Genomic DNA, 288,358 nt, shown 5'->3' on the forward strand with positions numbered 1-288,358 from the left:
ATCAAGCCATGAGGATGGGCTCCCATTAAAGCTAAAGAATTCTTGACAGTTTAATTCACTCTCTAATATTACTAGTGAGAAAAATGAAAGTAGCCTTTACCCTCTCACAACAGAGAAGACCTTGCATGTGTCTAGCTTCTTTGGGGCATATTGAAAAGTTTTTATATTAGTCAAGCTTCCTGGGCTTATTACTTAGAAAAAAATTAATTTAAATTGTTTTTCAGTTAACAAAATCTATTTTATCTCTCTCCCAATTCCTAATCACTACCACCACTGGAGGGTGAGTTGGGGATGGCGTAAATGTAACAAACATGCCCACTGACACTTAAATATGTGTTTCCTTTAGGATTAGAGAAGTCATTCACTCTTCTGAAGCTCCAATGCCACCAATGTCTTTTGGAGATATCTTGATGCTGCCTCTGCTAGGCTGATAGTTATACTTTCTCTGTCAGACTCTACAATCCAGTGTGGTCTCATGGAGCTTATTTTATTGCTCTTTTAGCTCTTTATCCATCCTTGTATCATCAGAGCTCAGTATAATGTCTGGCACATAGTAAGTGCTTTATAAGTGCATTTTGATTAATGAAAGCTTTGTGATTGAGTTTAAGTTTCTCTTTTGCTACCAGTTTCTGGATTTTATCACTTCAGGATAATTACTATTTATCTCAGCTTTCATTTGTTAAGATACATTGATTAGAAAAACTCTAATATGGGAAGGATGATAACTCTTTAATTATAGATGAATGCTAGATAAAGTTTATCAGTTTCCCTCAACTCAAATTAAATCTATCTAAATGCCAAGAGGCAGCAAGGTAGCACAGTGGATAGACTTCTGAACCTGAAGTCAGGAAGACATAGATCATATATGGTCTCAGATAAATACTAACTGTGTGATTCTGGGCAAGTCTGCCTCAGTTTCTTCACTTATAAAATGGAGATGATAATGGTACTAATAGTACCTACCCCCTTGGATTTATAAGGGAATTAAGTGAAATAAGACTTGTAAAGTGCTTAGTACAATGCCTGGCACAGAGTAGACTCCTAATAAATGCTTATTCCTCCTCTTTTCAGCTCTCTACAGCTTTTTCCCTCACTCTGACTTAAGTTTAGAAATCCCCAAATCATTCTTCCTTAGCACATAAATGATTTTGAGTCTTTTGGTCAAGGGACAGAACTGAAGTGAGCAATTGTGTGGTTCTGATTCTGGAGGAGAATTAAGCCCCTAGCCTGATCCAAGATCTGCTGCTACGCAACCAGGAAGAGAGTTCAGAGCAGGGAAAGGCTACAGTTCTGTTGCTCTAAACCAGCAGAGGTTCTAGCTTGCTAACTGGAGGATAGGGCCAGCAGCAGTTTCCTAGAGATTAAACTAAATGGCAAGTCTACAGTCATCTGGGCAATAGCCCAGACTCAAATAGGATTCAGTACCTTAGAAGAGAGTGGCCTTCATCCTAAACCATACTAGTTTGTATGTACTAAAAATTTATAAGTCCATGAACTGAGTCATCTCTTTGATCCTTGATTAAAATAGCACTCAGCATTGGAGAAAGCAACAGCATGCTCCAGAGAATTCAAAATCGGAAACAAATAAGGCCCAGAGTTTCCTTCTAAAAGTATAGAAAGCATGACCCTAACATAAAGTCTTTTTTTTAATTTAATTTTATTTTTTAAATTTTTTTTAATAATTATAACTTTTTACTGACAGAACCCATGCCAGGGTAATTTTTTACAACATTATCCCTTGCACTCACTTCTGTTCCGATTTTTCCTCTCCCTCTCTCCACCCATTCCCCAGATGGCAAGCAGTCCTATACATGTTAAATATGCCACAGTATATCCTAGATACAATCTTAACTTGGGAAAAAAGTTTGGAAAAGAGTAAACAGCAAAAGACTTCCACCATAAAAAGGTATCATGATAACCAAGATGCCCAACACACAAACCAGAAGAAGAAGAAAATACTTCTAAAACATTTATATCTCAAAAAAAAAAAAAAAGAACAAAATATGGACACAAGTTCAACTAGAATTCCTAAAAGAAATGGAGTAAGAATTTAATGAATTAACACTGAAGTAATAATGAGTTTATATGTGAAATGTGAGCAATATAAAATGGAATTTTAAAAAATGAGTTTTCAAGAAAAGTTGTGAAAAGAGAATAAGCATAAAAGATTTAAAATATTGTCTAATCAACAGATTACTTAAAAATTAGAATGAACCAAACAGAAGTTAATGACTATGAAACAAGAAATATTAAAAACAAAGACAAAAAAAATTTTTAAAGAATATATATATATATTTTAAATGACTCACCTGAAAATGAGATTGGGGAGAGAGAATTAAAAAAAAAAAACTGATAAGTATGTATAAAATTATTTTTATACACACACATATATGGTCTAATGGTCCATTTAGAAATCCACCATTTCTTTTCTTTTTTTTTTTTAAATTTAATAATAACTTTGTATTGACAGAATCCATGCCAGGGTAATTTTTTACAACATTATCCCTTGCACTCGCTTATGTTTCAATTTTTTTCCCCTCCCTTCCTCTACCCCTCCCCCCCAAGATGGCAAGCAGTCCTATAAATGTTAAATATGTTGCAGTATATCCTAGATACAATACATATTTGCAAAACCGAACAGTTCTCCTGTTGCACAGGGAGAATTGGATTCAAAAGGTAAAAATAACTCGGGAAGAAAATCAAAAATGCAAATAGTTCACATTCGTTTCCCAGTGTTCCTTCTTTGGGTGTAGCTGTTTCTGTCCATCATTTATCCATTGAAACTCAGTTAGGTCTCTTTGTCATAGAAATCACTTCCATCAGAATATATCTTCATACAGTATCGTTGTTGAGGTATATAATGATCTCCTGGTTCTGCTCATCTCACTTAGCATCAGTCCATGTAGGTCTCTCCAGTCCTCTCTGTATTCATCCTGCTGGTCATTCCTTACAGAGCAATAATATTCCATAACATTCATATACCACAATTTACCCAGCCATTCTCCAATTGATGGGCATCCATTCATTTTCCAGTTTCTAGCCACTACAAACAGGGCTGCTACAAACATTTTGGCACATACAGGTCCCTTTCCCTTTTTTAGTATCTCTTTGGGGTATAAACCCAGTAAAAACACTGCTGGATCAAAGGGTATGCACAGTTTGATAACTTTTGGGGCATAATTCCAGATCGCTCTCTAGAATGGTTGGATTCGTTCACAACTCCACCAACAATGCATCATTGTCCCCATTTTCCCGCATCCCCTCCAACATTCATCATTATTTTTTCCTGTCATCTTAGCCAATCTGACAGGTGTGTAGTGATATCTCAGAGTTGTCTTAATTTGCATTTCTCTGATTAATAGTGATTTGGAACACTCTTTCATGTGAGTGGTAATATTTTCAATTTCATCATCTGAAAATTGTCTGTTCATATCCTTTGACCATTTATCAATTGGAGAATGGCTTGGAAATCCACCATTTCTAGGATGATAGGGAGGAAAGAAAAAAGAGGAAACAAAAGAAATTTATATGATAACTTTATTACATATTTTAAAGGAATAGCAAGTTGTACATGTTATTAACGTGCTCATTTTATTCCATAACTTAAAAATTAGATGAATATTAAAAAAAAAAAAAGGAATCATTGGAATACTTGGAAGCTAAGACAAAAAAAAAAAAAAAAGACCCTGGTTTTATTTTATAATTCTTGGAATCATGAAAGAAAACTGCCTAAATCTATTAGAGCAAGAAGGCAAAGAGAATATAGAAAAAATTTACTGGTCATCTTCTCAAGAAACTCCAGTTAATATGATAATCAAAATAACAGAGCATCCAGGTAAAACACATACATACACACACACACACACACACACACACACACATCAATTTAAGAAGTCAGGAAAAAAGAGTTCAAGCACTTAGAATTCCACAAGATTTAGAAGCTACCATTTTTTTAAATGAAATCTTATAATATTCAGAAAGGTAAGAGGTATATGTTTACAATCAAGAATAACTTTTAGATCTATTGATAGGAAAAGACCTCAGAGCCAAAGAAAGGTTTGAAAGGATCAGAAAAATAAGAAGAAAAGCAGATAATTGGAGGGGGAGGGAAAGAACAGAAGCTTTACAATAAGTTTCTCTGATAAAGGTTTCATTTCTAAGAAGTCCTATTTCTCAAGTAATGAATAGTTAAAGGATGTGCATAATTAAATTTTCTAAGCTATTGATATCTTTATGAAAAAATGCTGCAAATAAGTAATAGAAAAATACAAATTAAAATGACCCTGAGATTCTACCTCACACTAATCAAATTGGCAAAAATTATCCCAAAAAGGAAGATAAAAAAAATGCTGGAGGAGCTGTGGAGAAAAACTAACCAAAACAGAAATAATATTGGTGTGGCTATGAATTAGGTGAGTCAGTCTGGAAAATGATGTAGAATTATGTCCCAAAATTTATTAAACTATGATAATACTAAGAGGTCTATGGCCCAAAAAAGGATAAAAAGAAAGAACCCATTTATACAAAAAATATAGATCATTCTGGAGTAGTAAAAAAGACAATACTCATCGATTGGGGGAATGACTGAACAAATTATTGCATATAAATATAATAGCATGCTATTATATATAAGAAATTATGAAAGGAACCATTTCAGGTAAAGCTGTAAAGACTTATGATAACACAGAGTGAAGTGAGCAGAACCAGTAGATTAATTTATACAATAACAATGTTATAAACATTATATAACCAACCGATACCAATTGAGTTCATTTGAGATCTATATATCTTCTGCATAGAGATAATATTTGAAATGATGTTAGTTGATAAGATCAGTGAGAAAATATATGAGGAGAGACAAGGGTCCCATAATAACCTTTGGGGTACATCCACACAAGAATTTGACTGTGAAAAGGAAGCTAGGTATAGGACTGTAACTTAGAAATGATGGATTCCATTGAGGTCTTCTTAAGAATGGTTGAGATTTAGGTGTACTTGTAGACATCAGAGAAAGAGTCACTGGACAAAGACAAACTGAAAATTAAAGGGAAAATTAAGATGATGAGAGAGATAAGTTTTTGGAAAGGATGAAATCAAGGAAACAAGTGAAGAAGCTTGCTTTGAGAAGAAGAGCTACCTCTTGATCCAAATCAAATCCAAAGGAGAAAATGGGAGATGATATTGATGAGAACTTAGATGTAGAATGGGAACAAAAGGGAGCTTTTCACTAAGGCAGCAAACTATCTTTGTCTTAGTCCATAGGACCTAGAGAGTTGCCTCAGATAATATAGAATTCGGGCAGTTATATGGTACTGCAAATAAAGCACTGTGCTTAGAATCAGGAAGACATCTTCTGAGTTCAAATTTGATCACAGATACTTACTAGCTATGGGACCCTGGGCAAGGCAAGTCACTTAACTCTGCCTCAGGTTTCTCATCTTTAAAATGAGATAGACAAGGAAATGGCAAACTTCTTACCAAAGAAAAACCCAAATGGGATCATGAGTCAGACATGATCAAAAACAACAGAACAAATATAGAAGTTAAGTGATAAGCTTAAAATCAAATGCCATGTAAGTATCAGAGACAAGATTTGAACTCATTTTACATTCACATCAAATCCGGCACTGTATGATCATGTCTTGCTGCCTCTACCATATAAATGTGAGTTTTTATTAGGAAAAGGGAAAGGAATAAACATTTATTAAGAGCCTATTATGTGTCAAGCACTGTATTAAGCTCTTTACAAATATTTTCTCATTTGATCTTCTCAGCTACTCTAGGAGATCAGCTCTGTTATTATCCCCATTTTACAGGTGAGAAACTGAGACAGAAGTGATTTGCCCGAGATCACACAGTTGGTACATGTCTGAAACTTTATTTGAATTTCCTGACTTCCTTTCATTAAGTCTTTCTGCCTTCAAAACCAGCCTTCTAGCTACTGTGCCACCTAGCTGCCTCTATAAAATATGCTATAAACTAATTTTTTCTCCTGTGTTATCTGTGTAATAAACATGTTATAACTTCACTGATTATCTCCATATTATATAGTGTTGTTTTCTGTACAACTATTCAATAGCTATAAGCTAATTTGAAGCTAGAATCATAAATTATTATTTATATATATTTTAAAAGCTGGAAAGGACATTAAATATTGTAAACCAAGAGGAAAATAGAATCATTTATCTCCATATTATACAGTGTTGTTTTCTGTACAAATGTTCAATAGTTATAAGCTAATTTCAAGCTAGAATCAGAAAATATATATTTTAAAAGCTGGAAAGGACATTAAATATTGTAAATTAAGAGGAAAATAGAATCATATAAAGCATTTCAAATCCATACACAAATCACTTGGATTTATCCCACTACTGCTCCTATCTATTTGTGCAGATAATTGAGACCTGATTCTATTAGGATTTTGCTTTGTTTTCTGAAAAGTCCACCTTTGATTTGAAGTGAGAAAAAATCCACCAGGTGGCAGTAAAAGCCAATTACTTTCCCTCAGATCAAGTTTCACTTTGCTCTGGAAAGACTTCTTGCTCTGTTGTCATTGGCAGATGTCTGGCTGTTTGGATTATTTTAGAGGAAATTAATCAATGTTTCTATTACTCACGCTGCCTCTCTGTGATCCCACCTACAACAGAGATTCGGGGAGGCCATGCTGTTCCATCTGCAGGTTCTTCCTCTGACAATCTCACATGCCCACAACCATACCTCCAAAAATCTGCAAGAGGAAGCTTGTAAAACAGTGAAAAACTGGGTTTTCAATTGCTTGCTTTTTCGTCTTAGTGAGTTATGTTTAGAAACCAAAGAGAGAAAGGCAGACAGGATTTGAAATTTTTGGCAAGAGATGAAAAAAAAAAAAACATTTCAAGAGGAAATGATTCAATAACTATAGAAGAAAGGAAAACATTTTCAATCCAAAGGATGGAATGGTGAATCAAGTCCATGCCAGACTCCAATTAGAGGAATCCCTACCTAATTCCAGACAGTTCCAGTGCAAGTAACTTCATTTTCCTGCTTTTTTTTAAATGCAGATTTATTTTTTTTCTTTTTGATGGAAAAAAAATTAGAAAAATCTTCCTATTTAATTAGGAACCTTCAGTCTTCTCAGTTTCAATGCTTATTCTGGTATAGAAAAAAAAGTGTTTAGTTCTCTTTGACAACATTGAAATTGTTTTCATGCAGTCACTGGGAGGTATCAATTAACCCATTTTGAGCAAGCAGGGACCAAGGATTAGTCTTAAGGGGATGCTGAATAGGCAGACATTAAAATGAATTTCTTCTACTTTTCTACTATATGAAGAATAGATCTTGCTCAGATATCTGGCTGGAGAGAGATGCTGATTCTAGAATGTCAGAGTGAGGGAAAGGAGATTTCAGGAGTACCCAAATCACTGAGACTGTCCTGATTCCAACTTCTAATCCCCCCAACATCAAATTTAGGTGAGTTCCCCAACACTCAAGGAGTACACATGAGCATTCCAAAGTACTCCCATCCATACTCTCAGTCCCCTGGTAGTATACCAGAGTTCTGTGCTTATTAGAAGGTAAAAATGGGACAGCACTCTGGTGACCTCTCCTTCTGATTAGACAGCTCCTCCCAGTCTTTTCATTCCTGGGGGAACAACTATATCTTCATTTCTTACAGGGTATCCTCCAGACTTCTCTATCATGTCCCCAAGCTTGTGACATTTTTCCCCTTTTCCCTTAACAATGAGTTATCACAGTTCTTTTTGTCCCATTCCGATGAGTTATCCAAATCCTTTATAAGAAGAAAATAAGCAAATTTAAACTGAATGAAGAAGAGTGGCCAATGGCACAGTAGATAGATCTCAAAGCCTACAGTCAGGAAGATTCATCTTCCTGAGATCAAATCTTGCCTCAAATACTTATTAGCTATGGGATCCTATGCAAGTCATTTAACTTTATTTGTCTCAATTTCCTCATATGTAAAATGAACTGGAGACAGAAATGGAAAACCACTCCAATATTTTTGCCAAAAAAAAAAAAACAACCCTTAAATGGGGTCCAAAAGAATCACACATGACTAACAAAAAGGGGCTTTGTTAGTGAAACCACGTTTTGAGGAAGGTTGTAAGATTTCTGAAGACCTTTAAAAAATTTCTTATCTGTAGGAGATAGTTAGATGGAATCAGAAATCCTTACAATATTTCTTCTTTGAATCTCTTCTGGTCAGAAAATCATATAATTGTAATGCTAGTAGAGATCCTACTAATTATCTGGTCCAATTTGCTTCTTTTTTTTTTTTCTTAAAAAAAACCCTCAAAACATTTCCAAGTTTGTTTGCATTAATATTTTCTTTTCCTCTCTCTGGGAATTCAAGGTGTGTCTTTGCCAGCTAATTTTTTTTTTTTTCTGGTAGCTTTAAGATCAGTTTTACTTCCCTAAAGAATTTAAGAATTTTAGCTTTTAAAAGCTGACTGGGAGCTCTTAAGAACAAAGTACATTTTTCTTCCAACATTTGTTGAAGATGACTCACATCTGGATTATGGAATGACTAACAGGTTTCAGAAACTTGGAGTATATGAAGACTATTGGCTGCTTACAGAATGAAAACTATGCTTAAAGGGCAATTTCTAGTTTAGTAAAAGTGTAAATTTTGTGAGTGCCTACTTACTCAGAAGTAAAAACAGTAAGAAAATCATACATAAAAATTGCTTAAAGTTGCTTTAAAACATCACAACGGTTTTTGCCTATGTCACATTAGTAATGTGATGCCAGATAGCAGTATCCCTCCTAATTCCTGTGCTTTGGACATATACATTTCCCTGTCTCACAGGCTTTCCTGCAAAAAAATGACTGTCTATTCCAAATACAGGATGGCCACTAACAAAGAATAGTCCTCCACCTAAAAATAGAAATGAGAAGTCTGTAAAATTTATCTGTGCACATAAGATCGATATGATCTATTATTAAAACTTCCCTGTGGAAATATCCATCAGTTGGAAAGAGATGTCAGAGAAATCTGTGTTCTGAAACAGAGTGTATATCTTTAGGAACTCTGGAAATATAGGAGTCCTTGTAAAATAAGCACTTTTAACCAAGAAGCAAGATCTGACAGGCCTTTCACTGAACAGGGGAAGAAAGGGAGTTGGTATGTGAAAGACATTGCCATGTGATGACTCATTCTTTGTTGGGCCTGTGAAGAGATGTTGTGGTAGCAACAGCAGCCTCCAAAACTGCATTAGGCTTAATGAAGGGAAGAAGTCAGCACCAGGCTGGATTGTCATTCCACAGCAATGCTGTTCAGATTAACTGCTCTTGGCAAGGATCCTATGTGCAGCAACTCAAGCTTTTCATGAATTATATCCAATAGCACCTTTTTTTTTTTTTTGCCATAGCTACCCATCCTCTTGCTTTTTTTGTATGGCATTAGTGATTATACCTACAATCCTAAACAGAGATGAATAACTTTTATACAAATTACATTTTGTTGTTATTATGCAATTATTTCAGTCATGGCCTACTATTCATGAGCCCATTGAGGGTTTTCTTGGGAAAGTTTGTCACTTCCTTCTCCAATTCATTTTACAGAAGAGGGAACTGAGGCAAACAGGGTTAAGTTATTTCCAGGTCACACAGCTAATAAGTGAATGAGGCTAGATTTAAACTCAGGCAGATGAGTCGTCCTGGTTTTTAGCTGACTGTGCCAGCTTGCTGCCCCACCAAAAAAAAAGTCAAATAAAGAAACCTTTGTGGGCCTTAGAAACATCATCACCAAGTAATGTTGTAAGACTAGATCAAAGCTTCTTAAACTGTAGGTCATGACCTCATTTAGGATCTCATCACTGAATGTAGAGGTTGTGAAATTATGATTATCAGTGTTTGATTTGTATACCTACTTTATGTATCTATATACCCAGGGTCACATAAAAATTTATTAGGCAAAAAGGATCATGAGAGAAAAAAAGTTTAAAAAGCCCTAAACTAGATTATCTTAATAGCTGCTTTTAGTTCTAACTTTCTGGAAATACTGAGAGAAGACCTTCTTAAACCATGGTCCATGAATTTAGTTATGGGGTATTTTTTTGTTTTTTGCTGAGGCATTTGGGGTTAAGTAACTTGCCCAGGATCACACAGCTGGGAAGTATTAAGTGTCTAAGGCCAGATAACTATGTTTAAATATAATTGCTTTCTCTTATAATCCTAAGTATTTTATTTTAAGTATTTAAGAATTATACTGAGAAGAGATTCATTAATTTCACTAGACAGCCAAAGGGGTCCATTACATATACACACAGAAAAAGTTAAGAATTTCACTTTCAAACAAAATCACATTTGATAAAATGAGTCAAATGTTTCTTGATTAGATTTGAGCAAGAAACTCTTGAAAATATTCTTTAGGAATATGCAAATTCTATTTTCCTCTGGCTTTAGGTGAATCTCTGCCTGGATTTATCTCGAAAAGGATAATTAGACCTCCTCTGATCCTTTCATATCCCCTCCACACCTGGCACCCCAGATACTGAAATGACCAAAACACATAAAGAATTTGTTCCAGGAGCAGGACATTAAATGGACAATTAGGCACAAGGAGGCCTGTGATGGTTTCAATGAATAGTATGAATGCTACATTTTGGGTGAAAGTAGAGTAATTGATGAATTTCAAAGTAAAATAAATGAAAGTGGAGCAATTCCAAATAAATGCTGATATAAACTTTTTTTTTTTTAAAGTATGACTAGAAGTCCAATTATTTGAAGGATTTTCTTTTGCTTCTCATAAATCTGCTTCATTGACTTTAATATAAGGGAAAATGCACTGACTTCAGAATTAAGGACCTGGGTTCAATCAAGCTTTTAAATGCCTACTATAAGACACTGTGCCAGATGCTGTAAATACACGGATAAAAATCAAATAATCCCTGCCCTCATTTAACACAGTTAAGTTTAGGAGGAGGAAAATACTAGGAGCCAAGAGAACCAGGCAGAAGTGTTCAAATCCCACTTTTCACACCACTTGTATGCATTACTTTATACTCTTTTTTGTCTCAGTTTGAAGGATTTGGGCTAGCTTGTCTCTGAAGTACTCTCTGGCTCCAGATCATACAGTAAGATTATACTCCATTTTTCAATTATACCTAAAACAGACCTTAATTTTTTTAATTCTCTCCTAGACCAAAAATGCCTCAGAAATTCAGCAGCCCTAAAAGGCCTCAGTGTAGTATTTCTGCATTCTAATATGACCTTTTAATTTTAACAATCTAACTTTGGCTCTTTACACAAACCTTTTAAGAATACATTGAAGAAATGATAGCAATCAGCGCAAAGGAAGGGCTTGGCCCCACAAGATGAAAGTTTGTGTTTTTCCAGGCACACCTTTCTTTAGGAAAGGGACATCTAACCTTTAGTAAGACAATGGGGAATTTGAAGCCACAGACTAAGAAAGCCTGGGAGTTGGCATTTGACAAGCTTTAGAAGCCTAGAGAAAATATCAGCAGTGTGGGTGAAAAAAAGGCACAGCATTCCATTAGTAAACCAGATAGGTTTGGTATTGACTTGTAAATGACTGGATTCTTTTACCCACATTGGGGTTCCCCACCACCTTCTCTGCCACAAAAGATATTTTCTCATAAGCAAGTAATCAAGTGATAATACTACCCAATGAATCCTATGACATTATTCAGAAAGAGAAATTGCTCCATTCAAGGCTGACCTTTTGTCCACTCTCATACTTTTTAAAATCTCTCCACTAGTTTTGATTGCTGAACACACTCTTTTCCTGAATTCTCTTTCCTCTGCTTTCATGTTACTGCCCTATCTTGGTTTTCCTTCTGACCTCTCCTTCTCAAATTCTTTGCTGAATCATCAGCCATTTCCTGGTCTATCTTCTTTATATATATCCTCTCTCTTAGTGATCTCATCAGTTTCCCTCAGTATATTTGTAATCTCTATGCAGATGACTTTCAAAACCATTCATATAAACCTCCTCTCATTCCTCAGCTGTAGTCTCGCACCATCCACTGCTTATTAAACACCTCTATCTGAATTCCCCAGGTGCATCCCAGTTTCAACATGCCCAAAACAAAACTCTGTATCTTTTCCTCTGCATGCACATGTATGCAGGCACATACATACACACAAACACACATGTCATCCCTATTTGTTTCAGTTATGAACATAACCACTATTCTAGTCACTCACTTTCATTCAATTTCAGAATCATCCTGATTTTTCATTCTTTCTTACTCCTAAAGCCCTATCAACCTTTGAATTTATTTCTCCATAATATTTCTCACTCCTGCCTTATATCTCTCCACTTACTCTACCTAATCAGAGCCCTCAACACTACTATATAGGTTCCTTAACTGCTATCTCCACGTCTAATCTATTCCACTCTCCAATCTATACTAATCTCAATTATGTCCACTATATAGCAAGACAATGTTTGTATTCTCCCCAAGGGCCTGTTAAATTGAATATTTGATGGACTTATTAAACTCAACATGTTCAAAGAACTCATTAACTTCCCCTACCCCCACTTTTCTTCCGAATTTCCCTTCTACTATCAAGAATTTCACCCATCTTATAGTCACCAAGTAGATTTTTGCATCAAACCCAATTTTTTCATTCTTTCTCATTCCACATAGCCAATCTTTAACCAAATCTGGTCATTTCTATCTCCAAATATGTCCTTGCAACTAGAGCTACCCCTCTAGTTAAGGCCTTCCTCACTTCTCACCTGTACTATTATAAGAGTCTCCTGATTGGGCTCTCTCTCCTCTCCAATCCTCTTCCACCATCTACCAAAGACATTTTCCTAAGGATCAGGTATGACTATGTCATTTCCCTTATTCAAACAAGTTATCTCATTTTACTTAAAGTAAGTGATAAGATACACAATTAATTAACCACTGATATGCACTAGACTAACTGCAAAAAGTTCTTGGAATTAGAATGAAGTTACACAAAGGTTGTGTTTGGATAGGCTTAAAAAACTTGGTCATGACCCAGAGATGATCTATAAATAAATTAGAACCAGAGTTATTTGAGAAGTTGAAGTAAGTGTGATAGCCCAGTAAAATCATGGAGGAAGAACTCTGCCTGGGGAGAATTGGAAGCTTTGGCACTAGTTTACATCACTCTTCTTCACCTTCAGTCAGAAGAGAACATTTCAAGCTTCATAGCATGTGGTTTGGGCTTCTTATTTTATCCTCCAATTAAGTTGATGGCAGTGGTTTATTGGGAGCCAAGGACAGACTGTGCATAGATTCATGGCTGAACAACAAGTCCAGCAAAGAAACCACACTTTATCTGACAGAAATTTCTTGAATACTTTATAAATGGGAGAAAAGGACTTCTAGCAACCAGGAATTTTGAGTTATCCTTTGCCACAAGTACTCTCTAATCTTGAGCCCACTTTATCCTAGGCTCTCTATATACTTTTGGAAAGTATGTCACAAACATTGAGGGAAAGTAAGGAATGTTTTCTACCACTTAGTAAATACCCTTTTCTAAAAGCTACTTAAGGTTGATTGACAAATTATTCTCAATTGAAAATCTTGATGGGAAAACTCACTGGTGGCAGCTCAAGCTAATGGCTTTAGAGAATTATTCTCAATCATTTAGGGATATCGCTAGTGCCCTGAAGAAGAAATGTATCTTTTTTCTAAGACCCCAAACTCCTATGTGAAAATAGAAAGTAGCATAAGGAAAGTCAGAGCTTATACAGCCTACATAAAGATCATCCTCCCAATAACTCCTTCCTATCTTTCCAAAATTCTTACACATTATTCCCCTTTATATATTCTAACATATATATATATATACATATACATGTATACTCTATACTAGTCAACCTGTAGTTCATCACATACAGCACTCCATTTCATCTTTGTTGCTAGAATATTTCATACCTGAACAACTTTCTCTATATACCTCTACCTCTTAGACATGCTGACTTCCTTTAGGAGTTATCCTAAATGTTACCTTCTTTAAAAAATCTCTGTAGCTGCAAGCCTTTTCTATGATTATCTTATATTTGATCCATATATAGAAATAAAGATATATACATATATTATATGTGTGTGTATATGTACTCATATGTACATATATATATGTAGATGATATCTTAAGATTAGGTATAAAATAGATAGATGGATTAATAGACATATTTTGTATAAACCTAATTATTCATGTTATCTCCATGAATAGCTAGGTGATTCAGTGGCTAGAATGCCAAGGCTGAATTCAGAAAGATGTAAGTTCAAATCTGGCCTCAAACACTTCTGATGTGATCCTAGACAAGTCACTTAGTCCTGTTATCCTTAATTTCCTGATCTATAAAATGAGATGGAAAGGGAAATAGCAAACTACGACAGTATCTTTGCCAAGGAAACTTCAAATGAGGTCATGAAGAATCAGAAATGACTGAAATGACAGAACAATATAATAGAATTAGAATGCAAGTTCCTTGAAAGCAGGTTTTTTCTCTACCCGAAATGGATAGAGAACTAGTGGGGACTCAAGCATTAGCTTGGTTTTAGAGAATTATTCTCAACTATTTAAGGTATATCTAGTGCCCAGCACAGTGTTTCATACATATGAAATACTTAACAAATGCTCGATCTTTACAAAATAATCTTCCTGGAGCATATCTCTGAGTATATCATTTCCTTGTTCAAGAAGCTCTAAGGGCTCTTTTTTTATCTCCGGAATAAAATATAAACAGTCAAGACCAGCATTTAAAATATTACATTCTAGCTCTGGCTTACCTTTCCTTCATATTTTCTAAAATCCAAACTCTATGGATTGCCAGCTATTGCTCAATACAATTAGCATTTTTTTCTTCTATGCTTTTGCATACTTGGAATGTACTTCCTCCTTACCACTTACCTTTAAAATTACTAATTTCCTTCAAAGTTCAATTCAAATCTTCTTATATTCCCAGTTGTTGGTGCTCTCTCTTTACTTAAATTATCTTGTAATGACTTTTTCTTCTCTCCTAGTACAGCAATTCTTAATCTGTGATCCAGGAATTTGAATGGGAAAATAATACACCACTATTGTAACTAACCTTTAGTTTATTTTGCAATATTATATAGTTTGTTTTTAAAGCATTTAAAACTATTGTTCTTAAAAGGCATATAAAAGTTTCACCAGACTGCCAAAGAAGTACATGACACTTGATAAAAAAAAAAAAAAAAAAAAAAAAAAAGCTTTAGGAATTCCCACTCTAGCAAGTAATAAGCAAACTCCTTGAGGAAATGAACTAATAATTCACTTATGCTTTTGTATCTTCAGCACTTAGATTGTACCTTATACAAAAGTAGGCACTTAATGAATGCTTGATGACTTGAATTGAGCAGTTTATTTTTTTATGTTCCTAATTTATTGCAAGAAACTTTTTTTGTGATTGTGAATCAGGGAGAAAATTTTGATATAGCTTTTGATTAGGTCATTTCTGTGGAAATCCATGTATCAAGGGAGGTACTGATGTAATCTTAGCTGCTTGCTGTATGCAACCTTTGTCCATATTAATCCCATGGTGAATTCTGGATAATCTCATCTGCTTTCCCAGTTATTGAAGCCAATTCCCAAAATAATTGCATTTGATTGTATAATATTTAAGGCCAAAAGTCATCCCAGAGCTTAATTCTGAAAAACCACATACCTCTTTTGTAAAATGTAGCCCAAAGGCTTCATTCTCTATGAAACAAATAACAATTTCTGCATTTTCTATTTAACTCTCTGGAAAATGGATGGAGGGAAAAAGGAGAAAGATGCCTAATTTGAATTTAGCAGTTTTCATGGACAGTAATTGTATAGCTCAGAGCAAGAATTGTCAAGTTGGATAAATTCTGTCTCTGCAAATTTCCTTTTTTTTTTTTTTTTTGTTCCCTCCATTCACATAATAATCTCTCTAATTCAGGCTTAGACTTTTTCAAGAGCCTTTCCCCTCTTCAAATCATCCTCCAAATAGTTGCCAGAGTAATTTCCTACTCTAGCTAAATCATCTACCCATTTCAGTGGATCCCTATTGTTTCTAAAAAATATATTTCTGAATTTGGTATGTAAAGCTTTTCAGAATATCAACTAGGCCATTCTTCCACACTGATTACATATTACTTCCCCACAAATTCTCTGTATTCTAACCTAATTGGCCTATTTGTTTTACCCTATCTACAACATTCTATCTTCCATTTCTTTTTCATTTCATTATTTCTCCACATATCCCTAGCAATCACTTCACCCAGGATTATCTCTTTATCTCTGTAATTCATATTTCAAAAGCATCCTCTGTAAATTCAAAAAGAAATAGAAGGCAAGATAGGGTGAAGAGAAAGAATAAGTGAGGGACTATTAGAGGCATGGGTAGATTAAGGAATAGGAGGACAGGATAGTAGGTAGAAGCAAAACAGAAGAGTGAAGAGAGAAAGAGTAAATATGATGAGGTTTAGGTTTTGGGATTCCCTTTAGTAGGAAACCAAATGATAAGGTCTAGATTTAGGAAACCAAAATGAGATTAGGGTTTCTGATGGTCAGGGAGTTAAATGATAAGGTCTAGTGACAGGTTTGGGGTTCAGGGAACCAAATGGATAGGTTTGGCTCCCCTGTAATCCCTTGGGATTGGGTGCAAGGATAGGGAGTTTTGGAGAACTCCTTTCTGGTGGCACAGAGTTTCTCTGTAAAAAAAATTTACAGACCTGAAAACCTAGATTGATAAAAAGAGATTTATCATAGGAATTGGGAAGTAAGGTTAGAAATTCTGACAGAGAAGCATAAAGTCTGTTAGGGAAATAGGTAGGGTAAAGAGAGAGTGGCACTGGAAAAGAATATTATCCAGTGGGCAGAGGCTCCTTGGCATGGCATGGCATAACCTAGCATGGCATAGCATGGCATGTTTGGAACTTCTGCAAAGAGAAGATTTTAGATTGGCTCTTTTATAATCGGAGCTTTGGCTACAAACTGAAGAGAGGTAGTGGGTAGAATTCTACAAGCTGGGTTTCAGCTTGGGCTGGAATTTGAATAGAATTCATTGAGTTTCAGGACTGAATCTACCCCACCTAGATAATAAGAATGAAACTATTTGTCCCTCAGGTGGGGTCCTTCACTGAGGCAGAGTTGAAGGAGATTTTCTCCTTCAAGGATTTTTAGTGTTTTGGGGTCCCTTCTTCAAATAGTGTGAAAAGAATGGTGAGGAAAAATAGGAAGAAGAAAAATACACAAATAATCGTAGCCTAGAATGTGAATGGAATGAATTTACTCATAAAGTGGAAATAGATGGTACATTAAAATTTTGAAGTCAATAATATTTGTTTTCAGAAAATATTATGAAATGAGAATACACATAAAATAAAATAAAGGGCAGGAAGAGAATATATTATGTAACAAAAAGCAGGGAAAGTAATCATGATGTCAGGCAAAGTTAAAGTTAAAATAGATTTAAATAAAAGTGAAAAATAGAGAAACTATATTATGTGTCAATAATATTATTCAATATTGTTTTAAACCACTTAAAATACCTAGACACTATATAATATCTGAGTGTATACGTGTAAAAAACAGACACAGGAACTATATGAACATAAATATTCAACATTTTTATACAAATAAATTCAGATCTAAATAATTGAAGTAACATTTACTGTTCATGGACAAATAAAGTCAATATAAATTTTAAATGACAATTTTATATAACCTATTTATTCAATGTCATCTCAATTAAGTTACTAAAAATTTAATTTACTCAGAAAAATAATAACAAAGTTCATTTGGAAAAGCAAAACCCAGGAATTTCAACAAAACCAGGAAAAGACAAGTAAAGGAAATAGATTCCATAGTATCAGACCTTAAACTATTATAAGGGAAAGCATTGCTGAAGTATAAAAAGAATAATTTTGATAATTTTAAATTAAAATTTTCTTGTATGAGTAAAACCCATATAGACAAGAATAGAAGGAATGCAGAAAATTGGGGAAGAAATCTTTCTTAGACAATCTCTCTGGTAGGATATTATTTGGTTGCACTACTGTGGTAGTGTAGGAAATGATGATTGATTTAGAAAAATATGCAAAGACTTGGACATATGAAAGATGTTATCCAACCTTAAAGAAATAGATGATAGATAGAAATAAGCATAGAATAGTCTTAAATATATTTGTATGTTTACAGACATAAATACACATACATATCCATACTTAATTGTAGCTTTCTTTAGAGTAAAGGGGGAGAGGAAGGAGGAAAAATAAAGTTAATAAGTACCCAATAGAAAACAAAAGAAAACCAGCAAGAAAGCAAAGAAAAACCGGGCAGCTTTGTAAACAATATTTAGTATTTATAGAAAGGTTTTCTTGAAATGGAAATTTTTTTATATTGAACCTTCTCTTATAGTCTGCTGTATATATACCAAGTTTTTTTCTTTTCTCATTTGTTTAAAATTTTTAAAAAATATATTTTAAAAATATATATCCTTTGTCCTCTTGGATTCCTGCCTTGGACTGAATTGCTTTTCTAGGAACCTCCATTTGGGGAGGATCATCAGGCCAGCCATCTCTTTATTTTTCATTAGGCTACACTCCAAACAAAACTCCATCATTCTGTGCTGAATATCTTCTTCCTCTCTCTTTTCAGTCTTATTTATATGTTCTCTTCCCCATTAGATGGTAAACTCTTTGAGGACAGAAGTTGTGTTTCTTTTTGCTTGTATTGATATTCTTAGTGCTTAGCATGGTTCCCAGCACATAAGTTTAATAAATCCTTGTTGAGTACCTGGTAGATTTTGTAAAGGCTGACTCTACATACTAGAATTCCCTCCCTTCTGATGGAAGCCTTGGATCTCCTTCTTATTTTGAGGAAAAGCTCAGCTCAAGATTGTTTCCTATAGGAGGCTTTTTTCCTGATCTCCTACTTGTTAATTGTTTAGTTGTATGTGACTCTTTGTATCCCCATTTGGAGTTTTCTTGGCAAAGAGACTGAAGTGGGTTGCCATTTCTATCTTATTTTACAGATGAGGAAACTGGGGCAAATAGGGTTGAATGATTTGTCCAAGATCACAGTCAGTAAGCATCTTAAAATGAAGTCTTTTTGAATCCAAGCTCATCCACTGCACCACACCCAGCTACTAGACCTGCCACCTAATTGTTCTACTTGTTAGTACCCTCTCCCAATTACTTTTTTGCATATATTTTGTATTTACTTATCTGAAAGTGTTGCTTCTCCCCCATACAAGGTAAGTAGACATTTAATTACCTTTTATATAATTTGTATTTAAATAATATATCTGTTATATCACCCAAGTAGGATAGTAAAAAGTAAGCTGCGACCCTTAGAAAATAATTGCTTAATTAAACTGAATGATACTCAAGACATTTTTGTCCTGTTCATGATTGAATTTAACAGATCTTGCCTATGCTCCAGAGTGTACCACTAACTACTTTGAGACATTCCTTTAGCACCTTCATTCCTCAAGTTTTACCTCTGTAAAATAGTAATATTACTTGAAATAAGTCCTACTTGCCTCAGTTTCCTCCTCTGTAAAGTGTAGAGAAGAAAATGGCAAACCACTTCAGTATCTTTGCCAAGAAAACTATTATCAGGATCATGAGGAGTCTTAATAACTGAACAACTTCTTGGATTATGATCAATAATAATAATGATGATGATATATAATGTTTACTAGCCAACTATTTGGTGATAAAGTTTTAAAAACTAAGCTAAATTAGTCCTCAGATGATAGATATGTCTTCAGATATGTCCTCAGATATATATAATAGTCAACTATTTGATGATAAACATTTCCAAATTAAGCTAAACCATTCTTCAGATTATATATATATATCATTAGGCTACTATTCAAATTCTAATCAAAAATTTCAAAAGGCCCTCCGCTGGCCTAATGTCTGCCAACTTAGGGTCATCTCACCACAATGAAGTGTCTAGAGAGAACTTTAATGTAAAATGTAAATGTAAAGCAGGAACCATACCAAGGGGAAGAGCAGTTCTGAATCTACTAATTACTGTCTTATGTAACCTAAGGAAAACTACTTCCCTTTACATTGTCTCAGCTTCCTCAATTATAGAATGAAGAGTTGAATTAGGGATCCATGAAGCTCCCTTCTGACTACCAGTCCTATAATACTAAGATCCCAGGTGCTTTGGAAAGAAAAAAGCTACTGTTAAAGCTAATGTTTGACTCTTACCTTTAGGATTATGAACCCAGATGTTTGTCAACTACTCAATAATCATTACTATCATGTGTTTCTGATCTTTTAAATCTAGGAGCATTTCTCAATAGAGACAACATGGAAAAGTGGATAGAAAACTAGTCCCATAGACAGGAAATCCTGAATACAATTCCCATCATTGACACACCTTGGCTCTATAAGTTACAGACAAGTCACTCACTAAGGCTATCTCTTGCATGAGAAGAGAGAGAGAGTTTTCCATATAAATGAAATCACAGGTCTAGTCTTTTATTTATTATTCATGACACTTGGCTTTGCCCCCACCTACCAGTCATTCCTATTCCTTCCAGATTCAGTTTTGTTTTTATCATTCATATACTTCCTCCATCCTCAACCAAGTTAAACTGGTTAAGCAACTGTATAATTAGAGTCAATGAAAATATTTTTTTTTCCCAAAATGCATGTTTCCGAGAAGATAATGTTCTAACACTTCACATCTCCATTCTCCAAAAGCTAAGACTCTTAAAATGGAGTCCATTTAAAAAACCTTTTAAAGGTAACCTTTTAAGATTTTGGTTACATATTCGAGTAGGGAAGAGCTGATTCAGAAATTCAGTATCTTATAACAAACTTTATTAAAGCAAGAAGAATTCAACATGACATTAGCTAACAATAGCTTTTCTACTCTGAGATCAGAGATTGATGTCGAAACTTTCAGTGATTCTCATGTAAAGGCTCCAGACCCCTTCCTTGGTCCTCAGTATTCTCTTTTGTAAAATTAGAGTTAGCCTATAAAATGAAAGATCAATAAGTCTCATCTTTTTCAGAGTCTGACTTAAATGAGTCTTAGGTTTGATTTTTTTTTCAGGCTCTCAGGAATGTTGATACAGATCTGTCTCACAAACCTTACTAAATACTAGAGATTAGAAGGCAAAAATATCATCTCCCCTCAAAGGGTTAACATTATAATGAGAAACAACTATTTACATACAAGATACAACACACTAAAAATGGGAGGTTATTGTTTACTGTTTGTCCTTCATTTTTGAAGAAGACTAGTGACATCAGGAGGGATGATGTCTTGACTTGCGTGTGAATTGGATTAAGTGAGGCAGGATTGCACAAAAGCCTCCCTCTCTTTTCCAGAGACATTGAAGTCTAGTAGTGTGACAAAAATCAAGATGATTGACAAAGTAGATGACCTTGGGATCTTCAATGTATGACCAAGCTTTAATTATTCCACAGAGCCTTCATTGATCACTGTCATGTCCATTGGAATGAATTGTTTTCATTCTTTTGGAGAGAAGGCTCTAACAGAAGGTGGGATGAAGGAAGGGGAGAATGGACAGGGAGCACAATTTTTAAGGAAGCTGGGGAACACAAAAAGCAGAGGTGAGTAGGGACAGCATTCCAGGAATGGGAAATAGTTGGTGAAAACATCTGTATCTAGAAATGGAATGTCATGTTCAAGAAATTACAAGAAGGTAGACCAGTGACAAGAAAACAAAGTATGTAGAGGGAAATAAATTTTAAGACGATGGAAAGGAGTCAGGTTATGAAAGATTTGAATTGCCAAACAGAGAATTTTATATTTAGTTGAAAATAATAGGGATCCACTGGAGTTTATTGAATAGAAGAGTGATGATATCAAACATGCTCTTTAGGAAAATCACTTTGTAGCTAAATAGGCAACAGACAGAAGTGGGGAGATTAGTTATATGGGAAGAGTGCGAGTGAAGAGTGAAAGATGATACCTATATTGTGAGATTAGATGAATGGAAGGATGGTGGCACCCTTCAAAGAAATAGGAAAGTTTGGAATAAGAAAGTTTTAGGGAAAAGATAATGAAGCTTCTGCCTTTTAAAGGCCTAGCATGCTCTGACATAAACCAAATAGGGAGCCAGAAATAAAAAACAGAGCCCCTCTCTGTGGTTAATGTATTTTGTGTTTTTCCTGTGGCCTTTCCTTGGCCATCAGAAATTCAAACTAGTGATACTAATTCTGGCTTTGTGCACTGAAGTGCAGAGTAATTAGGGACCCTCCAGGTTCCATAGATCCTGGATGTGATAAGAAAAGAGAAAAATAAAAATCTCACACTATTGTCAATGCACTTTTGATACCACTAGAGGGTGATAGGGCCTTCTTTAACATTCTCCAACCTTTAGGTAAAGCCTTAAAAATTGGAAGTTTAGATATTTTCCAGAGCAGGGGCTAAACCTATTCCCCATTTGCCATATTTGCATTTTCAAAGAATACCTAAAATTATCCAGAGCATAATATAATGCCTTTCATATTAGAGACAATCTCAAGACACATGAGATTAAGCCATGAGTTCCTAGCTTTAGATCTGAACAGAATTTTAGAGGTCATTTAGTCCATCCATCTCCTTTTACAGATGAGGAAGGTAAGAAGAGGAATTTTAAGCGACTTGCATCAAAGACATACAAGTAGTTGGGATAGAACAGAATCTTGAACCAAACTCCTCTGATTACACTCTCATGTCTCTTCTTCATCAATATTTGGACTAATGAATCAAGGAGTACAGTAGACAGAGCATGAGGATTGGGATCCGTAATACCTGAGTTCAAATCTGACCTTAGACACTTACTAATTTTGGCAGTGGGCAATCAGCTATCCTGTGACTGTCTCGATTTCCCCAACTGTAAAATAGAATAATAATACAATCTATTTCCCAGAGTTGTTATAAGTATCAAACCAGATATTTGGCAAGAGCTTAGCATAGTGCCTGGTAAATAGTAGATACTTAATAAATACTTGTTTTTCTCCTTGAAGGAAGTATTGTATCTTGAAAATGTTCCAGAATGAATTTCCAAGGTCAGATGTATGTACAAGTAAATTCTATCAAACATTTAATTTCATTACAATACTACATAAACTATTTGGAAAAATAGGTGAAGAAGGGGTCCTGCCAAATTCCTTTTATGACATAAATGTGGTGCTGATACCTAAGCCAGGAAGAACCAAAAAACAGAGAAAGAAAATTATAGGTCAATTTCCCTCATGGATATTGATTAAGTATTAGCAAAGAGATTACAGCAATCTGTCATCAGGATGATACCTTATGAACAAATGGTATTTATACTAGAAATGCAGGGCTGGTTCAAAACCAGGAAAACTATCAGCATAATTGACCATATCTATAACAAAACTGAACAGAAATCATATGATCATCTCAAAAGCTTTTGACAAAATGCAGCACTCATTCCTATTAAAAAATACTACAGAGCATAGGTATAAATAGAGTTTTCCTTAAAATGATAAGCATCATCTAAAATCCTCAACAAGCATTATGTATATTGGGGATAGGCTAGAAGCATTCCCAGTAAAATCAAGGATGAAACAAGGATGCCTATTATCACCACTATTATTCAATATTGCATTAGAAATGTTAGCTTTAGCAATAAGAAAAAAAAAAGAAATTGAAGGAATTAGAATAGGTAATGAAGAAACAAAACTATTACTCTTTGCAGATGATATAATGATATACTTGGAAAATCCCAGGGAATAAACTTAAAAACTACTTGAAACAATTAACAACTTTTGCAAAGTTGCAGGGTATAAAATAAACCCACATAAATCATCAGCATTTCTATATATTACCAATAAAATCCAACAGCAAGCGATAAAAAGAGAAATCCATTTTAAATAACTGTAGACAATATAAACTATTTGGGAGTCTGTCAAGACAAATCCAGAAACTATATGAACACAATATTTTCACACAAATAAAATTAGATCAAAACAACCGGAAAAATATCAGTATCTCATGGGTAGGCCAAAGTAATATAATAAAATTGACAATTCTATCTAAATTAGTTTACTTATTAAGTGTCATACCTATCAAACTGCCAAAAAATTGTTTTGTAGAGCTAGAAAAAAAAATAACAAAATTCATCTAGAAGAACAAAAAATCAAGAGCATCAAGGGGATAATGAAAAAAATGCAAAGGAAAGCAGCGTAACCATAACATACCTAAAATTATATATATATAAAAAACTATCATAAAGTGGCAGTCATCAAAAACATTGGTGTTAGCTATGAAATAAATATACTGTTGGATCAATGTAGTGGATCAAATACACAAAATACAGTTAAGTCAATGACTATAGTAATTTACTGTTTGTTAAGCCCAAAGACTACAGTTTCTGGGATAAGAGCTCAATATTTGACAAAAATTCCTTGAAAAACTAGAGAAGAGTCTGGTAGAAACTAGTCATAGATCAACATCTCACACTCTTTTCCAAGATAAGGTCAAAATGGATTCATGATATTATTGTTCAGTAAGAAATGATCAGCAGGATGATTTCAGAAAGGCCTGGGGAAACTTACATGAACTGATGCTGAGTGAAATGAGCAGGATCAGATGATCATTATATACTTCAACAACAATACTATATGATGATCAATTCTGATGGACGTGGCCATCTCCAGCAATGAGATGAACCAAATCAGTTCCAATGGAGCAGTAATGAATTGAACCAGCTACACCCAGCAAAAGAACTCTGGGAGATGACTAAGAACCATTACATTGAATTCCCAATCCCTATATTTTTGTCCACCTGGATTTTTTATTTCCTTCACAGGCTAATAGTACACTATTTCAAAGTCCGATTCTTTTTGTACAGCAAAATAACTGTTAGGACATTTATACTTATATTGTATTTAATTTATACTTAACACATTTAACATGTATTGGTCAACCTGCCATGGGGGGAAAGGGAGGAGGGAATTGGGGGAAGGAGAGGAAATTTGGAACGAAAGGTTTGGCAACTGTCAATGCTGTAAAATTACCCATAAATATAACTTGTAAATAAAAAGCTACTTGGGAAGGGATACTGAGTACATTTTAAGGATTAGTATTCTTCACTGTGACTTCACAATGCTTTTATTTTGTTGTAACTATATTTCTTGCCCTGTGAACTCAGCTACACATATTCTATATCTGGCATATAATTCCTCTTTACTTTTTTCTTTTTTTTTTTTTTCTTTTCTTTTGCTTTGTTTTGTTGAGGTTGGGGAAGGAATTAGTGAGGACTAGGGGAAATGTCTATCATATTATTGGTCATATGACTGAAATAAAATTAATAAAATTTTAAAGTTTTTTTCAGCCTCTACAATCTCACTTAGTGATTCCCTCCTTTTTACATCCTGTTTTTTACCTTTTAGCTGTTGCAATACTCCCCCTAAATTGATTCTCTGTCCTAATCTCTCTTTGCTCTTTCCAATACATCTTTCACATAGCTTTCAAAATGACTTCTGATGTTACTCCTCTGATAAAAAGTCGTCTGTGTTTTCCTGTTACTTCACACATAAAACAGAAACTTTGTATTCAAGGCTGTTTGATATCAAGCTCCAAACTGCTTTTCTCACCATATTTTAACATATTTCTATCAAATTGAACTGCCAGCTATTCCCCAAACCAGTATAGTCTTTCTTGTTTTATTTATTAGTACTTGCTAATTCTTCTTTGAAATGGACTCTTTCTACATATGTCTCTGCGGAAGTCCTCTCCCTTCAAAAGCCCAGCTTAGGTGTGACTTCCTCTATGAATTCTTTCCAGAGGAGTTACCTCTTTCCTAATCTTTTAGTTCTCTATTTTTACCTCTCCTATATGTATTTCTGATTCTAACTTGCTTTATATTTAGCTATGGATGTCTTGCCCTGTCCTTCATCTAAATCCCTAAATAAATTATAAGCTTTTTGTGGGCAGGTTTTCAATCATTTTTTATCTTTGTATCCCCTACATCTATCAAAGTATCCTGAACATGACATAAATTCATTGAAAAGGTAAGGCACCTTGCTTTAATGACAATAGTACCAGACTTGGAGTTATGAATTCTGTTTCTGACTTCAATATTTACTAGCTATGTGACATTGGGTTTTTTTAAATGTTCGGTGACTCAGTTTCCTCATCTGACTGAAGAATAGAAGTTAGAATAATTTAATTGACTGTTCTCATGATGCCTTCTCCTTTTTTTAACCTAGAGGATCTTTTCTATTGCTGGATCATCATCTATTTCTGATCCAATGAACATGGATATCCCAAGGATCCATTCAGAGCATCTTACTTTTTCTATAATCTCTCCCATGGTTTAAATTGATGCATGCCATGATCACTATGAAAGATATTTCATATATCCAACCTAATCTCTCTTCTTAATTCCATATCACCAATTGCTTGCTGGACATCTTTATCTAAATAGTTAATCTGAATCCTAAATTCATTCTGTTCAAAAGAGAAATGGTTTTCATTTTTTTTATTCTGCCTTTTCCAAACTTTCCTAATTTTTGTTGGAGCCATCTTTGTTATACACACATACACTTACACACACACACACACACACACACACACACACACACAAATTATAGCTATAAAATTGTTTACACTGACAAGAAATAATGATATATTAATATCATAATAGATAAAAGAAATTCAAATAGAAACAATTCTGAGGTTTCAGCTCTTACCCAATAAATTATCAAAGATAACACAATTGTGATATATTAGTTGTAAGAAAAGATGTAGAGTAATGTAAATTGGTATGACCATTCTGAAAAGCAATTTGGGATTACACAAAGAACATGATTGGAAAATCCATAAACTTTGGCCTGAGATTCTATTGCTATGCATAAACCCCTAAGAAATTAATGATAAAAATAAAAGCCTTAACATACCAAAAATACATACGATCACTTTTGTGATAAGCAAGGTGTTATGAGCCAGAACTCTGAACTTGAAACAAAGAATGCTTACAAGGTACTAAGTGGAGACAATGGTTAACTGGTTTAGCATGGTTCAGTATGATTGATTTAATCCTACAACAAATAATGGTTTCCTAGTGATATAATGATTGGTGTATATTCAGTATGGGGTATATAAGCAGGGACTGAGAGCCACAGAGGAGAGAGCTAGAGAAAGAATCAGAGAAGACAAAGGACTGGCAGCAGGAGCTCAAGCTCTCGGAACCAAGGAGAGAGATAGGACTCTAAGAAAGCTAACTGGGCCCCAGGAAAGGAGACAAGACTTTGAAAGAGATAATAAAAGATTTGGATTTTAACACTTAGCTATTCTTGTGGTGATTGTGGAACTGAAACGAAGGCTGCTCCCAGGGACCCCCAGGAAACAGAAATAGAGAACATTTGGGCATCTGAACATGGGACCAAGAACCTACATCTATGAAATTAGGGTGAGTACAAGAAGGAAACTTTGTAAAGGGTTAAAGTAGTATTCCAGTTAAATGAGACAAATGTTTAGAAAGGAGACTTCTCCACCACAAAGGAAATTTGTTGAAAGCTTGGTTAAACTCATTAAAAGCCAAGGTTTGATTGTAACTTGGGAACAGATCATTGAACTTTTAGAAACATTACAATACACATCTCCTTGGTTCTCTAAGGAAAAAGAATTAGATCTAGAGGAGTGGAAATTAGTAGGAGAGCAACTATGTAAATACCACAATGATAATGGACCTGACTCAATTTCTAAAGAAACACTTTATATATATAACTTAATACAATTGGCTTTAGGAAATTATATAAGTACTAGAATAAGGAAAAAGAAGAAAGTGCAGAAGGGGGAGGAAATTAGTAAACTAGGTGAAAAGGATGAAGAATTAGACAAAAAAGGAGTTAAGTACAATTCTGAGTGTGGTGCTTCACAGCAGAAGCCATTAGGGCATTCCCCATCTCATGACCCTTCCCCATCAATTAACCCTTCATGGATGGAGGGAGAAGGAGGAGGGGGAGAGGCAGTGACACAATCAGCACCATCTATGAAGCAGCCTATGATAAGATTACAAAAGAAACTGGTTCAGGCTAAGAAAGAAGGACAAGATATATCTGATTTAAAAATAAATGCATACCCTGTGATTGAAGAGCTTGATTCTTCAGGTCAACAAAGGAAATGATACACTCCTTTTGATCTGGAAAAAATTAAGGATTTGAAAAAGGGTTGTACTCTTTATGGGGCTACATCATCTTATGTTAAAATGTTACTAGATAATTTGGCTTATGAAATCTTAACCCCTAGTAATTGGAAATCCATAGCAAGGACATGTTTAGAACTTGAACAAAACTTGTTGTGGCTTTTGGAGTATAGTGAATTATGCAGGATACAAGCCCAACACAATAAGCAAACTGGAATTAATATACAAATCACCTTTGACCAACTAGCAGGTGAAGGTCAGCAGACAATTCAGCACAAATTAATTACCCCATAGCAGCATATGAGCAAATTGCTCCTGCTGCAATAAAAGCATGGGGCTCCCTCCCAGGAAAAGATTGAAAGGAAACCTTCACAAAAATAGAGCAAGGTCCCAATGAACCTTTTGCTGATTTTGTAGGCCATCTGCAAACAGCTGTCACAAGAACCATTAGAGAAAATGCAATTACAAGAATTATGATCAGACAACTGGCTAAGGAAAATGTAATGAAGTTTGAAGAAAAATTATAGGGGGACTACACAAAGATGCTCCTTTAGAGGAGATCATAAGATGCTGTGCCACATTTGGGCACAAATGTTTATTATACCCAGGCTATGATGATGAACATGGGAAGAAAGGTCCCTTGTGGCAAGGGACTTCTAGAGAGACTTGCCAATAATTTTAATGTGGAAAAATAGGACATCTGAGAGCTCAGTGTAGGTATAAAGATAGAGTGAGAGGACAGGGCGAGAGAATAAGACCCCAAACCCCATGTCCAAAATGCAACCAAGGTTTCCACTGGGCCTCAGAATATAGATTGATCCAGGAAAATGAGAGGCGGGGCCCAGCTTCTGGGCCCCAAGTGAGGCATGGTGGCAGCTGAGGTTACACCCAGAGCATCTTTAGAAATTCAATATTAAGATATGATCAACCAGCCAAAAAGCAATCAGATGGGAGAAAGGGATTACCTGATCAATCAACAGAAAAGCAATCAAATAGCAGAAAGGGATTACAATTAGGAAGAATACAGCTTTTTTAATCCATCAGAAGGGCAATGTCCAGTGAGAGCAGGTCCAATGTAATTGCCAGGTTATGAGGAGAGATTTAGAAGTGGTAAATAGGAGGGACCAGATAGGTTAACTGCTTAGGGAAGAAGGTTTGCTTGTATTTCTACAGATGGAGAAGGAATCAGATGGGTGCCAACAAGCTGTATTCACCTTGTCCATCAGAGAGAGACAGAAAAAAGAGAAAAACCTCAAAACAAAGGAGAAGACCTAAGAAACATCTGACACTGAAAGAACATGGCTGATAATAAGACTGTTACAGAACTTCAAAACCCACAGGAATCATTGAATTCCCTGAGATGAAAAATTGTTGATAAGACTGTTGCAGAACTTTAAAACTAGCAGGAATCATTGCATTTCCTAAGATGAAAAATTGTTGATAAGTCTGTTGCAGAACTTCAAAACCCACAGGAATTATTGGATTCCCTAAGATGAAATAATTGTTGATGAGACTATTGCAGGACTTCAAAACTTGCAGGAATCATTGGCTTCCTGGCACATGAAGTAATGGACAATAGATTCTTTTTGGACTATTTCTAGAACATATGGACATGTATAATTCTTCATGTTTATTCATGTTATTTGTTACATCACTGCTAGCCTGTGTTACTACGTGCTTATGTAATTATGTGTAATACCTGCTATGTTGACGTTATATATACCTGTTTCAAATGAGGCCCTTCAGAAACCCACTAATCTGATGTGATTTCCCATTTCCCTTTGGTGTTTTCATCTCCCTTTCTGAGATGTCAGGAAAGGCATGATCACTTCCTTTTATGGTGTTTTCACCCTTTTTTGAGGAGTCAAGGAAGGCATGATCACTTCCTTTTTTGGGATTCTCACCTCCTTGAGAAATCAGGGAAAGTATGATCTTCTATGTTCTAAAAACAAACAAACAAACAAAAAAAAAAAGTGGGAAATGTTATGGGCCAGAACGCTGAACTTGAAACAAAGAATTCTTACAAGGTACTAAGTGGAATTGATAGAGACAATGGTTATCTGGTTTAGCATGGTTCAGTATAATTGATTTAATCCTACAACAAATAATGGTTTCCTAGTGATATAATGATTGGTGTATACTCAGTGTGGAGCATATAAGCAGGGACTGAGAGCCAAAGAGAAGGGAGCTAGAGAAAGAAGCAGAGAAGACAAAGTACTGGCAGCAGGAGTTCAAGCTCTCAGAACCAAGGAGAGAGATGGGCCTCCAAGAAAGCTAATTGGGCCCCAGGAAAGGAGACAAGACTTTGAAAGAGATAGTAAAGGATTTGGACTTTAACACCTGGCTACTCGTGTGATGATTACTGAACTGAAAGAAAGGCTGCTCCCAGAGACCTCCAGGAAACAGAAACAGAGAATATTACAGTGAGAGAGGTGAGAGAGGACTAAAGAGCAGTACTGTGATTTCTTGTGATTTTATTGGTACAGGAGGTTCATAGGTGAGAACACTCTACCAATTCGGATCTGCACCTTCTCTGTAATGAAAAGATAATGAAGAGAGGATATTGAGTTCAATTTTGGATATGTTGAATTTGAGGTAAATGGGAAATCCAAATAGACATGTCCAGAAAAAGTCAATTGGAAATTTGAAATCAGAATTCAAGGAAATAAGCAGGAATAGTGATTTAGATTTGGAAGTCAGAGAGATAAGTGGCCTTAGGAAACAATTATATTTCAAAGATGAGAGTTTTAGAGATAAGAGAATGGGAAAACAAAATCTTGTGATTCAGCCAATCTTAAGGATTGTGCAGAAGAAAGAGAAACAACAAAGGAAGTTTAAAAATTTTTTCAAAAAGAGAGGAAGAGAATAAGAAAGATCAATGGCATGGAAGCCAAGGGAGGAGAGTGTCCCACCTCTGTCCTTTATGAATTGTGTGATATTGGATAAGTCATGAAAATGCTCAGAACTGGGGGGGAGGAAGTTTCCATCTGAAAATAAAGAAAATAACACTGTTAGCACTTATCCCACAAGGTAATTTCAAAGGTCAAAACATGTAATGTAAAATATCAAAAAGTTTTATTAATTATATCCCTGAAATCCCTCCTTTCTCCACCCCAATCAATTTCCACTATTCACTACTTGTAAATCCTCATATCTGGATTGAGGATTTTCCACTATTTGAGTTCTCTAGTTCTATATCAGGATAGTAAATTATCGTTGAAAAGATCACAAAAATTGAATTGATTTAACTTATTGTAAATTCATAGCATAAGAGTACTTTGCATACTTCTTTATCATCTACTTCTCATACTTCTATATCATCTCCTAGCTATCTCATTTTCTACAGTGATTGTTGCAAATGTTTTCTTTTCTCCTTGTTGCTTCTCTTCCTTTTTTAGTAGCAACTGTCCAAGTCTTCTATTTCAATGAAAAGACTGAGATTACTCAATATGAACTGCCTCAGGTATCTCTAGGTATCAAAATTATTATATCTCTTTATTAAGGCTAATATCTCTAAAAAACCTTTGGTCTTACTGCTTCTAATATCTTCTAGGAACTTGCTCTAATAGCTAGCCTCTCTCCTTAAAGCATCCTCAATTTCTTTCTTTTCACTTGTCCCTTCCCATTTGCCTATCAAAATGCTCAGGTTTCTTATAGACACACACACACACACACACACATACACACACACTCACTCACACTCTTTCTTTGACATTTTTACTTCATCCAATTTAGCTGCCATATTTCCCTCCTCCCTATCTCCTCCTCTTCTCTTTCCTCCTAGGTAAAGCACTGTTGAGTTCTAGGACTACAATAAGGTAGATGAGTTCAAATACAACCTTAAACACTAGCTATGTGATTCTAAGCAAGTCACTAAATCAGTCTGCTCCAGTTTTCTTATTTATAAAATGCGATCATAACAGTCATTCTTCCCAGAGTGGCTGTGAGGATCTAATGAGATATTTGTAAAGTGCTATATTAATGTTATCTGGCTACTCTGTAGTTATCTATACAAAATCTCCATTTTCTCACTATCTGCTCTCTCTTTAATCCCAAAGTCAGTGAAGAGAATGACACAGAAACAGATAGAGAAAAAAGATGAAATGGAAATGGAGAGATAAAGATCATGGAACACATTTTCAAATACTTAAAGGGTTGACATTTAGATATGAAATTTTATTTTTCTGCATGGACACGAACTTGGAGCAATGGGCAGAAATTGTAAAGAGACAGATTTATAAATTAAATCATTTATTCTTCATGCAAATTTAAATTCATTTTCTCCCAGTACCCCTTGTTGATTATAATTTTTTTATTATGGTCAGTTAAGAATATTTTCAATATTTCTGTCTTTCTGAGGTTTCTGGTAGATGCTTAGTTTCATGTCCTGATAGAGGGTTAGTTTCAATAAAGGTTTCACAGACAACCAAGAAATGTATATAATCTTTTCCATTTCCATTCATTAATTACTAGATATTATATATATATATATATCTTTTCTAAAAAAAAATCAAAACAAAAATAAAAACCTATTTGGGCTCAAACTTTGTGGATTTCTTTTCTGTGTGATTTAACTAGTTGCAAAAGGTAACACCTAGAAGGCTATTACTATTTTATCTTCTTTTAATTATTATAGTTTTCTCCCTAAAATTTGATTAATCTTCAATTGAAATATTTGGATTCTGTGTCATTCCATGAATATATGTTAAGCAGTTCTATCTTTTCATGACATATAATACCTTTAAATACAATTTATCTCATTTTTATCTTTTTATCTCATTTAAATATATCTATTTTTATTGATGCCTTCAAGACCAACCCATCTCTGAAAAGATTCCCCTTCTGTTTCTAACAAAGGATTACCCAGTCTGAAAACCTCTCAGGAAGGTGAGACCCCCCCACCTCTCAAGGTGAAGCATTCTACTAAACAATTGCTGTCACTTTTACATTTCACCATTAATTCCTTAGGTCTGGCTATGCAACCAGTTCTGTATTCATCTCGTATCATCATCTAATTCTATCTTTTGCATGAGAATGGCATGGGAAATTGTATCAATAACTTTGTTAAAATTGAATCATCATTTCTCTCATCTACTACGTTAATAAAGTTGTCCAAAAAAAGGAAATTATGTTAGTCTGGCAAGACTTATATCTGAAGAAACCACATTGACTCTTTGGATTAACCACTTCCTACTCTAGAGGTTCAAATAACCACATATTTAAGGATTTGTTCCAGAATTGTCCCAGGAATCTGAGTCGATATCATAGGCCTATGATTTGAAAACTTTCTTCCATTTTTTAAAAATCTTTGCAACAATTCTCTCTAATAAAGGTCTGATATGTCAGATATGTAGGGAATGGATTCAAATACATAAGAACAAGATTGATTCCCAAATAGATAAATAATCAAAGAAAATAAATAAATAATACACAGAAGAAGAAAGTCATGAAAGAAGAAAGAAATCCCATATATATAAAAGGAATGTTTCATGTCATTAATAATAATAGAAATGAAAATTAAAACAAACTTGAGGTTTCACCTCACATCAATCAAATTAGCAAAAAAGAAAAAAAGAATCCCAGTTGTTCAAGAAGGGATAGAGAAGATTTATATGTGTGTTTTGTTATGGCAAAAAAGGTACACAATAATTGGGGGAAAGTAGAACAAAATATAGTGTATGTATGTGTTTATAAGTTGTGTATATATATGGGAATATTATTATGTTATAAAGAATAAAAAAGTCACAGAAATGTGAGAGAACTTTTGTGAACTGATACAGAGTGAAGTGAGCAGAACCAAGAGAATATATTATGTTTTGACTGCAACATTGTAAAGAAAAAAATTATGAGTCATAACTCCAGGAGACTAATGTTGAGTCATGCTTTCCACTTCTTGACAGGAAGATAATAGCCTAAAGACATAGATTGAGGCATATATTTTAGAAAACAGCCAATGTTTAGATTTGTTTTGTTTGACTATTCTTATTTGTTATAAAGGAGAGTTTTTGGAGAGTGGCAAGTATTATTGGAGAGAGTTGGGGAAGAGGGGTAGTGATGATGATACTCCCAAAAAGAAGAAAAGAAAAAAAAATAAGAACAATAAATCACTTTTAAAATATACAGAAGAAAGGAAAAGGAAATTCAGAGGGAACACAAACAGGGCAGTGCTGCTGGAAATATATTAAATTTTATATATGTACATATATTTAAAAAACAAAGCATAACAGATTTTCACAGTGTCATAAAAAATCCTCTTTATTCATTCTTCTTATAAAGAAATTTGCGTGTATGTTAATGTTTGCTAAATTCATAATAACAAAGTTTTTAAAAATAAAAAAATAGAACTTTAAAAAAATGTTACAGCAAAGTAAATGAGAATCCACAATTAAAATTCAATCCAATCTTGAAACAACTTTTGGAAATTCCTCCTGGTAGTTTACATAAATCTCTCTTGTTAAAGCCTAAACCTATTTGGTCTTGTTCTAACCTAACTGGAAACTTAAGAATAGATAGTTATTCACTATTTCAAAGTACTATCCTTCATGTACTTAATTTTGATTGCAATTAAATACACACACACACATACACAAACACGAATATATATTTCCCTTATAACTACATTGTTTGAATAATTGAAGACCCTTAACCAAGTATCATTTTTAACTTTTTTTGTTCCAATGTGTCAATTAGAAAATAATCTGCTTTTAAATCATCACTCCCCAAAAAGAGATTTTTTTTTGACAGTAAATAAAGAAATTTATTTTCACTTATCCTGTTCTTACCCTTATCTTTTAGAACCCTGATTAATCAATGTTACTGAAGTCACTAAAGTTTAATCTTAGAAATGGAAATGTGTATTTGAACCATACTAAATGGAACCCTAAGCAGCTAGATGACTCAGTGGAGAGAGTACCAGGAAGTTAAGAAGACTCATCTTTCTGAATTCAACTCTAACTTCCGCCACTTCTTAGCTTAATGAGCCTGGGCAAGTCATTAATTCTGTGTGCCTCAATTCCCTCATCTGTAAAATGATCTGAAGAAGAAAAAGGCCAATCACTCCAGTATCTTTGCCAAGAAAAACACAAAATAGAAGAGTTGAACATGACAGAACAATTTCCCCAACTCAACAGACATATCTCCACCTGTTCTTCACTTATTTTTCCAACTTGGGCTATCAATTTAACCCAATATTAATTTAATTGTTTTGTAGGCTGCTCAAAAATAATTGTTTAGAATTCTGTACCATTTAACATTCTATTTAAGCTTAACATATTTCTTAGTATAGAAAAATGTCATGATTGGTCATCAATATGACTCATTTGGGGCTGTTACAACCACACCCAACCCACACTACACTGTATGTACTTTGTTCAGATTTAACCCCAGAAATATGGCCCTGAGAAATTGATTTAACATCTTTGGGCCTCAAGTTTCTCATCTGTAAAATGTAGACAACAATAGTACCTCATAATATTTTTGTAAATTTCAAATGACATCATGACAAGTGCTTTGCAAACACAATGCTAAGTAAATGTGAATTATTGTCACATATGGCCAAATTAGCATTTGCCTCTTTACAAAAGGGCATTTTGAAGGCCTGAAACTCTCTTTCAAGGGTTGCTGGGGTCTTTTCTTTATAAGACTATTTCTCTATGGTCCAACTTTATTTTCAACTACTACTAAAAAGAAGAATAGAAATGAATAGCCTGAAGTAAGTAATATGAACTGGAAGAGGTAAAGACTTGATAGCAAGATGCTGTAGCCAATGAAAGAAGATAGCTTCTACTTGATATTTTTTCAATTCAGCATTTCAGATGTGACCACATAACTCCAAGATTTCCACTCCAGACAAGCTTGGACTTATGATCCTGGTTTCATTTATTTAATTATTTATTTTGTAATTGGTCTTTTTTGATCTTTGGCAAAAAAAGATAAATTCTGAAATGGACATGTCTAGGCCTAGGGATATCTGTGGGTTTGAGAGTTCTAGAGTCCTTAAGCCCCAAACAATCAGACCTGAATATCGGTTAGGGGAAGAAACCCTGATGACTACTCCCATACTCTTGGAGAGAATAGACATTAACAAAATGACTGCTTCAAAGCCGGCTGTTTTGACAATATACAATGGGTCAATTAGTTGTTTGGATAATGCAAAGTCATAGTAAAATGCAAAATGCCTAAAAACCAGTCTTTCCAAATGTTGTTTTCATGAGGCTTAAATGTTTAATACTTAAATAAGTATCAGTCTCCCAGTAGATTGTAAGAGTAGTTATGTTACCAAATCCTGTTTTTAGGTTATTCTGCAAATGCACCTTTCGTTTATCATTATTTTGTGTAGGAACAAATTATCCTTCCATACCTTTCATATTATACATTGAGTAACTTTTTACTCCCATTTTTGGTGGGATACATTAAATGAGCTTTAGTCTAAGTTAGACATATCAAATATACATCCTGGAAGGCATATGCAATCCACAACTCTCTCCCAAGTAACCTGAATCAGATTAAAATGTACTTCTTATCTTATTTGAATATTTTGCTGTATTATTTTTTTAAAAAGAAACATGTTATTTTCCAAATTAATTTGCAGCCTAAAAGGATCCTTATATATGTTTTAGTGGATCCCAGTTCTATTTGCATGTGACACTTGTGCTCCAAGTTATAAGCCAATTTGTTCCTTAGGCTCCAGGGTCTAGGCAAATGAAGAATGATCTCTCTCTCTCTCTCCCCCTCATCCCATCTCTCTTTCTCTCTCTTTTTATCTCTCTCTATCTTTCTCTGCCTCTTGTCTTTGTCTTTATCTCTCTGTGTCTTTCTGTCTGTATCTCTTATCTCTCTCCTTTTCCCCTCCTCTTGTTTCAAAGAGTCTCCAAGGAGATTCCACTGCTGCCCTATGTGACACATTCCCGTGTCTAACAATTTCTGCTTTTTTATATGTGTATTTTCTAAATTTCTGCTGTCAGGGACTTCTTCCTCATTTCACCTCATGTTTCTATATAAAGATAGTCCACTTCATTTTTTTCCTAAGTGAAAAATAAATAAAACAATCTAAACTCTTTTCCCTGGCTTTCAAAGTCTTTTGGAATTTAGTCTTATCTGACTTATTTGGCATTATTCTTAAAAATCACAATGCAAAATCACAGATACTAGGTAGATAGTAGTAAATAAGAATCAAAAGCCCACAGAAATTTAGTTGGAAGGAGCCTCAGCACAGATATTCAATTAAGCCCATATTTTAAAAAGCAAACAAACAAAAACACTACAATGTAGTTGATAAGCAGTCCTAAAGCCTTTCCCTACATAGCTCTGATGAAGGAAGGGGAACTCCTTATTTTTTTTCCAAAAGTCCATTAACTCAAATTTATGAAGGACTTAAAGATTTACAAGTACTTTTTACATAACATCCCTGTGAAATGGATATTATTGCTACCATCTTACACTAAGGAAACTGAGTGATTCAGTTCAGTTCACAGAGCTATTAAGAATTGGACCTGGGATTTAGAAAGACAGGTTTAAATCCAAATGCCAAATCCTATATTCTTTCTACTATATTATGCTAGTTATTATTACTCTTACAGTTATAAATGACTTAGCTGAAAGTGTATCACCTATAGTTGTTTTAAATAAAATATAAAATATTAGTGGTATGGAGAAATGGGGAGGGGAAGGAAAGAAGAAAAATTCAAATGAAATGAGAAAATGGTAAAGGAGGGTAAAAGAATAAGAATAGAAGATGTCACTCTATATAAAGTTGTTATCACTTCATACCCCCAATCTTGAATAGCCTTTTGGTCTGGGTGAGCTGCAAGTTTCAAATAAAATTCTACCTTCTGTGAGAAGCAAATTTTAATAGTAACACTTACACTTAATCTTGTACTGCCCTGGACTAGTTTCTTATTAACTGCCAGGGTCAGAATATATTTTAGAAATCACTTAGCCCAACTCTCTCCTTACACAAATAAGGAAGTTGAGGCCTATATAGTAAAGTGATTTGCTCAAAGATATTATGTGGTAGATCTGAAACTTTAAACTAGGTTTCCTGAAATTCAATCCCACAAAATTTCAGAGATATAAAGAACCTCAGAGTTCATCTAGTCTACCCCATACCAGGTAAAAATCCTTTCTACAACATATCCAACAAGTCCAACGTTTTCTTCAACACCTGCAGTGGAAGAAAATGTCCTCTCTCAGGAAAATTTATTATTGAATTTCTGGACATCAAATCTAAATTCACTTCTTGGCAACTTCCCCCATTACTTTTGGAACCAATGACTTCCCCCCAATCTCCTGTTCTCAAATCACAAGTCTCCTCTACTCAAGACTAAGTATGAACTTGAAGTCCTTTACAATACTGGTTGTCCTGCTCTGACTTATTTCCAATCTAGAATTGAACTCAAAATTCTAGATGCTATCTGACATTGGCAGAGTGCAGCAGGACCAAGGCCTCCTTATTCCTCGAATGTCATTGTTTTCCTAGCATAGTCCATGATTGCATCAGCATCTGAGGCTCATATATGATTCATATAACTTTTGTAGATTCACTAAAACTTTCCAAATATTTTTCAGACAAACTTGTATTTAAATATGTCCTTTATGGACACTGATGCATTGTTGGTGGAGTTGTGAATGGATCCAATCATTCTGGAGAGAAATTTGGAACTATACTCAAAAAGTTATCAAACTGTATACCCTTTAATCCAGCAGTGTTATTACTGGGCTTATATCCCAAAGAGATCTTAAAGAAAGGAAAGGGACCTTTATGTGCCAAAATGTTTGAGGCAGCCCTTTTCGTAGTGGCTAGAAACTGGAAATTGAATGGATGCCCATCAATTGGAGAATGGCTGACTAAATTGTGATATATGAATATGATGGAATATTATTGTTCTGTAAGAAATGACCAGCAGGATGATTTCAGAGAGACCTGGAGAGACTTATATGAACTGATGCTAAGTGAAATGAGCAGGACCAGGAAATCATTATATACTTCAACAACAATACTACATGATGATCAATTCTGATGGACATAGCTCTTTTCAACAATGAGAGGATCCAAATCAGTTCCAATTGATCTGTAATGAACAGAACCAGCTATACCCAGAGAAAGAACACTGGGAAATGAGTATGGACCACAACATAACATTTCCATTCTTTCTGTTATTGTTTGCTTGCATTTTTGTTTTTTCTTCTCAAGTTATTTTTATCTTCTTTCTAAATTTGATCTTTCTTGTGCAACAAGATAACTGTATAAATATGCATACACATATTGTATTTAGCATATACTTTAACATATTTAACATGTATGGGACTACCTGCCATCTAGGGGAGGAAGTAGAGGGAAGGAGGGGAAAAGTTGAAACAGAGGTTTTTGCAAGGGTCAGTGCTGAAAATTACCCATGCATATGTTTTGTATATAAAAAGCTATAATAAAAAATATGTCCCTTGTCTTGAAATTTTGAAGCCAAATGTTAGCCCTCTGTCCCAATTGAATTTCATCTGCTTAGATTCAATCCAATGATTACCAAGATCTTTTAGGATACTGATCACCCAATGTGCTAATTCTCTTTTCCAAATTTTCATCCTCTGAAATCTGATAGTCCTCCACTCTACAAATTTATATCTATTCACAACTTTGAATAAGCAATAAAAAATTAAAAATTATAAGGCCAGATTTCTGGGAAATTACACTGGAAACTCCCTGCCAATTAAGTATAAAGTCATTAATTTATACCATTTAGATCTAGTCATTCAACCAGCTCTGGATCCATCTAGGCCACATATCTCAATCATTCACACAAGAATTTCATGAGATACTTTGTCAAATACTTGGCTATAATCTAAGTAAAACATACCTACCACATTCCCCTTTAACTACCAGGTGAGTAGGCCTGTCACTAAAGGAAATAATGTTAGTCTTACATAACTTGTTCTTAATAAAGACTTGTCAACTTTTTGTGATTATCAGTGGGAATCATCATAGCACCTATTCCAAAGCTGTGAAGATCAAATAAAATAATATTTAAAAAAATAACTTAGCACAATGCCTGGCACATAATAGACTCTACATAATGCTTTTTCTCTTCTTTTGACTTCCTTTTCTAGATGTTCACTGAGAATATCTTTAATTATATGTTCTATAATTTCACCAGGAATTGAAATCAAGCTCACTGGATACTCTTCAATTAAAAACTAAAATAAAATTGGGTCATTTGCCCTTCTTCAATCCTATGGTACTTCTCTTGTGGTCCATGATGCTTTAAATATCCATGACAATGGCTCCACAGGCATATCCACCACTATTAGAAATACCTAACTATATATAGTAGGTTATCTTTTCCAAGTGACTTGAATACATCAAGAGAAGTCTTACTATTTGCTTATTTATCTCTCTATTATTATTAGATATTATTATTAGTATCTATTATTAGAGAATATTAACTATTACTCACTTGTGTTCTGCCCTTTACAATTAAAAGATGATTTCTCTTAAGCAGAAAAACAAAACAAAAATTTAGAACTCTGCATGAAACTACGCTGACTGGGTCCATTACACATTTATGTTACTTAGTCTCAACAGTCTATACTTAAGCAAGGAAAACATTTTATTCCCTCCTAATTGATTTGCTCTCTCACTTTCCACCACAACTGTTCCAAACCTCAAGTCTCTGAACATGACTCTTCCCATGATGTTTTCAGACAAGGGTTTCATACCTCAAACTTTGAGATCCCCAAGTTGGAATCATTTCAGGAAAGATGCTCCTTTTCCTATCTTCCTCATTCATTACTCAGATATCTCTTTCTGCTGTCTTTCTACTATTTACTATCCTTCACTCTGGTTTTAGATCAAGAAATGAATACTTCAAATTACAGAGACAAATTCTTCTGCGAATATCCTTGATCTCCTTCCCTCCCAAGTTTTCCAATAAAATGTCCCCACTATCATCCCTTTTCTCTCTAATCTTCAATCTCTCCCAATTTATTGACTCTTTCCCTGATAATTATTATATATAGCTATGTTTCTCTTAACCTTAAACCACCACACACATACCACACATATATACACACTTGATCTGACTAGCTCTTCTATCATCTATGTGTTTTCTCCACTTCATCTCTAAAATACCTCAAAGAGCTGTCTATAACTGGTGCTCCACTTCCTCCTCTCTGTAATCTGGCTTCCAACCTCATTCAACAAAACCATTCTTTCCAAAATTACCATTGATTGCTTAATTGCCAGATTTGATAATCTCATCTCAATCTCCATTCTCCTTAATCTCTCTGCACCATTTGATAAAATTCACTTCTCAAATATTATCTTTTTGGTCAGCTATTGATTTCCTAAATCAATTTTCACTTCAACTTCTCCAGACTTTTCAACCCTCATCCCAGCAATTCTGTTCTTCCATTTCAAAGATGAGGTGCATCCCTACTTACTGCTGTAGATTTTAGGAGATTCTAGTGTCAAGAGTATTAAGTGGGATGCTTTAGGATGAAATATCCTGTTTTAATTTCTTACAGAGAATACTAATCCATATCTTCACAGTAGAATGAAGGACCAAGGAATTTTCAGAATCACTAAAGTAAAAGAAATCAGAACTTAGTTCGGTCCAATTTTACCATGAAAGCAGCCTTCAATTTAATGCTGAGAGGGGACGGGAAGGGAGAGGGAGAAGTAAGGGGGAAACATAGAGACTTTTCCGTCCCATAAATTACAATGTAGAAGATGAAGGAGAGACCCTGATTCTGAAAATGAACACACCACAAAAATAATTAAATTTGCAGGTCTGAACTTGAAATAGTGGCCACCTTAGGCTGATAATATCTCCAAGAGATTTTTCTTGTTGTTCCTGTTATTTTCACTTTCAACCCTCAAACCAGGAAGTAAGTGCTTTAAACCACCCAAATAAACCGAGGAATTATTTAAAACAAAAACCTCCTAAACGATAACAACAAAAAATCAAAACTAAGATTAGGTTTGAGACTATGGTTTAAGATACTTTCTTAAGTGACTGGAAGCAGTTCCCTTTCTCCCCAGCAAAAGTCAATGCAATTTGGTTAGTTGTTGATCCATCAATTCAGTCAAGCCTCCCAAACTCGAGGAAGGGAAGGAGTTATCCACGCAGTCCACTTTGCTTTTGTGATCCGTTTATCTTCAATAAGAGTCCCAATCCATCATCAATGGACAAATGACAACTCTTTCCCGAAAGCCAAACTGAGGTGAAATTCTGGGAAAAGTATTAATTCTAGGAATACCTTAAAAAGCTAGGAGAAAAAAAGGGCAACGCCCGGTCCTACTCTCTGCACAGTTACGAGATAGGTTTTGGCTAGCTAAAGAAGGAAACTCTTAAGCGGCCTCCAGCCCTCCTGCCCCACCTCTCTAGAAGTACACAGAGCACTGGATAGAAGAGTTTGGGGGGAGGGAGATAGTTGGGTGCAGACTGAAGAAGGGAGAGGATCAGCAGCATCGGACCCCTAGGAAGGACATTGGCGGGGATAGCCTCAGAAACTAGCGGGTGCAGGAAGGGGAGGGACTTGTTGGGGGTGAGGCCCCAGTTTTGGCTCTGGGGCTTGATCGGAAAAGCTGTTTCACCGTTGCATGTACTGCCCCTTTCCTCCCTTCTCTCTCTCTCCCTTCCTCCCCTCCAGTCACTGCTGCACCCTCTCAGAGATCTGCAGCTGTCACCATGTCTCAACCCGGCAAAGGCAAGAAACCCGCAGCCTCCCCCCGGCCCAAGCGGGCTGCTGCTGCCAGGGCAGAGGAAGCGGTAAGTGGCTGCTTAGACATCCCACCCAGGAGGGGTGGACAAGGTGGTAGAGAGCGGGGAGGGGGACAACCACAACTCTGGAACTGCCGAACCTCTCCCTTGGCCATGCCCCACCCGGCTGAGGCTAGAGCACCCTCTGAGGCAGAGGGTCGGAGTGCTGGAGAACGGGGACCGGGCGTGGTTGGAGTTGGCAGGAGATTCCCGGGACCCGACGGGATTGAGGAATCCCTCTGGGGCGTGGCGCGAGCCAGGCCGGGAAGCTGAAGGGGGTGGCTGGCAGAGGAAGCAGTGGGAGCAGCCGAAATAGCAGCAGAGAAAGGGCAGTGAGGATAATCGGGGTAAAGACGCAGGCCGAGAACCTGTAGATAAACAATTCCACACTGTTCTTTTCCTATCCCCCCCTAAAAAGTCCGCAGATTCAGGGCGTGGCTGTCCCGGGAACAACACATACTCCACTCTCTCAAGTGCGGCCAAATCTGGCTGACGGGGTGGGACTTGCTTGACCAAGGGGTGGGACCTATAATGGGCTCCGCCCAGTGCCTTGCCCTCCTACCGGGCATCTGCTGGATTAGACAGGAGTTTAGTGCCAGCTAAAGACTGGCGCAGGTGGAGACTAATCCGGCGCACCTTCAGGCACACGCAGCTCCTCAGCCGTCCTTTGCCTGGTTCGGGGGACTTACTAGGATTCGTTATGGCGTTTGCAAGCTGGTGGTACAAGACGGTAAATATGACACGGGGCTATTGTCTTGGAGAGACTGGAAAGACGAGTGTGTCTACTTTGCTCTTCTAAACCTGTAGTGGGGACATTGTCCATTTGCTGACCGGGAAGGGGTGGGGAGAGGGTGCGACTGCTTCTCAGGACTTAGGGTTAAGCTTCCCAAAAGACTCACCCACTTGTGGTATGCTTGTATTTGTGTCCGTATATGCGCTTGGGTGACTGCTGCCTGCTCCCCAGGCAGTATGAATGAACCAGGGTGCAGATTTGGAAGAAATCCCCCGACAAGTCTGGGAATTCTGGGTTGGAGAGGAGGTGGAGATTCACCCGAAATTAGATACAGAACACTTAAAACAAAACAGAACCAAAAACTCTGGGTACTTTGATTCAGTCGAAGGAAGGTATGCAGGAATCCAGGACCACCTCTTTTTATTTTCTTTAGCTTATTTAGCTAATCAGGTGGCTTCGAGGCAATTACACACAGGTAAAGTGGTTTGTGTGCAGAAAGAAGCGAACGTGCTCCATTTCTTCAATGCATCGCGAATATCTTTCCGGCTAATGAGCAGAGTAATCAAGTTGATGCTTGCAAAGTTGTGGAACTTGGAACTATGATTTAATACTATATTGTAGGGTTTTTTTTTTAAAGTGTTGGCACGAATGGGTCAGCTTTATTCAAGTTGTGTTGACAGCCCTAAAAGATCTATATCACCTTGTTTCATGGTAAACTACTAAAAACTGGTTATATGTATACCTTATTATTTTTCAAGGTAAATACTTCCTATTCAATATTTGTTTGCCAATATAATGTCCTCTTAAATATACTTAGTAGGGATTTGCTTTGGGTACAGTTCTTTTTCTAAGGCTCAGTTTAAAATATTGGATAAATGACCTATAGATAAATATACCATAATTTAGCCTAGAAGAACCAGAGTTAATATCATAATTTGCTTTTTTCTGAATTATGATTTCCCAGGTAAATTATACAGGTTTAAATTTCTTTCTAAAATCCTTGTTAATTTTAGGACTCCATCTAATCTCTTTGTAAAGCTATTTTAAAAAATTCATTTTGGGATTGTTTTGTATCCTTGTACTACTTGGAATCTCTTTGAATTAGCTCTGGTAGAATATTGTTCTGAAAAGTTGAAACATTTCATTTTTTCATCTTGACACTGATTAGAGATTATTTAAAACAAACCCTTTTAATTGAGTCCTTTTGCAATAGAGAACAATATTTAATAAAGTTGTGGAAAAGAACTATGAGTAAGCCAATTTTACAAATCAGAATAAATAAGATAAAAATCATAAAAGATCTATATAAGGTATGTTTGTATATAGGGAGTGCTAGCTAGAAAAAAATTAAGATAACATTAGATTTCAAATTTCTACCACCTATATTGGCAAATATCAACAAATTAGAATTTGTATCAACTTTGTATTTTGAAAAAAACTCGCTAATTTGGAGAATGGGGGCTGTTGGAAATGCAAACATTAAATTACATTTGCTTTACAGTGATTAAGCATAAAGTACTTTAAATTTAGTTTATACCTATAATCATCCTCCAAACTCAAGAATTGCATTGATTATAGTAAGTTAATTAGATGTGTTTAATGAACCTAATTAAATACATGGGCTCCAGTGACTACATTATCAGCACACAGTCATTTGGGACTGGACAGTCAGGCTGGTAGAAGTGTTGCAAGCCCTCTATGCCAGCACCGTCTGGCTTCACTAAACCTAGAGGATTAAGAAATTCAAAATTACAGGGTCTGCAGATATTTAGGATAAACAAATGGAGCATATGGTCTTTGGGATGGATGCCAAAGAGGATGAAGTGTCACTACACAGGTTTCCTATTTTAGTTGCTAAGAAATACTAGAGACAGCCCTGTTCTCAGATGAGGTTTTTTTTTTTTTTTTAATTGACTAGAAGTTGCATCCTTATTATAGTATTAACTTAATTAGGTTGCATATATCCTCAAAAATCAATTATCATATTCAAATTCTTTTTAAAGAGACAATGTAATTCTTCAGGGTAGAAGAAGTGGGTATCCATGAGCTGAGCATTGCATACATCTTTACTTTTGTCCAAAGACAAGTTGATTCTCAATAGGAATTGCTCAAAGGAAGACAACTTGTGTGCCAAATATGACTAGAGACTTTACTTCTGTTCCACATTTTGTTGTTGTTTTAAGGTATTCAAAGACTATGAAAATTCATACTTGATCTTATGGACTCCATAATGAAAACTTACCCTGAATGCTTTATATCTATTAAAATAAACAAAAAAGTGCCTTCTAGTTTAAAAATCTGATCAACTTTACTTAATGCTTTCTTGCTTCTTCAAGCATGTCTTAATCATTAACATTGAGAAAAGAGTGTGAAAAGTTTTCTGAAATTCGGTGGAAACTTTTTAACTATTAAAGCTTCATTTAGTTAATTAGTAAATAAAAATAATTAAGAGAAAATGAAACTTTCACCATCATTATTAAGAAACATTGGATATCTTTGTGCCTCATGCTGTCTTAGACGTTAAAGACACAAAAAATTAAAAACTATAGCCCCAACTCCTTCATAAAGCTAGTTGCTAGATTCTTCTGCTATATCGATCTTCCCTTAAATGTTTTTAATTTGCGTTCTTATGAAATTCCACACAATTTAGAAATTTTAACCCAAGCCTGGGTGTGAACATAGTCTCTATTCAGGTGCTATTTAGTACTTTCTGAAGAAGGAGGAGGAGGAGGAGGAGTTGGTGGCAGAAAAGGCAGAGGAGAAAGGAAAATTGTGATACAAGCTTCATTCAATATAACATTGAACTCAAAAACAGGACTTTTACTGATTTTAGCAAGAATTTCCCTTTAAGTTTAATGACCTTAAGTTCAGTAACTTCAAAACAGGGAGTCATGTAATCAGAGTTTAAATGGCCAAGATCATTCAACTACTAGGGGCCAGATCTAGGTCTTAAATTCAGGTCCTTTTATGAAATTCAATATGTTTTCTTGTACTGTATATCTTGACCAGTAAATAAGGATCATTATTATGGCATATCTGAAAGATGGTCTTGCAAGTCCATAAGAAGGATAAGGAAATAGACGGTTATCTTGTATTATATAATTTGAGGGTCATCAGGAAGTTTCTCTCCATCTAAAAATTGCTCCCTACTATATCACGTTATGCAACAAGTTAAAGAACAAGTTAGTGGCACCAAGATAACTAAAGCTACAAAAATCTATAATATTTCAAATAATTGTACAGATTAACATAAAGGTATTGATCCATAAATTAATTGATTAATATTTGCCTTATTTCATTTAAGTATTTCCAGAAAATCTTTTTATTCATGTTATTTGGTTTTATCCCTACTTTATAAATGAAGAAACCTAAATAGATTATATGTTTATTGTGATGATATAGAGTCTTCATTGTCATAAGACTCCTATTGTTGTTTTGATCTTATTGGCTTGTGCTTAAGTTTTTCCATGGAGTTTCTCCACAATTTTCTGTACCAAAGTTTATTTGAATACCTAGAAACTTGAGCTTATGGAAAATATTGGGGCTCAGCTTAGAAATCTAGGTATTATGAATTCTAATATATTAATATTTTTCTCAAAGAAAAATTTTAATATATTCATACTTTTCTTTGGGAAATTGTCTTTCACATGATTCCTTTACCTGTAAAATGAAATGATGGTGAAGTAACCCTACTTGAAATGGACTAATAATTATAAAGTGCTAATTCATAATATACAACTTATCTGACTTCTTGGAGTATGGGATGGAGGACAGAATTCATCATTAATTATATTTCAACATGGAATTTTATTACCAGCAGATTGGTCACTTTGATGAATTCTAACCATGGAAATCCATTAACTGTCTGCCTACTTAGAAAATAAATTTCTTAAGCTTTTGATGAACTGTGTGACAGTTGCTCCAAGTCCTGAAATTATCAAACAGCGAAATGATCAGGGAATAAAGGATATTATTTCATGGTGAGAATCATAGATATCCCTTCATCCCTTTCCACTAATTTGGGATTGTGTGAGCATTAGATTTCTATTTTAAGTGGAATAAAGATGATAATAGATTTTCAAGGGAGTTGACAATGGGGCAATTCAGCAAAACTATTCTCTAATTGAATTAGGTCTTATTTTTTCAGCTCATCTATTCAAAACTTTTACCCAAAAACCTTACTCAGTGTGTTGGCCTGAGAAAATAGTGCTTAGCCCAACCTTCTTTACAAACCTCTTTAGTTTATGGAAACATTAATCATTCAGTGCACCAAGGTGTGGTTTTTTGAGCCCCTGGCATTATTCTAGAGACTTTAGAGAACAATTGGTGCTTAAGGCATAGAAGAATTATAATTTTATGTCTCCTTGGGGAGCCAAGATATAAGTGAAACAATCAGTAGCAAGATAAGTGCTACTTTATGGTACAGACAAAAAGAAAAGATCAAGACAGACTAATAATAGCTTGTGTCTATATTGTGATGTCACAAAGCACATTATACAAATGTGAACTGGATCTGTGATGTCATCATGGGCAAAGCCCCTTGGTATTGACTAATTAGAAATGACACATTTGGTAAGTGGCAGGATTTGAACACAGGTCTTTCTGATCTGACTCAGAAATCTATTGGTTACATCAGACTGCTTCTACAACAAAGATACTATCAACAACCTTATAAAAGTCGTTCAAGTATTATCATTCCCATTTTATAAGAAAGAAACCTGATTTATTGTTTGTTTGTTTTTTTAAAGGGCCTGTGATTTAATTGGCATAGAACACTCCCTCTTCTGATGTAGATGGCATTTATTCTGAAACTTGTTACTTTAGAGACTTACTTGGGACACCAGAAGGTTACATGACTTTTTCTTGACTCAAGGTTTTCCTCACCAAGAAAATAGAAAAATTGACTCACTCATGGAGTTCATAAAGAGGCAAGACTCAAACTCATATCTTTGGACTCCGAGTTCAGGGTGCTTTCCAAAATGTCAAAATATTGATTAATACCAAGTTATATGGAATAGATTTGCAATTTCATGTGCAATCATTTGTTTTTCTATTTTACTATGTTGTAGAAGTTCTTGTTTTATTTAAGTTCACAATAAAATAAATAAAACTGGAAAAAATTCTAACAGGCAATTAACTAATCAAAGAAAAATTATTAAGGGTCTACTATATTCTAGACATTGGGATAGACACTGAGAAGGAGGGGGGACAACTGCTCCTGTCTCTGAAGAGCTTCCATTCTATTAAAGGGATGCAAGTTCACAGTAAAACAAAGAATATATACACAAGAAACCATGATTTGGAGGAGATGGCTCTTAACAAGGGAGCAAGGTAGGAAATAGGAAGGACTTGTAAAATTTGAGTTGAGGTTTAAAGAAATTGCAAGAGGTGATGGTAAAGAAACAGAAGAGAGGTAGAATATTGCATACAGGACCTCAGATGAGCCAGCCTGTTAATGGGAACAACATACCTTAGTAAGCAAATAGTAAAAAAGTTTTAAAGGCCAAACAGAAAAGTTGATATTTTAACCTAAAGGTGAGAAAGAATATCATTGGGGTGTTTTGTGATGAGAAGTGAATCAGTTCTGTAGTTCTATAGGAATGTCAAACTGGAAACTGTATGAAGTGTTAATTAAAGACTGAAGAGACTCTTAACTATGGAGACCAGTGAGGATGGTATTATAATAATCCAGATAATCGGTGATAAAGACTGGAATCACTTGAATTGAGGGATTAAGCCAGGTCATGGCACATAGTAGGTATTTATAATAAAGGCTTATTGACTATTGACTGACTGAATTATAGTGGTTGTGGTATAAGAAAAGAAAGACATAGCTGTGAGAGATGTTGAGACAATGGCATCAAATATGATAACTGGTTCCATACGCAGTTGAATGAAAGTGAAAAATGATACCTACTTTGTGAATTTGAGTGACCAAAAAAATACTTATATTCTTAACAGAATTAGGAAAATTATTTATATTTAGGAAAACTAGGGGTATCTTCAGTGAGAAAGATATTGAGTTCTGTTTTGACAAATTGAGATTAAGATCATTGTAGAACATTCATTTGGAGATGTGCAATGAGCAAGGAACTATAGCTGAGAGAGATGAAGAATGGCTATATTGATTTGAGAGTTGTCTACATTTAAATCTCTAGAAGGTGATAGGATTGCCAAAACAGATTATAAAGAGGGAAGAGGAAGGGGCCCAAGAATTGTAGGTACTATTGCTAAATAGTATGTAGCTGATGAACCTGTAAAGGAGACCATTAGATTTTGAGTCCAGGGAAACCTAGGTTTGTCTAGCCTCAATTTCCTTAGCAATAGAATGGAAAGGGCATTTCTTTACACTGTCCATCCCATGGGTACTCATGCTTAGGTTTTATGTTGTTATGTAAATGTTGTTATGTATGAGCTATTTTCAGAAAAAAATGTTATCAGTAAGGTTGGTCTAACAAACAACTATAGCAGACAATCAATCATTTTTGTGGTATGATTTGAGAGACACCCAAATCTCTCCCATATTACATGTCAAGAGTATTGATATGCTACCATTAGAAACTAAACATTTCAGATTAAAAAAGTAATTTGCTTAACCCTATCCTCTCATTTTGCCAATCAAAAAATTGAGACCCAGTGAAAAGAGAAAAGACCAAGGCTTTCTCTGGAGCTTCTTTCTTTTGGATCTTTAAAACCTTTTATTCTTCAGGATTCTCCCATTAAAATAAAATAACTATGGAAATGATAACATTTTAAAGCTTGGAAGATTAGGTTTGATTCAAAGCTGAAACAGTATATGTGTGGGGGAGGGGAATAACATTGTTGTTAATTATTTTTATTAATTTCTTATAATATGATTAAAGAGCAATATTCAAGACCAGGAATCTGTCTCTAGGGAAACTGAGGGTATTAAGTCAAAGGAGAGACATTTCCATAAAAAGATGGAGTTTGATCTGTCATCAAGCTGTATAATAATACACACCAAACCTGAGATTAATGGATTAGGGAGTTGTTTTGAGAAAAAAGAAAAGGAATAAGTGTTCATATACTAACTACTATATACCAGGCCCTGTGCTTAAGCACTTTACAAATATTAGGTTTTTTTTTTTTAAGTGCAGCTTTATTACACTGGATTCCCTAGAACTAAAATTAGGCTAATTATATGATATTACTCTTGTGCTATTTTAGTGCAGCAGGTTTGGAGACAATAATCACATGTGTAGCTTACATGGGGGTACCACATGCAGTCAGTGACTGCACCAAACTCCATTCAGTCTGCTACTAAATTCATTACCTTATTTATCTTCATCCTGGGTCCTCAGAAAATTGATGGATATGTTACAGCACTTTCTTGTAAATTAATAAGAATATTCAATTTCTTTCACTAAATAATTAGCTGAAATCTCCCATTTCAATTGTAAAATGAAATAAGGACTTCTTTTTCCATAAGCTTTTTAAAAAAAATTCCTAATCCCACAGGCTTAAATAAACATCAATATTTTTTAAACAATCCACTGAATAATAATGTAGCAAACGATATAAAGACATATTTAAATATTTCAACAGTGTGTCACAGTGAGAAAATCATAGGCAGAGTTAACTTTAATCATTAACTTGTGGCTTCTCAACCTTGAAAATACAGATCTACCATTCATCTTTCTCAGAATGACAAAGTTTCTGAAAAATTCTCCATAATATAAGAGTTATTCTCTCAGGAATGTCTTTTCAGTTTTTCTCAAAAAGAAGGGTTAACTCAGGGGAAAAATCCTCAAGATTCTCTTCTCTATGAAAGAGATGATGATGTTCCTAGTTTTTGTGCAAACAACTAGTGAAGCTGGGAGTTAGAGCAGTTAGGACAATGTTCATATGAATTCAGATAATGTTTATAGGGATCGTTTTTTAAAGAGTCAATTAATTTTCATCATACACAAACGTGTGTCTATTTAATGCAGTGTAGATATGAAGAAGGCAATTGGTGTCCTTACCATTTAAAAAGATGTCCTAAGAATATATACACATATTTGGAATTCCCTCCATCTTTTATACACATGAGATATTTGTCTTACAAATTGTTCAGAAAATTTACAAACTTAGGGGCAGCTAGGTGGCGAAGTGGATAAAGTACCAGCCCTTTTTTAGATTTAAGAAAATGTGTGTTCTTGTGTGGTTATAATGATCATTTTGATTAACAAACCAGGCTATTGGGAATACTTTTAATAAAAAGAAAATTTTGGATAGTAGATGTGGTGCAAATTTACTCAGACAAAAGAACAAATTAATTTAATTTCTGTTTATCTAATTCTGCCCATTTCTCTCAAAAATTCTTCATCAGATGCTATATCAATCAACAGGCATTTATTAAATGATTGCAATGTGCCAGGCACTGTGCTAGACTCTAGAGAAAGGAATACAGAAGTGAGAGATTCCCTGCCCTCAAAGAATTTATTATTAGAATAGGAAACAAAAAAGTACAAAAATATGTAAATGTAAGATATGTACAAAATAAATGGATGGTGATGGGGATGGGGAAAGGGCAAACTGGAGAAATTAGAAAACACCTCTTGAAGGAGGTGACTACCTGAGCCAACCCTTGAAAGAAACAAGGATTTCAAAAAAGGAAGACATTGCAAGTATAGGGAACAGACTGTGCAAAATTATGGAAGAAAATTACAGAATGTTGTATATGGGAGAGAGCACGGAGGCTGGTTTCACTGGAACATAGAATGTATAAAGAATAGTTAATATGTAATCATTCTAGAAAGATAGGCTGAAACCAGTTTGTAAATGGATCTTAATGCCAAACAAAAGCTTATATTTTGTCCTAGAGATAAAAGAAAACAAATGAAGCTTCTTGTGAAAGTAAATGATATAGTCAAATTTGTGTTTTAGGAATATCATTTTGACAGCTATGGAAACTTAGAGAAGGGGTATTGAATACAGGTAGATTAAATGGGGAACTATTGGTGGTCCAATATAGTGGTCCAGAGGAATAGTGCTGAGATTCTAGTCTAGGGAAGTTGTATGAGTTCTTGTTGTTTTGTCCTTCATTCCAAAGATATTTTGGGATGAGTAGTAATTAGTAGAGAGAAGGAGACATATAGGAGAGCTATTGAGGAGTTAGAATCAGTAAGAGGAAATGAATGAAAGTGAGGCGTCAAGAGTCAAGGATGACTCCCAAGTTTGAAAACCTTGGTGGATTTAGTGGTGCCTTCAGTAAGAAGAGGGGAGTTATGAGAAAGCTTGTGATTAATTGGAAAGATAACTTTTGTTTTGAACATGTTGAATTTAAGCTGCCTATTAGACATTCAAGTAGAGCTGTAAAGCAAGCAGTTAAATATACGGGGCTGGATATGTAAATTTGAGGTTTATCTGCCTAAAGATAGTAGTTGAATCCATGGGAACTGATAATATCAACAAGAGAGAGGAGAGTTAATGAGAACCCAGAAAAGAGCCTTAGGGTACACCCTCAAATAGGGAGCAGGACATGATCCCTCAAAGGAGATAGAGAAGCATCAGTCAGACATGTAAGGTAAGAAACACGAGAAGCTCAGGGAGGTGAAACAGTCCAGAAGGAGGAGGGTCTTAATAATACTAGATGCTTCAGAGGTATCAAGAAGAATGAGAACTGAGTAAAGGCTATGGGATTTAGTAGCAAAAAGATCCTAAGTGGTCTTAAAGAGAGTAATTTATTAAGTAATAGAGACATGAACCCTATTATAGGGGGTAAAGAAGTAAATGAGAAATAAGAAAGTGGGGGTAGCTAGATGGCAAAATGAATACAGCATGGGTTACCCTAAAGTCAGGAGGACTCAAAGCCAAATCTGACTTCAGACATCTAACACTTACTAGTTACCAATTGCTTCACAAGAGGCAGAGAGAGAAAGAAAGACACAGACAGACAGACAGAGTAAGAAAGAGGGAGAGAGAAAGGGAGAGGAAGAAGGAGAGGAAGAATGAGAGGAAGACTGAGACAAAGAGGGAGATTGAAATGGAGAGGGAAAAGGAGAGGAAGAAAAGGAGAAGGGAGGGAAACTGAAATAAAAAATGGAAAACAATTTTTTGCTAGCAATTTGTAGTGAAATGGAGGGAAGATGTAGGATAATATCTTGAGGGGATAGTAAGAGTTTTTTGTTTTTAAGAATGAAGAAATTTGGAACATGTTTGTGTGTAGTAAGGAAGGAGCCAGTGAGTAAGAAGATGAAAATTAGAGATTAAAAGAGCAAAGTACTAAAGAAGATAGGAGGGGATGGGATCAGACACAAGTAAAAGAGTTGAAGGGCTATCTCATTTAGAGATAAAACAAATCCTTGGAGTCTAGTGAGCTATTTATAGCCATTACTGTTTGTCAATTCTGAAAAAATAATCTTTTTTGAAAAATTTTATAAATTAGCCCATATTGATTGCCCTGAAATATGGACCACAGACACACTCATTTACACAAATAATTTTATAAAACATTACAAAAACAACTCGAAAATAAACCCAGTAGTTAGTTGGTTTGGTTCAGCAAGCCTTTATTACCTTAGGGCAACAAAGTCAAGTTTCTATGCATTCTAGCCATTAATTCATGACTCTCTTTGTGGGAAGATTTTTTTTCATGAAAGGAATTTCTTGATGACTTTTCTTGAGAGAATAACTGAGGATGTTTATGTATTGGGTCAGAATCTGTTATCTGCCATATTTTAAGTAGTGGATCTCTTGATTTGATAGAGTATTCTCATGTCATATTCCCATCTGTTCATTCCAGTTCTTGAATAAAACTATCTTTAGAGAAAATCCTCCCCAAACTGTCACTGGGTAGTGCAGAGAAAGATATTTCAGTGCTCAGAGCTTGATGGTCTTATCAGTGTGTATTCCCTTCACCGGGACAGATTATAATTCCTCTGGTCTTCAAGAGTTCGTTACTACAGCTGAACTTTTCCCCACCCTAAAACTTACTTACACTCTGAATTTGGTGAGACCAGTCCTCAGAAAACAGATATAAGCAGGGACCCATTATTGGACCCAGAAGGAAAGCTTTTCTGGATTCTTTAGACATTCCCAGAGTGTGTAATGTGTTGCCGTGGTATATGCCATCTCCAAACCCTGACAAAGTATAAGAATTAAACTTAAGCAGAGGCTAAAGGACATATAATGATACTTCTATGTTTCTGTTTCAAATAGAAGGAAGAATTCAGTACCATGTTTAGTCTTAGGAAAATATAAGCTCTTTGAAGGAAATGACTAATTATTTCTTTGTTTTTATAGCGTCAGTGTGGACATATAATAGATGCTTAACTCTGACACTTAATAAAAGTGTTTGTCATTGAGTTGAGCTGAATTTTCTTAGACCCAGTATTCTCATTTCCAACCAGCATTGGAAGATTTTAAATATGAACATAAAGCAAGGTTTTTCTCTGTAGGAGCACTTTAAATTTTCTTTTTATTAAAATGTAATAAATTTTATGAATGTGCTTCTATCAATGGCTTGCTAATCAATATATAAAAAGTAATATTTAGAGCTAGTAATATCACCATCAATGGCCAAATGCACTGAATAATTATTTCTTTGCCATGTAAAAATTTACATTTGTTCCCAGTATCCTGGTTCAGGCGATCTATAGATTTGATTAATACAGTCTTTTAATATAATGGAATTATCTTAATAGCATAACAAAACATGTACAGCCTTGCCACCTTAAGGTGTTGCCTTCACTCTGTGATCCAGCCCTGAGACAGAAAAGCTCCAGGGGTATTCAAGGTGCTACCGGAAGTGGGGACTATGAATCAGGTGGTAACAAATTCTGCTCTGAGTCAGCACTAATTGTTGCCTCAGTGTAGCCGCAGGGCAAATTCATCCCTTAGAGATTCCATCTCTTGGGTGCATCATATGTCTCAGGTAGTGGCAATTTGGGTTTTAAAATTCTGTGACACACTTGGCTGGAGACAAAATGCCTAAGTGGCCATCCAGCCAGATCTGTATTTAATTATAGCATGAGTCTTTAGATCTCAAATTTATGGCTGTAGCTCATCATCCTCATCATCACCATTATTATTATTATTGTTATTATTATAAAGAATGACTACTATGTGGGGTCTATATATGTAACATCCATAAAACCTTGGGATGAAAAAAACAGACATTTTTGTTTGTCTCCATATCTCCATAGAATTTGGCACATAGTATCCATAAATGATTAATAAATGAGAATGAATGAACATGTATTATATCATTTTTCTTAATATTTAATTACATAGTAAGTAAGGAAATTAATAAGATAATTTTATTATTATTTTTAATACTATTAATATAATGAATAATAATGAATATTAATATATTATTTAAAATAATATTTATTTTTATTGGAAATTAAATTATGTGTTTTTCTCTTTACAGCATGTTTATGAAAAAAACAGTGGAACCCCTTCCAAGGCAGGGGAGAAGAAAAAATCTGAAACAACTGAGGTGAGTGCAAAGTACTGGGGACTGGTGTATTCTTTTTTAATCACATGAGAATGGTATATTGAGATATCAATTTTTTGAGATATTAAAAAATAAGGCAGCAAAGCAGTTATATTCTGTTTAAGTAACTTAGCTTAATGTGAATATCTCCAGGGGATAACTGGTGTTCATTAAAAAAGAAATTTGAAGGAAAGATGCTTAAGAAAGACCCAAGAAGTATGTCAAAAAGTCACTTCCCTACCCCCATTCCACATGGGAGTCAGTGAAGGAGAATTAGTAATACTTGTCAGTAAGGATGATAGACTTAAAGAGAAACCAAGTGCTTTAAGAAGGAGCAAAAACATGTTTGTTGGATTGTCTCCAAAGGAATTCATTCAGTCACAGAAGAGGATGCACAGAGGAGAATGAGAAATAAGATTAATAACAGAAAAGAGGCTATTCTTTCAGAGAAATATAATTTAAAGAAATGCTAGTTTAAAATTTTTTGAACCCAAATAGTTTTTATTTGGCTAAATGAACTAGGGGTTCTTAACTTTTTTTTTTTTTTTTAATCATGGACTCCAGCAGCCTGGTGTACATATGGATATTTTATCATCATAATGTTTTTAAATAATTGAAGTGAATCCTAAATTTTAGTTAGAGGCTAGTGAAATAAAGATTTAATTTTTTCCTTTCTAAGTTTCATAAACTCCCTGATATCTATTCAAGCATGTCAGACTAAGAACTTCTGGTCTATAATGTTCTGTTCCCCTAATAGAATTAAATGAAAATGATATTTTTCACAAAGATGTTCAATTTGCCTTCATTTCTATCTCAAATCTCAACTCATATATTTATTAAATGAATAAAAAATAAATGGTTATCTTCCCATCCAAAAGATCATAAAGCCTGGTTCTCAAGAGTATGTAAAAATTCATCCTAAATAAAATGTGTTCTAACCATTTATTGGATTTGGATACCAAGAACATGGGGTGAATTCAAAATTCTGGCTTCAATTTTTCTCCAGGATAATAAATCACTCTATTTTTTTTTTTTTTTGACATGGATGAAAATTAAAAGCTATGTGGTAAAAAAAAATGTCCACAAAGAGAATTAATATGATCTATTGCAAAACCATGACCACTTGACTCAGATCTGACAAGACTGTCTAACATTTGATGATTCAGTAAACCTGGGCAGCTAAGTGGAATAGAATGCTGGGCCTGGTATCAGGGATATTCATCTTCCTAAGTTCAAACTTAGCTTCAGACATCCTAGTTATGTGACCTTACATACATCATTTAATCTTGTTTGCTTCAATTCCTCATCTGTAAAATGAGCTAGAAAAGGATATAGCAAAACACTCCAGTATCTTGGTCAAGAAAATCCCCAGTAGGATCATGAAGAATCAGACACAACTAAACAGCAAACTTGTAGCAAATTTAGTTTTGAGTATATTTGCATATGATTTGTTTTAACATGGTAGCATGATCCTTGATCTCCTTATGGTGTTTATTGATCTTAAATACCTAAATTGTATTTGTAAAAGGTTTGACATCATTTAAAAAAAAAAAAAAAAAACTTTGATAAGAAGATTTTACTATAAACAGATTCAAGAGGAATTGAAGTTTTTTGGGGGGAGGGTTTCCTAAACATATTTCCACATTTGTTATTCTGCACAAGAAAAATAAGATTAAAAGGGGAAAAAATGAGAAAGAAAAAAATAATAACAAGCAAGCAAATAGCAACAAGAGAGGTAAAAATACCATGTTGTGATCCACACCCAGTCCCCACAATCCTTTCTCTGGGTGCATGTGCCTCTCTCCATCACAAGTCTATTAAAATTGTCCTGAATCACCTCATTGTTGAAAAGAGCCACACCCATCACAGTTGATCATTGCATAATCTTATTGCTGTGTACAATGTTCTCTTCCTTCTACTCACTTCACTTAGCATCTGAAATCAGCCTCCTTATCATTTCTTATAAAACAATAGTATTCAGTCACCTTCATATACCATAACTCATTTAGCAATTTCCCAACTGATGGATATCCACTTAGTTTTCTGTTCATTAACACTACAAAAAGGACTGCAATAAACATTTTTACACGTATGTACTTTTCCTTTTTTATAATCTCTTTGAGATACAGAAGACATACTGTTGTGTCAAAGGGTTTGTAGCCCTTTGGGCACAGTTCCAAATTGCTTTCTAGAAAGGCTGGATCCATTCACAATTCTACCAACAATGAATTAGTGTCCCAGTTTTCCTACATCCCTGCCAATATTTATCCAACATTTATCTATTCCTGTCATCTTAGCCAATCTGAGAGATATGAAGAAGTGTCTCGAAGTTGTCTTAATTTGTATTTCTCTAATCAATAGTGATCAAAAAATAGTGATGAAAATTGTCTTTTCATATCTTTTAACTATTTATCAACTGGAGAATGTTTTGCGTTCTTATAAATTTGAGTCATTTCTCTATATATTTTAAAATGAGGCCTTTATTCCCTTCTAATCTTGGCTGCATTGGTTTTGTTAGTACAAAAATCTTTAAACTTAACAATCAAAAATATCCATCTTATGATCCATAATGTTCTCTAGTTTTTCTTTGATCATAACTTCCTTCCTTCTCCGTAAATCTGAAAGGTGAATTATCCCTTGTTCTCCTAATTTATTTATAGTATCACCCTTTATGTCTAAATGGTGAACCCATTTTGACTTTATCTTACTATAAGCTGTTAGATGTTGACCAATACCTAATTTCTGTCATAATATTTTCCAATATTCCTGGGAATTTTTGTCAAATAGTTCTTATCTCAGAAGCTGAGATCTTTGGGTTTATCAAGCACTAAATTACCACAGCCATTGACTATTGTGTCTTATGAATCTAACCTCTTCCACTGATCCATCACTCTATTCCTTACTCAGTATCAGATGGTTTTAATCACTACATTTTTATAATATAGTTTTAGGTCTGGTATAGCTAGGCCACCTTCGTTTGCATTTTTTCATTAATTCCCTTGAAATTCTTGACCTTTTGTTCTTCCAGATAAAGTTTATTATTTTTTTTCTAGTTCTGTAATTTCTTGGCAGTTTGATTGGTATGACGCTGAATAAATAGATTAATGAAGGTAGAATTATCATTTTTATTATATTAGTTAGGCTTAGCCATGAGCACTTGATATTCTTTCAGTTGTTTAGATCTAATTTCATTCATGTAAAAAGTATTTTTTAATTGTGTTTATATAGTTCCTGGCTTTGTCTTGGCAAGTAGGCTCCAAAATATTTTATATTACCTATAGTTATTTTAAATGAGATTTCTCTTTCTCTCTATTGTTGCTGAAACTTGTTGGTAACATATAGAAATGCCAAGGATTGATGAGGTTTATTTTATATCCTGCAAATTTGCTAAAGTTGTTAATTATTTCTAGTAGTTTTTTTAGTTGATTCTCTAGGACTCTCTAAATGTACCATCATATCATCTGAAAAGAGTGATAATTTTGTTTCCTCATTACCTAGTTTAATTCCTTCAATTCCTTCAAACAATAGGAGGACACTCTTAAATTCAGTGTAAAATTCTAAAAATTAAATATAATCTAGATTTACTCTTTGCCTCATTACTGATTTTGGCTTTTAGAAAACTATCTAGTAAAATATTGCTAGAAAATAAACTTCTAAAACCATTTTTTTCTTACAGATGATAGATAGCATCTTATTTCAGATAGTTCTCAAGAGAGGTATGAGTTCTAAAAATTTAAGCTCAATTTTTGTAATTCAAGGACCAAAGCAACATTTGCCTCCAAAAGATATCTAATTTATCCTGAACACAACACACACACACACACACACACACACACACACACACATACACATACTCTTTTCCTATATATAGTTTCCTGAATATAAAAAATTGCATCATTAGAATCCTTCACTTACTAATGCTTCTCTAATCTTCCCCGTAGTAGTTTAAAAAAAAAAAAAAAACTAGAGGACAAAGGACAAAACTAGAAGGTCCCAATACCTCTCTATGCATTTTCCTTCCTAAACAAACATTCTGTGAGGTTGTTACAGCCACAGAGCCAAGGATCTCTTTTCTCTTGTACCCAGATCAGTACCAGGGAAATAACTATGATAAACCAAGGGTTGTTACTTGTCATAAATTATAGGATCATGGATTTGAAATTGGAAGGGTCCTTAAAACCACCCTAGTCTGACCTCATTTTAAAGAAGAAGCAGATGGTATATGGATGTAATATTATTATTGTTGTATAAGAAATGATGAATAGGCTAATTTCAGAAAAGTCTGGAAAGATTTACATGAACTGATCCTGAATGAAGTGAGTAAAACCAAGAGAACAACAATGTAACAAGATTATAGGATGATCAATTGTGATGGACTTGGCTCTTTTCAACAATGGGGTGATTCAAGGCAATTCCAATAGACTTGTGATGGAGAAAGCCATCCATACCCAAAATGAGAACTATGGACTCGAATGTGGATTAAAGCATAGTATTTTCACTTTTGTTGTTGTTATTTGCCTGTTTTTTTTTTCTTTTTTGTATTTTTTTCTTTTGATTTGATTTTTCTTGTGCAGCATGATAAATATGGAAATTTATTTAGAAGAATTTCATGTTTAACCTATATGAGATTGTTTGATGTCCTGGAGAGGGAAGAGGGGAAGAGAGAGGAAAAAATTGATTTTGCAAAGATGAATGTTGAAAACTATTTTTGCATTTATTTGGAAAAATAAAATACTTTAAAAAATAAATTTAAAAATAAAGATGAGGCAGAGAGGAGAAGTTATTTTCCCAAAATCTCATATGCCATAGGATCATAGAGTAGTAAGTATCAGAGGCCTGATTTGAACTCAGATTCTCTGACTCAAAGGCTAGTTTTTTTTCCCTTTATGCCCCACTGCCTTCCTAATAAAAGAATATGAAGAGTCCAGAATTTATATTTGGGTCTTCTGTTTCATCATTAGACTGTTAATACAGATCAGTGCTGATAATCAGAACAGTGTAGATTTTCTATCACCATTAAGACCCTTTGAAGTATCCTAGAATTTTGGATTTGACAATCATTAGACAAATTAGTCTAGGAATTTTAAAACATAAAATACTGGAAATAGCAAAGATGAAAACATTCAACAGTATCATCAACATCTCTAAATATTTTTAGAGGAAGATTCCTTTTGAAACCTATAATCAAATCTAATTAAAGAATTTGGCAGATACATCTGGCTACTTAGGAAAATATACTTATTTTAAAAACACAACTCAGTGAGTTCCTTGGGGGTGTAATTCATGACCATAAGATGTACATGACCTCACAGATACTCAGATCCAGTTTTATTTTTTTTTTAAATTTAATGATGGGCTATGGTTTTGCAGATAACTGTAAATAGAAGAGACTGGAAATTGTGCCTCAAAGGATGTTTGGTTTCTGTCCTTTTCCTGTAAAAGTACTGGAAGAATTTACACTCTCTAATTATTTGACACTTTTTTTTTTATTCCCAAAATGTGCAAAGTAAATTTTAAATTATTTAGTTGCTTCTTCTTGATGATAACTAGTATGGCTTTAGTGGTTTAAGTCTTGCCTTTTCTGATTTGTAGTAGCAGGGCCTATGTAATAATTTATTATTTTAGAATCTTTGAAGATTATTGGTAATCAATAAATTTCCCTTGGAAAAGGTTGGGACTTATGAGTTTAAAAATTATTTTTAATCAACAGGCTTTATTTGCCTAAATGGGTGTGCATATCCATGTGCAAGAAAAATAAGAAATATTCCACTTTCTACATTTTCTCATGCATATAACTTTTTTTTACTTTATTCCCAACATGATTGTCTTCTCCTAATATGTCTCATTAAACATTTTATGGTCAATTGTAATTCTCTAAATAAGCCTACTTTACACAGGTGTTTTGGAGTTTATTTTATGTGATGCCTAAGGAAATATGCATTAACAATGCATAATAATGCATAAATATGCATTAGCAATAGATTTTGTGAAACTAAATTTAAAATCCTCAAACAACTAAGTCATAGAGCTGCTCTAAAAACATTTTAGAAGTAGAATTCATTGTGAAATTCTGTCAATAATGAAGGATTTTTGATGTACAAAATTCAAAGTAAATATTGGATCATTCCTATTTTTTCTCTTCCTGTCATGAATTCTTCAAAATCAATTTTTGTCATATTTCATCCCAAACTTCCTTCCTTGGTTTTTATTTTAAAGGAGGAATTGACTTTTAATCATGGAATAAGACCAGCTTTAAACACTTTGGTGACTAACTCTGGATTAATAGAAGCTTTGCCATAATGGAAGAAATTAAGACTTTAAAAAAAAAAGGTATCTACTAATTTGAAATGCTCTTTGGTCTTACAGCTAAATACTTCTAATTTAGGGAATTATATTAACTAAAAATAAATGGAGGGGGCAGCTAGATGATGCTGTGGATAGAGCACCAGCCCTGAAGTCAGAAGGACCGGAGTTAAAATCTGATTTCAGACAATTAACACTTCCTAGCTGTGTGATCCTGGGCAAGTCACTTAACCCCAAATGCCTCAGCAAAAATAAAATAAAATAAATTAAAATAAATGTAAGTCTGCAGGGTAGTATCTCTCAAATAAGTCCAGTTCTCTTCTCTGACACTTCCACCACTCTGATGCTAGCCTTCATCTCCTGAAACCGGTAATCTTTGTCTCAAGTCTGTCTCCACTCCAGTTCATCTTTCATATAACTATCAAAGTGATGTACTAAAAGCACAAATTTGACCATGTCACTCCCCTATTCAGGAAACTCTTAATGGTTCCTCTTGCCTCCAGGATAAAATAAAAATTCTCTGTTAGACTTTTGAACTATTTCACAATCCCTTCCCATCTGTCCAGTCTTCTTATACTTTACTCAACCCCACATTCTCTGCAATTCAGTGACACTGACCTTGTAGCTTTTTCTTGCACAATACACTCCATCTTCCAACTCTAGGTATTTTATTTTATCTTATTTTTAAATAAGATTTTATTTTTCCCATAATAACATGTAAAAACATTTTTTTTTAAAGTTTTGAGTTCCAAATTCTATCCCTTCCACCATTCCTTCCTCCTGCAAAAAATAAGCAATCTATGCAGGCTATACAGGTGCAGTCATTCACATAAAACATAACACAATCAGTTGTAAATCATGACATCACCTTTGCAATATTATGGTCCTCTTCGAGAATGAAGGACAAAAAACAATCAACAGTCTGTGAGAATTAGTAGCTGCTCACTGAGGACCCAAGTGGTCAATTGAAGTTGGGCAATATAACTCTCCTTCCTTTCCTCTCTCCCTCCTTCTTTCTTTTTTTCTTTTCCTTTCTCCCTCCCTCCCCCTTCTTTCCTTACCTCCCTCCATTTTTCCTTCCTTCCTTTCTCTCTTCATTCCTTCTTTCCTTTCTTCTTTCCTTCCTTTCTTCCTTTCTCTCTTCTTTTCTTCCCTCCCTTTTTCATTCCTTCCTTCCTTAATCACTGAATGGGTATGGCCTCGGTCAAACTGAGATTTGTTAAAGACCTTATCCAGAGCCATTTCTAGTCATTTTGATCTGTATCTTACCACTAGATCCAAATGGCCCTGGAGGAGAATATGAGGCAGGTGACCTTGCACAGCACTCCCTTACTTAAATCCAATTCAATTGCAAGTCAGGACATCACTTCCCTGATGTCATGGTCCTCCTCAAGAACAAATCCTTTCCACTTTCCTTCTTTTCTTCCTTCCTTTCTTCTTCTCTTCCTTCCATTGTCCCTTCCTCTTTCTTTTTCTCCTTCCCTCCTTTCCTTCCTTCCTCCTCCTCTGTTCACATAGTGAATCATACATACCCTTCCATACATTTTGATCATTGGAGCTTCACAAAATAGCTTGAGGTTTATGGCTAGACTATTTTTTTAAGGACCATGTTTTAAACCTAAAGCACTCTGGCTCTCATGGATTGGCCAACAATAAGTCCCAGCCCAAGCCTCATTTAATCATTGTTTGGACTCTGATGGTTTAGAGTGAGAGTAAATAGCACTTGCTTCTGTTTTAGTCAGAAATCCCTAGGCTCTTCCCCTACCAGATTGAGATATGGGTATACATGTGCATACACATATATCTATTTTTATATAATTTTTGACTAGGTAAAAGAGGCCATTCTCTGCCTCATTTCTTATCTACCCTTAATCACTAAATGGGCATTGCCTCAGTCAAACTGAGACCTGGGAAAGACCTTAGCTTAAAAAGTGGAACCAAAGGGTTCCACTGCATTAGGATCATTTCTGGTTGACCTGATCTGTATCTTGCCACTAGACCCAAATGGCTGCAGAGGAGAGAGTGAGGTTGGTGACTTTTCACTGCCCTATCTCATTTAATCCAGTTCACTTGAAAGTCATGGTATCACTTGCCTGGTGTCATGGTGCTCTTCAAAAACAAAGTACAAACAATAAATAATTTCCATATTAGTCATTTTGTGAAAAAAAAAAAAAAAACGGGGTCCACAAAAAAAAAAAAAAGAAAGTGAAAAATAGTATATTTCAATATGTATTCTTTCTCTGGAGGCAGATAGCATTTTTCATCATGAGTCCTTTGAAATTGTATGGGATCATTATAATGCTAAGAATAGCTAACTCATTCATATTAATCATCATACAATATTATTGCTACTTTGTACAATATTCTCCTGGTTCTATTCATTTCAGACTGCATCAGTTCATATAAGTGTTTCCAGGATTTTATAAAATCATCGTGATAGTCACTTTTTATAGCACACCAATATTTCATTACAATCATATACCACATCTTATTCAGCCATTCTATAATTTCCAGTTCTTAGCCAACAAAAAAAGAACTAGTATAAATATTTTTGTGCAAATAGGTTCTTTCCCCTTTTAAAAATTCTTTGAGATATAGATCTAGTAGTAATATTGTGGATCAAAAGATAAGCACAGGTTTTTTATTTGTTTTTTGTGAGTCACTTGGAGTTAAGTGACTTGCTGAGAGTCACACAGCTAGTAAGTGTTAAGTCTCTGAGGGCAGATTTGAACTCAGTTACTCCTGATTTCAGGACCTGTGTTCTGTCCACCACTTTGTCTAGCTGCTACAGATAGGCAGTTTTATAGCCCTTTGGGCATAGTTACAAATTGATATCCAGAATGGTTGGCTCCAAATCTAGGTATTTTCAATAGCTGTCCCTCATTCTTGAAATGCTCTCACTTCTCCTCTCCACCTTCTGGCTTCCCTGGCTTTGTTGGTTTCAACTAAAACCTCATCTTCAAGAAACTTTAATTTTGGTCTTCTAATTCCAGTTTATCTTGTTTATATCTTGTAGTTGTTTGAAGACGCTCCCCTTCTCTATAGGGTTTTTGAGAGCAGGGATTTTTTTTTAATCATAGTACCTAGAATATAATTTTTTATCATAGTACCTACAGTATAATAAACCCTAATTAAATGCTTGCTGTTGCTGCTGCAATTTTCCATTGTTTAAATCCAGTCATCCTTAAATGTTCTCTAGATGACTTTTTAAACCAGTTTTTTTTTTTTAACATTGCTTCTTATGTTGTATAAGCTTTATAAACTCATAATCTTAAAGTGTTACAAACAAGTTTGCAAAGGGTTACTTTTGTCTACTATATCTATTTCACAAATACTTTTCTCCTTTTCTTTTTTCTTTTATCTAATCTGTTTTTTTTTTTAATCAGTGTAAGATGTTCCCTTTGAAGAACTTTCTCCTTTGATGCCGATCAGCTTTTTCTCTGCAATTTATAGATTTTGAGATTTGTCTGAGACACTCAGATTAAGCAACTAACCAGGAGTCAAAGATCCAGTTATGTCAGAAGCTGGATTTGAAATTTGTTGAGTACAGGTCTAAGTTTTTATCCAATAATGCAATGCCGTCTCAACTTGGCAAGTTGACTTTTTGCTGGATAAGACAACTTTTAGGTCATTTTTGGTCATCTTCATGTGGCAATTGATATACATTGTTTAAATTTCTATATGAAACTTTTATAGAAAATGTAGGTGTCTTTTCTTCAATCCATTTCCCATTTTTAGCATCAATAATTGGTTCAAATAGGCAAGATTAGAGTGTTTTAATCACATGACACCATATCTTTGATTTATTTTGTTTTTTTCCTTTATTTTTCTGTTTCTATTATTGTTGACCTATGCTTCTTCTGATATGTGTGTGAGAGAGACTGCTCTGAGGACACCTCTCATTTCACTCTCTTTTTAGGGTTCTTCCCATGTTTGTTTTAATTAGTAATAGTTCCACTTCTATAAGCACCCTCAGGATTAAGATTACATTCCAAATAATACAAATGTATCAGCTCTTACTGTATACAAATAATAATTCCATTCATTAGTCAATATTTAGTAAGCACCTACTACTATGTACTAGACACTGTAGTCTAATGCACTAGATAAAAAAAAAAAAAAAAAAAAAAACAAAGAGTCATGACTGACTCTTCATAACCCCATTTGGGGGTTTTCTGGTAAAGATACCAAAATAGTTTTCCATCTCCATGTCCAGTTCCTTTTACAGATAAAGAAATTTAGTCAGATAGTATTAAGACTTGACCAGGTCACAGTAGTAGCGTCTGAGGCCAAATTTGAACTCAGGAAGATGCCTTCCCACCTCCAAGCCCAGCTCTGTATGCGCTTTGACATTTATTTATCCTTCCCTCTAAGAAAGTATTCAAGATTACAAGTGTGAAAACTCTATGTCCTTAATAAGTCTTCAGCCTCTCTTTGGTTACTAACTCCAAAAGTGTAATCAGCAATTTCATTTTTTTAGCTATCCTTTGCTTGACTCACTTTTTGTGTTGAAATCACCAGGTATCAGCACATAACTTGATATAGATTGTAAGGCCTGTCAAATCTTAACAGATGTTGGCTCATAAATTTCATACATATGTTTCTTGTTTTTAAGCTAGATTTTTTTATAGGCATCTCATGCTACAGAATAATTCATTATCCCTTCTTCAAAACATTTCTTTGACAAGTTTTCCAGTTTCTGTCGGACACTACCATCCTAACAGTCTTGTAGGTTTATAACATCAGTATTATTTACTCCTTATTTATACTCAACCCTGATATCCAGTTAGTTTAATTGTTATTCAATTAATCTACTATTCAATTATAGCATTTTGTTACTATTTCCACACCTCTTATCTCCATCTCCTTTTCTCCATTCACACAGTCAGCACTAGTTCAGACTCATTTGCTCTCCTCTGGAATAACCTTCCAAGTGGTCTCTCTGCCTCAAGTCTTTGCCTGTTTATATCTATCCTCCATATTACTGCTGAATAATTTTCCCCAAAACACAAATCTGACCATATCACTCCCCTATTTAAATTCTTTATAATCACTCCAACATTTTTATATATTACATCCTGCCATACATGAAATGTTCCAGTCAGACTAGTCTACTGACTATTTCTCACACGATACTCCATCTCTATCCTTTTGAATAAGCTCAAATACTTTATTCTACCTGAAATTTTTTCAGCTACTTTTTTATCTGAATTTTCAGATAAGATAAAATCATATCCACCATTCCTTTAACTTTTCTTGAAAAATCTGTCCTAAATCTTTCCTGTTCACTGCAACTTTCTTTTATTTTCTGGTTTCATTTCAACTAAGAATGTCAAGACTGAGACAATTCAATTTTACTAGTGGGTGTGTCCACTTATTGTAATTTAACAAATGACTCACATTGTAGTACCAACCATGAAGTTTTAATATTTGTAGATAACCTGAAAACTAAGAATGTCAAGACTGAGACAATTCAGTTTTACTAGTGGGTGTGTCCACTTATTGTAATTTAACAAATGACTCACATTGTAGTACCAACGATGAAGTTTTAATATTTGTAGATAACCTGAAAACTGTGTAGTTCTCATACACTTCTGCCACCATCACTGTCAAACTAGAAGAGAGTGCACAAGAATGAGGCCTATTTTGTGTTTCTTGCTCACAAAAATTAATTGTGAGGTTATACATATTCATTTATTTTTGCATATTTCCATATGAATAATTTTGAGGGAGAAAAATCACAACAAAAGGGAAAAGCCATGAGAGAAAAAAAACAGAAGAAAAAAATAGAAAATAATATGTTTTGATTTCCATTTAATCTCCATAGTTCCCTCTCTGGATGTGGAATGCATTTTTTATTCAAAATTTATTGTTATTGCCTTCGAACATTGATCACCTTGGACCACTGAGTCATGCTGAGAAGAGCTAAGGCTATCATAGTTGATAATCACACAGTCTTGCTGTTGCTGTGTACAATGTTTTCCTGATTCTACTTGCTTCACCCAGCATCATTTCATGTAAATCTTTCCAGAATTTTCTAAAATCAGTCTGCTGATCATTTCAAATAGAATAATAATATTCCATTATTTTCATATACCATAACTTTTCCAGCCATTCCCCAATTAATGGGTATCTATCCATTTTCTAATTCTTTGCCACCACAAAAAGAGCTGCTACAAATATTTTTGCACATGTGGGTCCTTTTCCCTTTTTTATGATCTCTTTGAGATACAGACCCAGTAAAGACATTGCTGGATCAAAGCACAGTTTTATTGCTCTTTGAGCATAATTCCAAATTGCTCTCTAGAATGGTTGGATCAGTTCACAATTCCACCAACAATACATTAGTGTCCCAGTTTTCCCATATCCCCTCCAACATTTATCTTTTTCTTTTCCTTTCACCTTAGCCAGACTGAGATGTGTAAATGGTACCTCAGAGTTGCATATCTGTAATCAATAATGATTTAGAACTTTTTAATATGATTATAGATGGCTTTAATTTCTTTAGTTGAAAATTGTCTATTCACATCCTTTAACTATTTATCAACTAAGGAATGCCTTCTATTCTTATAAATTTGACTCCATTCGCTATATATTTTAAAAATTAGGCCTTTATCAGAACATTTGATAAAAAAATGTTTCCCAGCTTTCTGCTTCCCTTCTAATCTTGTCTATACTGCTTTTGTTCATGCAAAACCTCTTTAATTCAGTATAATCAAAATTACCCATTTTGCATTTCATAATGTTCTTTAATTTTTATTTGAACATAAATTCCTTCCTTCTCCAAATATCTGAGAGGTAAATTATCTCTCAGATTTGTTTATTGTACCATCTTTTATGTATAAATCATGTACCCATTTTGACCTTATCTTGGTCTGGGGTCTGAGATGTTGTTCTCTATCTAGTTTCTGATATTCTGTTGTCCAGAGTTTATAGCTATTTTTGTCAAATAATGAGTTCTTATCCCAGAAGCTTCAGTCTTTGGGTAGATTCATATAGGAACAAACAATAAATTACTATAGTCATTATTGCGCCTTGTGTATCTAACCTATTGCACTGATCCACCATTTATTTCTTATCCAGGACCAGATGGTTGTATAGACTAGTGCTTTATAGTACAGTTTTGGATCTGATACTGCTAGGCTACTTTCCTGTGCATTTTTTTTTTCATGAATTCCTTTGATATTTTTGACTTTTTGTTCTTCCAGATGAATTTTATTATCATTTTTTCTAGTTCTAAAAAAATAATTTTTTGGCAATTTGATTGGTATGGCACTAAATAAGTAAACTAATTTAGTTAGAATTGTCATTTTTATTATATTTTATATTTTATTTATTTATTATTGTCATGTTCCATTATTATTATTATTGGTTATATTTTATTATTACCCCTGAGTAACTGATATTTTTCCAGTTGTTTAGATCTGACTTTATTTGTGTGAAAAATGTTTTATAATTGTGTTCACATAGAACCTGGGTTTATCTTGACAGGTAGACTCCTAAATATTTTATTTTGTCTACAGTTATTTTAAATAGAATTTCTCTTTCTAATTATGGCAATCATTTTCCTGATATTGAATCAGGCCTGCACTCCTAGTATAAATTCCACTTGGTTATAGTGTATTATCCTGCTGATGTCTTTTTTAATGTTCTGTTTTAAAATTTTACATTAATATTCATTGAGGAGATTGCTCTGTAATTTTCTTTCTCTGTTTTGGCTCTTCCTGGTTTAGGTAATTCCACTAGTATTGGAATTAATTGTTCTTTAAATGTTTGGTAGAATTCACTTGTAAATCCAACTGGCCCTAGAGATTTTTTCTTTTTCTAAACTATTTAAATAATTTATTTCCTCCTTTGTTAATATGGGATATCTATGTTTTTGTAAGTATTTATGCATTTCATTTATATTATCAAATTTGTAGTTGGGCAAAATAGCTCCTAATAATTGCATTAATTTCTTCTTCATTGGTGGTAAGTTCACCCTTTTTATTTTTGATGCTGATAGTTAATAGATAAATTAATTTGATTAGAAAAAGAAAAGAAAAAAATCTATTTTGTTGATTTTTTTCACAAATCCAATTCTTAGTTTTATTTATTAGTTCAATAGTTTTTTAACTTTCAATTATATTTTTTCCTCTTATTTCAGAATTTCTAATTTGTCATTTAATTGTTCTTTTTCTAGCTTTTTTAGTTGCATTCCCAATTCACTGACCTTCTCTTTCTCTATTTCATTTATGTAAGCATTTAGAGCTATAAAATTTTCTCTAAGATCAGCTTTGGCTACATCTCATAAGTTTTAATATGTTGTCTCATTATTGTCATTCTCTTGGATGCAGTTATTGATTCTTTTTCTATGATTTGTTGTTTGACCCACTCATCCTTTAGGATTAGATTATTTAATTTCCAATTAGTTTGTAGTCTGTCTTTCTTTGGCCCTTTATTTAGTGTACTTTTTATTGCATCATGATCTGAAAAGGATGCATTTACTATTTCTGCCTTTTTGCATTTGGTTGTAAGATTGTTATGCTCTAATACTTAGTCAATTTCTGTGTAGGTGTCATGTACCACTAAGAAAAAGGTATATTCTTTTCTAATACTTAGTCAATTTCTGTGTAGGTGTCATGTACCACTAAGAAAAAAGTATATTCTTTTCTATCCCCATTCAATTTTCTCCAAAGGTCTATTATATCTAAGTTTTTGAAGTTTCTACTAACCCCACTAATTTCTTTCTTGTTCATTCTGTGGTTAGATTTATCTAATTCTGAGAGAAGGAAGTTAAAGTCCCCACTAATATTGTTTTGCTTTCATTTTCTTTCTGTAACTGAGTTAACTTCTCTAAGTATTCGGATGCTATTCTACTTGATACATATGTGTGAAGTATTGATATTAATTCATTGTTTATGATACCTTTTAATAAGATGCCCCTTCCTTATCTCTTTTAATGAGATCTGTTTTTGTTTTTGCTTTGACTGAGATTATAATTACTCCTTTTTTTTTTGATTCAGTTGAAACACAATCCATTCTACTCCAGCCTTTTATTCTTACTCTGTGTATCTCTGTGTTTCAGATGTGTTTCTTGTAAACATATTGTAGGATTATGGTTTTTAATCCACTCTGTTATATGCATCTGTTTTATGGGAGAATTCATCCCTTTCACAGTTATGATTACTAGCTGTTTATTTCCATCATCTTATTTTCTCCCCTTTATGTACTTTTGCACCTTGTCCCTCCTTATCACTGTTATGTTTCTGACCTACATCTCCCTAAATCTGAAAAAAAATTCTTTCTTTCTTCAATCCAGTCCCTTTTTTTCTTTTCCCTTTCTTTTCTTACCTCCCTATAGGGTAAGATAAATTTCTATTTATCTTACTGAATGTGTAAATTATGCCCTCTTTGAGCCAAAATTAATGAGATTAAACTTCAAACAATGTTCATACCTCTTCTTTCTTTTCCTCTACTCTAATAGGGTCTTTTGTGCCTCTTCATGTGATCTGATTTATCCCATTTTACCTCTCCTTTCCTCTTCTCTCAGTACAGTCCTTTTTTCATCCCTTAATATCGTTTTTCAAAAATATCATCATATCAAAGTCAACTTATACCCACACGCTTTGTCTGGGTATACCCCTTCTAATGGCCCTAATAAAAAATATAGTTCTCAAGAGTTATCAGTATCATCTCCCTATGTAAAAATATAAACAGTTTAACTTTTAAGTAACATTTTTTTTCTTTCACATTTACATTTTTATGCTTCTCTTGAGTATTGTATTTGTACATAAAATTTTCTGTTTAGTTCTGGTCTTTTCAATAGAAATGGTTGGAACCCTCTACTTCATTGAAAGTCTCTCTTCTCCCCTGAAATATGATGCTCATTCTCTCTGGGTAGTTAATTCTTGGTTGTAATATAAGGTCTTTTCCTCTCCAATATGAAATATGGTATTCCAAGCCTTTCTTTATCGTAGAAACTGACAAAATCCTAGTAACTCCTAACTGTAGCTTCTCGATATTTAAATTTTTTCTGCTAGCTTGTAATAGTTTTTCCTTGACTTTATAGTTCTGGAGCTTTGCGACAATATTTTTTGGAGAGTTCCTTGTGGGATCTCTTTTAAGAAGTGATCAGTGGATTCTTTCAGTGACTGTTTTGCCTTTTGGTTCTTGTATATCAGGACAGTTTGTTTTTGTTTTTGTTTTTTTGATGATTTCTTGAAGAAGGCTATCTAGGCTCTTTTTTGGTTGTGGCTTTTAGGTAATCCAGTAATTTTTAAATTGTCTCTCCTGGATCTATCTTCCAGGTAAATTGTGTTTTTCCAGTGTGATATTTTACATTTTCTTCTATTTTTTTCTTCTTTTTAATTTGTTTGAGTGATAACAATAATGATAATGTCACACAGAGTCATTAGCTTCCATTTGCCCAGTCCTTGTTTTAATATGTGATTTTTCTTCAGTTAGCTTTTCTGTCTCCTTTTCCATTTGATTAATTCTATTTTTCAAAGTGTTGTTTTCTGTAGTAATTTTTTACAGTACAATTGATCAAATGCAAAAAAAAAAAATCCACTGAAGAAAATACTTTTTTTTTTGCATTTGACCAATTGCAGTTTTTTTAAGGAACTAATTTCTTCAGTGATTTTTCTTTGCATGTATGTTTTAAGGAATTGTTTTCTTCAGTCAATTTTTTGCCCTTCCTATTCCAAGCTGTTGACTCTTTCTTGGGTACTTCTCATTTCTTTTCCCAATTTTTTCTAACTCTCTCTTTTGACTTTAAAATTTTTATGAGCTCTTACAAGAAGGCTCTTTGTGCTTGAGACCAATTCACATCCCTCTTTGAGGTTTTGCATGGCTTTCTGTCCTTTTCTCAGTCACTTCCCTGTCATCATAGTAATTTTCTATGGTCAAGGTTCTTTTTTGTTTCTTGCTCATTCTTTCTTTTTTTTCTATTTCATGACTTTTAAGTTGAGCTCTGTGCCTGGAGTGCAGGGGGCACTGTCCCAAACTTTCTGTGTAGTTTTGAGTACAGCTTTGTCTTTGGTGCCTGCTGTGAGCAGGAGATAGCCTGATCTAGTCCTGCTTATTGTTGCCTGGTTTCCCGGGCTGGCAATTTGCCTTCTGCACTGGGAGTAGAGGTTAACCCCCTGGTCTGCTCTGCTGCTGAGCTGGGATTGAGGGTCTCAATTGCTGATCCACTATGATTAAGACCTAGGCTTTCCTCTGAGCCAAGCTGAACATCTTTTTCACCCCAGTGAGACTGATTTCTTAAAGTCTTTCCAATCTATCTTAAGCTAGAAAACTGTCTCATTCTGTTTCTCCATAGGCTCTGCAGTTCCAGACTCTATTTAGAGGCTTAGTTTTCATGTGAAACTTCAGGAGCTTCTTGGCTTCCCTCTGCCATCTTGGCTCCATGCCCCATGCTCCTCCCCAAATTTCTTGTACTTTGTTTATTTCATGGGGTATATGATCAGAGAATTCTATCCCCAAGTGGCCAGCCTACTAACAATAAGCTGCTGTCTCCTTAAATTGGGCTAGTTGGCAGGTTTTGTTAGTAGGCTAATTGTTGAAGCCTTTTCAAAATTGTCAAACTTTTCCTTATACTATTATAATCTACAGTGGTACATCATTCACTTCAGTGCCTTCTTGAGGCCTCAGAATAAAAATTTCTGAAGAATTTTACATATTAAATTTGAATTTGAAGCAGTACTCTAACCACTATATTACATAGATTGTTAAGGCAAGTTACTAGCTACATAAGGGATGCACCAGCCAAATGATTAGACCAGAGGAAAAAGCAGGCAGAAGTTGTATCAGCCTCTTTCTTGAAGATATAATTTTTTACTTTTTTGCATCTTGGCCAGCTAGTTGATAATGGTTAGGCCCTACAGACTTCCAGATGTAAGGCTTTTGGAAACACAATTAACCTAGAGCTAAGCTGTTAAGAACAACAAGAAGGGATCACCTAAGTAGAGAAGGCAGCATAAATGCTAGGCTCAACCAGTTAAGATGACCCTATCTTGCAGATGCATCTGTCTTGCAGAGCTTGGGGCTCTGGATGGACAAATGAGCATAATTAAGGATTGATGATTAGCATACATACTATACAGACAAGAAAGGATGGAGTAGTCATGAAATTCTAGTAATCCACAGAATAGCAAGAATGTGGAGAGATAGTTAGGAAGTAGGAACATTACTAAGGAAGCTTCTCTTGAGACCAAAGAGAAAACTGGAGGCAAGAGGTGGATAGGACTAAGTTCACAGATAGAGACAAGCAAGCCCATCTGACCGGAGTAAAGGAGTGAGAAGGGTCAGCCTATTTCCCACAGTTTGCTTGATTATTATAAATCAAGGTAATATTAAAAAATCTACTGAATAATGGCTTTCTATGATAAGAATTATATATCAATGTGTCAAATATTATAATATTTCTCAAAATTAATAGATCATAATTTCAAACATTTTAACTTAAATCTCTTTTTACTTGTAGTTGTCATAGGGTCATATTTCTCATATTTAAACTAAATTCAATCTGTGTACTAATTCAATAAATATTTATTAAATGCCTACAATGTACAGAATACTGTATTAGGCATTAGGGAAGATAAAAAATTTAGATAAGACTTAGTCTCCATTCTCATGAAGCTTATAGTCCAAGAAGGCAATATGACATAAACCCAGCTGATATAATATAAATGAAAAGTGAATGAGAAGTACAAAACAAAATCATTTCTGAGAAAGGAAAAGTTAATATCAACTTGGGAGACCAAGGAAGAAGATTTATGGAGGCTGTGGCATGTTAAGTCAAATTTTAAAGGGTGGAATACTGTTTCAGCTGGAAGTAGGAGTGAGAAAGGCTATCCTAGGTGCAAAGAACAACAGGAGAAAAGGTGTTGAAATGAGTATGTTCCAGAGATGGGAAGATCAATTTGATGGGAGCATAGAATACATGGTACATATAAGATAAGGCTCGAAAGGAGGCTGGGGAAAGATTGTGAAATACCTTGAATGACAAAGTCAAGGGTTTGAATTTTACTTGGTGGATAGTACCTACCAAGGGAGCAACTGAAGATTGTTGAATACAGGAATGACATGACCGGATCTGTGCACAAGGAAGATTGATTTGGCATCCAAATGGAAGATATATTGGAGAAAGGAAACAGTGGAGATAAGGGGACTTATTGGTCCCACTACAGCATTCTAGGAAAATAGTAATATGGGCTTGTACACTATGATAATGACTGAAAAAATAAATAAGAGAACACAGATAGAAGAGAGAGACTAGAATTGGCATCATCAGGACTTAGCAAATTGTAGATATAAGAAATTAGAGGTAAGAAAGAGTCTAAGATATTCAAAAATGGGTGTCCTTATTTAAAGGAGCAAATTCCAAGGTTTTGAGAGATGATTAGGCATTTCTACCTTTTCCCCATTTTTTTTGCAAACAGTTCACTAAATTGTTAGTAATGTAATACATCTTGGACATGTACTGTTTAACCAACTCACAAGCTCCAGATCTCCTAGCTTGTTCTTACTAGGTCTTCCAGGTTCAAGATGATGCTATCAGTGGTCTTCTTCTCTTCTGAGAAACTATTTCAGAAATCCACTGAAATGTTGATCTACTGGATTCTTAAAATTTTCAAACTCATGAGATTAACATCATGGTTGGGAATGTCTAGTTATCAGGATTGCTGGTCGTTGACCTGACTCAAGGAGGAAAACAGAAAGCAAAATAAATATATGTTCTCAATTCTATGCACTTTTTTCTGTTATGATGTAGGGAGGGGAAAGAAATCCTTCCCTATCTCCTAATGGAAGTCCAAGACAGAGAAAGTATTTTATATATCCCCAAAGAAATTCCTCTTATATTCCTAAATTCTCCTAAATTCCTTTTATAATCCACAGAGTCAGAAGCTCTTCCTGACTCAGTTACCTTTGCTGCAACCTGTCAGTCATAGGAAGCAATAAGAAGTTGCTGTGTCATTTTTCCAGGGCATGTGCCTTTTAGCAAGGATACATGCCCCATAGGAAGGAAGCAGAACACATAGCTAGTTCCATAGGAAGTTTTTCAATACAGTAAATCAAAGAATTCCCCAATTTCCCTAAGGAAATAGATCCAGAATTGAACAATATGAGGAGGGTAACTAGATTGCCTTCAGGAAATAATGAAGTTACTTTAAAAGCCCAAGCTTATATCTGAATCAAAAGACCAGATTTTTTTTTCATAATTAATAAAGGATCATAGTTGAGAACAACTATCTACCTTTTCCCAACCTGCAAGGTTGGGAATTGTAGAGGCCATCTAGGGTATAAGTAGTTGGTTAAAGTATGTCCTCATAAACTTATATGATCTAGAAAGAGAAAAAGATTAATATCTGGATATATGCTTATGTCAAGATAATTAAGAGAAGTTCTCAAGCTCTTGGAGTAGATTACCTGTGGCTAACTTATGGGAAACCATAGACAAGAACCAAACAGGATGCTGTCAATGATTTTCAATCTGCATCTTTGAAAAGAGTGCCATTTTTGAGATAATAGATGCATCTGAGTATTGCAGTAGTTTGTGTAGTTCCCCAAAACTTCCACAGTGACTTGCACAAAGTAGTCTTAACAATATTTGCTGACTGTGTAGATAAATGAATGAATCATTCAGAGTTGCCTACCTAACATCAGCTGTTGTTGTCAAACTAGTGATTTTACTGATCTAAGGAACTTTCACTGAGAAAATTCCCTTTACCAATGTAAATCAGCAGTTACTCTGTAACATATAGTTTTACAAAGTTATTTAGAGGCCCTGAAAATTGATTTACCTCATATCACACAGCCAGTATTCATCAGAAATGGGATCTGAATAAAAATTTTCCTGACTCCACTAAGCCACAATCCTACTCTATATCAGCTAGGTAAAGCATTGGACTTAGAATCAGAAAGATGTGTTCAAATCCTTCTTCAGACTTCCTACTAGCTAGATTCTGGACAAATCATTTACCCTCTCTCAGAATCAGTTTCCTTATTTATAAAATGGATATAATAATAGCACCTACCTCATAAGAATGTTGTAACTCATCAAATGAGTTACCATATGTGAAGTACTTTGCAAATCCACTGTATTTAAATGCTAGATTGTAGTAGTAGTAGTAGTAGTAGTAGTAGTAGTAGTAGTAGTAGTAGTAGAAGAAAAAGAAGAAGAAGAAGAAGAAGAAGAAGAAGAAGAAGAATTTTATCAGAATTTAAACTATTAGTCTGCCAGCATTCAAACTTACAACAAATGAAAATATCATAGTATCAGAGATTTAGAGTTGGGAGAAAACTTAGAAATGTTGTAACTTATCAAATGAGTTGCCATATGTAAAATACTTTGCAAATCTTAAAACATTATATAAGTGCTAACTAATAGTAGTAGTATTTTATCAGGATTTAAACTATTAGTCTGCCAGCATTCAAACTTACAGCAAATGAACTGTATCATAGTATCAAACATTTAGAGTTGGGAGAGACTTTAGAAATAATTTTGCACACATACACACATGTACCTTCATTTTACAAATGAGGAAACTACAGCAAACAGGGGAAAGTGATTTGCCCAGGATCCCACAGTTGGTGTCTAAAACCAGCTTTGAAGTCTTTGAACTGAAGATGAATCTCCCTCACTCCAGGCCTGACACTTTATCCATTGCTCCACCTACATGCTCTTATATTTAGCTAGAACTAAGTGACCAAGACTGCTTATCAGAGGTGCTGTAGAGGGAATTCCTGCATCAGGTAGGAAGTTGGGCTAGATGACATCTATGAACCTTTATAATTTTATGATTCTTTGAAAAAAGAAGACATCAGTTCAAATTGCTGTTCAGTGTATTCCTCTCTCAAAAGAAAGAAAAATCGTCTAAATTCTAAGAGAACAGGCATGATCAGTGTTAGTTAAATACTTAATGTTCATTATTTCAACCACATTGGATTTCTATCATGTCTGTGATACAAAAGAACCATATTTTTATGGGCCATGTGTACAATAAGAAGCACATCAAGGCTCCTTTTATGATGGTGTATAGAGTACATTGATAATCATTTTATTGGTAGGTGTTAGAGCATGATTTGATTATTGTATGTTGTTATAGCATTATCACTGTCACATCATTGCTTTTGTCTATTTTTGGTCATATTTGTTGTCTACTTGAAGACAAAGTGCTTACTCTGAGGAACACAACCCCAAAACAGAGCGTTTTTTCTAAGTAAAAATTCACTTCTTTTAGAATGTGAATTGCATTGAGGGGCCAAAAGTGGTGATGACATTGAGGTACCTTTTCACAGCTCTAAACGATCACTAAAAAAGACGGACAGAATTTGAACCCCTTTTATGTTTTAATATTTACATTGAAAAAGATATGAAAAGTTTGATGTTTGCAAATATGTTAGGGCTTATTCCTATCCCTTTTTTAAAATTTGTATGATTTTCAGGCAAAGCATGAAAACTTTGATTTTCAAGTAAAGTATGATATTTGTCAGTCTGATATGCTAGTGACAAAAAATATATATCTTTTTTTTCCCTTGAGAATAAGTTTGCATTGAAATGAAAAATTTGGCTTGACTTCTTTGTTGTTATATTTCCATTCACTAATGTTGCAATTTTGTTTGTATTTTAAGGGAAAAAGAGCAAGTCACAGTAGCAATGACCCCTCAAGGATAACTGCAAATAGAACAACATCTAGTACGGTAAGTACCATCTATTGTGTCATTGTGTGATGGAGAATATTAAATATGAGATCATATATCTGTGATGGGGTAGAGGTTAAAAAAAGTGCAAAAATCATTCTTCATATTCATTTGTCTACCTATTTATTATGCGATGATATGCTGATGTTAGTATGTGGAATCAGAACAGAAATTGAATTAGCTTTTTTTTTCATGAAGTGCTTACATCTTAAGATATGGGTAGATTATTAATGCTTTTCAGCTTTGAGATCAATAGGTGGTTTCAAATGGATAACTAAGTGGCGTGGATAGAGTACTAAGCATGAAGTAAATGGCTGTTTCTACTTCTCATATAGAATCAGATTTTGGGCTTAATCTTAGAGAGAAGAATCAATTAGGGTTAAGAGTCAGGAAGGCCTCAGTTCAAAGCTAGCCTCAGAGACTTACTAGTTCTATGACCCTGAAAAAATAATTTAATCTCTGTTTGCCTCAGTTTCCGTCTCTGTAAAATAGGGATAAAAATGGTGATTAAAAAGACCCATCTCAGACATGGCTCTTTTTAACAATGAGGTTATTCAGTCCAATTCCAATAGATGTGATGGAGAGAGCCATCTGCATCCAGAAAAAGAATTGTAGGGACTGAATGTGGATCACAGCATAGTATTTTCATTTTGTTGCTGGTTGCTTGCATTTTGTTTTCCTTCTCATTTTTTTTTTCCCTTTTGATTTGATTTTTCTTGTGTAGCATGATAATTGTGGAAATACGTATAGAAGATTTGTAAATGTTTAACATATATTGGATTACTTGCTGTCTAAGGGAGGGAGAAAAAATAGAACACAAAATTTTGTAAGAATGAATGTTGAAAACTATCTATGCATATATTTTGAAAATAAAAAATTATTATTAAAAAAAGCACCCATCTTCCAGGCTTTTTATAAGGATCAAACGAGATAATACTTGTAATGCACTTGTTAGCACAGTGACTGGCACGTGGTAAACAATTAATAAACATTTCTTTCCTTCCCTTCCCCTCCCAACCCCCCAAAATTTATGAGTTACTCTTTCTAGTAACTTCCTAGTACCTGCCTTGCCCTTTTTCAATTGAACATAGGATTTTATTCCCTTATAATGGTTTGAGTTTTCCTCCTGTTGGCATAAAATAAGAAGGAATACTTCACCAAGAATTCTCTTCTAATATGGGAAAATAGAAGACGCTTGCCTTTTGTTTTAAAACATTATGAAACAAAGTATAAGATTTTAATTAACCATTAATTATTATAGGAGTACTATAAAGACAGTGTCATTTGGAATGTAGAATATAAAAAATTACCCTATGAAGATCCTTAAAATAAAGAAAACTTTTGAAACACAATTGGTTTTCATTGGAATATTAATTATGAAACCAAGAAATTAATTGTATAAACAAGATACAAGAGATGATTAGTCCACAAAAAATTTTTAAATACAAATTCTAAGTCAGTCACTGTGCCAGGCACTGGGGAGATAAGTAAAAAGAATGAAACAAACCATAGAAACTTCTATACTAATGGTATAGTTTGGGAGATAAAGCACTGACAGTTGGAGTATTTGGGAAAACTTCATGCAAAAGTTAGTGTCCAAGCTGTGAGTTAAAGGAAGAGATGGATTTTATGAGGCAGAAATAAAGAAGGGAACACATTCCAGGTGTGTGGAGAGAGTGTACCATGCATAAGAAACCTACAGAAGGCTTTGGACATAAGCAGATCTAGATTTAAATTATGTCTCTGACATTTGCAGACTATGTGACACTGGATAAGTCACATAAACTTTCAGTTTAGACAGTTGTCTAAGATGATCCATTTCAGTACACATGCCCATCTGCTTTGCTGAAAAGACATTACTTATTGGAACTTCCTTATATGAGTAAAACTTAAAAAAGAAAAAAATTAAGAAAGATAAATTAAATCACATTAAAGTATATCTCCCTTTTAACCTTAAGATTTCCCAGTGTATGTAAACCTATCTGAATGCCAACCCTATTTTGGGAAAGCTCTTATACAGTCTTTCAATAGAAAAAAATAATTTTAAAATGAGTTTACTATGTTTCAATAATCTTTTCATGTTCATCAATTTAAAAAATAATTTAATTAGTCATCAATTCTCAGTTGTTTTCTAAGAAAGGATGATGAAGTCTAAAAGGTTAAATAGATTAGTCAAATTAGTAAGTGTAAATTCCAGGATTTGAACCCAGAAATCTAAGAAATGATAGTTTTACTATAACCTAACCTCATCATAATGATAATAATAATTATAGAATTTGTAGTGCTTTAAGATTTGCACAATGCTTTACATATATTATCTCAATTGATCATCACAAGAACCATATGAAAATTAGGTGCTAGGTGCTCCAAATTATCTCCATTTTACGAGGAAATTGAGTCACAGGACCTGGGTTCAAATTCCAGCTTTGCCTTTTCTCCTTTGCCTTTGAGATCTTAATTTCACTGACTCTCAGTTTCTTTCTCTGTGAAATACAGGGTTGGAATAGATAGCCTAAAAGAGCCTTCCAGATCCCTAGTCCCTACAATGCTACCATGTATGACTACAAATATTACTCTTCACTCTCTAGTCCCCTCCCTTTCTTTGCCTCCAGCATAAGATTTGCTAGATACTGAATTAGAGAGCCAGACTATCTTTTGAAGAAAAAAAAATTCCCAGGTGACTAATTGTTCATCATTATTTATGAATGAGTTTGTTAATACCTATCCCCACCATAGGTATAAAATCATGGAGGAAGGGAATAGAGTGGGTGTGGGATAAAGGCAGAGTAATCTTTAATGGAGCCTAGGGAAATTGGGCTATATGGCTCTTTTCTGCCCACTGATCCCACCCCACCCCATCCCTCCAAAAAATGATGTAGCAAAAGCATAACCTGCACCCAGTGGGATTTGTTTCCCACCTTTGAGAACCTTCTGGGCTCACTTGTGGTTTATTGTATATAATCTGAGCTGCTTTGGGTCCCTCATTGTCCAATCCCAAACCTCAGGGCATCTCTGAGTGTCCTAATTTTGATCTAAGCAATCACATTGGGTGAATTATGTGGTATGTTTTCACAGTTTAAAATTCTGAATTGAGTGTATATATAGCAACTCTTCTGACAAATCAGTCCCATCAGTCCAAGCACTGCTCTTCCCTGAAGGAAGCTGGTGTGTGAGACTCTGTGGTGAAAGGAGGTGGGGCCACTTGGGCAGGAGGGCGGAACCCACATACGTAGGTACCCTCGGGACCAGCTGTGTCCTATCCCAGCGAGAACTACTGGGCAGTGATTCTGTCAAAAACGGAACCACAACTAGGCTCCTCTTAAAACAACAAAAAAAAATAACAAATGAAAACGTTTGGAAAATAAGGATCTCTGAAGTACAGGGAGCTGAAATTCAGAGTGGCTCAGGCTTCCTGCATAAAGTGAGTACTGCTTGGGGACTGCTCCCCTTCTCCAGTCTGGCTTCTCTGTATTACAGAGTCACTTCCTTGGCAGCCTTGCCCCTTCGCCTCTGTCTTTCCCCTTTGCCTCTGCCTTTTTCCTTCACCTGCTGCCTTTGAGTATGACTTTTTATTGAGCGAAAGAATTGTGACCCTAGGGATGATTTTGAAGTTTAAATAGGGTCTCTTCCCTCCTTTCCCCTCCCCTCCCCTCCTCCCTCTAGCTAGCTTTTCAGTTGGGAATGCAGGTGGTGGTAGGGACAGAATGGGTAGGATTACTCCCCACTCAGGGCATCTGGATGACCTAAGCAGAATGCTGAAAGAAACATAGAAAGTAGATCTTTTTTTTTATATGAAATCAAATTTGTCTTCACCACTTTAAAGACTATAATTTGGATAAATGAACATAAAAGTTTTGTATAGAGGAGGGAGGTGGTGAAAAGGTCACAGGATTTGTCCTCAGAGGTACAGAGTTAGTATTCTGCTTTTCTTACTGATCATCTGGGTGACTTTGACCATCATTTCACTTCTCTGACTCAATTTCCTCATCTGTAAAATGAGATGAGCTTCTAGGCCTATTTTTAGTTCTAACATTCTTTGGTCATGATGTACCTCATATTGCATAGATAGGGTGTGGTATCCAAAGGAAATCTTTTGTTGTGACATCAATACTCAGTTCCCACGGACATCTCGATACTATAGTTTTGAACATTATGTTTTAATAAGTCCTGTTCTTCCAAATGCTCAAATGCTTGGTGTTTCCACTCCCGTTAAATAATATTACCAAAATTATTGGAGGAAGCAACTACACTTATCCCCATTTTACAGCTATAGGTACTAAGGCATAGAATATTTAAATGACTTGCCTAGCATCATACAGGTTTTCAGGGAATAAAAATAGGACTACACACCAAATCTCTGGCCAGCAAGTCATTCCTTTAGTCACCAAATTACGGGATCATAGGATTTATCTCATTTTACAAATGAGGAAAATAAGACCCAGAGAAGTTCAAAGTTTTTATTTGTATGAGGTTTAGAATCTGGATCCTTAGTCATTTTAATAGTCTGTGGACCAATCATTTGCTCAATCCAGAACTCTCTCTATTATATCATAATACATCTTTATACTGATTTACTATCAATACAGAACATAGAAATATATAGCAAAGTATAGAAATATAAGAATTTATTTGGATAATATTTTGAATTTGAATAAATGTTTATGCTGCTCAGTCAACCCCTGCATTGCAGTGAGACCAGAGATCTATTTATTTTACATCAAAAAAAAAAGGGGATTCATTTTTCTTAGAGACTCGGCAATTGAATCTGTGATAGTGAATCTTCTCATTATAAGGCTAAGGGCATGAGGGATGGAGGGAGTGTTTTACTTGTCATATTGATATGGTAAAGAAACTATTTTCATTTTAGCAAAATCATGCTCCCTTAAAGATCTTCTGTCTCCAAACTGATGGAATAAATGCTCTGACAAAATGGGAACAGGAATCAATGTGAATGTAGCAATGCTCTCCAAGTTTTTAATAAACCCTCTATTGAGCTATATAGATTGCAGCATTTAATAGGTATAAATATCTATTGTGAATAGGCTCATGTAATTGAACAGCGCATTTCCACTGAATGAATAGATAATGATTTCTGAATATATATATATTTTTGGGGGGTCTGGCCTTCTGGTTTTACTTTGTAGGGAACTCCTTGTTAGAAACTGTCTTCACTGATGAGGAATAACTTGTCATTTAGTCATGTCTGACTCTTCACAACTGGGATAGCCTATGTTGTCCATGGGTTTTTCTTGGGGGAGATACTGGAGCCGTTTGCCTTTTTCTTCTCCAGTAGATTAAAGCAAGCAGGGTTAAGTGACTTGCCCAGAGCCATACAGGTAGTCAGTCCAAGGCCTGATTTGAATTCAGTTGATTTCAATTGGGTCCTCACTGCAGCAAGACAGGGAAGGAAATAAGCAATGATATACTATCTACTATGTGCTGGAAGATATATGGGACCAGCATCTCTGTGTGAGGGCGTGCTGAGCCCCGCAGGGCTGCTTATCCACCTTTGTCCACTTTACTCCACTCTTCCCTGGGGCTCCAAGCAGCTGTATGGCAGCCACACCCTGGTGAAACTCTATCTCAGCAGACAGGTAGCCTCAAACCTGTTGGTGACTTAGGGTGACATCTAGCTCAAGCATGTGAAAACTTCTGGAAGAATGGGTCATGAGAACAGTTTGTCCCAGTGACCATATAGGGGCACTTAGAGCTAAGTTAGATATCCAGGTGGCCTAGGTCATCTACTGATTCCAGGCCATTATCAATCATCTTGATCTTAGTCCTGCCACTGGACTTCAGTGACTCTGGAAGATAGTCAGTCTGATGACTTTGTGCAGCTCTGCCTTATTTAAATCCACTTCACACACAAGTCAAGACCTCAATCCCCTGATGTCACTGGTCTTCTTCAAAATCAAAGGATGAATCATAATTCAGGTCTTCCTGACTGCAGACCCAGGACTCTATCCACTGAGTCCTTTAGCTTCCTCTAGCTAGCAGAACAACTTTTATCTGCCATATATCCTCTTAAGGAGTTATCTGTAGCACTGGGAGATTAAATAACTTACTCCTGACACCCAGGATTTCCTGAGTTTGAGTTACTCACTTTGTTGTTTGGGCTTTGATGTGCCTGTCTTATAGAACATACTAACCATGTCATTTTCCATAGTAAAAAGTCATAATTAATAATATATTTATTAAAATAATAGTGAGAAGGCTAAAAAAGAAGACTTTAGAATAAAACAGCTTTTTCACTGATTCCATGTATCAACCATTTATAAAAATTGACCTTGTGATCTTTTCTTAAAAGTCCTTTTCAGAATTGTATCTGAATATTCAATGATTAAACATTTATTTTCTGCTAGGCACTGTGTTATAATACAGGTTTTTAAAAGTTACAGCTTTCAGACACATTTCAGATTATCATTTGTTCACTTTTTTGTTCCAAATCTATAATAATTAAATAGTTACTGGATCAGAAAATGCAATATATTCTCTCCAGTGCACCTAGAATGTGACCCATGACTTAATTGATTAGAAAGCTCCCTCCACCAATGTAGATAAGCAGCTTCTGAACAGTCGCTTGGGGCACAAAAGGGTTTGGGGTAGCCTCCCATGTGTGATAGAAGTAGGTCTTCCTACCTCAGGTTTTGTACAGACTATTCCATGAAGCAGCTTGTGTGGCAGAGCATACCCATATATATGTGGTTTTCCACAAGTTTGTTTAGTTCCTTTCACCACAACCATCATGATCTCACCAAAACCCTATTAAGCCCCCTTGTAATTGGAATGAGATAACCTGGTGTTAAATTCTGATTCTGACACTGTTCCCTTTGTACTTTTGTGGTTGGTTTTGGTCAGTCATTTCAGTTCCATCTGATTGTGACCCCATTGGGGATCTTCTTGGCAAAAATACTGGACAGTTTGCCATTTTCTTCTTTAGCTCATTTAATAGATGAGGAAACGGAGGCAAATAGGGTTAAGTAACTTGCCTAGGATAATACTGTTAGAAAGTGTTTGAGGTCAGAATTGAACTCAGGAAAAGCTGTCCTCCTAACTCTAGGTCCTGCCTCTATTGGGCCATGTAGATGTCATGTGTACTTTTAATCAAAATCTTTTAATTCTCTTGAGCCCCAATTTCCTCATCAGTAAAATAAATATTGCACTTGATATCCTTTATATTGTTTATATTGTGTGTGTATATATATATATATATATATATATATATATATATATATATATATATATATATATATGTCAGAGCTTCTTAAACTTTTTCCATTCAAGACTCTTTTCATCTGGGAAATTTTACATGACTCTGGGTATATAAATATATAAAATAGATATACAAGTCAAACATTTACTAATAATAAATCATAATTTCACAACCCCAACATTCAAGTTACAGATAACAAGACCCCCAGATAGGGTTGTGAGCCACAGTTTAAGAAGCTGAGCTCTATACTAATCCTTTAGGAGTCTAATGAAATATAGAGTATAAAAATTCTGATAATCATAGTGTCCTTATACCCAAGAACTCATAAATAAAACTTTATTATGTGATTCTTTTAATCCCCTGCTAAAGTCCTACTGATGATTCATCATGGCATGGAGGTGATCCTGAGTTTTCAACAGTTACATGAGCAGAGCAAAAGCCCTGTTGGGTCCTCCCAAGCCAGAAAGGTTTCAGGTGCTGCCCAGCAATGGACTCTGTGTCTGTAGCCAAAGACCAGCTTTGCTAAGTTTAGAGAGAGGCTCATAACCAGAAGGCTGGCATATCACTGACTACTCAATCTTATGAAGTCATCTAGCACAACTCTTCAATAGTCAACTGACTTTTGGGAAGGGGAGGTAAAAGCAACATGATTTCACAACTTCAAGCCTGGGTAATTGGAAGAATAGCAGGGCCTTTTACAGAAAAAGGACATTTCTTTTTTTTTCTTTTTTTTTTAAATTTTTATTTAATAATTACTTTATATTGACACTCGTTTCTGTTCCAATTTTTTTTCCCTCCCTCCCTCCACCCCCTCCCCTAGATGGCAAGCAGTCCTGAAAAAGGACATTTAGATAATGCAAAAATAGGGTAGGAGGAATAGGAGAAAGTTGGGTTCATAATGAAATAATGGATTTTTAAAAAAGGAATAGAAGTCTTATTTTGTAATATTTTACTGACAAGCTATGTATCAGAAAATTGTTTTAAGTGCAAAAGAGCTACGAGAGCAACTCTGTACTCTTTTTTCTCCATTAAATAAGTCTTAACATTTGCTACACCCTATTTTTCAGTAAGTTTATCGTGGCAAAGTGTATTATCTTTTAAATTAGTCTTTGGAATTTTTATCAGTAGTCTGTCTTATCCAGAGCAGAACATGTCATTTATTTGAACTTATCCTTATTTCTGCCTAGCATACTACTATCCTTCCAGTCATCATCTACCCATCACTCTTCCCCACCCCACACATTCATTCAATTGCTGAAATTGTCTTTTCTACATCCCTCCACATCTCTGGCATCTGTCCACTCCTCTTCACCCACATAGTCACCTCTTCAGTTTAGGTCTTTATCCCCTCTCCAAGGAGTATGATAAAAACTTCCTTTTTGGTTTCCTCTGCTTTTAGGTCTCTTCCTATTACAACCGTTCCTCCACCCAGAGTGATGTCATGTCCCTATCTATAAACCGCAGTGGCTACCAATAACTTCTAGAATCAAATATAAAGTCCATTGATATTTGGAGTTATTTACCAGTGACCCAAAACTATTAGTCCAGGCTTATTATACATGAATCTCCTACATACTTTCTGTAGACTAGAAAGTCTACTGTTCCTTATACAAAGCTTCCCCTTTCTTTTCTTCATGCCTTTCTTTGTACATACTGTTCTGTATGTTTGGAATGCATTCTTGTTTAAGACTCAGATAAAACTCTACTGGATATACAAAGCCTTTCCTGATTCCTTCCCATCATAAATCATCTTATATTTATTGCATATGTATTTTGAATATATTTATTTAAGGAGTAGGGAAGTATCACATGACATCTTACACATACATAAATGTGTCCTCCAATAGTGTATATAAGTCTCTGGAGGCATGAACTGTCTCATTTCTGTATCTGTATTCCCTAGTTCTTAACCCAAGACTTGGTGCATAATAACAATTTAATAAATGCTTATTGAATGATTGAAGTATTTGAAATGTGAAAAACTGAATGTATTTTAGTAAACTATTTGTATTTGAGAAATTATAACATACTTCCAACCTCATTCCCAAATAGTTAATTTCGAATTGCCTTTTTATTTAACAATATAAAACAAATAATCAAAAAAATTCCAGTTAACAAAGTATTATAAATTTACAAGAGTAAATAAGCTCCTATTGCAAAACATCTCACAGATTTACATACCTGGTCTTAGTGAGGGTCAAATGATACCATGCCCTCCATGTAAACAGTGCAATTCATTGATTCAAGAAATTTTTTGTCTTCAAGACATTGATAAAATTTAAAATACATTTGTTTTGAGTCAGGTCTGAGTCAAGATGGTCTGATAGGTCAGTTTCGGAATTGAAGCAAAATGAAACATTCACAAATTTCCTTAATGTTTAAGAAAAGAAGATTTATGTAACACTATCACAGAAAGGTAATTCAGCAAGGATGCAGCATTGAATCATTCTCCCCAATGTGGGATGGGTTTTTAGGGTGACCAAGTTCAAGGTTTAGTTCTGTGGGTCAATTAAATCTCAGTGATTATTATCTTTTGAGAAGATGGAAATGACTTAGCCTTGTTCTTACTGCAAAGCATTTCTTGCTTCCTTTTCCAGTAATTCTTTTCACCTGTTAAATGTATTCTAATCTCTCTGATGAGGACACTGAAATCAGAGGGATAAATGAAATCCCACATACAATATTATCAATAAAAGCAGGACTGAAATCTAGATCTCCTGATTCCATCTAGTATTCTCTCTACTTCATCAAGAATATTGAGCTGAAATCCAGATGTCCTGGATCCACATTCTAGCATTGTTACTTGCTACCTATGTGATCTTGAAAAAATCACTTCCTTTTTAACATTGTTTTTGTCACTTCCTTTTTGTAGATCTCAGTTTTGTCATCTTTAAAGTGACTTATTCACACTGGATGATGTTTGAAGTTACTTCCAGATCTATATATGTGAGCCTTTCTATGAATAAATAAATGAATGAGTGAAGCATTTACTAAGTGCTATGAAAAGTACTGTGGATATAAGTAAAAATGCATGACCACTCCTGCTTTCAAGAGCAACCTTTCCATCTGATATTCAACTTTCATGTATATTGTCTCCATCATTAAAGTGGGAATTTCTTGAGTTATAATTCCCTTATTTCATTAAGAAAAAATAAGTTTGAGGACTATCTAATCCAAGCCCCTCACATTTTGGAAAGAGAGATATAATGATTTGTCTAAGATCATAAAAGTAAGATTCAAACACAGGTCTTCTAATTCAAACTCCTTGCTTTTTTTCACTGTTACCCTGCTTCTGTTCCATCTGATGGCATTTCCATGTGCCTATTTACCTAGTCTTTCAAGCCTTAGAATCATCTCTGATGTTCTCCAGAACCGCTAATGACTTAACAGTCCTGGCATCTGTAATGCTTCTTTCATTTGTTCCCACAGCTACTACTCCCGTTCAAGCTCTTTCATTATCTTTTTTTCTGGATTGTTTCAGTAACTTCTGGACTGACCTTCTTCCTAGTCTCCCCATCTAACCATCTTCTTCCTACACTCCCCTGATAGATTAATCTTCCTCATGCACAGCTCTTATCCCAGCTCAAAAGCTTTTTGTTGCTTATCGAAGGCTAAATTCCTTAGCCTAGCATAGAAGAGCCTGCGTAGTATAACCCAGCCTATTTCTTTAGCTTTATTTCACACCACTCCCTTGGTCTGGAGTACTCCCTATTTCCAGTCCAACTGAACTACTCTCTATCCCTTCCCAATGTTTCATGGTACTTTGTTTCTGTGTTTTTGCACATGATATTCCTTCCATCTAGAATAGCAGTTCTTAGGTCTGGGACAGATAGATTTCATAGGGTCCATGCACTGAGATGAGGAGAAAATCACCTTTATTTTCATTTAACATTGATTTTTATTGTAGTCTTATGTATTTTATTTTGTGAATTTAAAAATATGATTTTCAGGAGATTTTACCAGACTAACAAAGCGATTCATGACCCAAAAAGATTAAAATAATGACAATAATAACTAACATTTACATAGCATAGTCTTACCCAGGATCCTTCAGTAACTTGTAAGTTTTTGAGGCTAGATTTGAAATCACATTTTTTTGGAGGCATTTGGGCTTATGTTACTTGCTTAAGACACACAGTAAGTGCCCAGAGTCATTCCACCAGTGTTCTATGTACTGTGCCACTTAGCTGCTCCTTGAAATCAGGTGTTCCTGATTCTGAGCCTGATATTCTATCCATTGAGCCATTTAACTGCCCCTGTTCTAGAAAGTCTTTTAAGAAAGTAAACCAGGTCATCTTTTGTCTCAGTTATTATTTAGCCCTTAGTCACTGAATGAGCATTGTTTCAGGCAAACTGAGACCTGGGAAAAATCTTGATTCAGAAAGGCCAAGGTCACCCACTGCATTGTAGGCCAACACCAGTCTGGACTTTGATAACTCGGGAGGAGGGAAGTTCCTTGATGACTTTAAGCAGCTTTCTCCCACTCATAGCTAGTTCATTTGCAAATCAAGACATCATCCTCATGATGTCATTGGTCCTCTGCAAGATGGACAAACAACAATAACAACATTAGAAAGTATTCCTCTAACTCTATGCTTGACTTTTGAAATTCTACCTTTTCTTAAAGTCCCAGATCTGATATTATTTCCCCATGAAGTCTTCCCTGAATACCTCTTTCTGTATACCCCAAGTAGATAGGCTTTTTCCTTTACCTGTACTCCTTTGATATGACACATTTATCATGCTGTCTTGCATTATAATTATTTGCCTATCTACAATTATTTGAATGTATTATCTTTTCTTCCCTATAAGATTGTAAGTTTCCTCAGGTTTCAGGGACTAGATGTCTTTTTTTAATCTTTGTGTTCTTAGCTGCACAGGAACCCAAGGCCTTGTATAAATAATATGCTAGTAATATGGTTGGATTTATTTCACCAATTTTATGTCATAAAAGCAAAAACATAACAATGAGAAACATTTATAATAATTGAAAAGAATAAAATTATGTATTAATATAGATTGGTTAATCTGAGGAATCCCAGTGCAGAAAGGAAGAAAGGAAGTATGCATTTATTAAATGCTTACTATGTGCCTGGCCTTGTGCCTTAAGCTCTTTAGAATTATCATCTCATTTGATGCTCCCATCAATCTTGGAAGGTTGTATTATTATTATCCCCATATTACAGTGGAGGAAACTGAGGCAAAAATCACGTGATTTGCCCAGGATCACATAATTGGTAAGACTGAGACAAGATCTGATTCCAGCTCCTCCCAATTCTAGGCTCAATGCTTTATCCATTGAACCCCTGGACTATCTCACATAGTATAAAAATATACATATAACATAAAAATACAGCATAACATAGTTAAAATTTGATATGAAATTCACACACTAATTGTCTCATTTTCTCTACAATCAGGCTTCCAGCCCCATCATTTAACTAAAATTGCTTTCTCCAAAGTTATCAATGATCTTTTAACTGTCAAATTTATTCTTTTTATTATTATTATTATAGCTTTTTATTTACTGGATATATGCATGGGTAATTTTCATCATTGGCAACTGCAAAACCTTTTGTTCCAATTTTTCCCCTCCTTCCCCCCCACCTCCTCCCCCAAGATGGCAGGTAGACCTACACATGTTAAATACGTTAAAGTATATATTAAATACAATATATGTATACATGTCCATACAGTTAATTTTGCTGCACAAGAAGAATCGCTCTTTGAAATAGTGTACACTTAACCTGTGAAGGAAATCAAAAATGCAAGCGGACAAAAATAGAGGAATTGGGAATTCTATGTAGTGGTTCATACTCATTTTCCAGAGTTCTTTCGCTGGGTGTAGCTGGTTCTATTCATTACTGCTCTATTGGAACTGATTTGTCAAATCTATTCTTGATACTCTTCTTGAGTTCTCTCTAGTCTTCAACACTGACATCTACCTTCTCCTTGATACTTTCTCTCTTTAAGTTTATGGGCTGTCTCCCAGTTCTCTTCCGTTTCCTTTACTAGATCTTCATGTATATCCCATAGAGCTCAGCCCTGGACCCTCCTTTGTTCTCTTTCTATTGTGTCACTTGGTGATCTCAGCTCCATGGATTCAAGTATCCTGTCTGGTTCATGATCCTTAAATCTCCTTATCTAATCGTAACCTCTCTGTCTATCTCCAGTTTCACATCTCCAATTGTGCTACACATCCTTAAATGGATATGACATGAACTCAGTGTGTCCAAAAGAGAATTTGTCATCTTTCCCCCAATCCTCCTTTATTATAATTTCCCAGGCTCATTATTTAGATATCATGCATACTGAGTAATTCCTTAATATCTTTTGCCCTCTATATCTCATAGTTGCCAATAGCTGTTAATTTTACTTTTGCACTACCTCTCTGATACATTGTCTTGCCCCCTTCTCTCTTCTGATTCTGCAGCCTCCCTGGTGCAGACCCTCACCTCCACACACCTGGACCATTGCAATCATCTGCTGGTTGATCTGCCTGCCACAAGTCTCTCCCTCACCCCAGACCAGTCTCCATTCCGCTACTATGGTGATTTTCACTGGCTGTCGGCCATGCCTTCTTTCTGCTAATGTCTGACTACTGAGTTTCCTGACTAAGTCCCAGCTAAAATCCCACCTTTTTACAGAAAGCCTTTCCCAATTCTTCCTGTTTATTCTGTATGTAGCTTATTTGTCCACAGTTGTTTGTATCTGGTCTCTTCCATTAGATTGTAAACTCCTTGAGGACAAAGGCTATTTTTTGCCTTTCTCTTATTCCCTGGAGGGTTAGCACAGTGCTTGACAAAGAGTAGGCACTTGGTGCTTATCATTGCGTGTTTATTGCCTGACTGAATTAACAGTGTGTTGTCCTATAAGTCTTGGAAGAAGATTGTTGGGCTTGGAATGGAACCCTTCAGCCATCCAATCATTTTATGGATGAGGAAGTAGGCTTTCAAAGGGAACGTGACTAATATAACCCAGCAGAGGTAGGATTAGAACTCAGGTCTTTTGAGTTTCAATTCAGTATTCTTCCCACTATATCAAGTTATTTTTGAGGAACACTTGAGATGATATTGGTCTCTTAAATGTGTTGAATTAAGTTGGAGCTGATATAATCTTTTTTTCTATTTGTAAAATGTGTTATAATTAGCAGAAATAACTCAAATTTGTTTATTTTACATTAGAATTTTCTGAAAGTGGGTGCTTCAATTTAAATCAATTCAACAAATAGCTATTCAATGTTTACTAGATACACTATTCTAAGTCTTAGGGGTACAAGGATGAAAAAAATAGTCCTGTTGTCAAGAAACTTGTAACTAAGAAAAGGAATACACTAGTAACATAACAATTTAGTCTGTGAATAAATGCTTGGGAAGTAAATAAAAACAGAGATGGTAGAGACCATTTTAGATGCAGGGGTCCTCAAACTTTTTAAATAGGGGGCCAGTTCACTGTCCCTCAGACTGTTGGAGGGTGGGACTATAGTAAAAACAAAAACTTTGTTTTGTGGGTCTTTAAATAAAGAAACTTCATAGTCCTGGGTGAGGGGGATAAATGTCCTCAGCTGCTGCATCTGGCCCGCGGGCCATAGTTTGAGGACCCCTGAAGAGGAATGACACTTCCATTTTTCTTGAAGGCAAGAAGGATCAGGAAATAATGAAAGACTGGAAATATAGAATGTACAAATGGCAGTAATATTTCATAAGGATGAAAAAATAAATTGGAGTTAAACTCTGGGAGGCCTTGAATGCTCCACTATGAAATTTTTATTTTTTTTGGCAGAGAATGGGGAACCACTGAAGGTCCTTGAGTGAAAGAATGACATTATCAAACTTATGTGTAAGAAACCTTGCTTTGGCAACAACATTTGGAGAATTTAAAGAAGGCAGAATGGCTAATATGACAGGAAAAGATAATGATAAATAGTGTAGGGGATATGGGAAAACTGGGACACTAATACATTATTGGTGGAGTTGTGAACTCTTCAAAACCATTCTGGAGATTTAGAACTGTGCTTCAAAGGGCTATAAAACTATGCATACCCTTTGATCCATCAAGGTCTCTACTAGGTCTGTATCCCAAAAAGGGAAAAGGACCCACATATATAAAAATGTTTGTAGCAACCCTTTTTTGAAGTATCAAGAAACTGGAAACTGAATGGATGCCCATCAGTTGGGGAATGACTGAATAAATTATGGTATGAATGTAATGTACTATTTTTGTTTTCTAAGAAATGATAAGCAGACTGATTTCAGAAAAGCCTGGAAAAACATGAACTGATGCTAAGTGAATTGAGTAGAATCAAGAGAACATTGTACACAACAACAAGATTATGTGATGATCAATTGTGATGGCTGTGTCTCTTTTCAACAATGACATGATTCAAGGCAATTTCAATAGACTTGTAATAGAAAGAGCCATTTGCATCCTGAGAACAGACTATGGAGATTCAATGTGGATTACAGCATAAGATTTTCACTTTTTTGTTGGTGTTGTTAGTTTGCTTGTTTTTTTTTTTTCTTGTTTTTTGCCTTTTGATCTGATTTTTCTTGTGCAGCATGATAAATATGGAAATATATTTAGAAGAATAGCACATATTTAACTTATATTGGATTTCTTGCTGTCTATGGGAGAGGGAAAGGAAGGGGGAAAATTAGGAACACAAGATTTTGGAAGGATGAATGTTTAAAACTACCTTTGCATGTATTTTGAAAAATAATAGGCTATTATTGTGTTTTTAAGAGAAAAAAAGGAATTTAGAGAAGGAAAAGATTGAATGGAGACAATGGAGCCAGTTAGGAGACAATACTATTAGGAAGAGGCAGTCAGCCACAGAATTGATGATTGGAAAGATGGATTTGACAGAAGGTACTGGATGGGAAAGGAAGGGAAAAAAGAATACAAGATAATTATGAAGCTTGGGGCCTGGGTGAGAAAGAAGATGGTGGTGACACCTACAAAGACAAGGCAAGGCAGTTAGGAAGGGCAGAGAGACAGTGATATAAGAGAAGGGGAAAGATGCTTAATTGGTTTGTGAGACAATGTTCCTTTGGAAGAAATTTTGTCTCATGGCTTCCTTAACTTCATTTAAATTCCCCTATCTTCTGTCTTCTACAGGAAGCATTTTCTATTCCATCCCCATTAATCCTACTGCTTTCCTTATTTTTTATTTTCCCTATATATAACTTGTTTTTAGACATTAGTTTGCTTGTCGCCTTCCCCTTTAGATTCTAAGTTCCTGGAGAGCAGAAACTGTCTTTTTCTTCTTTTTTTTTATCCCCAGAACTTAGCATAGGACCTGGCACATAATAGGTGCTTAATAAATGTATGTTGACTGAAAAAGGGAAGACTGACCCTACATTTCTTCTTCACTCCTCTCCTAAAAGAGGCCTTTAGGAATCAAGTACTTTGATTAATTTGCTGACTGTTCTTTTTTAGTTTAAAACTGTCAGCATTTTGTTTCCTAACCTTGGGTTCTGAAATATCACTCTTCATCCATCAAATGAATTTTAAATCATATTAAATCCAAATACTGTATCAAAATAAAGCTGTTAATCAACAATATTTTTTAAAGGACTATATTTGGAATCAGACAACTTGGGTTTGAATCACTTACCTGGATGACCTTGGATATTCTCTGGACCTTAATTTCCTTATCTGTAAGATAAGAAGGTTGGGTGACATAATTTCTAAGGACTTCAAATCTGTGGCCCTATGATTCAAATTCTAACATTCAAAATTGAGTATAATTGTATCAGCCAGTTACAGAAATGAAAAATTTTCAGGCCCTAACCCACAGAAACTATATATGATACTTTAGTAGCTCATATTAATTGGTATTAATATGGTATGTTAAAAGAAATGCTAACTCATTCCTTCATAGTATCAAATAAATCATTACCAGTTAGTGATAAAGGGAATGAATGAACCAAAACTTCATCCCTGAAATCTTCTATTTCTGTGCCATAATTAATAAACACTCTTATAGACATTCTTTTTAAAGTAATTCAAAAATTACTTTAATCCATGACTTTGATCCATCTCATTTTTCTTTTCTTTTTTTTTTTTTATTGAATCATTTTTTAGTCATATCCAATGCTTTGTGACCCCATTTGGGGGTTTTTTGTGGCAAATATCCTATAGCACTTTGCCATTTCCTTATCCAATGAGGAAACTGAGGCAAACAGGGTTAAATGATTTGTGCAGAATCACAAAGCTAGTAAGTGTTTGAGTTCATATTTGAACTAAGGTCCTAAGTCTAGACTCAATTCTCTATGTACTGAAACACCTAGTTGCTACCCCTTAACTTACTTTTATTTTAGTCTAGTCTCTATTTGTTTTATGCCTACTATTACTAATCTTTCAATTTTGTCATCTGATAATCCCTTCCACTGGTGTGCCAGTAAATATTTAACAATTAGTTCTCTGCAAAAGTATAATCTGCCTTATTAATATTCTTTCCATTACTTTCTTAAATCTAGAAATCAACAGAATGATAAATCAAGCCTTGATTTGTAGCTTTTGCTAATTTCTATGTTATAAATATTCACACAGAAAATTTAACAATCAGTTCTCTCCAGTCTTTTGAGATGGTTCTATTTTTTTTGGCTTTATCTATCTTTCCAGGGGCATCAATCATAGATTTAGAGCAGAAAGAGTCTTTAGAGGTCACTGAACTTACTCATTTTACAAATAAAGAAACTGAGACACAGAGAGAGAATAATTTATGCTTATTAGTTACATATACTTTCCCTTAGAAACAACATTTCTTCACTTAGGCTATCATTTTTTTTAATGGACTGTTTTAAGAAGTATTCCCATGGAACACTTGGACTTCTAGGACTGGTTTGTCTCACTTTTGATTTTTTATCCCTATTCCTAGCACAATGTCTAACACATAGTAGGTGTTTAACAAATGCTTATTGATTTATTGGCATCATCTTACAATCATATCAAGCATTCAGAATTCAATAAGACCTGAAAATCCTGTTCTGACCAATAGCTCTGACAAGTTTGGTGTGTTAATCAGTCTGGGCAAAAGCTCCATTCTGTCAGGCTGAGAGGCTGTTATTGTTGCTACTTTACTTTTTCCTCCTTCTTCTTTAAAATACAAAAGGGGAAAAAAAATCTAGGTTACCTCCCAGGTCTCTGAGCAAATACTGTTGGGATAGTTTGGTCATGAGGTCAACATTCCTTATCTTGAACAACATATTTCTCTCACTCTGGTTCCTTTTTTTCATATTTGGCAACTCCCACTAAGTAGATATAGTCCCAAGTTAGTTATCAGATGGTGTTTTACTCAATTCTTTGCCTTTATTTATACTCACTTTTCTTACTGTGATTATTCATGTATATCTAGTTTACAAATTTATTGCCTCTATTTTTTTCTATTGAAGACTCTATTGAGTCTTTTAAAAAAATAATAAGTTTTATATTTCAAAATACATGCAAAGATAGTTTTCAACATTCATCCTTACAAAACCTTGTGTTCCAAATTTTTCTCCCTCTCCTTTCTCCCATTCCTCCTTCCCTTAGAGAGCAAGTAGTCCAGTATATGTTAAACATGTGCAGCTCTTCTAAATATATTACCACATTTATCATACTGTGCAAGAAAAATCAGATCAAAAAGAAAAAAAAAAGGAGAGAAAAAAAGCAAGCAAACAACAACAAAAAGATGAAAATACTCTGTTGTGATTTTATGGAGTCTTTAAAGATTATTCAGTGTTTATTTTGGATTCTTTTGCTATATTATTCAGTAGATTTTTTAAAAAATTGTTCTTTGTTTCAGCGATTTTCTTGGTAAATTTTTGCTGATAGGTTATTTTTTCTGCCAATTTTCTATTGTCCAAAATGCTGATACCTGCATTTTCCTTTTGAAAACCAGGGACTGTCATTTGTAAATAAAATAAGTATTTTATTGTGTGTAATTAATTCATATATATAGTCCTGTCACAGGAGCTAAGAACTCCAGAAATTAGGGAGTTCTTGGTGGTCTGGACTGAACAAGTATTTTTTTCTAAGAATTTCATTCAATTTAATAAGCAATTATATGGAGTACACTTATATAGAATACACTATGCTGGGTCTTGGGGATCCAAGGAAAAGTCCAATTAGTTCTGGCTTCAAGGAACTCACATTCTGCTGGGGGAAAACAACTAATATTATAATCTTTTAGATACAAAATAAAGACAAATCTAATTGGGGCAGGGGACAAGGAAAGAACACTAACAACTAAGAAGATCAGATCAGGGAAGGCAACTGAACTATATACTTTGAATAAAGTCAGGTGAGGAGAGAAAGCATTCTGATCATTGGGAAACTTGTGCAAAGGTTCAGGAGCGGGAGACAGAGCATTATGTACAGGGAACAGTAAATATGGCAGTTGGATAGCATGTAGGGTATGTGAGTCTGGTTTGATCTTACTGGCTCTTTTTATTGACAAAGACCCAGCAACAGAAGGTCTAGTATCTGATTCTGTGATCCTGGGCTCAGAATTTGAGGAACCTATTATTAGAGAAGATGGGGTGCCTGGAGCTCTGATCCCAGAACTTGATATGGGGAGGTGATTTCATTATATCTGAGGCTAGGTCCTGAACTTAGTCCTGGAGGCAAAAGGTATGGTATGTAAGGCTCTGGCCTTGGGCTGGGCCTGGTGAATATAAGCCTGGTTATCTCTGATAGCATGTAGACCATGCTGTTTCTCATACACATGTCCTCCTTCATACCTTGACTAAATGCTTCTTTTTCCATGAGGCTTCCCACATACCAAACCAGTCAGAGAGATAGAAGTCCTTTCTCATGTAGCCTCTTTTGCTTATACCTCTCATAAATGCTTAGCTCCCCCAACTTCATACTGTATTTATTTGAGTAAATATCTTATCTCCCCTACTAAAACATAAATTCCTCAAGAGCATAAAACTCCTTATGTTTTGTTCATCTCATCCTACCCAACCAAGCCTTAACACAAATCTATCAGACTATAGATGCTCATGATTTGGGATGAATATAGTTTGACTTCAATTATCTGGGCACATGTTGATTTGAAGAAACCAGTGATATGACTAATTATGAAAAATGGCTAACATCAGGGTGATTTGTATGTGATCTGTGGAAACTTAATTTGCTTTTATCTTTTTTATTTTGTGACCTTAAACATACACTTTCATTCTAGCAGCAGAATGAAAGAGCTCCAAAGTTCATAGGTCAGTAGGGATTGAATTAGGATTTAAAACTTGGCTGCTGTGCATGGGTGAATAATAGTTGACTACCTAAAATTGACTGTGAAATAAAAATGGAAAAAAATAGCTTAATTAGGATTAAGTGAATGATAAAAATGAATATTACCCTTCAGGTTGTAATGATAGATTTATTGTATTATTGGAATTATTTAATAAGAGTAAGTATTGTGTATATGTTTCATACACAAAGAAAGTTGTTTGACATTAACTGAAATCAACATATTTATTTTATAGAAATGACAACAATTTATAAAATTAACTGTCTTTGAATATATTCAAGTGTTGGAATTTAATAGAATATATTTTAATATTGAAGTTTTTATCTATCTACATTCATTTATATTGAAATATACTTTTAAAAATAAGGAGAGTAGAACTGGAAATGACTTGCAATCTAGTCCAGTCTCTACAATTTATAAAAGAGGAAATAGAAGTCTGTAGGCTAAGTGACTTACTCAATATTGTAGCCTTAGGATTTTTGACTCCTAAACTTGAAATCTTTTCATTCTCACCCCGCTTGTGTCTCTAACTCTGTGTTTTCGTTCACAAAGTTCACAAGTCCCTATATTTACTGCATATGTCTTCCTCAGACTTGAGTCAGAGCTAGTAAGGAATGGAATGTTTAGCAACTCATGCCTTAAGGCTCCAGATACCTACCTCTCCTTTATGCTCATTTTAAAAAGAGAGAAACATAGAATGGAAAGGACAGTAGTTTGGTAGTCACAAGATTTGGATACTGTGCTATCTGTGACTTTGCCTCCTTAATTCCCCTTACAGCTCTCCATTTTTTGAACCTAGCTAGGAATATAAAATAGCTTGAGTCTCCTGATCATCTTAGATAATAACTTCTAAAATTTCTAAAAGGTGTGTATTTTGCATTTCTCTTGGGGTTGTAATTATGTTCTTAATGGTTCTGTTATAACTAGGGTATATATGGGGTATTCATGGAGGACTAGCACCTCTGGTGTGGGGACTACTGAGCCCTTTTCAGGGCTGCTCATCCACCTATGGTATGCCAACCAGCTCTCATCTGTAGCTTCAAGGAGCAGAAGCATGAACACATTCCCTACAGAAGTTTCTCAGCACATGGACTAAACCATGTTCATGAGGGTAACTGCTTGACTTCAAGCCCATTGGTGAGTTAGGAGATATCTATGAGAGAAAAGGAAAAGCAAAAGATCCTAAAGGAAAATGCCTAAATAATGTGAGATGAGGAAGAGGATAGAATTCTCCTCAAATGGACTTAACTGGTAAAATATGAGATAATGTCATTAAGTGAGGGAGTTGGGGGCAAGGTACTATGGGAGGCTGGAGTTAAGGGATGTGAAAGTCTAAATAGGCATGGTGGTGAGCCAGATAATGAGGTGATTAGAGAATTGAAAAGGATTGCCTTGCTGTCATGAGGGTCTATGACTACCACGTTAGCACCTAGGATACCTCAGAATCAGCCGGAGTTAGGATAAGCAAAAGTCCTTAGTCTTTATTCTTGGTGTTTAGACGCAGGATTGAACAGGATGGAAGCAGAATCTCCGCGACCTCCTTCTCCCTTGTCTACCGCCAAGAGGATGGGTCCCTGTCTGATCTTACTCCACCCCCTAGTCCCTCCTACTATCCTCTATACACCAATCATTGAGCCAGAACGGATAGTGGAAAGGACCATTTTCCAAGCATATGCCCATAGAGTATTGTCCAATCAGCAATTAGCCCTATGTGCTTGAACTGACCTCAGTGCAATGACTCAAGAGGTTCAGCCCTCTATATCTCCCGCTTTCTTTTGTTTTAGAACACAGGTGGTCATGCCATCCCCGACTTCTCAGGAAAGGAAGTGAAAACACCAAAAAGGAGGTGATCACCCTCTCCCTTTCTTCCCCCCCTCCCACTTCTCATAAAAGGGAAGTGAAAGCACTAAAAAGGAGATGGTCACACCCTCCCTGACATCTCAGGAAGGGAGATGAAAAGCACCAAAGGGAAGTGGGGATTGCTAGCGAGTTTCTGGGCTGAAGGGTCTTATTAGAAACAGGTATGCACAAACCCATCTGCATGGGAGGTATTACACAAGCACATAACAATAACGCACAGGCTATTAGTGATGACTGTCCCCACAGTCAGTACAGGCTCAATGTGGTGCAACAAACATGAATTGTACATTCAAGTAGTGATATAACAAACAATATAAATCAATATGGCATTATAAGAGATTTCCAGAAGTTCTAGAAGGAGGGTATGTAAACAACACTCATACGTACGCCTTCTTCAGCAGTCAAGAGACAGTCCCCAAAACCAATCTACTGTCCATTGCTTCACATGTCAGGGAATCCAATGATCCCCACAAGTTTTTGAAATCCTGCAACAGTCTTTTCGTGTGTTAGGAAATCCAATGATCTCAGCAGATTTTGAAGTCCTGCAACAGTCTTATCATATCTCAGAGAATCCAATGATTCCTGAGGGTTTTGAAGTCCTACAACAATCTTATCATGTCTCAGAGAATACAAAGATTCCTGAGGATTTTGAAGTCCTGCAACAATTTTTGATGTCCATGAGTCAAACGCCATAACTGCCATGCTCATTCAGTGGTGGGCACAGTCAGCAATGGAACCACCCGATGTTTCTTGGGTCTTCTCCTTTGTTTCAAGGGTCTGCTCCATCTCTCTGCGATGGACAAGGCGAATACGGCTCGTTGGCACCCATCTGATTCCTTCTCCACCTGTAGAGATACAAGCAAACCCTCTTCCCCAAACAGTTAGCCTTCTGGTCCCTTCCATTCCCCACTTTCTGGGTCTCTCCACATCATCTGGTGATTATCTAAAGATAGTGGAGCTGCTTGCACTGGACATTGCCCTTCCAGTGGATTATAAAATCTGTCTGCCGGAGCCAGTGCATCTTTATCAAAAATCAAGAAATTAATAGGATAAAGAGCTAAATTTAGAAGTTCTCTAGGGCTACCTGTGGCTCTCCCTTTCTTTTGTTTTTGGAAGAGTGTCTTAATGTCTCTGTTTTTCCTCTCTACTATTGCCTGTTCTTGAGGATTAAAAGGTGTGCCAGTGGTGTGGAAAATTTTATACTGTGCACAAAAGTGTGCAAAATGTTTAGAAGTATATGCAGGTCCATTGTCTGTTTTTTATGGTTTGTGGCACACCCATAATTGCAAATGCTTGTATAAGGAATTCAGTGACCACTCGAGCTGTCTCTTTTGCTGCTGGTATTGCAAAAGTGAATCCTGAAAAAGTGTCTACCACAACATGGATAAAAGACAAGCAATCAAAAGATTTATAATGGGTCACATCCATTTGCCAAATTTCATTGTGTCTCAAACCACGAGGGTTTTTCCCTGGAGGCAGTGTAGGAGCGTGGAAAGGAAGGCAAGCTGTACAGGCTTTTACCATGCTCCTTGCTTCCTCTCTTGTTATTCCAAATTGCAAACATAAAGCTCGAACAGCCTGAGGATATTTAGAATGAGATTCTTGAGCTTCTTGAAATAAAGGATTATTGGCCAGCATAGTTAGAAGGCTATCTGCCTTTGAATTACCATCAAAAATAGGACTTGGAAGTCCACTATGAGAGTGGACATGCAAGATATAAATCGTACCTGGATGCTTTCTCATTTGCTCTTGAAGTTCCTTAAAGAGCTGATATATACTAGAGGCTACAAATTTTATTTGGGCTATGGCAATTCTTTGTACCACACTTTCTGAATAGGCTGAGTCAGATATTATATTTATATATTCCGGATAATAAGTAAGAGCTAGAATGATTGAATACAATTCATTCTGCTGAGTAGACTGAAAAGGAGTTCTGACTACTCTCTTTATAGTTAAGTCATAAGAGTACACAGAGCAAATATTGTTTGGATGCATCTGTAAAGATAGTTGGTTCTTTAAGAGGAACTTTAGAAAGCTTCTCTTCAAGAATCCATCACCTAAATGATGGACAGAAACAGCTACACCCAAAGAAGGAATATTGGGAAATGAATGTGAACTATTTGCATTTTTGATTTTCTTCCCGAGTTATTTTTACCTTCTGAATCCAATTCTCCCTGTGCAGCGGGAGAACTGTTCGGTTCTGCAAATATGTATTGTATCTAGGATATACTGCAACATATTTAACATATATAGGACTGCTTGCCATCTTGGGGGGGGGGGGGGGGGAGGGGAAAAAATGAAACATAAGCGATTGCAAGGGATAATGTTGTATAAAAATTATCCTGGTATGGATTCTGTCAATACAAAGTTATTATTAAATAAAATAAAATTAAAAAAAAAAAAAAAAAAGAATCCATCACCAATTATGTAATAGTCTGGTTATCTTTAATGGAGACCCATGTGTAAAATTTGGAGCCATGGCTAATAAAATTTGCCACTCTGGGATGGTTTCATAGCATACATTAATTTGTGCATTAGTATAAAAGGTGTATATCTTGTCAGGTCTTATCCCAGATAATTGTACTGCTCATCTAATGGCCTTTAATAAAATTCTAGCCACAAGCACTGGGTAAGGAGTAAGGCTTTGTTCTGGTTGTGCTGGGAGGTTCACCCTCTCTATCACACTGTCTCCTTGATGACGGACTGCTGTGGGTATCTCTTGTGTAGCAAAAACTGATATTTCCAAGGGTTTTTGAGTGACTCTTTCAACGACATTGGATAAAGCCAGTTCAACTTCTCTCAAAGCTTCTTGAGCTTCTTTTGTAAGCTAGTGTGATGAGTTTAAAGTGCTGTTTCCCCTTAAAATGTCATATAACGGTTGCAGTGGATAGGTAGTCAAGCCTAACACTGGATGCATCCATTGGATATCTCCTGTCAATTTCTGAAAGTCATTTAAGGTGTTTAGCTTCTCTGTTCTTAAGAAAAGTTTTTGTACTGTAAGCACCTTAGGGTATATTTTATATCCTAAATATTGAAAAGGAGCATGTCTTTGAATTTTTTCTGGAATTATGTGCAATTTGTAGTATCTTAGTGTTTCCATGGTCTTTTGTAGACATGTTTCTAACATTTGTTCCTCAGGTACACATCCCAATATATCATCCATATAATGTAATAGCATTACTTTTGGAAATGTTTTTCTTATTGGAGTAAGAGCAGCAACAACATACATTTGACACATAGTAGGGCTGTTTTTCATTCCTGTGGCAAAATTATCCATTCATATCTTTTATAAGGCTCAGCTAAGTTAACCCTAGGCACTGAAAAGGCAAATCTTTTCATATCCTCCTGAACCAGAGGGATAGAATAGAAACAATCCTTAATGTCTATAACACAAAGAGGCCATTCTCTAGGCAATTGAATAGGAGATAGAAACCTAAGCTGAAGAGTTCCCATAGTTTCCATCTGTTCATTTACTTTTCTTAAATCAATCAACATCCTCCATTTTCCAGATTTCTTTCTTACAACAAATACTGGGGAATTCCAAGGACTTAGAGAAGGTTGTAAGTGTCCTTGGTCAAGTCGCTCCTGTACTATATCTAACAACGCCTGAATTTTATTGCTACCTAAGGGCTACTGTTCTATCCACACTGGTGTATCAGTTTTCCATTGGATGGGAACAGGTGAAAGTGTTGATAGACCTTCAACAACAGCTCTGCCTAAAAAACCGAGGTACTCATTTTTAATCCTAATTGTGTAAAATGTCTCTTCCCCACAGATTGATGGGGATTTTTTCAACTCTAAAAGGAGTAAAAACTCCTGTTACCCCTGCTGGGGGTAGCAGTAACTTCAGCTGCTATTGATCCCCCTACGCCAGACATGTAGGTGTCTGCCTTAATCTTTGGCCAGTGACTACGCCAGTTGGCACCTCTAATGATTTTACGATCTGCACCTGTACCTACTAATCGTTCTAGTGGTAGGCCATTTATATAGATAGTGAGCATAGGTCGGTCAGCTGTTACAGCTGCTGTTTAGTATATTCCTGGATTTTGTGGCTTGGAGTCAGAATCTGGGCGACTATCACCAGATTGCTTATTAGGAGTCTGTATCAGTAAACCTGATGCTACTACTTCTCCTAGTTGATAAGTCACACATTATCTACCTGTACTAGTGACTGGGATATTATCTACACATTCCCCAGTTTCCCACATCAGTGTATGGATGGACACTGTTTTGTAAGTACACTCAGGAGGTGAAATGGTCAAGCCTGCTGTGCCTGGAGGCAAGGGATCCATAGGCTGGAGAGAAACAGATTTCACCTCTCCAGGGGGTATCTCAGTTGTCCCAGCTGCATACAGCTCTGTCTCCCCAATTGTAATCCCTTTTTCCCATCAAATTGCTTCCTGGCTGATTGATTGTATAATCCCTTTCTCCCAACATATGGCTTCCTGGCTGATTGGTCATGTCTGCATACTGGACTTCTAGGCACTTTCTGGGTGCACCATTGGCTACCATCATGCCCTAAGAATTTTTTGTCTTGGGCCCTGGAGCTGGGCCCCTCATCCCATTTCCCTGAATCAGTCTATATTCTGATGCCCAATGGGAAGCTTCTGTTGCATTTTGGACATGGGGGTTTTGGATCTTGTTCTCCCACCCTATTTTCTCACTCTGTCCTATGCAACACTGAGCTTTCAGATGGCCCACTTTACCATATTGAAAGCATTGACGAATCTCTCTGGAAATCCCTTGCCAAAAGGGACCCTGTCTTCCCATGTTGGGATCTTGAGAAGTCTGCATCATAGCCTGGCTATAAAAGGCATTTGTGCCCACTGTGGTACAGTGTCTTATGAGCTCCTCTAAAGGAGCATTCTTGCGCAGTCCTAGTATAATTCTTCTACAAACCTCATTAACATTTTCTTTAGCAAGTTGCCTTATCATGTCTGTTACTGGATTTTCACCAATAGTTCATACAACAGCTGTGTGCAAACATCCCACAAAATCAGCAAAGGGTTCATTGGCCCTTGTGTTATTTTTGTGAAGGCTTCACCCTTATCATTTTAATTGTGGAGAGACGCCCATGCTTTGAAAGCAGCAGCAGCAGCAATTTGCCCATATGCTGCTAAGGAGTAATTAATCTGTACTGAAATTTCCACATGAGAACCTACATCTCTTAGTTGGTCACAGGTGACTGGAAGATTAACTCCACTGTGACTAGTTTGTTGGGCCAACAGAGCTTACTATATTCAGAAAGCCACAACAACTTTTGTCCAGGTTCTAAGCATGTCCTTGCTATAACTTTCCAGTTCCTAGGGGTTAAGTCTCATAAGCCAAATTCTATAATAACATCTTAACATAAGCTGATGTAGCCCCATAAAGAGTGCAAGCCTTTTTCAGGTCTTTGAGGATTTCTATATCAAAAGGAGCATATCTTCTACTTTCTTGACCTGAAGAGTCAAACTGTTGAATCACTGGATATATTTCCAGTTGCAAATCACTTAAATTCTGGCCTTCTTTGGTGGCTTTAAGTACTGCTTTTTACAATCTAGTCATAGGAGGGAATGATTTGTTGAGGGGAGGTGCTGGTGGTATCACTGCCCCTCCCACTACTCCTCTTCCCTCCATCCTAGAAGGTGAAGTTGGTGGGGGCATGTCAAGAACCAGTACTGGTTTAGGCGGGGTTGAAGCTGCTTTGTGAGAGCAAGAATCACCCCGCCCTTCATCCTCACTTAACTCCCCATGCCCTCTGGTGATATTGCTGTTAATCCCTCCTTTGTCCTCCTCATGTTCCTCACACTTCCTCATCTGGCTATTCTTAGAATTTTTCTTTTTTCTATAACTTGTAGGATTCTTTAAGGCCAACTGTCTTATATTGTATGTATAGAATGTTCCCTTGGAAATTGAATGAGGACCTTTATCATTGTAGTATTTGCATAATTGTTGTCCTACTAGGTTCCAATTATCTAGCCCTATTCCTCTTCCTTTAAGAACCAAGGAATTGGTTCTTATGTACCCATTCTAATGTTCTAATGTACCCAGCAGTCTAGCCATCTGCAACAAGTTACAATTAAGCCTTGTCCCTTGATCAACTTAAGTATGCTTTCTATAGCACCCCCTCGGGCCGGGGGTGGGCATGGGGCTGGGGCTGGGGGAGAATCTTTTCTCAATATCTGTCCATTTTAGCTAGTAAAGGTTACTAGTTTAGCCCCTAACAAAGTAAGTCTATTTAAATACTCACCCTATTTTCTGGTCACCGGAGACTTCTTCAGTAAAGTTAGGGTCTTCAGGCCCCACGCTTGGGCGCCAAACGTGACGACCGCGCTAACACCAGAACACACCCCAGAATCAGCCAAAGTCAGGATAAGTAAAAGTCCTTAGTCTTTATTCTTGGTCTTTAGATGCAGGATTGAACACGATGAACAGATTGAACAGAATCTCTGTGGGACCGCTATCTCCCTCCTCTACCATCAGAGTGACTCTGGCTCATCTTACTCCACCCCCTAATCCCTCCTACAATCTTCTATATACACCAATCATTGAGCCAGCACAGGATAGTGGGAAGGACCATTTTTCAAGCATATGAGTATTGTCCAATTGGTAGTTAGCCCTAAGTGCTTGAACAGACCTCAGTGCAAGGACTCAAGAGTTTCAGCCCTCTACAAGGGTCCAGTTGAGACTACTTAACTTCCATTTGTAGAAGATCTAATCAAACAGTTTTGTCATTTCCCCAGCTGTGTTCACACATGAATAAGTGTAAAGGAGGCAAATGGTGAAAATAATCCAAGGTTGGGGATTGGCAAAGCATAACTGGCAGTAGGACAAGGAGGCAAGGAATTCAAGAGTAAAAGACAGAATTGAGTTAAACTGATTCAAAATGAGATAGGAAGGGAAGAGTATAATGACTGGGAAATAACAGAGTAGAGAGATTAGAGATCACGGTCAGGGATTGTAAAGTATAGGGGGAAATGGAATGAAAGATGGAGACCTGAGGGGAAGATTCTGGGAAGACTGAGGGGTAAGTTCATAAAGTTCAAGCTCTCAGATTTCCCTCACAAATACAACAAATTTGCACTTCAGGATTAACATAAACTGGGGAAAAACAAAGAAAAAAAAAATTTAGAGCAGAACTAGTGTCCTCCTGGGACAACTGAAAAAAACCCTCCAGGCCAGGGATTAATCATTGTGATTAATGTATTAATGTAATACCTTCAGACTAGCTCCCCAGAAACACCCACTGGGCCCCCACTGGGTCTATTTGGGTTTAACTGGAACCTTGCAGGAACCATGGGAACATTCACACTGGGCTGTGTGCCCAATCGGTGGTCTGAGTCTCAAAAACCAGAAGAAATCATGGATGATGAGGAACATTAGGCCCAGCTGTGCTGCCATTATCTATCTTAGGAAGAAAGCATCTCACCCTGTGAGTTCAAAGGCAGTGGGCCCGGGATTTTGTGGGCTTCCAGCACATAAGGAGAGGTTTCAGGTAAGAGGGAAGAACTGAAATGAAGCTTAGAGGCATCATCTCCCTCACTCCAACTAGTATTTATTTTTTTAATAAAAAAATTAAATGAACCTCTAAAGAAGAGAGAACCCAAACATAGAAATTTACTGTGGGAATAGGGAAGATCAGAGTTCATTTTCAGAGGAGGACACTGAAGTTAAAAAAAAAACAAAACAAAAAAAAAACCCTCTTCTACTCCAAAGAGTAATGTTAAACATTATCTGCCCAGAAAGTATAGACAAACACAAAAAAAAATTTAAAAATCAAAAGAGAGAGGATAAAGAAAAACTTAAAAAAATAAATAAAAACCATGCAAGAGAAATAAGAAGATTATGAAAAAAAAAGTTAACTAACTAGAAAAGGAGAAATAGAATCTTAAAGAACAAAATAATTCTTTGAAAATTAGATATGGGCAAGGGGAAATCAGTGAAACTATAAGAACCCAAGAAATAACAAAACAAAATATAAAGAATGAAAAAAATAGAACAGAATTTGAAACATCTTATAATAAAAACAACAGATCTGGAAAACAAATCAAAAAGAGAAAATATGAGAATAATTGAACTACCTGAAAGCAGTGATACCCCCCCCCCAAAAAAAGAAGAAGAACCTTGACACAACAATGCAAGAAGTAATTCAAGAAAATTATCCTGAATGATAATGATGAATGTTGGAGGGAATGTGGGAAAACTGGGACACTAATACATTGCTGGTGGAGTTGTGAGTTGATCCAACCATTCTGGAGAACAATATACCCAGAGGGCTATCAAATTGTGCATACCCTTTATTCCAGCAGTGTCTCTGCTGGGCCTGTATCCCAAAAAGATCATAAAAAAGGGAAAAGGAACCACATATGCAGAAATGTTTGTAGCAGCCTTTTTTATAGTGGCAAGAAACTGAAACTTTATCAGTTGGAGAATGTCTGAATAAATTATGGTATATGAATATTGTTCCATGAGAAACAGTCAGAAAGATGATTTTAGAAAGGCTTGTAGAGACTTACATGAACTGATGCTAAGTGAAGTGAGTAAAGCCAAGAGAATATTGTACACAGCAACAACAGGATTGTGTGATGATCCACTCTGATAGATGTGGCTCTTTTCAAAAACGAAGTGATTCAAGCGAGTTCCAATGAACTTGTGATGGAGAGAGCCGTCCATACCCAGAGAGAGGTCTGTGGGTACTGAGTATGGATCACAACCTATTATTTTCACTTTTTTGTTGTTTGCTTGTATTTTGTTTTCTTTCTCTTTTTTTCTTTTTTGATCTGATGTTTCTTGTGCAATATAATTATGGAAATATATATAAAAGAATCGCACATATATAACATATTGGATTACTTGCTTCTAGGGAAGGAGGTATAGGAAAGAAAGGGAGAAAAAATTTGGAACTCAAGGTTTTGGAAGGGTGAATGTGGAAAAGTACCTATGCATGTGTTTATGAAAATAAAAAAACTTTATTAAAAGATTAAAAACTCCCAAATTCTGACCAAAAAAAAGAAAAGAAAAGAAAATTGTCCTGGAGTGATAGAACAAGAGGGGAAAGTAAAAATAAAAATTAAAAAAAAAAAAAATCCTCCGATTGCCACCTTAAAGAAATCTTTTGTAGAAAACACATAGAAATATTATTGCCAAATTTCAAAACCCCCAGATCAAAGAGCAAATTGTGCAAGAAATAAAAAGAAAACAATTCACATGCTTTTAGAGCTACAATTAGAATTGTACAGGACTTAGCAGCCACAATAAACCATCACAGGTCCTGGAATCATATATATTAGCAATCAAAAGAACTAAACCTGCAGCCAAAACGACCACATCCAGCAAAATTATCCATTATGTTAAGTGAAAAAAAAAAAAAGACATTAAACAAACTTGCAGGTTTTCAGGATTTTGTCTCAATCAAACCTGAACTTAGAAAAATGAATATATAAGGGTGGAAGACCCGAGGGGAGGATTCTGGGAAGATGGTGGAGTAGGTTAGTAAATTGCAAGCTCTCCAGGTTTTCTCCACAACCGAATAAGTTTGTGCCTCAGAGTGAAGTAGACTGGGGGAAAATCAATTAGACTTGGGCAGAATTGGTCCTCCTAGGAGGCCCCAAGAAGATCTGAAGGTAGCCTGGGGAGAGGTACAAATACCTCCAGGCTAGCTCCCCCCCAAACAGTCCCCAGAACCCCTGGGACTAGCCTCAGCCAAAGCGGAGGAACTTCCGCCTCCGGTACAGCAGGGGGCGGCGGGGTTTGTGTCCCGGAAGACTGAGGAAGCTCCGCCGCTGAGGAACTCAGTCTGAGTTGTGGCCCTGGCCGAGAAGGAGCCAGCACGGGGTGAGTGCAGAGGCAGTGGGGCACGGCGCAGCTGGCTGCGGGCACTTGGAAGCGCTCCACATGTCCCCCACAAACGGAACCCATTTGCGCCTCGGGGTGAACATAGACTGGTGAAAAACAAAGAATATTGCCCCCCTAGATCAATATCAAAGATTAATTTCAAGGAACTCAAAACGGACAGATCATTTGTGTTGTACGTGGAAATGTATACCTTATATTTAAGATTAATATCAGCAATTAAGTTTTAATTAATAATCAACCAAAAGAACAATTGCCATAGAGTTGATATAGAGCAAAAGTATCTAGGGAAAGACAAAAATAGTAATTATGTTATACATTACGGAGGCATTAGACGGGGGAGAACGGCTCCTTATTCTGAAAATCTCCTCACCCGGGGAATGGTTTCATGGCAACACCACGTATATAATGAAGAGTATAGCATCCTCCAAAATCTATAAAGAAATAGGAGCGGGTGAAGCAAAGTGCGGGAAGAAGACAAGAGAAGGGTCCAGGAAGTAAGAGCAAGGCAAATTAAGGAGCAGAATTAAAATAGGAGTGTTGTTTGATTGGTGGTTGTCCTTTGTAGTTGAAAAGGACCAAAAGGATGTCACTGTAAGAGTCAGTTATAGTGTATCTGACTGGGGCGGATCAGATGAATACGAGTTTGGAATACTCTGCCACAGGTCGGACACAAATAGTCCAGGCAAATTTGGCCATAGTTTCTCTGACTTTATACACCTCACTTTTCTTTCAGGCTAATTCAGTTCTACTTTGCTCATACAACGCAGCATCTTATACACAAGAAGCAGAAGTAAAATCTTTTAGGAAAAAAAAATTACCACTAGTAATTGATCTTGGACAAAATCAAACTTAAAGATTCAATCAAGAGAGAAACCTATATTTATACGTCAGTCATACTAATATTGTTTTAAATGCATGTTTACATATGGGTAAATACATATACATACACATATACATATGTCTATTTGTAGGTATGTAAGCATGTAGCTCTATGTGTGGGTATATAGATATACATATATGTGTGTGGGAGAGGACACAGAATTCTGGATTTGGAGCCAGGAAGACTTGGCTTGCTATTCTCTCTCTGATAAGCTAACTGTGTGACCACAGACAAGTCACTTGTCTTAAAAAAGGTACCTGTGGCTCTGAAATCAGTCAACACAATAAGCATTTATTAAGTGCCCACTCCAGGGGTCCTCAAACTACAGCCCACAAGCCAGATGCGGCAGCTGAGGACATTTATCCCCCTCACCCAGGGCTATGAAGTTTCTTTATTTAAAGACCCACAAAAGAAAGTTTTTGTTTTTACTGTAGTCCGGCCCTCCAACAGTCTGAGGGACAGTCAACTGGCCCCCTATTTAAAAAGTTTGAGGACCCCTGGACTAGGTATTGTATTTTAAGCTGGGGCTAGGCAATTAGGTAGAGCCATAGTGCACAGAGGAATGGCAGCGACATCAAGAAGTTGTTCAATCATATCCAACTTGTCATGACCCCATCTTGGCAAAGATACTGGAGTGGTTTGCCATTTCCTTCTCTAGTGTGTTCCAATTTTACCGATGAGGAATGAATGCAGATAGGGGTTAAGTGACTTGCCCATAGTCACACAATTAGTAATTATCTCAAATATTGAATTCAGAGGTCAGGAAGTCCCTATATCAATTGACTATAAATCATATACACAGTCTTATAGACCCTAACCCTAACCCGACTCCCGACTTGTAACTTTAAATCTGAGGTTTGTCATCTATTTTCATGTGATCTATACAATAATAGTTTGAGCTATAGTGCAAATAATTTTTCCCATTTTTAACAACCAGAAAGGTCATAGCTAACTGACATAGTGCTTTTAAGATTTGCAAAGAGTTTTCCAAATTATTATTTCATTTTAACCTCAATATCACCCCTAAGAAGCTGAGGATATTATTATCCTCATTCTACAGAAGAAAAAACTGAGTCAGATAGGGAGATTATGTGACTTGTTCTTACATAGATATTATGTATTATTATATATTACATATTAAATAGTTATATTCTGGCTAATACTATTAACAAGAATATTTACACACAGCTAATATTATCTGAAATCAGATTTGAACTCACTATGCATCCAAGTTACCCTTACTCAAAATTATATAGCTAGGAATTGACCCTGAATCACTAAGTTCTGCATTTTTTTCAATTACATTTATTTCACTGAGCATTTCTCCTTTTAATCACCTGAAAACCAGATTGTGCCATTCACTTTTCATAAACTTATGAGACAGGCCTTGTTTGAGTTCATATTTTATGACTGCCTTAGAAGTCTGCGATTAGTTTATATAGTAATTCCCACTTCAGCAATCATGTGATTGACACCTTCTCAGATTCCATCATTCCAAGCCTCTTCATTTCCTGTCCGGGGCATTTTGAGAATATCATCTCTGTAGAGTGGCACTTTTATTTTAGAATCGGAAAGAATGTCACACTTCTAATGTTGTTCTAACCTCTTTAGACAAGCACTGAATGGAGGCTTTAGCTATAACCTCATTGAAAGCCTAAAGCTAAGGGCAGGTCAGCATAAATAGGTTGTGTCTTACAAAAGCACCTTATGGTATTTAATGTATAATACAAAAATTAGTGCAAAAAAACCCCTTTCTCAGAAAAGAAATTTTAACAAACTTTTCAAAAGTCAAGAAAATGGTATTTTCACAAAGAAATTTTACTTTATATTTGCTTTTCACAAGGTGTTGACCTTTGTTAATGGCAGAGAACATATTAAGAGGGATTTGAGTCTTTTGTTAGAATAATTGCTTTGGGTGGTCAGGTGATGTTCATTTATTTTCATTTATGAAGATGAAAATTTTCATTTCATTTCAATTATATTTATTTTTTTGTGACCCCATTTGGATACCAGAGCAGTTTGCTATTTTCTTCTCTTAACTCATTTTACAGATGAGGAAACTGAGACTAACAGGATTAAGTGACTTTTCCAAGGTCACACAGCTAGTAAGTGTCTGAGTCCAGGTTTAACCTTAAGAAAATGAATTTTTCTGACTCATGCTTAGCACTGTGCCACCTGGCTGCCCTTGACATGGGAACACAGATACAATCTCTAGATATATTCTTAATTCCTTAAATAGCATTTTTGAGATGGAAGAAACCTTCCACATCAAAGTATAACCATTTTCAGATTGAGAAAAGTGAGGTCAGAGTGGGTAATTGTCCAGAGTTACACAAGTCTCCCAACTTGAATCCTTGTTCTATTTCACCCCATTTTCTCTATTCACTGGATTTGTTTTCTTTCAGTGCCTCAGGGTCTTAGGAAGATCTGATTCCTATTTCTCTCCTCTCTACCTCTCTTCCTCCTGACATATGTGACAGAGGGTGAAGGAGGAAGTTATGCCCTTATTGTCACCTCGGCATTCTTTACCTGATAATTGCTTTGTCCTGGGAAGCAGAGATCAGAGTTGTGGAAGATTAGAGTTTTTTTTTTTTTTTTTTTTTGAGTTTGAGGTCCCAGAAATTTCTTTTTTTTTTTTTTTTAAAGTTTTTTTATTTAATAATTACATTATATTGACACTCATTTCTGTTCCGATTTTTTTCCCCTCCCTCCCTCCACCCCCTCCCCTAGATGGCAAGCAGTCCTTTATATGTTGGATATGTTGCAGTATATCCTAGATACAATATATGTTTGCAGAACCGAACAGTTCTCTTGTTGCGTAGGGAGAATTGGATTCAGAAGGTATAAATAATCCGGGAAGAAAAACAAAAATGCAGATAGTTCACATTCGTTTCCCAGTGTTCTTTCTTTGGGTGTAGCTGCTTTTGTCCGTCATTTATCAATTGAAACTCAGGTCTCTTTGTCAAAGAAATCCACTTCCATCAAAATATGTCCTCATACAATATCGTTGTCGAAGTGTATAATGATCTCCTGGTTCTGCTCATTTCACTTAGCATCAGTTCATGAAGGTCTCTCCAAGCCTCTCTGTATTCATCCTGCTGGTCATTTCTTACAGAACAATAATATTCCATAACATTTATATACCACAATTTACCCAGCCATTCTCCAATTGATGGGCATCCATTCATTTTCCAGTTTCTAGCCACTACAAACAGGGCTGCTACAAACATTTTGGCACATACAGGTCCCTTTCCCTTCTTTAGTATTTCTTTGGGATATAAGCCCAATAGAAACACTGCTGGATCAAAGGGTATGCACAATTTGATAATTTTTTGGGCATAATTCCAGATTGCTCTCCAGAATGGTTGGATTCGTTCACAACTCCACCAACAATGCATTAGTGTCCCAGTTTTCCCGCATCCCCTCCAACATTCATCATTATTTTTTCCTGTCATCTTAGCCAATCTGACAGGTGTGTAGTGGTATCTCAGAGTTGTCTTAATTTGCATTTCTCTGATCAATAATGATTTGGAACACTCTTTCATATGAGTGGTAATAGTTTCAATCTCATCCTCTGAAAATTGTCTGTTCATATCCTTTGACCATTTATCAATTGGAGAATGGCTTGATTTCTTATAAATTTGAGTCAGTTCTCTATATATTTTGGAAATGAGGCCTTTATCAGAACCTTTAACTGTGAAAATGTTTTCCCAGTTTGTTGCTTCCCTTCTAATCTTGTTTGCATTAGTTTTATTTGTACAAAGGCTTTTTAATTTGATGTAATCGAAATTTTCTATTCTGTGATCAGTAATGGTCTCTAGTTCATCTTTGGTCACAAATTTCTTTCTCCTCCACAAGTCTGAGAGATAAACTATTCTATGTTCCTCTAATTTATTTATAGTCTCGTTCTTTATGCCTAGGTCATAGACCCATTTTGATCTTATCTTGGTATATGGTGTTAAGTGTGGGTCCATGCCTAATTTCTGCCATATTAATTTCCAGTTAATGAAGCAAGCAAAGTCCTGGGAATATTTACACTCTCAGAAAGAGGCCCAGTGAATGGGAGACCTCTGGACCCCAGTGCTGTTTCTCCTACTCTATAAAGCAGATATCTGAAAGAGAAAATGAAAAAGTTTTATCAAGTAAGGAAATTAAAAAAAAAAAAAAAACTGGCTGTAGAATTTAAATCTTGGAAGCTCCGAAAAGCAGTCCTTTGGCTGTGACTCTAAGCCCTACCCTGCTTTCCCTAGCACTTGGTATAATCCAGGGTCAGAGTTTATGAAGGTAACACATACAGGGTGTGTCAAAAACTTTAAACTCTCCCACTTAGATTTAGATCACGAATAGGCTGTGGTTGTATCAGTTACTAGGCGATATTTTAATATTTATTTCTGCATCTGAACACCCTGTAGGGGAAATCTGCTGTTCTGCACTGCCGCCAAAGACAGAAGAGAGTAATCACATGTTATTTCAGACAACTGAGCTTGCATGAAGTACCTGTAGTGTATTGTAAGCAGCGTTATAAATCTAAGACTTAGTTCTAATCCCAACAAATACTGATTAAGTGCTTATGTTCCAAGTCCTTATTAAGCATCTACTCTATGCATTGGATAAAGCAAAATAACATGAGTATAACTCTCAGAATACATTTGCAAGGAGAGGGGAACCTTTGAAAAAACCTTCACATAAGAGAAATAACCTTACAGTTTTGAGGAAAACTTAATTATGTAAAGAAATAGAAACAACTGGGCAAACTAATATTTTTTGAAATAAGAGTTCTTTATGTTATTAGAATTAATGTTTATGTGACACATAAAATAAGCCTGAGGAGGACACGGAAAACAGTGTTCAGTCTCTTTGCCAAGAAAACCTCAAATGGGGCAGGAAGAGGCAAACGTGACTAAAGGTACCAAATACAAGGGGCAGCAGAGTGGCATAGAGGATACAGTTCTAGGCCTACAGTCGAGAAGACTTACTGAGTGCCATTCTGGCCTCAGACACTTACTACCTGGGTGACCCTGAGCAGGTCACTTTTCTCTGTTTGCCTCAGTCGCCTCATCTGTAAAATGAGCTGGAGAAGGAAATAGCAACTCCAGTATTTAAGAAAACCCCAAATGAGGTCACAGAGAAATAGACAACTGAAACCACTGAACAAAAGCACCTTTTGGTCAGGGATTCTGTTTTGCCTTTCTTTGTATCCCTCTGCCACACAAAGTAGAGGTTTATTAAATGCTAGTTGATGGATTGATTGTGTGTCCTGGGGCAAGTTTTGTAACCTAGTATAATCTCTAAGATTATCAACTACAACCTATCTATTGCTAGAAGTTTCCTCACCAGGAGTTTCTTATATCCATGTACATTGATAATCCTCCCTCACTCCCCATGATATGTGTGCGTGTGTATATGCATATACATATATATACACACACACATATATACATAGACATATAAACAGGGAGAGAGAGAAAGAAAAAAAGAGAGGAGAAAAAGAAGAGAGAAGAAAGAGATATTTTTGGCTGAGTTTTCTTAAAAAACATCTTAGGATCACAAATTTAGAGTTAAAAAATATTCCATTCATCTCATTTTTACAAATGGGGGGACTCAGTATCATAGAGGGTAATATTGGATATGGGATCTAAATCTGGATCTTTTTACTCCAAATTCATTTTTTTTTCACTTTACTACACATCTCTGTACCTATTATGTTTCATATTGGTTTTACATCAAATAAAATCTGTCTATAATACATTAATAAAGTAATTCTGAAACTAGATTCTACAGAAACTTTAACCAGCCCACAAAATGTCCATAGATTCTTTTTGTGTTTTTGCTTCTTTTCACAGTCAAAGTTTGAAAGAGGGAAGGTATCTGTGTGGTTTTACTAAATGAAATAATCTTTTTCATTTAAAAAAAAAAAACAACAACACTTTAAATATATCTGTGAAGCAGCTTCTTCTATCATGTCTGCTATTCTGTTTTTATTTCCACTAATAATATGATGCCATATGATTTTTGGTCCAAAGGGTCCATTTTCCTCTGTTTATGTTTGTCTAGAGATTAAACTTGAGTTATCATTTTAGATAGAAAATAGTTTTGCCCCAACATTATTTCAGTGACAGAATTTTTTTTAACATTCATCCAAATTATATCCCCTTGCCTTTTGTCTACAAAAGTTTATTACATGACTATAAGAAATACCCATTATTCCTAAGAATTGGAAGTATTTCAGAAATGTCATTTACAGATGACGGACTAATTATACAAGCAGATGAACAAAATGTTTTCCTCTGTACACTTGACAAAAAGGAAATTTTAAGTACATATGCAAGGAGTGGTGCTGCTGCTACTGAATAACTTTATTCATACCCTTAGAGATACCTCTTTTACATCTTTGAAGAAGTGGGGAACTAAGGGTGTGGAATATTGCAGGTATTGGTGAGTTGGTTAGTTTTACTTTTTTGTGGAATTATTTGTATCTTAAACAGAAGTTTGCTAGGTGATTGGTGAGATTACAATAAAAAAGATAAAAGGGTACAACAAAAGGAAAAACGCAGAAGGTGGAATAATTATGATTACATCCAGAAGACAGTGGGGAAATTCATCAGGATGGAGCAGAGTGTTTCCATGGGATAGATGAGGTGAGACTAAATAGACATGTTATGAAAGCAATGTTTCATTGAAAGATTCTAGTGACAATGTGTGAAAAGGATTCAAAAGGGAGTAGTTTGGGGGCAATTATCATAATTTAAGTGATAAGAACCTTGGATTAGGTTTTTGACAGTAGAAGGGAAGAAATAAGAATCATTTTTTTGATGGAAATAAATCAACGTGGGTGAGAAGTCAGGAATGGAGACAATAGCTTAGGCCTTTTTTCCATGAAAAATGAACAGGTCAAGTCTTGGGCAGCTAGGTGTCAAAGTGGATAAATTGCCTAACCTGGAATCAGGAAAACTTTGTTATGAGTTCAAATTTGGCTTCAGATACTACCTATCTGTGTGATTGGGTGAGTCAATTAACCCTGTTTACCTTAGTTTTCTCATCTGTAAAATGACTTGGAAAAGGAAATGGCAAACTATTCCAATATCTTTGCCAAGAAAACCCTAAATGGGGTCACAGAGTCAAACACAACAACCACAAGAAGAAGAGGTCATGTAATTTGGTTAGCTTTCTGAGGAAGAAAATTGTTTCTGTAGGGATGAATAGGAAGTGTTTGAAGTTCAAACCTTGGAGAAGCAAAATGGAAGGAGAAAGAATGGAGGTCAAAGGTGGTTAATGAAGGAGTCTGTATTGTGTGGTCATAGATGTCAAGAGAAGGGAGCATTCCAAGGTGAATGTTTCAGATGCTGCAGAGAAGCCATTAAAAATAGGGAGATCGTGTGGTCCAGTGGGAACGTCCTCTCTGTAGCGTCAGAGGGCCCACATTGGAATCTAGTCTGATGCTTGCCACCTTGGGCCTTCACTTAAAACTTTCTAGGGCTTCCATTTCCTTATTTATAAAATGAAGGAGCTGATTTGTGAAGTCCTTCCTGACTATAGATCTATAATCTTCTATGTGAAGGAGTCACATTAGGTTTAGAATTACATTCTTTTTGAAAGTTTTTTTGGCTTATGAAATGGACAAATAAGGATATAGCTTCCTTTGGAATACTTTGGATTTCAATAATAATAGTGTTCGCCTATTGTTTTTTTAAATTCTTTTTAAGCTAAGTTACAGCCAGACATATAAATAGAAGATGGAAGTGGAGGGATGTTGGAAGACTTTCAAGAGAAGCATGAGTTGTCCTGAAGAAAAAATGGGAGTGCAGGGGTGGAGCATGAATTTATCTCTGAGTCACTGGGCAAAGGAACTCTTAAGGAAATTGCAAGAGGGAAATAAGGAAGCTAAGTAGTTCAGAGAGTCAGAATGAATTTTCTTTTGGTGCCTGAATTGACTTTGGTCTTCTGCAATGTAAGCTTGGAGAGAACAGCTAAAAGACTACTGGAGTAATGTAGGTGGGAAGTGATTTAGGACCCAGACCGAACTGGTGGCATTAGGAATAATTAAAAATCTGTATTGAATGTTAAGAAAAACAACCTTAAAAGATTTTAAAGCATACATTTATATGTAGTTGTTTTGTTTATTTTATTCTGATTCCTGTTAAATTATAAGAGGCTAAGGAATCTGCTCATTTGTTGTAGAGAGAAATAAGTAATATGAGAAATAGAAAAATGACTTGTATTTTCAAGTAGAGTTTTGCTTGGGCTCCTACACACATATATCATAACACTTTAACTATAAGAATCCATTTAAAATGTATTTTCAAACATATTTCAAAGACCTTTTCAAATAAATCTTCATTCTGCAAACATTTATCCAGGGCTATGTGCAAAGCACTGCAATGAATGCTAAGGGCAATGCATATGATGTGATATATGATATGACTGATCTCTGCCTAAGTGAACTTATATACAATAAGAGGGAAGATAGAATTTATTTAAAAAAATTTTTTAAGAGTAACTATTTCAAGGCAAGAAATTCTGATCAATACCCCCAGTGAACATTCACTAATTAACACACTCTATACATTTACTATCAATAGGAAAAGTAAAATAGAATGTCCTTTTAATTTGACTTCTTTCAGACTGATAACACCACCATTGTTTGGGGGAAAAGAGAATAATGATTGTGGGGTTTCTTGAATGACCCAATTCCCACTTTTTTTCCAGAAATAAAAACCATTTTCTTGTCTAAGAATTTTAAGAGACAAGCAATCTGGTATGATGGGAAGTGTACTGTGCAGAAAATAAGGAAAATGGGGTTGTGATTCTGGCTGTACCAGCTAATAGTTGGATGATCTTACCTTTGTACAATTAGCAAATATTTCAGAGCCGCTCTTTTCTCATCTCTCAAAAAAAAAACATGATCACACTGGTCTCATCCAGCTCTGACTTTCTGTTGCTTTGATATATCATGAAAAACATTAAATAAAATAAATAATCTAAAAATGTTTAGGAAAGTTTAATTTTCCTACAAAACTGAAGCACATAAATGTTTCTTGTTGTTTTCCTGTCAATCCCTAAAGAATTTCAGTAAAAGATATTGTGTCACAAGGATAAAATTGAACACTCACTGAAGATGCTTTGCTGAGGTATTGAAAGGCTCTAAGGGTGAGGTGCTTAAACACCAATATAAATTTCTAGACTCAGAATTATTTACAAAAGTGCCAATAAAGTGCTGAGAGAGTTTGGGAATTAATTAAGATGTCCTGCTTGAGAAGAGTGTTTTAGGGAGGGAAATTGGAATGGAGAGAAAGATGAAAAGGAGAGAGAGCTGCTTTTATAGAAAAGCTGTGCTTTCTGTAGTTGAATAAAAATAAAAGTCTAATTTAGTGGATAGAGCATAAGTCTTGGAATTAGGCAACTGGGCCTTGGAGCAGAGACCTACATTTACTAGCTTTATAACCATAAGCAAATCACTTCTTAGAGATACAATTTTATGATTAGTAAAATGAGGGGGGGGAGGTTAATAATACATTACATTCCACAGAGGTTTGTAAGGAAAGATATTTTTTATTCTTTAATGCTTATACAAATGTGAATTGTTAGTATTATTTCCAATTTGTGGAAAAATAAAAATATACTATTTTCACTCATTTTAAGCCTGTAGAATTAAATCATGAAAGTGTCAAACATGAAGAATGACCAATTACACATTCTTTATTTTAAGTATATATTTTAACATGGTAAGGTAAGGCTTTCTGACATTTTCTGTAAGTTTTTTCTTCCAATTATAGGGTGAAAATTGTATAGCTAGGAGGAAAAATGATTTGATGGGGTGTAGCCGTGAATGCTTATACATATTGTAGGAACTGGGGATCCCAAACTTAGGGCTGGAATGTTCATTAAAAGTCATTCAGTCCAATGCTTTCATCTCACAGATAAGGAAACTGAGGTCTAGTATGATTAAATTGATGTGTGAACTGGGGCAAGTCAATTAAACTAAATGAGCCACAGTTTCCTCATTTGTTAAATATGGGGATTGAACTAGATGGTCTCTGAGGATCTCCCTAGCTCACTAGACTTGTGATCCCATGATTCTATTCAGGCATTTGATAATGTGGACTCAGAAATGCCTCTGCAAGGCACGCCCTGTTTTTGTAAGTTAATGAGGTTAATCTACATTCATTTAATAATCATTTATCAAGCATTTACAGAGTACAAAGCATTGGGCTAGATCCTGGGAGAGAAACTTGACCTAGTCCCTGCCTGCTTGACACTTTGCAATCTCATAAGGTGAAATGTGACATGTAAATCAGCAATTCTAGGCAGAAAATATAAAATTGCTATACAGTAATGAATCCAAAATCTAATAAAAGCATAGGACAAGTTTAAAGAGTTAGGTGAGGTATGAGGATGGAAACACCATTTATAACTTATGGGAGGAATGCTTCCTGAAGGAGATAGCCATGTTTTAAGTTTGAAGGATGACTGGAATTTCAAAGCATTCCAGGTAGATGAGGCGGCGTTAAGCAAAGCCTTGGAGGTGAGAGAATGGGCTGGACATGTTGAAGTGACCCCTAAATATAAGTGACCTTTGATATCTATTGATTCAGCTCTTTTCTCTTCTTCCTTTCTCCTGTGTTATTGTGGTTCCTGTTTTATATCACGAGAGACAATGTATAATTAATTAGTGGATAGTGACCTATCTGGAGCTAAGAAAATCTTTGTTCAAATCCTGCCTTGGATATAAATTTGTTGTATAACCATGGACAGTAGATAGAGGTCAAGTTTCTTCAACATAAAATGGGGTTAATAATAGCACCTATCCCAAAAGGTTGTGAGGATTAAATGTTTATAAACATATTTAGTACAGTGCTTTGTATATAATAGATGCTATATAAATGGATATTCCCTTACTTTTCCCAACCTTCCTCTACCTATTTAACTTCTTAGTGTAGGTACCTCTATAAAATATAAATTACAAGCAAATATAATCTATATCAGTTGGAGGCAGCTTCTGTTTATGAAGTTCACCATACTAAATAAACCACAAATCCAGGCTTCCTTCCCTCCCCTCCAACAAAATAAAATAAAATCCTTTGTGGAGAACTAACCCCAAATTTTCCCATAATTAAAAAAAAAATACCTATGTATTACTTTGATGAAGTATGAATGCAGATTAAAGTATACTTTTTTAAATTTTATTTTTCTTGGTTTTTCTTTTTCTTTCTTTTTGTTTGTTTGGATTGCTTTTTCTTTTATAGCTTTTATTCAGCAGAAATATGTATAGCTTATATCAAATTGCTTGCCTTATCAATGAGATGGGAAGATAAGAGAGAAAATAATTTATAATTCATAATTTTAAAAAATGTTAAAAATTGTTATGTGTAATTGGAAAAACATATTTTATTTGGTTTAAAGTTGCTGACTTACTGTGGGCACTGGTGTTCTAAATCCTATGAAGCTAATTAGAAATAAAAGAATATGATTATGAAAGAAATGAGGGAAAATGTGAGTTTTAAGTAAGAAGTGTCAGTTACATTATTTCCTTTCCCCCCAGGCATCTACTTCCTTTCCTGATTCAACAAGTACTCTCAGTATGAATCCCATGGTAACCAAGGTATGTGACCACATTTGGAAATTAATCTATTTAACCTTGGCTTAAATTTTTTTTGCATGTATTTGGAAAAATATGGAATGATAATTGCTAATTGTTGGTTTTATTTTCTTCTGTGCAGTTAGCTTAAGTTATAGAAACGACTTCCTGATTCATGGAAATCTAGCTTAATTTTTCCTAATATCAGAAAATAGTCAACCATCAGTTATCTACTCTAGAGTTGTTAAATATTCCATAACTGACCCCTTCACAATACTCCTGAAAGGAGGTCAAACCAGATTAAAAAGTAATTGGGAAATATTTAACAAAATAAATGGAAATACATTCAAACATATATAATATGTCATTTGAAAACTAAGTTCCCAGGACGCTCATAAGGATCTTTATATTTGGGTAAGTGGCTATTTTCTTTCACTGATGAGGAAACAGGCAAACAAATTAAGTGACTTGCACAGGGTCCCACAGCTAGGAAGTGTCTGAGGTCACATTTGAACTCAAGAACATGAGACTTCCTAAATCTAGTCCTGACACTCTATCCACTATGCCAACAAACTTCCTTTTCTTGGGCTTAGTGATAACATGAGATTGTACCTTTACAAAAAGATAGATTCTGTCATAATCTGTCCTCACAAAGGGGAGCTTTTCTGAAAGAAAAAAGTATAGAATGGGGACCATATGCTTATTAATGCTCAGGAAACTGTTCTGAGAAAGCTGAGAGGAGCCCAATGCATATGAAAAAGAGAATTAGTAATAAGGTTTATATAATTTTTGGATTATATTTGAACTCTCTAGTAATGGTGGGAAACTAGTGGCATAAGTGCCAATGATAGGAATGAGTCTGTGATGGCTGTTGATTCTGCCATATACACTTATTTTTATTCCTCTTTCTCCCCACTCTTGCTTTACTTTTTCTGACCTCCACTTTTTTATCCAAGGTCTATATTTTAAACTTGCAGTAAGTGCCCATGGTCTTTGCTTGGCCTATTTGATGGCTAAAGTTACTGCTGACACTGGCTCTGGAAGCACATGAATACTTAGGAAACAAGGGAGGAGAAGATAGTATAAGTCATATGTCCAGGGTTTGAAAGACAGTATATAACTAATTAAAAAAAAAAAAAAAAAAAAAAAACAGGCAACCAGCTCAAAGAGAATCAGTATATAGCCAAACAGGTCAGTTCTTAGTTCATTATACTTTTTACTTACCATATGCTTTGATTTTATTTATCTGTGTACATCACTGTGTTGCATTCCTTTAGTAGAATAAAATCTGTATTTTAAGTCCCCATTTAGCATAGCTGCTTTCATATCTAAGCACTTTAGGCTTCCTAAATTGAACTCTGGCCTCTAGAGTGAGGGAAAATCCACAATATAAAAGTGCAATCCTTAGCACTTTTTGATAACTTTAATTTGGGGAGAAGCACTTCCTACTTCAAGATCACATTTTTCTCTTTGCAAGTGCCACTAATTATTCTTAGTTCCACCCTGTGAAACAATTTTGAATCCTAGTGATAGCTTTTGGAGAAAGTACTATGTCCTGCCTAAGTATTTTCTTCTCCAGATAAAATAACTCAAGTTTCTTCCACCTTCAACCTAAGAAATCCTAACCTTTGGTTCTTGAAATAAAACAGAATATATGTTTGTGTGTGTAATGCATATAATATGTATTTATATATATCTATGCATATGCATGTACGCATAAACATATACATATCTGTATTTATACCTATATATGTATTTGTATACATATATACATACATATATACATCTCCATACATATACATATAGTCATGTATATATAGGTATACAGTGTCTGTGTGTGTGTGTATGTATATATATATATATATATATATATATATATATATATATATATATATATATATAATCCATGTATATGAAGAGAAGAGGTAGAGGGATAAGAATGAGAGGGAGAAGGGAAAGTCTCCAGAGCAAACTTCAGAAAGTAAAGCTAAGCAGTTATCTGCTTGAATTCATTCTGTGGGCATGAAATGTCTATTTCGTCACATACATGGTAAATGTGAATGGAGAGAAATCTTTTAAGAAGTGCTGTATTCATGTCCCGACCTCCGATATACAAGCATCTTAAAAGGCTGTTGGAGAAACCACAAAATAATATTTATTTATTTATCTTCAATCCTCAAACTACTTTTAGGAATAAGATAAGAAATTTAAAATATAGTCATGACTCAAAAAACTCCTGTTCCAGTAGAAATTTATAGAGGAGTTAGGAGACATCTAGATGTCAGGGTTCAGGAAGACTGAGTTCAAATGTAGTCTCAGACATTTACTATCTGTGTGACAGATCCTAGGCAAAGTCATCTTTTTTTTTTTTTTAAACCTTTGTTTGCCTTCCACTGGAAAAGGAAATGGCAGAGTCTGGTATCTTTGCCAAGAAAACCCCAAACAAAGTCACAATGAGTCAGACCCAACTGAAATAATTTTACAACAACAATAAAAAGCCCACTCTAAGATCATGGCTACAAATCATTACTTTTATTATTATTACTTTATGCATATCATGATTATCTAAGTCTTATATTAAAGAGTGATCATAGGATTGTAGATTAAGAGGTAGAAGCAGAGGTGCTGGAACTAACACATAGCTCAGGAGAACCAATTATTAAATTTTTAGTGTGAGCCTTTACATTTTGGAAATCAGCAAGCTACAAATCAGGACCTAACTTTTTTTGATGATTTTTTGATGATTGTCTAGACTTAAGAAAGTATGGAGAAAATGTTAACTATTGAGATTAAACTTAAAAGTGTTGTTTTTTTTTTTTTTTTTCCCCTGAAGAACCAGTTTTTGAACCCTTACTAGCACCCTACTGGCTGGAAGAAACTGTGTTATTCAATTATTTATTCATATCCAAATCTTCGTGACCTCCTAGATAGATTAATATGTGCATTTCACAAATATAAGACCTATATTTGTGGGCACTCATTATATTTGTTGGCAAAATTTGATTGGCTATTAATTAGGTGCCTATTTATAGTATTTTGTCAACATATAATTCATTTCAACAAGTATCTTTTAAATGCATACAAGGCGTATTGTGGGTACTCAAAAATGTGGATTGAATTGAAATGTACACTGTCAAAAAAATTAAAATGTTGATTTTATTTCTGAAACAACAAACCAATAAATTATACTTGCAGAAACAAAAATAAGGGCAGAGGCATGAACAAGAAATGTGCTATTTGAGTGAAGACAAAGTGCAGACCTTTTTTTTCTGTTTTCTTTAAAATGTGCCTTTGCACATGGAATGTTTTTTTGTTGCCTCCCTTGGAGAAACAGTCTCTCTATACAAATGCTTTGGTATGCTGAATGAGTCATCATCACGCAAGTGATTGGGCCTCTCAGTATTATGGTGTCACACAAAATGTTCTTTTGTTCTGTGTTTTAGGTAGAAAAAAAGCTGTAGAAATTTTTTTTAAAATGAAAATGAAATGGTAGTGCTTTTATGTAGGGCATTTCAACATCTGGCTTCTCAAAACAATAAAAATATAATCTGCAAAGGAGATTGATAGGAAGGGCAGTTACAAACTCCAAAATATTTGATTTTTTTTTTAATGTAAATTTCATGAAAGTAGAGAACTTCTCTTGACTAAACTTTCTTTTTTTGTTGTTGTTTTTAAAGACAGTTGAGGTTAAATGACTTGTCCAGGGTCACATAGCTAATAAGTGAGGCCGGACTTGAACTCAGGTCCTCCTAACTTTAAGGCCAGTACTCTATCCACTGCACCATCTGGCTGCCCCTTGACTAAACTTTCAGTCTCCTATAGTGCCTATTCAAAACACATCTATTTTGTTGTTTAGTCATTTCAGTCACATCTGACTCTTTTTGAGTCCATTTGGAGTTTTTTTTGGCAAAGATACTGGAATGGTACTTCTTTCTCCAGTTTATTATATAGATGAGAAAACTGAGGCAAACAGGATTGAGTGACTTGTCCAGGGTCACACTGCTAGGAAGTATCTGAGGCCAGATTTGAGCTCAGATCTCCTGGCTCCAGGTCCTGCCCTCTATCCTACTGCATCACCTGCATTTATTAAGCACCTACTATGTTCTAGGCATTATATACAAATGCAAAAGAAAGACAGATGGTCCCTGCTCTCAAGAAGGGGAAGCCAAGAAAAGTCGAGACAGGAAAGTGTCTTGCAGCGAGGTACAATAGAGAAATTGAAGGATTCTCTCCAAGTGGGAAATGATGAGCTGGCTGCCCTCAATCCAGACGAGCAGAGGGTAGGGATGTGACTGATGGCACCTTCCAGTGTCGTGAGGTTTCCCAACAGGAAGGTTCCTAGGGCCATGGTGGAAGTCATAAGAGGACAGCCGGGTGGAACATAGAATGGTGCACTCCAGTGTGTCCAGTAAGCATTGAGACGTATTACTGAATTGGGGGAGGTCTGATTTTTAATTTAGAAGCAGCATAGCACAACGAATGCTGGACTGGAGGTAAGAAAACTTGCAGATAATGACCTCGGATATCAGCTGGTGACCAGAGAAGCTAGAAGGTGTGGTGGATAGAGCGCCAGCCTAGACTCAGGAAAACCTGCACTCAATTCTGGCCTCGGACGCTGACTAGCTGTGGGACTCTGGGCAAGTCACTAAACCCTGTGTGCCTCAGTTTCCTCATCTGTAAAATGAGCTGTACAAAGGAATAGCAACACTCTGGTATCTCTGCCAAGAAACCCTCATTTGGGGACATGAAGAGTCAAACAGGACTAAAATGATTACACAAAAAATGGGCAAATAACTAAGCCTTTCTGAGCCTTTAGCAGTTTCTTAAAACTCTTAGCTGTCAGTGCATCACAATATGCTTTAGCAAAGAGAACTTACAAAACTTTAAAAATAAAATACATTAATATTGTGTTGATAGAAACTTGGAACAACATTGAATTTTGCCCTTATGTGTGATGTGGCTATCAACAAACCACATAATTAATTTTTTGGAATCATAGATTTAAACAGTGTCCAAGAAGCAGCTACACAAAAGTAGAGATTGTTTTTTGTAGTTGGCAAAGAGAAAAGGGGTCTTCTGCAATTTTTCTAGTTATTTGATTTTAAATTAAGTTCTTCTTTTAGAATACACACACATATACACACATGTGTATATATCTATAAACATATTTCTATGTATATATACAAACATATGTACTTGTGTATGTGTGTGTGTGTGTGTGTGTGTGTGTGTGTATATATATATATATATATATATATAGAGAGAGAGAGAGAGAGAGAGAGAGAGAGAGAGAGAGAGAAATATACAGAAAGAGAGCAAGAACTATGAAAGTTAGTAAAACAATTACTGTGTTGCCCTTTTCTCTACTTAAAGCATTTGACTATTTCATTAGACTTAACCTTTTTGTTTTGAAGCCCTGATAAATATGTATTGTAATATCAGGCTACTCCAATCAAACAGACCAAAGGACTGCATTATCATGACAAGAAAAGGAAAAATCCTCAGGTGACATGCAACTCATCTTATTTTTCTTTGTGTAGTCTTTGTGAGTCTGTGACACCTTTGGCATAATTTACTAATGATCACTTTACCTGCTCAGCACATGCTAATATTTTTAGATCACCATTTTTAATAAAGAACTATGCACCAGACTGCAATTTCCCTCATAGATTCACTTTTGGCATCAGCATTTTGCTACTAAAGTTAACTTCTCTATTTTCTCTGTTCTATTGCACATTTCATAATTTTAAGCCATCAGCTAAAATTCAAGGTGAATACGTTAATTATGGATCAAGATAGTTTCAGTGGCAACAGAAGTTCCCTTGGTCTTGGAGATTAGGAGTTGCGATTGATTATTTACTAATTATTCCCCCAGTGATATTTGATAATAATGAGATCATTAATAATGTAACATGAGACATTTGAAGGACTCGTAAGAAAAATCCTTGAAATGTATAGAAAAGAAAAAGCAGGTTGTAAAGTTTAACTTAGAAAAGTGAAGGAGGAATATCAGTTTTAATATTTTTGGATTTTAGATCGCAATTTTTACAATTTCAGTCAGTGTTATTTTTAGAAGTTAGAGAGGTATCAGCATTTTTATATTCTTGCTTTTTTAAGTATTATATCAGGAAAAATCTGGTGATCTTTATAAACTTTTAAAATTACTTAATGGGTTTATTTTTTTTTTAAGCAGGCTGAACAGATACAAACTGAAGAAAAATCACAGACAACTAAGGTATGATGTTTATTTGTTTTTATGTTGTCCCATGGTTCTCATTATTACAAAGAGTCTTAGATGGCAGAATAATCAGTAGTGAAAAGAATATGGAAACAGAGATCGGAATATAAGAGTTTTCAGTTCATCTCTGCTATTTGCTGATTATGTATTCTTGGGCAATTAAGTTGACCTCTTTACACTTGGATTTCACATTGGTAGAATGAATTTGTTGCTGCACTGGATGATTTCTAAGATTCTTTGAAGCTCTGATATTCAAAAAGAATTGTCACTTATGTTTTGTATTATTTATTGTGAAGAACTTGAATCCTTGGACACTGGTTGAGTAACTTTGGGTCATTCATTTAACTGCTCAGTGGTCTGGCTATCTTCTCTGGTGGTAAGTTGCAAAAAGGTTATCAGTTTCAGAAATGTGTCAACCTGACATGGTATAGAGTGCCTTTTGTGCTTATAATTTCCTATATCAGTGAATCACACATCCAGTTTCTGTTCCTTAATGTGTAATGAAAATGTGATGTTTCATAGAGGAAATTTAAACATAGAGAACAGCAGTTTATTTTATTCCAATTCAAATTTTAGGCTTTTGGTGTGTAGTTTGAGAAGAACAAGGGGAGAAGGGATAAAAACTATGGGAAGGCAGTAATAGCAAATGTTAGGGAATATAAGTGAAGAGTGAATTGGCTCTTTGGGTAAAGCACCTGCATTATGTTAATCAGGAAAAAATGTTCCAGCATAGCAATCTGATTGATTGGATTAATAGTGGAAGGGAGTCTTTAGGGATAAGACTTTCTTGCATCACCAATTACCAGTCAGGTAATTGAATCAGATCTATCAAAATGCATTATGAGACCTAGGAAAGAGAGGAGAAATTTTTAGCTTCATTCCCTGAAATTTTAGAAACTTTCTCCTATGTATTTGCAAGTGGAGGTCACCACCTGCCTTCCACCCCTAGATGTATCCACAGTGCCAGAACATCCCAATGAAAAGTGAAAAATAAACCATCACTGAGATGGTTACAAACTACCACTACAATATGATGACTAGTGTGAAGATTTAGAAATGGATTTCCTTTTTACTTTTCATCTGGACTCTTGGCAGTCTGTTAACTGGCCTCATTATAGGCATAGTATTTAAAATTAAGTATTGACCCAAGAACATGCAACATTTTTAAAGCCACATAGTAGAACAGGAAAACATTTTTTATTTTTTTCCACCAATAACTAATATGTATTAAGTACCTTCATTGTACCAAGCACTTTTCAGTTATTTTCTTATTTTTAACATCTTAATAGCTTTTTATTTTATCAAATACATGTAAAGATAGTTTCCAACATTCACCTTTATAAACTTTGTCTTTCAACTTTTTCTCCTTTCCTACCCTTCATCCCTTCCCATAAACAGCAAGCAATCCAATATAGGTTAAACCTGTACAGTTTTTCTAAACATATTTCCATATTCATCATGCTGTGCAAGAAAAATCAGATCAAAAGGTTAAAAGGAAAAAAAGCAAACAAAGAACAATAAAAGATAAGATAAAAATATTATGCTTTGATCCACATTCATTCTCATTCTCTCTCTCTCTCTCTCTTTCTCTCTCTCTCTCTCTCTCTCTCTCTTTCTCTTTACTGAGGCAATTGGGGTTAAGTGATTTGCCCAGGGTCACTCAGCTGGAAAATGTTAAGTATCTGAGGTCGAATTTGAACTCAGGTCCTCCTAACTTCAAGGCTGATGCTCTATCTACTGTGTCACCTAGCTGCCCCCACATTCATTCTCTATAGTTCTCGGGAGGCTCTTTCCATCATAAGTCTATTGGAGTTACCTTGAATTACTTCATTGTGGAAAAGAGCCAAAAGACAGGAAAACTGTAATGATGTTTTTCCCCAGGAAGAACTGAGTGCTTAGATCTAATCTTGTGTTCTCTTGCTGCCTCAATATCCTGAAACCACTGTTAAATATTTTTTGTATCTCTTGACATTGGCAGGCTACTGAACCTCATATGAAAGATGCTCATAAAGAAAAAGCAAAGGACGATAAAATGGTAAGTACTTACAATTGGATTTTGCTCTTGTATGTCTTTCTTGCTTCACTTGGAAGAATCTGCCAATCTTGTAATTTAAAATATATTATCTTAATGAAATTTTTGTGAATTTGCTTGTAGCAAAAAAGCCCCGGTGAACAGTTGGCTGCAGAAAGTAAGGATTCTTTATTTGGAAAAGATACCCTCAACCCCTCTGACCAACCAACACAAGACAAACCAATACAAGATAAACCAACAGAAGGCCCCCAGGTAAAACCAATTGGATAGAATATATCAAGTGTGTCTGAGAAAAAGAAAAATGATCCTACACCCACACTGAGGGGCAGAACTTCCCAGTCAGTCTGTCCGCTGCACTGATTGTGTTGAGCTCTCCAGTGCTTTGCCCTCTTGTGAAGTGACATAGTTGGGGAAAGTCATGCCCAGGAGTACAGAGGTAACGAAGTGGGTACCTCCTCCACACCGTTCCTAACCCTGAGGAGTGGCCAACATGACTTTAAAAGCAGATGGCAGGAACGCATCTTGTAGAAGCAGATGCAGATGTGAGAGAACAAATATACAAAGCAAAGACCCAGACAGGTTCCTAGTAGCCATGAGTCAGCTGGATGATTCATTAGAGAGAGCGCTGGGCCAGATGCAGCTTCAGGTACTTGCTAGCTGTGTGACTGGCCAAGTCACTTAACCTTGTTTGCCTTAATCCAGTGGAAAAGGAAATGACAAGCTGCTCTGGCATCTTTGCCAAGAAAACCCCATACAGAGTCATGAAGGCTCAGACGTGACTGAACAATAGCAAGCAGATACTTTTCCTCCTTCACTTCTTCCTCTAACCCTGAGGGCCAGACCTATTTTAAAATCAAAGACATTGAAAAGACTCACAAGATCCTTAATTTAGAGATCAAGGAGCCTCCAAATCTGTAGGGGGCCTGAACTCTGAAGAAGTATATTTGAAACCAGGTGTTAACTCAGTGAAATTGATGAGATGATGATTCTCTAGTAGACATACTTAGTATACTTAGTTAATATACTTAGTACTTAGCATAGTGATGGTTCTCTAGTTCACACATTTAGTATGCTGTAATGATGTAATTGTACTAAGGTATTTAAGGGCTGAGAGGACTTGAAATAAACGGACTCCATCTTTGACCATCTTGGTGAGTCTCCTGCCTCCTTCACTCCTCCACTGACTAAGGACTCGGGCTGATTCCGAGGTCTTCTAGAGAACTAGTCTGAACATTACAGGAATCCATTAACTCCAACCACCTATTTAACAATGAGGAAACTGAGGCAGAGAGCAATTAAATAATTTGTCATACTCATACAGATTTGAACTCAGATGTTCCTGACTACAAATCTGTGTCCTATTCTTATAAGATGAATTTTAAGTCTTGTTGCAAAAAAAAAAAAAAATAAGAAAAGGCACTGATCAGTTATGCAAGAACATAAATAAATGTCCTTTGGCAAATGTTGCAACTATAGAACTCTCTACAATATCCCATCACATCACTAGCCAGAGACTTGATGCATGACTTAGTCTGAATGTTGAGATAAAATTTTTAAAAGATTACACATCTGCAAATGATGTATTCTAAGACCAGCAGTCGTTTCAATCCAGGAGAGTTTCAAAGTACACTCAACTTCTGAGTCCTCCTTGATCCACAAATCTCTTAGATCATTTACTTCCTCATCACTGGCATTGTTACCACCAGAAGAAACAAAAGCAGGAGAAACAAAGAAAAATTATACGTGTGTGTGTGTGTGTGTGTGTGTGTGTGTGTGTGTGTGTATTGCTTATCCTATATTCTATATTTTTAGGAGCTTTTTTTTTTTTTTTTTTTTTTTACTTTTGTTAGGGTCTTTTCTTATTCATCAGCTTGGTACTGGTACCCTCAAATCTGAGTTAAGTTTCAAACTTTAATAGCTTACAGCTAAACTAAAACTTAAGATCCAAGGTATTAAAGCTTAAAACTGAACTAAGAATCTGAAGACAACAAGTATAGTGCCAGACACTAGCACCATATGCATATAAGCTTTAAATATTATTTGACAATATCATTAACAGTGGGCTAGGGCTTATTGGTAAGGTTTGATTCAACATATGTGTATGAAGCATCTATTATTTATTGGCTTCTGCAGCAAATGAAATCAGACAATAGTTTCCTGTCCTACAAGAAGCATATAATTAAATAAAGAAGTTAAGATTTATATAAATGTCCCTGGGTGAAAAGGTTGTCAGAAAGTATTTTGTAAACATTAAAACATGATGTAGATGGAAGTGTGTTATTGTTGCTCAGTCATTTTTTCAATCATGTCCAATTCTTCATAACCCTATTTGGAGTTTTCTTGGCAAAGATACTAAAATGGTTTGACATTTCTCTCTCAGATCATTTTACAGATGAGGAAACTGATGCCAACAGGGATAAGTGGCTTGTCTGGAATCACGTAGATAGTGTTTCAGATCATATTTGAACTCAGAACACAATTCTTCCCAATTCCAGACCCTGTACTCTATCTACTGCACCATCTAGTTGTCCCTAAAAGGGCTGTTAATTGCTGCCATTAGATATATTTCAAAATACGTGCCATTAAAAAATTTGAGAAGAGCTCCCTTTTTACTGGGCATTTGTAAAATGGGTCTTGAAGAAGACAAAACTCAGTAGGCAAAAGTATTGGTGGGTTTAAAGGGAAGAAAAACTAATTCCAGGCCCAGAGAGAACAATATGTTTAAAACTATGGAAATGGAAGAAGTCAAGAAAAAACAAACCAACAGAGAGTAATACCAAGATAAGTCTAGAAAGATAAGTTAAAGGCAGATTAAAAAGAAGCTTGAGTTCAAGATCTCAAGAGTTTCATCATTTCTGTTTGGTATCTATGGAAACTCCCTAACTAAGGGCTTTTGAGCTTGTAAGGGTCATGATAATATTGGTGTTTTAGGAAGATGACATTGGTAATTATAAATATTTAAAGAAGAGAGAAGCTCAAGGAAGCAAGATCACTTAGAACTATTATAATAGTCCAGTCATGAGATGGTCAAGTCCTAAATTGAAATGGTAACAATGCCAGTGAAGAGGAAGTGTATGATCTAAGAGATTCGTGAATCAAGGAGGACTTTTAGAAGTTGAGTGTGCTCTGAAATCCTCCTGGGTTGAAACAACTGCTGGTATCAGAATATATATCATTCACAAATGTGTAATCTTTTAAAAAATTTATCTCAACCTTCAGATTAAGTTGCCTAGCAAGTCTCTGGCTAGCAATGGGACAGGTTACTGTAGACAGTTCTATAGTTGCAACATCTGGCAAATTATATTATGAAATAAATAACCACATATTAACACAAATCATTGTGAACCTGTATATCTTACATCTGTTTTTCAGATAGTGACATTCAGTAGAGATTCTTCCCTCTATCACCCGCTTTTGTGCTTTATGCTTAACTATCTCTTAAAGTAACTTTAGAGGGATTTATCAAATGTTGTTATCCAATTAAAATAACTTAAGTTCAAAATTAAAATTTCATTCCATAAAGCAAAATGAATTTTTCTTCTAGAACTTTCATAGCATATAAACGTAATATACCTAAATTTGGCTTTATATTGAAAAACAAACCTGAGAAATATATGGAAGTCATTGAACTTTCCAAAAAAAAAAAATCAGGATCTAGAAAGATCCAAAGACTTTAGAAGAATGAATTGAATTAAATAAGATGAAATTTAGTAGGGATAAATGTGAAATCATATACTTGAGTTTAAAAATCTACTTTATCAATATAGGATGAGCAATGAATAGCTTTTCACAGTTTCTCTGGGGAAAAAAAAAACAGGTATATTAACAGACTGAAATATGAATATGAATCAACAATATGACATGGCAGCCAAAAAGGCAGTGTTGTTCTAGGCTACCTTGAGGGACAAAATATCCTAGATGAAGGAGGAAAAAACCTTTGACATATTCTGCTCCCATCAGGATATATCTACAGTCTTATGCTCAGTTCTAGGCATCACGTGTTCAGAAAGACATGGATGAGAGATCATGTCCAGAAAAGTATGAGCAGAATTTTAAGAAGATGGAAAAAATACTGTTTAATAATAAGTTGAAGAAACTTGAGGAAGTTTAGTGTGAATTATAAAATTCTAAAGAGAAGAGGTTATCACAGCTGCCTTTATGGGACCCTTACTTAGAAAAGAGAAAACTTATTCTGCTTAAAGGGAAGAATTAAGAGCTATCAATGGAAGCTGTCAAGAATTATGGGGATTTAGGGATTTGGTTTAGTTGGGGATTTTTTTGTTTTGGTTTTGATTTGGTTTGGTTGGGTTGGGTAAGGAAAGATTCCTTACAATTATAGCCATCCAGAAGTTAAATGGCTTTAGAAGTAGTGGCTTCCTCTTCACTAGAGATTTTTAAGTAGGTACTTGAATCATTTGTTGGGATTATAGAGGGAACTCTCAGGCAAGTATGAGATGCCTAGAACTGAATTACAGTATCCAACAGAGTCTGCATAGAATGTTCTAAAAGAAAATGGCAGAACCCTGATCTTGATTTAATTCTAATGTTTTTAGCAATGGCTCGGCAACTTGCTTTTAAATTCTTTGAAGAATTACATGCAATTTAAGCCTTTAATATAATAAAAGGTCAAAATAAGTATTTTTCCTTTTGGGAAATATAACAATACAAAGCAGTTGTAAAGTTTGCACATTATTGACATAGCTTCAAAATTCTGAGAAATGACTTGAATGTCTTGAAGCTCTAAGTAATCAACTAATATACAAGTTTGTGGTAGGGAAATTTGGGGAGGGAGGACAGGAAGAGGAATGCTCCAGGAAGATTGTCTACTTTAAATTTTGGCCCCAGATGAAAATGAAGAAAATGCCATATGCATGTTCATAATAGATGGGCCATTCATTTAGGATTGATTGCAAAATTTAAATAGATTAGATTGTAAATCTAAAGAAAGCCAGAGTTGTTCACTGAAAATTAAACCTTAATTAATGTGAGGAAAGACCATGAATTTTTACCTGCCTTTGCTTATGCCAGAATTTAAGGGCAAGTCAATTTCTGTGTGCCTCAATTTCTTTTATTTTCTTAAAGAAAAAAAAAAAAAACTAGATTAATAATACATACTTAGGTGATGTGAAGAATTGTGAACTTCTTTATCCTATGTAAGGCTTCTGCATTTTAACACTTAAAACAAAAAGAGACATTCATTATTTTAGCATGCTTTCATGGTTTTTCTTATTTTTTTTAGAACAAAGAAAATGAATCCGTGTCTCCACCAGGACCAGTAAAAGTTGAATCCAGTAAACCTTCTGAAAAGGTAGGAAGACAATAGTAGTTTCTTATATAAAGTATGTATTCATATTTGTTGCGTCATTTTCCCCATTCTGATGTGTTTATCTAGTTTTAGAAGTAAAGATATTCTTTGAGGAGTAATTAAGAATCATGCAAGGATTTAACTAAAGGAAAAACCTTGTAATAAATTACTGTTTTCAGGCCAACATATTAGTAAACTGAAAGTGTTTGTGTTTTTTCACAAATATTAAACATATATGAAAGTCACTTTTTCAGTTTTTTTTTACTTGATCTGTAATTTCATTGATACAGAGAATTGTTAAATTATTAAGTGTAGGTATAGCTCCAGTTTACTATGTATGCATTTATATATACTTTAAAATGATTAAATTATTATAGTATATACATGTATTTACTACATATGTATTTTATATGTATATATACAAAGTATATTTACCATATGTAAAGTGACTATAGTATACATTTATATATGTATAGATATACCTACATATGTATATATACTAAATATTGCTATACCATTTGAATAGCTTAAGGTTGAATTTTAAATTTCATTTCATAAAGCTAAAAAAGCTGAACATGTTGTCTTTCCTCCCCCAACTCTCTTCTGCTTGCCATCACACTTAAGTTCCTTGAAAGCAGGTTCTGATTTTAGTATCCAGTGCCTACATATAGTAGGTGCTTAATAAATGTTTTCTCACTTGACTAAGGACTATTACTGTGGAAATCCCTTCTACCAATACAGATTAGCACCTGTTTCAAAATATATAGTTTTCAAAATTTACTTCCTACTTCTGAAACACACAATCTATAACTCTGGGCAAATCATTTAACCCCTCTGTGCCCCAGACTGCTCCTATAATACTTTTCTTGAATCAAATTTGATTTTTTTTTTTTTGATATTCAGAATCAAGCTATCTGAAATCATGAGAGGAATAGGACTTTGAGTCCTAAGAATTCCACCTCTTAATACTTACTGGTTGAGTGACCAGGGTTAAGTCACACTTAACTTATTTGAGCCCTAGTTTTCTTGTTTATAAAACTGAAATAATGATAGCTATAATACCCACTTCATAGAGATGTTGTTAGGATCAGATGGAGGTAATGCATGTAAAAAGTTTTGCAAACGTAAGGTGTCTCTAAGCATCAGCTAGTAGCAGTCATTACTGCAGAAGTGATAACAGTATGACAGAATCATCAAATTAAAAAGTTTCTTGGGACCTTCAGAGATATGAAAATCTATTACATTCCCAACAGGTATTCCAGCCTCTACTGAATCCCACCAAGGAGGGGGAACTCACCCCTCTCTTAAAGTGGTTCATTCCACTTTTGGATGAATCTCACAGTTAGGAATTTTTTCCTGATGTCAAATCTAAATTAACCTCTGTATTATACTTTGTTATGGAAGTGCTTATTTCACTCTAATCTCTCTTCTATGACAGCTCTTGAGATACTTGAAAACCAGTCTCCATTCAGTCTTCTTTGACTAAATAAGCCTAATTCTCTTAATCAGTCCTCATATGTCATGGACTTAAGGTCATTCACCACCATTCTGTGTACCCTTTCTGGGTATTCTCCTCATGTGGAGATCTTGGGCTGCATGAAAAAGAATATATCTTCTGGGAAGAGGGAAGTGATAATCCCCCTGCTCTGGCCTCCTTAGACTTTATCTAGGGTACTGTGTGCAGTAGTGAGACTTAAGTAAATGATTTTATTATGAAATGTTTCCTTACTAAGATTTACTCAGTGCTCAGTTATTGTCTATGTTTTGGATCAAAATTCAAACACCTATCTATTTGCTTTCAAGTGATATTTATTATTTTCTTCTTTTTCAGCGTTCCTTGGATGATGCTTTAGATGACTTAGTAGACACATTAGGAGGACTTGAAGAAAAGAAACCTGAAAGTCCAAAATATACAGGACCTCCTGTTTCGGTATAGTATCTGTTATTTATTAAAGGTAGATTGTAAATTGGTCCTCATCTGGTGGTCTACCAGATGAGAACAAATTTATTGTAATGATATATTAAAGCAATCAGGGTTGGCCTGATATAGTGAATAGAAGGCTGATCAAGGAGTTAGGAAGGCTTGAACTCAAATCTTACTCCTGACAGACTTGCTCTTTGACCATGGACAGTGCATTAGCTTCCAAGGCAACTCTCTAAAAATCTAAGCTACAAACAAGTTGTTAGTCTGCATAAGCTAATGGAGATGTCACATCGGGCATGCTCTGTGCTGATGAAATTACAGAAGTGATCCATGTAATATTATGATAAAGCATTACATAAATCTAAGCTAAGGCATATGATGCCCTTTCCTCAAAACAGCTTATGAGGTGAATGGAGAAATAGTATCATCAGAAGAAACCAAGGTTTAGAAATAAAGTGACATAATGAAGGTCAAAGCTATTAAATGAGGTAAATAAAGCATTTAGATGCTATAAATGGTGTGGGAATAGAAGACTGGAATTGGAATCCGGAAGGTTTGCTTTTGAATCCTGCCTCAGTTATTGAAGTGCTCTCTCTGCCTCAGTTTCCTCATCTGTAATATGGAGAGAATAAGGGCTCTTATGTCCTAGAGTTGTTGTAGCTTCAAATCAGATACAATTCACAAAGAGCTTCGCAAACTTCAAAGTGTCATATAACTGCAAAGTGATGCAGTCAATAGAGTGCTGGGCCTGGAGACTGACTTGGGCACATCACTTAAACACAGTCTGCCTCAGTTTTCTCAACTCTGAATGGGAATTATAACAGCACCCATTCTGCATAATTGCTATGAGGATCAAATGAGATAATATTTGTAAAAAGTTCTTAGCACAATGTCTGGTACATAGTAGATATTATATTTATATAGCATTTGCTTATTCCCTTCCCCTTTCCTTCCCTTATGTAAATGTTAGCTATTACTACTTGGAGTCCTAAGTCAGATTTTTCTGGCTCCAAATCTAGAATGTTTTCTAATGTGCCACAGATAAGAACATAGGTATTGGTAATCTGATTCTATGCAAAATGATGTCAACAAGTATGACAACTTAGAATCATGAAGAGAATGGAAAATACTCTTACCATTAAATCACTCAAATCCCTGTCAATTCCCATAAACTTTGCATGTTGCTGCCCTATGGGAAAGGAAAGGGAATAAGCATTTATGTTGTACCTACTGTGAACCAGGCACTCTGATAAAGTACTTTAAAAATAATCATTTTATTTGATTCTAATGTTTTTTGGTCCTCTTTTTAAAGTTGAGGAAACAGGTGAACAGAGATGAAGTGACTTGCTTAGGCTGAACTCAGGCTTTCCTGACTCTAATCTCAGTGCTCCATCCACTGTCCCATCTGGCTTCTAAGATTAGTTGGTCTTCACAAATAAGCACAGTTCAATTGGAGAAACACTTGCTAAACTCCTATTATATGGAAGAAATTGCATAAAGTTTTAGATTTTTAAAGATAAAAAAATTGTTACATGTATTTTCAGTGTATACACAAGAGATGTTTGGAATAATCCTTTACTAGAACAGGATGAACTGTGATACTTTTCCTAACATCACAGCAGCTCAAAGACCCTATCCCTGTGGCTCAGGGTCTTCTGAAAACTCATGCCACTATGAGTTTTATATGCCAGTCACTATAGTAAGTGTTTTATTAATATCTCATTTGATCCTCATATTTTTTAGCTAGTTATGTATGTGTCATGATTTGTCCAAGTTTAATGTAATTATTATTTAAAGTCTCAGTTTTTTATCTAGATTATAGATACTCTGACAACAATGTCATTCTTAGGAATATATAGAACTTCAATTTTAGTAGGTTCCTTTGGTGTTTTCAAATAATTAATTATATATGTATTTTTGTAAATTTTTTAGGATCCAGTTTCTTCTACTTACATAGAGGAACTGGGCAAAAGGGAAGGTTCAATTCCCCCAGAATACAGAAAACTATTGGAGGTAAGTAGGATGAAAATAGAATTGTATTTTATATTTCCCAAACTTAAAAGACTTTAATATGTGCATCACTATTAAATTATTATTTTTTTAAATTTAGAAAACATGAGTTAAAAAATGTAAAACCTGTTAAGTGCTTTATTTTGTAAAGCATTAACAATCCTGTTTTGACATGGAATAGCCTTTTCATCACCACCAAATTAATGTGTTTTTTTAAGAGTCATGAAGGAGCATCCAGAGATCCACCAAAGGCTGAGGTAAGTTTTGATGATCACCTTATAAAATAATAGGAAGGAAGGAAAGAGAGAGGGAGGGAGGGAAGAAGAAAGAAAGGAGGAAAGAAGGAAAAAGAAAATCTCAAGCTTCTGAGAAATCTAATTCCTCCTAACTGAGAAGGTGGTTCATTAATTTTCTATATATTTTCCATGGGAAGAAAAACAGCATAAAAACATATCAAGATGATTATGATTCAGATGCCTGGAAGAAAAAGTTTGTTTAGAAAGATGAGAAATATGAAGGAAAAATTCAGTGCTTTATTAGTATAGGTTGTAATTATTGTTCACTTACTTTTTAGACCAGCCTTTACTCATCGTAGGTTTTCTTTATACCACCTTTATTTTTTGAAGGCAGGTTATCATTGGTGACTTGTGGTTGCCTGCTTACCACTTCTCATTGCAGATACTGGTGGTGAAAAGATGAACTTTTTTGACAGCAAGCAGTTTAGGCTCATTGAGAACACAATGTAATTTTCTAGGGGAAGGCTCTAGCACTTGAAGGAGGGAGCATCCATATGGAAGATGCATGGAAGGACTTGGGCATGAAGGGTTAGTTATATTTTGCACCAATAGATCAAATTGATTGCATCATGAATTCAATGTAGTGCCATCCCTTGCAGTGTATGAAATAATCTGTTATTGAATTTGAACTTCATCCATTATACATGCCAGTCATAGTACCTTTTCATCTAGAAATCAATGGGAGAGGATGAAGCCATTGATAGCCTGTCATCAGACTTCACTTGTAGTTCTGCAGCTCCAGAAAAGGCAGAAGATAAAGAGGTATTGTTCTCCATGGTGTTTGCCTAAAAATACTTTTTATGACTTTTTAAAAAATGTTTGGTATTTCTGATCAACAGTGTTAATGCTCAAAGTCTTCCTCATGTGGAAGTTTGGATTTTGGCCTTTATTTTTCAGAAAGCTTCAGGAGAAGAAGTTTTAGAAGCCCAATCAGTAGACCTAATCAAAAGTGCTCTTCCTCCAGATGAGAAGAAACGAAGGATTGAAGAGGTAACAATATTTCTTCCTTAGGAAACTACCCAGTTCTACCTGAGACTAAATATTAGCTTTCCTATATTCTCCCTTGATTAGGCTGATATGAACAATGTTCTATAAAGTAGAATGTGTCTTTCCCCACTTGTATGTTTGAGTAATTAAAATTGATTGGAGCCATTCCTGTTTGTATCCAGCAAGAAACAGTATGGTGAAATGGGAAGAGCCCAAAGTCTGGAGTTGTAAGATGTGGGTTCAAATCCAGACTTTCCTGGATAAAATAGCAAAGTAGAATATTATTTATTACAAAATTAGTAAACCTTTAGCTAATTTGATTTAAAAATAAGAGAGAAGAAAAACCAAATTGCTAGGAAAAAAACCAGGTATAAAAATTGTAACAAATAGAGAAAAATGAAGAGAACTATCAGAAATGAAAACTGAAAAGAAATGAAGGATTTTTTGCAAAACCACAAACTGTCCAAATGAGCAGAATATGAAATAAAAATCTTTAATAATATAATTTCAGACAATAAAAATTAATCTAGACAGGATGGATCCATAATTACATCAAACATTTAAATAATAATTAATATCAATATTACACAAATTATTCTCAACAATTGAGAGAGAAACGTCACTTTGCTACTCTGTATCTCAGTTTCCCTGCATGTAAAATGACATTGGATTTAGATGATCTTTAAAGTTTCTTCCAGATCTAAATCCTATATACAAAGTTAGGCTTTGCATATTCATAAGAAGACTTTTATTAACTTGAATCTTTTTGGTCATCTTTCAGGTGAAAATAAGAACGCTAAACTTATTTCTTTTTTTGTATTATAGTATGATATAAAATTGCCTTCCCCCAAATTAGTTTGTACCTATTTGTATATATTTTGGATATTCTTATTTATTCCTGTTTTATGTGTGTGTACACATACGTTTATATGTACACACATATATATGTATGTATGAATACACACACCTGTTATTTTCCTCCAATAAGCTCATTTACGGAAGAAGCTGTTTTAAGATTTTTGCCTTTTTACCCCCAGTATCTACCAGAGATCTTGGCACATGGTAGACATTTAATATATGACTGTTTGTTGAGAGAGTCTGAGAGAAAATTTGCAGGTTCTCCTATGAACCCCTCACTGTTGAGAAATAGGAGATATGAAAATCCTACCATGCTAAGTAAGAGCTGAGAGGAGCCTTAGAGATCAATAGTCAATCAAGTAGCAAACCATCTCTCTTCATAATCCCAAATCAGCATGACTCAAGTGGACATTGAAGCCGTGTTTATCCTTTCTTTCCCTATTAAAAACCACAAGAATATTAATTTCCTTCTCTCTCAGCCTGTTCCATGCCTGGAGAACACGCCATGTGTGTCATGTGTGACAGCAAACAGCATGATGTTTTGGAGTCATTTGTCAATGTTCTTTTCCAACCTCCCATAATTTCTCCTGTAAAGGAAAATTTGTTTTTGTTTTTTTTTATCTGAATGGCTAGTGTGACAGTGATGGACATCACACTCATTTTTAGCAGTGCTCCAGAGCAGCTAGAATGAGGCTGCCAAGAGAAAATGAGTTTGCTTTTTAAAATCACTCCAACTCAAAATCAGAATGGAATCTTTTCACTAAAATAGTCATCCTGCCTCTCTCTGCTTGGAGGTCTCCATGGAGAAGTAACCCATTTCCTCCTAAGTCACTCCATTCTGCTTTGAGATGGATAGTTTTTCTTGACATCCAGCCTCAAGTTATCTTTTTGTAATTTCTCTCCAGAATTTCTTGTTCTGCTGTCAGGGGCAGTGACAGCCCTTCAGATAGTTGAAAACCTCTAAGTCCCCTCTTTTCCAGGCCCTATTTCCTCTACCCATTTTCATGTGGCATATACTCCAGGCCCTTCACCATTTTAGCTGCATTCCTCTCAATATTCTCTGGTTTATTAATGTCCAGTTTCTTAAGCTATGGCTCCCAGAAATTAACCCAGTACCCCACATGTGGTCTGACCAAGGTAGATTATGAGATGATCATCATCTTATTCCTAGGAGCTATGTCCTTCTTAATACAGCCCAGTATTGAATTATTTTTTCCCTGCCACACTGCACTGCTGACTCCCATTTAGCAATTAGATCTCTAAGCTTTTTTTCCCATCCATCTGTGTGGCTTAATGTCCATTGAAGTGTCCTTCTGGATGCTCCTTAACTCTCAGGAGTACTTGAAGGTGTATTTCATGCAAAGTGGGATTTAGAATGGGGAGCTCTTCAGAGATCATCTTTCTCTAACCCCCTCATTTTACATACAGATGAAGAAACTGGGGCTCCAGCAAGCCAGACTGACCCAAAGGTCCCAGATGGAGTATATGGCAGAGTGTGCAGCCATTTCTTGGCTCTCTGGACCAGTGTTTTTTTCTGTTATGCTACAGTGCTTTGTAAACATTTGCTTGTAAATTAAAGACTTTTTTTCCTTTTATGCTCAAAACAGACAGCCTCTGACAAAGCTGTAGATGATCTTTGTGAAACACTTAGCTATGCAGAAGCTGAACCTGAGATAGATACAAGCTCCCTCAAAGAAGTCGACGAGGTATTGTGCATGTTGTTATTTTAAAATCTTGCATTCTTTCCCTTCTCTGAAGTCTTCTTTTAGCTGTTCTTTTGGCTGAGATTAAAAGTAAGCTTCATTTCATAATTGGGAGAGCTCAATTAAAAAGAAAATTAGAAATTATTGCCATATAGTCAATGACTAAAAAGAGTATTTATAAATCTAGCCCTTAAATTTGAAAACAAGCATGAATTTGTTTCAGAGAAATTTCAAGTGGATCCCAAGTAAATATCCCAAAAGGGATTTTTTTCTTGCCTTTTTTTGCTATTCCACATTTCAGTCATGTTCATGAAATTTGTATTTGCAGCAGACTCTAAATACTTATCATTTTTTAACCTATTGATATGATGAGCAATAAAATGCTGGGCCACAAGTCAGGAAGACTTGTCTTCATGAGTTCAAATCCAGCCTCAGACACTTATTAGCCATGTAACCTAGGATAAGTCATTTAATCCTATTTGGTTCAGTTCTTCATCTACAAAATGAGCTGAAAAAGAAAATAGCAAACCATTCTAGGGTCTTTGCCAAGAAAACCCCAAATGAGGTCACTAAAAGTTGGACAGAACTGAAATGGTGAAAACATAATAGGCAGGGAGTAGAGATGAGGGAGTCCAGCATTTTAACTGTGGAGAAAGATGTAGATGATTGTATAGCCTTAGCAAGAGTGTTATTCAGGTTTTGGGGATCATAACTGCAAAGCATTTTCAATGTAGGTTCTTTCCTGTTTCATGCTTATAACCTTAAAATTAAGCAGTATAAATAATGACATCACCAATAGTGAACATCTATGTAGTATTTACTATGATAAGCACCTTATAAACATTATCTCATTTGATTCTTACAATGTCCTGGGAGAAATGTGTTATTATTATCTCCATTTACAGCTGAGGAAATATAGTCAAATAGCAGTTAAATGACTTATCCGGGGTCATACTAGTGTGTAACAACTAGTGTATAACTGATTTTAACTCCAGTTTTCCTGATCCCAGGCCTGTCTCTTTACCCACTTCATTGCCATATTTAAAAGGAACAGTCATCCTCATTTTATAGATAAGGAAATTCAAACTCAAAGAAGGGGATTTCAGTGCCTAAGTGTTGGCCAAGCCAAGACTCATAGCCAAGTCTTCTAACCCCAGGCCTAGTCTCTTTTCCACTTACCATGTTGCATCTTGTGGCTATTTGGCATGGTATTGTCTGGGACTTCGACATATCTACAACACAATAATAATGTTCACAACAGTGACCTTCAGACACCCTAGTAGGGGCTGAGGTTCAGAAAAACAGAAGTGATTTGCCGAAGGTCACACAACTAGGAAGTGCACAGAATAAGGATTCTGAGGCAGCTCTTTCTGCCTCGGAGTCCAGAGCTCCTTCCAAAGCAGTAGTCTGCAAATCAGTAATCTGTGATGGTGGGTGGGGGTGTCTGTGTACCCCTTTGTGTGTGTAAGCCTGCTGTAACCCCTTGTTTAGAGGATTTAATTAACCAAAATGTTCACAAAGAATGTGAGAACTGGAACAGATAATAGAGAAGCAGCATTACATAGTAATCATGGCAGTTAGTGAACATAGTTAGCAGTTAGGAGATTGGAGTTCTAGTCCCAGCTTTGGCTGCAGGACCTCCATTACGTTAGTTGATCTTTCTGGGCCTCTGTTTCCTCCTCTGTCAAATGAGGGCATCGAACTCGTTAATCTTGAAAGTCCTACCACTTCTAACATTTACAATTCTATTTATTTCCATATTTGACAGATAAGAAAAACACAACCCGTGTTGGAAATCAGTTTATCCTCAAGTCACTAGCCACATAGCTAGTTACAAGCAAAGCCTGCATTTGAAGCTGGATCTGATTACCAGTCCAGTGTTCTGTCCACTACCCTGTGTTTCTTTGTCACCATGATGGATAACGGGAATGTTTGCTGTAGAGTATATTCAATTCAGTTAACAGGGAATGCATTCTGGAATACGGTAGTTGTCTTGGATGCCATATTGGAAAGTAGTGAAAGGGGTGGTATAGGGCCCATCACCAGGAATCTAATTGTCTTTTCAGAGGGGCAGAGGACCCTATTCCCAAGATTTCTATGCTCTAATTACCATCTAACTAAACCAGGAAATAGGGAGAGAGAAATATTATATCCAGATTGGGAAACTCCTCTCCTTCAGTCTAATCTTCAACTACTCTTTAGATATCCTAAGCACCAAAAGTATCCATGTTAGTCAACAAACCTAGTGTTCCCTATTTTAAAGGACATCATTTTGGGAAAGGACTTTTTGGGAATGATGAGAAATAGACAGTAGTATATGAACTCACTGGTGCATCTTAATCAAGAATAGCCAAGTGAATAATAGTAGTGTGGCAGAAGGAATTATAATGGAAATAAGTCAGACTAGTAGAATAGAGAAAACCTGAAATAGCATCTCACCATTAACCAAATTTTTTTATTTATTATTTTATTATCAGTTTCACAAGTGATTCACAGTCTGGATTAAATGAAATAATAGGGAAGGGAAAAGTTTAAAAAGATTAACATGAGATATAAGTATTCTTTTAATATAAGTGCTAAGGGAGAACTCATAATGGATTAGAGTCAGGAGGTTACAACAGAGAACTTTTCATGGCTTAAATACCTTTTCCTGGAACTTCCTGAATCCCTGAAAAGAAATTGAAAGCTTCTCCATTTGCTCTATGGAGCTGTTACAACTGATCCTCATGAAGAGAAAGCATATAATCTGTATGACAAACAAATGTCCCCCCAAAATCCCATGGGATTTAGAGTTGGAAGAGATGTTAACGATCATCAGGTCATCTTTCAAAATGATCCAGAGAAAGTAGTAAATAACTCAAATTTCTGTAGCTCTTGAAGGTTTTCACAGTTCTTTTCTTGCAAAAGCCCTGTGGTTGTATTGATATATTCATTTTTCAGAAGAGGGAAGTGAAGATTCAATAAGAGGTATGTTACTTGCCCAGGGCAACAGGCATTAAGTGTCTGATTCAGCTTTCAAGACCAGGTCCCTTATACCTCATCAATAATCCCTGACCTGGGTTGGGGGTAAAGATCTTACATTTAAGGAAGATACAAGTTAGCTATTTCTTCATTTTCTACCCAGGCTTACGCCTTTGTTCTTCATTATGCCTACATGCTAGGTAACCCTTCACCTCCCCTTTTCAGTTTCTTTTTATGTAGTATTTCCATATGAAAAATGGCATGAACAGATTATAGAATATCAAAAAAGAGGAGTTTCTATTATTATTAATAATTAAAGCTGGGAATGTAAATTGGAGTCAGATTGTAAAAGATTTTTAATGTAGAATGGTGTTGGCAGTAATTGAAAACCATTGGAGTTTATTGAGCAGGGGAGAGTGACATGTTCAGCCATAGGCTTTAGAGAAATCACTTTGGCAACTGTGTGGATTATATACCAGCAGGAATCTGCCTGGGGCAAGGAGATCAGTTAGGAGGCTGTAAGTAAAATGGGTTAAAGACATGATCGAGGATGATGGCCATGTTAGTGAAAAGAAGATGGATGCAAGAGATGTTAAAATCCTCTGAAAACATATTCTCCTTAAAGGCAAATTTGTTTTTAAGACCAAACAATAGAAATTCTCTGAAAAATCTAGTGCTTCTTTGTATAATTAGTTACAGCTCAACTGCTCACCTCATTTAGGTTCTGGATATTCTGAACTAGAGGCTAGTTTTACAAAAGCTGCTACCACTTTGAAGGAATTTTCTTTCTCTTTTTATGTATTATTTCAGAAATAGTTATGGAGTATATGTGACTTCATTCAATTTATGTATGTTGTTTGTTTAGGATTTTATTTTATTGAATAGGTTAAATAAGTAATATTAAAATAGTCATAACACTTCTTTTCTACTCTTTCATCAGGTAAAATCCAAAGAAGAAAGACTTAAGAAATGTGGTGAACGTGAAGATACCCTCCCAGCTGACTACCACTTAAAACCAGCAATGGTAATGTCATAGGATACCAAAAAACTTTCCCCGTATATATGTGCTACTGAACACCTTTAAGTCATGATGATTCCTTAAAATTGACTTTCAGGGAATATTAATAACTGCTCTTCAAGGTAACCTGTCACCAGCTTTGCCAGTTTGATGGTATTCTGGCCATTAAGTACTGTGCTAAATTTGTGAATTACTTCTTTTTATTCCTGGGAGGGTCAGATTCATTGGGTATACAGCCTTACAGTAGAAGGTAGAATCACTATGCTTGGCCATGGGGAAGTCAGATTTCTGTAATTGATTTAAAAATTTCCCTTTGAAGTAATACAAATAGACATTGTATGGAAAATAAACACTTTTATGCTTAATAAAGAATTTGCTTATATTTTGTGTGAAGTTGGCACACTCATTTTATGGTAGAGTAATTATAAAACCAATATTGATATAAAGACTAGTAATACTAAAGAGCCTGAGTTCTTTCCCCTCATACCTGAAGTTTCACATCTCACATCTTTTGCAAATGTTTGTGTGGTTTGCCAAATACCAGACGACCACTATCATGCCTTCCCATTCTTCTCAAGTCTTCTCCCTATTTCCTTTAACCAATCTACATATGATATGAATTCAAGGTCCTTCTCCAATCTAATTGTTTTCTTCTTCACTTGAATGCTGCTAGAGGTAAACATCCATATTGGCTTTATTTTAAATATAGCCATTTCTTAATTTAAAAAAAAAAAAAGAATGGAAATTCTCTACATATAGCCTTACTGATGGTATCTTTAAGCTACTACCAGCTTATACACAAACTTTATTTTGTTGCAACTTGTTATAAACCTATTTTTTATAGCTTCCCTCATAGACTGATTGAGTTGAAATACAAATTAGCTATGGTACAATAAAACCTGCTCTCACTCATGTTTATAATCTTGCTTCTGGCCATGAGCTGTCTAAAGAAGATAAAATTGTCAGTATGATAATATAACAAAACAAAAACCATTTTCCATTTTGTTTGCAGGATAAAGATGGGAAACCTCTATTACCAAAGCCTGAAGAAAAACCCAAGGTTAGGAAATGAATACTCTCAAACTGATACTTTTTCCCCCTTGCAATGGAAATGTTGAGTAGAAGTTGAGAATTTATGGCAGAAATATTGTCTGGTATTGTCTGTATGGTTTGACATCTACATACCACATGAATGTGTTATGAACGCATCACTGAGCCAGGTATCCAGAGTTAGTCTTCTCTTCTTTAATGTGGAGATCTATAAGAGAGATTTTGGTTATATCATTATCCCCAGAACTTTGTAACATTTGATTATCTTTTGTTTACCTAAACATAGGCAATATAGTCAGATTAGGTTATTCCCATCACTTTCACAGTTCTGCTCATATTACTTTGTATTCAGATGTGTAATTTTGTGGAAATAGTAGTCAACTGGCCAAATGATTAAGCCGTAACCATGTGTCCATGATGCAAGGTGTTAGGGAATACAAAGCCAAAAGCAACAGTCTCTGCTTTTAAAGATCTTATACTATATCATGTTTTTGTTTTTGTTTTTTTGAAAAAAAAAAAAGTACACATATAAATAAGTACAAAGTATATTTCAGGCAAATATTGAGCAAGGTGGAGAGTAGTGGATTAGCATCAGGAAAGGCCTCATGTAAGAAATGACTCATGATCTGAGTTTTGAAGGGAACTGGGAATCCTAACAGATGCAGGTAAGACAAGGAGTACATGGAAATGGGATATGGGCTATTGTCCATGAGTAATAGCAATTAGGCTAATTGTATTTGTTTCTGGGAGGCAGCTAGGTGATTCAGTGGATAGAGTGCCAGGACTAAAGTCAAGAAGACTTATCCTCCTGAGTCCAAGTCTGGCCTCAGATACTTACTAATTATATGATCCTGGGCAAGTCATTAACCTTGTTTGCCTCAGTTTCCTCATCTGACAAATGAACTGAAAGAGGAAATGGCAAACCATTCCGGTATCTTTGCCAAGAAAATATCAAAAGGGATCATGAAGAGTCAAACACAACTGAACAACACATTTGTTTTTAGATGCAACTGGAAGTCCCTAGAATTTCTTGGGTGGAGAAGAAAAGTAAAGGGGGAAGTGACATAGTCAAACCTGTATTAACAGATTAGCATATCAAAATTTGTGCAGACATTCCCCACTCATTAGACATGGAAATTATTTGTATTTTTTTAAGTATTCAAAATTTATTTTTGCTCAGATAAATTTTTTCTTTTAACAAAAACAGCAGAATCACTAGATCAATTTTCTTTGAACTATGCTGGACTACCAGATTGAATCATAGATTCTTAGAGCTGAATGAGATGTTAACAGTCAACTTATCCAATCTCTATTTTACAAATAAGGAATATGAGATTCAGAGAAATTAAGATACTTGGTTTAACATCACAAAGCTAGTTAGTAGTCTGATACTAATAGTTTTTCTAAGGGAAAAAAAAAACAGAGAGAAGTCACTAGTAGTGATAGCTGAGTGCTATGAATCTTAGACCTGAGCTTTTAGATCACTCTCTGAAAGACCAACAATACAGATTTTTCTATAAGGGCTTTTTCTCTTTTGTTGCCACTGACCTTGAGGGGAATTGATATCCCCTATACGCATTTTCATGGATTAAGTAGGCACAAAACCCATTTTCCCTTAAATCATCCAAAGAATTGAGTTTTTTTTTTTTTAAAGCATAGATTTTTTTTTTTTAAAGGTTTAGATGAATCAGTCTCTGCTCATAGAACCTGCAAACATGGTATGAGGAAATGATATATACGACAAAATTTGTAAATGTGTAAACCCCCATCCAAAGGATTGAACTGTGAGTCCTAATAGGAAGAAGACGCCTTCTTTAAAATTAGAACTATATTAGAGTAAGAGAAAGGAGAGATATCTCCACATTATTTTAGATATAATTGACATGAGACCTAGACTAAGAATATATGCCCTTAGGTATGTGTTAACCAGTTGTTATTATTAATTTTAGAATATAATTCTGGGCTCCACAAAATTCTTATTTTTACACAATAAAAATTTTGTTTTATTTTTCTCAAAGGGAGTTTTTGAAGATAGAAAGATTGACACAGTAACAAAAAAGCTTCAATACACCCAGGGAAAGAATTCGGGAAGATGACTATGAACCACTACATAGAATTCCCAATCCTTCTATTTTTGTCTGTCTGCACTTCTGATTTCCATCACAGGCTAATTGTACACTATTTCAAAGTCTGACTCTTTTTATACAGCAAAAAAACTGTTTGGACATGTATACATATATTGTATTTAACTTATACTTTAACATATTTAACATGTATTGGTCAACCTGCCATCTGAGGGAAGAGATGGGGGAAGGAGGAAAAAAGTTGGAAGGAGGAAAAAAGGATTTGCAGTTGTCAATGCTGAAAAATTACCTATGCATATATCTTGTAAATAATATAATAATAAATATAATTTTTAAAAAAGCTTCAAGCTTTCAATAAGACCAAGTTTATTATTTGGTAAAAATTCTTTAGTAACCTGCAATTAGGAAATATTTGACTAAATGACAAAATCAATTACTGAATTTTCTATAATAATGTATTAACATTAGAGCTGTTCTTTAATGTCTTTATCTTATATCAATAAAATAGTAAAGTTCCCATTTTAAGAACTTCAATAAAATTTAGTGGCTATGATAGGAGGATATCTAGGTGGCATGGTGGGCCTGATGTTAGGAAAAGCTGAGTTCAAATATGGCCTTAGATACTTCTTAGCTGTGCGACCCAGGCAAGTCAGTTTATCCTGTTTGCCTCAGTTTCCTCACCTGTAAAATGAGCTGGAAAAGGAAATGACAGACCACTCCAGTATCTTTGCCAAGAAAATCCCAATTGGGTCACAAAGAATCAGACACAAATGAGCAACTGAATAATAAAAATAAGAGATATTGATAGGACAGATTTCCTGAGGGAATCGGATTACAGATTTAGTATTTGATTTGAGCAAATTAGTTTCATAGATTACAAATGGGTTGCAGTGAATTTCCAGAAAGAATACTAATTCTACTAAAATTATTTCTATTCCCTCAGCTAACCCAAGTAACTTTATATTATATAATTTTCTTTTTGCATTGCAGCCTATGAGTGAATCCAAACTTGTGGATGAATTATCCAAAGATTTTGAAAGCCCTAAACCTCAAGGAAAACAACCTAAACCAAGTGATAAAGCAAAAGTAAGTTGAAAATGTTTTAAATCTCTTGTTTTAAGTGCTAATGTGTTCCTTTCTATAGTAATAAGGCATAGGCTATTTAAGCTTGAAATGATTGACAAAAATTCCATTTATGCCATCATTTCCCTCACTTTTTTCAGTCTTAGCTTTTTCTGAATGTTTCCAGAGACATTCCTACAACTAAAATAATTCATTCAAAATTATATTCCATAGATAAATAAGATGTGCTATGAATGGTGGCTGAAAGAAGTTTAGAATATGCCCAATTTAGATTTGGGCAATTAAAGGCATTTAATTTTTTTCCTGTATAATGCTTGTGTTAGGTATTTTTGGTACATACATATCTGTCTTGCTAACCATATCTTTTCACTTTAGTATAATCTGTTTCTTTCTTTAGAAATCTGAGACTCCAGTCCATGCTCCTGTGAAAGAAGTTGTTTCAAAAACTCGCATGTGTGTTGTGCAGGAAGTCCCTCAAAAGCCTGCACCAAAGTCTGTGAGTAACCCTTAGAGCACTGCCCGCTTTTTTGAGAGGCGCTCTGAACATGTGGTCACTTACTCATAACAGCAGTGCTCCCAGATATTCACATTCTGTTCCATTCTCCCTCAGGGTCACTCACTCACGCACGCACGCACACACGCACACATGCACACACACCACACACACATGCACACACACCTTTCCTCTAGTGGCCATTTTGCCTCCAGCATCAAATATAAAATCCTCTGTTTGGCTTTTAGAGCCCTTTATAACATGTCCTTTTCCTACCTTTACAACTGTCTTCCACCTTACTCCTTTCCATCTAAGATCCAGAGGTACTGGCCTCCTTCCTCTTCCTCTCAAAAGATGTTTCATCTTCCTACTCCAGGCATTTCCCTTGGATGTTCCCCATACCTGAAACTCTTCTTCTTCAACTCTGCTTTTAATCCTTCTTCAAGTCTCAGTTAAAATTCTGCAAAAAGTCTTTCCTGATTGTCTTATTCTTAATGCCTTCTTTTATAAAATATCTCCAATTTATCCTGTACATATCTTGTCTTTGAGATTCAGGCTACTTTTATCTAATTACTAAAGATTATTATTTTGGATACCTTTGAAAACTTGTGTTTCCTTAGCATCTTGGGGATGAATGGCCCTCAGCCTGGCCCTATTCCCTTCCTATATCACTATTTGTTGTTCTCCAAACAGCCCAATGTTCTCATTTTTTCTATGTCATAAAAAATGGCTCTGTAAACTCACTGGCAGTCAAATCATAGGAATAATATTTCACAAAAGAGGAGTAACCTGAATCAATTTAAAACAACTACTTTTCTACTTTTTTCCCCAGTTGCTGCATACAGTCTAGTCTTTAGTTATTGATCCATGACAAAAGTATTGTTTGTTTCAGTCCTGTCCAAATCTTTGTGACCCCAAGATAACTGGAGTTGTTTGTGCCACTTCCTTCTCTAGCTCATTTTACAGAGGAGGAAACTGAGGCAGAGTAAAGTGACTTGCCCAGGGTCATACAGCTAGTCTATGTCTGAGGTCAAATTTGAACTCATGAAGATGAATCTTCCCAATTCCAAGCCCTGTGCTCCTTTATAGTTTGTAGTTCTAGTGCATGTTTATAATATAACACAGTAAAAAGAGTATTGGACTTTTTTGTCAGAAAATAGGAGCGTATCCCTGCTACTAGCTACCACGATATGACCTTGATCAAGTCATTTAAGTACCTTGAGCCTCAGGTTCATCATCTGCCAAGTTAGGGGATTGTATTAGAAGATCTCTAAAGTTTCAGTCCCAAATCTGTGTTCCTATGATCCTGAGAGTTATCAAAAACTGTTTAATAGGGTTAGCAATTTGGTTAACCATTTAGTGTCCTTTGCAGTGTCAGATCACCAAATAACAACAAAGTTTGCACCATTTCTTTTGTATCTGAGATCACTAAAATTTAATGTTTTCACATATAATATATCATTTTTGTGTGGTATCCCATTGGTTGGGGGAATCAGAGCATGAGGAGGCGGGTTAACTGAAGATAAGTCTTGAGATAATAGCGATAGATCTGGGAATGGGCCCTATGGGTCAAGTCAAGTCCAGATCTTTCATTTTACAGATAAGGAAATTGAGGCCCAGAGAAGCTTTGCCTGGTCTCTCACAGCTAGTAGGAGTCGGTCTTTATAGTTTAGAAAGATAGCCTGTTGCATTCTAGTTGGTTTTTAGAATTCATCCTTGTCGGGGCATGCTTAGGAGTTAACATGAATCCCAAGCTTTCCTATTCCCTTTTTTTTCTTCCATATATTCCTATGCCTGGAGCAGAGAAAGTATTTCAAGGAACTTTCCTTCTGGAGTTTCCTCTGGGGTTTCTGCATGAGGAAAATAGGTCTCCCTGCCTTTTACAAATGGTTTGAATTTTTTTTCTGTACAAGCAAAAGATTAACTTAAGAAAAATAGTTTTTGCTCCTGTCTTCTCATTTTTTTGTGTTGTACTTTATCACAGTGGCCAAACACCTTTTAACACATTCCACCAGTTGCCCAACTATTAATGTGAATACAGTGTCATGTACAGAGCCTCTGATGATTTCTACTTCTGAAACATGGATTTTTTTTTCATCCCAGGCTTTTAGATTACTTGATGAATTGTACCCAAGATGAATATTTATCTTCATGAATGTTTTTTTTTTTTGAAACAGTGATAAACTAGTGTTTCTTCTTATGTGTCTTTAAAAGGAACAAGTACCAGATGATGCTGTGGAAGCTTTAGCCAGCAGTCTACCAAAGAAAGAAATAGATCCAGAGGAAAAGAAACCTGCAGTGGATAAAGTAAAGGTAATGGGGATCCAGGTCCATCTTCTTCTTCCCTTTTCCCTCCAAAAAATACAATTTTATATCACCCATAAAGCATGCCTAAGAAGGTTTCTGTTTAAAATACTTACCTACACTATTGATGCTTACTTGTTTTGGGATTTACATGAATGGATTATCCATGTGAGCATTGTTTCCAACAGTATAGACTGCAACCCATCAATCTGTACCATTTTTGTCCACTTTATATACCCTATTTAAAAGTGGCTTTTAAAAGTCTCATTTTGATTTTGCAGAAAGTCTACATTTTTAATGGGTGGCACTCACTTACTATTTGCACTTTTACACTGGGCTAAAGCAAAAAGATATGCCTTGGGGCATATCTAGTGGCCACTTAGTGGCAGTGATCTGACCTTGGTGCTTATTCAGGACATATCTCCAAAAAATATAAATGTTGATTGTGAAAGAGACAATATAGTGTATTGAATTGAGTGCTGGGCTTGGAGTCAGGAAGACTTGGAGTCAAATTCCATCTCAAACACTTAAGAGTTTTATCATCCTGGGCTGGGTCAATAATTGACTTCTGTAATCTTTAGCTTCTTCATCTTTTAACGGAGTGGGTTGGGTTCCATTCTCTTCTAAGGTGTCTTCTAGTACTAAATCTATATTCATAATCCTGGTCATATATAGGTGATAACCTAAAGGTATTTTCATCAAGCCAAATCTCATCTACTTGGTTCAATGAATACACATACATAGATACAAACCAATAAACAGACAAACAAATCCATACATATGATATGGACAATGAAAATGATAGAGGACTTTCCTTCAGGAGAAATTCAAAGAAGAAAAGAGTGAAAAAGTAGGTGAAGAAGAGGAAACAATCCCTCCTGAATACAGATTAAAAGCGGCAAAGGTAAATAATTTTTTAGGTCTATAGTATATCATCTATAGTAATAGCAATAAAGCTATTATAATAACATATATAGTAATAGCAATAAAATAAGTGCTGACTTGTAGCCTATTGTTATGGGTTTCTGAGGTGCAAATTTACATGCTGAAAATTTACAATCAGCTCCACTTAGAGTTGGCTCTAATCTTGAATATAATTTGTCATTTTGTTTAACTGAAATATTTAGAAATCTTTTTCAAAAGAGCCCAAAATGCTATGCCTATTTTGCCCTTTTACCTACTGGGTGACACATGCTAAAATAATTGTGTGGTTTTCTATAGTCTATGATTTTTAAGCCTCAAATTGCTTTTCAAATTTGATTTTAACATTTGAGGAGAAGTTATGGTTATCATATATTGTAGCCAGGCTCAGTCTCCAAGATTGAAATGAAATTGAATACTCACACAAGTCGTTTAACAGTTAACAAAAGGAGATTTACTTGTTAAGAGATAAGGAAATAGATAAATATGATGAGGGAGATATAGACATGTATATGTATATATAAATGTGTGTGTCTTTATATATATAGTGTGTTTGTGCATGTATGAATATATGTGTATATTTGCATACACACATTGAGGACACTGAGGTAATTGAATTGAGCCAGCTCTCATGCCTCTGAGATGCCCACTATAGGTCTTCAATTAAGCACTAAAGGATTGAACCATCTTCTGCCTTTTTATATATTCAGGAAGTCAGGATATGATGTCAGCAATTATGCCTTTCATCCTCTAAGCTGATCAAACCCCAAAGATAGTTCTGTTGCTCTGAAGCCAACTTAACTTGTTTTCTTGAGTTGTCATCCTAGACCTGGCACATACAGGAGGCCCAGAACAAGTTTCTAATATCTACTAAGCAAAAATTAAAGTGAGACTAAGAATTGAGGATACTAAAGAAGAGAGAATTTTTGTAAACTGACTCCTTCCCACTGTACTATTCTTTAACTGTCTCCCTGTCCTTGAAATTCTCTTCCTGCTCATCTCTTCCTGCTGACTTCTCTGGCTTCTTTTAAGTCCCAACTAAAATCCTATCTTCTATAGGAAACTTTTCCCAACTCTTCTTAATCCTAAGGCCTTCCCTCTCTTCATTATTTCCTTTTTATTCTATATATATTGGAGTGTTGTTTTCCCATTGTCTCTTCTGTTAGATTGTAAGCTTCCTTGAGGGTAAGGACTGCCTTCTGCCTCTTTTTGTATTCCAATTCTTAGCACAATTCCTGCCACCTAGTGATACCTAATAAATGTCTGTTGATTAAATGACTTTCTAATGAGCACTTATATCAGAATTATTGGAATGCTTAAGAAATTTTATGCTAACGACAAAATGCAAAAATGACTTTCTTCAATGTTTTTTTACTACAGTGTGAAGAAAATAAACTGCTTGAGAAAAAACAAAGAGAAAAGGTTTCAGTAAGTAAACTACTTTGTTTGGGTCAGAATAGGATAAGCCTGGAGTTGGCACAGTTTCTTACTTGTACTTTGAATGACATCTAAATGATTAGAGTGGCATGGAAGTTCATCACAATGAGCTATGAACTTTGTGGATTCTTTTCCTGATTTCTGCAGCCTATGAGTGAAAGTGATATCCTAGATGCTTTGTCAGAGAGCTTTTCATCTTCCAAAGCACCTGTAACCCACGCTGCAGTATCTGCAGCACATGTAAGTTTTTCAATTTCTTTTTTACTTCTTTACTTTTAATGGAGATGTTTCAGACCTTGACCATGACTTTTAAACTATTCTTCTTGAAACTTTGGGTCGGGGGAATAATCTTGGACTTTGCAAAGAAAAGAGGAAAAGAATAAAATCTTCCATTTAAAAAAATTATGTACTGTAAAATATTGCTCATTCTTATTGATCATCTTATTCTAAATCAGGAGTATGTAATTTGTTTTTTTTTTTAATATTTTGATGACTGTATTTCAATATAATTGGTTTCCTTAGATATTTTATGCATTTATATTATATTTTTTTTTCTGAGACAATTGGGGTGACTTGCCCAGGGTCACACAACCAGGAAGTGTTAAGTGTCTGAGGTCAAATTTGAACTCAAGTCCTCCTGACTTCAGGGCTGGTGCTCTATCCACTGTACCACCTAGCTGCCCCTGCATTTATAATATTCTGAGAGAGGTTCAAAGATTTCACCAGATTAACTAGTTGGCAGAAGTGTCCACAGCACACATAAAATTAAGAAACTGTGCTCTAAATTGTTGAGATAAATATAAATACTTTGTCTTGGAGGATGTTAAGACTACTAGGAGAAGTTTACATTTGCATTTTACTGAAGATCATCCTCAAAGAATATATTTACCAGCGAATATTCCTGTGATTGTGTGTGACTGAGTAGTTTGAGGGCACTGCACCATCAGCCAGCCCTTGGTAATGTGGCATATGAACAGAGAGAACAGAGAAACCTGACTAATAAAACAGAATAAGGTGAGAAAGGTTTATCAGCTGAGGAATTATTCCAAACGTACATGGTCTTCATTAAAACTTGTCTTAACAAGTATGAATATTATATAGTATGGTGAAATAACTTCTGTCACATTGTCAGGTATCTTTCTGACTCTCAGGAATTACTAACCAGGGAGAATTCTCACTACTTCCTAAAGTGAACTTAGTAAATAGTATGGCTATCTTGTTTTAATAGGCCTAATCAATTTTTTTCCCCTCCTGAGGGAATTGAGGTTAAGTGACTTGCCCAGGGTCTCACATCTAGGAAGTGTTAAGTGTCTGAGATCAAATTTGAACTCAGGTCCTCCTGACTTCAGGGCTCTATCCACTGCGCCACCTAGCTGCCCCCAGCCTAATCAATTTTAAAAAAATAGGACCATGTCACAGAGATATGTAATTCAAATTTAGAAACTACAGAATAGAGGATGAATTTTATGTGTGACTAGGTCTGTATATTGTTGGAATTATCCAGTATCCTATCCACTAATCAACAAGCAGTTAATAAGTTCCACTATCTGCTAAAACTGTGCTAAGTAGCAGGCATGCAAAAATGAAAATCGGATAACCCAATATAAAAGAGCATGTGTACTGTCAGAGAAGGCAATATATACACATAAGAGAGAATGCAGAATACGAGGTTGGTGGGAATAGGGAAAGGATCGTCGCTACCTAGGGTGATCAAGGAAGGCCTCAAGTAGAGATTCAGGTGTGGAATTTCAGGTACGGGATGGAGTGGAGGCCGCTGCAGTGGCATGTGAGGGAAAGCCACAAGATCAGTTTGTCTAGGCTAATAAGGAAGCTGTGAGCCTGGTAGGTTGGAGGTGGCTTGTAAAGGGTTGTAAATGCCCAACTGAGAAGCTGGTGGCCACAGAAGTTTATTGAGGTGGAGAGTGATCTAGTTAGGCTGGTACTTATCTTGGCAGCCTTTTGGAGAGTGAACTGAAGAAGGAAGAGACCTGACATGGAGCCCAGTCAGGAAGCTATTTCAGTGACTCAGATGAAAAATGGTGAGGACTGGGAGAGAAGGCAATAAATATGGGAAGTGTTATGGAATCTGTAGAAATATCAGAACTTGTTAACTTATTGAATGTGTTCTGGTGCCAAGATTGAGAAGGATATGCCCTGGAGCCTCCCAAATTCTCCTTCAAACTACATGAAAACCCCCTTCAAACTGAGCTAGGGGCAGGCAGACAAGCTTGCCAGCTCAGCTCTGTGTCACTGGGTAGGAGGGAAGCAAGTTAGAGCAGCCTCACAGCAGGGAACTTGCCAGGGAGTGAGGCAGCCTAGCAGCCCCCGCAGCACAAGCCACAGAGAAGCCTCCCCTCTCCCCCCCCACTGCTAACCAGGAGTGAGGCCCCACCCATAAGCTCCTTGGGCCAAGCGCACATCAAGGTCCCTATCCCAGGGACCACCAGCAGGGAAGCCCTGTCTCCATACCCAGCAGTGAGGCCCTGCCACTGAGGCAGCCCAAGGGAGGCCAACAAGGAGGCCTAGTTCCAGCACAAGGCAGCTGCTAGGCCCTGGTGCCCAGAGAAAGCTGGCAGCAAGATACTGGGTCCCAGCATAGGAAGCCTGGGACAATGCCACAACAGAACCCAACTCTCACATAAAAAATGCCAAGTCAGAAAATAGGCAGGAAAATGAGCCAAAAAATTTGACTACAGAAAGTTACTGTGGTGGCAAGGAGGATCAAAACATGAATTTAGGAAAGCACAAGTGTCAAAATGACTACATGTGAAAAATGTAATTTGGTCTCAGGCCCAGAAAGAGCTCCTGCAAGAGCTTAAAATGGATTTTAATAAACCAATTAGAGAAGTAAAAGAATTGGGAAAAGACATGAAAGTAATGAGAGAGAAACATGGAAAAAAGTATTATGGAAAAAGATAGGCAAAAATTCACCAAAGAAAATAACTCCTTAAAAAATAGAATTGGCTAAATGGAAAAGGGAGGCACAAAAGCTAACCAAAGAAAACAACTCCTCAAAAAATTAGCATTGGACAAATGGAAGCTGACTTTATGGGACATCAAGATAAAATGAAAAGAAAAAGAAAAAGGTGAAAAAAAAGAATGAAATTTCTCATTGAAAAAAAAAACAAACAAACAGAAAAAACAAATGATCTGGAAAATAGTTCTAGAGAGATCATTTAAGATTTATTGGAATACCCAAAAGGCACAATTTCAACAACAACAACAGCTGGGCAACATTTTTCAAGACAGTTTCTAGCAAAATTGTTCTATTAGCTTACAACCAGAAGACAAACTAAAACAATGAAACAATTCAGCAATCATCACTTGAAAGGCATCCTAAAATGAAAACTCCCAGAACGTCATAACCAAATTTGAAAGCTCCTAGGTGAAAGAGATAGTACTGCAAGCAGCCAAAAAGAAACAATTCAAATATTGTAGAACCACAATCATGGTTACTTACATAGGATTTGGCACCTTCCACATTGAAGAACTATAGGGCTTGAAAGATGATACTCCAGAAGACAAAGGCATTAAGATTATTACCAAGAATCACATATCCAGCAAAACTGAATATAATCCTTTAGGAGGAAAAATAGATATTTGCCAAAATAGAGGACTTTCAAACATTCCTAATTAAAAAAGCAGAGCTAAATTTTAAAAAAATTGATCTCCAAATACAAGCCACAAGAAAAACATAAAAAGGTAAAAAGAAACAAGAAAGATAACATAAAAGACTCAATAAGGTTAAACTGTTCCTATTCCTATATGGTAAGATAATATTTATAGCTCTTAAGAAATGTATTACTATAAAGGCAATTTGAGGAAGAGTGTGGACTGATTACTTGGATGTCGAGTATTTTTTATGGAATAATATCCCAAATATAAAATAAAGTAGTGAAAAAGAAGATTGCAGTGGGAGAAAAAGGAAGGGGGAGACAGAATGGGGTAAATTTTCTCACATAAAACAAGAAAGAGATATTGTAATGGAAAAGAAGATAAGTGTTAGGATGGACAAAGCTTGACCCTTATTGTCATCAGAATTGGCTCAAAGAGGGAATAACATACACATTCAGTTGCATACAGAAATCAGTCTTATCAATAAGGAAATAAAGAGAGACAGGGATAAGAGAAGGTGTGTGGGAGTGGGGGACTGATAGAAGGGGTGGCAGATTAGGGGAGGCAATGATCAAATATATAACACAAGGTGAAGGTAAGAGAGAGAGAGAAGGATAAACAAGGGAAAATAGTATATGCTATTTATGTAGTGTATTGTAGTTATAGCCATAAATGTGAATGGGATGAATCTATCCCTAAAATGAAGGTATATAGCAGAATGGATTAAAACCCAGAATTCCACAATATATTGTTTACATGAAACATATCTGAAGTATAGGCACACACACACACATACACATACAGCTTAAGGGACTAGAGCAGAATCTATTATGCTTCAGCTAATGCAAAGAAAGTAGGGGTAAGTAATTATGATCTCAGACAAAGCAAAAGTAAAGAAATCTAGTTTTAAAATCTAAGGAAGGATACAGTATCTTACTGAAAGGTACCATAGACAGTGAATAAATACTAAACATTTATGTACCAAATGATAGCCATCTAAATTTTTGAAGAAATTAAGTGTTACAGGAGAAAAAAATAAATATATATATATATATATATATATATATATATATATATATATATATATATATATAATTTTAAGGCTTTTTATTTTCAAAACATATGCTTAGTTTTCAACATTCACCCTTGCAAAACTTTGTGTTCCAAATTTTTTTTCTCCCTCTCTTGCCCCTATCCAGCCCTTAATACAGTTATCCAACTTACTTAATGCAAGTAATCCAATATGTGTTAAACATGTTGCAATTCTTCTATACATATTAACACAATTATCATGCTGCACAAGAAAAATCAGATCAAAAGGGAAAAAGTAAGAAAGAAAATAAAATGCAAGCAAACAATAACAAAAAAGAGTGAAAATACTATGTTGTGATCCACATTCAGTCCTCGCAGTCTTCTCTCTGGGTGCAGATGACTCTCTCTATCAGAAGGTCATTGGAACTGGACTGAATCACCTCGCTGTTGAAAAGAGCCACATCCATCAGAATTAGTCATCATATAATCTTGCTATTGCGATTTACAATGATTTCTTGGTTCTTCTTACTTCACTTAGCATCAGTTCATGTAAATCTCCCTAGGCTTCTCTGAAATCATCCTGCTGATTATTTCATACAGAACAATAAAATTTCTCAGCATTCATATACCATAATTATTCAGCTATTCTCCAACTGAACAGCCACTTGATTTCCAGTTCCTTGACACTACAAAAAGGGCTGCTACAAACATTTTTGCCCACGTGCATTCTTTTTCCTTTTTTTGTGATTTCTTTGGAATACAGGCCTAATAGAGACACTGCTGGATCAAAAGGTATTGACAGTTTGATAGCCCTTTGGGCATAATTCCATATTGCTTTCTATAATGGTTGAATCAGTTTACAACTTCACCAACAAAACATTAGTGTCCCAGTTTTCCTATTCTCCCTCCAACATAACATTATTTTCTCCTGTCCTCTTAACCAATCAGAGTTGTATAATGGTTAGATGACATTTATAAGAGAAATGAAGAGCTAGTTCAATATTCAGAGAACTGTCAACATAATTGACTATATCAATAAGAAAACTAATAGAAATCATAAGATTATCTCAATAGAAGCAGAAAAAGCCTTTAACAAAATGCAATACCCATTCCTATTAAAAGCAGTAGAGGGCATAGGAATAAATGAAGCTTACCTTAAGATGATAAGTAATATTTATCTAAAACGATTAGCAATTATTATCTGTGAAGCCTTCTCAAATATAATCAGTGGTGAAGCAAGAATACCCATTATCATCTCTTCAATATTGTACTGGAAATACTGCCTGTAGTAGTAAGAAAAGAAAAAGAAATTGAATTAGAATAGACAATAAGGAAACAAAACTGTCACTCTGCAGATGATATGTTATTATATTTTGAGAATGCTAGAGAATCAATTAAAAAGCTAGTTTAAATAATTAACAATTTTTGCATATAAACCCCACATAAATCATCAGCATTTCTAAATATTACTAACAAAGTCCAGCAACAAGAGATAAAAAGAAATATTTCATTTAAAATAATTGTAGACAATATAAAATATTTGGGAATCTACCTCATAAGACAAACCCAGAAATTATATAAACACAATTACAATATACTTTTCACACAAGGTAAGATATAAACAATTAGAAAAATATTAATTGCTTATGGATAGGCTGAGCTAATGTAATTCAATGATAATTCTACCTAAATTAATCTATTTATTCCATGTCATACCAATCAAACTACCAAAAAATTATTTTGTAGAGCTAAGAAAAAAATGACAAAATTCATCTGGAAAAACAGAAGGTCAAGGATATTAAGAGAGCTGATTAAAAAATGTGAAGGAAGGTAGTCTATCCATACCAGATCTAAACTCTTTTATAAAGCAGTAATCATTGAAATGCTCTGATACTGGCTAAGAAATAGAATGGTAGGTCATTGGAATACATTAGGTACACAATACATTATAATAAATTATCATAGTCATCTAGGATATGCTAAATCAGAGATCCAAGCCTTTGGTATAAAATTCATTATCTGGCAAAAACTGCTGGGAAAAATTGAAAACAGTATGTGAGAAACTAGGTATAGACCAATATCTGACAATGTATACAAAGATAAGGTTAAAATGAATATGTGATTTAGACATAAAGGAAAATAGAAGAACATAGAATAGTTTACCCATCAGAGCTATAGATAAGGTAAAAATTTTTGATCAAACAATATACAGAGAACATTTCAAAATATAAGATAGATAAATTTTGATTATAAAAAATGTAAAAGTTTTTGCACAAACAAAACCAGTGCAACCAAAACAGGAAAGGGGGGAGGAGGAATTGTATCAAGTATCTCTGATAAAGGCCTCATTTTTCAAATATATAAAGAACTAAGTCAAATTTATCAGAATATAAATCATTAATAAATAGTCATAGGATGTAACAGGAAACTTGAAGACAAATCTATCTATACTCATATGAAAAAATGCTTAAAATCTCTATTAGAGAAATGCAAATCAAAACAACTCTGAGATACCACCTATCCCTATCAGATTGATTAATATAGCAAAAAAAGAAAAATTGTATGTAGGTGTTGAATGTTGGGAGGATGTGAAAAAACTGGGATGCTAATTCTCTGTTGATGGAGTTGTAAATTGATCCAATGATTCTGGAGAGCAATTTGGAACTATGCCCAAAGGAATATGAAACTGTGCTTTGATCCAGCCAATACCATTACTAGGTCTGCATTGCAAAAAGCTCAAAAAGAAAATGTTGAGGGAGGATCTGTTTGTACAAAGACATAGCAGCTGTTTTGGGGATGACTAAGAATTGGACATCAAGGGGATATTTATCATTTGAGGAATGACTAAACAAGCTGTGGTATGTAATTGTGATGGAATATTATTATGCTATAAGAAATGATGAGCAAGATTTAAAAAAAAACAAACTTATATGAACTGATGCAAAGTGAAGTGAACAGGACCAGGACAACATTACACACTGTAACAGCAATATTGTATGATAAAGAACTATAAATGACTTAGCTATTCTCAGCACTGCAGTGATCCAAAACAGTCCTAAAGGACTCATGATGAAACATGCAATTCACTTTCAGAAAGTGAATTGATGTTATGTAGACACGGATTGAAAGATATTTTTCACTTTCTTTTTGTTGTTCAAATCTTATACGAAATGAATAATATGGTACTGTTTTATATAATTGCACATGTATAACTTGTGTTGCATTTCTCACTGTGTCAGAGAAAAAGACAAGAAAGAGGGAGAGTCAGATAGAATTAGGAACTCAAAACTTTTAGTAAAAAATTATTTTAATATGTAATTGAGGAAAACATAAAATTAAAAAAAAAACAATCTGGTGGGGAAGAAAAGAAAGAAAAACTTTGACCATCATCTTTTTAATTTCCTGTAGTTCCTTTGGTAGTAACCTTTTGATTATGTTTGGTCCCTTTAGAAATCAAAAAAAAAGAAATGTTTTACTGAGGTTGGTGTGATGACTGATCCCATACCACCTCCTACAAAGTGCTCTACAAGTCCACCTGATGCCTCAGTAAGTTTTCTTATCAAAAATCTTTCCAAAAAACTATCAGTTAATGTGTTAAAAAAAAAAATCAATTATCTACCAATTCTGAATTGCTAGGGCTGGTTATTTATTAAGATACTAGAGAGCACCTATTGTGATAAAGTCCTATAAGTAATGTCCTATATATCCTGTTGTATTAGAATCCCATAATTCATGTCCTCTATATCTTATCCTGAGCAGTACTTAGAAAAATTTTGGATTTCTATTTGCTTTCATTTCTTAGACAATGCATTTTCCCCATTTGTTCCGGTGGTAGTGGTGCTTTTTCCTGGAATGGTGAAAAAGTGATTACACCTATATTTCTTTTCTTTTTTGATGTTACCTCTAAAATCAGAGGATCATAGGTTCAGAGCTGCAAAGGCAGCTCTCAGAACTCAAAAAAAGGCAGCTCAGAGACCATTGATTCTAATCCTCTCATTTTAAATGTTTTACTACAAAGAATTGTTTTCAGGAAAAGGCATTTTCAGCAATCTCTGGCAAAAGATTACAGTTTGAGAAGGTAATGGGAACCTAATCCTGTGTTTTCCATGGGTTCAGTGTAACAACGTTTGCATTTCTTACTTTCACAGTGTTTTCTAGGAATATTAGTCTCACAAAAGAAAAGAGGCAGAAGATAATCCCTGTTCTCATGGCTATCATTATTTAATGCTTATTACACAGATTAAACTGTGCCCTTTAAAATCAGACTTTGGGGTGTGCTCAGAAATTGCAAGTACGATACCAATATCAACTCCACTTATGTTTCTCTCATGAAGATTATTCCCAAATTTACATATCCAGGCTTAATTTCCTTTCTGAGTTCCAGTCTTGTATCAACTGCTTCCTTAGATATCCCACAGACATCTCAGATTCAACAAGTCGGGGGTTGTGCACAGATTTATAGTCTTTGGATATGACTCCAAGTTGATTTCCAGAATAGTTGCTTCAGTTTACAAATCCACCAATAGTGCCTCACCTATCTTTCTAATCTTATTTTATACTACTCCCCTTTATGTACTCCATATTCAGCCAAATTCTAGCTAAATTTGGCCAAATTCTCCAAATCGGCATTCCATCTTCAGTCTTAATGTCATTGCATAGGTAGTCTCTCCTTGTGTACAGTGCTCTTACTCTTAACCTGTGACTCTTAGAAGGCAAGTTAATGGGTAGAAGTAAACTAGAAGAGTTAGCAGGAAGAAAAAATAAAAAATACACACAAGCACAATAATGACGATTGGGAGTAGAATTTATTTAAAAAAAAAAAAAGTAGGGGTGGTAACCATTGGCTCAAACAAAATCAAAGATTAAAAAAAGATTTGAGTAAAATCTACCTTAGGTATCAGTCATATTGATATTGTTTTAGATTTATATGTATGTATGCATATGTATATGTGTGCATATATGTAGGTAGGTGTATATATACATATATATGTGACTGCATTTGTGTGTGTGTGTGTATATAAAGTGTGCTTAACTGTAGACTGCTTGGGGAAGGTGGAAAAAGGAAAGGAAACCCTACAGGGAAGCAAATATGGCTAGTTCTGAATATAGTATCTTCTTATTTTATGTATGCTTTCTTGAAATGAAAACTTATTGTAAGATATTCTGAATCCTCCATGATGTTCTGATATACATATAAATAAAACAGTGCATTTTTTTCTTTTTCTATTTTTTCTTTTGTATTTTGTTTTAAATAAATACGTTTTTGAAAAAAGTTAGAATTGAGCAAGTGGATGCTAATGACTCTATGAGACATCAAGAATCCATCAAATTCAAAAGAATGAAAAAATAGAAGAAAATGTAAAGGGCTTCATTGGAAAAAGAAGTGACCACTATAGCTAAGTGTCTGCCAAGAGTAGGGGAAGGGAAAGGAGGAGGTGAAGAAGCATTTATAAAATGTCTATTCTGTACCAAGCACTAAGCACTTTACAAATTATATCTCATTTGATCCTCACCACAACTAGGGAAGTAGATATGCCTATATTACAGGACAGGAAAATGAGGTAGATGGAAATCAAGTGACTTACTCAAGCCCACACAGCTAGTAAGTATCTCAGAATGGACTTGAGTTCAGGTCTTCCTGATTCCAGGTTCAGCACTCTGTCCAATGAACCTCTTTATTGTTGATTCTGAAGATTTGCTTATGGGAAAAAAAGTCCAGCACATCTGTGTTGGGCTGCCCATCTATGATATAGCTATAGTTAATGTGTTTTTGTTTTTATTGTTGTTTTTACTCTTTAGCAAAAAGATAAAGGACTTGATGATGCATACGATGAACTTTCTCAATCCCTTGAACCAAGAAAACCAGACCCTGAAGAGAAGAAACCAGTGGAGGATAAAGTAAAGGTAAAAGAATAAAATTTAAAAAGACACTTATAATTTGATATAACAGCTACCTCCTCAACAGAAAAGGACAAGAGAGTTTTGAAATATAGGGTGTGCAAAGAGTCTAGAGATTCTTTTCCATTTAAGAAATAAAGTAGTATAATTCTATCTTCTAACCTATAAGCATGGATCAATTCCCAAATGCTGTCAGATTCTAATCACTTAAAAATATACTCTACTTATAGGGAGACAAATTAACATGTCCCCTAACATGCCCCCCTAACTAATTAACCTGCCAATGGTGCCTGTCATATTACACTGTAGATTTTTTTTTTTTAAATAAAGTCCAATGATCTTGTTGGAAAATTCTAAAACATGTTATTATTAAGAAGACAAATGATCAATGAGCATCTACCAAAACAAGCTATGATCATTACAGTGAGTTGGCATGACTTTATCAAGAATAGGTCATTTCCTTTCTGACAGGATTATCATACTAAAAAAGGGAATGCTGAGGATCTAGGTTACTTAGATCTTTTAGTAAGGGTTTTGATAAAAGATCCCCTATTCTTCTTGTGAAGGAGATGGAGAGACATGGATTAGACAAAAATACAATCATGGATTCAGAACTGGTTGATGACCAAACTCAAAGAGACATTGTTTAGTGTCAGTGCAGCGGGGAATCTCCAGTGGAGTGGCCCCATTCTCTGAATTTGATTGGCCCTGTGCTGTTTAATATATTTATCATTAGGCTCATCAGATTTTCAGACCACCCAAAGCTGGGAAAGATAGCTAACGTTAAATTAGATAATATTTGTAAGAGTCTTTAGCGCAGTACGTGACACTTTATAAATGTTTATTCCCTTATCTTCCAACAGATTAGATGATGGATTGAGGATTAACTATATATATATATACATACACATATATATATATATATATATAGACAGGTTAGAACATCGAGCTGAATCTTATCAAATGAAATTCAATAGGGATAAAAATAAAGACTTGCAGTTGGATACAAAAATCAACTACACAGATATAAGATGGAGGACATCTGCATAGACTGCAGTTGTTTAGAAAAGAATCTGAGTGTTTCAGTGGACTGGAAACTCAATCTAAATGTGCTGCCTTAGGAGACCCTTAGTTTCTAGAAGTAGGGAAATGATAACTTTGCTAGAATCTGTCTTCATCAGATCTCATCTGGAAGTTCAGCTCTGGACACCAGGGTCTAAAACAATCTATTGATAAGGTGAAAGTTGTCTAGAAAGGAGCAGTTAGGATAGTGAAGGGCCTTGAGTTCATGGCATATGGTTAAAGAAACTAGACATGTTTAGCCTGCAAAAAAACCTATCTCAATAGTGGATTGAGAGATGATACCTACACACTAGTATTTAAAGGGCTCTTATGTAGTGAAGGATTTGGATATGTTCCACTTTGGCCCCAGAGTACAGAACCAGAAGCAAAGGTTGGAGGTAAATTAAAACTCAGTGTTAGAAAAAGCTGTCTATTAAAGTGGAATGGCTTTCCTCAAAAAATGAAGGTTCTCTCTTTTTGGAAATCTTCAAACAGAGGTTGAATTACCACAGTATGAATATGTTATAAAGGGCATTGCTTTATTGTGAGTTAGACTAAATAACTGCCAAAGTCCTTTGCAGCGCTCACACACTGTAATTCTATCATGCTAAATGAAGAAGAGTGTAATGACCACGTATTTAAAATCAGCCGGAGTCAGGAATTCAGGTTAAGGGAAAAATCTTCAATCTTTATTGAAGTGAAGAGGTGAATAAGGATTGCAAAAGCAATATGGGCAAGAAGGATTGCGATAGTAATATGGGCAGCTACGACAGGAAGCCAGCTAGCAGAGAGAGACCTGAGCTGAAAAAGCCGTCGCAATCACAATCGCAAATGCTAGCCGTCTCTCCTTCCCCTTCCTTTTCCACTCCCCTGCCTCCACCCACCAAAATCGTCATTTCCTATACAACACATCAGGACTTGCACAAAGAGTGGGTGGGGGCCATTCTTTCTCCAAGCTTATATATTAATAGAGTATGGTCCAATTACTATTTAGCCTCTCGTGCTTGGGACCTCAGTGCATCAACTCAAGCCTCAGCCCATTATAGAAGAGGAAATGTAGCCCATGACCATAGATGGCTTTTTCTAGGAGTTTGACTGGGACATGAAGAGATATTGGACAGTGATACAGAGTGAAGCTTTGTTTTAAGGACAAGGGAGACCTGAAGCTTGTTAAAGTCAAATATTAAAGCGTCAGGAGACAGAGATTGAAGAGGAAAGAGGAAAGGGAGAGTACAAGCATGAGAACAAAAATGAGCACACATACTCTGGGTATTAGGGTACAGATAACAGGCTGTCTGTAACAAGGAGAAAACCCACCTTATTTTCTGAGATGGGAGCAAAGAAATTTTTTGCTGAGGACAGGAGGAGGATGTAATAAGTTCAAGGAACAAAAGAGAGGTTTGGAATAGCCAGAGTGGGAAGTACAGTAGAGAGACAAGAAAAATCAATCAGTAAACAGTTAAAAGGCCAACTCTCGCTAGGCACTGTGCTAAGAATTGAGAATACAAAGAAAGACAAAAAATCGCTGCTTTGAATGAGCTCACAATTTAAATGAGAAACAATTATGAATGAAGAAGCTAGATACAGGATATGGAAGTGACCAACAGAGAGAAGGCACTAACATTAAGGGAATTAAGGGAAATCTGGAAAGGCTTCCTCTGGAAAAGGGGGCTGGGATTTAAAGGAAGCCATAGAAGTCAGGAGGTAGAAATGAGACGAAAGAGCATGGGGGACAACCAGAGAAAGTGCCCAGAATTGGGACATGGAGTGTCTTTTCAAGGAACAGCACCAACGAGGTTAGTGTCACTGGATTTCAGAGCACATGGGTGGTATAAGGTGTAAGAAGATTGGAAAGATGGGGAGGTGGCAGGTTATAAAAAAATTTTAACACCAAAAAGGAGGTTTTATCTTTGATCCCAGAAGTGGTAGGGAGCGCCACAGTCAGACCTGCCTCTTAGGAATATCACTTGGACAGCTGAGGGCCATGCAATAGGGAGAGCCCAGTTAAGATCAAACAATATCAGCTGTGATGCAGCCCCAGTCAGCACTGCTCAGTAGCATGTGAGAAAAACTCTGGTGAGAGGCAGCCTAGGTTGGGCCTAGTGAGGGCACGAGTAGCCCTAATCAGAGAAGAGAAGTTCAAGGTTTAGATACTGGTGTATTTGGGCTTCCTTGTTACTGGATTAAGATTGGGAAGGGAAGAAAACTAGGGTAAAGCAGGACTTGGGAGAATGAGGAAGGGTAGAGTAACCAGAGGCGTTCTGAGGGTAAGGAAGGGGTATGGGAGGGAGGGAGAAAGCAGGGCATGACCAGAGAAAGAAATCTGAGTTCTGCGTTGGAGTCATTCCTTCTGTGGGTGACCAGGAGTGGAGGTCTAAGTCACTGGAACTGTGTGGAGAACCAGTGGTTAAAAGTTCCCCACGTAGAAGATCTAAGGTTCCGGCAAAGAGCAAGATTATGAGACTCCTTGAAGAAGGGAAAATGGCCTGAATGCCAGGAGGGAATCACCACCTAACTAGTTGGGGCGAATCCAGAACCAAGACATTGCATCATTCTTTTGTGATCTATTAAGAACGTTAGCTCTTGGACTTTAATTAAAGTGACAGATATCAGAATTATTCAAATGCTCAAATTTTGATTTGAGAAGTGAGGGTTTTTTTAACCCTAAGTTTCCTTTCTAATCATAATTGCAAAAGGTCATATTTCATCATTTGTTTCTCTTGAAATTCATTTGTGCCCATTTCTTGTCTCCCTTATGAAATTACAAGTGAGTTGAATGTACAGAATACCCCCGACTGAAGCTCAGTGTCATACATGTAGTAGATGTATAATAAATATTTTCAAATGCAAATAGGAAATCCATGTATAATGTTTTACATTTTTATCTATGGTAGATTAAAGATATCTTCATTTTTGTTTGTTTGCTTTTTTTTGTGGTTTTTTCCCAGTGGCCTGATTTTTCTTGCACATGACAAATATGGAAATATTTTTAAAAGAATTGTATGTGTAAAATCTCTACAGATTGCTTGCTGTATTGGGGAGAGAAGTAAGAAAAAGGGGAAGAAAAATTTGTAATACAAAATCTTACAAAAATGAATGTTGAAAACTATCTTTCTATATATTTGGGAAAATAAAATACTATTGAGAAAAAAAGATATTGTCTTTAGTTGATTAAATCAATGAAAAACAAGCCTTTTGTCCCCGTCTTACCAAAATACGATAAATGCTAAGAAACTCAGGTTGCCTTCAATGAAAAGAAAAGAAATAAATATTGATTATGATTTTCCTTTTTGTCCAATGTTTCTAGGAAAAAACTAAAATTGAACATAGAGATAAGCTGGGAGAAAGAGATGACACCATACCCCCTGAATACAGCCATCTTCTTGATAACGATAACCAGGTAAATGGTCCCTCTAGATCCACATAATATAAAATAATACATTTAGTATATGATTTTCATATTTTTATCCAAACTTCAAGTATAAGAGAGGTAGGTGCTTTTGAAATATATATATATATACAGATTTAAGGTAAGCCACTTCTCTATGGCTATTCTTGATAAGTCTGCTACACTAGTCAGCTTTAGTCAAGCTGTCAAGACAGACAGTGAGACACATTCAAAGACTGGCTTCCTTTCCCTCCCTCTTGCCCCAACTTCTAAATGGACTGTACTTCTAACTTTAATTTTAAAGCACTCTGTCCTCTTCCAGGCAGAATACTAACATGGCTAAATATAAAAAATACTCCCATCTGCTATGCATTTGAGGCCCAGTGAGACAAACAGAACCGGTGGCTATTCTATTCCATTAGGCTTTGGCATACTCAAGCACAGGTTCAGTGTTCCTTAAGGCACTGATGGAAAACCTATTCTTTGATGCCCCTGTGTGGTTATTGCTGGTACTCTTGGTAAATATGATTCAATGCACTTAACAAGCAAACCCTGACCTTGTTCATAGAGTTTTTAACATATCTCTTACTGATCACAGTAACTTAGTCTGTGTGAATATGTGATTTTAAATTTTCTGATTTTATCTTTTGTGGCTTTTAATATCATTTTATTGTTGTTATTTAGCTGATTTCTGGAATATTTCATGCAGAATTGCAAAACCACATTCATGCCAGAGAAAGCCAAATAAGAAAAAAAAAAAATTTCATTTTATAGTCCCAGAAACATTTTTCACAATATTTCATTTTTATAGTCCTAGAAACATTTTTCACACTTTCTCTAGGCATATCAAGGTGATAATTACTTTACTATTTCCATATTTTAATCAGGGATGACAAAGAGAGTAGGAGATAAAGAAATGAGTTGTTTTTAATCTGGATTCCGTGTCGTTGGGATAATATTTTTGGGATTGTTGACTCTAGATTTTTTTTTTTTAACATTCTTCAACTGTTGCTGTTTTCTAATTTTGTTTTTTGCATTTTTCAATTGTTGAGTCTTTTCTTTTTTTTTTTTTTTTTTTTTTTTTTTATAATAAATTTTATTTTATTTAATAATAATTTCGCATTGACAGAATCCATGCCAGGATAATTTCTACACGACATTATCCCTTGCAATCACTTATGTTTCGTTTTTTCCCCCTCCCTCCCTCCTCCCCCCCCCCAGGATGGCAAGCAGTCCTATATATGCTAAACATGTTGCAGTATATCCTAGATACAATACATATTTGCAGAACCAAACAGTTCTCTTGTTGCACAGGGAGAATTGGATTCAGAAGGTAAAAATAACCCGGGAAGAAAATCAAAAATGCAAATAGTTCACATTCATTTCCCAGTATTCCTTCTTTGGGTGTAGCTGTTTCTGTCCATCATTTCTCCAATGTTGTTGAGTCTTTTCTAATTTGACTATATGTGAGAATGTATGTGATGTCTTGTTTTTAAGGATAATCCAGAAAAGCCACCACCCAAGGAGCCCAAGGTAAAAACCATAGTATTTTATTTCTCTATTAAATTTAAATCTAACTGTAATTGGGGGATTAATGTGCTTCATCTTATGTTTAGATGTGATACTTAAAATAAAATAAATAAAATGAAGAAGAAAAGAAGCTGGCAGGGACAATCATGTGTTAACATCTAGTTCAGCATTCTCATTGAGAAAAACTTTAAAACATGATCAACAATAGCAGATTTGTTTTAAGGATTTCATTATTTCTTGTGATTATAAAGTGATCTTTACACTTTATATTTCTTTACTAATAGACGTTTCCATTTCAGAATTCTGCAGATGATAAGGATCCCATTGATACACTCTCAGAAGGATTTGACAAATATTCCCAAAAGCCATCTCCAGAAGGGCCACAGAAATTGGCAAAGGTGAGTAATTTTTTTCCTCCCAATTTTCAAATCATCTATATCATGGAGTCATGTGGTGAGAGTGAGGAATAAAAGATAGCACAAGAGTTTCATTAGTATCCATAATATTTTAAAGTGGCTCATCTAAGGAGATAGAGCCTGTCAGTGGAAGTTTTTGTTTTATTTAGTTATTTCAGTCACATTCAACTCTTTGTGACCCCAAAGAGACTTGAGTGATTTTCCATTTCCTTCTCCAGGTCATTTTACACATAAGGAAACTGAGACAGGATCATACAGTTGGTTAAGTGTCTGAGACCAGATTTGAGGAAAAAGAGTCCACCTTACTCTAGACCCAGTACTCTATCCTTTGCACCATGTTCCCTGCTATTTTAATTATTAGTCAGTAAACATTTATTAAGCACCTTCTTCATTCCAGATGCTGCATCAAGTGTTGGAATCAAACAAAAGTCAGTAGCAGAGCTCCATCTAAAACACAACTTTTTACCAGTCCTGAATTTTCTATATTCCACTACATTGCTACCTGGCATTTTATGTAGAAAGGGAAGTTTGAAAATGTGCCCTTTTTTCTTTTCTTTTTTTTTTTTTTTGAATGATCACTAAATTTCAATTTCCTACCTTCTCCACTCCCTACCTAGCTGTTACTAAACTTAACTGTCAGTCTAGAACTTCTAATTCTTCCTAAATAAGATAGATTTAATTGATCAACTACTGTGCATTCTGTTTCTTATCCTAGGAAATTCCTCATAATAGTATTTTCTCCATTTGAATGTTCTTCATTTCTCTCTTTAGAAGCTACCGTACTTCTTTGATTATTTTATTGTTATAATTTTTTTTTCTTAATACCATAATCTCTGGTTTTTTTTCCATATTAACACCTAAAAATCAATCCAAATAGAAGCCCTACTTTGACAAGCATTAGTTCTAAATGAATCATGATTTCGTGATCCATCTCACAACATTTCCCAAAACTTTCTGCCTAAATTGAGCCTTCTTTATAAAGAAATCTCCTTATAAGGTTTAAAAGAATGATATCCATAGATACTGAATTATTCCCTTATTTATAATTAAAATGGGATTTGTAATATTGCAGAACAGAATAATTTGAATTAATTTGAGGACAGCAGTTATTTCTTAAAAGGCTGTTAATAATAATGACTAAATAATATTTGCTTTTTTTCTCCTAGAAAAAGGATGAAAAGGATGTTTCCAGCAAATCTGCTAAGAATGGTGGAAAAAGCAAGGTAAGAAATAAGCACAAAGATTGGCCTAACAATTAAGATGCTTTTTGCCACTTAAAAAATTAATGCTATATGTCTTAATGTTAGATAAATTTCCTTCTTGTTAAGAAATTTATTTTTGGAGTTAATTTCTAAAGAAAACTGACTCAGTGCTTTAGAACTATAATGGATCCCCCTCCTTGACTCCTTAAATAGTTGCCTTTTGAAAATTCTTTTTTACTCAAGTCTTTCTTTAAGCATTTTGCTTCATGGTGGATTTAGGTCAAAGGCAATAAATATTTAATAACTGAAATGTGCCCTAGATCTTATTTATGTTGGAATCTCGTGCAAATAACTTTTTGGAACTTTGTTTTTGATAGGGGTCATAGAATGAAAGATAGGAGAATACTACAAAATATTTTTATTTCATGAGACCTGTGACAAGGCAGGTTATGATATTTTTGTGGCAATGTCTTCAAATAACCTGAAAGGCTTTTTTATGAGAGAAGGAAGACTTCATTTCTGTTGTTTCATGGGACAGAATAACTATTGGATAGAAAATGGAGAATTCCTATTAATAATTTTGCTTTTCCATTCAGACAAAAGAGAAATCTTCCAGGTCAAAAGCTGATGGAGAAAAAACAAGTTAAAAGTTCAGACTACTGAAGCTACTGGGTAAGGTTTGGAAGTATACCTTTTAAATTAACACAGCTGTAACCAAGTACACGCCATATTTTCTAACTCTCTGAAAATCACATCTGATATACTTACTATATTTTTGGATACTTCTTGCATGAAATACATAGTCATTTTCCAAAAAGCACCTCAACATTGGAGAATTCTGTTACAAGAATATTAAATATATTAATCTCATACATGGGACATATTAAAATCTCATGCCAGGTTATTAAAGAAAATCTAAATCTGCAGGTAGAAACTTGATGTGCTTAAATTTTCAAAATTTAAATGCTAGTGAGTAAGTGAAGGAATTACTATTCCAACCAACAGCAGTAGGGAGGTGAACAGCATGTGATGAATAGTAGTCCAATCTCAGGATTAAAAAGACCTGAGTTCAAGCCTAGAACTTTATAAATACTTAGAGGGTTACTCTCAACAAGTTTTTTAACCACTGAGACAATGTTTCAGTGGACAGAGTAAGCTGATGAAATCATAGGTCTACACAACAACAACAACAAAAATCAAAATACAAGAGAATAGGAAAACCAGCACTTGAGAAGAAGATTTGACTACTTATACTTTTTATGTGCAGTGGATAGAATGTTGAGCTTAGAGTCAAGAAGACTCATCTTCCTGAGTTCAAATCTGGCCTCAGACATTTATAGCCATATGGCCTTGAGCAAGTCATTTAATCTGGGTTTGCCTCATTTTCCTCACCTGTAAAATATGCTGGAGAAGGAAATGGTAAACCATTCCAATATCCTTGCCAAGAAGACTCCAAATGGGGTCACAAAAAATCAGACACGGATGAAACAACTGAGCAAAATACTTTTAAGACTTGAGAAATAAAGTAGTGGGTTCTCAGAATAGTCATGTGTTCAGTCACCTAGAATTAGAATCAGAAAACATGAAGGAATCTTGAAAGTTTTTGCCTTAGGATAGCTAACCTATCCTAGAAAGCCAAATCTATATTCTATTCCGTAAAATATATATACAGTTTCTGTCATGGTGACTGATCTAGAAAGAAATCAGGATGAATCTAATGAAAATTTGGTAGCCAACAGACAAATTATCAGATTCCCTGTATACCATTTTTATTTCTTTTTATTTTTTTCAGAGATTGGAGGGGAATGAGGCATGATGGGAGAGGAGATTGTATGCAGAGAGAATGTTACTCTTAATTTATTGATGCTTACAAAGAGCAGTTTGAAGGAAATGATAGCTAGAGAGTAGTAGTATGTGTTCAGAACTATTAAAAATCTTGCAAACCATAAAAATTTTATGGGTCAAATACTTTTGGCCAACTACTTAATTTCTTGATGACTCTGTGAGATGTGGCTTGTTTTTTGATTGTTCACCTTTAGTTGTCCATCCCAACACACGACTATCCAAGATTAGATAAGTTTTTTCTTACTCTGTGCCATGTATTCTCTTGAAAAATAGTACATTTATGATACCTTTTGGGGGAAGGAAGATTTATATATCAAATGTTTCAATGATTTTCTTTTCTTTGACTTTTTTAGACTATCCGCACATGCTACAAAAATCTTAATTCAAATGGTGGATGGTGACTTCAAGCAAACCAAAGACTCTTGCAGCAGAATTATTCAGGGTGGCTTTTGTATAGTGGTATCTGTGGAGTCTTTTGACATTCTGAAAATTTTAGTTTCATGTTCTTTTCCAGAAAATGACTGGGATATGGCTTGGTTGCCTGTATTATTGTATTGAAAAACTTTTTTTTTAATTTTCTTCATTTGGGATGAAAAGGATCCTTTATATTTTTAAGAAATATATTTCATAAAGTTACTTATGGCAACCAAAAAAAAGTCTGCAAACTTTTGCACATATTCTACACACAGTGCCTCTCAATTTTAGCAGGTTTCTTCCGGTTTCCAGTATTTTTTTAAAACATTAGAAATGCTTTCAGAGTTCTAGAATGTTCTGATTGCAACCCTTTGCCCTTTGCCCCTTGACTCGTAGGTGGTACTAGACATTTCCTTGGGTGATTGACAAATAAGAACAATTAAGAATATGGAATATTTTGTGTAAGGTGCAGACATCAGCAACGACCATGGTTGCGGATAATAAAAGGGCAATAAAAATCCTGACTAGTGCTTTTTCTACAAAGCAGGAAGCAGAGTACATCATGTGACTTTTTTTCCTTCAGTTCTTCTCCCCTTTCCCCAAAAGGTCTTCCTGGGCTTGCATGTGAACATGAAGCATACTTCATAAGGCTCAGGTGGGAAGATCATAACAGAACAGAATGTGGCCTGATCCTGAGACCCTGAACAGGAAAAGACTTGATGCCAAAGACGGACAAAAATAAGTTTTTGGAATGCATCTGTGCCTTCAGCAATTCATTTTTGTTTTTGTATTCAGTTCTGCATGTCATTAAAGATGAGTGCAGGTGTCTGATATATAAGACTTGAATATAAATGTTAAAGCAATATTAAAATGTTAGTCTCTGCACTGTACCAACTTTATGAAAATTAAGTTTACCAAGTAAGGACAAAAGTAATTTTGCTGCTTAAACACACACACACACACACACACACACACAAAGGTGATGTTTTATCTCCCTACAATTTGAGTCAAGCTCTGATGCTTTAGAACAATTTTTTCATTCCAAGGAACCATGAAGTACCCTGAGGTGGAGGGTTGGGTTGGATTGAGTTTGATGAACGATATTGAGCATTAAAAATAATTTTAGAAAGCTTGACTGCATGGGCTATTCCAAAGTTTTGTTTAGGATTGTACCATTGCAAAAAGTCTGAGAACCACTGTTCTGGAGATGTAAATGACTAATAAAATATTTTGAAGGTAAAAAAGTATATGAACATGGCACTGAACATATAGCTGAGTATTAACAGTTACTTCATCTGATCTATAAAATTTTGAATTCCTGATACTGAATGAGGGGAAGAAATGCTAGGTTCATATCACATAGACCAAACTTAAAAAATTTTGTTTTTATAGAATGTAATATCCCCAAACACTACACTTAGAAATTTTATCTATAAAGACAAACCTCTGAGACACTGACTTTCTTGAAGAAATCATAGATATTTTAAAAATGAAAGATGACAACTACCAAAGCTTCTGATGGCAGATAAGCCCCATGGAATGAGTACTATTTGTATACTTGTATACATCCTGGTAGTAAAGTTTTTAATAGGTTTTAGGTTCTGAACATATTCCATGATTGAGAGAGAAAGTTGTTGTTGTTAGGTACACTGGGACAAAAGAAAAAAAAATGACAATTCATTTATGGAAAAAATAAAAAGGTAACCACTTTGATTTGGGAATGTTATGTCAGTTTAAAAATAAGATTTTTCCACCAGGAGATAAAAGCTAATGTCCAACATTTAAAAATCACCATGTTTCATTAAAATAAAAAAAAATTAGGGGACAGCTAGATGGCACAGAGGATAGGTCAGCAGCTCTGGAGTCAGAAGGACCTTCATTCAAAGGCAGCTTCAGACACAACTCACTAGCTGTGTGATTTGGGACAAGTCACAACTTTAACTGATGGGCCAAAAAGAAATAAAACCTGAAAAGTATAGCTGATGTTAAATTTCTCAAATAACAGAAAATGTGATTCTATAAACTATTATCTAGAAAAGTATTATTGATACTCTTAAGTTAGCATATCTCAAGTACTTTCTCTATTGGAAATATCATTATTCCAATATATTAAGCAGTCTAATATGTTTTAACACAAAATCCTAGGAATTTTTTTTAATTGATAAACTACAAAGATTCTCATTTAGACTCATATGTTTATGTGCTTTGTTTCAATCATCTTGCAGTATTTTAACATTTTAGCTTCAATGATAGTACATTAATATCTTTTTTTTTTGAGGCAATTGGGGTTAAGTGACTTGCCCAGGGTCACACAGCTTGGAAGTTAGTGTCTGAGGTCAGATTTGAACTCAGATCCTCCTGACTTCAGGGCTGATATTCTATCTACTGTACCACCTAGCTGCCCTAGTTAATATCCTATTACTTAATTGTTCTTCATTGGAATTAAAAAAAAAATTCATGATTATTTCAGCTCTTATGGTCAAGCTAAAGTAATTATAATTTATGCTTCTTCCTTCCATATCACCTAGCAATAGCCCTTTAGTGCCATCGACCTCTTCTCAGAATGATGTTTTAAAATCCATAAATAGTATGTATGTTTATATACATTGTGTGTGTATGTGTGTATTCCTATCTAAATTCAAGAACTTTACTCCTGGGAGTCCATAGACCTCAGGGAAGAACCCCTGTGCTAAACTTCAATAGAAACTCTTTTTTTTTTTTTTTTTTAATAAAAAACTTAACATTTTAATCTTGGAGCATACTTGTTCTAGTCCCTACTAGTTTCACAATAATCATTAGAATATTCCTCTTTTTCTTTCTAAAGGAGAAAAAAACTATAAAAGACATGCTTCATACACATTAATTCAGATTTGTGTAGGGACATAAGATTTATAAATATCTTTCTTAAAACCCTGTGAGGTAGGTAGCTGTTAAAGAAACCAGTCTTAATGCACAGTAGGCAGCATTAGGTCTTGGATTCAGATGAGTAACACCCAAGCACCATGTACATTCTGGTATGTGACTGATACTGAATTGGCATCTATAAAAATATCTATCAAGCCTACTGAGAGAAAGGAATAGCTGGTCATGGGGATAGAAAAATGAGAGCAGTTGAGCTAGAAACCATATTTTTTTAGATTCTAGAATTGTGCAGCAAAAAAAGCTTTTTTCCCCTTATTAATTTCACCTTTATTACAAATTCTCATAATTACAGTAGATCACAAGAACATGAAAAGTTACAATGAGGTGACACTTTTTTGTAACCACACTCTGATTTTCTCAAAATTCTGATTCATCCAGCGTATGTTTTCTTTAATCGTTTCAAGTGTTTGCTGGACAGAACGAAGCTGGGAACCATTTTCCTTCAGGGAGCTGAAGAATTCTTCCACCTTTTGAGGAAAAATAAAAAAGTAACTTTTTCAATTTTTTTATATTCATTTTAACATTACACTCACACAATTAAAAATTTACATTTTTTAGAGATGAAAAAGACCTAAAAGGATTGCCAGAGAAAAACGTATCTAAGCTAAAAACCAGCATTGGCAAAAGTTTCACATGAGAGCCATGCCTGTGGTCAAAGTAATATACATATGAACTTTAACTTGGGTTACCCAAAATAGGGAAGGTTTCTTGAGATCATTTTTTTTTCTTATGCAGTTGCTCATCCAGACAAAAAAAATCTCTATTTACCAGATTTTAGTTCCAGTTTAGCCAAGAGTATGTTTATTTGCTATATGGCACTTTCTTTCTCTATCTCTCTGTCTCCCTGTCTCTGTCTCTGTCTCTGTCTCTCTCTCTCTCTCTCTCTCTCTCTCTCTCTCTCTCTCTCTCTCTCTTTCTTTCCCCTCTTCCCTCATCTTAAAAGGAAAAAATAATTTTTCATTCATACAAATTCAGGTTTTTTATGTTGGCATAGAAATGCATATTATATAAATACCCTGTGGAATACGGTGTATAACAAGATTCAGTGAGAAAAGCATTCTCCTGAAAGTCAAGAGACATAGATCCTGACCTATTATCTAGTTCTATAACTAAGTCACAACCTCTCTAAGCCTCCATTTCCTGATCATAAAATGAAGGGATTGACAAGGAGTTTCTTGCAAGCTGAAAGCTTCCAATCCCTGAATACACATATACAGTCATGGGTATAGGTCTAAATTCACTTTGATATGGCAATGTTAAAAGGACTGTAATATCTACAAATCTCACCTATGTCCAGTTCCTTAAATGTTTTAATCTACCTTGTTTTGGGTAGATAATTTCTGACACTAGAAGTTTAGTTAAGAAAACATTACCTCTTCATATTGCTCTCTTGTAGAGTATTGATTTGTGGTTCCCATCACCATGTAGCTTACAGTACTTGAGCCAAGTTCAAACCTAGAAACATCAATTAACAAGATACACTTTGAAATTTTCATTTAACAAATACTTATTGAGTTGCTAGCCCAGAGTTCAACCTAGAAAAAAGTTAAAAAAATATATAAAATATGGTTCCTGCCTTCAGGAGCTTAAAATCCATTTGAAGCCCAAGACACGTATATGAAGTGGCTACATGACAAAACTAGGCAGTCTATGATTAAGTATAAAAGGAAGTGGGATGCACAGTGTGTGCTAGAGAAATTCAGAAAAAGGAGATTAGCATGGATTCAGTGGAGGCCTTGTGACATTAGGATTTCATATTTTCAAGAGATTTTAGTTCCCTCGTTTTCTCTAACCCAGACTTCCCTAAGAATGATGTTATTTTGAAATTAAGAAACTGAAAGTAGAATAAAGTTTTTAAAAATTTACAAATTATGGCAGAGCTACTTACTTCTCTATGATTCTATTCCAATTTTCTTTCAAAAATTTCCAAGCCAAGAGATAACCCTTTGGATTTTTGGCAACATAATTAAGAATAGTTGGAAACTCCTGAGTTTTTATTATATTCCCTTCAAAACTCTGCTCCAGTAACCTAAAAAAGAATAAGAATAAATGCGAGTGGTGCTTTTGTTATAAAACAGCTATGGCTGATATCCATGAAACAGTCTGAGGAATAAATCTAGTGTTATTGAGTCATAAAGAATACATAGGTTGGTATTAATTTATGTGGCGGATGCCCAATCTTCACAAATGGATTGGCAATGTTCACAAATACAAGGAAGGGGAAGAGAGATTATCTGGTTATTAATTAGTCAACTAGCATCACTTAAGCATCTATATTCCTAATAGTACTAAAGATAGAAAGGCGAAATAATATTTGCACTCACAAAGCTTACAGTTTAATAAGGGAGACAATATACAATCAACTTTGTGCAAACAAGACACTTAAAAAATTAAACCTATAAAAATAATAAGAGGAGAAAGACTCTAGTTTTGAGATGGAGTGGCAAAGGCCTATTGTAGAAAATAAGACTTTGGCTGAGACTTCAAGGAAGCCAAGAGATGGAGACGAGAAAGGAGTTTGAGGCAAGGGAAACAGCCAGTGAAAATGATTAGATTTGAGAAATGAAGAGTCATGTTTAACAAAAAAATAAAGAAGTCCATGTCCCAAAATTAATAAGTATGTGGGGGAATGGAAGGTGGAGAGGAAATAAAAGGACTGGAAAGATAGGAAAGGAGGTTATATAGACAACTTTGTAAATCGAAGAGTTTTCTCTTTGATCCTGGAGGTAATAGGGAGTCACTAAAGTTGACATAGTCATAGGGGAGGTGACACCGGCACATGGTTTAGGAAGTTCAATTGGATGACTGAGTGGAAGATGAACTAGAATGGGAAAACTTTTGAAACTGGGAGATCAGAATGTTTTATTGTTGAGAGGGTGCTATCTAATGTCTCTGAATTTTATATTAGTCATTATATTTTCCATTTCACTTTGGATTTGATACTATAAAGGATTTTTCAAAAATAGTGCAATGTGATACATGGTTGTCCACTACTAAATAAGCAAGCAGTAGCCAAAAAATCAAAGCTAAAACAACATTACCTTATCTAATTTAATTTCCTGTATCATCCCCCAAATGGGCAAATTGCTCACCATTGAAGCTTTTCTTTATCATGGCTAAGAGAGAGGGCCAGTTCAATTTTGTTTTTCTCAGTACTGGACAAAGAGAACTGATACTTCCTATAGAGAAAATCCCAGCCTTCTGTGGTCTGTGCCCCAACAGCAAACACTGCAGAGGTCACGTCATTTGGTAAACTGCAAAAAAAAGAAGACCGTATATAAGAGTTTATAAGAGATTTAATTACATAATAAATATATAATAATGACAAATTAAATGATGATGAAATTTTCTCATTCTCCTATTTGGTTGCTTTTTTGTTTCGTTTTTTCTGATGTGTGTTGCAAAAAGACATGCCCAAACATCATAACTTGCAGATTAGGTGATCAGTAAGTATTTAATGAATGAATACAATGAATTTTTGTCTTTTGCCAATTCATGGTTTGTACAAGATGCCAAAGAATTTTAAATGGTTTAAATTATCTCTTCTCAGACTCTTCTTAATACTATAATCCTATGACCAAAAAGTTATATGGAAATAGTATGTCTCCCAAATTTTCCAGAGTAAGCAAGATATTAAAGAAAAATATGGTTCTATAATTTATATTATTTCAGGCAGAAGTAAGGATATGAGTTAAGACCTCAACATCACTTCGTGCAGATAAAATATAACAATACCTTAGAGCTGTGATCTCCAGAGTGAGAGTCATGGTCTTACCCAAGAGTAGGGCATTGGACTGACTCATAGAAGTATGCTGTCAACCAACTGGAGGATGGGAAGATGGGTCATATGTTTGCAATAGGTTTGTCCCCCAAACCCTTGGTTTCCCAACACTGCTCATTACCCATGATCAGCAAACTCCTTTCCCCATATCAATGAAATTATGCACCCCAAAATAAACCCAAGATAAGAGATTAGGCTATTATCTTGGCTGAGATGACCAAAATATCCAACACAAATTTCTTTGCCTCTCAGGAGTCTTCATGAAGAAAACAATCTGTCAAAAACTACAAATGACAAAGGACGAGATATTTAACTAATATGAGAAGATGCTCCCATTTACTATATTTGGATGATTCAAGAAGTACAAGATAGCTAAGCAAAACCTTCCATCTGAAAAAAAAGGGAAGGCTTAGCTAGGTTTGGGGTGCAAAGTATGTATGAGAATGTATGTATGTGTGTGTATGTGCGTGTTTTAAATTTTGCCCAGCAAAATGGCAAGGGAAGGAGGGATAAATCAGTGGATTACTTCTATGACAAGAGACCTAAAATTTCCATTGGATTCTTTCCATTTCTTGAAATAGTCTTCTGCCTTCTGAACACAAGGTTGATACCCTCTCACACAAGCAAACAGAAGGAGTTGGCTGCGCAGCATCCTCTGTGAGACTGAGCCATCATCTGTCCATGTTTGCTTATCGATGAGGTTCTTAAGCAACCTGATGAGAAAAGCCTAGGGAGATCACAAAGAGGAAAAGCTTCAATGTTTTATGCTATCAAGAATGAACATTATTGTCTCTTAAGAATCTTACTTTTTCTTATTACCAAATGAACCACTTTAGTATCAAGGACCCCTTCTCATAACAATATTTCAATATACATAAAATCTGTAGGACTACAAGGGACATCAAACATATTGAAATAGTTATCAAAAATTTTTGGAAACATGTTCAGAAATGCCAATTTGATGACCCTTGCTATAGATTTTATGTTGTTTCATTCATGCCTAATTTTCAATGTCTCATACTACTTTTGTTGATACACTAACTACTAAAATAGTAGAAAGAAATATTTCAAATTCATCTTCTCAAAAGATGCCTAAAATCATGATGATATTGCCATCTGAATAGAATAACTGATAAAACTATTAAAATGGAAGCTTATATTTTAATAAGCTTTTAGAAAAAAGTCATAAAACATTCGATGAGAAAAGTTTGATGCATTTCCTTTAATTCTAGAGCAACTAGAAAAAAGAGCTGACCAAAACAAATGTAATGAAATAAAGGTATTGGGGAAAAAAATTTAAATGGACCTATGAGAATCAGTTTTAAAGACTAGCAGGATCATATTTACCATTTAATATAAATATACCATAAATGTTCCTAAAGATTAAATCAATAATTGTATCAATCAGTGAATAAATTCTAAAATTCTTTATTAAGTATGTAATATGTGCAGAGCACTATATGCAAAATGCTGAGGATATCAATATAAAAGTATGAGAGCCATTATCTTTATTGTGGAGCCTACATTATAATAGGAGCAGATAAGACATTGAATTAATTTTGACTCAGAAGTCTTTGGTACTGGGTTATGACTTAATGATAGGAGTTCACATTTATAGAATGCTTTCTAGTTGACAAAACACTTTCTAAACTTTGTAAGAATGAACATTTTGGGGTAACTTAAAAAAAATTCCACAACTATGTAGCTATAAGTGCATCTCAGGTCATTACCTTAAATTGAGTTTCTACATCAACCATATCTCTTTTCTCCATTAACTTATACAAAGGAATCAGCTCATTCAAACCTTGGAACACAGGCATAATTTCAGTCTCATGTTTCAGATATAGGGATAAGTCCAAAGCTTTTTCAATGGATAATTTTCCAATGCTGAACAAAAGACAAGTTGATTGTCAATAAAAATTCTAGGAACTGTTTGCTGCTTCAAAAGACAACTTTATCACCATTAGATCAAATAGTCCACCACTTTCATTTTTTAAATTAGTTTTCTTTAATGTGAAGATAAAAAAAAAAGAACAAACATGACCATTTCAATATATAAAAAAATATATGAAGTTATAATCTTAGATACATATTAAATTTAATCCAGTACACTCTCCTGCTTATCTGTGGCCCCATTCTTCTATGTAACTTTTTTCCCTAATCTTTTCCTTCTCTGGAACATCTATACTCTGAAGAAAATTTCTAAAGGTGTGTAGATACAAATTTAGTTTATGGGTAAGACAAAACAGATACATGTCAGTTCCTATCAGTCTATTAAATTTAGGTTAGAAATTAAAAACTCAAGAATTCCAATAAATTCCTTGGGAAGACTAATCAAGAAAACCATCATTCTGACCCAGAGATAAGAAACAGGTAAGTGTATGTATAAATCATGATTTAAATCTGGTCCTCCCCAAAGCTAAAACTGGTTTCAAAAGCAAATATCCTTGAAGTAAATGGATTCTCTTCTTCCTTCTAAAGGGATTGGATCAACTTACAAAATTCCCATTTTTGGATACTCACAGTGAGACAATACCACAAGGCAAATAATTTGATCAATAGACTCCACTTTGTCCCTCACCTCCAGAGGAGCTGTTCTGGCCTATTTCTAGTTGTTGTAATTCAGATTGTAGCCTTCCAAGACCACAAAAGGAAACCAAACTCTTAGGTTCTATAAGTAATCTGATCTACTAAGACTGGGAATGACACCTAACCTGAAAAACTGGGGGCCAAAAGAACAAAACTGAGAATCAGACTATGGGATTATGAAGATATTGATCAGCAAGATATTGTAACATAGATTTAGAGTTAGAAAGGATGTTACGATTCAAAAGATCCAAACCCTTCATTTTAAAGATGAGAAAACTGACAATGGTTAAATAAGTTTTCCAGGTCAAACACCTAGTAAATGTCTGAGATAACATGTGAACCCAGGTTTTCCTGCCTCCCAAATTCATCACTTTGTATATTTAACTTATGGCATTTGCTTTGGTGAAATATGGAAATATTTCAATTTTACCTTTGGGTGCAAATGACAAAGATTAAAATGCCTATTTTTTTCCTTTGAACTACTTTGTATTCGTAAGCATCAAGTTAAGCACAAATGACCTTAGTTTGTTATAAGAACTAGGAAAAGGAAAAGCACTTCAAGTTATTAGCAACCAAGCTGCCTCTTTTCGTCATGAGGCATTTGAATTATATTCATGGAGCCCCTTCACCTAAGAAAGGAGAGATATACAGACAAAAAACTGCTAGAATAACTGATGAATATTCAGCCAGTAACTCCAAAAGAGTTCTTCTAAGCCATGTGTTTAGACTTATCTATTCATGACTGGAGTTTTCAAAGGTACCTGGGATTTATTCAACCTAAACTGGAACATCCAGCTCCTTTCACCTACCTCCATTAAAAAGCAACTATACTAACATCTGTAGGCCACCAGAAATAGTAAAGTTGATTTCTTCCCCATTTAGACTAAGATCTAATTGGAAGGGCATTTGTCTAGAAGGGGTAGGGAGCACAATGGCTACAGTACGGTATCTGGAGTCAGGAAGAATTCAGTACAAATCTGACACTTTCTAGCTGTGTGACACTGGGCAACTTACTAGGTCTCTGCCTCAATTTTCTCAAGTTTGATAATAATAACATCTACTTCCCAGGGTTGTGAGAAGAATAAAAAAAAAGATATTTATAAATCACTTAGCACAGTGTCTGACATAGAATAAATGCTATATAAATGCTTATTCCTTCCCCTTTCCCTTTTACCTATTCTTCTTTGATAAGTATGTAGACTTGTTATGCATATTTGTAAATAAGCCCTATATTCAGCTTAAGGTAAATGTGACTGTTTCTCTGTTCCTTAAAATCTCACCTAATAGAGACAATGCAAGGGAGAGAATTTAGTGTGTTTCACACACACACACACACACACACACACACACACACACACTTCAAAAATCCCTTTACTCTTCCATATAGATGATGGGAGAAATACAAAGACAAAGTCAAGCCTAGAAGGACAGGTTAAAATATAAGATCTATATAATTAAAATATATATCTATAATATTTATATTGACATATTTTATTTATAAATATATTTAGTATATTATATAATGTTTTATAGGATATATGTTTAAAATTTTAAGCAGGAATATGGCTAACCTGAGAGAAATAATCTCTTAATGAGGGAGAAAGAAGAAAGTATAAAAAGCTTGCTTGAAGCTTAACATTAAAAAACAAAAACAAAGCAAAACTAAAAAACCCTAAGACAACGGTAATTGGTCCCATTACTTCTTGGCAAATAGAGGGAGAAGAAATGGAAATAGTTTCATATTTGATATTCTTGTGTTCAAAGATCACTATAGAGTGTGACTGCTATCATGAAATTAAAAGATAGTTGCTCCTGGGAAAGAAAGCTACAGCAAATCTTGACAGAATATGAAAAAGCAAAGATATCACCTTTTTTGACAAAAGTTCATATAGTCAGAGCTATAGTTTTTACAGTAGTTCTGTATGTCTTTGAGAATTGTACTATAAGGAAAGCTGAGATTGCAGAATTGACTTTTTCAAACTGATACTAGAGAAGATTTTTGAGAATCCCTTGGACAGCAAGAAGGTCAAATCAGTCAAGGCTTAAAGAAATTAATTCAGACCATTCACTGGAAGGACAAATATTTAAAGCTAAATACTTCTAATTTAGGAAATTATATTCACTAAAAATAAATGTAGAGGGCAGCTAGATGGTGCTGTGGATAGAGCACCAACCATCAGGGGGACCTGAGTTCAAATCTGGTTTTAGACACTTAACACTTCCTAGCTGTGTGACCCTGGGCAAGTCACTGAATCCCAAATGCCTCAGGGGAAAAAAAGACAGAAGAGAATAAAAGGGATTGTCTATTTCTCTCTAGTAGAAAATAGAAGGGTTTGTCATACTATGGTCTATGAAGTCACAAAGAGCCAGATATGATTGAACAACAACTAAGCAATCACAAAGGTCCTCAAAGACAAATAGAGGGAGGAGAGGGCCATAAAAGTTAAAGTATTCAAAGGACAGACTCAGTGACTAAGAAATGGTACTCCAAAGACTTGAGCCCAGAGGCACCAGCCTGTCCTATAAAACTTGGTACATGGTGAGGGGATGGGAGAGGAGAAGTATCATTTTGTGGAAATAAGAAACCCCTTCTAGTCAAAATTGAAATTTTAACAGACCAATTTTTGAGTGAAAAAAAGCTTTGTTCTACCCCCTAGACTAATGGGTAGGTGTTAAAGACTGCTGCTTTGAAAGCCTTAAGACTTTAAAAAGAGAATAACAAATTCTCCTCTTCTCCTGAGAAAGACAGTTCTTTGGCTAAGGATTGCAGCTAAAATCAAAAGCTAGAAATGGAAAGGAGCTCCATCAACACCATATACATAGTGGAAATGAGCCTGACAGCAGAGACAATTCATCCTTTGCAGAAGTGTTTGGCAGAGACTACACTTGATAGACACAGAAGGATTTAGACCAAGCAAGAACAAAATGATGACATCACCAGAAGGTATTGATGATCCTGCAATATTAGAAGCATGAGCTGAAGCTGACCTTCCACTTCTGTGCTCTGGACACATGAATTCCCTACATATGTGTCTCTCTGGATGTGTTTCTGCCCCATCTCTCCACCAAAAAATATTCATTTGTGCTCCAGATTAATGAGAAAAATATTTTACAGTTACTTTTCTTTAGCATGGTAGGTCATTAAACAATTTTTACTTTGAAGAAACTATGTCCTTTACATCACTAATAATGATAAACATATTGGTGGGAAATATAAACCATAGTTTTGAGCAGATTTGGTACTTCCAAAGTACCTTGTCCCTGGAGGAGCCATTCTCCAAGCATATTAAGTATTACAATAGCATTTGATTTTGGAAAGGAGACTTTTACTGCATGCATTATTTACCTGACAAGCTGAAATGCATTGTTAATAAGACTCGCTCGATCATTGCTGCTGAACATCGTGTGCTTTTCTTTTAAAAGGCTAGTCAGAGATTGCCACCCATCATTCTCATAATGTACAATATAATAGCCAGACATTCCTATGTTGAATTTGATCCATTCTACCTCTTCTGGGAGGATGATAACATCTACAACAAGCAAAAATAAATTATGGATCCATTTTATTTCACAATTGAACCAATCTTAATTGATGGAAGAAAATGTATAAGGTATCCAGAGTGGGTCTGACAACACATAAATTGCAACAGATAATTATTTTTGAAACCAAGAAAAAACTGCTCAATGGGAAATATCTGGTACTGGCTCTAATCAACTATGTATTAAGACTTAAGAAACCTGTGAAGAAAATGCAACCTGTTCTCAGCATACAAATAAAAAGATATATCAGCAATGCAATCAAAGATTTCAGATATTTCCACTAGAAAACTTGCCACTAAAATCAATATATCATGGAATGCTTTTAAGATTTCACTGACAGGAATTTAGCTTTTTTTTTCAGCCACATGCTTTTTAACCTCAAATTCCTCATTTTAAATGGAAGACCAGAGATCTGATTAAAATGGATTTTTAAAAGAAAAAAAACATTAAAATAAGACTAATTTGTTAAAAAGAAAAATTAACTCCACAGAACATTTATAAAAGACTTCTCATTAAAATTAGGTTGGTCACTTCAACAACAAATTACCTGTTTTTGTTCTCAGCAAAACTTTTTCAACTTTGTCTGATTTGCTGGTAATGTATGACAATGGAATATGCCACAAGTACCTAGAAGAAAAAGGAAATTATTGGTTGTTTTAATAGGGATCAATATAGTTAACAGTTATGGGCAAAAACATAAAATGCTATTGACATAGTCGAGCATATAGCAGAGTTCCTCAGAGCTTAGCACAGTGTCTGCTACGTTGTAAACAATAATTGACTAATATTTACGTTGGAAGTATCAGAAAACCCCATCCATTAATGATGAACAATTCCAGCAAAGAAAAAATTGATCTAAAGTGAGTATTCAATTGACTAGCTAATGAGTTAGTAAGCCATTCATTTGCTATCAAGCTAAGAGACAGACACACAGAGAGAAAAAGAAAGACACAAAGAAAAAGAGGAGGAGGAGTTAGAGAAGAAGGCTCAATGTGATGTCAACCAAAATGTATTATATTTTTTTATAATGAAATCCCAGGAAGAACTCGTTTGGCAAAAAGAGTACTATAAACTTGACCACATTTTCACAGAATATCAGAAATTAAACTAAATCAATGCTCAAAAGTGAATTTCCCTTTCTTGAGCTCTCATCTCTTCAAAATGGACCATTATAATTTAGTGGCAATTGCCTGGATCCAAACTAAATTCATACAATGACTTCAAGTTATCCTCAATCCAATTCAATTAATAAGCATTCATTAAGCTTATTTACTAGGTCACAGACTCTATGCGAAGCTCTGAGGGATATAAAAATGAAATAAAATAGTCTTTTCCTCCATCTTATCAAACATCAATGTCAGTATGAACCATTTTAGCTGAGGCTACTGAAGTTCAAAGAATATGTAGAATGTAATGAAAATAATTAATTATACCTTAAAAATTGCCAGAGGGAGAGAAATTTCATTTTCAAGTCAAAGATTGTGTGTTTGACTTGGACATTACACCAACAATGAAATGTTACATTTAACAAACATTACCCAGTTTCCACAGAGTGATTGACTCCCTTCCTATAGAGTTCTTGCTTTATATGAACATTCTTTCCTCTCATGGTGACAGTGATCAGTGGAAACCCTTTCTGTAGTGTCCATGTGTTCATCATGGCTTTCACATCGACAACTTCTTGGCTCCAGTGCTATTCAATTATAAACAGACAGATCATTCTCTTGAATTCAACTCTAAAGAAAGATCAGTGAAGATTAAATGATATTCAAAGGGAATGACTATTGGTTGATGGCCATGGTCAATGAGAAAAAGAAACCAGTTTGGTCTGCAAAACTTCCATAATAGTGTTAAAATCAATACATGGAAGGTAGTAGGAAATCTGGAATTTGTAGTCTCTCTTAGAGCAACAGTAAAATATATATATATATATATATATATATATATATATATATATATATATATATATATATATATATATATATATATATATAAATGAGCTAGGATTATATACTTCCAAACTATAACAAACTCACAAGAACTTATGTTGTTAATGCTGAAAAAGCTTTCAAAGAACATTTATTCAGTAGAAAGCATACAACTGGAAATAGTTCCTGCAAACCAGAGAAATCTGGTGAAGACTAGTGGGAAGGGTCCTAAATTCAATCCTTTTCTGAGACTTACTCTGATATTTTTGTGGACTTTGAACAAGTTATTTTTTGAGCCTTGATTGCCTCATATACAATAATGGAGTTAATAATCCTTTTATATTACCTTTATGAGGGCTGGTATAGGGGTCAAAAGAAAAAATGAAGGATCCCTCCAACTGCTTATATATGAGCTATTAATAATAATAATATGATCATTACAGGAATATACTAAAAAAATTTTTTTGGGGGGGAGAAAAATACAGTGGAAGAAAGAAAAAAAAATCAAGAACCTTTTGGCAATACCTAATCTGGACTTACAAGTTTTCAGATAATCAGAAATTACCATGTAAGCAGTTCTTAAAAGCTTGTGATTTCTGTATATTTTAAAAGCCAAATAAATTACATGTAAAGTCTTGAATAACAACAACTACATGTATAAATTTAATGTAAATTTAATAAATGTAATTTATTTATACATGTAGTTGTTGTTATTCAAGACTTTACACTTACACTTTTACTGCTCTCTTACCTACATCCAATTATGAGCAAGTTAAGATATATCTTTCATGATATCATTGTCCTTTTTAAATACAAAAGATGAACAACACAATATAGTTAGCCATGAACAACTCTTCATGATCCCACGTGGGGTTTTCTTGGCAAAGATAGTAAAGTGGTTTGCCACTTCCTTATCCAGCTCATTCTACAGATTAGGAAACTGAGGCAAACAGGGTTAAGTGATTTGTCCAGGTCACACAACTAGTAATGTGTAAGGCTAGATTTGAACTCAGGAAAATTCATTTTTCTGCTTCCAAGCTCAATGCTCTATCCACTGAACTACCTTTTTTCCCTAAGACAGTCGTACTGACTCACTAAAGACTGACATTATTAGATAGTTATCCCTTTGCAAAGAATGAAGTTAAAATAAATCATATGAATGAAATATATTTCCAAGGACGATTGTAGAGTCTACTTTAATTTTTCAGAAAAAAAGATTTAAAAATTATCTTTCAGTTCTGATTTACATTCATTCTTGCCTAGAGTCAGAGCAGTGGGTAAAATTAGCTCAGGAAGTCTGACAGAGACTTATTCTTCTGAAAGTTTTAAGTGCTTACCGAGGTTGAAGAGGTAGGTTGGTTTCTTGAGCAAAATTCACCTGTCTTTTGTATGTCACCTGTGGGACAAATCTGATAAAAAAAAAAAAAAAAACTTTTAAAACACAAATTCACTCTTCTTTCTGTAGAACATATGGTTCTTTTTTATAATGGTTAACATAATGGGGTGCTTGGGGTAGCAGGTCCTTCAATTCTCAGCTTTGCTTCTAGACTAGGATACTTACATTTGTCATACTGTTCCACAGATCCTCATTTTTGGTGTTCTTATAACTGTATTTACGGAGATACTGCACAATGCCAGCTCTGAATACATCTGCATTAAGATATTCCTTTAGCATATTTAATATACAAGCTCCCTGTCAAGAAAATAAAAAAAAAATCTCATCTGTTTGCTCTTATTGTTCATGCCACAGATATTTTTTTAAGTATTTAAAATCACTACTGTAAATATTAATGCTAAGTAAGCTAAAATGGTTAAATTCAATAAGTTAAACACATTTTCCAGGAAAAGTATTTATCTGTGGCATCTTTAGTAATGCACTATTCATTCCAACTGCCCTTGGTGGGAGACAAAGGAAAGAAATTTCATAAATTCTGATTTCTGATATGGATGAAAGGATTATAGGCCAATTCCTTCTAGCCTTGGGATACTGCACCTTCCCCTTTCCCTCCCCCAAAAGCTTCAATTCATTTAATATCAACACATCTAGGTATTTACTACATGAAAGACATCATGTTCTATTCTAGGTGTGCAAAGATAAAAATATTATAGTTCCTGCTCTCAAGAAACTTACATTCTACTGGCAGAGAAGGAGATAGGTATGGGATATGAACATTACAATGGCAACAAAGCAAAAAAATTAATCATTATATTAATATGAAATGTGGAGTTTCTATGTATTTTATATATCACAATTCAATCCTGGAAAACTTATATACAAAATAATACTGAAAATGCTAATTCGATTATGAAATTATCTCCCTCTTATCCCTTATGAACAGAACTAGCTTTATGCTGCTAATTAGATATTCATGAGATAAAGTTAACAATTTATCTTTTGCACATACTTTCATAAGAGACATCTCCATACAAACCTACACAATCAAAACCATAAGGCAAGAGTGATTTTGTACCTTTACATAAGAAACATCATCAAACATTTCACGAATCTCAGCAGGATTCTCTACTGGTGTGGAGACAGGATGAGAAGAATTTAATGCATCTACTTCCATGGCCTGAAAACATTTTCCAAAGAAATATTCTTCCTAATGAGAGAGGAGGGAAAATATCAGTGGAACACGTAATTTTCTTGCTTTTGTTTTTGTGAGGCAGAGTTAAGTGACTTGCGCAGGGTCACACAGCTAATAAGTACTAAGTGTTAGAGGCTATATTTGAGCTCAGATCTATTTTTTAAAATATCATCTTCATTAGTGATTTGTTTTTGTATCAACTTTTTTCCTATATATATCCCTATTCAGAGAGCCATTCCTTAGAACATTTATAAAGAAAGATGGAGAAAAGTAGCTCTTCAAAATCAAACAACATGTCAACCATGTCTAATAATATATGTAATATTCTACTTCCATACTCCCCTACCTATGCTAAAAGAGGAGTGTGGTATGAGCATTATTTACTAGACTTCCTGACATACAGCCTGGATAAGCTTCTTCTTAGACTCTATCCCCCACAGACTAGGCTAATTTGTCCTTAGAAAGTATTAAAACTAACCTTGAGACTTAACTGGCCAGGAAACGGGATTTCTAGCAATTGACTTAGCTTATTGGAGACCCAGGAACTAGTGCAATAGGAATCAAGAGCTTTTCCTTCAGGTTTGGTACCAGTAAGTTGCCTCAGCAAATGCAGAAGCAAAGAGGTTGCATCCAATTGCATTAATGCTGTGTACCTATTGAGTATCCTTTCCATGCTATTCTAAGGAAACTTCTTTTTGTTAACTGCTAGCACATTTCATTCCAATTCCAAACTGAAACCACTAAACTGAATTATGGCTGGTCTACAACAGGGAGAAAGGTATATTTTCTCAATTCTTCTCTAGGATCAAGTTTAGCTATGACACATACCTAAATAAAAACTGAATGAGATAGAAAGTAAGATTTAGGATGTGGGTACAAACAAAAATTCAAGGTTCTTTAATTATGTTCCATAATGCATGGATTATAATTTTTCTAAAAACAAAGGGAAAATTGACAGTAGGAAAATCATCTGGATTTTGTGTACAGAACTTAATGAGTAATAGAAAGCAGAAAAACTCTTAACTTAAAATAAACATCACTACTTCAAAATATTTCTTTTTTTTTTTTTTGAGTTGCATTGTGTTGTTTTTTCTTCAATAGTATTTCATTTTTCCAAATATATGTAAAGACAGTTTTCAACATTTATTTTTGTAAGACTTGTGTGTGTCAAATTTTTCTGCCTCCCTTGCCTCGCTCCTCTCCAAGATAGTAGGCAATCTGATATAGATTAAATGTGCAATTCTTTTAAACGTTTTTCCATATTTATCATGTTGTACAACAAAAATCATCCCAAAGGACAAAAAACCATGAGGAACAAAGAGCAAAAAAAAAGGTGAAAATACTATGCTTTGTTTCATATTCAGTGTCCATAGTTCTCTCTCTGGATGCAGATGATATTTTCCTTCCCAAATCTATTGGAATTTTCTTGGATCAATGTATTACTGAAAAAAACTAAGTCTATCATAGCTGATCATCACATAATCTTGCTGATATTGTATATAGGGATCTCCTGGTTCTGCCCACTTCATTCAACAACAGTTCATGTAAGTCTTTCTAGGCTTTTTTGAAATCAGCTTGTTCATCATTTCTTATAAGACAACAATATTCCGGAACATTCAAATATCATAACTTATTCAGCCATTCTCCAACTGATGGGCATCCTCCCCATTTCCAATTCTTTGCCAATACAAAAAGGGCTGCCACAAACATTTTTGCACATGTGGGTCTTTTTCCTCTTTTGTGATCTCTTTGGGATATAGTCCCAGTGATACAGCTAAGCTATGCTAGATCAAAGAGTATGCAGTTTTATATGTAGTCTATTTCTTTCTTTCTTTGCTGAGGCAATTGGGGTTAAGTGACTTGCCCAAGATCACACAGCCAGGAAGTGTTAAATGTCTGAGGCCAGATTTGAGCACAGGTCCTCCTGACTTCAGGGCTGGTGCTCTAATTTCTTCATACAAATAGCACATCCATCCCCTTTAGAGACCTTATTCCAATTTTAAAATTCATAGGCCTTAGTAATAGTCTTAGTATTTTAATTAATACTATTTCAAAACAAATAATACTCTGATTGTAAGCAGTGATTTCAAGGAATCTCATTTGCCTGAAGAGACATAAAGATGAAATTTGTACTTAACAACAACAACAACAAAAAACCACACGATTTAAAATGTGGTTCCTACTAGTATAATGGTAATGCACAAATAAAGCTTCTGTGATGGTCAAACAATATGATATGTGAAGAAAATATGTGGTAGATTGATTGTCATTCATTATCTTTTATTATTAGACATTCTAAAAAGTAAAAGAATCTTAAATAAAAAGACACTCTCATGACAATGACAAATTCATATCCTTTCTGTAAATAAATATTTAGATGGAGTCACTCTTTTTAGGGGGTATATTTTAAAGGTACTTATGAAGCTAAATTCACATAATGGATTCACCAGAAGAAAAATATACTCTCTCTTTAAGATTTCTTAGAGAAGATGATCATTAAAACATCTATAAGAATCTTTCAAAAATGCAATTTAAAGTGGAAAAAGAAAATTTAAAAATAATGCTACTTACAACTTTCAACTCTGGATGGGTCACACTGACAGACACGAACTCCATAAAATTTGCAAATCCTTCATTTAGCCAAAGATCATTCCACCATTCCATGGTGACAAGATTCCCAAACCACTAAAAAACAATATACATTTCTCATGTTTATACACACACATGTATAATAATCAATAAAATTTGTAGCAAGAAGTAGATTTTTAGAGTTCTTTATATTTCCATATTAATTCAAACATATGTATCTAGCTTAATGGATAGTTAGGTGCCATAATGAATAGAGTGCTGAAACTAGAGTCAGGAAAATTCATCTTTATAAGTTTAAATCTGGCCTCAAAAAAAATATTAGCTGTGTGACCCTGGGCAAGTCACTTAACCTATTTATTATCTCAGTTTAATAAGCTGGAGAAGGAAACATTAGAGTAGTCCAGTATCTTTACCAAGAAAAGCCCAAAACGGGGTCACAAAGAATCATACATAGCTGAAACAACTGAATAACAACAAAAAATTAGCTTAACAGTCATTTTTTATAAATTACTTATCAGAAACAAAAGAAGTACCTTTAAAAGTACATGATTAGAAGAAAAAAATTGTTCTTTGGGTCATCGGATCATAGACCAACAGCTAGAAGGGAATCAGAGATTATCTGATCTATGTCCACATTTTATAGATTAACAAACTGAGATTAAATAATTTATACAGGATAGTAAATGACAAGGCTGGAGATTTAAACTCAGATATATATGGTGACTCCAAGTTCAATACTCTTTCCACTGTACATGCTGCCTGCAAAAGTGATCATTTTGATGTAATAGAAACCTCAATACTTTTTCAACAAATCCCAGGCTACCTGGCCTTGGAAATGATGTAGTCACCTTAGGAATCTAGCCATTGAGAATGATATACCATAACTTTGGAGAATGTGTGTGAAAGAGAATTGGGTCTGATATTTTTATTCCACCAAACTATCCTTTGAGTATGTCTAATTTGTCATCCAAAAGTCTGAATTGCTATCTCTCACCTAGACTCAAGAAATTAGCACTTCTTAATTTCATGAAAGAAAGGGGATCATTGTTAGCTAACCCCATTACCAAACTTCTCACCAATCATGTGAACCCCAATCTCATAATGTCATTTATCCCGCTCTGTTCTTTGTTTTATATTCCCCACATCCTTATAAATTTACCTGCTTGCTCCTACTTTTTGCTATCATCCTCTTTTGGAATTCAACCCACTTTAATTAATATCACAATTATAATAAAATTCTTGAATTGGAGATGGACTAAGCTTTCAAATTCTCTTGAGACACCTATGACCTCAATATGGAATCACAATATTTTAAGATTCCCCTGAACCCCAACAATTGTACTTTCAAGGAAGGAATTTTTAGAAAGGTCTAAATTAAAATGTTACAAAAATACTGCCAAATCTACCAGATAATTATTTCAAACACCTTTTGCATTTTTGCAGCTGGAAGACACAATTACCTGGTGAGCCAGTTCATGAGCTATCACCATGGTGATCCCAAGTCTACTGGAAGCAGAGGATTTTTCTGTGTCGTACAATAGTCCAGATTCTCTGTATGTTGTCAATCCCCAGTTTTCCATGGCACCAGACTGAAAGTCAGGGATGGCAACAAGATCTAAAAATAATAGTTTAACATACAACTCTGTTATAAGTTCAGGATACACTAACCTTCAAAAGTTTTGATGCATAGTGCTAAAGTAAAACAAAACAGACAAAGGGAGGTTAGGGGGTTCTTAACATGGGCTCTGTGAACTTGTTTGTAAAAGAAATTGAAAACTTTATTTCAATACAATGGGCTATCTTTGTAATCCCTTGTAAATTATATTTTACTTTATGCACTTAAAAACAATATTCTAAGAAGGGATTCAGTCTGATATGAAAATATGTTTTGCATGACTGCACATGTATAACCTCTTGCACATGTATAACAAATTGCTTACCATGGGAAGAGAGGAAGAAGGGAGAAAATTTGGAACGCAAAAAAAATTTTAAACAAAAAAAATATTTTTACATTTAATTGGGAAAAAAATATTATTAAAGTTGGAAAAAAGAAGAGATTCATAGATCACCAGATTGTCAAAGGGTCCTATCCTTAGAGTCTAGTACTCTGCATAATCATGTAGGAAAGAAAATACATATTCTTCAATAGTATTGAAATAGACTTTCACAAACTTCCTTGGGGAAAAAAAAACTAGTCAAAGTCTAAGAGTTTGATTCATCTTTAAGAATGCCTCCTTATTGATTCAAGTCAATTTCAATAGATTTGGGATGAAAAGTCCCATCCACATCCAAAGAGAGAATTGTGGGGACTGAATGTGGATCAAAGTATGGTATTTTCACGTTTTGCTGTTGTGGTTGTTAGTTTGCTTGTTTTTTTCCTTTCTCATGTTTTTTTTTTTTTTTTCCCTTCTGATGTGATGGAAATATGTTTAGAAGAATTGCACATGTTTATCCTGTATCAGATTGCTTGCTGTCTTGGTGATGGGGCAAAGAGAGAGAAAAATTTGGAACACAAGGTTTTGCAGAAGTAAATGTTAAAAATTATCTTTGCATGTATTTGAAAAAATAAAATTCTCTTTTAACAAAGAACGTCTCCTTATGCTGTCCTCAGGGACTGCATATGTATCTGCATTTCATGAATTTTGTGTATAGAACAAGAGTGTGGAAAAGTATAGAATGTTGTACACATACCAGATTTGTTCTTTGGGATAGTGATGAGCAAGCAATTATGTAGTTAGGTCTACCTCTGGGACTTTGGGATGTATTCCTATGCTGTGTTTTGTAAACCTTCTAATTAAAAACTTTACCTTGTTTGGGTAAAGGATATGGAATATTGAAATAATCCTCATAAAAGTCCAGAAGAGTCACTGCAGTATCCAGAGCGTAACTCGATTGGTTTATCTTCTCTGGTACAGTATACACAGAAACCTGGGGAAAGAGGCAATTGAGTTCATATCAAATAATTTAGCTACTTCCAGTTACAGTCAGGAAGAGGAGCAGAACCTCTATTCAAAGATCTCAGTGCTCATACAATATTCAAAAGGACAATGAGTAAGTGACTCACAGCAACAGTAATTAAGAAAAAAAAATCTTTATCGTAATTTTCTTGGATATGTGCACATCTTCTGAATAACAGACCCCCAAATCACTTCCAAAGTATTCTTTGACAGAATGATATGACTATCAGTTGCTTTGTATATATTTGTTTGTGTATTGTCTCTCCCATTCTCTTGTAAGTTCCTTGAAGGCAGAGTCTACTTTTTGCCCCCTTTTTTTGTATTCTTATCATTTAGCACAGTTCCTGATGCATATAAATGCTTACTAAATGTTAATTGATTGAATAATATATAATAATTGCTCCACTTTTTAAAATATGCTGAGTAAACCATACAGAACTTATGCATATCCTAATTATTGTATGCTTCTTTTTGCTCCAACTAAATAGCCAGAAAAATGTAGTGCTACTTTTGTTCTTTTTATTGATTTGTGTTGTTTTTCAAACAAAGGAAGAGAAATTCAAACAAATGATGTGAGAGATTTTATTGCATGTGGTTTGAGTCAGAGCTTTATCACTTCTCTGTTTTGTTTCAATACCCTCTTAAAGCATGTCATTCCCTGCTCAAGAAGCTTTCATAGCTCCTTATCACCTGTGAGATAAAAATATAAACTCCTCATTTTGGCACTTAAAGCCAGTCACAATTTGGTCTGTTTTGACAGACATTTCACATTAATCTGAGTACTCCCTGAATGAAACATTCTCTTGCTCCTCCATTCCTTTGCCTGGGCTAGCTCCCATGCTTGGATGCATTCCCAACCACTTAAGAGTGTTTAGTTTCCTTTCAAAGCTTATTTCAAGTGCTTCCTACCAAAAGGTTTTTCTCATGCCCCTAATAGTTAGAGTCTATTCTGTCCTCAAAGGATAGTATTGTCACTTATTTATGTAAATACTGTTTGTTCCCCATGCCCCCAAATAGAATGTAAGCTCCTTGAAGGCTCATTTCTCTTTCTGTCAGCATTCCTAGTCCCTAGAACAGTGTTGTCAGCACAGAGTTCAATAAATGCTTGTAGAATTAAAATTAATTTCAAATGACAAACATAGAAGCCATAAGGTATGTAGCAGATGTTATTATGGTTTCATTTGACATACTTAAAACATAATGTTTAAATGACAAATATGCTAAGAATAGTCAGCAAAGGATTACAGGTAGATGATTTATAGACAGAAAGGCAAAGCTGGAACCAAAGCAAACTATATGATCTGAAGTTCAGCTCCTTGAGAGCAGAGTTTGTTTCATTCTTTGTTTTATCCTCAGAACCTAACACAATTGAGTGCTAACACAAAGAAGGCATTTTATAAATGCTTATTGGTTAATGGATGTAAGAGCCTGACAGGATGGAAAACTGGGGATTCTTGGTAAGCTGGCAATAATATCAAGTTATGAGGAGGCAAGTTAGAGAGGGAATTTTGCCAGTGAAATAAGATTCTTTAAAATGAGGTTCTAAACCCCAAATCTTAGTTGAACTACATTAAGATCAAAAATGAAAACTAGTGACATATAAATTTTAAATAAAAAAAATTATCAAGTTGACCACAGCAACGTGCTACAAAAATTATGTCGTATGACCAGTTGTCATATTAGGAATAGAGGCCTGATGCAATATTACATAGCTATAGACATAATTGACTATATTAATAATAGGAACAACAAAAGATTATAAAATAAACCCACGTAAATCACCAGCATTTCTTCATATTAACAAACAAAATGCAATGGGATTAGAATATAAGCTCTTTGAGAACAGGATCTATTTTAGCTGAATTTATTATTAATTTATTATTTATTATAAATTATCCCTGGTGTTTAGCACAGTTCTTGGCACATAATAAGAACTTAATAAATGTTTTACTTATCTATTATGAAAGAGACAGTTTAGGGTAATTATAGTCTGGAGGCAAAAAGTAAAAATTAGAACTAAAGAAAAGATCATGTAAAGTAAGAAAATAAGAATCCTAGAGGAATTTGAGGAAATCAAAGCTTCGGGGAGATAGCTACCAGTTGAAATCAGACATACTACCAAAAAATTCTATTTTAAGGATGGAAATCTAGAGACAAAAAGCAGGAATTGAGGGAAGAAACCAAAATAATGTGTTAAACTGACAAATCTCTATAATCAATACCTACAATTTGTTTAATCTATACATAGTCCACGATTATTCACACTGAAACAAATAATTAATAGTGATAATAATTCATTTAAAATAGTTTGTATAACAGAAGGATATTGAATAAGAAGAAAGATAAAAGTAAACTTGTGGTTCTGAGGTGGCAGAAGAAAAAAAAAGAGAATTCCTTTTAATTAACTGAATAAGTAAAAAAGAGAAGATCCACAGGAAGCATCAGTAGATTTCTGCTGAAGGTGCTTCTGGAATTTTTTCATCATGGCAGCAACAATAAGCACAGGCAAAGAGCAATTAAATGAAGAATTAACTCTAAGTCTGGGTTGTTTTGGGTGCCTAGGCTTCAGTAATGTACTTGGAAAGAACTCTGAAACCTATAGTAAAGATTCACTTCTAGGTCAGCCTTTGCAATTACCAATTAGACTTATTAATTAACAGCATTTACTGAGTATATACTATAGCAAACTCAAAGCACTATATAAAAAATAAAGATTTTTAGTTCCACTTGTACAGTGATGAAGAGAGCCATCTATACCTAGAGAGAGAACTATGGGAACAGAGTGTGGAACACAACATAGCATTCTCACTCTGTGGTTATTTGCTTGCATTTTGTTTTCTTTCTCAGTTTTTTTTTTTTTTTACTTCCTTCTTGATCTGATTTTTCTGGTGCAACAAGATAACTGTATAAATATGTATACATATATTGGATCTAACATGTATTTCAACATATTTAACATATATTGGATTACCTGCTAGATAGGGGAGGGAGTGGGGGAAGAAGGGGAAAAATTGGAACAAAAGGTTATGTAAGGGTCAATATTGGGAAAATTACCCCTGCATATGCTTTGTAAATAAAAAGCTTTAATAATAATAACAAAATAAAAATTAAATTAAATTAAAAATAGAGACTTTTGACAGCCATAGATTTACCTTGATTCCACTTTTAGTCATTTTGCTGACAGATTCAAAGTCGGAAATAATAAAAGCAACAAGGTAGGTGCTCATCTTCACAGTGACATCAAAGTGGTCTTCTATTAGTTCTTCATCAATATTCATGGATTTCACCTATATTCAGGACATCTTCAATCATTAAACATTTCAAAGATTCACAATAAAGGTTAAAGAACAATTTTAAAAGGTATGTCAAAAATGTGATAAAATATAAGCCCTTGAGAGTAGGAATTGATTTTGCTTTTGTCTCTGTACATTCAATACCTAACTGAGAGCCTGGAATATAGGAGATATTTAATAGACACTTCCTAATTGATTAATCAATATTATGGGGCACTTAGGTTTCCTATAGTCCTATTTCTTTCATTTTCTTTTATTCTCTTAAGTTAAAAATAAATAAATAAATAAATAAATTAGATTGCGTTAAAATAATAATTAAATAAATTAAAAATAAAAATAATTTAAATTAAAATTAAGGGTGGGATACACATACACAAACAAACAGCAGCATAGAAGAACCATTAAGTAGTAATCCATATAATCATACAACTGATTCAAATATGAAAAATCTAAGGGAAATAAGTAGAAGGAACAATGCAAAGAGAGTTCCCGATTTTACTTAAAATATGGTTTACTTTTCATGAAATAGCTTGTAAGAAAGCTCAGAAATGTTGCATCCTATTTTCCTTAATTCTACAAAGAAAGATAAATTAATCTCTTCCTAATCCTATCCTTTCCAGTCTTTTGCAAATTCTTGTCCTTTTCACCAAGGAATTAGTTCACTGAGAATGGTGATGGAGATGAAGAACTGAGAGGTTCTGGACTGAAGGAATTTCTAAGATCCCTTAAATTGGTTGTCTAATGTCACTACCACAAAATGAGAAGAAACACTGGTCATATCTATTTTGATTTTTGATTAAACATACTTAAATATTTCTTTTTTCAGGAAAAACCATATTGTTATCCATTTTCATATTACATCAACATCATATAGAGCTAAAAATATTATTTTCACTCATATATTTGTTTCTCCAATATTCAGATTATTTTAAAATATATCTGTAGAAAATACATAAACTAACAGAAAAATAGCTGCATTTTTGGAAAACTTAATCTTTAAAAAATTATATTGATTTTAACAAAGAATTTAGTAAATAATCTTTTAAAACTATATAAAATTTTCTAAAGCATTTTCTTCTTCCCTCTAATTTTGTATCAACAACCTAAAATGACAGATATTCATCAAGATTGCCCCCTTAAGTAGCAAAGCAATTTTCAGGAGAAAACTAAAATATTTTTAATATCAAGAGAGTTTCTAAAATGCAGAAGTACATAAAATCTATATTTGATATAGCTGTAAAAGAGAACTTGATGAGTTTTTTTTTTTTTAAATAGGCAAGAATAAAAACAAAGATTGAATGTAAGGTCTAAAGGACCACAAGGCTATATGTATTTCTCACTTTAATTCTTAGAGTTAAAAAATAAAGGAATACAAGCTTACTAATGGCATGTTAGAAAGTGCAAGATGCTTTGGATCTCTTCTAATCCTGACTGAAAAATTGGCTTTAAAGGCTGGTTCATCAAAGCAGGGAAAGGCCATCCGAGCTGACGTTGGCTCAAACTGTGTAGATGCTAGTATCCTGTAATTAAAGCAATAAAATGAAAAGGTAAGAGATGGAATTTACCATTATAAGTCAAAGAAATATATATATATATATATATATATATATATATATATCTCCATCCCTTCTTCCCCACTATTACTCCCCTTCAGCAATAAAGTCAACTCCATGAGTAACAAATAACAATGGAGACAAAAAGAAGGAAACTTAAAAGGAAAATCTTATTGAATTTTTTTTTAAATTCGTTGGGGCCAATAAGCCTTCATATTTGTTTATTTTAGAAAAAAAACTTACCTCACTTCTCCCTTCTGAGTTCTATAGGAACTTTTATAAAATCCATGGAAAGTTTCAGAAAGAAAGGCAGAATATTCAATTTTAACGATGTACTGATGTCCCATCAGAAGAGGTTTATTGGCTAGAAGTGCAATTTGCTCATTGGATGGATACTCTAGAACAGTCACTGGTTGTTCTACCGTATTATCTTGGCTTTTTTCTCGGAGGGTCGCCCTGCTGATCTGCAGGTTTTGACTATGTAGAATAATGAAACTGGTGGACTGATTGACGGTGATTTCTATTTCAGTGGTTCCCAAGAATGTCAAAGTGGTGAGATTAACATGGATCATCAGATCATAATGAACTGGAAAGATGTAATCAGGAAGCCGCATCTTATTCCAAGGAAATGGAGCTCCATTAGTAGCTTTTGGAGAGTTTATGTCCATGCCGTGGCAATTCATAGAAGCCATCATAATCCAGATAGTCAACAGTGAAGGAAAAAAAGATGATGCAGTCTTAAGTGGCAATTTAAGTGGGAAAAAAGCCATCTTGTTCTTGCTCCTAAAATCACAGACCCTTGAAAGCAAAAGAAATAATGTAAATAAAGGAAGAAACATAAGTCAAGATAGCTTTCTCATTCCTTTGCTCCTTCTAAGTCATTAGGTAATTCTCATTTGCCTCCACAAGTTATTCCTCAGAAAAGTCAAAATATATTTATTATCTTTTATCCAAGAATAAATGTTTTCTATTAGTAATAATCACTCTAACACCTACTAAAAGTAATCATTTGACTTTAATGATTTAAAAAAGCAATCTCTATATCACAAACCACAATAAAATAAGTGAACATACATAAAAAAGCCCAACCAAAATGTTAGATGAAAATGATAACAGTAAGAAAGTTTGTATATCTTTAGTTAGAAAGAAGACTCATAACAAAGCAACAAGCATTTACTAAACAGCTACTATATGGTTAAGTGATGTATATGTGCAGGGATGTGTTGGAGTCAGTTCAAATAGGTCAGGAGAACTAATTGTTAAAATTTTAGTGAGAACATTTAACAACTAAGAAATCTATAAACACTGCAAATCAGAACTTGATTTTTAATGATCATGCTGGAGAAAATGTTAATAATGCAAATTAAACTTGAAAGCAAGACTTATATACTTTCTCTTGCACCACATTCCCTCCTTTATATCAGACATTAGAGTTAGGAAAACAAAAATGAAAGCATGGGAAAGTTGATATGAACTGATGTGAAGTAAGCAGAACCAGGAAAATAGTATATACAATGAGTAAAATAGCATAATCAAAATCACTTTTAAAGTACCATTGAGTGCTATGTAATTATGACTAAATTTGGCTCTGGAAAGGAGTTGAATAAAAGTACCTCTCTCCTCTCTTTAAGGAGATGAGGAATTATGGATATGGGATATTACATATAATAATATTGTCAGACATGGATAGTTAAAATGATGACAGCAAGCATTTATGTTTTTGCAAAGCACTTTACAAACATCTCATTTTATCCTCACAACAATTCTGCGAGGTAGTGCTATTATTATCACCATTTTACTGATGAGGAAACTGACAAGGCAGGTTAAATGACTTTTTAGGATCATGCCATTAGCAAAATATTTTAGGTCAATTTTGAAGTCAGGACTTTTTAACATAATTTGCCAAGAACTGCTTTTTTCCTCTTTATTTTTAAAATCTCTATTGCAAGGGTTGGCTCTTCAGGTAGGGGAGCAGGAAGTATATATTGATAAGTGACATAAAAACAAAAATCAATGCCAGTCATTAATGATAAATGGTAAGGTATGATACTGATTTCTCTGATGATCATTAATAAGATATTTATTAATAACAAGATGATTTGTTAAGATAGGAAGTCACAATTTCACAGTATCGTTTAAGTTAAGCATAATTTAACTGTTTATAAGGAGTCTTACATAAACTGTGATCTGTTGTCAAAAATCTTACTAAACTGCTTTTTCTTGGAATAGGGTGAGGAATAGGGAAATCCTTACCTCCTAGATTTTCTCCTCCTTTCCATAAGCTCAAATAAAGGAGAGAATGAGTACTTCACAATATATACCATTTCTGTTTTTAAAGAGCAACAGCAATGGCAGTATGGGGAATCTGGTCATTATCATGGAACTCAGGACATCCTTGTGAGGTAAACTAATATTATAGAATCTTGGAGTTGGATTCCCGAAAACCTAGGTTTGAATCCCACCCCCAATATTTACTGGCTGTTTGATCACAGTTAAATTACCGAATCTATCTGAGTCTGTTTCCTCATCTACTTAAAAACATAAACAAATCCTACTAACATCATGATCTGTTTATGTTTTATGTCTGAGTCTGGATTACAGCCCTTGTTCAATCACAGAAAAGGTACCCTCTTTAAACCTTAGAAAAATGTGAAATGGGATGTAGCCTAATTACAAAAGAAAAAATGCCTTCTATTCCTTCAATCATCCATCATAAGACCGTTAGTAAGGGTTAAATGAATTAACATACATAAAATACTTTGTTAACATTAAAACACCATATAAATGCTTTTTTTGAATTATAGTTATCCATCCTTTGTTATGTGGCTAATTTCTCCATATTGTCAAAGCAGGATATTAGGGTAACTGTTGTTGCCTTTAAGGAACTTTCCCAACCTCTCTTAATTCTAGTGCCTTCCTTCTGTTTTAATTACTTCCTATTTATCCTGTAAATAGCTTGCCTTGTATACATTTGTTTTCATCTTGTCTCATCCGTTTCACTGTAAGCTCCTTAAGGACAGGGACTATCTTTTGCCTCTTTTGGTAGCCCCAGTGCTTAGCATTGTATCTGACACATATATGGTAGATACTTAATAAATGTTTATGTTATCCCCAGTGCTTACACATATATAGATAGTAGGTACTATGCCTGACACATATATAGTAGGTATTTAATAAATGTTTGTGTTATCCCCAGTACTTACACATATATAGTAGGTACTTAATAAATGTTTATTGGTTGAACGATATTGATTACAGATAAATAGCATACCAACATATAAGTAGGCATAAAAGAGATTCCATGTAAATACAAGATAATTTCAGAAGGGGAGGATTAGCAACCGAGAAATATCAGAAAAGATCTCACTTGCAGATGTCCCTTAAGGAATCCTGCTTTGAAGGAAGCTAGAGAACTAATAAGCAAAGGGGAGAACTACAAGTATAAAGCAGTGAAGAAACCCATCTTCCCTCTCTAATCTCAACTCATTATAATTTTTTGGACCACAATGATTTCTTGACATCTTTTTTTTTTTTAATAGAACTGGGTCATGTCCTTATTTTCATCCTTTGTCCATCTTTTGTATATTTCTTTTTAAAAAGTGAATTGGCCGATGAGCTTCCTGCGCATCCACATAGGATCTTTCCAGACAAGCTCCATTTTTCCTTTTCATTGGAATTGTTCCTTTCTTGTCATTTGAATTGTTCTAGCTAAGTGATACAATAGATGGTATATTATTCAATTTTTGAGTCAAGAAGACCTGAGTTTTAATCCTGCCCCAGATATTACTAGCCCTATGACTTTGGCCAAGTCACTCTCTTAGCCTCAGTTTTCTTATTGGTAAAATGGGGATCGCATGGAAAAAGCTATCCACATCCAGAGAGAGAACTACAGAGACTAAACGTGGATCAAACATAGTAGTTTCACCTTTTTGTTGTTGTCTAATTGCTTTTTTTTTTTTCTCATTTTGCCCCTTTTGGTCTGATTTTTCTTTCACAGCATGATAAATGTGGAAAGATGTTTAGAAGAATTGCACATGTTTAATCTATATTAGATAGCTTGCTGTCTTGAGGAAAGGGGGGGTGGGAGAGAGGGAGAAAAATTGGAACACAAGGTTTTACAAAGGTGAATGTTGAAAACTATCTTTGCATGTATTTAGAAAAATAAAATGCTATTTTTTTTTTTAAAATGGGATCACCAACCAATCTGGAGAACAACTTGGAACTATGCCCAAAGGGCTATAAAACTGTGCATATCCTTTGAACCAGCAGTGCCATTACTGGGTCTGTATCCCAAGGTAATCATTAAGGAGGGAAAAGGATCTACATATGCAGAAATGTTTGTAGCTGCTCTTTTTATGATAGCAAAGAATTGGAAAATTCTCCATCAATAATAATGTCCACAAATAAATAAATAACAGGTAATATATATTATTATATATATTATATAAGTATAGATATATATGTATGTATATATATATATAGATATAGATATACACATACATTCTCCTCACTACACTCCCTCCTTTATATCAGACATTAGAATAGGAAAACAAAAATGAAAGCATGGGAAAGTTGATATGAACTGATGTGAAGTAAGCAGAACCAGGAAAATAGTATATACAATGAGTAAAACAGCATAATCACAATCACTTTTAAAGTACCATTGAGTGCTATGGTAATTATGACTAAATTTGGCTCTGGAAATGTAATAAATATATTATATATAATAATAATATAACATAATAATAACATTATTAATACATAATAATATACATTAATTAATATAATAAATACAATAATGATAACATCATAATATAATAAATAAAAATGAAATTTAAAACAAACAAATAAATGAGAGTTTGCTTTAAAAAAGCCAAAAAAATCATAAATAAATAAATAGAAATAAAAATAATCATAAAAAATGATGAGCAAGTTGATTTTAGAAAGGCCTGGAAAGATTTACATGAACTGATGCTGAGTGAAGCAAGCAGAACCAGGAATACATTGTACATAGAAACAGCAAGAATGTACAATGAGCAATTATGAAAGACTTGTTTCTTCTCAGGAGTTGAGTAAACCAAAACAATGCCAATAGATTTTGGATAGAAAATGTTATCTGCATTCGGAAAAAGAACTATGGAAACTGAATGTAAATCAACACATGCTTCGTTCACTTCTTTTTTCTGTTTTTTTTTTTTTTATCTCTCCCATGGTTTTCCCCTTTTACACTGATTTTTCTCTGCCAACATAATTCATAAAGCAATGTGTATTAAAATTTTTTTTAAATGGAGATCATAATAGCAACCATCTGGCAGGGTTGTTGTTAGGATCAAATGAGACACAAATGTAAAGTGCTTTGCAAACTTTAAGATACTATCATTATATCTTCATATTCACTTATTGCACATCTCCCATCCCTCTTGGACTGATTTTCCCTATAGCATTTTAGTTCTGCAACTCCGACTTGGTTTTTCTCTGAACCGCTTAACAACTCCTTTCCCAGAAGCTAGGATTTTCTCAGATTTCCTCTCTGTATCACCAACTAGGAATAAGTAGTCACTTAACCTCAGAGTTCCTATCATTTCTGCCCCTTCTCCAATTTATCCTTCACATAGCTGCCAAAATAACCTTCTTAATAACCAGACGATCTCAAGCCTGGTTGACAGACGGGGCTGAAAGCCCGGTAGCTACTAAATGATAACGTATCTTCACTTTAGAAGGAAGTCTCATGTGAAATGGCATATGGCTCTGCTCTTATGCCCATCCCATTGAATTCTGACTTGAGCAAAGGCATGAATGTGTGGAAGTGCCCCTGAGATTAATATATTTGTTTTATATAAGTTACAGGAAGACACATCCGACACAGAATAAGTGAGCCAAAGTGTTGCTCATTCCCAGATACCTTTGCTGGTGTTCACTGCCTGAATTGTTGAGCTGTGCAAGCTTTTTCCTCCACTTCCCCCTCAACTGGACCAAACCAGCCTTGTGGTCAACCATTTTTGCAAAACCTCCTGTTTCTACGTTCACCTGTTCCTGGAAAAAATTGTCCATCCTTTTCCCCAACCTCTCCCTGCACTTCCCCTTTTTGGTTTTCAAGCATAAATCTCCCCTCCCTCTCCTGGGTGTGTGGGTTCCTTTTTTACCTTATGTGGGAGGTGGGCAGGAGCTCGGCATTAGTGTCTGATTTTCCTCTCAATAAAACTTGTCTACTTTCAACCCAGCTGGGACTCCTCTGCAATTTGAGAGAGGGGTTTCATCGGGTGGAATACTGATCAGATTTTCAGATGACCAAAAGGCATGACACAATTCTCAGAAGACCACATTTAACAAGATAAAATTTAGATATAAATGTAAAAAATCTTGAATTTTGAGGAGTAACTAGTTGGTGAAGTGGATAAAGCAGCAGCCTGAAGTCAGGAGGACCTGAGTTCAAATCTGACCTCAAAAAAAAAAAGAAAAACTTGAACTTTGGTTAAAAAAAATCAATTGAATAAATATAGGAAAGGAGAAATTTAGTTATAAAAACAATTGCCATGATTAAGACCTGGGAGTTGTAGAACTAGTCAATAATATTCAGTGACAACCAAAAATGCTAATGAGATTTTATTTATTTATTTTTGGCTGAGGCAATTGGGGTTAAGTGACTTGCCCAGGGTCACACAGCTAGGAAGTGTTAAATGTCTGAGACCAAATTTGAACTCAAGTCAGCCTAACTTTAGGACTGGTGCTCTATCCATTGAACCACCTAGGTGCACAGCTAGAGATATTTTTAAAATAGAGATTAAAAAATTAAAAAATATATATTTTTAAGCTACATTAATAGAAACAAAATAGTTTCCAGAAGAATTCAATTCAACTAAACTCATTGGACATTTATTAAGCACCAACTGCGCCTGATGCACTAAACTAGACTGTAAGAATAAAAAACATAAAAATAAGTTTCCCAGAGATGTGATTGTTGCCTCTAGGATCAAATATAAATTCTTCTGTTAACTGTTTTTTAAATCCTTCACAATCTAGTCCCAATCTATCTGCCCAATCTTATGATATAATATTACTCCTTTTTACACCCTATAGTCCATCAGCTGTTGCTTACATACTTCTACGTCATCCCTCTCTTAAAATCTCTTGAAATTCCTTTAAAACTTTGCCCAAGTGATAGGTCTTTCACGATCCCCTTTCACAATTGTTAGTGCTCCCCACAAAAAAATTCATCTTATATTTATTTTGCAAATATTTTTATACAAATCATCTCTCCCAATAGAACATAAGCTCTTTGAGGACAAGGACTGCTTTATTTTGTCTTTGTGAATTCCCTAAAATTAGGATAATGTTCAACAAATAATAGGCATATGATTAAGCGTTGCGGATTGATTGATAGCTCCTTGTACTAAGATTGCATCTGGAAAATTGTGTATAGCTCTAAGTGCCAGATATTAAGTCAGACTGGGAAGAATGGAGAAGATGGAGATCAGGAAAGTGAAAGGGCATGAAACCATGCTAAACAAGAGTCAGATGATAGAATTGAGTATGTTTAACCTGACAAAGACAAGACTTAGAATGGATATGAACACTGACTTTCAATATGGAGGTGAGTAATTTGACTTTTTCTTATTGGTCATAGGGATAAGAACAAGGGTCAGTAGTGGGAAAGAAGAGAAATGAAGATTTTGACTCAGTTAAAAAAACATTTTCTAACCATTAAAATTGTTCACTAAACTTCTCTTTAGTGTCTCATTATGGGCCAGATATGGATGCCAAATTATGGAAGATTAGGCTGTTGAGTACTCATCTGGGAATAGAAAGTATATTTTTCATTCAGGAATAGTTCAGCTAAGTGGAAAGAGACTGATCACCAGAGAATAGATCATGATTTAATTTGTTATTATTCTGCCATGGCAACCCATAAAAACCTTTTAAGACATATAAAGGTTACAATCTGCCTCAAACACCTACAAAGTTTGGGATTCCTTGAAATATTTAAAATTTTTAAATAGGCAGTAATATCTGGCACTTTAATATTACTTTAAGTTTTGCAAAACTGAAGCAGACCCATGATTAAATGACTATCCCAGAGTCATAGAGATAGTAAGTCTATATGTCAATTCTTTCCCTACTCTTTCTACCTCAAGGTCCATCTCTCTGTACACTTCTCTGTTTCATTTAGAATTTGATTCTGTTTTAAACAGTTAAGTAGTACGGTGGATGGAGGTGTAGGCCTGGATTCAGGAATATTCCTTTTCATGCGTTCAAATCTGATCTCGAACGTGCTTCTGGGCAAGTCACTTCACCCTATTTGCCTCAGTTTCCTCATCTGTAAAATGAATTGGAAAGGGAAATGCCAAACTATTCCTGTATCTTTAAGAACAAAATTCCAAATGGGATCATGAAGAATCAAACATAATTTTTAAAAATTACAGAACAACAACAAATCTGCTGTGCTTGGAACAAACTGTAATTTTTTTTTTTTGTAATTTTTTATGTATCTCATGGATGCACCTCAATATCCCAGCACATGAAATACTGAACAAAAGGCACTGAATGACTGAATGACTTTTTTTTTTTTTACTACATTTACAATAGACTTTAGAGCCTGGAAACTAGCACAGAGGAATTGGGTTAAATAAATAAGAAAAAAGCAATGGCACCTCTGTTCTTTGTTTAACCATACAGTCCTTTCTGATATCATGGTCATCTAGGCAGATAACTGAGCCCCTTTGACATTGAGAACAGGCACTTATTTCCATGAGGACATATAAAATTAGTAAGACTCTTTCATTTTCCTCCTTTTTCATACTTTCAAGAAATTACAATGCTCATAAATTCAAAATGTAAATATGGTATCAGAGGCAGGGATATGATAATAAATGTTTAACAGCCAGCACTGAAAAAAAAATGCACCATTTAAAAGTTTATTCTACATTATTAATAATATTTTTCTATCACTTTCTTAAGTCTATAATATCAACATAATACATCAAACCCAGATTAATAGCATTTGTCAATTTCCAAAGCATAAATGCTCACACTGAAAATTTAATAGACACCCAGAAAACAAATACACTTTGTTTTAACACTCATCACTGCCCTAGAACCCCTGGAAATTTTAAGAAAAATAAGGGAAAAAATTCATTATAACACATTAGAGATAAAAGTATTTCTATATAATGAGGGATGGCTAAGATCTTAACTTTGGAACTACCATCCCAACTGAAGACAAGGCTCATTCATGAAGATTTTCAGCATCTCTTATTTCCAGCCTTACTGGGGCCTCAGATAGTATAAAGAATATTTTTCGATAAATTTCATTTGGTTACGTGTATGGACTCTCTATTCCCCTATTCTGTTATGAGTTTATAAACCAATTTACCACAAAAATCATCCATCTGAAGGGGCATATGACTGCAAAATGAAAGAATTTAAATGGATAATATTTCATCAATTTGTCTTTTAATTCCAGGAAAAAAATCTTATGAATTCAAAAATAGCATTAATTCAGTGATGCTGAACAACTTATTTTAGCTTTATAGGTTTCAGTTTCTTCATCTGTAAAATAGAGGGTTTGTATCAGATAATTTCTAAGATTTCTTTCATCTATAAATACCTGAGTTTCTGCTCAATTTTCCAAAACTGAAAGAAGAGATCTAATGAAGTAGTTAGTTCCTAGTCCCTTGAAGTATTCAAATGGTCAAATGATTACTTATTGGGTATCTTCCTACTTTAACATTCATTGATTCTGTAGAGATTAAATAAATATTTATTAAATGAATGAATTTAGTACTTTAAAAACTATCATTCTCTTCAAAATGTTCAAGTACTCAGGCATTAATATAGGATAGACCCAGCATTATTACTTGACATCTTGTTCAAGCTTTTTCCCAATCTTCCCCAGAGTAATTAGGAAGACTTTGCCTTTCTTGAATTGGCTCATTTCTAAGAATGAACATTTCATTTAACATAAAGTATTTCATAATTCTTGTCATCATACTTCCTAATGGAGCATAATTGTGCTGCTAATAATTTTCTCACTAAGTGCTGCAGACTCCAGTGAAATATCTCAAAGGACCATCTCATCTTACTCACAGTGCCACTGCAATTTCTTTTAGTCCAAGAGGCCAACTTAATTCAAACATAGAAGATTTGGGTTCTTTTTCTCTTTTTTTAAATTTCCTCACATCCAGTACTCCCTCATTTCTCCTTTGCATAGCAAAAAGTATATACCATGCTCAGTTTTATTTAGCCTTCCTTTTCTATAAATATTCACTCTTTCTTTTAAAATGAAAGAAACAAGCATGAGTCTATAATACAAAATGAAGGAATAAGGAGTTTGGGTTTTATTGTTTTGTTTTGTTTTGTTTTTGATAACTGATCCTAAAAATATTAGGAAAGAGTTTCAATTATATTTCTCTGGTTAAAAACTACTTAAACATTTAGGAATTCTTCAATGAGGTTTTTGTTTGTTCAGTCATTCAGGTATGTCTAACTCTTTGATACTCCATTTGGGAGTTTTCTTGGCAATGAGAGTGGTCTTTCATTTCCTTCTCCAGCTCATTTTTACAGATAAGAAAACAGAGGCAAACAGGATGAAATGACTTGCCCAAGACCACACAACTAGTAAGTATCTGAGGTTGGATTTGAACTCAGATAAGGGAGTCTTCCTGATTTCAAGCTGAGAACTCTATCCACTATATCATCTAGCTGTCCCCCCCAAGAAAAGTCCATTAGAAAGTCCATTATGGAAGTCATTTATTTTTGTAGTATAATATTTTAAATACAACAAGAATCTATCTAATACAATATCTTTATTTTATAGATTGAGGCAAAGAAAAGTTAAGTGTTCCGATCTATCAGTAGTAGAAACAATATTTGTACTCAGGTTTTCTACCTTAAACTCCATTGTTCTACAAAACCATGATCCCTCTGCTCCAGATGCATCCCTCTGTATAGCTCGATAGGTAGCTTTGTCTTAATATGGCTCACTGAGAGCACAGAGCCTGGTACCTGTCTCTCTCCCAGCTGCACAATCCACAGAGAGAAGACAACCAAGAGTAGGTGCCGGCTGTCACTGAATGGGCAGTTGTCTCAAACTGAGACTTGAGTTATATCTTGCCACTGGACCCTCTAGGTGAGAAAATGAAAGTGGAGACTTTACATAGCCCTCTGTCCCTCAAATCCAATTCCTCTGCATGTCATGGCACACTTCCCTGCTGTCATGGTTCTCTTGGAGGAAGAAGCTCAAACAACAGCTACCTAAAACCACAATTTCAACGGCATCTAAACTACCAAAAATGTGTCCGGCTGCAACATGGGCCACACTGGTTTTTGAACTAAACATTCCAACTCCCATTGCTGTGAATTCATTCAAGTTAACCTGTACCTGAAATATCTACTTATTTCCTGCAGGTTTCAGCCCGGCCACCACTTCTGCTATGAAACCTTCCATAATCCCTCATTGTTAATGTTCTTTCAGTAGTTATATTACTATCTATAGTTATATATATATAGCTACATAGTTATATTACTATCTATATCTATATTATTATATATTATTTATTTGTATCTATATACATACATACATGTACATGTATATATATGTGTATATTAGTGTGTGTATAAATACATAGACAAACATATATATATATAATTTTCCCTAGGAAAACATAAGCTATTATAGAGCATAAGATACTTGCTCTTTATCTTTATACTCCTAGTACATTATATGTAGTTAGCACTTAAAAATGTTTTTTTTTTTAATTTAGTTGAATCATGATGATTGAATTCTATTTAATGATATTTTATTTTTAGAAAAAGTCTCTAATATATTTGGTATTGACATGCTATCATCTAACACATCTTTCTCAGTCAGCTTTGTCAATGCTAATAATAGTTGGCTATCTATCTGATACCTGCTTACACAAACAGGAAAAATTCTAGATACCTCTGAAATCTCAGAAGAGAAGAGGAGGCTTTTTAAAAGAAGACACAAGTTTTTTCCTCCCTGTGCTGGGGCCCCACAAGCAGGGTGGGGCTGGGAGGTAAAGCAAAAAGGAACCAGATAGTGTCTCCTTTTTAGTGAGAGCTTTACAATAATTGTGTTCATTTTTTTTAAACTTTTGAGTTGTTTATTTAAATAGTTATTTTCAAACTTTTGGTCTCAAAACCCCTTTACACTCTTAAAAATTGAGTACTCTCCACAGAGCTTTTGCAAGTGAATTCTATCTATCAATATTTACTATATAAGAAATTAAAACATCTTGTGTATTATGAAAATAATTTTGACTTCATGACTCTCCTGAAATGGTCTCAGGGACCTTGGGTTTCCAAACCACAGTATGAAAACCAAAGATTTAAAACAATGATAAAAACTTTTATTGAAGACAATTATGATTTCAGACGACCCGTGATGGAGCATGCTACTCATTTCTTGACATGAAAATTATGGACTCAAATAGCAGAATAAGATATAAATTTTTATATATGGTAAATATAGGGATTTGTTTTGCTTGACTATATAATAAAGATTAATAATTTATGTACAATCCCCTCTGGTTATACTAAATACATGAATGTGACCATTTTAATTGGCATTTGTTAAATTTAGAGTTTTAAAAAGAGAAAATATATACAAAAGAAAACAGAAGGAAAGGGAAACAAAAAATCAGGGAATCTGTGTTACGGATTGTTGAGGTTCAAAAGGAACCACAAAAGGTTGGGGGTCATATTCCAATATAGCAAGGTATCTCAAAAGAATTTGCAAGTTTGAACCCATCTCCAGGTCAAGAGGTAAAGTTTATTGTAATTGTAATGCCAATTGAAACGGGCTAAATTCCAAAAGGATTTAGCAGAGAATGAAAAAGAAGATAAATTTATAGGACACAGTTAGAGACCAGAACTTCATGTTACTTATTTGCTGATTTTATGGTTTACAGGTAGATATTACAGGTCTATTAATCATTGTCTCAGGAACTTGGTTATCACTGACCAACAGATTACCTATCTGACAGTCAGCAATATTTGTAGAACTATTCTAAGGTCAGAAAATGTTTAGAATCATCGATAGATTGTTAGAACAATACCCACTCTAAGGACAGGGGATCTCAAGATTATTGCTAGAAATATCTATTTTTAAAACTACATACAGAAGTTTATATTTCACTTACAATCCTTTTTTCTTCTATTCTCCATATAACCAAATGTTCATGCTTATTCCATTCATTATAAAAACAAAAATTTGTAAAGAAATTTTTCAAAAACTTTCATTGAATTACAAAAAAAAAAAAAAAAAAAAAAAAAAAGACCCTTTCCCCACCTATTATGTGTTTAACTGGAATTATCTTTTTAATCCCTAATCAAGCATTTCTAGAAACATAAGCAAAAGGGGAATAAGTCTCAAAGATCTGACTATCTTGGCACAAAATTGAGTCAGAACTAGACCTCTTGAATGAAGTTCTTTGGAGAAGGGAACATTTAATAAATGCAAAATGTTAAAAATGTTTATCTCAATGTCCTAAATAATTGTGTGATGTTAAGGAACATGTTTTATCATTCAAAACTTCTTGTACCACAGTCAAATCATTTCTCTTCCATACTTTTCTCCTCTATAAATGAGAGTGTTGGAAGTCCAGCATCCAAGGTCCTATTCGGCTCTCAATCCTTGTTTAGGACTTCATAAAGGTTTCCAACAGCCCTTAATTACAAACCTCTCTATTCCCCCATGCCTTCAGAAGGAAAACCATCTCAAGATTATTTTGGAGGGGATAGATTGTTTAGTTTTGGCCTGAAAATCCAGGATGTGCTGGAGCTACTTCGAACTCTTTTCCAATATAGGTTATTAATTTTCCAGTGAGTAAATTTGCACCTTGGAAATCTACAAATGCTAAAAATCAGGTTTGATTAATTATTTTGTGGATTGCCGAGACAAGAGATGTAGAAAATTTAATAACAAAGATTAAGTTTAGAAATGTGACCTGCATATGATTTAACTGATTGTTAAACATGTACCAGCATACATCCTCCTCCCAGCAATTCATTTTTACTTTCACTGGTTGAATAAATTTTGTTTTAGTTTTGAGCAAATCTAGTTACTTATTGTAGCTTTTCTCTGAATTCAACATCTAGGAATTTCGAAATTCGAAATACAGAAGAAAAAAAAAAACCAAGAAAAAGTTGAGTTCTTTCTGCTTTGTACTGCAGAAGAGCATGTTGGGACGGAGGGGGGGGTGGGGGGGGAGAGCAATGTTCAAAGGCAAATCTCTAATTTATTCTTGGTGGGAATAGAAAGTGATCTCTGGGTAGAGTTATAAAGACTCCTGCCTAATTCCACACATAGTTAAACTGGAAAACAATTACAACGCACTTAAATCTGGACAAAACCAAGGTAAATTGTACTGAAGGGAATAGGAAAATCGAATTCACATGTTTCTAGAAGTCATGGGGGAGGGAGGAAAGGAAGAAGTCCTCATCTAACAATGAGCCCTCCTTAACCGGCTGTCTCACTAACGACCGGAAGACTACAATTCCCATAAGGCCCCGCGGCTGCAACAAACCCCGGCGCTACCTAGCCGCAACCAGAAACCAGTCCTACTCCCCAGGCCAGACATTAAATAATGAAGCAGTATTTTAGGAGATGCCATCAGTCAGAGAGAAGGCTGCACGTAGGTCTGGCTTGGGGTTTTGTCTGTAACCCTGGGCCGGAGCTGCCGGGACGGAACAAGGAAGAGGCTGGCTCCGTGGGGACAGCCGGGGGACTTCCCAAGCGCGCGCTTTTGGAGGCGCCGAGGCTGGGGGAAGGAGGAGGATTCGGCTTGTCTGGCGGGACACGCTTGCGATGCTTAGGGCTGAGTCCAGGTCAGAGCTGGATCCAGCCCAAGCTCCTGCTCGGACCACTGTGTGGCTGCCCTTGTGATTCATCCTCTCCTTCCCTCCCCCCCCCCCCCCCCCCCCCCAGAACCATCAGCTCGGCCCTTGCAAACACACGAGAGTTGCACTGGCTGACTCGTAGAGCGCCCACACACTGGCCACTGCTGGAGGAGCCCGTGCAGCTGCCCCTTCCCCTGCTCCTGACCGGCTCGGCCCCTCCCTGCAGCCGTCACGCTGCCGGCTCGTGCAGAAGGCACCTCCAGACCCCGGCACTGGCACTTCCGCCCCTCTCCAACCCAGGTGGGAGAGGAGGCACGGGGCAGGGGGACCAGGAGCCCTAATCTTTATGGTCCCCCCCTCCCTCCCCCTAACCGCCCCCAAACTTCATCTCGACACAGACTGGGTGGGTTGTACCTGAGTTTCTGGGGGCCGGAGCCCGCGGTCCCATGCACGTCCTTTGCAGTCTAGGCCTCTAAATGTGGGGACTGAAAGTGAAAGTAGAAACTAGAGAGAGGAGGGAAGGCCGAGGAAGATTGTGGCTGCCCACTTTCTTTCCTGGAGCATCAATGGCCTCTGAAATGGGCATGGGAAGCTCTTGAGATGTTGCAAGGGATATGTTCAGACATCTGTAGTAAACCAGATTTTCGAGTTCCAAGATTCTGCCAATAGAATTAGCAAAGTTCTGGCAAGATAACCTGGCTGTAAACTATTTAAGGGAGTGATTTAGGGAAAGGGATGCAAAGCAATAATAGTTATCCCTTTTATATTATATAGCATGTTTACATACATTTTCTTTTTTCTTTTTTTTTTTTTTTATAATAACTTTTTATTGACAGAACACATGCCAGGGTAATTTTTTACAACATTATCCCTTGCACTCACTTCTGTACATACATTTTCTTATGGCCTTATGAACTGTACGTTGTAATCTTCATTTATCAGTCCATAAGTATTTCGTTTATCAGTCTGTAAGTATTGATCAGAATCCCCTAAATTAGAAAAATGCCCAGAAATCAAGAATAAGTAGAAATGCAATTTGAGAGATATGTATTAGGCATGATGATAGCCATTTTTTGCTGGAAGAGATGCAAATATAAATAAGACTGAGTGCCTGTCCCAGTCTAACTGGGAGGGTGGGGTGGGAGGAAGAGATGATATCACATTTAAATTTAATTCAAATTTTAAAATGACAGAGCATATGAGGACAGATGAGGATAGACTGAGATAAAGAGAAATGGAGGTAGTGACCTTGCAGTAGGCCTTGAATAATGAGTCTGTTGTAGGCAGGGATAAAAAAAAAAAAAAAAAAAAAAAAAAAAAAAGGATATTCTAGGTACCTAGGAAAGTCAAAAGGGAACAAAAGGGAAGGGACACGAGAAGGTGTGGGGAGGGAGGGGGGGAATGAACAAACAAATAACACACCATCAAAAAAAAAAAAAGTAAAAAAAACTATGGTTTGATCCACATTGTCTCCACAGTTCTCTCTCTGAATGCAGGTGTCTCTTTCCATTACAAAGTCTATTGTCAGAACTCTGAGATACCACTACACACCTGTCAGATTGGCTAGAGTGACAGGGAAAGATAATGTGGAATGTTGGAGGGGATGTGGGAAAACAGGGACACTGATACATTGTTGGTGGAATTGTGAACACATCCAGCCATTCTGGAGAGCAATTTGGAACTATGCTCAAAAAGTTATCAAATTGCATGCCCTTTGATCCAGCAGTGTTTCTACTGGGCTTATATCCCAAAGAGATACTAAAGAAGGGAAAGGGACCTGTATGTGCCAAAATGTTTGTGGCAGCCCTGTTTGTAATGGCTAGAAGCTGGACATTGAATGGATGCCCATCAATTGGAGAATGGTTGAGCAAATTGTGATATATGAATGTTATAGAATATTATTTTTCTGTAAGGAATGACCAGCAGGATGAATACAGAGAGGCTTGGAGAGACTTACATGAACTGATGCTGAGTGAAATGAGCAGAACCAGGAGATCATTATATACCTCAACAATGATACCGTTTGAGGATGTATTCTGATGGAAGTGGATCTCTTCGATAGAGAGAGCTAATTCAGTTTCAATAGATCAAAGATGGACAGAAGCAGCTACACCCCAAGAAAGAACACTGGGAAATGAATACAAACTGTTTGCATTTTTGTTTTTTTCCCAGGTTATTTATACCTTCTGAATTCAATTCTCCGTGTGCAACAAGAGAACTATTTGGTTCTGCACACATATATTATATCTAGGATATACTGTAACCTATTCAACATGTAAAGGACTGCTTGCCATCTGGGGGAGGGGGTGGAGGGAGGGAGGGGAAAAATCAGAACAGAAGTGAGTGCAAGGGATAATGCTGTAAAAAATTACCCTGGCATGGGTTCTATCAATAAAAAGTTTTTTTTTTAAAAATTACCCATACATATAACTTGTAAATAAAAAGCTATTAAAAAAAAAAAAGTCTATTGTCAGGAAGTTTGCAATATATTGAGGAAAGAAGAGTAATAAGTAGATTGGCATGGGAAGCCACTTTATACTAGAAAAGCTGCTTAAGATCAGACCCTAGAAAGTTACTTCCATTCTCTGGGTAAATTTCCTAATCTTTTTTTTTTTTTTTTTTTAAGTGGGGGAGTAAACAATCTGAAATTCGTACTCCTTTTTATATCACAAACTCCCTTTATGTATCTGATGAAACTTGGAGATCTTTTCTTAGAATTATTTTTTTAAAAGAACAAAATAAAATACATAAGATTAAGAAGGAAATCAATAATATAGAAATATAATTATCCTGATGGAAAGCAAAGTAGATAAAACCAAGAGAATATTGTACACAGCAACAACAAGATTATGTGGTCAACTTTGATGGACTTGGCTCTTTTCAACAATGAGGTGATTCAAGGTAATTGCAATAGGCTTGCGATAGAAAGAGCCATCTGCCTCCAGAGAAAGAATAATGGAGTCTGAATGTGGATTTTCACCTTTTATTGGTGATGGTATTGTTGCTTGGGGTTCCCCCCCCTCCTGTGTTTTTTCCCCCTTTTGATCTGACTTCTTGTGCAACATGATGAATATGGAAATATGTTTAAAAGAATTACACGTTTAACTTATAGTAGACTGCTTGCTGGCTGAGGAGAGGAGGCAAGAGGGAGGAAGAAAAATTTGGAACACGAATTTGCAAAGGTAAATGTTGAAAATTATCTTTATATGCATTTAGAAAAATTAAAAAAGCTATTCTAAAAAAGGAAATATAGTTATCAAGATATTTTTAAAACAAGTTAAACTCTTAAAAGGTTTTGAACAGTAAAGTTCATACCTCTGAACTATAAGGATGAAGCTGGCAATATGAGAATAGCTTGGAAGTATAAGAGACAGTGCTTTGGGAGTATCTAAAATCTGCATCAAGGGATGAAATAGTATAGAAGAAAAAGAATGGAAGGACTTCCGGTTAAGATGGCGGAGAGGAGGCTCACAGTTGCATAAGCTCCGCGCTTTCTCTCACTATCCACTTCATTACAAGCCTCTGAATCAATGCTTGACTGAAAAAAACCCACAAATAGTTACCAAGAGAAGCCATCCTTGAGATCCGCCAAGAAAGGTCTGTCTTTACTGGAGGGCTGGGGCGGTTTTAGATCGGGCGCAGGCTGAGGGCAGCGGCAGTGAGAGCACGGGAGCAGACTGGAGAGGGGGTGGGGAGTGATCGTAGCCGTCTCTGCGGGGAGAGCTTCGCTACAGGTTTGGAACCTGCAGCAAGTCAACAGCCCAGCAGAGAAGCTAAAAACACCGGGGCTGAAGAATACAACCCCAAACAGCTGGAGTCTCTCAGGACCTGGCCGCCCCCCCCCTTCCCCTCCCTCAGTGACTCAGCACGCTCTGGGATATCAGAGCGCAGGCGCAGCACAGTCCTGCTAGTGCCTCACTGCTGCCCCCTGCAGTCTGTAGAGGAAGCTCGATAACACACCCAGCCCCCCCCCAAAGAAAGACTCCAGTTTTTTCTGTTTTTCTTTGGTAGTTTGTCTCTGATTAATAGACAGAATGAGCAAGAAGCTGAAGAGGACTTTAACCCTTGACAGCTTCTACACAGATAGAGAGCAGACTCTAAATCCTGAGGAGACTAAAAACAGGCAGTCCCCAGGTGATTCCCCAAAGGAGGAGATCGTCTGTTCCTCAGCACAGATGAACCTCATAGAAGTGATTAAAAAGGCTCTCACAAGGGAGCTAGAAGAAAAATGGGGAAAGCAGAGTGAGGCTTGGGAAAAGGAGAGGGAGGCTTGGCAAAAGAGCCTGGAGAAAGTTAAAGAGAGAGTGGATAAAGAAGTAAAATCCTTGAAAAATAGGATTAGTGAACTGGAAACAGAAAACAGCTCTCTAAAAAACAAAATTGGCGAAATGGAAAAAAATTCCACAGAACAAAAGAACTCAATTGGACAATTAGAGAAAGATTTTAAAAAAGTGAGTGAAGAGAATACTTCACTGAAAATCAGAATTGAACAAGTGGAATTGAATGACTCGAGGAGACAAGAAGAATCAGTCAAGCAAATCCAAAAAAATCAAACAATGGAGAAAAATGTGAAATACCTTCTGGGAAAGACAACAGACCTGGAAAACAGATCCAGGAGAGACAATCTGAGAATCATTGGACTCCCAGAAAAACATGATGAAAAAAAGAGCCTGGACACTGTCTTCCAGGAAATTATCAAAGAGAACTGCCCAGAAGTCATAGGAACAGAGGAAAAAATAAACATTGAAAGGATTCATCGATCACCCACTGAAAGGGATCCTAAAATCAAAACACCAAGGAATATAGTGGCCAAATGCCAGAACCCTCAGATGAAAGAAAAAATATTGCAAGCGGCTAGAAAAACCCAATTCAAGTATCAAGGAGCCACAATAAGGATCACCCAGGATCTGGCAGCATCCACATTAAAAGATCGAAGGGCCTGGAATATGATATTCCGAAAGGCTAAGGAACTTGGTATGCAACCAAAAATAACTTACCCAGCGAGAATGAGCATCTTTTTCCAGGGAAGAAGATGGACATTCAACGAAGTAAGCGAATTTCATCTATTTCTGATGAAAAAACCAGAACTTAACAAAAAGTTTGATCTACAAATATAGAACTCAAGAGAAATCTAAAAAGGTAAAGATTAATCTTGGGAACTATATTTTGACTATATAGATGTATAAAGAATACATGTATACCTTGTTCTAGAAATTGATGTGGAAAGGACATTGTACCAGAAAAAGGGTAAAGTGGGGGTAGTACATCTCATGAAGAGGCATAGGAAACCTATTATATCTGAGAGAAAGAATGGAGGGGGATGAATATAGTGGGTATCTTACTGCCTTCAGAATTGGCTTTAAGTGAAAAATCTTAAGACATATTCAATCTATGGTGAAACTTCTCCCATCTCATTGAAAAGTGAGAAGGGAAAAGTGGAAAGGGAAGGAATAAGCTAAGCGGAAGGGAATACGGGAACTGGGAGGGAAAGGGGTAAGATAGGGGGAGGAACTCTAAGGCGGGGGGAGGGACACTAAAAAGGGAGGGCTGTGAGAAGTAAGGGGTGCTCACAAGCTTAATACTTGGAAGGGGGGAAAGGGGAAAGAAGGGAGGAAAGCATAAACCGGGGTTAACAAGATGGCAAGTAATACAGAATTGGTCATTCTAACCATAAACGTGAACGGGGTAAACTCCCCCATAAAGAGGAAGCGGTTAGCAGAATGGATTAAAAGCCAGAATCCTACAATATGTTGTTTACAGGAAACACACCTGAAGCGGGGAGATACATGCAGGTTAAAGGTAAAAGGTTGGAGCAAAATCTACTATGCTTCAGGTGAAGTCAAAAAAGCAGGGGTAGCCATCCTGATCTCAGATCAAGCTAAAGCAAAAATTGATCTAATTAAAAGAGATAAGGAAGGACACTATATCTTGCTAAAGGGTAGCATGGATAATGAAGCACTATCTATATTAAACATATATGCACCAAGTGGGGTAGCATCTAAATTCTTAAAAGAGAAACTAAGAGAGCTGCAAGAAGAAATAGACAGTAAAACTATAATAGTGGGAGATCTTAACCTTGCACTCTCAGAATTAGATAAATCAAACCACAAAATAAATAAGAAAGAAGTCAAAGAGGTAAATAGAATACTAGAAAAGTTAGATATGATAGATCTCTGGAGAAAATGTAATGGAGACAGAAAGGAATACACTTTCTTTTCAGCAGTTCATGGAACCTATACAAAAATTGACCATATATTAGGACATAAAAACCTCAAACTCAAATGCAGTAAGGCAGAAATAATAAATGCATCCTTTTCAGACCACGATGCAATGAAAATTACATTCAACAAAAAAGCAGGGGGAAGTAGACCAAAAAATAATTGGAAACTAAATAATCTCATACTAAAGAATGATTGGGTGAAACAGCAAATCATAGACATAATTAATAATTTCACCCAAGAAAACGATAATAATGAGACATCATACCAAAATGTATGGGATGCAGCCAAAGCGGTAATAAGGGGAAATTTCATATCTCTAGAGGCCTATTTGTATAAAATAGAGAAAGAGAAGGTCAATGAATTGGGTTTGCAATTAAAAATGCTAGAAAAGGAACAAATTAAAAACCCCCAGTCAAACACTAAACTTGAAATTCTAAAAGTAAAAGGTGAGATCAATAAAATTGAAAGTAAAAAAACTATTGAATTGATTAATAAAACTAAGAGTTGGTTCTATGAAAAAACCAACAAAATAGACAAACCCTTAGTAAATCTGATTAAAAAAAGGAAAGAGGAAAATCAAATTGTTAGTCTTAAAAATGAAAAGGGAGAACTCACCACTAACGAAGAGGAAATTAGAGCAATAATTAGGAGTTACTTTGCCCAACTTTATGCCAATAAATTCGACAACTCAAATGAAATAGAAAAATACCTCCAAAAATACAGCTTGCCCAGACTAACAGAGGAAGAAGTAAATATCCTAAACAGTCCCATCTCAGAAAAAGAAATAGAACAAACTATCAATCAACTCCCTAAGAAAAAATCCCCAGGACCAGATGGATTTACATGTGAATTCTACCAAACATTTAAAGAACAATTAACTCCAATGTTATATAAACTATTTGAAAAAATAGGGATTGAAGGAGTCCTACCAAACTCCTTTTATGACACAGATATGGTACTGATACCTAAACCAGGTAGGCTGAAAACAGAGAAAGAAAATTATAGACCAATCTCCCTAATGAATATTGATGCTAAAATCTTAAATAAAATATTAGCAAAAAGATTACAGAAAATTGTCACCAGGATAATACACTATGACCAAGTAGGATTTATACCAGGAATGCAGGCTGGTTCAATATTAGGAAAACTATTAGCATAATTGACTATATCAATAACCAAACAAACAAAAACCACATGATCATCTCAATAGATGCAGAAAAAGCATTTGATAAAATCCAACATCCATTCCTAATAAAAACACTTGAGAGCATAGGAATAAATGGACTTTTCCTTAAAATAGTCAGGAGCATATATTTAAAACCATCAGTAAGCATCATATGCAATGGGGAAAAACTGGAACCTTTCCCAGTAAGATCTGGAGTGAAGCAAGGTTGCCCACTATCACCATTATTATTTAATATCGTATTAGAAACACTAGCCTCGGCAATAAGAGTCGAGAAAGATATAAAAGGAATTAGAGTAGGCAATGAGGAAACCAAACTATCACTCTTTGCAGATGATATGATGGTATACCTAGAGAACCCCAGAGATTCTACCAAAAAGCTATTGGAAATAATTCATAATTTTAGCAAAGTAGCTGGCTACAAAATAAATCCCCATAAATCCTCAGCATTTTTATACATCACCAACAAAACCCAACAGCAAGAGATACAAAGAGAAATTCCATTCAGAATAACTGTTGATACCATAAAATATTTGGGAATCTATCTACCAAAGGAAAGTCAGGAATTATATGAGCAAAATTATAAAAAAGTCTCCACACAAATAAAGTCAGACTTAAATAATTGGAAAAATATTAAGTGCTCTTGGATCGGCCGAGCGAACATAATAAAGATGACAATACTCCCTAAACTAATCTATTTATTTAGTGCTATACCAATCAGACTTCCAAGAAAATATTTTATTGATCTAGAAAAAATAACAACAAAATTCATATGGAACAATAAAAAGTCGAGAATCTCAAGGGAATTAATGAAAAAAAAATCAAATGAAGGTGGCCTAGCTGTACCTGATCTAAAATTATATTATAAAGCAGCAGTCACCAAAACCATTTGGTATTGGCTAAGAAATAGATTAGTGGATCAGTGGAAAAGGCTAGGCTCACAAGACAGAATAGTCAATTATAGCAATCTAGTGTTTGACAAACCCAAAGCCCCTAACTTCTGGGAAAAGAATTCATTATTTGATAAAAACTGCTGGGATAATTGGAAATTAGTATGGCAGAAATTAGGCATGGACCCACACTTAACACCATATACCAAGATAAGATCAAAATGGGTCTATGACCTAGGCATAAAGAACGAGACTATAAATAAATTAGAGGAACATAGAATAGTTTATCTCTCAGACTTGTGGAGGAGAAAGAAATTTGTGACCAAAGATGAACTAGAGACCATTACTGATCACAGAATAGAAAATTTCGATTACATCAAATTAAAAAGCTTTTGTACAAATAAAACTAATGCAAACAAGATTAGAAGGGAAGCAACAAACTGGGAAAACATTTTCACAGTTAAAGGTTCTGATAAAGGCCTCATTTCCAAAATATATAGAGAACTGACTCAAATTTATAAGAAATCAAGCCATTCTCCAATTGATAAATGGTCAAAGGATATGAACAGACAATTTTCAGAGGATGAGATTGAAACTATTACCACTCATATGAAAGAGTGTTCCAAATCATTATTGATCAGAGAAATGCAAATTAAGACAACTCTGAGATACCACTACACACCTGTCAGATTGGCTAAGATGACAGGAAAAAATAATGATGAATGTTGGAGGGGATGCGGGAAAACTGGGACACTAATGCATTGTTGGTGGAGTTGTGAACGAATCCAACCATTCTGGAGAGCAATCTGGAATTATGCCCCAAAAATTATCAAATTGTGCATACCCTTTGATCCAGCAGTGTTTCTATTGGGCTTATATCCCAAAGAAATACTAAAGAAGGGAAAGGGACCTGTATGTGCCAAAATGTTTGTAGCAGCCCTGTTTGTAGTGGCTAGAAACTGGAAAATGAATGGATGCCCATCAATTGGAGAATGGCTGGGTAAATTGTGGTATATGAATGTTATGGAATATTATTGTTCTGTAAGAAATGACCAACAGGATGAATACAGAGAGGACTGGCGAGACTTACATGAACTGATGCTAAGTGAAATGAGCAGAACCAGGAGATCATTATACACTTCGACAACAATATTGTATGAGGACATATTTTGATGGAAGTGGATTTCTTTGACAAAGAGACCTGAGTTTCAATTGATAAATGACAGACAAAAGCAGCTACACCCAAAGAAAGAACACTGGGAAACGAATGTAAACTATCTGCATTTTTGTTTTTCTTCCCGGATTATTTATACCTTCTGAATCCAATTCTCCCTACGCAACAAGAGAACTGTTCGGTTCTGCAAACATATATTGTATCTAGGATATACTGCAACATATCCAACATATAAAGGACTGCTTGCCATCTAGGGGAGGGGTGGAGGGAGGGAGGGGGAAAAAAATCGGAACAGAAACGAGTGTCAATATAATGTAATTATTAAATAAAAAAATTAAAAAAAAAAAGAAAAAAAAAAGAAAAAAAAAAAAAAAAGAAAAAGAATGGCTTGTAGTCAGAGGACCTGAGTTTAATTCTGACCTTAGACATTTGTTAGCTGGGCAATCCTGGGCAAGTCACTTTGCCCTAATTGCCTCTCAAAAAAAAAAATTGGTTAGGCATTTTATCAATTTTATGTATGACATCTCCCTCGCTCAAATTCCAACTCATCAAAATTCTCTCTCACCCATTTTCAAGTGCTTTATATGCCAATGTTTCCATATTAAAGACACTGTCTCTTTTAGATATGAGCATTTAAGTTGCTAGAAGGGGTAGAAAAAGAACATTTGTGTAAGAAAATTTTTAAAAATCATATTGATTAGAAACACAGCCTCTAAGATAGAAAATGACTGTGCTGGGGCCAGATTGAAAACTGCCCCTGAAGTGAATGTATGTAGAGGATCTGTTTAAAGGCAAAGCAATGACTGAGGTAATAATGGCCACAGGGCGTTGCCATCTGTCAGCTCTTGTGCCTGTGACTGTTTTCAGAGTTTAAAGTTTCTAAGTGGAGATAATGAGAATACATAAGGACTGTAGAGATTCATGCTTAACCAAAAAAAAAAAAAAAAAGATGAATTATTGAGATTCAGATCATAAGTTGGAAATAGGATACTTCTCATAAGAAGGCTTTGAGATATTAGTATTCAGAGAAGTCAACATAAGAAAATTGGGAATAGTGAAAAAGAGGAAAAAATTAACTATAGAAGGCAAGGATAGAAGGTACAAGAGGTGATAGAAAAAGCTGCTTATAAAGAGGAAGGTTTTGCAACTATTTTATTGGGAGCCCTGCTTATCAAAGAGATGAAATTGTTTTTGCTGAGTTTTGTTTGGCTTGTTGCAGGAGAGCTAGCTGAGATTATTGCTCTCCAGCTCTTTCTATAGTCTGACACAGGGAAAAACCTATCAGTGGGGTATTTATTGCTCTCTACTGACCTATTTGGTTGGAAGGGACAAATAGGAAGAGAAATATAGACTTTGCATTTGCTTTGTTGTGAGAAGATATTTAATTTTCTGAGAAATGATTGGATAAAGCAGAATCCCCTGCTGTTTGAAGAAGGGAGAAAAGCTGCTCCACTTTATCACGGACTTAGGAGGAAAAATGTCTTCCGAGCTCCAGAACATTATCTGAGGAGTTTGCAATTTTCTGGCTTAGAGATACTGATTGTCAAAGGAAGAAAGAAGCACTTTCTCAGTAACCTTCTAAAAGTGACTCTATGCTGAAAAATTTTTATCACTATTTCAGCAGATGAAGAGTAATCAAGAAGTAGCTTTGAATAAGAGGAAGCTATGAGGACCAGATTAGAATCAGATAACAGGAAAATGATTTTTCCCAGCAGGTAATCCATGTTCCAGACTGTTCTATAGGGAATAAATAATATCAAGAGATGCTTTCCAGTGTTTCAAGTTGCCACAAACACATGAGTCCATACTCACATACCTCTGTTTCTGTAAATATATGATTACCCTCCCTCGTGCATATTGTATACATTGGTTAGAAAATATGACCCAAGTCATATGGACGGACTCTTAATTTTTGATTATTCCTGCTCTTTCTAATGAGTCAATATCGTGATTGTTTTGGTTCTTGTTTTCTAGAGTGTTATGAATATTCTTCATTTTGCCTTATTATTAAATGTTTCATGTTTAATTTAATGATGTGAAAATTTTATTTCCATATAATTGGTTTCCTTTATGTTGTTTTATATATTTAAAACTTTATTCTGAGAAAGAGGCCATGGACTGCCAAAGGAACACCTGGCAAAGTTAAGAATCCCTGCTCTAAATGATTCAATACATTCATCAATCTCTCCCCATCTTCCAGCATAAATCCCAGGACAATAAAAAAAATCCAGGTACATCCAAAAGTTGAAACTCATTGTATCACAGACCTAGAGATGGCAAGAAATTAAGAGGCTATCTAGTCTAATTGTCTCATTTTGTGGATGAAGAAACTGAGATTAGATAATTAGATAAATAAAGTCTGACTACTTCTTTGCCAGTCATTGAGTATTGGGTGCTTCTGAGATATCTTGGAACAAATGCTCAAACTTATAAAAAACTTAAATTGTATTGCACAAGACAGTGTTCTTTTTGTCTTTTTCTGCTGTATATATCTGGTTATATCTACTTTGTAAATTCAACACTGAGAACCACTGACTGCCTACCAGACAGTGCAAAGTATTTAGAACCATTGGCATAGAGTATTGCTTTATTTTAGTCCTTTCTTTCAAAGTCCAGTAGTCTATACACACTTTATATTTCATTCTTCTTCTGGAACACAACTTTAGGTGACACATAAGGATGATTTAACCTCTGTGAAGACAAAATTGACCAGGTAGTTTTCTGAGGTCTTCCATCACTGAGAAAGGAACCTTTGCTAGATCATTCCTGGAACAGTCAGGAGGCATTGATATGAATTCTATGAGTTGCTCTTGGATACATCTCAGACATGCATTTAGAACATTCTTGTTTTCTTGCTGAGTTTCTGCTATTACCAGCTCTTCCATTCTTCTAGTACTGAAAAAGTACAAAAGCCAAATTTCCTGTAATCCATTATTGAATTTTTAAAGGCTTTATGTCCTTTATTGTCAAAACTACCATCTCCTTTAGGTCTTTGCTCAAGCTGCACAGGAAGTCCAAGTGAGCATATATTGGATTCTGGATTGTTGTATACATATCCTGCTAGCATATTGAACAGGCTGGATGTTGGAATCTTTATAAACTGCTAACTCATTAGTGTTGATAGATTATTGATCTGATCTTACAAGAAGATGTTTTGGGCCAGAACCTGAAATAAGGTACTAAGTAGAACTAATTAATACAATGCTTATGTTTACACCTTTACTCATTGGAGTTCACAAGTATGGGAGATTCACAAAGTAAACTTTGTAACTTTGTGAATTCACACCTCCCTTGAAGCTCTTAGGGCCAGAGGGCACTATGGGAGAAAACCTATAATCCCTCTCTCTCTGCTTGGTTCCCAGAGATCTTGCCGCTTTGTCCTTTGCTTCTGCCTCTGCTTTCTTCAGCCTCCAGAGCCAGCATCAAGTTGAATCTGTCTTGCCTCTGAGAACGCCTTCTCAATCTTCAGTTCAGCTCCGACTCGTGGCTTCTTCTGACTTGACGCTCTTCTCTTCATGTAATTTGGCTGAATTCAGTCTGAGAGCCTCTGTCTGTATCTTATATATGAGAGAGAGGAATTGTGGGATACAAGAGAGAGGGATTATTGATTCCAATCAAACTCACCCACACATTAGGGATGGTAAGTAGATTTAGATGTAGTAAAGTCATGATAATGTCTTCCTTCCGCACTGACGCCATCATTCTTCAGAAACTAAACTTCAAAACTATCTCTGAGCCTGGATGGAGTCTACATTGTCTCTCCACACTCTACCCTTCACTCCATTCTCCTATTTCCCTGCATCTCCTTACCTGCTAGCCACATGCCTCTAGGCTTCTGTCTTGAAGAAGAACCTAACCTCTGTCCTTATTTCCTATAATACCTACATTATACAAGAGGAAAAAAACAGGTGGCCATTTATAAAATGGGCTTCAAATGCTGGTGGCAGTTTATGTGGAGTTCTGATCACTCTGCCTATCTCAAATGGTATTGTATCACTTGGCCACTCTGAACACCGGTTCTGCTCAGAATTCATATAACTTAACCACACAGAAATGAAATTGTATCTGGATGTTCTAGTAATTCACAGGTGTGGGAGAAGATGCTTTTTACCCACTTTGACTCCAAGAAAAGGACTGAGGACTGGACAAACATGATCACAGCTATTATTAGTTTCTGCTTCTTTCTTCATGTATATATAATCTTTTCGTATTTCCTTTCTGATTTTTTTTTCCTTATACTATAGATATATTAAAATCTATATTTAAAATCTATATTCCTCAAGCCCAGAGTATCCTGGGAAAATGGAGAAAATTATATCAGAAATATCCCAATAATGGTAGTTGCTAGGAAAATCCACTCAGATAAACTCAGGGCTACATTCATTCAGGTGTCTCTTATAATCTTATATCTCTAAGACAGACATGACAGATAAATGATGAGCTATGCCCAGAATCTACAAAAAAAAAGGAGGAAATCAAGCTGTAAAACATTTGGGAAAAGGAATAACATTGTCAATGGTCTTAAAGGCAGCTAGGTAGCACAATGGATAGAGTACTAAGCCTCAAGTCAGGAAGATCTGACTCCCTTTACTTCTCATTTTGGTTTAGTGACTATCCCATAATTGACAGGTTCAATGTTGGTTGTCTCTGTGTGGTTTTTCCAAGAACTTCTCCAAGGCTTCCTAGAATAGGGCTTCAGTTCCACTGGTCACTATGATCGCCAGTCCTTTTTGCCGGACTCACAGTATAGTGCTTAACTATAAATTTAATCTGTATAATCCTGGGCAAGTCACTTAACCTGTATTTGCCTCAATTTCCTCATCTGTAAATTGGAATTGATAATAATAGCATCCACCCCTCAAGGTAGTTGTCAGGATCAAATGAGACATTAAAAGTTCTTAACACAGAGCTTGGCATGTAGTAGTGTAATGCTAGAGAAACTGAGAAGAATTCCAGGGATTTTTATAGGGTTCCAACAATCAAGAGAGACAAAGGTGGGGAAGCGGGGAGAAGGGAAGGGGGAGAGTAGGATACTGGTAAGCAGGAATTTCCAGGAATGGACAATAAATTTGATTCAAACAGGTTGGGGGTGAGGACCATAAATATAAATAAACCAAAAATAGTCAAGCTAGAGACAGGAAGTCTGAAATAAGAGAAATAAGCTTCTACAAATTATGGCTCTATAAAATGCTAATGATTAGGGCTCCCAGCTCTAATATCAGTTCTAATGGTCAGGAAGTGGGGTTGAAACTAGGGGGACTAAGGCAGAACAATTCAAGGAACTGAGGCAGAACAATTTAGGGAAACTGTGGCATAAAAGTTGGTGCTTAATAAATGCATGTTTGAGTTTTGAGGAGCAATAAGGTAAAAGGAGAGAGAATAAATGCAGAATAATACAATTAGCAATAGTAATTATAAAAAATTTCAAAGCAAATTTATTTGATATAATATTATTGTTCTCTAGAAAATGATGAGCAGGATATTCTCATGAAAGAAAAAAAAAAACCTAGAAAGTTCTCCATGAAGAAAGCAAAATATACTGTGTACAAAGTATACATGTAGCAGTAAATGACTTTGTTATTCTCAGTAGTACAATCATCTACACCTACTCTGAAGGACTTATGCAAAAATACTATCCATATCCAGAGAAGGAATTGATCAAATCTGAATACAGATCAAAGCATTCTCTATTACTCTATTTCTATTTTTAACTCAATTTTTCTTGAGGGTTTTTATATAGGGAGATCTATGTTTTCTTTTATAAATTGACTATATGAAAATGTTTTGTATAATTTCACAAGTGATTTCTTCATTGTGGATAGGGATAAGGAAAAGAACATAGAATTTCTTAAAAACAAATGTAAAAAAATTTTGAATGTAACTGGGGAAAAATATTAAATAAATAAATTCCTTTAAAATAAATAAATAATTTCATTTTGTTTCCTTTCCCACACTACCATCCTTCTAACTACCAAAGTTTACAATTCTAGAGTTATGCTCAACCCCTCAATACCGAGAATTTTCCTTAATAGTATAATTGCCAGATAATTAAAAGCTTCAGATTCCAGTAGGAAAATCAAGACTAGAAATTTCACTGGCTTTCTTGAGGGCCTGCAGCAGTGGGGCAGCACAGTCTTAAGAATAGCAGGTGTAATTTGTTCCAGTACAGACTGTAATCCTACACAAACCCTTGACAGAGTTGGCTCCCTTCACTCCTCATTTTGGTTTAGTGACTGCCAGATGATTGGCAGGTTCTCTGCTGGTTGCCTCTGTGCTGCTTTTCCAAGAACTTCTCCAGGGTTTCCTGGAATAGGGCTTAAGTTCCACTGGGTCACTATGATCTTCATTCCTTTTTGCCAGACTCACACCATATTGCTCAATGATGCAATAAGAGTACATTTCTGAATGTAGCAAGAATCCAACTGTGAGTACTTGGCTACAAGAGAAAAACTAGAAAATGTATTCCAAGTTTGGGAACTTTATATCACAGAGCCGAAGACGGACTAAAATAGATTGAAAGTAACTGACAGGCCTTCTATCCATCAATGAGTTGGGGAGGGTCTACTCCAAATATGGGAAGTCTTTATGGGGTAGAAGTAATGGATAAAAACAATTTGTTCCATTGGCCATGAAGGCAGCTGAAGCAGTGCTATAAAGTACCTAGAATTTGGTCAGACATCAGCAATGCTAAGGTATATTTCATTCCATGCTATTGCCACTCATCTAGACTTTTGTCTTGCCTTGGAATTCAGTGATTCAGAGAGAAGGTGTAGCTGACAATTTTGTTCAACTCTCCATCATTTAAATCACTCATGAGTCAAGACTCACTAGTGATATCACTGGTCCTCTTAGAAAACAGACTCAACTACAGTCAGAAAAATGAAAGAATCTTCTACCTTAGATACTCAATAAATGTTGAGTGCTTAAAGGATGAAGATTAGAGACAACAGATGGATCACTCCAGTCTGTGAAGTCATTATGCATTTAAGAAAAACTGTTCTGTTTATTAGCATTTAAACAGTTTAGAGAAAACAAAATACCATGACCCTTTTTGATACAGGAACTGTTTCTGTTATCTTGTTAAAAAGTTGAAAAAAAAGGAGATTAAAGGTTCCAAATCACATTTCATGAAAGAAATGCAAATTAAAACAATTCTGAGAAACTACTACCTCATACCTTTCATATTGGCTAATATGACAGAAAAGAAAAATGACAAATGTTAAAGAGGATGTGGAAAAATTGGGAGATTAATGCATTGTTGATAAAGTTGTAAACTGGTTCCACTGTTCTGAAGAGAAATTTGAAATTATAACCAAAAGGCTATAAACCCCTGCATATTCTTTGGTCTAGCAATACCATTGCTGAGTCTGTAGCCCAAAGGGATCAAAAGAAAAAGGGAAAGGATATATAGATACAAAAATATTTAAAGCATTTTATTTGATGACAAAGAATTGGAAATGGAGGAGATGCCCATCAACTGGGCAATGACTGAACAAGTGGTGGTAAATAATTGTGATGGACTACTAGTGTGCTATAAAAAATGTTAAGCATAATGGTTTCAGAAAAAAACTGAAAAAATCTGTATGAACTTGTTAGCAATACATTCTCGACATTTTTAGAAATACATTCTTGACACTGAAAACCAGATATTGAGGGAAAAAATTAAAGAAGAATCTTAAGGAATCATCTTAACATTTCTGGCCAGAAGTGGGCCCCACTCCTCTTCAGGAAAAGGGAGTATGAAGCACAGAAATGGGAGAACCTTTATATTTGCTAGTATGGCACAGCCCCTCCCTTCAGAGAAAGAATTGGTCTGTTTCTTCCAGGTTAGTCTTTCTGATATGCCCCCTCCCTCATCATACATCCCATGTTCAAAAAATGGTGAAAAATTTCTCCTACAGGGTGTATTGTTTAATATTCACTTAGCCTATTAAGAAGAATAATAGTGATTTGGTCAAGTCAAATCATTGAACCAACTAGTTTGGGCTGGATGTGCTATTATCTTAAATTTATGGTTTTCTCAAATCCATAAGACTTTGATTGGCTGAATTTACCTGTGGCTTCCTAGTTTCCCAATTCCTTGTTTGCTCAAGTCTTCTATTGATCACTTAATTGTTCCATGGAATCTTAACCTTCTTTAATCTCTCATATTCTGAAACTCTCTGGGTCAGTGGTATCCCCTATTCTACATTATCTCAAAGCCTGCAACACTGTGGAAAGCCAGTTTTTCAGTATTTCCTACCAACTAATACAAGATAAATAGAACCAGGAAAACATACTTAGTACAACAATATTACATGATGACCAATTGTGAATGACCTAGTTATTCTCAGCAATACAATAATCCAAGACAATTCTGAAGGATTAATAGTGAAAAATGCTATCCACCTCCGGAGAAAGAAGTGATAGAGTCTGAATGCAGATTGAAGCATTCTTCCTTAACTTTATTTTTCTTTGGCTTTTTTGGAGAGGCGTGAGGCCTGCATTTTTTTTTTTTTTTTGCAACATGACTAATATGGAAATGTATTTTTCATGATTGCACATGTATAATGTCTATTAAATTGCTTGCCTTCTCAAGAAGAGGAGAGAAGAGGAAGGGAATTGGAACTCAAAATTTTTTTAAAATGTTAAAATTGTTTTTACACCTAATTGAGAAAAAAATTTTTTTCATACTTTCACATTTAATATGCATTATAAACATTTTCTTCATTACTTAAGAACTGAAAATCACAATAACAATAAACCAAGCTCTGATTTTGTAGCACTGACCAATTTTGAGGTATAAATGATCACACTGAAAATTTAACAATCAGCTCTTGGAACTCAGTACACTTTGGAAAATTTTCCATTACATCATGCTAAAAATGTATTTCTTTTCAACTATTTTTTTAAATCACTGTTTTCTGCTTTATTTATTTATTTTGAAAAAATAATTTTTAAAAAATGTAGATGAAGCACAAATCTAATGGGCAACTGGGCTGAGAGAGATATCAGATTATATATAAAAGGACATTGTCTTTAGATACAATTTCTTTTAGCCATGAGGCAAAGAAATGTCATGTGGGACAGACTAGGCCTCAGACAAATAAACCAGATACAACTTTTCCTGAAAGAAGTTTCCCTGACAAATAAAAATAAGAACAACAGAAATAAATGAGTATTAAGGAGACCCTGAATACTTCCTAAATGAAGAGAAATCTGAAACAGGTAGATATAGAATGTAATCCAGAGATCAAGCAAAAAAATTATCTGAGACACCAGTATAAGGGAAAGTTTAGATAAATAGACCATAATTACTGAATTCAATGACATGGGTATTTGTTATTTAGGTATTTGTAATATTTTTCAATTCAGTAAATATTTATTTAACACTTGATGCCCGCTAGAATGGTAGATTAGATCAAATACTGAAACTGGAGATTGAGAATCTTGTTTCAAATCCTGCCTAAAATGCTTCTTAAGTGTGTAACTGGGCAAAGTATTATCTAGTTTTGGTTTCCTCAACTGTAAAGTAAATGCTAATATAATGGTTCTCTTGGATAGGTATGTGAGGATCAAATTAAAATAATGTATGCAAAGCATTGGCAAATCTTAAAGTTATAACTTTAAAAATTTTTAATTTATTAATTTCTTTCTTGATTATCTTTTTTGTTAGATTTGCCTAAAACTGAAAATTTAATATTGAGATCTCCAACTATTGTAATTTTGTTTCTTCCTATAATTCAATTAGTTTTACTTAGATACTATTAGATACTAGATACTAGAAATAGATACTATTCCACTTGGTATATATATGTTTTAAGTATTGATATTATTTCATGATTTGAAAGGTCTTTAAGGATAATGTAATTTTTCTGCTTATTTCTTTTTAACCATACATATTTTTACTGTTGCTTTCTGAAAGCTCATGATTACTATCGTTTTTTTTTAAATTTGCCTGAAGCATAATAAAAATTTCCCCAGTTCCTCATTTTAACTTTGTGTGAATCATTTTATTCCAGATGTAAACAACATATTGGATTCTGCTTTCATAACTTATTCTTCTCTTTTGTGGATGAATCTATCCTGTTCACATTCATTCTTATGACTGGCAGTTGTATATTGCTTTCCATCACAATTTTTTTGTGCTTTTCCCTCCTGCCTCCTCCCTCTTTACAAAGTAGGAGGTAAGAGGAAGAATTTAATTAATTAATTAATTAATTAAACAAATAAAAACTGAAGTATTCTGTTTCTTTCTCCTTCCTCCTTCAATTTCATTATGACCAGATCCTGATTTATGATTTTTAATACTCTTTTTCAAATATCCTCCTATTTATGATCCACTCTCCAAAGTTGATGTTTTTTTTTTCTTTCTTTTGACTTTCCTATCTCTTCTCTCCCTTATATCCTAACTCTTTTATCCTGTTTCTTTCTGTGTCGCTATTGGAGTTCAATGTATTTCTAAACTAAACTCTCTGTATGTTTTTCGCCATCTTTTTTAAAAATCCCATTTATTCAAAGTAAATTCTTCCCTCTTCTGTTTTATTTCCTCCCTAGTCCTTTCCTTTTTTCCTTTCTTTTCTTTTCCTAGTAGAACAAAAGTATATTTAGACCCTATTTTTTCTTATTTAATGCCCCACCTTGAAGAATGCAAGATTTGGAAAGAAATTTATCTCTTTGCCTATCTTCAAATAAGTACATCAACATCATGATCAGCATCTTCTTCTTCATCATCATTTGCTTCTTCCAATTGATCAAATGTATTTGTCTTTCTATCTTTCTTGACTCATATTACATTTCAAACTTTCTGCTCTGCTCTAGTCTTTTCATCAAGAATCCTTAAAAGTCTTATTTCCTTTTTTTTTTACACTGTAAGATTATTCTCAGGTTTTTGCAAGAAATTTTTCTTTGCTATAAACCTTGCCTTTTCAAACATCATATTCCAATATAGCCTCTCCTTTATATTAGCTGCTGCCAAGGTTTGTGCGATTCCGACAGTGGTCCTTTAATACTTGAACTCAGTTCCAACTTGAATTCTATTACAATTTCATTGACTTATTTCTGCGTATGTACTCAAATAACTATTTCTCAATCCAATTTTTTAAAAAGTTATTTACAACTGTTTGCATTTTTGTTTTTCTTCCCGGGTTATTTCTAACTTCTGTATCTAAGATATACTGTGACATATTTAACATGTATAGGCTTGCTTCCCATCTGGGGGAAGGGGGGAGGGAGGGAAGAGAAAAATCGGAACAGAAATGAGTGCAAGGATAATGTTGTGAAAAATCACCCTGTCAATAAAAAGTTATTAAAAAAATAAAATATATTTTTAAAAAAGTTATTTACAGAATTGCATTCCTCAGTGCATATTGATATTACTGTACTCTTTTAATTTTGCCAAAACCAAGAATGCCCTTAATGTGGAAAAAAACAAAAACAAAATTTTCTCTGTAGCAACAACTAGCCAGCCATATCACTGTAATAAATTAAAACTTCTGGATTAGATTCTTCCCATTCACTATTATTTTTGATCTATTCTAATCTAATTACATTAAATGTGTTGTAAAGACTGCAGTCCTTGCTCTGAATGTTAATCTTACAGTACTACAGAGAAAACATATGGAAATCTTCAGGATATCAAGTAAGGAAGGTACTACAAAATATTAATCACATTTAAAATAACTGCAGATTTTGCAATGAGTATTGCAAAATTGACACTATTGACAGCCTTTGGACTATTGATTTATCTATCTTTCCATTGCAAAAAGTATCTTTTCTCTATTGGCTACAAATGCAATTGGATTTCAAAATTTTTATTATAATTTTAAAAATTTAAATTTAATTTAAAAATAGTACTTATAGAATTATAAAAAAGGGAGAAAAAATGAAGGGATTTGGAGGGGTAAAGATAGTTCACAGGAGAAAACTTCAAACTTAGAAAGAAGAAATAAGTGTTCCTGGAGAAGTGAATTGGCATCATACTCATACCTCTGCCTCTCACTCAATCTGTGTATTTAGAACCACTATGAGAAAAGTCAACTTGCTATGAGGATAATGATGATAAAAGATTACACAAAGAATACTGCACATTTCATGAGACCTCTGAAAATTTTCCCTCTTCTGGTATCACCTTCCAGAATTTAAAAAAAGCTAACAGAAGTGCTAGAGGAAAGTCTGACCTCAGGCGAAATGGCAAGATAGGTACCTGTAATATTCTTCTCTAAAATGTAATATTCTCTTGTTGGGGTTTCCTTGGGGTCTCTGGAGCAGCCTTCGTTTCAGTTCAGTAATCCCCCCAAATGTAGCCAGGAGTTAAAGTCCAAATCCTTTATTATCTCCTTCAAAGTCTTGTCTCTTTCCCTTGGGGCTCTGCTAGTTTTCTTAAGAGGTCTTTTGGATTTGTTCTCCACAGGACAGCCTGCACCACTTCTCTGGTCTTCCCTTGTTCTCCTTCTGGCTGAATCCTAGGTGAGGCTCTGAGAGCTTCTAGTGTGCTTGTCCTTTGGCCCTTATATGTCCCACACTGAGTACACATCAATCATTATATCACTAGGAAACCATTATTTGTTGTAGGATTAAATCAATTCTAAACTAGATTTAACCATTGTCTCCTCAATTCCACTTACTTACTATCTTGTTTCAAGTTCTGGCCTATAACATTTCCTTGTAGGATAAATCAAGTATATTGAACCATGCTAAATTAGGTAACTATTATCTCTATCAATTCCACTGATTTAGCACCTTGTTTCAAGTTCAGGTACTTTGTCTTCAATGCTCACTATTCTCTTTTTGGGTCCCTAATGACTATACTACCCAACTATTTATCTTCCTAGGGAATAGCATTTTCATCTTCATCAAAGTATATCCATCCTTAGTTCTATCTTCTAAGAGTTCTTATAGTTTGCTTTCCCAGGTCAAATCTGCATCAACAGCAGAGTAGTATCCCTTCCCTATACATCTATCATTTGCATGTTGTCAGTGACCAGATGGAGACAATGCCTCTTTCACTGTTATTTAAACCAAAGAAGCTCCTAAACTGGTGGTAATTTCATTGCTGACAACATGGCAGGGCAGTCTGTTTGGCTGTATAGCCTATACAAGATACCCAAATTATATCAGTTATGGTTCATAGTGATTCCTCCCAGCCCATCAGCTCTTGAATAGTCTCCCAAATGGCTAATTATCTGCTCCCGTTTTTTTTGCTCAGCAGTAAGCACCAATAACTTTATGCCTTAGACAGATGGAAGCACATCCCTTTAAGAGTACTTAGTGCTGTTTATTGCAGGAATGCCACTCCATCTAGTCTATTCAATTCTACAAACATTAATCCAACACCTAGGATGAGAAGCATATGTTATTGTTCATACCCTCAAGTGAAACTAAAAACTGAATACAAGATTACATCTGTGGACTGGCCCAGACAAAGTTTATTAATCTGAAACATTCAATCCTTGAACAACAAAGAATATTACATACACCATAATCACTTCCCCTCTTTGGACTTCAGTTCCCTTATGTATCAAATGAGGTAATCATAGAATTGTAGATTTAAAGATGGAAGGGCCCCAAGACTGGGAGGGGGTGGAGGGTGGAGAAAAGACAGGAAGAGAACTGAGGACAGGAGAGGAAGTCACTTACACAGGTCGCAAGAAGAAGCTTTTGAATCTAAATTCAAAACTCTTCACTAACTAGAAGTAGACACTCCCAAGTCCTATACACTTCTAAATCCTATAATTCTATGGTCCTGTAACTTTAAAATATGAAATTTTGACATTTCAAGACACTAACAAAAAGCACTATGACCTTTTTTGTAGGACATTTGGTCTCATCTAACTCAGGCTCCTTGCTTTGATAGATTTAGCCTATTTCTCAGAATATTTAGAGTATTAAATTAAGTCAGTTTTCTGAATATTTTATATCCTTCCCAGGGTCAACTTAAGACAACTGTACCAGGATCCATAGTACTGATGTGGGGATTCCAATCCAGCCATTTACTTTTTCTGCAATACTGAGTAAGTTACTTCCTCTACCTGGTCCTCATTTCACTAAGTATAAAGTAAAAGAATTGCGTTCTTCCCCTCTGACACAGAGCTGTGGTTTATGAGTTATATTTTCGATGCAAATTCAGCAAACATTTGTTAAACCTCTGTTATGGGAAAGCATCTAGATTAGATGTTGAGGAAACTTCAAACAAAAATGAAAACAGAACCTCCTAGAAGAATACATTCTACTGGGGGAATATGAAATGTACATAGATAAAGAGATACAAAGTAAATACTTTTGTCATTTGGGAACTACTGATATATTGGGGTAGATCAACAAAGGTCTCTTGTAGGAAATGTACTTGAGCTAAGATTTTTATTTACCTTCTTGCAAGAGTGGATGTCCAGCAAATAGTCACACCCTTGAAGCACAAAAGCTTAGTCTTTTATTCTCTCATTTTCTTTCTATCGCTGTCTGTCTCTGTCTCTGTATCTGACTCTGTTTCTTGGCTTCCCTCCTTCCCTTCTTCCTCCCCACCCCCCCCCCCCATTCCTGCTTTTCCATTGGTTACATCCTATCTGAAATACCTAATTCCTCCCCAGGAGTCTATGTCCCTAATCACATCTTTTATTCCCCACATTTTAAGCAACCTTGGCCCTTATTTTCTTTTACCCTTTTTTGAGTGAGTATACAACTCTTCTTTTTGATATGTGAACATACTAATTTTATGCCTACCTTCAGAACAAGATTTATTTTTTTTTTACCAGTTCATCTAATGATCTATCATTGTGTTTCTTATTCTTTTTTTTTAAATAATTATAACTTTTTATTGACAGAGCCCATGCCTGGGTAATTTTTTACAACATTATCCCTTGAACTCAATTCTGTTCCAACTTTTCCCCTCCCTCCCTCCACCCCCTCCCCCAGATGGCAAGCAGTCCTATACATGTTAAATATGTCACAGTATATCCTAGATACAATATATGTTTGCAGAACCGAACAGTTCTCTTGTTTCACAGGGAGAATTGGATTCAGAAGGTAAAAATGACCCGGGAAGAAAATCAAAAATGCAAACAGTTTACATTCATTTCCCAGTGTTCTTTCTTTGGGTGTAGCTGCTTCTATCCATCATTGATCAATTGAAACTGTATGCTGTATAAAAAGAGTCGGACTTTGAAATAGTGTACAATTAGCCTGTGAAGGAAATCAAAAATGCAGGCGGACAAAAATAGAGGGATTGGGAATTCTATGTAAGGGTTCATAGTCATCTCCCAGAGTTCTTTCCCTGGGTGTAGCTGGTTCAGTTCATTACGGCTCTTTTGGAACTGATTTGGTTCATCTCAATATTGAAGTGGTCCACGTCCATCAGAATTGATCATTATATAGTATTGTTGTTAAAGTATATAATGATCTTCTGGTCCTGCTCATTTCACTCAGCATCAGTTCATGTAAATCTCTCCGGGCTTCTCTGTATTCATCCTGCTGGTCATTTCTTACAGAAAAATAATATTCCATAATATTAATATACCACAATTTACTTAGCCATTCTCCAATTGATGGGCATCCACTCAGTTTCCAGTTTCTGGCCACTGCAAACAGGGCTGCCACAAACATTCTTGCAAATACAGGTCCTTTTCCCTTATTTAAGATATCTTTGGGGTATAAGCCCAGTAATAACACTTCTGGATCAAAGAGTTAAATATTATTATCAACATTTTACATATGAGATTGAGGCTCAGAGAAGTTATATAACTTGTTTACGAGTCATATATAGAGTAGAACAGATACTTAAGTTCATATTATCCATAGGCAGACACTGAATAATACTTGAGAAGAAACATGATCAGACATAAGCCTTACAATATTAGCTTCTCAGCTACATGCAGCATGGATTAAAAAGAGAGGAGAGGGAATTTGAAGCAGGGAGAACTGGTGAACAATATAATAGGATGCTTGCACTAGGGTCATTCTCATCATTATCCTCTTATCAGATCCTTGAATTTAACTCCCTCGGACTCTGGAATCTGATAAATAAACTTTTACTTTGTATTTTCTGCAGATTTCTATATCACTTCCCAAACATTTTGATACCATGTGGCAAGGTCTATGTGGTTTGCTTCTATATGTATCTCCTGCAATTAGAATAATATCTAACAAAGGTATTTACTAACCACTCACTATGTTCCATATGCTATGGCAAACACCAGACATATAAAAACAAATACTAAAGATAGTCCCTGCCTGATGGAGCTCACTTTCTATAATGAAAGACAATCCAAATAGCCAAGTAGCCAAGTCATTTAGTTAAGAAAATAGTGGGTGGGGATGGTGAATTGTGGCATAGGGAACTAGACTGGCACATTCTATAAGAATTGGGGAGTGGGGATGATTAAAACTTACACAGTAATGACTTTCCTGAAATAGTAGGGTCTGAGAGAGGTGGTCATCAGTCAGAACGTGTCTCCAGAGAAGTTTCGCTAGGACAGTAAGATTACTAATAAGAAGATCTTTGCTTTCTACCATTTATGGGAAAAACAACTAACTGATTAAATGACTAGGCAGTATAGTATATTTTAAATTTTTTATTTTGTTTTTAATTTATAGAATAAAAGAAGGCTTTCCATAACATAGTTTAATTAAAAAGATCACTGCACATGAAACTGCAAAGCTATCTTGTACAACTTGCTATTCCTTTTAAATATACAACAAAATTATTGTATGCATTTCTTCCTTCCCCCCACCCCCCTTTGTTTTTGTCCATTAGGGAATGCAATCTTTGGGACATTATTGTGGTATCAACCACAGAGTATATTGAACCTAAATGTATAGGCTTTCCCAGTGAGTATAGTATCTTCACTGCTTACTAAAGGTCATTTGCCTAGAAGCTCTCAGGCTTCTCTCCTTGGCTTAAGGGGCACTATAGCTGGGCCCATGCTCCATATAAATGTAGGAGTATATGTTTAAAAATTACAAAAAGTAGGAAAATCTTCCATGTTAGGATAACGTTAGGCTTTTAACAACCAATTTCACTCATAAAGCTTACACAATTTACTTTTTGCGGTTGTTGTTGTTCTGTCATTTTCAATCATGTTTGACTCTCTGTGAGTCCCCCTTTTACTCCCCTTTCCCTTACTCCTCCCTCCCATGCAATTTTCTTGCAAAGCTATTGGAATGGCTTGCTATTTCCTTCTCCAGCTCATTATATAGATGAAGAAACTTGCTGAGGGTCACACAGCTACTAAGTGTCTGAGGCTAGATTCTAACTCAAATCTTTCTGATTCCAGACTGGAAACCCGACTCACTGCACCAATTTACTTTTTACTGGTTGTGCATAATTTATTAAATTTATTTTATTAAATGTTAATATTATAATTAATGATGATAATATTAAATTTATTTTTAAAAACCTAGTAAGGTAGTTCTTATAGATAATTCTGAACAGCTCCATTAAAAAGAAACTGCTTTGTCCAATAGACTCCCTTACTCCTTGAAACACAGGGAGAAAGTGCTGGTGAAGAAATTGCAGGTGTAGAATTCACTGAGATCAGTTGAACTAGCAGTCAGAAAAAATGTGGGGCCCAGCAAGAAACAATAAGGTTTGAAGCTACTTCAGATTGATCTCACCAAGACTGGGGATGGAGTTTCAGAGGAGCAACCAGTCTCATCCTATATTACTTTTGTCTAATGTCTGCCATAACACCTAGCTTTGGTCTGCTGGTGTTCCAGGTCCCAACAATTTTCTGGGATTTATTATAACTTTTCTTTTGGTGTACCTAGCTCAGGCTACTGTAGCAACATCAATGAAGTGATGATAGAAAGAGTGATGGTATTGTTAACAGAATTTTACTGTATGCATTTAGAAACCAAGTAGCAGTTTAATTATTCCATTTCAGAGTAAGGAATGAGGTTTGCAAACCAGAAGTTCTCCTAGGAAGGAAACCTTACCTGTTGCAGTAAAGGTAGAGATTTTATACATAAATCATAAGTAGGAAGGGAAGGGGAAGGTGAATTACAACACAATCATTTTCAGGCCTGAATAGTTTCCCATGACAAGCCCGCTATTACAGGACAATATGGGCATTCTCCATTCCTTTGGGAATAGTTCTTTTTTTTATTTATTTATTTATTTATTTTATTTTATTTAATAATAACTTTGTATTGACAGAATCCATGCCAGGATAATTTTTACACGACATTATCCCTTGCAATCACTTATGTTTGTTTTTTCCCCTCCCTCCCTCCTCCCCCCCCCCAGGATGGCAAGCAGTCCTATATATGTTAAATATGTTGCAGTATATCCTAGATACAATACATATTTGCAGAACTGAACAGTTCTCTTGTTGCACAGGGACAATTGGATTCAGAAAGTAAAAATAACTCGGGAAGAAAATCAAAAATGCAAATAGTTCACATTCGTTTCCCAGTATTCCTTCTTTGGGTGTAGCTGTTTCTGTCCATCATTTCTCCAATGAAACTCAGTTAAGTCTCTTTGTCAGAGAAATCCACTTCCTTCAGAATACATCCTCATACAATATCGTTGTCGAAGTGTATAATGATCTCCTGGTTCTGCTCATCTCACCCAGCATCAGTCCATGTAGGTCTCTCCAAGCCTCTCTGTATTCATCCTGCTGGTCATTCCTTACAGAACAATAATATTCCATAACATTCATATACCACAACTTACCCAGCCATTCTCCAATTGATGGGCATCCATTCATCCTCCAGTTTCTAGCCACCACAAACAGGGCTGCCACAAACATTTTGGCACATACAGGTCCCTTTCCCTTCCTCAGTATTTCTTTAGGATATAAGCCCAATAGAAACACTGCTGGATCAAAGGGTATGCACAGCTTGATAACTTTTTGAGCATAGTTCCAAATTGCTCTCCAGAATGGCTGGATTCGTTCACAACTCCACCAACAATGCATCAGTGTCCCCGTTTTCCCGCATCCCCTCCAACATTCATCATTATTTGGGAATAGTTCTTAAATGATTGTTTTAAATCCTGAGATTTGTTACTCGATGGGAAATAGGATCAAAGTTCTCTGACAGAAACAGGTTCTGCAATCTTTGATTCATTTCACTTAAAATACACAGGAAGAGCATTATCAACCTGCATTGTAAGACCTTGACTCACAAGTCAGAATCTTCTGAGAAAATGGTAACTTTGAAAAAAATCTAAATTATTAGTGTATTCGTTACACATATCATGCTGATTAATATGAAAATCATAATTCTCTTCACAAGATGGAAAAGGGGCTGCTTGTTGGCTTCCTTGCTCTCCTGAGAATGTCTAATCTCTCTTTAAAAAGCCTCTTTCCTAAGCACTTGGAGGGCATCTAACTTCTCTATCCCTAGACTATCTGGAAGCAATTTGTGGTCTTTCTTTCCATAACCCTTTCCCCCTCCTCCCCCTCTTCTCCCCCCACAAAAATCCTGGAGACAAGGCCAAGTTGTGAATCTAGATGTGAATTTTCTCCTTACTTCCTAGCCTTTAATTAGGCTAGCCCAAGCTTAAATTTATGCCCAGGTGATCCTTATAAAAACCCAATACACAGGTGCCCTTGCTCTTGTATGTAGCTTTTGACTTGGCTAACACAACTTTCACCATAAGTGTAGCAGTGATTAATGAGGTAAGGTGGTAAGCAGGTTTGTACAGTGTCCTCTATTTGCCTTATTTCCTCACCCTCCTCCCAAACACTCATTTATTGAATAAATGGTTTTCCCATTATAAGCATGTCCTCTCTGTTCTAGACTGTAATGACAAAATCTATAATTCTCTTATTTTGCCTTCAAGACCACAGAGCCAGAGATGGTGATCTGGTTTTAAAAAACAAAAACAAATCCTTCATTATAAAAATGTTATTCTCTGGGGTGGATCCTCCTCAATTGCCTCCTCCCAACTAAATTCCCTTTTATGGGCCAGAACTCTGAACTTGAAACAAAGGATGTTTACAAGGTACTAAGTGGAATTGAGGAAACAATGGTTAAATCTAGTTTAGCATTGATTCAATCCTACAACAAATAATGGTTTCCTGGTGATACAATGATTGGTTTGTACTCAGTGTGGAGCATAAAAACTAGAAGCTCTCAGAGCCAGAAAAGACAAGCACACTAGGAGGCAGAGACAGGTTCATTCCATCTTCCACCTTTGTGGTGGCTGGAGGCTGAAGCACAAACCTTTGGATTCAGAGAGATTCAGAGGGCAGAGAAGGAGGCAGGAGCTCAAACTCTCAGAACCAAGGAGAGAGATAGGCCTCTAAGAAAGCTAACCAGGTCCCAGGAAAGGAGACAAGACTTTGAAGGAAATAATAAAGGATATAGACTTTGACACCTGGCTGTACTTGTGGTGATTATGGATCACTGAAACAGAGAACATTACATTTTGGCAAGAACATTTACAACTCCCAATAAATCTCTTCATACATATAAGCAAATGCCTATGGTTAAAGTGTTCATAAATACCAAGTAAATGTTTAAAACAAAGCTAAACATGGTTTCCCTGTGTCTTGAGAAAAAGGCTTGGGAGCCTGAGGAGAGAAGAGAGGGACTAAATTATTATGAGGAAAGAAGGGACAGTTTTCAGAAGCATCTGATACTCCTTGTGCCAGATGAAGCATAGTCTTATTCCTGGCATTCTGGCCCAGATCACAATGGTAGTTACTCTCAACCCTACCTCTGTTATTTTTATTTCCATCTGGTCTTCTTTCAGCTCTTCTTTTCCAGGTCCATAATATTCCCATTATTCTCACAAGGAGCTGGGTTCCTTCTTGAGTTTGGTTTCTGCCCTGACCTTCTCAAGCTGAGTGACCATTTAACTTGTTGATAGGCTTAACCTATTATTTTAGCTAAGAGAGATTAACCCTTGGGAATCTTTCTTAATTCCATCAGGAAAAGGGGTTCATACTTTGTAAAGATATGACAGTGTTAACACTTTATGAGGCAAGTAGGCAGCCAGTGCATAAAGGGCTGATACTGGAGTCAAGAAGATCTCATACACTAATTGTGTGGCTTTTAGCAAGCTCCTTAACCTTAATTTGTCCTAGTTTTATCATCTAGAAAAATGGGGACAATAATAGCACCTATCTCCCAGGGTTATTGTGAGAGTCAAATTGAAGTAATAACTGTAAAGCACTTAGCACAGTGTCTCCCTGGTACACAGTAAATACTATCTATATAAATTAGTTTTCATTATTATTCTGATTATACCTTAAGAAATCAACTAGTTCAGGATTCAGCTTTCTCCTTTGGATGAGATACCAGACACTGAGGTCCTTTCTCAAGCTAAACTGGCAAGTATTCAAACTCTACTGCAGAGAGCACAACTGTTGGTTTGGTCACATTGTTTGAATGCCAAATGTTTGCTTGCCAAAAAGACTTTTATGGAGAACTCACACAGGGCAAATGCTCACATGTTGGTCAGGAAAACTGATACAAGAACATTCTCAAGGTCTGTCTTAAGAACTTTAGAAATTTAGGGATTGCATGACATGGAAGGCACTGGAATAAGATTGCCCAACATAGTATACCCTCATGAGAGAAGAGATTGCTCTATGAGCAAGGCAGAATTGAAGTAGCTCAAAGGAAACAAGAGATGGCCAAAGTGAGAGAATACACCCCAAATGTTCATATGGAGTATTTGTGTCCAACATGTAGCAAAGCATTCTGAGTTTATATTGGGCTGATTGGCCCATTTGGACACATTTAACTTTAATGTAACATAATGTTATCATTTTGGTCCTCTTCAAGTAGGAAGGACAACAAGCAACTAACTATAAGTAAGACATCCAGCAGAGCCTCTATGTCTATTCCCTTGGATTTGTTTTCTGTCTGAATTTGTCTTTCCTCAGTTGTAAAACAGGTAATAATACTTTCTTATAGGATTAAAGTAAGAAAAGGGAATTGTAAAACTTAAGTGTTATAATATAAGGCTATCTGCTAAGAATAGAAGGACAAAAAGTGAAAGTTGGGGACCTTGAGGACAATGAAAAAATAATAATAACCATTATGAAAAATATGAGTTCCACTTTAGGGAATCTTCAAGAGAAAAATTTCCAGATCCATAAGCAACACCGAGTACCTAGCTGAAGAAGGTGGTAGTGCTGGATTTGAAGTTAAAAGATTTCTTGTTTTTTTGTTTTTTTTGTGAGCTTTGTCATCTTTGCCAAATCATAAAGTCTGAGTCTCAGTTAGCTCATTTTTACAAATGATTAGAGATTTAGGCCAATTCCTCATTAATAACAGTAATGACTTACATGATTACATTATTTTCTTTGGTCTAGGGGCAAGAATTGAGGAGAAAAAGTGACACTAGTAGAGATTTAAGGCTGAGCCAGAGAAAGGATAAAGATCTAGAATTTGTGAAGATAATAGGTGTCTGATTGAAGTAAAGGATGGACACAAGTAAGGGCAGAAAGTTAGAATATTAAACATAGAAAAGAAAAGAAAAGAAAGAAAGAGGGGGGAACAATTAATTCATGACCTTAGAAGGAAAACATCAGAAATCATCATATCTTAGCAGGGACCAACTTATGGTTTTGCTGGTTCTTCTTGTTATCATTTGTCCTTTGAAGGACCAAAGAGGACCATGACATAAAAGAGGCGATGTCATGACATGCAAGTCATTAGATTTAAGGGAGGGAGAGCTACACAAGGTCTCCTATCTCACTTTCCCCTCCAGACTCATCTGAGACTAGTGACCAGATATAGATCAGGACCACCTAAGGTGCCCTGGATGCATTGCATCCCATTAATGGGAGACCTTGGGTTTTTTAAATTCAGGTCTTCGATAGGACTCAGTTTGACTGTGGTCACGTCCATTTATTGATTAAGGCTAGGTAACAATTGCCGCAAAGCATGGCCTCTTTCAGCTAGTCAAGAAAAAGAAAGTAGATAAATAAATAAATGTGGGAGGGGAAAACCCTCAGGGTTTCTAGATTAATATGAATGTAGATGGAAGTCTGTCAGCCAAAGAAACAGTGAAGGTACAGGGTGATAGAAGGAAGATGCTGGATCATCAATATGGATCTTAAAATAACCAAGGATCATAGTGGAAAATGGATTATAGAAGAAAAATGTAAGCCAGGTATTGATAAGGATGATATAGAAAACATGAACTATTAAACCCCATAAAATTATAAATTTAAACCAGAAGGAACTTTAGAAGTCAGCAAGTCTATTACCCTCATTTTACCTAAGGTTCAAAATGGTTAAATAATTTACCCAGTATCACATAGTTAGTGTCTGAAGCAAATTTGAACCCACGTGTTTGTAACTCCAAGTCAAGTACTTTGACCAATATATTACCTCTCTAATTCTCCAACTGTACTTAAAAGACAATTTGCAACCATATCCCAAAAGAGATATATTATGTTTCTTATTAAACAAAGGGAAGAAATATTTCCATTTCACAATATTCAAATACAATCTTTCTCAATGGTGTACTAAAGTTTTTGCTAGTGATGCCAGACAAATATTATTTTATTTTTCTGGTGACATTAGAGAACAAACTTCAAAATCTGAAAAAGTTTTAGAAAGAATTTTATTGTCAGTTCAACTGAGAAACAGAGTCAGAAAAAAAGTGGTTCTCTCTTAAATGTCTGTTGAGTTTTACATTGCATCCAGTTCAAACAAGGAATGACAAGCAGCCAAGTAGTCAGCGTATATGCAGTAAAGCAGTTTCCAGAAAAGAGAAGTTTCCAGGTAATGTCATTTGAGATGCATTTCAGTAAACAGGTACAAATTCAGTATAATTTGGGTAAAGCTAAAACACAAGCTATTGGAGGACTCAAGACCTAGATGGACCCAAAACAAAGATTACACCTTTCCTGGATGGTTATTGAACTAAGCATGACCAATAGTGTCAGGTTAGATAATTTTCTAGCCAGGTTAAAATAACATTAACAAAATAAAATGTAATTTCTCAACTTTGGTACACTATTGAGCAAGAAAGAAACTGAATCTAGAATCTAACATATGAAGAAAGTTGTTTCCCTACCTCTGTATTCTGTGTAATAATGAATCTGTCCATGAAACATCAAGGAGTGATTTTTTTTAAAGTTTCTATTTATTTATTTTTAATGTCCATTTAAAAAAATTGGGGGATAGATGGCACAGTGGATAGAGCACCAGCCCTGAAGTCAGGAGGACCTGAGTTCAAATGCAGCTACACTTCCTGTGTGACCCTAGACAAGTCACTTAACCCCAGTTGCCTCATACACACACACAAAAAAAAAGATAAAAAACTTTTACTTCCTCTTTTTCTACATCCTTTTTGTGCCTCCCCTACCTACTGATGAGAAGGCAAGCAACCTATTAATTATATATGTGAAGTGATATAAAACATATTTCCATATTAACCATGTTGGGGAAAAAAAAAGACTGGAAAAAAGTATGCTTCAATCTGCACTCCAAGTTCATCAGTTCTTTCTTAGAAGGGTAGACAGCATTTTTCATCATGCATCCTTTGAACTTATCTTGTATCATTATATTGCTGAGAATAGCTAAGTTATTCATAGCTGATTATCAAATAATATTGTTACTGTATACAATGTTCTCCTGGTTCAGCTCACTTAATTTTGTATCAGCTTATGTCTGTTCATTATTTCTTAGAGCATTTTTTCTATTCTTATAGGAATATATAAGAAATATATAGTATTCCATTACAATAACATATGACAACTTGCTCAAACTATTGCCCAGTTGATTAACATCCCCTCAGTTTCCAATTCTTTGTTACACAAAAACAGCTGCTGTATTTCTTACAAATAGGTTCTTTTCCCTTTTCTTTTAACTCTTTAGGATATGAACTAGTAGTGTTATTGCTGGGGCAAAGGGTATGGCACAGTTTTATAGCCCTTTGGGCATATTTCCAAAATTGTCCTTTAGAATGGTTAGGCCAGTTCACACCTCCACCAACGGTAAATTAGTTTCCTTATTTTCCATATCCCTCAGCATTTATTATTTTCCTTTTCTGTCATGTTAGTAAATCTAATAGGTGTGAGAGAGTGGTCTGTAAAAAAGCTTAGTTCTCTTCCCATAAATGAAAAAAAAAAACTGAAAGCAAAAATTAATGCAGCTTCAGTCAAATTAGTAGTAACCTCTGTGGAAAAGATAAAATGTCCCAAAATTTCCCTGATATTTTTTGTTTGCTGACTTGGAAATGTATTTTGCATTGATGACAAAAAGTCTCTAACAACCCTACATTGAAAATGGAAAAATGCTTTTCTCAGGAAAGGGAAAATGCAGCTCTTACAATCTGAACCTTGAAGAGAGGGTAAGAAAATAAGTTATATAGGCACCCCTTGGGTGGAATTATTTGAATACAATTTTTAGGAAATATGCAATTGGGGATGCTAGCTTTGGCTTTCTTTATTTATCTTCTTTTTGGGACATCATTTAAGTTTTCTAATTTAAAAAAAAAATTTCAATTCCAAGATGCTTTGTTAATTTAAAATGCTAATTTAACAATTAATAGAAGAAGCCTTGAACAGACAAATGACACAGACCAAATAAGCTGGCTTCTGATTATTACTAACTAGCTATGTGATCTTAGGCAAATCACTTCATCTCTGACTCACTTCCACCTCAGTAGGATGAGGAGGTTGAATTAGACTATCTCTTCCTGCTCCAACGAGCAGGAGTTCAACTAAACATAAAGAAATGTCTATCCAGTACTAAAAGACAACCTTGTCCAGGAATGAATAAGGTTTTTTTTTCACAAAAAAGAGCAAAAATGCTCTATAATTTAGAGAAGGAAATGCAGGAAGGTAAATACAATACAATCCACTGGGAAATTCAGGCCAATAGGAGGTAAACTAATTATACTTTTTACTATAACCAAGGCACTTACTTAGAATCACCATATTTAGTTGCCATAGTTCATCAATTGTCTAAAGGTACAAAACTTTTGAGTCATTATTTTTCTTTGTATTATATACTTATAGCTGTCAGCCCTCACACAGTGAATTGAAGAATGGGGTAATTAGCTGGATAGTTCATTCTGAATAACCTACTAATAAGGAAAAAAATCAGAACTAATTATTTTTATTATTTAATGGGAATAAATTAGAATTTTAAAAAATCATTATTCTACAAAGTCTAAGTTTGGTGTATATTTGCTTTAGTGCCAATGTTGTTGGTTAGGAGTCAGCCTTCCCACAAATTTTAGGGAGGCAAAACAAGTAAGTTTGATTTTTAATTGTGTCCCCCAAATGAACATAGTACAGGAAACTTGGTGTTGTGAATAGAATCCTGGCCTTGAAGTCAAGATTACTTGAGTTCAAATTCCAGTTTTGATCCTATGCAATTTACCTACCGTCTCAATATCAATGGTTTCTCTGTAAGATTAGATAAGGTATAGAATTAGATATTTATATTGGTAGAGAGAATTTCTTCATACAAATGAAATTACATGGTCAAGGCCACACACAAAAAAAATACAAAACAGAAATGACTTCCTTCTCCATTTTAAAAGATTTTCACAATAAAGAAATTTAAAAATGTAAGAAATAAAAAATGTAAACATGGGTTCTGAGATAGTCATGTAGTCAACAGATGTCACTGTGGAGCAAAGTTTCCTTGAGTTTTCCTAAAACAAAACAAAACAAAACAAAAACTTTCTTCTCAATGGAAAAGGGAAGGACTGATTTTTTTTTTCCAGACCTCACCTATTTCCTACCACTAGGTGATCACAGACATGAACTTTCCTTTGTTTTGCACTCCGACCTTGCTCCTCACTTGAAAATCAGAGGTTTAAGTGAAGCTCTAAGGCCTAAGACACTTTGGAAGCTCTAAGGCTTAAGACACTTTGCTCTAGTTACAGCAATAGTCTTTCTTTAACTATGGGGAGAGTGAGTCCAAATAACCAAAAACTTCAATCTAGGTTCTTTGTTCCTAATGGATCACATCTAAAACAGAAAATCATCCACTTAGAATTCTCTCTGCTATTAACTTGTGTGGCCAATCCTAGGCAAATCACTTATAACTTTCATGCTTCATGTTTCTCAAATTAAAAATAATTCGTATCAGCCTAGATAAAGATTAAGTAGAGCAAGTCTTATACCTTTTGTGCCCTTAGAGCTCTCTTCCCTGTTCCTTTTCATTTGCTTTATAGTCTTCTGCCTATCAAAACATAGTTTGGGAAAGGACCTGATGTTAACCCTTATACCATCCTGTAGCTTCTTTTTTTTTTTTAACAGAATATAAAAACTTAGACCAAATAAAGAACTATCTAATTATGGAATGCCAGTATTTGGGAGATAATGAGTATATAATTCATAGACACTGGATAGGCAAGTATTATGTCTAGCTCCACATTAAATTAAGTCGGGCAGTCAGTTCCTCTCATCTTTAAGATATTCTCAGTCTATGTTTAAAAGGATTGCATATATTTAATCTATGTCAGATTGATTGCTATTTTGGGGAAGGGAAAAGGAAGGGAGAGAAAGAGAAAAATTTGAAATATAAAGCCTTACAAAAATGAATATTGAAAGCTATCTTTACTTATATTTAGAAAAATAAATTACTATGGGGGGTGGGGGAGGGGGGGCGGAGATATCCTCTGTTGCAAAACACTGTACTCTCCTTGAAATGGAAATAATTCTGTATAGGTATTCCCATGTCTTTGGTTCCACTTTTATTTACTGAGAGCCACAAGGATACACATTCCACAGAAGTTCAGATCTAACCAAGACAAAACATTTCTAGCATTTGCCCGCAGTATATCATATGCCAGTTAAGTTTCTTAGGTATCAGATTCTAGAGCCAGTGTAGATACATTCCACCATGTAACAATTATATCCATTAAAAAAATCAGCACAATTGTAATTGTCTACCTCTATTATTTTATAATCTTTTTGTGGAAAATATTTCTCAATTTGGGGGGAGGTAGCTAGATGGCAAAGTAGATAGAGTTCTAAGTCTGGAGTCAGGAAGATTCATCTTCATGAGTTCAAAGAAATCTCAGACACTAGTGGCTATGTGACCCTGAGAAAGTCACTTAACCCTTTTTGCCTAGGTTAATTCATCTGTTAAAAATAAGCTGGAGAAGGAAATGATAAACCGTTCCAGGATCTTTGCTAAGGAAACTCCAAATGGGATCACAAAGAGGGACTCAACTGACAACTGAAGAACTTTCAATTTCACTTCTCTCTCTATTTTAGACTTTGTTGTGCTTTCATTCATGAGTAGAAAAGGAACTATCTCCATTTTCCACTTATAAAATTTCACTTTGGAAATGATCAGAACAAGGAGAATGTTGTACATACTAATAACATATTGTATAATGATCAATTATGAATGATTATTCCAGAAACATAATAATCCAAGACAATTACAAAGAACGAAAAATGTTATCCATCTCTAGAGAAAGAAATGATGGCTCTAATTCAGATCGAAGTATACTCTTTATTTTGGGGGGCTTTTTTGTTTTTGTTTTCTTTTACAACAAGACTGACATGGAAATATATTTTGTATGTCTATGCACACATAACCCATATTAAATTGCTTGCCTTCTCAATAAACAAGTCAGGGAGGGGAGAAAGAAAGAGAATTTGGAACTCAAAAGTTAAAAAAGAAAAAAAAATGAATGTTAAAAATTATTTGTACTTAAATCAGAATGAACTAGGTTTAGATACCATTATAGACATTTATTTGTATTATCCTAACCAAGTCACTAAAGCTCTAAAAAAATAAATAAATAATGATTTCACTTTGGAGTTTTTTCACCTTTGGACTAGTTACATCCTGTTTTGTAAGATAGCCCTTGGAAAACAGCATAGGCCTATCCAGCCTTGAAAAACTTCAAACCTCCTATGTAAGATAGTTACTTTTATGAAACAGATGAGGGAGCAAAGATTTTACAAAAGTATTTTTCCTATATGTCAATATCTTGCTGGGTTAGATGTAGATTAATATCCCAAATGGGAGTTTTATCTTTGTGGTTGCATCAGAAACAAAAAAAAAAATTTCGTACACTGCAGAGTGATTATAATGTTTATACAGTTATGGATAAGCTGTTGAAACCTTCCATGATGGAAGACCAATATAAAAATTGGCCCCTAGGCTTTATTCTGTCATCCCAATAAAGCCAGGCAGCAGGAAACCAGCAGGAGAGTTATTTAAGAGGAGCAGGTAACCTTTTGTCATCACTGCAATTATATATTGAGTAAATCACTGAATTTGCTAACTTATAAATCCAGCCTTAGAGAAATGCTATTAATCTTTTTTACAAATAAAATCTTGATTCAATATATTATTGGGCTAATTATATTAGCATTGCTCAAAAATATTGCCTCAAGGTCTAAAAAACTTCATATTAAAGTTGCAAATACATTTATCTTCCAAATTCATTTTTATATAATGAAGATCTTCAGTGAGAAAACAAAAAAATTTCATTGGACAAAATATAGCACCTAAGTTAAGGTAACTGAAATATATAACAAAATGTGGAAATATAAGTCATATGGTTAGGAAAAATGATTTTGCTCTTTTACTACATCATATTAATTTGTATGTTAAACCAGAAAACGATTTTGGAAATTACGATCCCTAAGTCAAATAATTATCAGTCAAAAAAAGCATTTGGCAACTAGATAGCAGTGGATAGAATCAGGATCTAGAGTTAAGAAGACTCATTTTAAGACATTTAGTGGCTATGTGATTGTGGACAAGTCACTAAGCCCTATTTGCCTCAGTTTCCTCATCTATAAAATAGCAAAGAAAAAGGAAATGGCAAACTACTTTAGTATTTTTGCCAAGAAAAAACTAAATGGGCTCACAAATACTGTGTATGACTGAATAACAATAACAACAGACTTTTTAAAAGCACCTACTATGTTTTAGTTAATGTATTAAGCACTGGTAATCTAAAGGCAAAACTGAAGCAGTTCCTTCCTTCAAAGAGGTTATGTTCTAATGGGAAAGACAATATAAACATATGTAGAAACACACATACATATGAATGTGACATGCAAATCAATTAAAAGTTAGCAGCTGGCTGCTTCTAGTTAGCTGCTAGAATCCAGGAAAAGCTTCTAGCAATAGGTAGAGCTTTAGCTAAGTTTTGAAGGATATCAAAATCATACTAAGGTGACAAGGAAGAGCATACTGGACATGAGAAACAGCCAATGCAAAGGGATACAGATAGAAGATGGAGGAAGCTTCATATATTAGGAATAAGCAGACCAGCACAACTATACTAGAGTTTGAATGGAATTCATGTTCAAATAGACCATAAAGGTAGGGAAGGGCCAGGTTGTGAAAAGCTTTTAATGCCTAAAAGCAGAATTATATTTGATTCTAGCAGTAATAAAGAGTCGCTGGAATTTTGAACTGTGGATGACATAGTCAGATTTGTACTTTATGGGAAATAGTGGTGGCAGCATGGAGAATGGATTGGATTGGAGCAATACTTGATGTAAGGAGATTAGACTAATGGAGTAGTCTAGATCCCAGCTTCTAAAACTGTTGTTTGTGACCCCATATGAGGTTTCATAACTGAATATGGGCATTGTGAAATTATCATTTACGATTGGTAAATATTTGATTTGTATATCTGTTTTATATACCTTTATACCTGGAGTCCCATAAAAATTTCTTGAGCAAAAAGGAATCATGTGTGAAAAAAGTTTGAGATGCTCTGGTCTAGATGAGACGTGCCAAGAGCCTGAACTAGGATGGTGACTATGTAGTAGAGAGGAGTTGGATATGAGAGATACTGTAAAGAAAAAAATGATAAAATTTGGTAACATTCTCGTAACAATTTGGATATGGAGAAAGAGATCCATAAGAGTAAGATTGTAAACCTGAGTAACTGAAAATATGCTGGTACCCTCAATAATAACAAAGAAGTTTGGAAGAGGATAGATTTGAAGGATGGGAAAGAGGATGAGTTCATTCTGGATGTGTTGAATTTGATATGCCAGTGGAATATTAAGATGAAAATGAGTATTAAATATTATATAATGCAAAGCTGAAGCTTATGAGAAATACATGGAATGAATATATAGCTCTGAGAATCACTTGGGTAGAAATGATGATTGAGCACATGAAAGTTGATGAGGTCACTAAATGAGAAAATGTATAGAGAAAAGAAAAGAGGACAGAACTTCAGGGGATAAGCACAATTAATAGGAGTGATATGGATAATGAACTAGTAAAACAGAAAGTTGGGAAGACAGCTGAGAACCATGTTACAAAAATACAATAAAAAGAGAATATGCAGAAGGAGAGAGTGGTCAACAATGTCACTATCAGATGTAAATAAGAATGGAGATGTAAATAAGAATGAGAAAAAGCCATTAGGTTTGGCAATTAAGATTAGTTAGTGATTTTGAAAGAATAGTTTCAGGGCAGCTAGGTGGTACAGTGGATAGAGCACTGGCCCTGAAGTCAGGAGGACTCGAGTTCAAATATAAGCTCAGACACATAACACTTCCTAGTTGTGTGACAAGTCAGTTGACTCCAATTGCCTCAGGGGGAAAAAAATAATAGTTTCATTGGAGTGATAAGATCTTAAGCCAGATTGCAAAGGACTAAGAATATGAAAGGAATTGATCCTACCAAGTGTAGGCAGCTTTCTCAAGGAATTGGATAGAGAAAGAGAAGAGAAATTTTGAATGATATTTTAACTAGGGGGATTACATACTAAGGTTTCTTGAGGATGAGGGAAATTTGCACTGTTTATAGTCATCATGGAAGTAACTAGTAGATAGGGAAAGATTGAAAATTAGCAAAAGAAAAAGTGAGGTGATGGTTCAATCTGCTAGAGAAAATAGGCGGAAATGAGATCAACCACATATGTAGATAGGTTTTTCTTGGTAAAGGAAAGACCTTTTTCATCCACATTTTGGAGTGAGAAAGAAGTAGTGAAAAGGTTGATAGATGAGGAGGTAAGAAGGTCACAGAATAAAACCATGGTCTTCTCTGAAAAATATGAGGCAAGTTACTCTATTGAGAAGGTAGAGGTGTGGAAGAAAGGAGGTGTGTGGGAGGCATTTAACAGCAAATGTGATGAGTGAAGTAGAGTATCAAATAGGGAGGAATAAAAAGGTTGTAGTAAGATTGGACATTTATATTAGACCCAGTTAATTATCATTGTGCGACATCTTTCACCTTTGTTTATTAGTAGATGAGTAAATTATGGGGGGGGGGGGAATGGTGGTTTCTTTAAGTATAAACAAAGATAGAACAAGGAAGCAAATAATTTGAGCTCAAGAATAGAAAGTAGTGTCAGACAAACTGATTTACTAAGAGGTCAAACCTGGAAAAGAAGAAAAGTATATATATTTAGATTAAGAGAAAGAGCTTGGGGAAATACTGATGAAGCTTTCTCAAACTGATATATTTAGAGGGACAAAGAATATATTTAGGGCTAACAGGACATGGGGAATATGAAATGATAGGAGATTAAGAGTAGAACTCATGGCAACATCAATCCCATAGATACCTCAAAGGCACAATAACTCCAAATCAGAATCGATTATCTTTCCTCTCCAAGCCTTCTCCTCCTCCCAATTTTATTATTACTGATGAAGGCTCCACTGCTTTCCTATTTCTGTCAAATAAGGCAGTCTCTATCTAATCACCCAAGGTCATGATCTAGGTGTCATCTTCTATTCCTCTTTTTTTCTCATCTCCTATATTCAAATCTATGTTCAAATCTACTCTTTCACTTTTCCTCTAAACTCTTCCCCTAAAATGTCTCTCATATATGCCTCCTCTCCTCTGACACTGTAAACACACTGATGCAAACCTTTATCACCTCTGTGTTCTCAACACCTAGATTAGTGCCAGGCACCTAGGCATTTATTTATTAAATGCATTTAATAGGCATTTAATAAATACTTGTTCACTGATTATACAGATTTAGACAGAACTTTGAACCTAAAGAGTTTGTCAAGAGCTAAAGGAAAAAAAAAAAACAGAGTTTGAACCAACATATTCCTAAATAGCTTTTAATTACTTTAAGGAACCATTCTTCAAACTATTTTTTTCAATCAAGTTTAAGTAGTGAGAACAAATACATCACACTATCCAATGAGCCAATGATAAGATGTCATTAAAGACTTTCAGCATCTATTCTTTTCAAGCTGAGAATTTAATTTATTTTTATTTTCCTTTCTGATTACAGAAATTATTTTTATCATCTCTTCTATTCTAATTAATATCAAAAGACAGGATCAAGCCTCCTAAATACCATTTTCTTTGATTCATTATTTCCCAAAAGAGTTTGAAACTTCTATGTTTTTCAATCTACTTGTATTTATGTTGAAAAGACGTACCTTTACATTCACAGGAAATATAAAATGCCTTTTCCTAGACTCACTTTGTTATAATGTGGTGACAGGAATGATATTCTGCCAGAAGACATAGAGAGGTCTTGAAAGCTAGACTAGCATCTGTTAGCTGAACTTGACATTTTTTCTCCCTACTAGTGATGTACCTCTCATGTGTGATGCAGAAATATAAAAAGATTTTTCTCCACATGAAGCCAGGAGGAAATGAACCATATAAAGAGAATATTCTAGAAAAATAAACAGAACAGGAAACAACAAAATAGCTAATACCAGTACTCCCACCCCACCCCTAACAAAGAGTAAAGGAAGTAAAAGAATGAGCTGATTACTTAGATAAATCAGGTCCCTGAATTCCCTGTTATTGAAGAAGGAAAAGGTGACTTTGTCATGAATCATTCAGCTTGGCAATATATGGTATTCAGAATTACTAGAAAATTGCGCAATACTTCACTTGATATTATTTATGTACAGCCCAAGTACATGAATCTTTCATAGCTCTATTAGATGACAATTTTAGAATCCTTTCATTTCCACATAGAAATAACTGCTACCATGTAATTTCTTTCCAACAGGATGCTGACTTGAGGACAGTTTGTCACTCCTAGCTATTTTCTGACCACTTCATATTATATTTACATGCTTTTGATATAAATGGAACAAAATGCAAAACAAATCAGTAAAACATGTTAAAATGATAACAACATAGAATACCATTATCATAGAAATATCATTATCATATCTAGATCTCCATTACTTGAAGAAAATAGAGAGTTGATCTAATTATATAGATGACACATGTGGCCCAAAATAACCTGGATACAAACCATTCTTTCATTTGTTATGTGAATAATAATAATTCTGTTTAAATCATATCTCAGGAGGAAAACTTATCAATGAAAGGCAATGAGCAAAGTTGTTGGCTATTAGCTAATTATAGATAGCTGATTACATTTACCGCATTGAGCTTACTCTTCTTAGAATGTAATAGCTTTTATTTAGTGTCAACTAATTTTCTGGAACTTAGAAATGAATATTATTGTTAGATCTTATGGAATACCCTCAGAATTTAATATTGTGTGTGTGTGTGTGTGTGTGTGTGTGTGTGTGTGTGTATGGTATAGTCTATATTACTCAATTGAAAAGGAGAATTGAGAAATTATGTAGATACCCATATATGTAAAGGCATATCCATACATGTAGATACATATACATGCAGCATATACATATATGTGTATATACATATACATTATACATATTTCTCAATTTTCCTCTTCAGTTGATAAATGTAAATGATGTTAACAAATCATGCAGAAGTCTATATACATATACACATATGCATATACATACATATATTAATTACACACACTACATAAAATTTGTTTCCTGAATCAGCAATTAACATTTACTCTTCAGTTCATTTTCTGTTGTATAAATAAAATTCAGTCTTTTCCATATATAAAAGCAATTTGATAAACTCTAGTTAGTATTTATATATGCCTACCTTTTTATAACAACACTTGGAGACTAGAGGTGCTAAAAGAACATTTTTATTTCAGGAGAGAACAGTGGTTTTTCACCCCCTAGAGAAGTATCCATTCACCACTTGAGGGCTTTATATTACTATAGGAACTAATTTTCAAATAATCTGTGAGCATAATAAAATTATATTAGTCAAGTGAAGAAGAGAATTGAGCAATTATCAAGAACATTTCAGAGCTGATGATTCTGGATAATTAAGGCTTACAAGGTTTTGTTTTCATCCTTAAGCATCTTTTTGCAGTCTGAATTATATGACCAATGGTCTGAATATAGGCATTGCTGAAACTAAGAGTACATAAAGATCTTCAGTCTCTATGACATGCAAATATTTCTGACTATTCGAGGTAACCTCAGAAAAGAAAAACCCTTCTTCTATGACTAATCTGTATATTGTTCAGTTAAAATAAGGGGGTCTTTTCTGATATTTCTATTTGTGGGCCTGAAAATGGACATTCATTGATGGAGACTTATAGTTCCACATATGTATGGTGAATGGGATTGTGTGGTGTTGGCTGATGGAAGTCCTTTGTTTTTTTGGTGATGTTAGATCAAAATTACCTCAAGGAGCAGATCCATACTTTGTTGCATCTCTGCTTCAGAGGCTATATTGAGTGTGCAGTCCTCTACATAAAAGAATCATGCACCAACAGTCCCACGTTAGTTTTGGCTTATAGACTTTTTAAGTTGAAGAATTAACCATCAATGCAGTAGCTGACTTTTATTCCATGTTTTTTCCTCATTGAAGTGTTTGATAACATGGCTGAAAATATCATGCTAAAAAACATGGGAGCAAGCATACAGACCTGTTTCATTCCATTGGTGACCGGAAAAGTTTGAGAGCATTGTTCATTGTTCAGAAGCTCATAGAGACTATAATAATTTGTTTGTTTACTCCATTAAGTTTTTCCTACACTATCAACCACAGAATAGAGATTTTCTTTATGTCTGTTTAAGAACTGCTATAAGATGTCTTGTGATCTTAATCAGTAAATGGCACAATCTCTTCTGTGATCAGTACATTTCAGTAACAAAATACCAACTTCCTTTACTTATTTTATATTGTGACACTTTCTAGTCTGTCAAGTGTTGAGCACTCATGTGCAGATCCTGGTTGCTATCAAAAATGAAAAAGAAAAAAGAATATGCCTTATAACCAAGAAACTAACCCTGTAATGAAGGAGATACAATGTAACTACAAAAAGCTCAATTTGGATTCATGGGACATGTGTCTCAATCTTAACTCTACTACTTACTGTCTGGCTTTGGACAAGTCACTTAAAATGTCTTCATTTGTAAACTGAGGAGGCTAGAACTATTGGTTTCTAACAGCCTTAAATTTGTGATCCTGTAAAATGCACAAGAACACATACAAAGAAGCACAAGTGCAAATCTAACTCTGGAAAACTAAAAGCATTTCTCTATGTGTACATTTTTTTTACCTATTATAATAACATCTTTAATATGACAGTATTGAAAAGATTCAGATCACTCAGCAGCACAAAAGACAATGTTCTGTCATAAGAACATTAATTTTTATTTCATAGAATTATGTGATCATAGATTTACAACTAGCCTTCATCGACTATTTAACCCAGCTGTGTCATTTTTGCAGATGAGAAAATCAAGTTCCATAGGTATGGCAGAATTTGATCCTAAATATTGATCCAAACCTAACACTTTGTCCACTATGCCATGAAGGAATGCTGAATTCTAAGCTTGTGTGTGCCACTAATTATTCAGCCTCCCAACTTTAGCTTAACTGCCTTATCTATAAAAATAAGCAAATCTATCTTCTCTTGCTGAAGCCAGAACTTGAATTCCTTTAGCTCTTTCCAGCACTAAGCTTTCTGCTTAAAAAAAAAAAAAAGATATTCTTAGAGATAACATAGGTAGCTTTATTAAGGGATGAAGCAAGCATAGCTGATACTTCATCATACTTCCCATGTGCTGACCTCAAGGGAGCTCTCCAGATTTGATGAGTTAGTGTGATGTGGAATCATTGCGAAATAATGCGATGAGAAAATGTGTAGACTTAAAGAATGGTTTTTTGAGCAGAATGTGCACAGCTGTTTATAATTTTCAAGATTAAGTTGCACTTAGTTGATTGGCAGAACCAGTTTTCCACTACTGACAGGGTGATTAGGTATCTGAATATCTCTTTTGAAAAAGCACAGTCTGTTAGTTTTTGGTGTGAAGTCACTATGAAGGAAAATGTGCTGATGATTTGTCAATGAAAACCAGTTCCTGTAATCAACATTTCCCAGGTGTCCATCTTGGCATCTCCAGACAAATGAAATCAAACTCATTATATCTTCAAAGCCTTACTGAAACTACTTGATTCTTATGGGTCTGTGGATGTTAGCTACCCCCTACCAAAACAGGGTAGGTCCAAAGGCAACATTACTAACTTCACTCTTATATCACAGGGCTTATTTCTACATCTTTCTTCTTTATACATGAAACTAAAGAAATGATGCAGAAGTTATAACATGAAAATGTATTATGTTACGCAAAAGACTATATCTGTAGAAGTATAGTATCATAAGGAATTGTGGTGGTGGTAGTAAAAGCTAGTATGACTATAGAGTTTTAAAGTTGTAAAAACATTTCATAAATATTAGCACATTCATAAACATTATCTTATTCACTATAAGTCTAGGAAGAAGGTGCTATTGTTATCATCTTAATTTTATAGATGGGGAAACTGAGGCAGACAGAGGCCAAGTGGCTTGCCTAGGGTCACACAGCTAGGAATTACGGTTCTGGGGCTGCATTTGACATTGTCTTCTGATTTCAGGGCCACCATGCTCTTTTCACCATATCACCTACCTGCCCAATAAGAGTTATTTATCTTTTGTACTAGACCAGTATCTATCTTGCATTATAGATTTTTTTTCTTCTTTCATAGTCTTTCATGACATATAATGCAGAGTTGTGCCGGAGGCAGCTATAATCAGCTTGCTGGAGTTAATTGATAGTTAAAGTTACTATGAGATCATTTACACCTCAGAAATTGGCAAATTCTGTAACCAGGGTTTGAGTCATTGCTTAATTGGTTGTTAAGACTGATGAAGAAAATGTAGGAATATAGATTCAATTTTAAAATGTGTCATCTGTATGTTTTTTTCAGAGAATCATTTGTTAAACATTTATCAGCATATATGTGGTTTAACATTTGGGATTCTACTAGCTGGCTTTTATGCAATATTCATAAAATTAATATAGTAGTTTAAATGTTATATTGACAAAGAAACTAGACATTTTTATTATATTAGATGTCCAAGCTTTGAGTGAAAAAAAGATGAATTCTGCCCCTTTGAAAAGATTCATGTGAATCATATTTTAAGACATGTTTTGTGTTTTTTTCATGAAGTTAAACTATATAAAACAATTATGTAACCCATCTGCTAATACATGTCTAGCATACTGTGGTGATTAATAAATTTTTATTGACTTTAATTGAATTGATAGATAAGTCTGATTGATAGGATATAGTTTCATTAACTGAACTTAGGGATCATCCTAGATTTTGTCTCTGACACATTAATTAGTGGCATCAGCAAATCATATTACTTCTCAGTGATCCTATGCAATTCTCTAAGACAAGTTAAAAAGAAATGACCCATTGGTGGAAGTGAGTTTCCATACCTCAAGATCCCCATGCCACTAAAATCACAGGTTTCATCACCAACCCCAGAAACCCCCATCCCAGTTTATTATAAATATTAGATTCTTTTAACACTTAACCTATGTTAAACCTAATTAACATAATTGCAACTAAATCACTTAAAAGTTTTAAGAAAATATATGTTCTTTCTCATAGCTAAGCAGATGCTTTTTCCATCAAATTATATATATTACAGATTAGAAAGAGTTATTCAAAAATTTAACAGTTATGAAACCTTTTTGACCAATTTAAGATTACCTGGCTAATACTGACATTAGCAGATTGATTTTAACCATAACAAAAACTTTGGAACTTTTTTTGGTATGTGATGGACTCCACCAAGGAGTTTTGACTTCCAGAAAACTCTCATTATAGCACAATTTCTACTAATTTGGAACTATAATGGTTTTCCCATACATATTTAATATACGTCTACAGGTAAAATAATTATCTATATTTGAAAGTTAGGGAAAAATGTTTCTGAATGAGATCAGTGTTTCCACTCTGCTTTGATTGAATTATAGAGATATGTTCTTATGATCTATTGTGTTAAAAACAAATAACACAAAACCTATACACCTTATTCATTGTTGTGATTAATTTTTCTTTCACTGAGGCATCCTGCCCTGCTGCTTCATCTAGGTCAGGATGCCCTAAGGTTATGTCAACTCTGTTGAGTTCTACCAATCTGAATTGACTTCAAGTATGAGTCTGGCCACCACATGTTTAGGTGTCTGAGGACTAGCATAACTACATGTGAAGAGATTTATAAGAGGCCTAGCCACCAGGTGAGGGTTTTTTTACCTAGTGATTCATGAAGCGACTATATGAAGAGGTTGCTTTTTACATCATGGAGGGTGTACCCACATCCTTGAAATATTAAAGTATAAATATGCATAACCTAGCTTTGGTACATGCCCAGATCACCTAAAATGAAGGCACATATAAGAGATTCCAGAAACCTGCCTCTGGAAGGGACATTCTGTGTTCCCCTACCAAATTGGGTACAAGCGCTGTCTCTGTCTCTCTCTGTATCTCTGTCTTTGTGGGTGAGTGTGTGTCTCCACCCACCTGGAGTGAAAGTCTATTTCACCCACAGCATAGGCACCATGCACTAAGCTGAATGTGGGGGGGGGGAACTATCCCTCTTTTGGTCTCTGTGGTCCCAAGAAATAGACTCTGGGTTTGGGTCCGTTTCACTTGTCCTTTTCAATTTGACATGCCATGGCAACCTTCTAGCCAAAATTCTGAATTGGATGTTGCTGCCACCTTATTATAATAACTGTGAGAAACCAGGATCATAGGACCTGAGCCCAAGGGGAACTTTTGACTTGGAACTTGGTGACACCATGCTTTGTCTGAACTGAATTAAAAAATGAACTTAGTATCTATCCCCTCTCAAGAGACTGGGGAGAGAAAAGGGGAGGATTATGCCCTCAGATGTGGGAAAGGTTGAAATTTATGTTTGTTCTTGATATACCTTTGAAGTAAATATTTCTTGTAAAAGCTTATTTATTAGGTGGTTAAATAGATCTGGATTACTGATGACCCCTAAAAACGGAGGAACACAATCAGTGGGAGCTTGAGCCAAGGCAGAGAGTAGACAGCCTCTTTTTTATCACCCTTTCCCCCCTTCAGAGTACTTCCCTTAGGGGGAGAGGTTAAATGTAGCACACTTAGCTTTCCAACAGTATTGGAGTGGGGGAGTAATCACTGTCTCAATCTTATCTACCAAATGACTTTTAAAAGAATGGATGGTTGCCTTTCCCTTCCAAAGCTGTTTCTGAAAAAGAAAAAAAAAAAAGCTTGATTCAACACAGCCTCAACGAAAGCATCTGCTATGGCCCTCCACCAAAACAAAAGATTAAAATTACAGTTGCTATATTACTCAGCTTCTTAAACTGTGGTTTGTGTCCCTATACAGGGTCCTGTAACTGAATGTGGGAGGTTGCTGAATGATGATTTATTATCAGTAGATGTTTGATTTATATACCTGCTTCATATACCTACATACCCAGGGTCACATAAAAATTTCTCAGGGGAAATGTAGCCCTGCTACATTGAAGCTAATTTTCCCATGGGAAAAAAAAAATCAGAGTTCTACTTCCATAACCTCTCTTACATCTGCCCCTATCTTACTGTTCACATGACCACCATCCTTGTTCAGTTCCTCATCAAATCTTCTCTAGACTATTATAACAGCTTCCTAATAAGTCTCTTTGCTTCTTGCCTTTCTTCAGTCTATACTCAACTTAAACTGTCAGATTGATATCCCTAAAACATGACTATGTCATTCATCAACTCAAAAACTCTTAGCAGCTCATGATTGCCTGGAAGATAAATGACAAACACCTCATCCTGTCATTTAAAGCCTTCCACCATCTAACTCTCTCCTACCTTTTCTTACTAAGTTGCTATTACACCCCTTCACACATTCTCCATTCCTTCCAAACTAACCTAGCATTCAATTTCTCATCTTTATTCCTTTGCCCATGTGAATATTGTGTTTCCTGCTCAGTCTTGCTTTTTCCAATTCTTAGGTTCCTTCATGGCTCAGCTTGTGTGTTTGTTTGATTTGAAATGAAGTGAACCAGCCAGTAACCTTTCAGTGAGAAAGTCAGAGAACAAAGCCAGTCCTTTCTTATCTGTCTTTTTGTAGTTATGTCAAATATTCTTTTCATACTGAAACCAAATGTTCAGTTGAATCACAAATAAGATATTAAGAAACTGACAGCAATGTGAGTGCTTGGTTTTAAAAAAAAAGACCATTCATCTGTGACAGATAATCTTATTTTGGCAGTAGATACTCTCGTTCCCATTAATATTGGGTTTTCCATTTCCTGCATCTTAAATCTCATGACACTTAACAGAGGTTTCTCTCTCTTTTTTTATGTAGCAAGTCACACCAAGTACAGCCAGGAAGCATCACCTTTCATTTTAAGAGCAAAAAAACTGAAATTTAAAAAAAGACAATGTTGTGAAAACACTTTTATTCCACAGTTTTCAATTGGTAAGACTTTAAACAGGTGTATTATTCTTCAGAAGACACATTTAGAAGTAAAAGTATGGCCTAGAAAATGCCTTCATGACATAGCTAAGGAAGCCTCAGGAACTTATAGTTGCCACTATATTATCTGACTAATGATTATCTTTTCATAAAATTACAGTATTTCAGAGTTAGAAGGAACCTCTGAACCATCTTGTCTAACTCATATTCAGGATAAGAATCACCATTACAGGACCCAGTAAAAGTGATCATCCATTCTCTGCTTGAAAACTATCAATGAGAGGAAAACCCATTACTTCCTAAGGCAGCCAATTCCATTTTGGGGCAGCTCTGGAATTGTGCTTGCAATAACCTTCCAAAACTGCAGCTTCCAGAACTGAATATAACAGTCCAGTTGTGATCTGATGTAGGTAGAATACAATTAAACTATCACTTCCTTATTCATGATAGCTATTAATTAGTCTCTTATTACAGTCTAAGATTATATTAGCATTTTTGGTTGTCACATTATATTAGTGATACTAAGACTGCAGGCCACTAAATCCCCTAATGTTTTTTAAACAAACTTCATTAAATCATGACTAACCCTATCTTATACTTGTGAAACTGATTTTTTAAAAATTTGAGTTAGATTTCATTTTGAAAATTCATTTTATTTAGCCTAATGTTTTAAGCTATCAAGATGTTTTTGATTTCTGTTTCTATCATTCAGACTGTTAGTTACCCGTCATTGCTTTGTGTCATCTGCAAATCTGATAAATGATCCATCTATATTTTTATCTAACTAGCTGATTTTTTTTTAAAAGATCAATTTTATCTCCACATATCTCTAAGGCATTCCACTGGAGATTTTCTTTAATTAGTTAATTTGATTCTTTTAATTTGGCATTCATAATTTAATGACTACTCTTTGAATTGGGCCAATTTAATCAATCCATCTTTTAGTTCACATATTTCCATTTTTTTTCACAAGAAAGGGAAGAAAGGAAAGAAGGAAGGAAAAAAGAAGAAAGAAAGGATGAAAGGGAGGGAGAAAGAGAGGGAGGAGGGAAGAAGGGAAGGAGAGAGGGAGGGAGGAAGAGTAGTTATTAAACACCTACTAAGTGTTGGATACTATGCTAGATTAGGGGGATGCACTACAAAAATGAGAAGGCCCCTGCTTTAAAGGAATGTACACCACATATGAGGAAATAGAGGTCAGTAATGGATGAATTTGACAATTCAACAGGAATTGTGAATGTAGTCATAGAAAAAACAATTTTCACAACCTTTCCAATAGTAATGATTTTTTAATTGTTTCTAGAACAAGAGATAGAAGGGAATAGAATAGCTACTCACGTGACAGTGGAACAAATAGCAAAATTCATGTCCTAGTTTTCTGATGGGTGCCTGGATTGGATGTTAAGTATTGTCTAGGGCCAGCTAGAAATAATGGGTTAAATGAATCTGCATTTACTCCCCATTTAATAAAGACGAGTCAACCTCAGGGAAAAATTCCAAAATGAATAGTTTTATTAAACATGCTACTAAAATATAGGTATATTATATATACAACATTACATCTGCCAAGAATAGAAATGAAACTAGTCTAGAATTAACTATTCTTAATGAAGCCAAGTTGATTTTTTGTTATCACTAATTTTTAAGATGTTCACTAATTGTGTCTTTAATACTATAGAATAGAACTGTCACCACATGCATTACAGTCCTCAGTACTACCAAGTGTAGTTAAGAAGCAGATTAAAAGGTAATTTGGAAATATTTGACAAAAGAAATAAAAATACAATAGAACATATAGATAAGTAAATAAGTCAGTATGTAGTCTTCAAGGATCCTCATGTACAGTTTACTGTCCTATTTCTTTTGGGGTTTGACTCCACTTATCTACAATTCTTATAGGAATGTAAAATCTAGCTTACTGGCCTCTAGTTTGCAGGTTCCATATAAGGTATGAATAAGTAGCATAGAAGATAGTGTGCCACTGGTTTGGAGTCAGGAAGATTTGGAATTCAAATGTAGCTGCTGACACTTTTTACTTATGGCTCTGGGCAGACCACTTAGCCCTATTTGCCTCAGTTTCCTTATAAAGTGGTAATAATGATAGCACCTACCTTAACAAAGTTGTTATGAGGATCATATGAAATTATATTTGTAAAGTGCCTGACATATAGTAGATGTTATGTGAATATCAGCTATTTTTATTATGTTTAATGTGAATTATTAATATTTTCTCCATCACTTTCTTAAACCTAGGCAATCAACAAAACAATAAGTCAAGCCCTAATCTGTATTTGTTGATTTCTGAGGAGTAAATGCTCATATCAAAAACATTCATGAGGATAGTATACTTTCTAGTACCTCATGGTGTGAGTAGCACCAAATGTGCATCATATGTGGAGAACCATTTGTTTAAAAAAGAGAGTATCTCTAAAGGAAGAGGAGAAAATTGGGGAGGGGGGGGGAAGAAACTGATTCTTGTTTATTGCCTCATTTTGCTGTTCTACTCATATAACAATAATGGCATTACTTTGTCCATGCCTTTCATTCCAGCTTCAGAAAGCTAATAAAAGTGATGATAACGTCATCAAAAGAGGTTCAGGCAACCCATGAGAATTGTTAAAATATAAGGTCTTTTTTTTCTCATTTCTAAAAAATTAAATGTACCTATCAGTACTGACAAACAGATTCTTTGAGTAAGGGAAAGAAAGATGTCCATCATTTTGCTATTATTTTATTGGAAAACCACCCAAATTCAGACTGGCAATGTATGTTTGAAGAAACAGTTAATATACCATAATAAAATAGCTTTAAAAAAAAAGAAGTATCCTACAAATTAAAATCTATTTCCTCACTTTCTCTCCTTTTTTTAAGGTTATAGTTTTAAGGGTAGTATCCCTCCCAGTAAGCTGACATCAACTAGAACCAAAAGTCTGAGAGATAAGAAGAGAAGAAAAGCAAGGGTCCTTAACTTTTTTTGTGTGTCAGATTTCTTTGACTAACCAGTGGAGATTCCTTTGACAAACTCTTCTAAGAATAATGCTTCAAATGCATAAAATAAAATACAAAGGAATACAAAAGAAAGAAACTGAATTAATATATAGCTATCAAATTTTTTTCCATAAGGTTCATAGATCCCAGGTTAAGAACCACTGGTAAAGTATCTTCCAATTCTTTCTGTTTTTCAGAATGATTGAGTTCCTTCTTTCTACCCTTTGACCGGTCTTGACTTTGAAGGCAGCAGAGAAAGGCAACGTGGAAGAAGCTGGTCTCTAAGGCAAATATGTAAGTCAGGTTCTTGTTTTGAACTTTTTGGTTGCTCCTGAAGTAACAATGAAAAGGGCCCTATGTGTTTAGATTGCAGAGATGTGCCAATAGGGTATAAAACAACCTCTCTCTCTTAGTATTAAAAGCCAGCCTAACAATCCTATTAGTTGATATTCAATGTTGGAATGAAATGAGGAATGCATAGGTTATTTAAGTTAAGAAAAGGAGGTTTATTTAGCATAATATGGAAAGCCTAACCAACAAAGATACTCACACACTTATTGAAGACCCCAAAATTCTCTTTAAAAATATGTTTGGTTGGTGGGTCAGAGTGTAGGAACTCAGAAGTCTTGGGACACTTGACATTTCTGAAGGGCTGAACCCCAAGTAGGTGGTGAAAGACAAAACTACCAAACCAATGTTTCATGGAGAAAGGAGAACCTGGGTAGATCTTGGTCCTATTATAATTGGTGAGTCTAGCTTGAGTCCCTCTACTCTTCTGGGAGTAGAAAGTCAATCAACTTTCTAATTTTTTAAATTAATTTAATCTGTTCCCTGCTTTTATCATTAAAGGATGGAGCTTTTAAGAACCACATCAAATAGTTGAAATTTGGAAATGCCTAAGTGGTGTTTTGGGTTTATTGTTACTCTTTTGAAACTATTATAAACAGATCTATGGAATCAGTGATAGTTCTAAAACACTTGCATGTGTGTCATTATAGAACTGAAAATCATTATTCCAAATCTCACTCTTACTGATGAATTGAGTCCCCAGAAGGCTACAAGCTTCAATGTTTTAGGGATGATCATGATGATTTTGGGCTGCTTTTCTAATGCTATTGGCTCAAGCTCCCTTTCCAATATGTTCTACCCAATAGAAATAATCAGTTATAGGTGATATTTCCTTATTATTAATAGCCCCCTGCCAGTGATTAGCAACCTTACTCCCATTTAGACAATTAATATCAATTAATTTTTATTTAAAAAAAAACATTTACCAAGAAAATATAGTAAGAATAGAAATATATCCCTGAATGAAGTTGTGACCAACAGTTTAAGAAGCTTTTCATTATTTTACCATTCAGGCCATAACTAGGTGACTGTATTGATTCTAAAAAGCCCCTCTTACTCTAGTCTTCTACCACTCTAATCCATCTAGCATCTGCATTTATCTTCCTAAAAACCACTTACTTCATGTAACATACGTCAAAATTTTCATTAGTTCCTTATTCCCTATTGTATAAAATCTAAATTTATCTGTTTGATGTATTTCATCTTGCCTTATCTATCTAATCTTATTCAATACAACAAGTTTGGGTTTTGTTTTGTTTTTAAGTATCTCCTATGTGCTGAGCCTGGCCAGATATTGGCTAGGCTCTAGGGATACAGAAAAAAAGGGAACAATTCCTTCTTCTTTCTTCAAGGAGATGATATTCTAATTTTATTTCCTACTATTTTCTAGGTATTTTAAGCTTTAGTCATTTTGTTCTTCTCACTGACCCACAAATATACTCTGCTAATTTCTGTTTTACTGCCTTTACTCATGTTGACCTCTCTTCTTTAATTGCCCTTCTCTCATCTCTGTCCCATTTCAAATAATGCTTATTCCTTAAAGTCTTCCTTGGCCATATCATTCTGCCTTCTAAATTCCTGTGGTATTTCCAGACTTAATTATCACACAGCTTAGAACTAAATGGAGTCGTGAAATGTTAGACATAACTGAAAAGATTAAAGAACTTAGAACTAAATGAATAACCAAAAAAATTGTCTTAAATTGTTTGCAATTATTTCATTGGTGTTTGGTTTATTCATTCACCCAGCTTAAAGGTTTCATATGCATGGGAACCATGTTGCATCTGCTATCATAGCTAGCATTTAAGTACCCTTCCTCTATACCAGGCTTGAGCTAAACACTTTACAAATTAACTCATTTCATCTTCACAAGGGAGATAGGTCCTGTTACTATCCCCACTGAGGAATTTGAGGGAAACAGAAGTTAGATGACATCTTTATATTGTTAGTAAATGTCTGAGATTGGATTTGAACTCAGGTCCTCCAAACTCCAGATCCAGAGTTCTATCCTTAGTGCCACTTAGTTGCCTTATCTCCAACTCCTAAATCCTATATTAGGTAATCAGTAAGCACTTATCATTGGTGAAAGTAGTCTTGGTCTCTGGTTTTCTAATAGCATATGGTTTGATAGCAAAGTTTAAGGTAAGCAAACATAATTAACAGGCATGTACATTACAATATTTTCATAGCATAGTTTTTGTTTTTTTTTTTTTTTGGAGACTGAATCTCCCTTTTACTCAGGCTAAAAGGACAATACGGATCACTCCCCCTTCCAGTAGTACTACTCCACCTACACAACAGTCTAGGCTCCCTTCACTTACTAACCATATCACTAGTCTCACCAACTCTGGACACCTCTATATCAACTTCTCTACTCTGATACGCCTGCATTAACAGCATTCATAGTAAAAATACCACTATACGGCCTCCACCTCTGACCACCAAAGGCACATGTGGAGGCCCCTATTGTGGGTTCCATGGTATTAGCCACCATTCTACTAAAACTAGGAGGGTATGGCATCATACGAATCACAGCCTTTACTGAACCAGTGACCATAACCCTATGCTACCTGACCATTCCATCTCAATATTAATTAGTATGATCCAGAAACTCTAAAATGATCCATTTTGTCCCCCTGGGCCAATTTGCCTCTCCCTAAGCAATGTGGTGACCTTTTGCTCTCCTGACATCATATTGAAGCCAGAGTTTAGTGTGGACACTTGGAACTTTTTCTCTACACCACATGAAAACACCTTAATTTAAGTGATCTACCTCCTCCTCAGCAGAAAGATCTACCTTCACTTCTTAATAAATAGAAAATAAGGAATCTTCTAGAATTGTAGGGTTTTGAGAGTTCAAAATGTAGTTTAACCCCTTGCCACCCTAAACCAGCCCTAAGTATGAAAAAATTATTCTAAGACTTTTTTAGAGGATTAACATTTTCTAAGTATCAAAGAAAACCCAAGTTTTAAAAGAATTTTTTTGGTATGTGAAAAATTCACATTTTAAAAATACCTTATTCACCAAGTCCCAGAAAATGTCAATAGCATCTTTGGGATAAAAAAAAAAATTACTTGAAATTTCATGTGAATTTTTTCACATGCTAATTATATTATTTTATTTTAGGAAATAGATCTTATTTTTCTTAATAACCATCATTCTACCCTAACACAGTTAATTCTTGATTATTTAATAAATTGTTAATTTGTGATTACCTAGTCCCAGACTTTTTATAGCTTCATTGAACCCTCATCCTATAGAGCATGAAAAAGACAAAACTTTAAAGTAAAATTGTCTGTAAGAATATTCTTCCAAATATCACAGCTATTTTATCATACTAGGTAGTAGCACATTTTGAACTGTAAATCATAATAATAGCTTCTTTATCCTTGTAAGTTACAGTTCCATAATTTTGTCACTGAGAAAATTTTTATATACGTGTATGTATATTTATGCATACACATATATTTACAAACACATATATGGACACATGCACATATATGTATCATGTGTGTATATGTGTGTGTGCATATATGCATTTCTAATGTAGCCTGATATATTTAACCAATGTGACTAGATACAATAAATATATTTGTATTTATATGCATTTTATACTTGTATACAACATGTGTATTACATGAGATGTGCTCTCTATATATATCACATATATATACTGGATAACATGAGTGTTGAGTTGTATATTATACTGTGTGTGCAATGGCATGTGTGTATACAATAATCTACACGTGCACTGCATATACCTCCTAATAGCACTTTCCTTAGGACATACTTAGTTGACATACTAATCAATCAAAGAATTTTCCTGCAACAATACTTTTGGATGCATTATTGGCACTTAATTTGGTCATTTAAGATTGTTTCTTTAGAAAAACATAGATCTCAAAGAGATGATTGACACATGATCACTACAAGAAGGAATCTCATATGTTGCTTAAATAAGAAGCAAGTACAATTCAATTATAATAAGAGTAATAATACACTCTGAAGGGAATTTTCAAAGAGGATTCAGAATGAAGTTTCCTGGAGATAAGAAAATTGGTTTTAGATTTTTTTTGAGGGGAATTATTCTAAGGGTCCAACTACCAATGATTGCCAAGGTCTTTTGACCTCTCACAAATATACTAAGAGAATAAGGATGGGCTCAGTAGGCAGAAGCAGCCATTACTGACATTATGTTATCATAATATCATTGGCCAGGCTTTTGCCTTAAATTAGCTCCATTACTTGAGAATGTACACACACATTTCTCACAGGAAACAGACATACAGGAAAAATTCCTGACAACTCAATTCCTCATAATGCTGCCCTGCCACAGTTGGCTCTCTTGATCTCCTATCTTTCAATACTTTCAATACACACCCAGTTCTAGCATATAAAGACTAGTTAAGACAGTACCAGCCCTGAAAGCTGAGCTAGCTCTGCTGCTAGATGCAGTCGATGTGAGAGATATTGTTGCATCATTAGGACTATTGGCAACAGTTTCTGCTTTTATGTAGCAAAGATAAATTGTTCAACCTTATTTTAATAAGGCTCACACTTTTTTTTTTCATGTGTTGATTTCTTGTTCTGCAATTCTGCTAATTTTATGTGATGTGTAATACTATAGGAAAGAAGAGAAGGTCTAAGGAAGTCTTATGGGCTGATTAAAAACTGTTTAGGCTGACATATATTTCAGATGTCTCTTAAAGCTTTGTTCAATATTATTGACAATTTCTAATTTTAAATAAATAAGTATCAGTAGCCCCAAGAACTACAGATTTAATACAGTGGATTATATTTTAATTTTTGTTGCAATTTTTTGTTGCCATTTTACAATTTATTGCAAGTCTGGATCCTGGGGCCTCTGGTTAGGAGAGTTACTGATCCTGATGCCAAAGGAAGGATATATATCTATTCAAATATTTGGGACTCATTTGGGGATGTGGGGTGAAGATTGGGAGTTATTTACTTCATTTTCTGAGGAACTACTGCTGAATAAATAAGTGTTTTCTAATATTGTCAGCTATTAGTAAAATTAATTTTTCCTTCCACATAATCTGAACATTGATCCCATACTAGAATGACTTTCAATTATGACTGCATTGTATTACAATGAAAAAAGCTAGTCTTGCTTCTGAAGTTTCCTACCTGTAAGACATTCGACTGATCACTAAATCTCTCTGAGCATGATTTTTTTCATCTTTCTATAACTAAATGCTTTCTGAGGTCTGGCCAGCTATTAGTGATTCTAAGTTAATTGATTAATAATTCTAAATTAAATGAATTACATAACAATATAATTTATGAAAATGAATATTAAATGGATATATAGCATTCCTCTGGATGCACCCATACCCAACCTCAATGGTTACAGGTTGGGTCCCCAGAAATATTACTATCTTAAATTTTAAATATTTTATGAGTTTGTACTTCTAAAACTATAGCTTAAAAGCTAACCCCTTACAAAAGTTATGTTTAATAGTCAACAGATATAATTAGGTCAAAAGCATTTACTAATGGCAAAGAGTAAATGTAAATAATAAATGGCAGGATATTGGCATAATAAGAAAAGGAGCTGCAAAACATTCTCTATCCTACCTCCCCACCTATAAACCTAGAGCATACTCTCTCATAAATTTACTAGGGCACACTGGTAGTGAGACAAACATGAAGAAACACAAGTAGCTGAAACAATTTATTCATCAGGTAATACAGGACTTCAAAGTTCTTTCTCTTTCCATGGTGTCCTTACATTGCTCCTCCCTGGGTGCAGCACATTGGGGGAGCTCATGATCCTATAGTGTTAGGAATGGGTACCCACAGAGTATCCCTATCACCTGTGAGTAGCAAGGAACCTTCTTCTGGTAACTTCGGGGAACCCAAACCGTGAGGGTGAATACAAATTGGAATGTAACCTAGAATGACTATTAAACTAGAAATTCACTCTCAAAATCATCTGCACTTTATTTTATTAATTTGAGCTTATTTTTGTAGCCTTTCAAAATAGTTATGTATTTTAATTTTGTCATCTAATAAATTAGTTAATTCTCCCAATGGTGTGTCAGTTGAAAGTTTAATGATCTCTCTTCTCTGTCTCTAATGAGGGAGTAACTAAGTGGACAACTATCCACATCTCAAAACACTTTAGGCCAAAAGATCTTTATTCAGTGAAGGAAATGTTTAAGACTTCTTTTCAGAAGGCTATTTAAGAATGACAACAGAAGCACTAGTATGCAAGTTGAAAGTCTGGTAATATGAATGATTTGAATGTATCCCTTCATTACTGTTCTGAGAAGACAAAAAGATTAATTGAATAGTAACTAGTGCTTTCCTGGAAGTGTGGGGTGCAACAATTATTATTAATTTCTTGATATTTGCCTTTCAATTTTGCTTTCTTAAATACCTTTGCTCTGAATTCATGTCATTGATCATGAGATGATAAAAGAATGGATTAATGGAAGTTGTGGATTTGAATAGATAATGAACAAAAAAAGTACCTGAACCTGAGTCTAGTTAAAAAGAATACTATATCAGAGAGGCCCAAGTGTTTGATTGATGGATTAAGTAAAGGTTTGGACTATTGGGTCAATCTAAGACCACGTGCTTTAGTATTACAGGTTTCTATTGAAGTCTTTCTTTTCTTCTCTTTTTTTCTTTCTAGGTGGTAATCTGACAGCAACATTTTCCAAAACAACTTTTACAGCTTAGTGAAACAACATCGTTGAACTGACATTCTATATTATGTATTTGAGAAGTGTGCCAAATACTTGCTATGGCTATTCAGATATTAGAAAATCAGTGCACAGAGCTTTTTGTTATAGCTAAGACTATAACAAAACTAAGGCAGTATCCAACTGAGGAATGGATGGGAATATTATACTATTGCTTCATTTAAAAAATGATGCAAGGGATAGTTTCAGCAAAATCTAGGAAGACTTCTGTGAATCAATTAAGAATGAACAGACCAGGAGGGAAAAATTATATATTAACAATAATACTTTTAAGCCCTTTTATTTAGAGCTCCTCTTCTCCCCACCCTCCCCAATTCTCTTCTCACATCACTCAGACATCTTCTCCTAAGATGTCACCCTTCTTACTAAGGAACTTCTCTACATACTCCCTGATTCCCATTCTTTTACCTTCCTCAGAAAACTGATCCTTTTGTTAGCTTCACTCTCTAAACTTTAATATCTTACTATGTATCATCTCTTTTCCTGTTTCTTATAGTATCAAAGTCTCCTCTATCCTAAAAACAATAACATTCTCATTCATCAATGAAATCCTACTATTGTGTTACATCTCTTAACTTATCAGCTAATCTCTATGAGAAATCCATCAATGCTAGTTTTTTTCACTTCAATTTTTCTGTTCTAAACTCTCTTAGACTGTATTTTGACATCATCTTTCATTTGAAATTGCTCTCTCTAAACTTACCAATAATTTCTTTATATAATATTTTAATTTTTACCCAATTAAATGTTTAAACAATTATTTTAACATTAAAAAAAGAACTCTAAATTCTCTTTCTCCCTCCCTGAGATGGTAAGTAAACTGATAGTGTATACATGTTCCATCATGTAAAATATGTCCATATTATATTTTGCATAAGAAGATGACAATTTTAAAAAGGATGAAAGAAAAAAATGAAAATAGCATGCTTTTATCTGTATTCAGACAGTATAGCTTCTTTCTGTGGAAGTTGAACATGATCCTCATTAGTCCTTTGGAATTGTCTTGGATCGTCGTAACCAATAATCTCTTAATTGACACATGTAATGGCCTTTTCTAGATCATGTCTTCTAGAGCTCTGTAAAATTTGACACTGTTGTCCTGGACAATCTCCTAAAATTCTCTGCAAACTTTACTTTCTTCTTTCTAGGTTTTCCTGATACGGCTCTCTTCTGGTGCTCCTCCAATAAATAACAACTGCTAATATGTATATAGAACATACTATGTGCTAGAGACTATGTTAAGTACTTTACAATTATTATTTCATTTGATCTTCACATCAACTCTGAGTAGTAGATACTATTATTCCCATTTTACAGGTGAGGAAAATGAGGAAAATAGAGGTTAAATAACTTTCCCAGGATTAGACAACTAATGTCTGAGACCATATTTGAATTTGAGTTTTCCCATCTCCAGGCCATACACTACATTCACAGCACCATTCATCTGCCATGTCCTACCTCCCTGCCTATTCCTCAGACTCCTATGATGGATTTTTATCCAGTTCATGCTCACTAACGGTGGGTGTCCCCCAAAGCTCTGGTTTTGCTTGCCTTATCTTTCCCACCATACTATTTCACTTGGTAAACTCATGGACTCTCATAGGTTAAATTATAATCTCTATGCAGATGACTTCCATATCCATATTTCCAACTTTCCTCTTCCCTTGAGCTCTAGTCACACATCATTAACTGTCTCTTAGATGCCTTTTAAATGCTCTCCCCCATGCCTGGAATGCTCTCCTTCCTTTTCTCCAAATCCTAGCTCCTCTGACATCCTTTAAATCTCAACTCAAATCCTATGTTTTAAAGGATGTCCCCCTGCTGACAGTCCCATCTTTCTAAGTATATCTTTCACTGACTTTGTATTTATTTTGTATTGTCAGTCCCTCAATAAATATTTATTAAGCACATTATATGTGTCAGAGACTGAAGCCAGTGAAAATGCCCAGTTGTAGGAACTATGCACATACTGTTTTCCCACCTTCATCCCTATAGAATATGATCTCCTTTGAAAACAGGGACTATTTTTGTCATTCTTTATCCCCTACATTTAATATGTATAGTGCCTAGCACATAAAAAGCACTTAAAACATTCTCTTTGAATGACTTAGCACTGTATTAGGAGAAACTTCAGTATTTTGATGGGTCTCTGGTTTCTTTGGTATGGTTAGTCCCTTCAACAAAATCAAGCAGATTGAAAACTTCTTTACTTCATCCTTTGATTCTTATCCTTATCTTCCTATAAATCCTCCACCAAATATATGGCATTCTTCATCTAGATTTCTTAACAATAGTTGGATATCATTGGAGCATATGGGCATTTGTGAGATATACAAAAGGTGTACTGTCTTCATAGACTTTGCAATCTCAATAAAGAAATAAGAATAGTAGAGTTAAAATACACAACAATGAAAAAATACATATATAATCAGGGAACTAAGTGGAACAAGGAATAGAACATTAGGCCTATAGTTAGAAAAATCTGAATTCAAATGTGGTGTCAGCACTTATTAGCTGCTGTGTGACTCTGGGCATATCAACTAACCTCTGCTTACCTCAGTTTCCTCAACTATAAAATGAAGATAATAATAGCATATATCTCCTAGGGTTTTTGTAAAGATCAGATAATATAAAATTAGCATAGTGCCTGACTCACAACAAAAACTATATATATGCTACCTATTATATGATCTTTTAATAGTATTTTGGTGCTATTAAAATTATTAGTGTTATCAGGATAACTCTGCTATATTTATTTTAATCTAAGAATGGTGAAGTTTTATTTTCTTTAGACCTCAATGCATCAAAATCAACCTTCAACAAAATCTACAATCTGACTTGCTAATTCTAGCATGAAATAAATTACATATCAATCCCCTAAAACCTACACTATTTCAAGGTTTGTTTTCCTGAATAGATTGGCTAATCCCAATCAATAATATAGTATCTAAAAATCTTAGAATAATAGTCTCTTATCATATATGTGTCCTTCTAAGATATGTACATTGTTCAATAAGTATTTAGTAAATAACTACCAATATATTTTTTTCCCTAAATATAGGTGAAAAGCTGTTCACCTAATCCTGACAATTTTCTGCTCAAAAATACTATATAACTGAAAGAGTTAATTAACCTTTCTAAAGATTCTACTTTACTTCAAATAATAGGTCACACAAGAAGAGAATTTGACTCAACAAGTGTTTTAAAATTAATTAGCAAAATATGATGCCTGAATGAAAATGCTGAATGTGTTGAAAATAGTGTTCATCACTTCCTATATAAATGAGAATATGCACATCTTTCAAGTGCTTGCACACTAAGTATTCTCATTTACAATTTCCAGGTGATTGCCCCTACTAAATAGAATTACAAGCCATGAATCACGTGACAGTAGAGTTCAGGGTGCAGCAGCAAAATAGGTGGTAATACATCTTCTTTAATGTCTCTTCCACTGACAAACTCATTCTGTTTCTGATATTGAAACTTTTATCAATGCTGAGAATTTCTGTGATGAGACCCTTCTTTTTTTAGCTCTTCAGGGAAAAAGAAAGGACAATTTTCACGAGAACTAAGTTTTTCTGAAATTAATTATAAAATATATATATATTTAGAGCTAGAAGGACCTAAAGTTATTTTGTTCAACCTTTTGAAGATGAAGAAAGCAGGACCAATCCACATAACAGCAGTGACTTGCCCAGAGTCACACAACCATTAAACCTCAGAGACAAGATTTATACCAAGGTCTTCTAACTCCAGAATTAGAACTTCCACCTTTCAGGGTTGTTGTGAGGGTCAGAATTGTAAAGTGCTGAGTACAGTACCTTGCATATAGTAGACTTTTAATAAAGGCTTCTTTTCTTCCCCTTTTCACAAAGCCAGATATTACAACAGTATCATTACATACTGATTAAAATTCCTCAACATATAGATGATGAAAAAACCCTCGCAGTAATCACAGTTTCTTTGTGGAAGTTATATTTCTTAAATGAATAGGAATCAATGGACAAAAAGGATTTGAAAGGTCTTGAGATTAGAAAAGAGTCATAAAGACATTTTAGATTTAGATTTAGGTTTAGGTCCATTAGTCCATTGAATGAGAAATGTCTCATCTCCTAAATTTAGCCTCTCACTTAACTGCTTTGTGAGGTCTGCGGAGATATGTATTGCAATATTTTAAGTCAGTGACTGACAACCAGGGCTGAAGTCATAAGGACTCAGTCTCAGAAAGAAATGCTCCATTCACATCTCTTGAAGCTTATATGTGACATTCCCCATCCCTAATTCCTGTCCAAAAGGCAAATGAATCAGTAGTTGGAATTCAGTTAAAAATTAATATAAATGGCATTTTACCCTTTTTATCACTTTAATATTAAGAGGTCCTTAATCAAAAAAGATATGGAATCTAATACTATGTGAATTAAAAGAGAGAAAGTCTTGAGAAATGCATACAGGAATACTTTTTATGACATTGTCCCAACCAACATAATTTCACAATAACATCACCAGACTATCCAAACCATAAAGTCCAAAATCTTGCAATGATGCTATTGGGATGTAGTTCCTGTTCCTGGATATCCCCCAGAGTGGCTCTCTATCTGGTCTGTTCAACTCTGCTTATAAAACTATTTTCCCTAAATTGTCAAGTGTAGTTAATGCTTTCATAGAAACAAAGATATTAAACAGGCTGTGCCTATATTCTCATTTATTCTGCCTCTAAAGAGGGAATAAATCAAAGGGAATTAACCCTCTGTTCATTTTGACCATTTTCCATCTTAGCAATGGGTATCTCCATGTTTGATTAGAGAGGTAATTATAATTGATAAGGAAGATGATCAGTATCATCAACTAAATCATGCTGGAGTCCATCCATATATCACTTTCTTTGCTCACAACCTGTAGATCTTTCCTTCCTGTGTATGCCCTATTATGTCATAAAAATGAAAAGTTTTATTTTTAAAATTCTGAATCTATAATATAATGTCTTAATAATGAATTTTGCATGTGAATTTAATAAAACATTCAAAATCAGGAAAAACTACATTGATCTTCTGGTATTCTTGCACATAAGGATATCACAAATACCAAATGACTACATAAAATGAAAAATATTCTAACTTTTTATCATCTAAATGAGTCATGGAAGAATTTTCTTTTCAAAATCCTGCCCTGGGTTTTCTTATTTTCTTAAAGTAATTCCAAACCTTTCTCCTTTTTTCAGTCTTTGAACATGAAATATAAAAACCAGTGAACCACTGTCTTCTAACTTTATTACTCTTATACTAGGAATTTTTTTAAAAAATATTATTTGCTTCAGTTTCACTGACTGCAAATTTGTAAAATTTCAACAAGAGCCTCATTATAGCAAGACAATCCTTTTATTCTTCCTACTGATTTTCTATCCCATTCCACAAAGACAAACCCAAAGCTTTTTGTTCCTCAAGTCTACCATTCTTTCCCCTCCTTTCCTTATTTTATACTTTAGCAACAAAAATGAAGTAATTTGCCCTTTGTTGTCTCTTCTCTGTATCTCAAAACACTTTAATGATATTGGTTTTTTTCTCCTTTATTCCAGTCATTAATGAAGAAGTTGCCTTTTTTCTTACCAAGGCCAAACTGTATATGTGCTCTTGTTTACATCACTTCCCACAGTCTATAGAAGATTGCATTCACAATCATTCCCTCTACCAATCTTCAAATTTCTCCCTATCTACTGATTTTTTTCCTACTTTCTACAAATAGATCCAAGTATGGATACTTTCCATAAATCTAACTATCCCCTCTATTTCAGTTCACCACTGAATTAAAAAAAGAAAAAGCTTTCTATCATCAAGCTCATCATTTCTTATAGCACATAGCAGTTCATCTTGATCACATACCACATCTTATTTAGCCTTTCACTAACTGTTGGTCAATCCTTTCATTTCTTTTTCTTTGCCCCACAAGAAGAATTCCACTAAATATTTTTGTAAATATAAATCTTTCTCCTTTTTCTTTGATCTCTTTAGAATTCAGATGTAGTAGTAATATTA

At 35.0% G+C, this 288,358-nt stretch overlaps 2 protein-coding genes across 2 annotated transcripts; one reads left to right on the forward strand and one right to left on the reverse strand.

Moving 5' to 3' along the window:
- Positions 1–43,380: 43,380 nt before the first annotated feature.
- CAST (calpastatin) lies at positions 43,381–181,325 on the forward strand. Its single transcript, XM_051994099.1, has 32 exons — positions 43,381–43,576; positions 55,956–56,024; positions 78,945–79,013; positions 92,660–92,776; positions 123,580–123,639; positions 129,058–129,120; positions 129,806–129,850; positions 131,832–131,888; positions 132,009–132,137; positions 137,125–137,193; positions 139,022–139,120; positions 141,047–141,127; positions 141,343–141,381; positions 142,093–142,182; positions 142,318–142,410; positions 144,873–144,971; positions 148,870–148,953; positions 149,960–150,007; positions 153,072–153,167; positions 153,562–153,660; positions 155,872–155,970; positions 156,782–156,865; positions 158,263–158,310; positions 158,467–158,559; positions 166,417–166,512; positions 168,766–168,870; positions 173,234–173,326; positions 174,812–174,847; positions 175,144–175,242; positions 176,427–176,483; positions 177,059–177,134; positions 178,661–181,325. Exons 1-31 carry the CDS (start codon positions 43,547–43,549, stop codon positions 177,107–177,109), a joined length of 2,397 nt encoding a protein of 798 aa, XP_051850059.1. The 5' UTR covers positions 43,381–43,546; the 3' UTR covers positions 177,110–177,134; positions 178,661–181,325.
- A 560-nt stretch (positions 181,326–181,885) lies between these two features.
- Positions 181,886–221,904, reverse strand: ERAP1 (endoplasmic reticulum aminopeptidase 1). Its single transcript, XM_051994077.1, has 19 exons — positions 221,735–221,904; positions 206,705–207,259; positions 206,290–206,428; positions 204,768–204,902; positions 201,466–201,586; positions 200,119–200,273; positions 198,641–198,754; positions 195,953–196,084; positions 195,043–195,174; positions 194,819–194,890; positions 193,092–193,246; positions 192,101–192,180; positions 191,360–191,543; positions 187,155–187,311; positions 185,967–186,151; positions 184,736–184,897; positions 183,532–183,672; positions 183,017–183,098; positions 181,886–182,110 (listed from the first exon to the last, which is right to left on the reverse strand). The coding sequence occupies exons 2-19, from the start codon at positions 207,229–207,231 to the stop codon at positions 181,958–181,960; spliced, it is 2,826 nt and encodes a 941-aa protein (XP_051850037.1). The 5' UTR covers positions 207,232–207,259; positions 221,735–221,904; the 3' UTR covers positions 181,886–181,957.
- Between the last annotated feature and the right edge of the window lie 66,454 nt (positions 221,905–288,358).

The sequence above is a fragment of the Antechinus flavipes genome, chromosome 1, assembly GCF_016432865.1.
Source record: "Antechinus flavipes isolate AdamAnt ecotype Samford, QLD, Australia chromosome 1, AdamAnt_v2, whole genome shotgun sequence".
NCBI lineage: Eukaryota > Metazoa > Chordata > Mammalia > Dasyuromorphia > Dasyuridae > Antechinus > Antechinus flavipes.

What these genes read in the sequence shown, in the direction of transcription:
- CAST (XM_051994099.1), top strand. Translation starts at nt 43,547, where the DNA reads ATGGCGTTTGCAAGCTGGTGGTACAAGACG. An exon ending in GAGATCCACCAAAGGCTGAG is followed by an intron (nt 141,382 to 142,092) that starts GTAAGTTTTGAT and finishes CTTTTCATCTAG; the next exon opens with AAATCAATGGGAGAGGATGA. An exon ending in AACCAAGTGATAAAGCAAAA is followed by an intron (nt 153,168 to 153,561) that starts GTAAGTTGAAAA and finishes TTCTTTCTTTAG; the next exon opens with AAATCTGAGACTCCAGTCCA.
- ERAP1 (XM_051994077.1), bottom strand. Translation starts at nt 207,231, where the DNA reads ATGGCTTTTTTCCCACTTAAATTGCCACTTAAGACTGCATCATCTTTT. An exon ending in CTCATGAACTGGCTCACCAG is followed by an intron (nt 198,755 to 200,118) that starts GTAATTGTGTCT and finishes ATTGTTTTTTAG; the next exon opens with TGGTTTGGGAATCTTGTCAC. An exon ending in GATAAAGAAAAGCTTCAATG is followed by an intron (nt 183,673 to 184,735) that starts GTGAGCAATTTG and finishes ATTCTTTTTTAG; the next exon opens with GTTACTGGAGCAGAGTTTTG.